Genomic DNA, 234,120 nt, shown 5'->3' with positions numbered 1-234,120 from the left:
AACCTGACTTGGCTCGCTTCGTGATGGAGAAGAGGCAAAACCGCCTTCTTCGGCTGGCCTCAGAGGCCTCCTCCTCAGCATCCTCCAGCGACGAGAGGCAGCGGGCTTCAGAAACCCTCTCAGCCACTGGTTCTGAGGAGGACACACATGACTCTGATGACTCAGTCCCAAGGAAGGCTGGGAAAGAGAAGGCTGCCCCCCTGGGGAAAGAAGAAAGATCCATAAGCACAAAGAGCAGAATTCCTCGGCCCATCACACCAGTGAAAACAACGCTAGAGGTGGCAAAGTCTGAGAGCTCCATGGCTGCTGCAATGGCCATGCTATGTAGCTCTCCACAGGATGCGGCTCTTGCCTACAGGTAAGACCAAAATGCTGAGCAATGCAAAATGTTGGACTTGTTAAGGAGATGCAGCCAGGACTTTGCTCACCTCCTACTGCTTTACCTTTCACTTAGGTTGAATGAGTGGTCCATCCCTGTTTCCTACAGTAATTTCAGCTCACTGATGTGTGAAATTGCCACCTCTCTGCCTTCTTTGGCTCAGTCTGGCCAAAGGGCCAAAGCCCTCTTCTCTTGCCCTGGCTTTGAGGCCTTCTTCCGTTCCACAAGCTCGTTCATTTGATCTGATCCTGATAATAGCAGAGTCCTCCCATGTTGAGCTCTCAGTTTTGCAGCATACTTGGCACAGTTGTGACTGACCTGGCTATTGTGATTAGAGCTCCAAGGGCTGCAAGGTTGCCAGTTGTGATTGCCTCAGAAGATGGCCAGCATGCAAAGAGGTGGAGAGAGGGAGATGTACGTGCATGGGCTCTGTCAGTGATCCAGAACAGCACGGACCACCTCCACATGGTCTGAGTTCCTACATATCCCTGTGTTTTGGGATTTTTTTGAAGGTACCTTGTTCTCTATCAAGTAAGCATAGACATATAAGGGGAAGTGAGCCTTCTGAATTCTGCAGTGTTTGGCTTTTCTTCCTGAACTTGGGTCTGGAGGTCCAGCCCAGGAGCAGAGATGCTGATGTGGCTCTGCCACAGGTCCAGCAAATTCTGCTCTTTCAGAAGTGTGGGGTGAAAGGAGGGCATCCCTGTGGGTTGGTTTATCTACCAGTAGTTACTGTCAGAGGCCAGCTGGTGCAATCCAGCTCATCCCCACATTCCCAGATTGTACCTGCTACCTTGAAAGAAGTTGCTACATCCATGCTGCATGTCAAGAAGAGTCACAGATATGTGCTATTGGCCAAACCATGCCTGTGCATTGTCTCAGAGAGCACTGGAGGATCAGGGCCAACACTAGTTAACAGCACGAGTGTTCAAACCAGTGCCCTGTCTTGTCCACAGCAAAACTCCTGTCATCCTGGTGCTGGAGACTTCTTATAATTGCTCAGCAACATTCATGCCAAACTTGCCAGGAGCCCTAAGCCCCTTGCAGAAATTCCCTTTCATCCTCCCTTTTCTCTTCCTCTGCAGGCTTCAGGCACAGAAACCAGCTGGAAGTGTCCCAAACGAGCGGCGAACTACACAGACACAAAGTCGGCTTCCTCCTTAGCTGAGCTCCACTTCTCTTCCTCCACGGAGCAGCTCATGGAGGTCCAGCTGTGGATCTCCCCTCAGAGCCCCTCAGAGCCCTGTCCTTCCTTCAAGAAACCCCAGTGCTTCTCCCAGAAGCCTGCTGCCACCTTGGAGGGAAAACCCTTCTCCCTGCCAAAAGTATAAGCCAGGGACTGCTCTCCAGCGAGTTTCTCCTTCCCCCCCAGCATGCAGCTCAGGCCCTGGGGCTGACAGGGGATTCCCTGACCTCTCCTGGTGTGGCCAAAAAGCAACAAAGAGCAAAAACCCAGACTCAGAGTCCAGCAACCAAAGGAAAGCAAATGTCCCTGGAGAGTAAGGCTGCTGCCAGATAATGGTCTTCTTCTGCCAGCCCTGGGTAACTTCAGCATATAGTATACAGTTGAGATGCTGCAGCACAGCCTTCCGTGCTGGACCCACGAGTGTATAGCAGTAGCTGTAGTCCAATGCTTCACACACTCTCACCCCACACAGTTGTGATCAGCTCCCGAGGGTCTGAGAGCATCTGAGCCACAGAACCTTCTTCAAGGGAGACATCCAGCCTGCAGCTCACGCTTGCTAATGCACAGCACCAAGCAGCAACCCAGGCAGCCTGCCTAGTGCCTAAGTCCCCTCCGTCCCCAGGCATTCCCCTCTCTCTAGCAATACCAGTCACCAACACCAACCCTGGCTTTGAAAAGAGGAGCAGAGATGATGAGAGGAAGGTCTGCTGGACAGGAAGGCTCCTGTTCTGCAAGCAGATCCCTCCTCTCTTGTGTCTGGGAAAATGCTAGCCTTGGCCTCCACCATTTACCTGAGTGCTGGCTCACTTCCTGTCACCTGTGTTAGCAAAGGATTGTCACCAGCTTAGCCAAGAAGGATGAATGCATCCTTGTGTGCTGAGATAAGAGCAGGGGCAGGCTGAAGCAGGGGGTCTTCTTTCCAGGGATGCCTCTGCAGGTGTGAATAGGAGACAGGCAGGTCTTGCTACCTGCTCCAGTGTGTCCCACAGAGGAGGCCATCTGGCATTTCTGCTCAGCGACACGGCTGCTCTTTCAGTAGATTCCTCTGTGGTGAATAGTTAGATAGAAGTAGGGCTGTATGGGCAGCTTGCTGGGAAATCAAGAGTGCTTGCTAATTGATGTAGAAGGGAGCACACTGCAGCTGCTTCTGTCTCCAATACCAAACTGTGATCTGTGGATACCATACCTCCCAACATGGGTGGTTCCTCTCGACCTGAGTGTGGTTGGTGCCATAAGACTATAGTCCACCAAACACAGCTCCATGCTGAAGATGCAAATAGTCACCGGATGCCTTTGGCTTAGGTGCCCCTTGCACCTAAATTCCTTGTGCTATTATTGTCATGATCTTGGTGTCTGTGAATTTTGGCACTGTAGTTTCAGCCACAGCTCCCCTACAGGGAAGGGTGGGAAATTATCCTGTAGCACAGGCAAAAGCTGCTGCTTTCTGAGGAGGTTTGCTAGCATGCCATGGGAACCTTGTGCGTTTTTGTCTAAGAGTACAGGGGGTTGAGTTGTGGAGGTCACGTTTATGTGTTTCCCAGTGCTCAGCTCTTCCACACAACAATGGGAATGTAAAAGCAAGGGCTGTATTCTTCAAGTAATATTATCAGAGCAGAAGCTTAGTGTTCCACTAGAAATAAATTAACCAAGGTTTTAGCCCCCAGACTAATTAGGAATGTTTGAAAATGGAAGCCAGCGTGACTAATACCTGTCTGAGCTTGGTGAGATCTTGTAGCCACAAAATTTTCTCAATGTCTTGCAGGGGTAAACACTCCAGACCCAAATACTTTGGATCCCGCACCATTGACTTGCCTAAAAGATGTTTTGCATGAGGCAGAACAAAAATACGACTGTTCTGTACACCCATCCCCACAGCTGCATATTTACTCTTTGCAGACAACAAAGCTTGATAGAGGTGTCTGGACAATAATAACCTTGATTCATTTGAACAAATATACAAACAGTCACACTGATGGCCATTGAATCTGAGGAATCCTGAAGTTGTTTACATCTACAGGAACTGTTCTGGAAAGGAGCATGAGAGCTGTGACGGGGTGGCTGCGAGAACAGGGTACTCTGTGGACATCTGAACAGATTCCAGAAAGCCAGTGAATTATTTCCAGCACAGAAAACATCATCTGTTCCTAGTGTTGTTTGACAGGGCTGGGCTAATGGTGCAGTTGGGTCCACAGAGATCTGGGCCTGGCATGAGTTGTCTCTCCTTGTGGTTGTGCTACCAGCCTCATTGATCCAGCACAGTCCTGCATCCCTGCTGTCCCTGGCACAGAGGGGAGCAGGAGAGTGTGTCAAAAGCAGCATGCTCCCTCAGTTATTTCTGATGAGAAAGAGCTGTGATGGAAGTGAAAGCTGACTGACTGCAGCAATGATTCCTCCCCAGACAGCCTGTGCAGGAGGTACCAGGTGCTGTTACTACTGAAAGGCTTCTAAGGGTAACTCTTGCAGGGCCTGACTGTCCCCCTGTGTCCCACAGGCTTGGGTGTGCAGACCTGCTCTCCTTCCCAGTAGCAAGTGATGCTGTGATCCTGGTTGGGTGTCACATTGCCTCTTTCATTCCTTCACCGACGTTATTTTTACAGGAGTTTCAGTGCTGGGCTCTTCCAGTCAAGTGGATTTCAAGAATTTGGTCACAAGAGGTGTCCCACACAGCTGCATTTTTCTGGCAGACGTGGTCAGAGGGATGCTTGCAAGCCCCCTGTTAACAGCCCTGTTAGTGTGCTGCAGCAGGTGGTGCCTGGATCCTTATTTCAGGTGTCAGCAGAGGGACACAGGAAAGCCCCTGCCATGTGGGCGCTGCTCTGGATCTCCTCCCTGGCTCTGATTTTCAAGGTTCTGCCCTTCAGTTGCTCAGTGGTGAGTGTGAACCCATGGTACGCCTGAGATCAGGGTGCACAGCACACCCTGCTTGCAGAAGTTCCCATTCCTCTTGCGTGTCTCTCTGGAGGGATTTTCTGGCAGGCATGTGGACCAGCAGTGATGCTCTCTGTTAACATAACTGTTTAAACTGGCCTGCAAAAGGGTCAACAACTCCTCCAGATCCTCTCTTCTTCTTACCCCACCTTGCAGGGAGGCTAGGAGGACACCTGCCCTAGTTGGAGAAAACATGGGAGATCATTTTTAGGGACAGCAGGGGACAAGGCCTGTGATGTTAGGGTTAAGTGGTTGAGGTATGCCAGACAATTCAGTATGGCATCACAGGACGTGGTGGGCTGTCACATCACAGAAATGCAGGAGATGCAAAACCCTGCTGTTCCCTGCCCATGAAACATAGTGTGCAAGCTCCGTCAGGCCTTGAGGAAACACAAGGCTGCTCAAACATTGCTGTTGGTGTCTAGCTGCATCCTTGCTTCACTGCAAAGAAGAGAAGATCAAAGAGAAGACTGAGCTGACCAAAGCAGATGAAATGGCTAGGAGGAATAAAGGAAACTGGGGTAAGAGGAGGAGAAGCAGACTTCTCAGCACTTTTCCATGTTTGCAGGAATTTCTGTGAAGAGCCTGACGCTACGTGTGTTCCCCATGAGTGTGTTTGCTGCAGAATCTGTCATGGCCAACTGCAGATGCTTGTGCTCATGTGCGTTTTGAGGTGACCCCTGAGACAGGCTGCCACCGTGCCTGCGTCTGTGCATACATGTACATGGGTGGTAGGAACAGAGAGGAGGAGCACTGTAGGGTCGTGTGTTGGGAGCAGAAGTGTCTTTGGGACTGCCGGGTATCATGAGATACTGCAAATGCTCTGTTGAGATGAGAGTCTTTGTGTTTCAGTAGCAAACATTTCTGAGTCAGTTGTCTTTGGAATATGTGAGAGGCAGGAGACTTTGCTAGCCTTTTCTAAGTAAAGACTATCATATATATTATTATAACAATATAAATAGCGCTCATGATATACATATGCCCTAGCAGCACTAGGCTAGTTTCACAAAGCACCTGGGAGTTTGCAACCACCTTTGATTCTGTCTGTTTGCCAGCTACTCAGTTGCATGCAAAGCAGTGAGCTGGGCTCCTGTACAGGCCCTTTTCCCTTTCTACGGGTCCCGGGTGGGTGCCCATGGCCTCACTGTGTGCCGGCTCCCATGGTCTCCTGCAGAACCCTGAATGGTGATATTGCCCTTCTTCAGCCTGTCGCTGTGCTCCAAGGGGCTGGGACCATGCTGATTGTAACAGCAGAGCCAGTTGGCCTGAAGGCAGGTTGGCAGCATCTCCATGTGCATTGGGGTTGGTATCTTTGTGAGGCCAGAGAATAGCCCTGGTTGCAACACTGTGGTGAACCGTGACCCCAAGCATAGCCAGGATCCCAGGAAATAACAGTGGTTTGTACACCATGACTCTCCTCTCCCCTGGTCCCTAATTTTACCTCCTCAAGCAGATCTTGTCTTCGAAGTCACTGTGTACTCCCTGCAGGTCAGTCCCTTTCTGGCTGGGGGCTTGAAGCCCTCCTGGTTTTCTACAAAGCTTGAGGCAGACTTGTCCACCAACTCATGCAGCAGACCCTCTATCATGCAGACTGGTGCTCTAGGTTATAAGGAAGAACATTATCCCTTTTATTTTTGCAGCTGCAAATGTCTGGTAAGCAGGTTTGAAGTATGTATTGATGATGCCCTCTGTGCTAAAAGGAGGAAGGGAGCAGCCACAACAAATCCAGAGGTGGGTTCCTGTTAGGTACCAAGCTGAGAACTCGTCTTAGCTGTTAAACTAGAGGAGGCTGCAGGGGTGAGGTCTGACACGGGGTCGCTGCAAGGACGCAGGGGCTGATGTTCACTCAGCGCTTGGCTAAATGACTGTAGGGCTGCAAGGCAGAGGCTCTTGAACTGTCGCCTGCAGATGGTGTGAGGAGCTCTGCAGAACCGCGGGGCTTTAGGCAAGGAGCCCTGTGTGTGTGAAAACCAATGTCAGCAACACTGCTGTGCTCTGGGACCTGGGCTGCTGCTTCTCTGGACAGGAATTGGAGCTGGAAACACAGATGATTTGTGTATATTGCCTTTTAACATGATAGCATGTGACTCTACACTCAGAAACATTGTATCTGGTGCACCCATGCCATTTTCTTTTGCCTCTGGCACAGTGTGACAAAGTCTTTTGGCCTGGAAACACGACTTCACTCCTTGGTACTGCCTGCTTGGAAATGTGACTGGCTCCCAAGGCTAAATCTCTCTACGTGTCTTCTTTTGCATTCTTTATGAAAGCAACTGGAGAATGTTTACACACTGCAAACAGAATGTACAACTGCGACCGAGGAACCATGATCCGGTTCAATTGCATGGCAAATTTCTTGGCCATAAAATCTGGCATGTATCACTGAGGCCCTGTCTGTGTACAGATCCACCTGCCATTTGTCATAACTTCAGATCACATTTAAAAAAATACAATAAATGATGCGGCCATTTCTTCTTCATATCAGACACCATTGTCATTAATTTTGTTTTTAAAAGGGGATTCTTGATCATGCCATTAAAAACCTGTCTACCTTTTCATTGGTGTCTTCTCCCATTTGTTGGTGTTGCCATGTGAAACAGAAATACCACCTGAATTGCTGCCAAGGGACATTGGCTAGGATTGTCTCTAGGATTCTACATCACGACAACTCAGTTGGCTGCAACCAACCGCAAAACACAATGTGGCAAGGAAGAGGAGCCTTCCCTTTTTTCAAGAGGAGCATCAATGATGTGGCTCCTGCCTTTTGCATGTAAATAGGTATGCAAAAGCTTAGAGCTCTCTGAAGCCTAGATGTCACAGCCAAATAACGTTTGTGCATCTGTTTGCGGGAGCAACACCTGGTTGGTCCATGAGGATTTTCACTGAACTGCAGAGCTGGCCAGGGCCAGTGTTTTACATGACTGGACTCTTCTGCTTTATATGGTCTTCCGAATTTGAGCACTACTGGGAGCATTACAATATTTTACTGGCCCCATCTGTAGTCTTTGCTGAGACCAGCCAGCTGGGGCTGCAGTTGGACCTGTACATTAATATGCTGCAAGTGGAACAGAAGCAAACCAGTAACTTGGCATGGTTTGACTTTTAATCCCCTTTGGCAGTCTGACATGTAAGCTGAGGACAGCTCTTGTTGTCCCAAAACCAGGGTTCTTAGCCAGCGTGCACGCAAATAAGCCAGATTTAGACAAGATAGTGTTTACTATAGAGTTGTGCAAGTCTGGATGCTGAGATAAAGCCAGCCCACCAGAAAGGAAAGTAAAAGCCATTATATACAAAACCTCTTCGCTACATTCACACCCTCAGGGCAAGTCCTAAGAGCCAGTTGGTTACATATTTGCATATGGGTTACATAGTCATTTTACCACTATGCATACTTGTTGAGGAAGGGTCCCAGGCTGGGCCTGGGTCTAGGGGTGTGTATTTTACCATTATAATGAGCATAGAATGAGCAAAGTTCAGCTAAAGGACACTTTAGCTAAGAGTTTTGAGATACATGTTAAGACTCAACTAATTGTGCTGGTGCCAGACAATCTGCACTGCAAGGACAGTATTCTTTGTAGTTCATGATTAGGCATTTTGCAAGTTACTCTTACATTTGTTAGAGGAGCAGACTGACCAAAACTGAGAGGATTTACCTGTCTTTAGGGTAGCAGTTGCTGGCAGGATTCATTTTTAGTAATAATGACTACACTCCTACAACAGTAATTTCACCATGTGCACGTTGCCTGGTGGCTATTGTGTGCAGACCACATCCAGGTATGTGTAGTATAGTTTCTTACCAAGTTTGGGAAGGACTGGTGCAAGGGGGAACAGGGTAGCCGTGAAAGCTCATTTTCATCAATTGGTAAGTTCATACGCTTTCATCACCTTCGCTTAGGTACCTTTACTGAACACAGGAGATTCTGCAGGCAGGACTAGACACAGCCTACAAGGAGACAGCTGTCGTTTGTAGCCTGATGTACGCAGTACAGGGCTCAAACACATTACTTGTCCAAACATTCATAAACTCGCAGCCACCTGGCAGGCACACAGCAGACGTCTTCTGGTAAGTTGCTGTCAGCTTCTGTGGCTTCCTGAAATAGGCTCATTCTCCTGTTGCTCAGTTGTCACCTCAATTTCTCTACTGCTTTTTTTTGAGGGTCTTGTCTGTGAGTTCTTGTGCTGCACAGTGGCATTATCTCAACGATTTTACCTTTGCTTTTTTTTTTTTTTTTTTTCTCGTTCCTTTTTACTTTACGTTTTTAGATTTCCTCTCTGGCATTGCTTTAGCTTAAAGGCTCTCTCACAACAGTCTTTCCCACAACCTAAATATATTGTTGCTAAACTTGAACCAGGGTTTGGCATCAAATATGGTCTTAGTTCCCAGAAGTCTGAATGTTTGGTTGAGGGTTGTGAGTTGAGCTAGCAAAAATAGGAGCTAAGACCCCAGTAAACACAAAAGTATTTATGCATCCTGTCCCCATGGAATGGGACATTAACCTAGCTTGATGCTACAAACATATTTGAGTTTCCTTGAAGCCACCTTGTGTCTGATTCAGATTACCTTGTGTGTAACTATGCCTGTATTTCTATGCCTGTGACCCTGTTAATGTGATCAACACAAGCATATTTCACATGAAGCTCCATGTAGTGGATTTGCTTGCCTTTTCTAAGTAAAGAATAAAAAATATCGTATATATATATAATAACATTATATATATATTACATATTATTATTATTATAGCAATATAAGTAGTGCTCATTATATATAGTGGCTAAAGGCTGAAAACGATCCTGCGACCTTCAAAGAAGTGTCCTGATGCTGTGTGACTTCTGATGTGTGCAGGACTGATGGCTGTATACGATGGATGTGGATGTAGGAACAGGGTACCTGTACAAAGCCCAAGAGAGCCTGAAAAGTATTGACGGAACCCGACTAAGCCCAACAGTGCCTGACAAAGCTTGACAGGGCCCAGCCAGAGCCAGACAAATCCTGACAGAGCCCGGCAGATGTCCACAAAGCCATACAGAGCTAGACAAACCCGACAGAGTGTGACAGGGCCTGACAGAGTACTACAGAGCCCAACAAAGCTGGACAGAGTCCCACATTGCCAAACAGAGCCTGACAAAACATGACAGGTTCTGACAGAACCGTACAGAGTTGGACAGAGCCTGAGAGAGTCTGACAGAGACAGACAAAGCTTGACTGAGCCAGCTGGAACCTGACTAAGCCTGAAAGAGGCCAGCAAACCCAACAGAGATCAAAAAAGCCTTACAATTTTTGACAAATCTGACAAAGCCCTACAGAGCCCGACACAGACAGACAGATCCACACATGACTCATAAAAGCCCAAGAGTACTTGACAGGACCCAACAAGGACTGACAAGGTCAGACAAATCACAAAAAAACCCGACAGTGCTCGACAGGGCCTGACAGAGCCCGACAAATCCTAACAGAGACCTACAAATCCCAAAAGAGCTTGACAGAGCCTGAAAGGGCCTGAATGAGATGGCTCTTTATGGCTTTGTGGAGATCTGTCAGTCTCTGTTGGGCTCTGTCAGGATTTGTCTGGCTCTGTCGGCACCTGTCAAGCTTTGTCAGGCACTGTTGGACTTAGTCGGGCCTTGTCAATACCTGTCAAGCTGTATCAGGCTTTGTTGGCCTCTTTTGATCCGTGTTGAACTCACTCAGGCTTTGCTGGGCTCTGTTGGGCTTTCTTGCCCTTATTCAGGCTTTGTTGGGCTCTGTCGGGCTTTCTCGGGATCTTATCGGGCTCTGCCAGGCCATGCCAGGACTTGTCGGATTTTGTCGGGCTCTATTGAATATTATGCAGCTCTGTCAGGCCCCACTGAGTGCTGTTGGGCTCCTTGAAGCTTTGTTGGGCCCTGTCAGGCTCTGTCAGGTTCTGTTGGGATCTGTAAGGCACTGTCAAGCTGTGTCAGGCCCTGTCGTGCTCTGTAATGCTTTGTTGAGCTCTGTCGTGCTTTGTCAGGCTTTGCCAGACTCCGTTGTTTGCTGTCAAGCGCTGTCAGGATTTGTCGGGCCCTGTCAAGTTCTGTCGGGTTCTTTCAGGCTCTGTTGGGCTCTGTTGGGCCCTTTGAGACTGTGTTGAGCTCTGCCAGGCTTTCTCAGGTTCCGTTGGGCTCTCTAAATCTTGGGTGAGGTCTATTGGTCTCTCTCAGGCTTTGCTGGGCTCTGTCATGCCGTGGCAGGTTCTCTCAGTTTCTGGTAGGCTCTGTTAGCCCCTGTCGTGCTCTTTCAGAACCTATTAGGCTCTTTCAGGCCCTGTCAATTCCTGCCAGGTTCTGTTGGACTCTTTCAATCTCTCTCTGGCCCTTTTGGGCTCTGTTAGGCTCTGTGGAGATCTATAAGTCTCTGCCAACCTGGGTCAGGCCCTGTCAGGCTCTGTAATGCTTTGCTGAGCTCTTTTAGTGTGTGTTGCACTTTCTCAGTGTCTGTCGCACTTTCTCAGTGTCTGTCAGGCGCTGTTGGGATTTGTCGGGGCCTGTCGAGTTTTCTCAGGCTCTGTCAAGCCCTCTTGGGCTCTGTTGGGCTCTGGCAGGCTTTGTCAGGCTCTGTCTGGCTTTGTCATGCTCCATAAGTGCTCCAAGGACTGAACGCTCTTGCAATGCTTGTATTCACACAATTATTGCATATTCATTTTAATTTGGGGCAATTTTTAACATACAAAGCACCTACAGTAAGAAAGAATTACATAAAGCAGGTGAGGTGCAGAAATGACCTTACAACCCTAGCAGCTGCAGCTGGCCCACAAACAGACAGCAGCTCCCACTCAGGTACTTTTCCCACTGCGGAAACTCTGGCCACGCATGAGACGTCTCTCTACGGTTTACTGGCTCCCCACCACATGCAATTAAATGCAATTTTATTACAACATACCTTAACTGCTGTCGTGGCCGGGGGTCTTTTGTCTGCTCCCACAATGAACAACAGAGGTGGAGATCTTTCAAAAAAAAACTTTGGGGCACGCCTAAGACTACCTCCTCAGTTGTCCAAGCAGCCAAGCACAATGCCCTCCTGGCTGGCTCACCAAAATGAGGTGTGGAAATGACCTTACAACCCTTGAGGTTGTAAGGAAGGTATGTATTTTACAACGTCGTACACACACAGGGAATAGCTTCACTCAAAATGCGTGTGTGTTTTACAGTAGTTGTGAGCTTGGTTGAATACAGTAAAGTGTTACATACTCATGAAAGTTTTTAGGAACACCTATACATATTCATAACCTATCCCCAAGAAGGCGGTTCGTATTACAATGAGTTCCAGGAGACCATATCCATAGTCTACACCTCCATCTCCCCCTGATTGGAGCTGCCCAATGATCGTGAACCCAGGATCACTTTCTCTGTACACATTCACCTTTGGTCCAGTGTGATGACTTGGTTAGGTCTCAGACTGCTGAGTTGGTTAAAACTGGCGTATCTCCTGTCCTGTGCCCAAGTTTCTATCTTCTTCACCCAAGGATGCACCAAGGAGGCACCCAAGGAATATTACCTTTGCAAGGCGCCAGGGAAGTCCTGTTTCTCGTACAATAAGTTACACAAAACTAAGCAAGGCTAGGCAGTAGTGATGTAGGTTAAAGGGTTAGCTGTCTAAGTGTCTTTAAGTGTTAGTAAGTTAATTGTTAGTTAATTAATGGTGAATTCCCTGTATCACGGGGTTAGACAGATTTAGTTATTTCACGGTCTTTGCTTCCATCTAGCGTCAATTGTAGAACATGCAGTCTGTTTCGGCGGAGATTCTGTCTCTTTTCATCTGTCTGATGATCTACCTCTCCACGTTGGCAGTACTCCTCTGAAGCGCAACTGGTACACCCATGGAGTAAATGATTAGTTCATTACATAAAATACATCTCTTAATTTCTAGTCAAACATAAGCTAAGAACCCTGCTTCTATACAACTTCATCTTCTGTGTCCAGCTTGTCACTCGGGAGGATCTAAAATTTGAAAAATATCCCTTCGCTAGGCAGGTGGTTAGAAAGCATTTATCTTGTCATTGATTAATGATGGGTTAGTCCTTTGTACCTCATCAACAGTCTACATTGCTTTAGCAGCTTCCATTCATATTGCTTCTGTGTCCACATGCAAGCAGGGGAGAGGTCAGCTCCATATGCAGAAATGCCTCCCTAAAAACTCACAGTTGTGCACATGCTATTGACAGAACCTGAGAAAACTCGACAGGCCCCGACAAATCCCAACAGCGCCTGACAGACACTGAGAAAGTGCGACAGACACTGAGAAAGTGCAACACACACTAAAAGAGCTCAGCAAAGCATTACAGAGCCTGACAGGGCCTGACCCAGGTTGGCAGAGACTTATAGATCTCCACAGAGCCTAACAGAGCCCAAAAGGGCCAGAGAGAGATTGAAAGAGTCCAACAGAACCTGGCAGGAATTGACAGGGCCTGAAAGAGCCTAATAGGTTCTGAAAGAGCACGACAGGGGCTAACAGAGCCTACCAGAAACTGAGAGAACCTGCCACGGCATGACAGAGCCCAGCAAAGCCTGAGAGAGACCAATAGACCTCACCCAAGATTTAGAGAGCCCAACGGAACCTGAGAAAGCCTGGCAGAGCTCAACACAGTCTCAAAGGGCCCAACAGAGCCCAACAGAGCCTGAAAGAACCCGACAGAACTTGACAGGGCCCGACAAATCCTGACAGCGCTTGACAGCAAACAACGGAGTCTGGCAAAGCCTGACAAAGCACGACAGAGCTCAACAAAGCATTACAGAGCACGACAGAGCCTGACACAGCTTGACAGTGCCTTACAGATCCCAACAGAACCTGACAGAGCCTGACAGGGCCCAACAAAGCTTCAAGGAGCCCAACAGCACTCAGTGGGGCCTGACAGAGCTGCATAATATTCAATAGAGCCCGACAAAATCCGACAAGTCCTGGCATGGCCTGGCAGAGCCCGATAAGATCCCGAGAAAGCCCGACAGAGCCCAACAAAGCCTGAATAAGGGCAAGAAAGCCCAACAGAGCCCAGCAAAGCCTGAGTGAGTTCAACACGGATCAAAAGAGGCCAACAAAGCCTGATACAGCTTGACAGGTATTGACAAGGCCCGACTAAGTCCAACAGTGCCTGACAAAGCTTGACAGGTGCCGACAGAGCCAGACAAATCCTGACAGAGCCCAACAGAGACTGACAGATCTCCACAAAGCCATAAAGAGCCATCTCATTCAGGCCCTTTCAGGCTCTGTCAAGCTCTTTTGGGATTTGTAGGTCTCTGTTAGGATTTGTCGGGCTCTGTCAGGCCCTGTCGAGCACTGTCGGGTTTTTTTGTGATTTATCTGACCTTGTCAGTCCTTGTTGGGTCCTGTCAAGTACTCTTGGGCTTTTATGAGTCATGTGTGGATCTGTCTGTCTGTGTCGGGCTCTGTAGGGCTTTGTCAGATTTGTCAAAAATTGTAAGGCTTTTTTGATCTCTGTTGGGTTTGCTGGCCTCTTTCAGGCTTAGTCAGGTTCCAGCTGGCTCAGTCAAGCTTTGTCTGTCTCTGTCAGACTCTCTCAGGCTCTGTCCAACTCTGTACGGTTCTGTCAGAACCTGTCATGTTTTGTCAGGCTCTGTTTGGCAATGTGGGACTCTGTCCAGCTTTGTTGGGCTCTGTAGTACTCTGTCAGGCCCTGTCACACTCTGTCGGGTTTGTCTAGCTCTGTATGGCTTTGTGGACATCTGCCGGGCTCTGTCAGGATTTGTCTGGCTCTGGCTGGGCCCTGTCAAGCTTTGTCAGGCACTGTTGGGCTTAGTCGGGTTCCGTCAATACTTTTCAGGCTCTCTTGGGCTTTGTACAGGTACCCTGTTCCTACATCCACATCCATCGTATACAGCCATCAGTCCTGCACACATCAGAAGTCACACAGCATCAGGACACTTCTTTGAAGGTCGCAGGATCGTTTTCAGCCTTTAGCCACTATATATAATGAGCACTACTTATATTGCTATAATAATAATAATATGTAATATATATATAATGTTATTATATATATATACGATATTTTTTATTCTTTACTTAGAAAAGGCAAGCAAATCCACTACATGGAGCTTCATGTGAAATATGCTTGTGTTGATCACATTAACAGGGTCACAGGCATAGAAATACAGGCATAGTTACACACAAGGTAATCTGAATCAGACACAAGGTGGCTTCAAGGAAACTCAAATATGTTTGTAGCATCAAGCTAGGTTAATGTCCCATTCCATGGGGACAGGATGCATAAATACTTTTGTGTTTACTGGGGTCTTAGCTCCTATTTTTGCTAGCTCAACTCACAACCCTCAACCAAACATTCAGACTTCTGGGAACTAAGACCATATTTGATGCCAAACCCTGGTTCAAGTTTAGCAACAATATATTTAGGTTGTGGGAAAGACTGTTGTGAGAGAGCCTTTAAGCTAAAGCAATGCCAGAGAGGAAATCTAAAAACGTAAAGTAAAAAGGAACGAGAAAAAAAAAAAAAAAAAAAGCAAAGGTAAAATCGTTGAGATAATGCCACTGTGCAGCACAAGAACTCACAGACAAGACCCTCAAAAAAAAGCAGTAGAGAAATTGAGGTGACAACTGAGCAACAGGAGAATGAGCCTATTTCAGGAAGCCACAGAAGCTGACAGCAACTTACCAGAAGACGTCTGCTGTGTGCCTGCCAGGTGGCTGCGAGTTTATGAATGTTTGGACAAGTAATGTGTTTGAGCCCTGTACTGCGTACATCAGGCTACAAACGACAGCTGTCTCCTTGTAGGCTGTGTCTAGTCCTGCCTGCAGAATCTCCTGTGTTCAGTAAAGGTACCTAAGCGAAGGTGATGAAAGCGTATGAACTTACCAATTGATGAAAATGAGCTTTCACGGCTACCCTGTTCCCCCTTGCACCAGTCCTTCCCAAACTTGGTAAGAAACTATACTACACATACCTGGATGTGGTCTGCACACAATAGCCACCAGGCAACGTGCACATGGTGAAATTACTGTTGTAGGAGTGTAGTCATTATTACTAAAAATGAATCCTGCCAGCAACTGCTACCCTAAAGACAGGTAAATCCTCTCAGTTTTGGTCAGTCTGCTCCTCTAACAAATGTAAGAGTAACTTGCAAAATGCCTAATCATGAACTACAAAGAATACTGTCCTTGCAGTGCAGATTGTCTGGCACCAGCACAATTAGTTGAGTCTTAACATGTATCTCAAAACTCTTAGCTAAAGTGTCCTTTAGCTGAACTTTGCTCATTCTATGCTCATTATAATGGTAAAATACACACCCCTAGACCCAGGCCCAGCCTGGGACCCTTCCTCAACAAGTATGCATAGTGGTAAAATGACTATGTAACCCATATGCAAATATGTAACCAACTGGCTCTTAGGACTTGCCCTGAGGGTGTGAATGTAGCGAAGAGGTTTTGTATATAATGGCTTTTACTTTCCTTTCTGGTGGGCTGGCTTTATCTCAGCATCCAGACTTGCACAACTCTATAGTAAACACTATCTTGTCTAAATCTGGCTTATTTGCGTGCACGCTGGCTAAGAACCCTGGTTTTGGGACAACAAGAGCTGTCCTCAGCTTACATGTCAGACTGCCAAAGGGGATTAAAAGTCAAACCATGCCAAGTTACTGGTTTGCTTCTGTTCCACTTACAGCATATTAATGTACAGGTCCAACTGCAGCCCCAGCTGGCTGGTCTCAGCAAAGACTACAGATGGGGCCAGTAAAATATTGTAATGCTCCCAGTAGTGCTCAAATTCGGAAGACCATATAAAGCAGAAGAGTCCAGTCATGTAAAACACTGGCCCTGGCCAGCTCTGCAGTTCAGTGAAAATCCTCATGGACCAACCAGGTGTTGCTCCCGCAAACAGATGCACAAACGTTATTTGGCTGTGACATCTAGGCTTCAGAGAGCTCTAAGCTTTTGCATACCTATTTACATGCAAAAGGCAGGAGCCACATCATTGATGCTCCTCTTGAAAAAAGGGAAGGCTCCTCTTCCTTGCCACATTGTGTTTTGCGGTTGGTTGCAGCCAACTGAGTTGTCGTGATGTAGAATCCTAGAGACAATCCTAGCCAATGTCCCTTGGCAGCAATTCAGGTGGTATTTCTGTTTCACATGGCAACACCAACAAATGGGAGAAGACACCAATGAAAAGGTAGACAGGTTTTTAATGGCATGATCAAGAATCCCCTTTTAAAAACAAAATTAATGACAATGGTGTCTGATATGAAGAAGAAATGGCCGCATCATTTATTGTATTTTTTTAAATGTGATCTGAAGTTATGACAAATGGCAGGTGGATCTGTACACAGACAGGGCCTCAGTGATACATGCCAGATTTTATGGCCAAGAAATTTGCCATGCAATTGAACCGGATCATGGTTCCTCGGTCGCAGTTGTACATTCTGTTTGCAGTGTGTAAACATTCTCCAGTTGCTTTCATAAAGAATGCAAAAGAAGACACGTAGAGAGATTTAGCCTTGGGAGCCAGTCACATTTCCAAGCAGGCAGTACCAAGGAGTGAAGTCGTGTTTCCAGGCCAAAAGACTTTGTCACACTGTGCCAGAGGCAAAAGAAAATGGCATGGGTGCACCAGATACAATGTTTCTGAGTGTAGAGTCACATGCTATCATGTTAAAAGGCAATATACACAAATCATCTGTGTTTCCAGCTCCAATTCCTGTCCAGAGAAGCAGCAGCCCAGGTCCCAGAGCACAGCAGTGTTGCTGACATTGGTTTTCACACACACAGGGCTCCTTGCCTAAAGCCCCGCGGTTCTGCAGAGCTCCTCACACCATCTGCAGGCGACAGTTCAAGAGCCTCTGCCTTGCAGCCCTACAGTCATTTAGCCAAGCGCTGAGTGAACATCAGCCCCTGCGTCCTTGCAGCGACCCCGTGTCAGACCTCACCCCTGCAGCCTCCTCTAGTTTAACAGCTAAGACGAGTTCTCAGCTTGGTACCTAACAGGAACCCACCTCTGGATTTGTTGTGGCTGCTCCCTTCCTCCTTTTAGCACAGAGGGCATCATCAATACATACTTCAAACCTGCTTACCAGACATTTGCAGCTGCAAAAATAAAAGGGATAATGTTCTTCCTTATAACCTAGAGCACCAGTCTGCATGATAGAGGGTCTGCTGCATGAGTTGGTGGACAAGTCTGCCTCAAGCTTTGTAGAAAACCAGGAGGGCTTCAAGCCCCCAGCCAGAAAGGGACTGACCTGCAGGGAGTACACAGTGACTTCGAAGACAAGATCTGCTTGAGGAGGTAAAATTAGGGACCAGGGGAGAGGAGAGTCATGGTGTACAAACCACTGTTATTTCCTGGGATCCTGGCTATGCTTGGGGTCACGGTTCACCACAGTGTTGCAACCAGGGCTATTCTCTGGCCTCACAAAGATACCAACCCCAATGCACACGGAGATGCTGCCAACCTGCCTTCAGGCCAACTGGCTCTGCTGTTACAATCAGCATGGTCCCAGCCCCTTGGAGCACAGCGACAGGCTGAAGAAGGGCAATACCACCATTCAGGGTTCTGCAGGAGACCATGGGAGCCGGCACACAGTGAGGCCATGGGCACCCACCCGGGACCCGTAGAAAGGGAAAAGGGCCTGTACAGGAGCCCAGCTCACTGCTTTGCATGCAACTGAGTAGCTGGCAAACAGACAGAATCAAAGGTGGTTGCAAACTCCCAGGTGCTTTGTGAAACTAGCCTAGTGCTGCTAGGGCATATGTATATCATGAGCGCTATTTATATTGTTATAATAATATATATGATAGTCTTTACTTAGAAAAGGCTAGCAAAGTCTCCTGCCTCTCACATATTCCAAAGACAACTGACTCAGAAATGTTTGCTACTGAAACACAAAGACTCTCATCTCAACAGAGCATTTGCAGTATCTCATGATACCCGGCAGTCCCAAAGACACTTCTGCTCCCAACACATGACCCTACAGTGCTCCTCCTCTCTGTTCCTACCACCCATGTACATGTATGCACAGACGCAGGCACGGTGGCAGCCTGTCTCAGGGGTCACCTCAAAACGCACATGAGCACAAGCATCTGCAGTTGGCCATGACAGATTCTGCAGCAAACACACTCATGGGGAACACACGTAGCGTCAGGCTCTTCACAGAAATTCCTGCAAACATGGAAAAGTGCTGAGAAGTCTGCTTCTCCTCCTCTTACCCCAGTTTCCTTTATTCCTCCTAGCCATTTCATCTGCTTTGGTCAGCTCAGTCTTCTCTTTGATCTTCTCTTCTTTGCAGTGAAGCAAGGATGCAGCTAGACACCAACAGCAATGTTTGAGCAGCCTTGTGTTTCCTCAAGGCCTGACGGAGCTTGCACACTATGTTTCATGGGCAGGGAACAGCAGGGTTTTGCATCTCCTGCATTTCTGTGATGTGACAGCCCACCACGTCCTGTGATGCCATACTGAATTGTCTGGCATACCTCAACCACTTAACCCTAACATCACAGGCCTTGTCCCCTGCTGTCCCTAAAAATGATCTCCCATGTTTTCTCCAACTAGGGCAGGTGTCCTCCTAGCCTCCCTGCAAGGTGGGGTAAGAAGAAGAGAGGATCTGGAGGAGTTGTTGACCCTTTTGCAGGCCAGTTTAAACAGTTATGTTAACAGAGAGCATCACTGCTGGTCCACATGCCTGCCAGAAAATCCCTCCAGAGAGACACGCAAGAGGAATGGGAACTTCTGCAAGCAGGGTGTGCTGTGCACCCTGATCTCAGGCGTACCATGGGTTCACACTCACCACTGAGCAACTGAAGGGCAGAACCTTGAAAATCAGAGCCAGGGAGGAGATCCAGAGCAGCGCCCACATGGCAGGGGCTTTCCTGTGTCCCTCTGCTGACACCTGAAATAAGGATCCAGGCACCACCTGCTGCAGCACACTAACAGGGCTGTTAACAGGGGGCTTGCAAGCATCCCTCTGACCACGTCTGCCAGAAAAATGCAGCTGTGTGGGACACCTCTTGTGACCAAATTCTTGAAATCCACTTGACTGGAAGAGCCCAGCACTGAAACTCCTGTAAAAATAACGTCGGTGAAGGAATGAAAGAGGCAATGTGACACCCAACCAGGATCACAGCATCACTTGCTACTGGGAAGGAGAGCAGGTCTGCACACCCAAGCCTGTGGGACACAGGGGGACAGTCAGGCCCTGCAAGAGTTACCCTTAGAAGCCTTTCAGTAGTAACAGCACCTGGTACCTCCTGCACAGGCTGTCTGGGGAGGAATCATTGCTGCAGTCAGTCAGCTTTCACTTCCATCACAGCTCTTTCTCATCAGAAATAACTGAGGGAGCATGCTGCTTTTGACACACTCTCCTGCTCCCCTCTGTGCCAGGGACAGCAGGGATGCAGGACTGTGCTGGATCAATGAGGCTGGTAGCACAACCACAAGGAGAGACAACTCATGCCAGGCCCAGATCTCTGTGGACCCAACTGCACCATTAGCCCAGCCCTGTCAAACAACACTAGGAACAGATGATGTTTTCTGTGCTGGAAATAATTCACTGGCTTTCTGGAATCTGTTCAGATGTTCACAGAGTACCCTGTTCTCGCAGCCACCCCATCACAGCTCTCATGCTCCTTTCCAGAACAGTTCCTGTAGATGTAAACAACTTCAGGATTCCTCAGATTCAATGGCCATCAGTGTGACTGTTTGTATATTTGTTCAACTGAATCAAGGTTATTATTGTCCAGACACCTCTATCAAGCTTTGTTGTCTGCAAAGAGTAAATATGCAGCTGTGGGGATGGGTGTACAGAACAGTCGTATTTTTGTTCTGCCTCATGCAAAACATCTTTTAGGCAAGTCAATGGTGCGGGATCCAAAGTATTTGGGTCTGGAGTGTTTACCCCTGCAAGACATTGAGAAAATTTTGTGGCTACAAGATCTCACCAAGCTCAGACAGGTATTAGTCACGCTGGCTTCCATTTTCAAACATTCCTAATTAGTCTGGGGGCTAAAACCTTGGTTAATTTATTTCTAGTGGAACACTAAGCTTCTGCTCTGATAATATTACTTGAAGAATACAGCCCTTGCTTTTACATTCCCATTGTTGTGTGGAAGAGCTGAGCACTGGGAAACACATAAACGTGACCTCCACAACTCAACCCCCTGTACTCTTAGACAAAAACGCACAAGGTTCCCATGGCATGCTAGCAAACCTCCTCAGAAAGCAGCAGCTTTTGCCTGTGCTACAGGATAATTTCCCACCCTTCCCTGTAGGGGAGCTGTGGCTGAAACTACAGTGCCAAAATTCACAAACACCAAGATCATGACAATAATAGCACAAGGAATTTAGGTGCAAGGGGCACCTAAGCCAAAGGCATCCGGTGACTATTTGCATCTTCAGCATGGAGCTGTGTTTGGTGGACTATAGTCTTATGGCACCAACCACACTCAGGTCGAGAGGAACCACCCATGTTGGGAGGTATGGTATCCACAGATCACAGTTTGGTATTGGGGACAGAAGCAGCTGCAGTGTGCTCCCTTCTACATCAATTAGCAAGCACTCTTGATTTCCCAGCAAGCTGCCCATACAGCCCTACTTCTATCTAACTATTCACCACAGAGGAATCTACTGAAAGAGCAGCCGTGTCGCTGAGCAGAAATGCCAGATGGCCTCCTCTGTGGGACACACTGGAGCAGGTAGCAAGACCTGCCTGTCTCCTATTCACACCTGCAGAGGCATCCCTGGAAAGAAGACCCCCTGCTCCAGCCTGCCCCTGCTCTTATCTCAGCACACAAGGATGCATTCATCCTTCTTGGCTAAGCTGGTGACAATCCTTTGCTAACACAGGTGACAGGAAGTGAGCCAGCACTCAGGTAAATGGTGGAGGCCAAGGCTTGCATTTTCCCAGACACAAGAGAGGAGGGATCTGCTTGCAGAACAGGAGCCTTCCTGTCCAGCAGACCTTCCTCTCATCATCTCTGCTCCTCTTTTCAAAGCCAGGGTTGGTGTTGGTGACTGGTATTGCTAGAGAGAGGGGAATGCCTGGGGACGGAGGGGACTTAGGCACTAGGCAGGCTGCCTGGGTTGCTGCTTGGTGCTGTGCATTAGCAAGCGTGAGCTGCAGGCTGGATGTCTCCCTTGAAGAAGGTTCTGTGGCTCAGATGCTCTCAGACCCTCGGGAGCTGATCACAACTGTGTGGGGTGAGAGTGTGTGAAGCATTGAACTACAGCTACTGCTATACACTCGTGGGTCCAGCACGGAAGGCTGTGCTGCAGCATCTCAACTGTATACTATATGCTGAAGTTACCCAGGGCTGGCAGAAGAAGACCATTATCTGGCAGCAGCCTTACTCTCCAGGGACATTTGCTTTCCTTTGGTTGCTGGACTCTGAGTCTGGGTTTTTGCTCTTTGTTGCTTTTTGGCCACACCAGGAGAGGTCAGGGAATCCCCTGTCAGCCCCAGGGCCTGAGCTGCATGCTGGGGGGGAAGGAGAAACTCGCTGGAGAGCAGTCCCTGGCTTATACTTTTGGCAGGGAGAAGGGTTTTCCCTCCAAGGTGGCAGCAGGCTTCTGGGAGAAGCACTGGGGTTTCTTGAAGGAAGGACAGGGCTCTGAGGGGCTCTGAGGGGAGATCCACAGCTGGACCTCCATGAGCTGCTCCGTGGAGGAAGAGAAGTGGAGCTCAGCTAAGGAGGAAGCCGACTTTGTGTCTGTGTAGTTCGCCGCTCGTTTGGGACACTTCCAGCTGGTCTCTGTGCCTGAAGCCTGCAGAGGAAGAGAAAAGGGAGGATGAAAGGGAATTTCTGCAAGGGGCTTAGGGCTCCTGGCAAGTTTGGCATGAATGTTGCTGAGCAATTATAAGAAGTCTCCAGCACCAGGATGACAGGAGTTTTGCTGTGGACAAGACAGGGCACTGGTTTGAACACTCGTGCTGTTAACTAGTGTTGGCCCTGATCCTCCAGTGCTCTCTGAGACAATGCACAGGCATGGTTTGGCCAATAGCACATATCTGTGACTCTTCTTGACATGCAGCATGGATGTAGCAACTTCTTTCAAGGTAGCAGGTACAATCTGGGAATGTGGGGATGAGCTGGATTGCACCAGCTGGCCTCTGACAGTAACTACTGGTAGATAAACCAACCCACAGGGATGCCCTCCTTTCACCCCACACTTCTGAAAGAGCAGAATTTGCTGGACCTGTGGCAGAGCCACATCAGCATCTCTGCTCCTGGGCTGGACCTCCAGACCCAAGTTCAGGAAGAAAAGCCAAACACTGCAGAATTCAGAAGGCTCACTTCCCCTTATATGTGTATGCTTACTTGATAGAGAACAAGGTACCTTCAAAAAAATCCCAAAACACAGGGATATGTAGGAACTCAGACCATGTGGAGGTGGTCCGTGCTGTTCTGGATCACTGACAGAGCCCATGCACGTACATCTCCCTCTCTCCACCTCTTTGCATGCTGGCCATCTTCTGAGGCAATCACAACTGGCAACCTTGCAGCCCTTGGAGCTCTAATCACAATAGCCAGGTCAGTCACAACTGTGCCAAGTATGCTGCAAAACTGAGAGCTCAACATGGGAGGACTCTGCTATTATCAGGATCAGATCAAATGAACGAGCTTGTGGAACGGAAGAAGGCCTCAAAGCCAGGGCAAGAGAAGAGGGCTTTGGCCCTTTGGCCAGACTGAGCCAAAGAAGGCAGAGAGGTGGCAATTTCACACATCAGTGAGCTGAAATTACTGTAGGAAACAGGGATGGACCACTCAACCACTCATTCAAGTCAAGTGAAAGGTAAAGCAGTAGGAGGTGAGCAAAGTCCTGGCTGCATCTCCTTAACAAGTCCAACATTTTGCATTGCTCAGCATTTTGGTCTTACCTGTAGGCAAGAGCCGCATCCTGTGGAGAGCTACATAGCATGGCCATTACAACAGCCATGGAGCTCTCAGACTTTGCCACCTCTAGCGTTGTTTTCACTGGTGTGATGGGCCGAGGAATTCTGCTCTTTGTGCTTATGGATCTTTCTTCTTTCCCCAGGGGGGCAGCCTTCTCTTTCCCAGCCTTCCTTGGGACTGAGTCATCAGAGTCATGTGTGTCCTCCTCAGAACCAGTGGCTGAGAGGGTTTCTGAAGCCCGCTGCCTCTCGTCGCTGGAGGATGCTGAGGAGGAGGCCCCTGAGGCCAGCCGAAGAGGGCGGATTTGCCTCTTCTCCATCACGAAGCGAGCCAAGTCAGGTTGCTTTGCCCTCTTATAAAGCCTCTCTTTGGCAGAAAGTGATGTTGAAAGGTCTGAGCCAGTGTCCTCCTCAGAGAACAAAATGGGTATTCGACTTCTATACCTGGAACCAAGAGGCCTCCTGGGGCCTTTATGCTGTGTGTTGAAGAGGATCTCTGCTCGTTTCTGGTGTTCTGCCACCAGTGCTGACTTCTCAAGGTCAGGATCCCTTGTCACCACCTTACCAGGCTCATCCAAATCCAGCGAGAGTGACACTTTGTCAGAGAGCTCTGGCTTGTCTTTGAGAGGCTTTGCTTCAGCATTGGGAAGGGGCAGCTGCTCCCCTGCTGTTTCTGAGGTGGTTTCAATGTGATTAGCCGAAAGCGCAGAGCTCTCTGTCTGTGCCCCTTCCAGTCCTGAATGTATGCTTTCATTCTCTATCTGCACCAGGTTGTCCTCCAGCTCTTCTTCAATAATGACCTCCTCAAACTGGCCCGGAGGGCAGTTCTCCTCATGCCTCATCAGCTCGCCACTGGAAGACATGACATGTAAGTGGGTCTTTTCAGCAATAGGAACAAATGTGCGCTCAACTTTGGTAAAGGGGGAGGAAGCTGTAGCCACTGTCACTGTCACATCCAGTTGGCTACCCATAGGCTGTGGCCGCTCACTCTGAAGAGTCAGTGCAGCAAGAGTGCCCAGATCAACTTCTGGAACCAAGTCTGTGGTCACTGGAGACTCTTTCAGATCACCTGGCGAAAATAGCACTAGTGTTTTTGAGCCTTCCTCCAGCTCCAGGTCCCCACCAGCAGTGGAAGCGCGACCCTTGGATCCCTTCTGGTCATCAGCCAGGAGTGTGGAGGGTGCACACTTCTGGCTGCGCTCTGTGCTTTTTTGACTCAGGCCACTGCTGGAACCATTGTGCATATCAATCTCATCCCCTTCCTCCTCTTCCTCCTCCTCGTCTTCTTCCTCATTGTCTTCTTCCTCCTCCTCCTCTTTTCCATTTATTTCCAGATAAGGTTCCAGAGGTTTGCAAGGGGCAGTCAAAACAACATTTGAGAAATCAACTTTCTTTATCCGCTGGGATACCTTAGGCTTTTCCCAGTAGTCTGACATATCTTTTCTGAAGTCTTGATAAGGCAAACTTAAAGGCACTGCCTTGGGCAGACCATTCATTTCAAATGACTTCAGCATATATGCCTGCAAGAAGACACATGTGACAAAAGAAAAGGGTTAGTATTCAGACATAGCATGGACACAGACATCAGAATCAAGAGCAGTGGGAAGCATCAGTCGAAAGGTTCTAGTCCATGACACTTTCAAAATACATGCCTGAGCAGTGATCCCTCAATCATTTAATTCATACAAACCTTAGAGAGATTCACACATACTCATAAATGAAGGCAGAAAAATGTGCCAAAGGAGTTCCTTTGTTAGCAGCCTTTACCTGGACCTAAAAGAGATTTTTGCAAGCAATTCCTCAGGATTTTTTTCATGTTTACCAGTCTTCTTCAGTATTTATATATTTATTGCAATATTTAAACATTTACATATTCACTTCTTCCTTACTGGAACCATTCAGCAACTCTCTTTCATTCCTAGGCCATGGTGAACTCAAGGGGCCCCTCAGGGCCAGCTACATTTGCTGATGACTTTTCCATATTATCCACCATTGTCTTGGGGGCAATACCCTTTTAGTGCTCCTGTGTTCCCCTCTATGCTATTCATCCCTCGCTCCTGCTCTCACATCCCTCCAGCAACTCATACTTCTGACTCTTACAGGCTCCTTCAGCTTTCACTAAAATGATTAGCAAGTTAAGTCATGAAAGCTGACATATAAAGTATCATTATTAGACTCTGGGGTGTCCAAAACCTAAAAGCAATGGGAGGACAGAACAGCTGGTCTTTCTTGAGTAGCCGTCTGTGATGGAGAGATGGCCCATAAGGCACCAGGGGTAGGTTGTGAATTGATCACAATACCAACAGAAAAGCAGCAACTCACATACACATGCACACACTTGAACAAATAAGCAAAATAAGCAAAAAAATCGCAAAATAAATAGGCAAAATAAATGTCCATTGAAGTTTAGTCTAATTAACTATTAGTTGCAAATTAAAACCACAGAAGCATCACTCTGTAAAATGGATTAAAAACCAAACCAAACCAAAACCAAATCCCAAAACATTTAAGTCACCCTTCTTTAAGAGGGCTGGGAAACAAAAGCCTCTCTGTAAACTCAACCAATCAATAATGCATCACGTTACTTTTCAGTCCTAATTATGAACAGCAGGCTCCAAAGATCGGTGTTTGCAAGTGGCATTTGACAGTATCAGAGGCTACGACTAAACAAGCACCCATTTAACTACCTGGGCTACAGAGCTGCCATCAGCCAGCACATTCATCTGGCTATGGGAACAGAACATTTTGTCTCTGAGAGGGAAAGAAGCCCTCCATAGCTTTTCAGTCCATTGACACAATTTTCAAATTGTGCTGTAAATCTGCATGTTACTCTGTGCAGAGCAACTGCTTTATTAGTATGTCTGAAAAATGTAAGATCTCTATGCTCATGTATAACAGGGACATTTCAAATAGCTCAGTGGGCAGCATCAAGCTGTTATGCATGGTGAAAAATTGTTATCTATTTAATATTTCTTTTTATATCTTATAAATTAAAACACAGGCTGGTGTTGGCAATGCCTCTGGACTCCAAATCATTGTCTCTTATTTCATTAAAGCTGAAGTCTGGTGCTGAAGATGACCCTGTATTAGCCTGATTTAGTCTTTCACTGACCCACTCTACCTTTTCTATTAGGATGACAGATTTGGGTCTTGAACTGGTAAGAGGGACTTACCACCCTTTGCAAAGGAAATTACCCACTTGACTTCCTCCCTCAGGCATTTTTTTGGACATAAGCAGCCTAAAATTGGCTTCTGCCTATTGGCTGGATGTGGTTTTCCCAGGACATATACCTGCAGTGCTATCCTGGAGTCTTAACCAGACACGCTTCCTCAGTGGAACTGGGACCTGATTAAAGAAGCCCTGACCAACATCTTGCCTTGTGCTGAGCCTCCCACTGGAAGGAGTACCTGATCCCCAATAACAGTTCACCTGCTGCTCTACTTCATCCCATTTTCTAGATGCTGTGATTGACGGTACAGCTTTGTGATCGCTGGTTTCTCTGCATATGTAAACTTTCATACATCCCGTCAGCTCCTACGAGCTTGTGTCATCTCATCTACTTTCTGGTCAAGAAGAACTGAATCCAGTCCTGCAGTGTACATCCTCTGTAGGTCAGAGATACGGTTTATGTGTCCTGCAGTCTGCCTCACCAGCAGCCCTGTCTCCAGCAACCCCTCTTTCCTCAACAGCTCTTACCCTTGCAAGACATCAGAAGTTCTACTGAGATGAGATTCACATGAAGCAGTAAGATATGACACAGCTGGACATCATGATGTTGCTGTAATAAAAATAATGCTTCTTTCCTTCTTCTGCTCTGGTACCCCTTTGCTGTCATTCAGTTGTGCAGTAGATACCTTTCTAATCATAATGTACTTCCACCTCTGGCTGTACAAATTCTTTGTGGTATTTAGCAAATGAACTGCCCTTCTGTCTGTAATTCCCCATGTATTTTCTATTTCCCTGCATGGACACTGCACCCTAAGCACAACAGTGATTGTTTGGCTTCTGCCTACCTGTGGGAGACTTGGACTGCTTAACCTGTTGCATGCAATACCCCAAAATTGTCAGAATGCTTTCCTTAAAGAAGCCCGAAGCTGTTGTTGTTTTGCTGCTGCAAATGCACCATGGAGAAAATCTGAAGAGCATAAATACGCCAAAAAATATGGAGGACAGAAGTTACCTACAAACTCAACTAAAAGAAACTTTCTTGAAATGCTGCTTGGATCAATTATTAATTTAACACATATTTTATTACCTTCATTGCTATCATCACCTGAGGCTGTTAACAAGGAAGAATGTCCTAGGGCATCAAAGTATGAGATTGGCTTCACTATTGAGTTAATGTAATCAGCAGCTAGCTGTAAGCAAACAGCCTGCCGGACCAGGTGTTCGCAGTTTGTCCTCTCTTGGCAGTCATCATGTGTCTTCTGTACTACAGGTCACTCAGCTGCTCTAGGACTTTTTCCCAAAAGCTGGAGAAGAATTTTTCTGTTCTGCTGTGCCAATGGGAAGATGCCAGAAGATCAAGAGTGGAGAGTCTTAGCTTGCATCTTAAAATTGTAGAATAAAAAAGGTGTAAGGAATCTCTGGAGGTCTCTGCTCCAGCCACCCCTCAAAGCAGGACTAACTCAGAGATGTCTGCTCCAGGCCCTGTCCAACTGAGTTTTGAGTATCTTCAAAGACGGAGATCTCACAATCTCTTTGGGACCCTGTCCTAGAGTTTGAGGCTTTTCATGCTGAAAAAGTTTTTCTTTATATCTAATTTCTACATCTAATTTTCCTTTTACCCAGCTTGTGTCCATCACATCTCATCTTTTCATTGTGATCCTCTGAGAAGAGTCTGGCATCATCCTTCCATCAGGTAATTCAAGGAAAAAATAAGATCCCACCCCAACCCTTCTCTTTTTAAGGCAGAACAAACCCAACTCTCTCAGCCTCTCTGTATGTCATATGTTTCTAGTTCCTCATCATCTCGGTGGCCCTCTGCTAGGCTCACTCCACTATGAGAAGGAATTATGCCATGAGTTGAGGCAACCATCCCATTTTAAAAAGCTACCAAGACTGTGAGTGGGCAGAGCTACCCTGGATCTGGACAAACCTGAGTCAAAAAGACTGCCTTTACCTATAGCAAGCTCCGATCTCTGCCTATGTTCCTCACTTTCTCGGAAGACACATTTGCCTGTCTTTGGGCCGTGAACCATTTTTTTCCAACCTGCTTGGGCTTAGATCTTAACTCCTGGGTCTTTTGACTTCCCAGTCAATTGTCCAGGAATGCATATGGCTGTTAGTTAGTCTGAGCATGTGTGCCCCACAAAGTCTCTGCATTTCACATCTGTAACACTCTGTCTTTTCACTGAATTTAAATTAAATTTGGCTAGTAACTACTTTGGGCAACAATATGTGTTTGGAAGGCAATAAATATGCCTGCTTTGCACAGAGGCTACAATTAGAATATGAAGAGGAAGGAGAGTCAGGAGAGAAAAAGATCTACCTGCTTGTATTTGGTAGAGGCAGAAGTCAGAGCCTTCAAGTCCATCTGTGTCCCCATGCTCATCAGCAGCTACGTGGAGTCTGGGGATTTGTCTTTAAACTGGTGGGGTTTCAAATTAGCAGGATCATTGGCAATAGGACATCCTCAGAGGAGACTCACATTACCCAATATGGCAGCTGGAAAGTTTCTACATCCCAGTGATGCTGCAAATACTGCAAAAATCAGCAAAGGTGCAGTCTCCACGGAATTACAGAATAGTTGGGGTTCAAAGGGACCTCTGGAGATCATCTAGTCCAACCCACCTGCTAAAGCAGATTCAGCCAGAGCAGATCACACAGGAATGTGTCCAGGTGGGTTTTGAATGTCTCCAGAGAAGGAGATTCCACAACCTCTCTGGGCAGCCTGTTGCAGTGCTCTGTCACCCTCAAAGGAAAGAAGTTTCTCCTCATGTTTACATGGAACCTTCTATGTTTCAATCTGTGCCTGTTGCCCCTCATCCTATTGTTGGGCACAACTGCAAAGAGTCTGGTCCTATCCTCTTGACACTCATCCTGGAAATATTTATGAGTATAAATAAGGTCCCCTCTAAGCCGCCTTTTCTCCAGACTGAACAGACCCAGATCTCTCAGCCATTCCTCATAAGAAAGATGCTCCAGACTCCTAACAATCTTTGTAGCTCTCTGGTGGACTCCCTGCAGTAATTCCTTGTCCTTCTTAAACTGGGAAGCCCAGAACTGGCCACGGTACTGCAGATGCGGCCTCACCAGGGCAGAGTAGAGTGGGAGGAGAACCTCCCCTGACCTGCTGGCAACACTTGTCACAGCAAGTTTACAACCATGCATTAGAAGTTCCCAGGTCCCCTTGTCACCAAGAATGTAGCCAGATGTGTTCTTCTCAGACAGCAGCACAGAGCAGACTCATGCTGGTGGGTTCAAGAGCAGTACTAGCATCCAGGTTGTTAATGTGCTCTTCTGTGTCCTGCCTCATGCCAAGTCGCACACACTCTGCCCAGGTCCCTTTAGCAATATGGAGTGATGACAGCACTTGCCATGCCTGTATGGCTTTCTGGTGATCTTACAGCTCTTGAATACATAGAGAAAAGACCCTATAGCTTGTCTGTGCCTACACCCCCACAGCAGAGCAGTCTGTGGCACCGCACAGAGTGGGCCTGGCATTCACCAGAAAAGCCTGCTGTCTCCAGAAGCCCTGCACTGACATGGGGGAAAGGGAACAGTTTCTCAGGTGAGCCTAATCAATTTTCTCTTAGACTGTAGAATTTCAGATTATTATTTTTCTCCCATCTCTTGGTTTTAAACATTTTAAATGCAATAATTTGTGAAACAAAACCAAAACCAAAGCAAACCAAACCAAAACAACAAAACTAAAAAAAAACCCAAACCAAACAACAACAAAAAACCACCTGGTACAAGAGAAAGATCACAATATTTGGCTAACATAAAACTAGGAAATACTGCATCTGTTCCATCTACCATTCTGTTTCAGACCTTGTTCTGAATCATCTCTCAGCCAGTGGCATCCATGCATCATCCATGTGCCAGTGGCATGGATGGCTCTATGGCATCCGTGCATCCTTCCGCAGTGTTTCAAAGATGCACATGTCCCACATACCAACAGTCTTACAGAAGCAAACCAAAATGCGCTTTAAGGTGTTTATCACAGAGGAGATGGGCTTTGGACCCTGCTAGAGGCAGACTCGTAAGAATCCTGACTCTCCATACAATTCCCAGGAGAAAAAAGAGACTCACACACTGTACAATCCTGTAAGTCAGAGACCACAACCAAATCCCAGCTCTTCCTCCCAGGCCGTCACCTGCCTGCACAATCTGCTTTCTGTCTGTGAGGAGTTGGGGTCTTGTACTTCTTCTGCAAGCGGGAAGGTTTCCACCACCCTTTCCACAGGTACCAGAGCCTTTGCATGCACCTACTGCCTGCAGCCTCCCTCTCCAGCCCCTTTCTGAAAAACACTGAATTAGTAACTGTGCAATTCACACCAAAGCAGATAGAGTCTGTCACCATGTCTCCTCTTCCAACTTGATGCCAGACAGACCAACAGCAATAGGGGTTGGACCACATGCCGCTCTACAGTGGCGACTGCTTTCGGATGTGAGTCACAATGAAAGCAGCACGGTCAGATCCACTGAGCAGCCCAGGCAGGAGAATGTTACTTGCAGAACAACCACAATTTTGCATCTGCTTCCCTGGGGCTTCGGGGAGTGGAGGGACTGGAAGTTTACCAGATGTTCTTAAATGCCTTGTCAAATGGCTGATGGGAGACAGCCATCCAACCACCCTGTGCAGACCATGCTGCCAGCCAGTGGAGGATGCTCAGTGAAGAAACCAAGAGAAATGTGATAAATTGTTTCTGCTGTGTTCATAGGTGTTGAATTGTACTAGCTTAAGTTTAGCCAGTTTGGATGCTGGTAACCATCAAGGCAGAGCTCTAAAAACTTTCATAAGTTCGGGCTAGTTGCAACCTGCTGCTGTGATATGACTGGGTTCAAATGAAATTGATACTAGCCTAAATTTATGTAAATTGAACTCACAGTGTGGCCTTCCCAAAGTACATTAAACACATCTCCAACAGTCACAGAACTTTGTTTCTATTTCCAGATCTGTCTTAACTGTGAGTTTTCAGCAATCACATTAGTAAACAATAATAAAACTCTCTCTGTTCTATCAGAGCTCTTTCATATTCCTGCCTGGTGCACCCAAGGATAAGCAGGGGAAAACTGCCCAGAGCTGGAAAGCAAAGGGAGCAGAAAAACAAAGCAAGCAAGCAAACAAAAAAAACCCAGCCATCAACAAGGTGCTGCCTTTAATTCTTTAATAAGGTTTTGGTAGTATACAAGGGGTTTTTTTTTTTCTTTTTTTTTTTTTTTTGGATTGTCTGGATTAGCATACATGGATTTAAAAAAGGCACAAAATCCATTGCACAGCTTCTGTTCTTCTGTTTGTTTGTTTGTTTTTGATTACATTGCCTGTTCATTGTAGTTTCAAGTGTAGGATTTTACAGTACTATGTACTATGCAGCATATGTACAGTACTATGCAGCATTTACAGCATGGTCTACATACAGGTAATCAATGCATGCATTTATACAGGAGACAGAATTAAAATTCTCTCTCAGTATTTCTATATACACAATCGTACAGTGTTTTTCTTCTGAAAAAAAGCTTTAAATTGGTCTTGCATGCTCAGTGTGCAAAAAGAATTAATGCAAGCATATATTACAGTGTTATTGCAGTACAAAAAGGGGTTGACCTTAGGCTCTAAAGGGATTAGATACAGGAAGAATAAAAAGACTCAAGGAAAATAAGCTTTGGATCCCTTTAGTAAACTACATCCTTCCAAATGGCTCCCTACTCAGCATTGCCTTTAAAGCTACAGCAGGCTGCTTCTGCTCCATCTCCCTGCTGCCCTCCCCTGAGACAAACTTCCACAGGTTCTTCAAATCTTCTGTCTCTAACAAACTGATGAGGACTTCTAGCAACTTGAGGAAGCCCTTCTGCTGTGCCTCCCAAGCCTGAAGACCTGCTTGAAAGGGACTTTCCTGAGATCCTCTGCTTCAAGCAAACTCAACTCTCAGCAGATGAAGTTTCTCAAGCAAGCCAGGAAGTACAACAGGCTATCTACAGCTTTTGTCTCCTCTCAGTAGAAATTACTACAGAAACCCACATTCAGCTCCTACTTGAATAGCGGTTGGATAAATATGGTTTGGACTACCTCCTGTTTAGCAGCAACAGAAGTCTAACAGGTAACACAAGGTAATGCAAAGGAAGGATATGCTCGTCCCTGAGATTCTTCATGGGAGCTGGAAAGCCTGAGAAGCGGAAATCGAGTTCCCAATATGACGTTAATTGTTCCATTGGGAATGGGAAGAGGCCTTAGTCCTGAGAGATGCAGATGACACACAAACAGCAAGAGCCATAGTTCAGTCTTCCCTGTAGCAGCTTTGATTTGGATACTATCAGGACCTTAGCATATCCTGGAAGTGACATTGTCCTCTGCCAACATAGACTAAGCTTGTTTCAGACTGGGAGATCTGGCAGGATTGACAACAGTGAATGGAAAAAAACCTATAATCTGAGCTTCTGAAGAAGCTCTTTCTTCAAACCAGTTTTAGATGAGGTAAAAGTACCGGGGGTCTTAGAGCTGCCATATTTGCTTGCAGGATCTCTGTTGTTCCAAGAATCAGCAACATAAATGTCAGAGAGATGTTCTTCTTTCCAACATCTTACCATCAAACACTGCATAGCCTTTCCCTCTTTTTTTTTTTTTTTTCAACCGAGGTCAATAGGACAGCCCAGTCCTATGCTGGTTAAGTGTCCCTCCCTATTTGTGCTTTTGTATGTTCTTAGGTTTATGCCAGTTTTCCTAGCATCTTGACCAGAAGCAAGAGCTCTGTAAGGGTAGTATGCCTGCCACTTAGCTTCCCACCTCTGCACCCACGACTGTCTCCAGCAAGAGTCAATGCAGAGCTCCTTCTCTGAGCAGACACGAGCAAGGTGGAAGAAAATGATAATCCAAAAATTGTTCTAGTATCTAATAGTAAAGGCAACTTAATAGCAGCAAGAAAGAAGAAGCAGCAGCAGATTCTGAAAGCTAAACATCTTCCTTAGTCATAAAAATAACCAGAAGTCAGCAGTGCTGAATAAGAACCTGATCTGGCTTTTTTTTTTTTTCAGGAATGACCAAGCTGAAGGGGCAAGAGCCCCACAGAAATCCTCCTTATCTGACTTGTTCAGAGGAAATCTGCCATTACTGTGTTCCACATTGCCAGATCATTAATTGCACTCATAATTAAACTGAGAAACTTGTTGGAGTTGTTGGAGGAAGCCCTGGGGATTCTTATGAGGCAAGTGCACTAGGTGAGGTAACCAACTTGGAACACTTTGCATATGAAAAAAAACCCTTCAAACATAAAACCATTTTCTTTTCAAACACTAAAAGACATGCAAGTGAATGTAAAATGGAGATTGCTTCCAATCCCCAGGTTACACGGTTAGCAGCTTATTCAAAATGTACATTCATTGTAACATCATTTTTTCAATACAAAGGAGTTGCAATACATCAGATAATACTTAGAAACATTTCCCAGAAATTAATCTTTGCACTTTCCCAAGGAATTGCAAATGTGTGTGTTATAGCAAACCAAACACAAAACATATGATATAAAAATGCAACAAAAAGGAAGGTAGTACTGCAGTGATCAGCCTTTACACATTTTATTTAATGTTTTAACACTACCCAAAATAGGCGTTTGCATACTAATAAGTTATGTCCTAAGTGGCAGCACCGTTCCTATCGCCAGAATACTCTGCCACCAGCAGATGGTGAATGGAGGGATAGGTATGCTACAAGACACTGAATTAAGAAAAGTGGGCTGGGCCAGGTTGCCAAAATCAGATCTGCAACATGCAAAGGATGCCAGGTGTGCCATTTGAACCAGACAACATGATAATTTCTGTAACTGATTGAGATTTGTTCTTTGCAATAGCCTTTTGAGCACTTGAGCAGATGTGTGCAAAGTGGCCCTTTACCGGCACAGAAAGGTTTCTTTAAGGCATGACCATGCATGGCCATTTGTATTCCATGTGTGGGTCATGAACACATCTAAACACACATACAATAAGCATCCTGACACCACCCTGGGGACAACAGTGAAACCAGGAAACACATCTGGCTTACTTTGGTCAGCTTCTCCAGAAACTATCATCTCCTCCAGCCACTCTGGGGAAGGGCTGGCAACTACAAGGGAAGCGGGTCAAGAAGAAAAGCACACCATGTTCTCCAGCTGAGAAATATCCAGGGCAATTTATTCACTATAAACATTAACAGGATCCATGATTTTCAAGGCTTCAGACCTTGTCTGCCAGGAAATGCAATTTTATTTTCTTCAGCTAGCCTCTTTGAAGCCATCTGTTACTGCCAAGCAGAGATATATATGATAGTGATCTCCAAATAGTTCTTTCCCATTTGTCACAAAAGGAAAAACAGAAAAGGTAAAATAAAAATAATAGCTTCTCTTTTGAGTAGATTGGGATAAAAGAGCCCTTTCTTATTCAATGTGAGAGTTGCAAAATAGTCTCAGCTCCAGGTAAAGTTCTGAGAGTGGCGTGAATAAATCTCCACTGACAACCATTAATTAAATGTGTCATTCATCTAACCCAGCAGTTTGCAATAAAAATAAATTAAGTCATTGACACAGTATTATGTTGCTGTAATATGAATGTAGCCTAAGGAGGAGATGCTAAACCCTCTGGACAAATACAGTGAGTATCTGTCATCAGTCCCTCCAGATGAGCAGTAGAAAATCACCTTCTATTTTCAGGAATAATCTTGTACCACTGCCAAGCACTTAAAAATTCCATATATACACATCATGGAAGATTAATCGATGGAGACGTGAGAGGGAAGGACATTAGAAAATAGGAAAAGGATTGGATATATCATTTCATGCTTTCTGATCTTCAGTCTCATAGTGCATCCTATTGTTGAGCTATTTTACAAGACTAAACTAGCAATGTTTATATTTTCTTGCCTTAATTTATTTACATAGAATCACAGCATCAGATTCAAATAGTGCATTTTTACATGAGAGAGCAAGTGAAGTTCCTGGTGATTTGCAGTGAAAGAAATGCCTGTATGACATTTGTTTTATTTGGTATATAGGTCCCACCCACTGTCCTGACAATTTCCAGATCATGAAATAATATTCTGCCTCCTGAAATTCTCTCTGTGCAATCAAACTCTCATATCTGGCCTCATCTTTACATGTTCTGAAAAGGCTTTGTTTGCCACTGACTTCCCCTATTGGTCCCGCATGTCAAACAGGAGAGAAGTGACTCACAGAAAAATAAAGCACACAAGCTCACAACAAGAGAAGTGGTGTTTAACCAGCTGTTTACATGGTTTGCAATCACAGATGGCAGCTGTGTATTAACTGAAAGATCATTGCCAGTTCTCTACATTCAGCTGCTCATGGACACAATAATTTTGAGGAGTTTGATGAGTCCTAAGGATTCCAGGATTTGAAACTTGTGAAACTGTCCTGGAGATAGATTGTATCTTCCACTGTCGTCTTTGAAACCAAACTGTCTTTAAACAACATGATCACTATTCCTCACACAGACTCCATGTAGAGCTGAGACTGCTCCAAGTGCCAAAATGTGCCATTTTCCACTGTTTCCTCCAAGGAAATCAGAGGGAGGGAAAGCAAGAGGCTGATCAAAGTTCTACAGGGACTGTATGGTGCAATAAATGGCTATGAAGTTGGTGAAGGTTTTGGAGGGGAAGCCATATGAGGAACAGCTGAAGTCACTTGGTTTGTTCAGCCTGCAGAAGAGAAGACTAAGAGGAGACCTCATCACTGCCTACAGCTTCCTCACAAGGGGAGGAGGAGGAGCAGGCACTGAACTCTTCTCTTTAGTGACCAATGACAGAACCCAAGGGAATGACAGGAAGATGTGCCAGGGGAAATTTAGACTGGACATTAGGAAAAGGTTCTTCACCCAGAGGGTGGTGGAGCACTGTGGCAGGCTCCTCAGGGAGGTGTCACGGCCCCAAGCCTGACAGTGTTCAAGGAGAGGCTGGACAACACCCTCAGACACATGGTGTGAACTGTGGGGTTGTCCTATGCAGGGACAGGAGTTGGACTCAATGATCCTTATGGGTCCCTTCCAACTCAGGACATTCTATGATTTGATGAACGTGAGATATGCAATGCATAGGAAACTGGTGCAGGAAGCAAGCCTCGTGTATTCTTGGAAACAGCAAAGGCAGGAGGTAATGCGGGTACCGAGGGATGCAATAAGGATGTGAGGGATAAGACATCATGAATGGCAATGGAGGTGAACCTCAGGGGTAGGTGAATGTGTGGAGTGGGACACACACTGGCAAGTGCAGTGGAGTAAAAATAATGTTGTGATATGGGGAAGGGCCAGGACAGGCAAAGGAGAACAAAGAGGCAACTAGATCTAAGAGATCTTCTCAAGCACCGACGTGAAGATGAGGGGGTTCTGCTTCCTTGCCACATTGTATGTGAAGCCTACCAACATAAGCTAACTGGGTGGCAGCTGAGCAGCAATATCCCTGCTCACGGATATGATCCCAAAGCTAGATGTCAGCCATTCCTGGAGTGAGCTGCCTTACCTCAAATCCAGTCTGGAGCCTAGCTGTCCAAGCACAGCTTCTTCATCCTGTGCTGGCAAGATGGCAACTGCCAACATCCTTCACAGCTCAGGCTGTGCCTACTGCCTCAATGCACTGGAAGGGAAAAGCTGCCCTTAAACTCCCACCCTCAGCTGAGTACCTAGTAACTGAAAAGCAGCTAGAGAAGCTTCCTATATACTCCTCAAAAGCCATTTGGACACAGGATTTGAGAGGTGGGTTGATCTGCCTCTGTTCTTGGGGACTCTTCAAGAATCACCACATGGACTACAGGGAAAGAGCTGAAGGACAGGTCTGGATGTCAAAATCTGTCACATGAAAGGAAAGCAACAGTCCAGGTTGGAAGCCTCTAGGAACCACCAAGACTTAGCCCAACAAATACAACCTTTGAACCAGTTCATCCCCTTCAGAGCAAGAGAACTGCAGCAGCCTTGACCACCACAATGTCCAGATTGAGACTCACAACCAAGAGAAAGAGTGGAAGAGCAAGAGAAGCTTTTCATTATGAAGAGGTAGCGCAGGGCTGGGATTATATCACCTATATGGCTGTCTGACAGGGCATTTCTATTCTATTTTGTCATCACAAATGACTTCACACAGTGAAAGAGGAGAAGCAACAAAACTCTTCCACTTACCTGCCCCTCAAAACTGGCAAAAAAGTATGAGAATGGCAGACAAAGTCAGGTTCATATTAGGGACTTCATCAACATGGGTATATCAGCAGGATACTCCTAATGCAGATGCGCTGGCATCTGCAAAATTGCACCTTTGTCATTATAGCCTATTTTCACCCATCCCCCTCCCACCAAAATGTTCTATACTGAAAGTGAATGTGTGCTAGCGTAACTACATTTACCCCATCCATGCCAGCTTAATCCACATTTTCACAGAAATCACCTCTCTGTAGCTCCTTCCTGTGGAAAGGAGGCCAGGGAGAGAGTGATACATTGGAAATATCTCCCATTCTGCAAAGAAAGTGAAAGGAGCCAAGAGACCAAGATATAAAAATATGGCTTTTGTATGTATATACAACTGATACGCATTTGCTCACTGAAGTAGAACAGGAGATCTCAGCAACAGATACCTGTGCTGATGCTAATGATCTCTGTATCATAAAGGAGTGGCAGATGCTCATTTCAATCCTCATTTTGCATTCTGACAAGAACAAGTGCTATGTACAATGGGAAGTAAAGACAGGAACATCTCTTTCAGGATACAAACCCTGTTCTTGGGCCCTTCTGATAAACACAATTTGTCTACAAGTCTGATGCTGAAATTTTATTTCACTAGTATTGATTTACACTGACTTACCCCAGCAGAAGCACTTCAGGAACCTTCCCAAACATAAAAGGAACTAGTGCAACTAATGTTTCAGCCCATAACCCCATGACAATTTTTCCTGTTGACAGCCATCCATGGGTTGTTTTTTTCTCTGCTGACCCTGGCTTGCCAGTGCTTTTGGTTGTGCAAATGGAGGATGAACCAAAGCAGGAGATGAATCAAAGCTGAAAACAACTTTCCTTCTCCCTGTGCAGGTCCATGCAGCCATATGAACACTGGCACAGGGGAAAGGGCTGGATGGGATGGGGTGGAGGTAGGAGGGCACCTCTTAGAGAACCAACACTTTTGTTCTCCTAACTTAACCACGAAAGCATAGCCTTCAATGGGAAATGACTGATTGCTACTTCCTTTTTTTTTTTTTTTTTTTACAACTGATTTTGGACATATTTACATTTATATTTGCAGTCATTATAAATGAAACACAATAAATAAATGCAATATAAATGTAATCTACAGAGTTCTTTTAGAATTGCACTGTAACTAGTTTTAATATTTATTTATTACTTTTTCATATATATAAAAAAGATAGCTATTTTCACATTTATTTAATTTGCCAACTGTTCCTCAACAATATGTGGATTCCATAGTAATCATTACAATATTAGAGGAAGATGTTAAAAAAGTCTGCAAATTGACTATTGTAACATCAGGATTCCAGCCCTTAGCACCAATTAATTTGTTCAGAATTGAATTGTGAAAGCCATATTGACCATGAAATAAAACTTTCCATAAAACCTAGGTGACAGCAACATGTCCAGTTATTTTGGTATACAGCCCAAATTGGATAGTTTAACAGGATTGCTTTAGAAATCAATATCACACCTTACAGAATCTGAACGGCAAAGAATTCAGTGTCTTTAATAATGTATTTCAGCTGTTTACCACCCACTTACATCTTTAAAACAAGCATCCCAATTCTAGTTTGACCTTTGTTACTTTATCTTCCAGCAACTAGATCCATATCTTTGCCTGGCAGATTAAAAAATGGTCTTGCTCTCTTCAGGTAACTCTTAACACCAGTCAAGTCACTTTCTAGTTTTGTCTTCAATGACAGACTGCATTTCTTCAAGCTCATTCTACAAGGCAGGTTTTACAGAATCAAAAAATTTTTGCATCACTTCTCCTTTTCTAGGTTTTGAAAATATTTTTTAAAAAATTTCCATACAAGACTTTTATACGATGCCTGGTAGAGAGCTCACCAGTATAAAAGATCTCCTCTCTGCTCATATCTTAATTTTCCTGCTTGTACATATATATATATATTTGTTTTGTTTTGTTTTGTTTTGTTTTTGTTTTGTTTTTGCTTTAGCAACATAATGAGAACTTACATGCAGGTAATTTTTTCCAGTAACTCCCACTTCATTTTGGGAGACAGCACCTCCCAGGGCACAGTTTCTCCCACTCTGAGCATGTGACCCATATTCTTTGTATTCAAAACATGACCTTGTCCCTGGCTAAATGCAATAATTAGTTTGAATGCAAGCAACTCATCAAATGATCCAGACCTTTATGCAGAGCTGGCCTGCATTATTTTATGAAGTCACCCATTTTACTGCCACTGCAAACTTTCTCCTTAGTGATTTCTTTTCTCTTCTTGACAACCATTAAAGGCACAGAATAGTGCTGAGCTAAGGGCAGGAGATCAGGAGTCCTAATGAGAGACATCACCACTTCTGAGAGATAGCAACATATAAACATATTTTGTTTGGTTAGTTGCTTTTCAATTTGTTAATAACTTTAACTAGAAGAAAGTCCCTACTGAGCATGGAAAAAATAACATCAGAGCAGAGTCTACTCAAGGAAATCATTCCTTCTCATGTCGCTTTGAGAAAGGCAAAGCCCTGCTCTTTCTGGTGTATGGGAATTGCGGAAGATGGAGCGAGGAGGAGAAATGTAAACACACTCAAGTGACCTGCAGCTGGGGTATAAAGAAAGCACATACATCACGCTGATTGTTTTGGTGATCTTGTGTGCTTGACAAGTAGAAACTCTGTATTATAGATAACATAGGCCTGAGAGAAACCCTATGGCACCTTATAATGTCTGAGATTCCTGCTTTGTTTTGAGAAAGAGCAGAGCACAGCAAGAGGCTGCGTCTGCTCTCAGCCTTGAAATATAGGCAAGCGCAGCCGGCCTAGGAATCTTCTAGCTGGGCTGAATCACTGCAGCGCCTGCATCCCTGCTTGTCTCACCTCTGCATAGGAGCTTAGGTGCCACTTCGGAGATCCTCCAGTAGAGACGTAACTAAAATAAAGCTTGCTCTTTGCAATTGTATTCATGGCCTCTGGCTCTTCTTGTGACGTGCCTGTGCACACACTGGTTTCTGTGCTTGACAAGAGAAGAACTGCCAAATAAGACTAGGCTACTGGTAAATTCAGTCATATTTCTGGCAATGCCCAGTGGGTTTTTTAAAAAGAAAACTGATCAACAAATTGCAGGTAAAAATTCTGGCTGGGCAGTAAAGTGTGCTGTTCACTCATGTTCTTGCAGCAAATCAAAATAAATTTAAATTCAAGAATGACTGTGGGAAGAGACCAGTCATGTCTACGCTGAATCTTCTCAATGAGGGTGTGTTGCCCTCTCCATCTCCATCCCTCTACCCAGCAGGATGCTCTGTGGCACGACTGTGCCTGAGCACATCTTGCGACACACAGACCCACCAGGCCAGGTCCTACGAGCTTCGGCCAGCACCACCCACCCTGTCAGGGCTTGCACTGTCTGGGGTTCCTTACCTTCTGTAATCTGATATTAAGGGAGCCTCAGGCAGGGTAGATGTACCTACAGAAGACAGTATTTGGAAGGAGGACTGTAACTCCACTGGAAATACCATACTTATGCAGTAACACCTCCATGTCACAACTTTCTTCTAACACCCATACTTATCCCATGCCATTTTCTCATTTGCCTGAGCTTTCTGTATGTTTTCTTGTCTGTATCCTCTGCTTATATGCTTCCTGCAGAATTTTTTATTTTGGACTTGCACTTTCCTAAAGCCCTGAGCACCAGCAATGACCCCTTCTTCTTTAACCTTAACATCCATACTGCCTCTTCTCCCAGAAAACTGGTCCTAAGGCTCATTTCAGTAGAAGATGGTTACTACATTCGCTTAACTACAGGTCTTCATACAGCCTGGTGTTTTACACTGCAGCTATACTGAGAAGGGCAATATAGCCCTGCAATCTGGGGAAATAAGGATACTTATAACAATTTACATTAACTTTGATCTCCCTTTTCCTCTGAGACTCAAGTCAGTTTTAGACAGGGGCTCTGTATACTAACTGCTTATTTAGGCCACTTATTTCTCAAGTGAGATCTGTTATCACAGGCATTTCCAAGCAAGGCCAAGATGCAGGGCTCCTCTGCCATTGAAAATCTGCAGGTGCCTAAAATTTCTGGAATTTAGAAACAAAGGAATATACGGCTGGATCGGTAAGAAAATCCTTGCTATCCAGTTCAGGAGTGGAGAGCAGACAGATGGGTCCACTGTCACGTAACAGAGGCAAAACCAGAGAGACAGAAATTTGTGGTGACTGTATGGAAACCAAACTGCAACAAAAAGCAAGGAGATTTCCAAAGCCAAAGCAACAAAGAGATACATGATCATAACTCCATAAGAGGGACAAATCCTGAGGTCCTGCCTCAGGTGAGCTTCCAGTAGGAGTCTGCCTATTTCTACATGGAGTAAAACTGCCTATAGATTTGGCCCAGAGTAAGACACCAACAAAGATGCTTGAACAAATTCGCCCAGTGAAGGTAACGCTTGCTGATACCTCCACAGTCTCTCCACTCCAGTCATAATTTGACAATGTTTGTGGCTTGATTGCACGTGTTCGGCAAGGCAGCCCTGCACTTTCTACCCCAAGGTTGCAGGACATGCAAGCGAGTCTCTGAGAAGAGCCCTGGCATTCAGCTCTTTCATATATATCACATGTTCACCATCTGTGTTCTCATCTTTGGCCATGCTCCTGCCCCTTGCCCAGGTTGCTGGGAGGTTTAGAAAACCAGATGTTTTCAGTCTCTGTGGGGTTTGGCTGCCAGGGCTTTGGAAGTAACAGTACCTTAGGCCGGTGTTGTCTGGGATTCAGTATTGCATTAAGTGGTGACACACTGTGGGCAGGTGGGGATCTATCATTGCATTGTGGAGGCTGCTGCTTCCCTGAACAGGCTATGTTTTGTGTGTGAAGCGGGCCCACACCTGCTGGAGCTGGGACCTGGAAATGCGAAGGACGGAAGGCATGAGTCTGTGGTTTCCTGCTGTGAGGGGCATGTGCCTGCGGTGGGGCATGCGCACAGGGCTGCTCTCCGCCGAATGACTGCGCTGTATGAAAGTGCCACCAACGTGGGGGCAGTGTTCTGTCTCCAGAGTTGAGGAGGAAAAAACGGAGGACGTCAGTCTTCTCAGGGGGCTGTACCTCGGGAGGGAGTGCTGAGAAGGCCTGTCCTCCTCCAACTGAAAAAGACCAAGAAGAGTGCAGGAAAAGGTGTCAGGCAAAGACTTGACTCGTCCCTGGTTTTTGATGCACATGCTGCAGGCATCTTCGCCAGCAGATGTAAAATGCCTAAGTGGGGCTTACTTACTGCTCTGCATCTGTAAATTCGCAGGGCACGTATGGGCACCACAGGAGTCTGCCATTACAGGAGGCCTGCCATGCTCTCCCCAGCCACATGCAGACACAAGCAACACCAGCAGTGTCAAGCTCTGCTATGTCAGTCCCCTTCTCTATCTCTTCGGGCTACCTGCCTCACCTCTCTGTTCCTCTGGCATCACTCATCTGGACACATCATTCGGCTACTCATACATCTTGCAAACAGGTAACAGTCAAAGTCTGAACACACCTGGAAACCATGTGTAAGAGAAATGGTGAAACAGCTGGTGCTAAAATGATTATGTGTATTTAAAAGTGAAGGATTCTTAGGGTTTTGTTTTTTTTTTCAATATGTCTTATAAAACTTGCTCCAAAGATTTGGAAAGGTAACTTCGGGAGCTGTTGGTGGACTTTTCTTCTCTGACACTTAAACTGCTGGTCCCCTGATACACTTTTATATTGAGTACCTGCTTCTAGTTTGCTACAGTTGCTCTTCTAGGAGGAGAACACCCCCATACAGAGTTACCTATGGATAAGATCTACCGTTCTCCTTCTCTAGCACCACACAAAATGGAAACTCCCCTTTAGCATCTACTGCATATAGCAGAAGAGCGGCTTACACTTGGGAATGATGATGTTGGCTCCTAGCCTAGTCCGGTCAGGATGAGTGTCCACACCTGACTCTGCCGTCGTCCAACTCTATTCACTAGCACATGCATCATCATCTTAGCTGGAATCTCAATGATGCCAAAGACAAACTGGGAGAGATACATGTTGGGAAAAGTGTCCGGAAAATAGAATCTTGTTGCAATTAATCTTGTTTTTGAGGCCAGAAGATCAGGACAAAATAAATCCCTACAAGAGATCATTAAATCATTTCAGACAGTTTTACAGGCAGGATGCTTTGAACTTCAACAAGCTGAGAGAGAGTTAACTGATAATACACAGGTCACAGAAAACTTGTTAAAGTCTGCAAGACGCTTTCCTTATTAACCTGTTTTCTTTGTGGGTATCTGTTTAAGTATGTTGCAATTTTAGTAGGTCTGTGCTATATGGTACGATAAGTTCACAGTCTGTTAAATCATGAGAATCCGTTGACTCAAAATGTGCATTTTGTGATAATTCAGAAGATCATGAGTAATTTAGTTCTTTACTGCGTGAATGTGATCGTAAAATTTTGTGTGTAGTGGCTGTTGTTTTTCTCTCTAACATGCTACCTTTATTCCAGCATTCAAACTTGCGCAACTCTGTGACAGGCTGTCTCTGATGTCGGTGCACTAAATTTGGCTTTCTTGTATGCACACCATGTAAAGAATCCTGGTTTTGGAATAACAGCTGTAGCACACCAGATGAGACACTAAAAAAAAAAAAAAACAAACCACAAACCAAACCAAAACAAACAAACAAACAAAACAAAACAAAAACAAAAACAAAAACAAAACAAAAAAAAAAAGAGGCCTTGCCCAGTCTAGCTTGCGGCAGCGGGGGGCGCGAGTGCTGATCTGGAGCTTCAGCGCACACTGACTTTTTTTGTCAGGGAGACCCAGAGGTACCTCCACCTGGCTGAGCAGTAGGTGGCTCAAAGGTGCAATGCAAAAATTGAGATATTGTCTTAAATTAGTGTGACTGTGATCCATCTGCATATTTGAACTTGGTATATGGTTTTCATATCTGAGCTCAGTATTTTAGTTTGCATATTCATATTTGGTACCAAAAGAATCTTGTTTGGGGAGATAATTACAAAATGGGAACCAGTTCCACTGCTAAAATTCCACCTTGCTCCCCCTTAGGATGCTTCCTTACACATTAGAGTAATTGCTTATATTGTTAGAAAAGCATTTAAATTGTTAAAATGCTATGATAGATGTGCATTTAGAAGAGGTTGTATTTAAAAGTTGCTAGAATATTAACTGATTTAGATTTAGGAAAATAGAATAATGGATTTATGTTTATTATACTGGTTTATACTGTTTTTTGACACCTCTAAATTGTAAAAGGTAAATGGAGCTAAGGAATGTAACTATTGCTGAGCTACTTGAAATTGCATATAAAGTGTATGATGGCTGGAATGAAATGGGAAAACAAAAGACCAAAACATCCCAGGCCTGTGTAACTGAGAAGTTTCCCAGAGCCTCCTACTTGCTGCATGACCTTGGTTATATCTGAACTGCAGTAAGAAGAGAAAGAAACAAAACAAAACAAAAAAACAAACAAACAAAAAAAAACACACAAAAAAAAAAAAAAAAAAACAAAAAAAAAAAAGGAAAAACCTGGCTGCCCGCTTTTAAAGCAGTGAAAGGGGGAATCCTCTCTCCCCACAACTGCAGTGATGTAATACTGAATGGAGCAGTCAGAGAGTGAAGTTTAAAGACATCCTTAGCAGACCCATAGTTCTAATGAAACTGGAAAATTAAACCAAAAAAATGTTGATAGACTTATTCTGTGGTAATTAGTTGTAAGAGACTTCTTAGTAAATTCACCATGCTAGTTTTTGAGGTCATGGGAGAGAACGAAAGAAAGGCCATTTTTTGAGACCAATGGAGTGTCAAAGTTGGAACAAAGTTTTAATACATCAATTCTTATATTTGCCAGAAAGTCCTGTACCTCTCTTAGGTTAGGATTTGTTAAGTAAATTGTAAGCTCAAATAACGTTTTCTGAGAATTCTGTTTAGTTGCATGGCCTACAAGAAAGCTGCTGGGATGCTGCAGATCTGCTTGCTGCAAGTGAGAAATCTCCAAGGAAATTTCAAATGCTGTATTTCCACTAGTATTAACAGCCAGTGTTTCAATAAAGCAAACACTACACTGATAGATCTGAAACAGGACTTCGATCCGGTAAGGGAAAACAGTATCCAATAAATATGACAGCCAAAATGGAGTTGGAAACTTTGAGGAATACATTTATGACAACCTTACAGGCTGACTGCATTCGATTGGACTTGCAGATTTGTCTATTTATAGCTACACATAGAAACAACCTGTGGCCATTGTGGGACAGTATGATGAGATTGCTAGCAAACTGATATACCGGCTGTTATATACCAATTGTCACTCTGATCAAGAAAATGCAGGGAATGAATTTAAGCCTTAATAGGCCATGATCCTTTTGTCATATATGTACCATTTGTGAAATTTAATTCTGATTTTTTTTTTATTTGTAATCTATGTCTTTATAAATTGCACTAGCTGGTTTTCTTAACAGCACAGCTTTTGGCATGCCTAAATGTAAATTGCTGCAGAACCTGCAAGTCTTTAACATCAGGTCATAGGCCATACTTGTATTTGGTCTGACCCTACATACTTGCAAAGTTTTTGTTGATGGTTCTGGGAAGTCTCATAAAGCTGTAGTGGGTTGGTGTGAAGATAACAATTGGCATCATTCTGTAAAAATTTTTGAAGGTTCAACCCAATTAGCAGAACTTGGCACAGCTTTAAATTACTTAGAGCTTTTTAAGGAGGAACCTCTAAATTTGATTTGTGATTTTTATTACGTAGTCAAGGTCCAACGCACGTATCTGGTTCTGAAGTTTTTTTTGTTTATTTGTTTGTTTGTTTTTTTAGAAAAGGGGGGAAGTAGGGGAAACACCACAAAAACAGTTGTCAAAAGCATTGTATGTGATGAAATACTTTGCAAGTATGACCCAAAGCCATGCTAAATCAGAAAGAACCTACATTAGTTATGGTCAAATCACTAGTCATTGGAAAAGGCCTCATCAGTTGATAACCTGGGGAAAAGGTTATGTTTGTGTCATTACAGGCCAAGGATTGAAGTGGATTCAACAAAGATTCAACGGATGCAGATGGACAGGAGGGAGATAAGTTGTGAGGACTGTTTCAGATGTAAACCATGGATCCTAATTCAGTGTTACAGATGCTCGCAGACCTGGTGGTCTAGAAGCCTATTAGCAAGCAGGTGGGTGTACCTTCTGTGGAAAACGGCAATTTGAACAATCAGCAGGAGATCCAAAAGGGTGATATTATGATTAGATAGTTAATGCATAGATAAGGTAAAATTATGAGATATTTCTACCATAGTAATCTAAGTTTAGCAACTGATAAAGTTTTAGAAGGGATATTAAGGTTAAGCTATTGATCTTCTAAATAGGTTGAGATAACTTTTAAGATATTAATTCAATTATTAGTATATACTGATGGTATTAAGTATGTTACCCTATAAACTGCACAGTTATAAATCTTTTAGGAATTTAAGAGAATATATAGTATTAACTTGTCTGGTTATTTTGAATCTATTAAAATAGTGTGATAATAAGGTTGTAATGATAGAATTAAGGTTTTAAGAATAGGTAGGTAGTTGTTTGATCTTATTAAGTAAGGTTTAACTGCATTATATGTAATTGTAATTATGCTGTTAATCACGTGTTCTATGTTGCAACATATTTCAAAAATGATGCACCGTGCAGTTTAGGGGGCCTGACTAATTCAGGAAAAGAAAGGGGGAAGTGTGGAGGGGTTTTGATAGACAAAGATCTGTTGCTGAATTAGTCAGGCTCAAAGGTATCTCAAGGCCACTTCGAGAACAGAGTCCGCTGTGAGAAAGAGGGGCGTTCCTCAATCACCGGGGTCCTAGTGTGGCATGAATCATTGGACGTATCCTCAGTGAGACTCCAACGCACGGACAGCCCATGATACTCATTTAGTGACTCCATGCTTGGAGCGTGGACGCGTGATTAGAATATAGTTACATATATAAGGAGACTTGTTTCTGTAATAAATGGCTTAGCGTGATTCACATTGAATCAACTTGTTTTGCTTAGTCCTTATCTCACTCTAACAAGCTTCCATTCCTATCGCTTCTGTGTCCACACGCAAGCAGGGGAGAGGTCAGCTCCATATATGCAGAAACTCTTCCCCAAACACTCACAGCTGTGCACATGCTACAGCTCTTGTATAAATAAGACTCCAACTAAGCGCACGAGTCTGTACACCCCATCGGACCGTCTCACAAGCGTGTACAAACACGGGACCCCGTTCAAAATTATGCACCACTACCGTCGTGTATAAACGTACAAGAATGTCTATGTCTGTGCAGACTGACAAATTTCTATGCAGACGTTTGATACACGAATGGCTACACGTGCAGCCATATCACGCAGGCTCTGCTGTTCTTTCACTAAATGACCTCTTTGGAAACGTTTCTCGGGTAGGGCTACCTCTCGGATATTTTTCTGGAATAACTGTGAAAAGTCAGCGCAGGGAAACCGTCTACATAAACACATTTCAATCCTGCCTTGTTTTGTCTTTGTCTCCTCTACCTAGATGATTCCCATTTTCTCTGTTCACTTGAGGTGTCATGATAGTTCTGTTGCACACAGGCACAACCAACACATACAAAGTGTCAGCAGACACACTCACTTGAGCACAACACCAGTGCAGATGCACACAGGAGACGAAATAAACACTCATGCATGTGGAGAGAAAGACGGACTCACATGCGGGTGGAGAAACGGATGGATTCAGCAGGCGCTAAGGCACACAGAGACTTTCAGGGACACTGTCTCCACAAGCACTGGGTCAAGTCTGCAGGTATCCTAGACATTGACAGTCGTGCCAGCACCTGTGACTGTGCAAAACTATCAGACGGTGACAGGAAAGACACTGCCTCTCACACAAGCACACAAGTGTTTGCCTTCAGCTATAAATCAGGGACAAGCTTGTGAAGAGATGCTCTGCTGCACTTTCTTGTTATGACATGTTCTGTTTCGTTTCTCCTGTAGGCTGATTGCTAAGTGTCTTTCCTCAGGTGACTGTGAAGCATTTGCCGTGAATGAGAAGTACCATGGCTCAGCGTTCAGTTCTGCCTATGTCTGTCGCTGATTCTTTCCTAGCAGAGCTCCCTTGTGACTGTCCACATGAGAAATGCAGGACTGTACAACTGGAGAGATGCAGAAGCGTTCAAACAAACACCACAGCTGTACACTCATTCAAGCTTAAACATGAATGGAACCCGCAACCAGGCACATGCACGTGGACAGACAAGCATTTATAAGCAAAACTTCATTCACACACAGTTTCATCTCAAAATAGGAGCATATCTGCGGGTAGCTTGCAAATGTGAAGCCATGTCTACGTGTTTGCAGTGTCTCCATCTTAAACAGACGTGTTTACCCTCCAGCATGAAAGTGCATTTCTCGTACGTCCTCCTGTAAGTAGAAGTGAGAGGGCGTGCTTGCAGAAGTGTGCATGCGTGTTGCCACGCGTTTGCTGATTATGTCAGTGTGTGAAAAGGTAGGTGCTTTTCTCTAGCTGCGTATGCGTGCACGTTGTGGTGGGCACATAGACCTAGATGCTTGTGGAAAGGTTTCTGCGTGTTTTTTGGTGAGGAATCCTATGTGTGCACGTGGTAAAAGAGAAGGGGTAAGCAACCAGGTTCCAACACTGAAGAAGGCAGACGATAAATTTTCCTACGCCGTCTCTGTCTTTCAGTATACCTAGTAGGACAAAGAAAACCGCTAAGCCTTGCGATCAGAAAGAGACACACAACAAAACTCACCGCACAGAGGAAAAACAGCAGAGCATCTGTTCACAACCTTGTTTGTGAAGGCAAACACTTTGGTGCTTCAGTGAGTTTAAACATTTCCCTCTAAATGTGTGATTGCGCACACTGGTTCAAGTGGTTGTACAGACCTTCAGTCCTTGGGTGCGGGACTTTCTAAAGTGTGTCTGTGGGCACGTCTGAAAGTATTCCGCTGTCTCAACACGCATACTCGATTGTTTACCTAAACATACGCAGAGGCATTTTAACACGTAGTTTTGCACACACAGAGATGGTCACTGTTTACAGCACAAAGAGTCCTCACTTTCCTGCCATCAGAAAGAATACTGCACCAGCGCAGGGCAGTGCCAATGCCCACACGTGTGTGACCAGAGTACCTGGAGTCAGGAAACGAACAGTATGATGCGAAACTCTTGTCCGTGTAGTCTCATCTTGGAGTAAGAAGGGCTACGGAAGCCAGGCATAGCAAGGGCTCTTAGCCGGCGTTCTTATCTGTGTTTCTTGATCTCAGGCTAGGAGTTGCTATGGGTAAGATTTGGTTCATTACCTTGGTGTGCCTATGTGCTCTTGGCAGGTCTGTGAGACCTTGGGATTTTGTGGCTCTGTCTAGATGTATAGGAAATAGTATATGTAGAATGGTGTGAAATCACAACCGTGCATGTGTGTTCAGCTTGATTTGTGATTGCAAACATGGAATGAGCATGTGTGAAACTTCTTTATACAAGAGCTGCAGCAAGTGCACAAGTGTGAGTATCCCAGAAGGGCTGATGAGCCGGGTTGGAAGGGAGGGGAGCACAGGCACGTCCTAGGCAATTGCAAAGGAAAGAAGAAGAAACATAGTCTGAAAGAGAAATAGAGGGGAAGAAGAGGTGCTGAAGTTGGAAGCCTTTCCTTGCTAGAAGGAATTAGCGCAAGGTCCTTCAGATATGATTTTTCCCTGATACCACGCTCTGCTCTTCTTTGGCTAAATGACCTATTTGGAAACATTCTATATCACTGTGGGAACAGGTAGGTGCTTTTCCGTAGCTGCGTAAGCATGCAGGCGGTAGCTTTTGCACACATCTGTGTGTTTGCAGAAAGGTGTCTTTCTGCCTGTGTTTCTGTGAGGGAGCCTATGTGTGCATGCAGACAAAGAAAAGATAAAGCAGTAGGCTCCAATTCTTGCATATTCATAACAATTTGGGGCAATTTTTCACATACCAAGCCTCTACAGGAGAAAGAATGGCCTAAAAACAGGATACTGATTATTTCACAGTCTTTGCTGCCATCTAGCGTCAATTGCAGGACATGCAGTGTGTTTCGGCGGAGATTCTGAGGGTCTTTTCATCTGTCTGACGATCTACCTCTCCACGTTGGCAGTTCTCCTCTGAAGCGCAACTAGTACATACTTACATGAAGTAAATGATTAGTTCATTACATAAAATACATCTGTTAATTTCTAGTCAAACATAAGCTAAGAACCCTGCTTCTATACAACTTAATCTTCTGTCTGCAAGTTCTCGTGCTGGAGAATCTAAAATTTGAAAAATATCCCTTCGTTCTGCAGGTGGTTAGAGGGCAGGTATGATGGCATTGCTTGAGGATGGGTAAGTCCTTTGTACCTTGTCCGCAGTCTATATTGCTTCAGCAGCTTCCATTCCTATCGCTTCTGTGTCCACACGCAAGCAGGGGAGAGGTCAGCTCCATATATGCAGAAACTCTTCCCCAAACACTCACAGTTGTGCACATACTACAGCTTTTGTATAAATAAGACTCCAACTAAGCGCACGAGACTGTACACCCCATCGGACCGTCTCACAAGCGTGTACAAACACGAGACCCCGTTCAAAATTATGCACCACTACCGTCATGTATAAACGTACAAGCACGTCTATGTCTGTGCAGACTGACAAATTTCTATGCAGACGTTTGGTACACGAATGGCTACACATGCAGCCATATCACGCAGGCTCTGCTGTTCTTTCACTAAATGACCTCTTTGGAAACGTTTCTCGGGTAGGGCTACCTCTCGGATATTTTTCTGGAATAACTGTGAAAAGTCAGCGCAGGGACACCGTCTACATAAACACATTTCAATCCTGCCTTGTTTTGTCTTTGTCTCCTCTACCTAGATGATTCCCATTTTCTCTGTTCACTTGAGGTGTCATGATAGTTCTGTTGCACACAGGCACAACCAACACATACAAAGTGTCAGCAGACACACTCACTTGAGCACAACACCAGTGCAGATGCACACAGGAGACGAAATAAACACTCATGCATGTGGAGAGAAAGACGGACTCACATGCGGGTGGAGAAACGGATGGATTCAGCAGGCGCTAAGGCACACAGAGACTTTCAGGGACACTGTCTCCACAAGCACTGGGTCAAGTCTGCAGGTATCCTAGACATTGACAGTCGTGCCAGCACCTGTGACTGTGCAAAACTATCAGACGGTGACAGGAAAGACACTGCCTCTCACACAAGCACACAAGTGTTTGCCTTCAGCTATAGATCAGGGACAAGCTTGTGAAGAGATGCTCTGCTGCACTTTCTTGTTATGACATGTTCTGTTTCGTTTCTCCTGTAGGCTGATTGCTAAGTGTCTTTCCTCAGGTGACTGTGAAGCATTTGCCGTGAATGAGAAGTACCATGGCTCAGCGTTCAGTTCTGCCTATGTCTGTCGCTGATTCTTTCCTAGCAGAGCTCCCTTGTGACTGTCTACATGAGAAATGCAGGACTGTACAACTGGAGAGATGCAGAAGCGTTCAAACAAACACCACAGCTGTACACTCATTCAAGCTTAAACATGAATGGAACCCACAACCAGGCACACGCACGTGGGCAAACAAGCATTTATAAGCACAACTTCATTCACACACAGTTTCACCCCAAAACAGGAGCATATCTGCGGGTAACCTCCAAATGTGAAGCCATGTGTACGTATGTGCAGTGTCTCCAATCTTAAACAGACGTGTTTACATGTGGACAGACGCAAGGGAGCTCTGCTAGGAAAGAATCAGCGACAGACATTAGGCAGAACTGAACGCTGAGCCATGGTACTTCTCATCCATGGCAAATGCTTCACAGTCACCTGAGGAAAGACACTTAGCAATCAGCCTACAGGAGAAACGAAACAGAACATGTCATAACAAGAAAGTGCAGCAGAGCATCTCTTCACAAGCTTGTCCCTGATCAATAGCTGAGGGCAAACCCCTGTGTGCTTGTGGGAGATCATCTGTCTTTCCTGTAAGTGTTGGAGAGTTTCGCTCAGGTCTAGTGTGCTCAAGCTCTATAATCAAGGCCTAGGATACCTGCAGACCGGTCCCTGCTTGTGTGGACACAGTGTGCCTGAAAGTCTGTGTTCTTTAGCGCCTGCTGTATCTATCCGTCGCTCCATACGCGTGTGAGTCCATGTCTTTCTCTCCAAAAGCATGTGGGTGGATTTCGTCGCACATGTGCATCTTGCGCTAGTGTTGAGCTCAGCTGAGTGTGTCTCTTGACGCTTGGTGTGCGTTGGCTGTGCCTGTGTGTAACACAGCACAGTCATGAGTGCACAAGAGAACAGAGAAAAGGAAAATCGCCTAGGTAGAAGCAACGAAGCAAAACCGATTCAGGATTGACGTTTGCTCGACAGAGACGGATTCCCCGCGCTGACATTTCACAGTTACACCAGAAGAAAGCTGAGCGGTACATCGACCGGAGAAATGTTTCCACGGAGGTGATGTAGCGAATGAACGGCAGTGTGCGCGGCAGTCAGGACAGTGCCTGAAAAGGGCCCAAACCAGCAGAGCCTGTGTTCAAAAGCTGGTGGCGATGTGACTGCATTGAGGCATGTTCCCGTGTCTGTGAGTGTATAGACGGCTGTTTCATGTTCACAAAAAGGTTCACGGTCCGCTTTTTCTTCTGTGCGTGCACACGCGATGACGTTGTCTCTTCCGAACACTGGTACCTCTGTGCATGCAGAACGACGTGGTCAAACGCGTCTGCCTGTGTTTTGGTAAACAATGGAGTGTACGTGTTCAGACAGCAGCATCTCCACAGACATCTCCACAGACCCAGTTCTGAAAGCCCCGCACCCTTGGTCTGAACGTAGAAACAAGCAATTGCATCGGTGTGCGCAATCACATATTCAAGACGGACGTCTTCAATCTCACAGAAGCACGAACGTATTTGCGTTCAAGCATGTATCCGAAACGATGTGTGATCAGATGAGCTGCTAGTATTTGCTCTGTTCGGCGTGCTTCGTTGTAGCTCTCTTGACGGTCGCAGGCTTATCGGCTTGCTTTGCACAACTATGTATAGGGATAGCATGGGAAAGCTTGCCTTTTGCCTACTTCAGCGCTGGAACCTAGTTGCTACGCCTTCCATTTGTCCACGTGCACACACACGATTCCTCACCGAGAACCACGCAGAAACCTTTCCACAATCACCCAGCTGTGTGCACACATCGCCACGTGCACGCACACGCAGCTAGAGAAAAGCACCTCCCTTTTCACACACCGATGCGTAAAGCAAGCGCCTGGCCACACCCATGCACACTTCCGCAAGAGCGCCCACTCCCGTCTCTTGACAGAAAGACGTACGTGAATCGTAGTGACATGCTCAACGCTATACACGTTTGTTGATGTGTAGCGTACAGCACAGACGCATAGGTGGCTGCACGAGAATACACCTTTGGAGGATATCTGCAGATATGCGCCTGTTCCTGGACGACCCTGTGCGTGAAAGCATCTGTACCTACAGTCGTTTGTCTGTCCACATGCGTGTGCCTTGCTGCAGGCTCCATTCATGCTTAAAAGCTGGAGGGAGTGCACAGCTGTGCTGTTTCTTGTCAAAGTTCCACGTGTTGCGCAGTCCTGCATTTCTCATGCGGACAGATGCAAGGGAGCTCTGCTAGGAAAGGAACAAAGACAGTGGCAGGCAGTACTGAATGCTGCTCCGTGGTACCTCTCCCTCTCCTATGGCAAATGCTTCACAGTCGCCCGAGGAAAGAGGCTTAGCAATCGATCCACAAGAGAAATGAAACAGATCACGCCATGACGCGAAAGAACAGCACGGCGTCTCTTCCCAGATTACCCCTGCTGTATAGCTGAGGGCAAACACACGTGTGCTTCTGGATCAATTGCTAAGCATCTTTCCTCGGGCAACTGTGAAGCATTTGCCATATCTGCAGATATCCTCCAAAGGTGTATTCTCGTGCAGCCACCTATGCGTCTGTGCAGTACGGTACACATCAACAAACATGTATACCCTTGAGCATGTCACTACGTTTCACGTACGTCTTTCTGTCAAGAGACGGGAGTGGGCGCTCTTGCGGAAGTGTGCATGGGTGTGGCCAGGCGTTTGCTTTACGCATCGGTGTGTGAAAAGGGAGGTGCTTTTCTCTAGCTGCGTGCGCGTGCACGTGACGATGTGTGCACACAGCTGGGTGATTGTGGAAAGGTTTCTGCGTGTTTCCCGTTTCTGTCGAGCAAACGTCAATCCTGAATCGGTTTTGCTTCGTTGCTTCTACCTAGGCGATTTTCCTTTTCTCTGTTCTCTTGCGCACTCATGACTGTGCTGTGTTACACACAGGCACAGCCAACGCACACCAAGCGTCAAGAGACACACTCAGCTGAGCTCAACACTAGCGCAAGATGCACATGTGCGACGAAATCCACCCACATGCTTTTGGAGAGAAAGACATGGACTCACACGCGTATGGAGCGACGGATAGATACAGCAGGCGCTAACGAACACAGACTTTCAGGCACACTGTCTCCACACAAGCAGGGACCGGTCTGCAGGTATCCTAGGCCTTGATTATAGAGCTTGAGCACACTAGACCTGAGCGAAACTCTCCAACACTTACAGGAAAGACAGATGATCTCCCACAAGCACACAAGTGTTTGCCCTCAGCTATACAGCAGGGGTAATCTTGCTAAGCCTCTTTCCTGGGGCGACTGTGAAGCATTTGCCATAGGAGAGGGAGAGGTACCATGGAGCAGCATTCAGTACTGCCTGCCACTGTCTTTGTTCCTTTCCTAGCAGAGCTCCCTTGCATCTGTCCGCATGAGAAATGCAGGACTGCGCAACACGCGGAACCTTGACAAGAAACAGCACAGCTGTGCACTCCTTCCAGCTTTTAAGCATGAATATGTATTTCCGTTCTGTTTATCGGCATGAACAGGCAGCCAGGAAAACCTGCCATTTCCTACTACCTTCCACCAAACTACACTAAAATGTCTATTTGCAGCTTACAGTTGAGACACCTTTTTCCTCCTGTTTGTGACCCAGAATCCTAGAATTAGGTGCACAACTCTTGCAGTGGCACTATGATTGATTAAAAGAATTGCCAGAGTTGACTGTTGGTCAAACCAAGGAACAGGTAACACCTCTCCAGAAAGTGGACATGATATAGCAGTGGTAGCACCTTCTTTAATTTGAAAAGGATTTTACTGTTGTGACAGTTTAATATGATAGGATTGTGTTTCTGCTTCTCAGCCCCATGTCATGATGTCTCCTTTCACCTCTGATGGAAAGGAGAGTTGTGCTGCTGCCATTGGAAGGGAATTTCTTGCTCAAAACTGAATGTGAGTAACTAAAGGGTCACAGTCTTGCTTTTATGCGCATGTAGTATATATCCTGGAGGACTTTGTTTTGAGGTCCAAGATTTAAAAAAAATAAAATAAAATTTCAAACAGGGGCTCTTAGACATCTTGGATAAGCAGTTGGGGTTTGTATATGTAGCAGATTAGCCCATGATAACTCTTTTTGGTAACTGAAATGCAAAGGCTGCTTTGTAAAGATGTTTAAATATTTTGATTCATTTAAAATCCATACCTTGTTTTAATATTAGATAATTGCCAGGACATACAGGCCCTTGCATTCCTTCAGACATTGCTTGCGTAGATTGTGAAAATGCAGCTGAAATTATATCCTGGAAGAAAGCATAGAGCAGCAGTGAAGAATGGGAAATCCATGTCTCTGGTCAGATTTTGAAGTTCTCTGTGTTTACCTCCTACAGACTCAGTGTATGGTGGAAGAGGAGCAGAGAAATGGTGTCTGCCCCAGTTCCCCTGTCCGAGTGCCTCCAGAGTCCCCAACTGCACAAGTGCGCTCCCTAAGATACCGCCGTGTGAACAGCCCTGAATCAGAACGCCTCTCCACTGCTGATGGCAAAGCAGATCTACACGAAAGAAGGTTTGCTCACCCTCTGTAGCCTCCTACTGCTTTTACCCAGCATCTTGAGGTCTGTGGAGACCAATCTAATCATTAGATCAGCAGGCACTGGACGTTCATTTCTGGTTGGAGGTGCTCATGGGCTTTATGATCTTTCTGATGAGACTCATGTCTGCTAATAAGGAGAGTTAGTGGGAATGATTCTTACTCTGTCTCGGGATGGGAAGAACTCCACAGATAGAAGGAGGGACATTTGTTAGAGGGAAGGCAAAGCGTCAGATCAGAGATAATGTAAATAGTCACAAAACTTTTGGCTGGCCTGAGGTGGGAGGGAACAATGGATCTTTTTAGGATACAGACAAGGATCCATGTATTCTGGGAGCTAGCTGGCAGATCTTGATCTGCTGGGTTTCATTATTTCATTATTTTTCATCAACAGCAAGAATAATATTACTTTTTCAGCATATAGTATTGCACTTGATACCTTCAGATGCATGGCAAAAAAAACAAACAAAACCCCAAGAATAATCAAAATAAGCTTTCTAAAGCATTGTATCCTGGAGAACATGTTGCAAGACACAAGCCTTTGGTGCTGGTTAACTCCTTTCATGTCCTTTGTTAATCAGTCTTCCTCTTTTCACTGGAAGTCAAGGCATGGACTGTGGTTGCAGGGCATACTGGTGAAATGCCCCCTCTAAAAGAGGCAGGGGGGAGACAGACCTTCTTCTCAGAGAAAATGTGACAGACTTCAGCCAAGAAGAACAGTCACAAGGAGGCCATAGCTAGAAATGGAGAAGGATCAAAAGAACTAGAGAGTGGATGAGCCCCCAGCGCTACCCTGTTTGTTAGGTACTGTTTTATTCTGGGTGGCTGGAGGAAGCTGTGATTCTTCTCTGTAATTCAGGAAGGATTGTGTCCTGGTTTTGTTAAAAACAAGTTTCTCTTTCAGTGAATTTTGCCTGTCAGCTGAAGCCTTCATATTAACTGCATTTTCCTGGAGAATCAGACACATGTTTTGGTAAAACCTAGCAATGGAATGCAAACTTATTGATAAGCATGGATGGACATCTCGCGAGAGGGGCGACGAGGAACAACTGACCAACTGTGTATAACATTCCATTCACGTGAATACTTCATATAAAATGGGAGATCACGAGGATCTTGGCCCTTCTCGTCCCTTTTTCCTCTTGTTCTTATGGCCGACATTAGGAGAGGACCTTGCTAGTCGTCCCTGCGAACTGAGGCCTAGTGACAGACTGAATCCAGCTCTGGTTGGCTGTGGAGTCTAATCCAGGACTTTGAGTGCCGGCTCTGCAGTTGCTGAGACTTTCAAGATTGGTTTTGTATATTTTGTATTATTTTCTCTATTCTTATTAATAGCATTAGTAAAACATCTTTAATTTTTTCCAAGTCTCTTCTCTCTGTCCTTCTTTTTTCCTCCCAATCGCCTCTCCTGAGTCGAAGGGGGGAGAGGGAGGGGCAAAAAGGGAGAAGTGGGGGGGAGAGGGGGTTAACAATACATCTGCCAGGGTTTTATTGTCACCCCGCAATCTTAACCCTCGACAGATTGTTTGTGTTGCTGTTAATAATTTAGAGCTTGAATAATAATTCTTGTGTCTTGGTACCTCTTCTTTTCCTTGGTCAGAAGAAAGGCACTTTAAAACAGGAAGGGAAAGAAGTCATTTATAACAGTCAGCAACACTAGTCCTGTATATTCACTGAATGCTTTCAACTCCTTCCTTTATTTCTCTAGCTCTTCCTTATCTACTCAGCATCATGCTAACTTAATATAGAAAATGTGTATTACCCAAAATACATCCTTTTCTCCTGCCTTCTTACCTCAGCTTCTGTTTTAAAAATCAAGATATTTTTTCATCTTGCAAGTAGCCTGCACTAAGTATGTTGCATATACAATCCCACTCTGCCACACAGTCTACTCATTATTCCATTTTTGACTTTTCACGACACAGACCTGAATCGCAGCACTGGGAAATTCTTCCGGCTTTCTGGAGTAAATTGTTCCACTCCAGGAGTCTCTCCTCTCCTGGGGAATGCATGAAAACATTGCCTAAGTCCAGAGTTTCCCTTACTTTTTTTAGCAATAGCTTTTAAAATCCAGTTCTTATCACACACAGTGTATTCTTACTTTGTATACTTAGTGTTTCCTATTCACAATAATATATTTTCAAGAACTAACAAATATAACCTTGCTTCTTTCAGATCCATCAAGATGGCTTTTGCTGAGAACTTAGGTTTTGCTCGCAATTTTCTCTATATCAATCTTGGGTTCACCTCCTTCTCTAATTCCCCTTTCTTAGTCAGAAATTTGACATTGCAAGCGCCGTTATTTCCATCTCAGCTCTGACCTTCCTCTGTGTTGATGATACCCAGTTTTGCTTAGCAGCCTTCACCAAATGGTCAGTCACTTCTCTGTTTCCCCTCATGCTTTCTCACACATGGAAGGCTTTTCCCAGAAGAGTCTGCAAGGCTGTTTGGTCTTTGTTGAAATCCTTTTGTAAAATGCACTGCAGCTGTCTTTTTCTGACCAGCAGATGCTCTGCTTTTGTACAGCAAGCTGCTAACGGCTGTGGTGGACAGAGAAGCAAAGTTAGCAGCAGGTGCAGGCCAAATGAGAAGCATGGATTATACCACTGTGGAGTAGAGTGCTAGAAATGCCACTGTTTTTTCCTGCTAAGATGCTGCCAGGGCCATTGGGGCACAGGGAGCTTCCAGGGTCTCTTTGGAGGGTATTTCTGCATGGCTGGAGAAGCTGCTGCTATTTAGACTGTGACTCACTGAACCTTATGCTACCCATTGTAAAAAAGTACTAACCATATTTTCTTCCTGCTCCTCCAAAGTATTTTGGGGTCATCTGTGCACAATAGGATCGAAGATTTCTTCTGTCTTTGAAGAACTCCTGTGGCCACCTTAGAGGCTTCAATGGCCACTCAAGTGGTAGCACAGTGCAGCTGAAGAGGTTGTAAGAGCCAAGCAGAGACACTGTTAAGTCAGACAGTAGATTAAGGATTTAGGGGGTGTTTTCTTTTTCACAAACCAATAGTATTTACCAAAGGCTTAAGAGTATATTGGTGTTGTTGGGGGAAACTGGTTATCATCCTGTCATCTACAAGGAAGAGAGGTGCTGCATTGGCTCTCATACTGAAGCACTTTAGGGGGAACATCTTTTTTGCCACATAGATTCTAAAGAAATATTTTTGCTCAAGCCTAATGGTTTCATGTTCTGTCTTTAGATCTCGAATGGATTTACCTGGCTCTCCATCACGGCTTGTATGCTCCTCCCAGCCAGCCCAGATGCTGTCCATTGATACTGGCCAGGCTGATCGGCAGGCAAGTGGTAGGATGGATGTGTCTGCTTCGGTGGAACATGAAGCCCTCAGCAATGCCTTCCACTCAGTACCACTTGCAGAGGAGGAGGACTTTGATAGCAAGGAATGGGTTATCATTGATAAGGTGACAGAGCTGAAGGACTTTCACCCAGGTGCTGAGCCGAGCACCTCTGGAACCACAGATGAGGAGCCTGAGGAACTGAGACCTATTGAAGACGGTGAGGAGAGAAAGCGCTTAGGAGGAGATGCTGCAGTCAGGCCAAAGACGCATGATGGACGAGGTCGGGGTATGCAGCCTGTGACTGAGGAGGACAGTTCCCACAGACATGAAGGACCTTCTCAAACAGTATCTGACAGTAAACATGAACAGCAGATGGGAAGTCCAGCCCACTCTCCCCTACATTCAGCACCAGCTTTCCGACAAAGGAGACGAGAATCTGAACCTACTGGTCCTCAGAGACAGGTAAGATCCCTGGGTCTGTATTTTGTTGACAAGCATAGCATCATCTTAGAAAACCTCAGCTGTACTGGAGAAGTCTGTGACTCAAGCATGGATGCTTTTGTGAAACTGTTTCTAACAGTGCTTCTAAATGTTGTGAACAACTTAGAAGTGCTCCCTATAGCTCGTAACATCCCCTACAAAGGACACACTCTTATCAAGATCTTTCAGCTGATTTGGCACAGTGACAAGAGGAGAGCACAGCTGTGGTTGTAGGTATCTTAAATCAGTTCTCTTATTGCTCTACCACAGTGTTTTGTTAATAACCACTTAGCTGTATGCAAGTGTTGCCAGCCAATCTTCTCCACATAGTTTCTCAGCAGCAACAGCAGTGTCTGCCCTCTATTCTAATCACACATCAGCACTGGGCACAGCAATGCAAATCATGAAATAACTCCCTGAGATTAAACTTTTTTCTAAATACCTAATAAAAAGCTCAGAGGAACCAGCACACACATCACATCCACCTTACTTCTGTGATTGACATTGTTGTTAGCAGAACTCACAGAAATGTTCTTTACCTACTCTGTTTGTTCCAGATAGTTGTAGAGGGCTTTTTTCTTTTGGTTTTGCTTTTTTTCTGTGGTCCTCTGAAGATACAAAGAACTTCAGGCTTTAGTGGGAGGCAATTTATTAGATGACCTGGAAAAACATTAGATACTGTTGGGCTCCGAGTTCCTCTGTCATGTCTAATCTTCGTTTCTCAGACGTTCAGAAGAAGGCTGTCCCAGAATGTTTACTTCAAGAGACAATAAAATTGTTCTCCCAAGGGCTTTTTGTATTTGTAGGTTAATGAATGTGGGATCCATAAGAGCAGGCAAGTCTTGGGTCATGTACACAGTGACATCCTCCTGTGACAGGCATTTGGGCAGCCTGCTTGTTCCTCTCTGGAAGCTGGTAATTCCATGTCCTATTCCCTCTTGAGCTTATTCTCTAAAGGAGTGTTCACTGGACTGGAGCATGTTAAAAGAGCATCCTTCTGTTCAGGCCTTGACCAGATTCTTCTCTTCTCTGGATCCTGGAGAGGTACAAGAAAAAAGTGCTGTTAATTTGGGCAGCAAAACATGACTGGTGCAATAAACTATATGAAAAGAATCAAACCAAAGTGTTCCTTGCTGAGGTGTATGAGGCTGCAGTACTTACAGGAAGGACAGAAATACTGATAGCAGGCTCTAGTGGGACTGTCCTGCTGAGCATGGAATAATAGTAGTACATGCTTCTCAGGAAGACTGCATCCAGTTGCAAGGTTCCTAGGTGGAGGTGTTTGCTTGTAAGAAGCCGAGATGTTGGATGACACAGATATCTGGAGCTTGCACAGGCAAGATCAGCATAATTGAAAGGGTCTGTGTCTGATTTTGCTCTGTCTGAACACTTATTAGGCTGGTCAGTGCAAGATCTGCAAGTTGTGATGAACACAGCAAGCGCCAGCTGGTAAGAACCAGCCGTAGGAACCAGCAGGAACACTTCACTGATGTATATAGCATAGCTAAAGAAGGCTGGAGATGCCTTCTTGGCCACTGCACCTAATACAGCTATAAGAAATGACTGGGCGAGTTGGGTATGACACAGTATGAAGGCTGCTTATTCCTGCACGGTGATACTTAAAAAGCAGGCAAAAAAAGGTAAATTAATGGGATTGTGGATGATTACTGCTAATATATTAGACAGCCTTGGCTCTCCAGCTGACTGAACATTTTTTTGCTCCTGTATTCTGAAACACCCTCTGGTTACTCCTGGACCTAACTTTGTACATATAGACCAACACTGGACTTCTTTGGCTGGCCAGGATTCAGTTGTGCATCCTTTGAGTTCTGGATCCTTCAGTTGCTTCTATATACACAGCTTTGCAGTGTCATTCCTCTTTTTCCATTTGCTGTCACAGAGCCAACTGCCAACTCCGAAAGGAAGAATTACTTGGTGCCTGAAGGAAAGCATCAGCCTGTTCTCCTTAGGTGCGGCAGAGTTGGAGGGACAGTTGTTTGGGATGCTAATGATTTGACCAAGGAATTAACTAATGAAAATACTGAACGCCTCACTAGCAATGAGAGATGTTTCCTATAGCTCAGGCTTGGGCTTCCTCTGGGTTTGATTGAAATTGTGAACAGATAGTGTGTGTGTGAGTAAATCTTCCTTACCTTTGGATATGAACTGAGCCTTTAAAATTATCACTAAATGCAGACCTACCATGATTAAGGTCCTAGGCCCTGTTGTACTGATTTGGGACCTCATTCTGGTCTCCCAGAAACTGGTGATCATCCATTGGTATCAGCAAAGTACAAACCGAGAGCAAATGGGTAATCCCTGCTCTCATGCTTTGTTCTGTTCCTCCATTCTCTGGCTCCAATATATAACCCATTACTTGTTCCTGGCAAAAAGACAGTCACCTCTGGATTATCATAGAATCACAGCATGGCTGAGGTTGGAAGGGACCTCTGGAGATCATCTAGTCCCACTCAGGATTGCTCAGGAGGGCGTACAATCAGAATCTCTCTGAGGATGGTGACTCCGCAACCTCTCTGGGCAACGTGTTGCAGTGTTTAATCACACTGATGGTAAAAAACCTTTTTCTTATGTTTAAATGAAATTTCCTGTATTTCAGTTTCTGCCTATTTCTTCTTGTCCTTTCACTGGGCACGACTAAGAAGAGTCTGGGTCCATATTCTTTTTCCCATCAGGTATTTATAAATGTTGGTGAGAACCCCCATGAGCCTTCTCCAAACTAAACAGTCCCAACCCTCTCAGCATTTCCCCACATTAGGCCTCTTTTATCCCACAGGCAGCCTTCCACAGCCAGGAGAGTGCCACAAATAGAGTTATTTGAAGTTGTGCGTGTCTTGACCCTGAGAGGGCAGGAGCTGAGGAGCTTATGAGCCCTTCCCAGCCATTCCCCGCCATTGACTTCTCTGCTGAGAGATCAAGCAAGGATGCTCAGCATGAAGACCTGTGTTGGTAATGCCATGGGTAAGGCAGGAGGCAGTCAGAGGCACATTGCACAGGCTGCCTGGGACAGATCATAGAATCACAGAGTCATAGAATGTCCTGAGTTGGAAGGGACCCACAAGGATCGTCACATCCAGGTCCCGTCCCTCCATTGGACAACCCCAAAATTGACACCACATGTCAAAGGGCATTGTCCAATCACTTCTTGAATAGTGTCAGGTTTGGAGCCGTGACTACCTCCCTGGGAAGCCTGTTCCAGTGTTCCACCTGGGAGTCCAACTTGACCTCTATCACTGTTTTTCTTCCATAAAAATCTGTGCTGAGACCCTCACTGAGCCAAGAAAATATTCTCAGTTCAGGTGCTGAGCCCATGGGTGCCCTCACGCTCCTGACCTTCATCATTGCCTCATCTGAGGGATGCTATAGTTGTGATGTTGCCCAATACCCTTGGGAGCAGCACGGCTGGTTAGGGGATGTCCACTTCATTGACAACAGTATTGATGCTGTTCTCTTCCTCTGTTGGTTTGAGTTGGTGATGATTATTCCTTGGAAAAAGACACGTAGACACAGGAGAGGGCTGCCTCACAACAAGGACAGGGCTCAAGCATTTTGGGTGATCTGTAGAGCCTCTCTCTCATGTGTTGTAGAGCCCTGGGTTGGCCCAGGTCTCTTACCTGGCTGAACTCTGATTTGCACTGATGACTGAAAGCTGAGCAGGGCTTTCTCTGGGTTATATTTTGGGCCTGGTGGCCTCTGTGTCCCCAGACACCGGAGCAGTGATAAGGGAAATCCTTGTCACTCCCAGAGTGCTGAAAGACAACAGGAGGAAAGGACAGAAACTACAAATTCACTGGCTCCAAGGCAGAAAGAAGAAAAGCTGGGTATATAAATACTATTTATACATGTTTATAGTATAGAAATATATATATCATAGTATATTAATATATATTGTGTCTAAATAATCAAGCAATGGATAGAACCAAAACACAGCAGGCTCTCAGGTTCATAACCATGGGCAGAAGAGGCAGGCTGGGGAAGAAGGCAACAGGAAAAATGCTATATGAAAAGGTGCTATGTGTCTTGGTGTCCCATTGTCCATGGGCTGCTCTGAGGAGACTTGAGGTACCATTTCTCAGTGGTGAGAAATAGGCATTTGCAGAAGGAGACAGACTCTCATTGCCCCTCACTCAGTGTCTTTCCTGTTGAGCTGCACTTGGTGCCTGTTGTAGATGATGTGATTCTTTGATATGCAGCTCTTCCAGCTTCCATCCATGTGAGAAGAGCTTGCCAGCTGATGGAGAAGGATCTGTGTAGAGTTGTCCTCTGTCCCTTAGGCTTTTTAGATTCAGGGTCCTTGTCCATCCATGTGTTAGGAATAAAGGATCAACAGAAAGTGATACTGTAAGAGAAGTAATTCTTATGTATGGTCCTTATATATATACAGGTCATAACAATCGGAACTTCAAGCTCAGTAGAAATTCCTAATTACATTTTAAATCTTTTACATCTATGGAGGCCTATCAACATCACATTTTTCCAGGACTTCCCATGCTGCTCCTGTCCAAACAGAGCAGGATAGGCCTGATGGAAGGTGGTCCAGCCTGATTTCTGCCAAGGGCAGAGGGATAGAAGGGCACAGCACCTCCAGCGTTGACTGTGCAATTTAAGCATGTCTGTAACCTGAGCTTCAGCCAAGAGGCAGCAATACCTAAGTGCGCTTGCTGATGGAGCATTGCGATTTGCCCCTTCGTGGCCTGGGCAAGGCCCTTGGTACTGTGCTGTGAAGGAGGTCCATCTGGGTAGTTGGAGTGATTAATTTTGATCTGAGAAGTCTTTACCACGTTGAGATGATACATTGGAAATCATGAAGTATGCTGAGCCCAAACATGGAGCAAAAAGTAATAAGAACAATTCTGGTATACTTAGCTGTGCAGCCTCCAAACAGTATACCCAGGACTGAATTTCTACAGCATCTATGGAGAGATTATTTGCTTTATGACAAATTATAGCTGCTGTCTAGAATTTCTTTGTCTCTCTCAAATACTTTGTATAACAGTATTACATCATTATTATTATCTGAGAGTCTGACCTATGCAGTGAAATGCAGTACATTGAGGACTGTGAATAATTGCTCTTCACGTTTAATGCCCACCACAAACTTAGGAAGATAAGATACCTGCCTCAAAGCACTGCAGAGATATTGAAGGTGACAGGAAAGAGATGAGACTGGATGAAGTTCAGTTCTTTTTCTCATATCATTTGCAAAGGCAACATCTCTAGTAAGATAAGGAGAACTGTTTTGGATGAAGAAAATACAATATTGCCTTTTCACATTTCCCAGTTACATTTTGAAACCTACAGAGACTGCCTGGAAAAAAAAAAAAAAAAAAAAAAAAACAAACCAAAAAACGCAGCACAAGGAAGGGAATGGATTTGAAAGGAAAAAGGTAATTCTAGGAAAAATGATCTGTTTTTGGAAACTGAGGTTGCTGACCCCTGTGAAAGTGCTAGTTTCATAGCAGAGGCAGAAAGAAGAGGAAGGACTTAGCATTTTCAGGGTGAAGAATCTGAAGTCATTCCTGTAACGTCTCTGTCTTCTAGTCAGTATGTAGGAAGGTAGGGACTGCAATCTCATCCTTGCACAACTTGTGCTCTGTGAGTATATTTTCCGTGTTCTCCTGGCCATCCCATGATCACAGAAACAGAAAAGGGACCTAAGAATGCATCTTCTCCTCATGTCCTCCTGTGGCTCTGTGTTTTGTATTTCTCGCTGAAAGAAGAATTATACTCTGCCAGCCTTTCCAGCTGCTGCCTTTCCCCTGCTTATCAAAACTAGAAGCAGGTACTCAATATAAAAGTGTATCAGGGGACCAGTAGTTTAAGTGTCAGAAAAGAAAAGTCCACCAACAGCTCCCGAAGTTACCTTCCCAAATCTCTGGAGCAAGTTTTATAAGACTTATTGAAAAAAAAAAAAAAACAACAACTAAGAATCCTTCACTTTTAAATACACATAATCATTTTAGCACCAGATGTTTCACCATTTCTCTTACACATGGTTTCCAGGTGTGTTCAGACTTTGACTGTTACCTGTTTGCAAGATGTATGAGTAGCCGAATGATGTGTCCAGATGAGTGATGCCAGAGGAACAGAGAGGTGAGGCAGGTAGCCTGAAGAGATAGAGAAGGGGACTGACATAGCAGAGCTTGACACTGCTGGTGTCGCTTGTGTCTGCATGTGGCTGGGGAGAGCAGGGCAGGCCTCCTGTAATGGCAGACTCCTGTGGTGCCCATACGTGCCCTGCGAATTTACAGATGCAGAGCAGTAAGTAAGCCCCACTTAGGCATTTTACATCTGCTGGCGAAGATGCCTGCAGCATGTGCATCACAAACCAGGGGCGAGTCAAGTCTTTGCCTGACACCTTTTCCTGCACTCTTCTTGGTCTTTTTCAGTTGGAGGAGGACAGGCCTTCTCAGCACTCCCTCCCGAGGTACAGCCCCCTGAGAAGACTGACGTCCTCCGTTTTTTCCTCCTCAACTCTGGAGACAGAACACTACCCCCACTTTGGTGGCACTTTCATACAGCGCAGCCGTTCGGCGGAGAGCAGCCCCGTGCGCATGCCCCACCGCAGGCACATGCCCCTCACGGCAGGAAACCACAGACTCATGCCTTCCGTCCTTCGCATTTCCAGGTCCCAGCTCCAGCAGGTGTGGGCCCGCTTCACACACAAAACATAGCCTGTTCAGGGAAGCAGCAGCCTCCACAATGCAATAATAGATCCCCACCTGCCCACAGTGTGTCACCACTTAATGCAATACTGAATCCCAGACAACACCGGCCTAAGGTACTGTTACTTCCAAAGCCCTGGCAGCCAAACCCCACAGAGACTGAAAACATTTGGTTTTCTAAACCTCCCAGCAACCTGGGTGAGGGGCAGGAGCATGGCCGAAGATGAGAACACAGATGGTGAACATGTGATACATATGAAAGAGCTGAATGCCAAGGCTCTTCTCAGAGACTCGCTTGCATGTCCTGCAACCTTGGGGTAGAAAGTGCAGGGCTGCCTTGCCGAACACGTGCAATCAAGCCACAAACATTGTCAAATTATGACTGGAGTGGAGAGACTGTGGAGGTATCAGCAAGCGTTACCTTCACTGGGCAAATTGGTTCAAGCATCTTTGTTGGAGTCTTACTCTGGGCCAAATCTGTAGGCAGTTTTACTCCATCTAGAAATAGGCAGACTCCCACTGGAAGCTCACCTGAGGCAAGACCTCAGGATTTGTCCCTCTTATGGAGTTATGATCATGTATCTCTTTGTTGCTTTGGCTTTGGAAATCTCCTTGCTTTTTGTTGCAGTTTGGTTTCCATACAGTCACCACAAATTTCTGTCTCTCTGGTTTTGCCTCTGTTATGTGACAGTGGACCCATTTGTCTGCTCTCCACTCCTAAGGTGGATAGCAAGGATTTTCTTACCCATCCAGCCGTATATTCCTTTGTTTCTGAATTCCAGAAATTTTAGGCACCTGCAGATTTTCAATGGCAGAGGAGCCCTGCATCTTGGCCTTGCTTGGAAATGCCTGTGATAACAGATCTCACTTGAGAAATAAGTGGCCTAAATAAGCAGTTAGTATACAGAGCCCCTGTCTAAAACTGACTTGAGTCTCAGAGGAAAAGGGAGATCAAAGTTAATGTAAATTGTTATAAGTATCCTTATTTCCCCAGATTGCAGGGCTATATTGCCCTTCTCAGTATAGCTGCAGTGTAAAACACCAGGCTGTATGAAGACCTGTAGTTAAGCGAATGTAGTAACCATCTTCTACTGAAATGAGCCTTAGGACCAGTTTTCTGGGAGAAGAGGCAGTATGGATGTTAAGGTTAAAGAAGAAGGGGTCATTGCTGGTGCTCAGGGCTTTAGGAAAGTGCAAGTCCAAAATAAAAAATTCTGCAGGAAGCATATAAGCAGAGGATACAGACAAGAAAACATACAGAAAGCTCAGGCAAATGAGAAAATGGCATGGGATAAGTATGGGTGTTAGAAGAAAGTTGTGACATGGAGGTGTTACTGCATAAGTATGGTATTTCCAGTGGGGTTACAGTCTTCCTTCCAAATACTGACTTCTGTAGGTACATCTACCCTGCCTGAGGCTCCCTTAATCTTGGATTCACCCTTCTGTAAGCAACCCCAGACAGTGCAAGCCCTGACAGGGTGGGTGGTGCTGGCCGAAGCTCGTAGGACCTGGCCTGGTGGGTCTGTGTGTCGCAAGATGTGCTCAGGCACAGTCGTGCCACAGAGCATCCTGCTGGGTAGAGGGATGGAGATGGAGAGGGCAACACACCCTCATTGAGAAGATTCAGCGTAGACATGACTGGTCTCTTCCCACAGTCATTCTTGAATTTAAATTTATTTTGATTTGCTGCAAGAACATGAGTGAACAGCACACTTTACTGCCCAGCCAGAATTTTTACCTGCAATTTGTTGATCAGTTTTATTTTTAAAAAACCCACTGGGCATTGCCAGAAATATGACTGAATTTACCAGTAGCCTAGTCTTATTTGGCAGTTCTCTTGTCAAGCACAGAAACCAGTGTGTGCACAGGCACGTCACAAGAAGAGCCAGAGGCCATGAATACAATTGCAAAGAGCAAGCTTTATTTTAGTTACGTCTCTACTGGAGGATCTCTGAAGTGGCACCTAAGCTCCCATGCAGAGGTGAGACAAGCAAGGATGCAGGCGCAGCAGTGATTCAGCCCAGCTAGAAGATCACTAGACCGGCTGCGCTTGCCTATATTTCAAGGCTGAGAGCAGACGCAGCCTCTTGCTGTGCTCTGCTCTTTCTCAAAACAAAGCAGGAATCTCAGACATTATAAGGTGCCATAGGGTTTCTCTCAGGCCTATGTTATCTATAATACAGAGTTTCTACTTGTCAAGCACACAAGATCACCAAAACAATTAGCGTGATGTATGTGCTTTCTTTATACCCCAGCTGCAGGTCACTTGAGTGTGTTTACATTTCTCCTCCTCGCTCCATCTTCCGCAATTCCCATACACCAGAAAGAGCAGGGCTTTGCCTTTCTCAAAGCGACATGAGAAGGAATGATTTCCTTGAGTAGACTCTGCTCTGATGTTATTTTTTCCATGCTCAGTAGGGACTTAAATAGAACAGCAGATTCCAGAGAAAATGGAGTTTGTGAAAGAAGCAGATTTAAAATCAGTAAATTTAATAACTTTTAGTTCGTAGTCTCCAAAACACTGGTGTTCACTTTTCCAGATAAATTTTAAGGAATGAAAATTTCTGTTGTTTTATTTTTTAAAAATCCATTTTTAGTTTCACTAGCGAGAAAAGGCAACAAACTCTAAGCTGCCCCTTAGACAAAAACAATGACTAGCTGATAAGTTGCTCCATACATAAAATTTAAAGGGCAGTAATCTAATGCTACTCATTGTGTCTATATATAAAACTGTTCTTGCCAAGTAAACTTGAAACTCTTCTAAGTTTGAAAGTCTGATTGATAAAGATGGTTGATTTATACTGACTTCACTAAGACTTTCTTCTAGTTAAAGTTATTAATAAGTTGAAAACCAACTAACCAAACAAAATATGCTTATATGTTGCTATCTCTCAGAAGTGGTGATGTTTCTCATTAGGACTCCTGATCTCCTGCCCTTAGCTCAGCACTATTCTGTGCCTTTAATGGTTGTCAAGAAGAGAAAAGAAATCACTAAGGAGAAAGTTCGTAGTGGCAGGAAAATGGGTGGCTTCATAAAATAATGCAGGCCAGCTCTGCATAAAGGTCTGGATCATTTGATGAGTTGCTTGCATTCAAACTAATTATTGCATTTAGCCAGGGACAAGGTCATGTTTTGAATACAAAGAATATGGGTCACATGCTCAGAGTGGGAGAAACTGTGCCCTGGGAGGTGCTGTCTCCCAAAATGAAGTGGGAGTTACTGGAAAAAATTACCTGCATGTAAGTTCTCATTATGTTGCTAAAGCAAAAACAAAACAAAACAAAACAAAACAAATATATATATATATATGTACAAGCAGGAAAATTAAGATATGAGCAGAGAGGAGATCTTTTATACTGGTGAGCTCTCTACCAGGCATCGTATCCAAGTCTTGTATGGAAATTTTTTAAAAAATATTTTCAAAACCTAGAAAAGGAGAAGTGATGCAAAAATTTTTTGATTCTGTAAAACCTGCCTTGTAGAATGAGCGTGAAGAAATGCAGGCTGTCATTAAAGACAAAACTAGAAAGTGACATGACTGGTGTTAAGAGTTACCTGAAGAGAGCAAGACCATTTTTTAATCTGCCAGGCAAAGATATGGATCTAGTTGCTGGAAGATAAAGAAACAAAGGTCAAACTAGAATTAGGATGCTTGTTTTAAAGATGTAAGTGGGTGGTAAACAGCTGAAATACATTATTAAAAGACACTGAATTCTTTGCCGTTCAGATTCTGTAAGGTGGGATATTGATGTCTAAAGCAATCCTGTTAAACTATCCAATTTGGGCTGTATACCAAAATAACTGGACATGTTGCTGTCACCTAGGTTTTATGGAAAGTTTTATTTCATGGTCAATATGGCTTTCACAATTCAATTCTGAACAAATTAATTGGTGCTAAGGGCTGGAATCCTGATGTTACAATAGTCAATTTGCAGACTTTTTTAACATCTTCCTCTAATATTGTAATGATTACTATGGAATCCACATATTGTTGAGGAACAGGGTAGAGCGAGATAAGGACCAAGCAAAACAAGTCGATTCAATGTGAATCACGCTAAGCCATTTATTACAGAAACAAGTCTCCTTATATACGTAACTATATTCTAATCACGCGTCCACGCTCCAAGCATGGATTTGCTAAATGAGGATCGTGGGCTGTCCGTGCTCTGGAGTCTCACTGATGATACGTCCGATGATTCATGCCACGCCAGGACCCCGGTGATTGAGGAACGCCCCTCTTTCTCACAGCAGACTCTGTTCTCGAAGTGGCCTTGAGATACCTTTGAGCCTGACTAATTCAGCAACAGGTCTTAATCTATCAAAACCCATCCACAGAACAGTTGGCAAATTAAATAAATGTGAAAATAGCTATCTTTTTGTAGATATGGAAAAGTAATAAATTAATAGTAAAACTAGTTACAGTGCAATTCTAAAAGAACTCTGTAGGTTACATTTATATTGCATTTATTCATTGTGTTTCATTTATAATGACTGCAAATATAAATGTAAATATGTCCAAAATCAGTTGTAAAAAAAAAAAAAAACAAAGGACGTAGCAAGGAAGTAACAATCAGTCATTTCCCATTGAAGGCTTTGCTTTCGTGGTTAAGTTAGGAGAACAAAAGTGTTGGTTCTCTAAGAGGTGCCCTCCTACCTCCACCCCATCCCATCCAGCCCTTTCCCCTCTGCCAATGTTCATATGGCTGCATGGACCTGCACAGGGAGAAGGAAAGTTGTTTTCAGCTTTGATTCATCTCCTGCTTTGGTTCATCCTCCATTTGCACAACCAAAAGCACTGGCAAGCCAGGGTCAGCAGGGAAAAAAACAACCCATGGATGGCTGTCAGCAGGAAAAATTGCCATGGGGTTATGGGCTGAAACATTAGTTGCACTAGTTCCTTTTATGTTTGGGAAGGTTCCTGAAGTGCTTCTGCTGGGGTAAGTCAGTGTAAATCAATACTAGTGAAATAAAATTTCAGCATCAGACTCGTAGACAAATTGTGTTTATCAGAAGGGTCCAAGAACAGGGTTTGTATCCTGAAAGAGATGTTCCTGTCTTTACTTCCCATTGTACATAGCACTTGTTCTTGTCAGAATGCAAAATGAGGATTGAAATGAGCATCTGCCACTCCTTTATGATACAGAGATCATTAGCATCAGCACAGGTATCTGTTGCTGAGATCTCCTGTTCTACTTCAGTGAGCAAATGCATATCAGTTGTATATACATACAAAAGCCATATTTTTATATCTTGGTCTCTTGGCTCCTTTCACTTTCTTTGCAGAATGGGAGATATTTCCAATGTATCACTCTCCCTGGCCTCCTTTCCACAGAAAGGAGCTACAGAGAGGTGATTTCTGTGAAAATGTGGATTAAGCTGGCATGGATGGGGTAAATGTAGTTACGCTAGCACACATTCACTTTCAGTATAGAACATTTTGGTGGGAGGGGGATGGGTGAAAATAGGCTATAATGACAAAGGTGCAATTTTGCAGATGCCAGCGCATCTGCATTAGGAGTATCCTGCTGATATACTCATGTTGACGAAGACCCTAATATGAACCTGACTTTGTCTGCCATTCTCATACTTTTTTTTGCCAGTTTTGAGGGGCAGGTAAGTGGAAGAGTTTTGTTGCTTCTCCTCTTTCACTGTGTGAAGTCATTTGTGATGACAAAATAGAATAGAAATGCCCTGTCAGACAGCCATATAGGTGATATAATCCCAGCCCTGCGCTACCTCTTCATAATGAAAAGCTTCTCTTGCTCTTCCACTCTTTCTCTTGGTTGTGAGTCTCAATCTGGACATTGTGGTGGTCAAGGCTGCTGCAGTTCTCTTGCTCTGAAGGGGATGAACTGGTTCAAAGGTTGTATTTGTTGGGCTAAGTCTTGGTGGTTCCTAGAGGCTTCCAACCTGGACTGTTGCTTTCCTTTCATGTGACAGATTTTGACACCCAGACCTGTCCTTCAGCTCTTTCCCTGTAGTCCATGTGGTGATTCTTGAAGAGTCCCCAAGAACAGAGGCAGATCAACCCACCTCTCAAATCCTGTGTTCAAATGGCTTTTGAGGAGTATATAGGAAGCTTCTCTAGCTGCTTTTCAGTTACTAGGCACTCAGCTGAGGTTGGGAGTTTAAGGGCAGCTTTTCCCTTCCAGTGCATTGAGGCAGTAGGCACAACCTGAGCTGTGAAGGATATTGGCAGTTGCCATCTTGCCAGCCCAGGATGAAGAAGCTGTGCTTGGACAGCTAGGCTCCAGACTGAATTTGAGGTAAGGCAGCTCACTCCAGGAATGGCTGACACCTAGCTTTGGGATCATATCCATGAGCAGAGATATTGCTGCTCAGTTGCCACCCAATTAGCTTATGTTGGTAGGCTTCACATACAATGTGGCAAGGAAGCAGAATCCCCTCATCTTCACCTGGGTGCTTGAGAAGATCTCTTGGATCTAGTTGCCTCTTTGTTCTCCTTTGCCTGTCCTGGCCCTTCCCCATATCACAAGATTATTTTTACTCCACTCCACTTGCCAGTGTGTGTCCCACTCCACACATTCACCTACCCCTGAGGTTCACCTCCATTGCCATTCATGATGTCTTATCCCTCACATCCTTATTGCATCCCTCGGTACCCGCATTACCTCCTGCCTTTGCTGTTTCCAAGAATACACGAGGCTTGCTTCCTGCACTAGTTTCCTATGCATTGCATATCTCACATTCATAGAATCATAGAATGTCCTGAGTTGGAAGGGACCCATAAGGATCATTGAGTCCAACTCCTGTCCCTGCATAGGACAACCCCACAGTTTACACCACGTGTCTGAGGGTGTTGTCCAGCCTCTTCTTGAACACTGTCAGGCTTGGGGCCATGACACCTCCCTGAGGAGCCTGCCACAGTGCTCCACCACCCTCTGGGTGAAGAACCTTTTCCTAATGTCCAGTCTAAATCTCCCCTGGCACATCTTCCTGTCATTCCCTTGGGTTCTGTCACTGGTCACTAAAGAGAAGAGTTCAGTGCCTGCTCCTCCTCCTCCCCTTGTGAGGAAGCTGTAGGCAGTGATGAGGTCTCCTCTTAGTCTTCTCTTCTGCAGGCTGAACAAACCAAGTGACTTCAGCTGTTCCTCATATGGCTTCCCCTCCAAAACCTTCACCAACTTCATAGCCATTTATTGCACCATACAGTCCCTGTAGAACTTTGATCAGCCTCTTGCTTTCCCTCCCTCTGATTTCCTTGGAGGAAACAGTGGAAAATGGCACATTTTGGCACTTGGAGCAGTCTCAGCTCTACATGGAGTCTGTGTGAGGAATAGTGATCATGTTGTTTAAAGGCAGTTTGGTTTCAAAGACGACAGTGGAAGATACCATCTATCTCCAGGACAGTTTCACAAGTTTCAAATCCTGGAATCCTTAGGACTCATCAAACTCCTCAAAATTATTGTGCCCATGAGCAGCTGAATGTAGAGAACTGGCAATGCTCTTTCAGTTAATACACAGCTGCCATCTGTGATTGCAAACCATGTAAACAGCTGGTTAAACACCACTTCTCTTCTTGTGAGCTTGTGTGCTTTATTTTTCTGTGAGTCACTTCTCTCCTGTTTGACATGCGGGACCAATAGAGGAAGTCAGTGGCAAACAAAGCCTTTTCAGAACATGTAAAGATGAGGCCAGATATGAGAGTTTGATTGCACAGAGAGAATTTCAGAAGGCAGAATATTATTTCATGATCTGGAAATTGTCAGGACAGTGGGTGGGACCTATATACCAAATAAAACAAATGTCATACAGGCATTTCTTTCACTGCAAATCACCAGGAACTTCACTTGCTCTCTCATGTAAAAATGCACTATTTGAATCTGATGCTGTGATTCTATGTAAATAAATTAAGGCAAGAAAATATAAACATTGCTAGTTTAGTCTTGTAAAATAGCTCAACAATAGGATGCACTATGAGACTGAAGATCAGAAAGCATGAAATGATATGTCCAATCCTTTTCCTATTTTCTAATGTCCTTCCCTCTCACGTCTCCATCGATTAATCTTCCATGATGTGTATATATGGAATTTTTAAGTGCTTGGCAGTGGTACAAGATTATTCCTGAAAATAGAAGGTGATTTTCTACTGCTCATCTGGAGGGACTGATGACAGATACTCACTGTATTTGTCCAGAGGGTTTAGCATCTCCTCCTTAGGCTACATTCATATTACAGCAACATAATACTGTGTCAATGACTTAATTTATTTTTATTGCAAACTGCTGGGTTAGATGAATGACACATTTAATTAATGGTTGTCAGTGGAGATTTATTCACGCCACTCTCAGAACTTCACCTGGAGCTGAAACTATTTTGCAACTCTCACATTGAATAAGAAAGGGCTCTTTTATCCCAATCTACTCAAAAGAGAAGCTATTATTTTTATTTTACCTTTTCTGTTTTTCCTTTTGTGACAAATGGGAAAGAACTATTTGGAGATCACTATCATATATATCTCTGCTTGGCAGTAACAGATGGCTTCAAAGAGGCTAGCTGAAGAAAATAAAATTGCATTTCCTGGCAGACAAGGTCTGAAGCCTTGAAAATCATGGATCCTGTTAGTGTTTATAGTGAATAAATTGCCCTGGATATTTCTCAGCTGGAGAACATGGTGTGCTTTTCTTCTTGACCCGCTTCCCTTGTAGTTGCCAGCCCTTCCCCAGAGTGGCTGGAGGAGATGATAGTTTCTGGAGAAGCTGACCAAAGTAAGCCAGATGTGTTTCCTGGTTTCACTGTTGTCCCCAGGGTGGTGTCAGGATGCTTTTTACCAGAGCTTCCATTTCTGGTTGTATGTGTGTTTATATGTGTCCATGACCCACACATGAAATACAAATGGCCATGCATGGTCATGCCTTAAAGAAACCTTTCTGTGCCGGTAATGGGCCACTTTGCACACATCCAAGTACTCAAAAGGCTATTGCAAAGAACAAATCTCAATCAGTTACAGAAATTATCATGTTGTCTGGTTCAAATGGCACACCTGGCATCCTTTGCATGTTGCAGATCTGATTTTGGCAACCTGGCCCAGCCCACTTTTCTTAATTCAGTGTCTTGTAGCATACCTATCCCTCCATTCACCATCTGCTGGTGGCAGAGTATTCTGGCGATAGGAACGGTGCTGCCACTTAGGACATAAGTTATTAGTATGCAAACGCCTATTTTGGGTAATGTTAAAACATTAAATAAAATGTGTAAAGGCTGATCACTGCAGTACTACCTTCCTTTTTGTTGCATTTTTAGATCATATGTTTTGTGTTTGGTTTGCTATAACACACACATTTGCAGTTCCTTGGGACAGTGCAAAGATTAATTTCTGGGAAATGTTTCTAAGTATTATCTGATGTATTGCAACTCCTTTGTATTGAAAAAATGATGTTACAATAAATGTACATTTTGAACAAGCTGCTAACCGTGTAACCTGGGGATTGGAAGCAATCTCCATTTTACATTCACTTGCATGTCTTTTAGTGTTTGAAAAGAAAATGGTCTTATGTTTGGAGGGTTTTTTTTCACATACAAAGTGTTCCAAGTTGGTTATCTCACCTAGTGCACTTGCCTCATAAGAACCCCCAGGGCTTCCTCCAACAACTCCAACAAGTTTCTCAGTTTAATTATGAGTGCAATTAATGATCTGGCAATGTGGAACACAGTAATGGCAGATTTCCCCTGAACAAGTCAGATAAGGAGGATTTCTGTGGGGCTCTTGCCCCTTCAGCTTGGTCATTCCTGAAAAAAAAAAAAAAAAAGCCAGATCAGGTTCTTATTCAGCACTGCTGACTTCTGGTTATTTTTATGACTAAGGAAGATGTTTAGCTTTCAGAATCTGCTGCTGCTTCTTCTTTCTTGCTGCTATTAAGTTGCCTTTACTATTAGATACTAGAACAATTTTTGGATTATCATTTTCTTCCACCTTGCTCGTGTCTGCTCAGAGAAGGAGCTCTGCATTGACTCTTGCTGGAGACAGTCATGGGTGCAGAGGTGGGAAGCTAAGTGGCAGGCATACTACCCTTACAGAGCTCTTGCTTCTGGTCAAGATGCTAGGAAAACTGGCATAAACCTAAGAACATACAAAAGCACAAATAGGGAGGGACACTTAACCAGCATAGGACTGGGCTGTCCTATTGACCTCGGTTGAAAAAAAAAAAAAAAAGAGGGAAAGGCTATGCAGTGTTTGATGGTAAGATGTTGGAAAGAAGAACATCTCTCTGACATTTATGTTGCTGATTCTTGGAACAACAGAGATCCTGCAAGCAAATATGGCAGCTCTAAGACCCCCGGTACTTTTACCTCATCTAAAACTGGTTTGAAGAAAGAGCTTCTTCAGAAGCTCAGATTATAGTTTTTTTTCCATTCACTGTTGTGAATCCTGCCAGATCTCCCAGTCCGAAACAAGCTTAGTCTATGTTGGCAGAGGACAATGTCACTTCCAGGATATGCTAAGGTCCTGATAGTATCCAAATCAAAGCTGCTACAGGGAAGACCGAACTACGGCTCTTGCTGTTTGTGTGTCATCTGCATCTCTCAGGACTCAGGCCTCTTCCCATTCCCAATGGAACAATTAACGTCATATTGGGAACTCGATTTCCGCTTCTCAGGCTTTCCAGCTCCCATGAAGAATCTCAGGGACGAGCATATCCTTCCTTTGCATTACCTTGTGTTACCTGTTAGACTTCTGTTGCTGCTAAACAGGAGGTAGTCCAAACCATATTTATCCAACCGCCATTCAAGTAGGAGCTGAATGTGAGTTTCTGTAGTAATTTCTACTGAGAGGAGACAAAAGCTGTAGATAGCCTGTTGTACTTCCTGGCTTGCTTGAGAAACTTCATCTGCTGAGAGTTGAGTTTGCTTGAAGCAGAGGATCTCAGGAAAGTCCCTTTCAAGCAGGTCTTCAGGCTTGGGAGGCACAGCAGAAGGGCTTCCTCAAGTTGCTAGAAGTCCTCATCAGTTTGTTAGAGACAGAAGATTTGAAGAACCTGTGGAAGTTTGTCTCAGGGGAGGGCAGCAGGGAGATGGAGCAGAAGCAGCCTGCTGTAGCTTTAAAGGCAATGCTGAGTAGGGAGCCATTTGGAAGGATGTAGTTTACTAAAGGGATCCAAAGCTTATTTTCCTTGAGTCTTTTTATTCTTCCTGTATCTAATCCCTTTAGAGCCTAAGGTCAACCCCTTTTTGTACTGCAATAACACTGTAATATATGCTTGCATTAATTCTTTTTGCACACTGAGCATGCAAGACCAATTTAAAGCTTTTTTTCAGAAGAAAAACACTGTACGATTGTGTATATAGAAATACTGAGAGAGAATTTTAATTCTGTCTCCTGTATAAATGCATGCATTGATTACCTGTATGTAGACCATGCTGTAAATGCTGCATAGTACTGTACATATGCTGCATAGTACATAGTACTGTAAAATCCTACACTTGAAACTACAATGAACAGGCAATGTAGTCAAAAACAAACAAACAAACAGAAGCTGTGCAATGGATTTTGTGCCTTTTTTAAATCCATGTATGCTAATCCAGACAATCTGGAAAAAAAAAAAAAAAAAAAAAAAGAAGGAAAGGAAAAAAAACCCCTTGTATACTACCAAAACCTTATTAAAGAATTAAAGGCAGCACCTTGTTGATGGCTGGGTTTTTTGTTTGCTTTCTTGCTTTGTTTTTCTGCTCCCTTTGCTTCCAGTTCTGGGCAGTTTTCTCCTGCTTATGCTTGGGTGCACCAGGTAGGAATATGAAAGAGCTCTGGTAGAACAGAGAGAGTTTTATTATTGTTTACTAATGTGATTGCTGAAAACTCACAGTTAAGACAGATCTGGAAATAGAAACAAAGTTCTGTGACTGTTGGAGATGTGTTTAATGTACTTTGGGAAGGCCACACTGTGAGTTCAATTTACATAAATTTAGGCTAGTATCAATTTCATTTGAACCCAGTCATATCACAGCAGCAGGTTGCTACATTCTTGGTGACAAGGGGACCTGGGAACTTCTAATGCATGGTTGTAAACTTGCTGTGACAAGTGTTGCCAGCAGGTCAGGGGAGGTTCTCCTCCCCCTCTACTCTGCCCTGGTGAGGCCGCATCTGCAGTACCGTGGCCAGTTCTGGGCTTCCCAGTTTAAGAAGGACAAGGAATTACTGCAGGGAGTCCACCAGAGAGCTACAAAGATTGTTAGGAGTCTGGAGCATCTTTCTTATGAGGAATGGCTGAGAGATCTGGGTCTGTTCAGTCTGGAGAAAAGAAGGCTTAGAGGGGACCTTATTTATACTCATAAATATTTCCAGGATGAGTGTCAAGAGGATAGGACCAGACTCTTTGCAGTTGTGCCCAACAATAGGATGAGGGGCAACAGGCACAGATTGAAACATAGAAGGTTCCATGTAAACATGAGGAGGAACTTCTTTCCTTTGAGGGTGACAGAGCACTGCAACAGGCTGCCCAGAGAGGTTGTGGAATCTCCTTCTCTGGAGACATTCAAAACCCACCTGGACACATTCCTGTGTGATCTGCTCTGGCTGAATCTGCTTTAGCAGGTGGGTTGGACTAGATGATCTCCAGAGGTCCCTTTGAACCCCAACTATTCTGTAATTCCGTGGAGACTGCACCTTTGCTGATTTTTGCAGTATTTGCAGCATCACTGGGATGTAGAAACTTTCCAGCTGCCATATTGGGTAATGTGAGTCTCCTCTGAGGATGTCCTATTGCCAATGATCCTGCTAATTTGAAACCCCACCAGTTTAAAGACAAATCCCCAGACTCCACGTAGCTGCTGATGAGCATGGGGACACAGATGGACTTGAAGGCTCTGACTTCTGCCTCTACCAAATACAAGCAGGTAGATCTTTTTCTCTCCTGACTCTCCTTCCTCTTCATATTCTAATTGTAGCCTCTGTGCAAAGCAGGCATATTTATTGCCTTCCAAACACATATTGTTGCCCAAAGTAGTTACTAGCCAAATTTAATTTAAATTCAGTGAAAAGACAGAGTGTTACAGATGTGAAATGCAGAGACTTTGTGGGGCACACATGCTCAGACTAATTAACAGCCATATGCATTCCTGGACAATTGACTGGGAAGTCAAAAGACCCAGGAGTTAAGATCTAAGCCCAAGCAGGTTGGAAAAAAATGGTTCACTGCCCAAAGACAGGCAAATGTGTCTTCCGAGAAAGTGAGGAACATAGGCAGAGATCGGAGCTTGCTATAGGTAAAGGCAGTCTTTTTGACTCAGATTTGTCCAGATCCAGGGTAGCTCTGCCCACTCACAGTCTTGGTAGCTTTTTAAAATGGGATGGTTGCCTCAACTCATGGCATAGTTCCTTCTCATAGTGGAGTGAGCCTAGCAGAGGGCCACCGAGATGATTAGGAACTAGAAACATATGACATACAGAGAGGCTGAGAGAGTTGGGTTTGTTCTGCCTTAAAAAGAGAAGGGTTGGGGTGGGATCTTATTTTTTCCTTGAATTAGGTGATGGAAGGATGATGCCAGACTCTTCTCAGAGGATCACAATGAAAAGATGAGATGTGATGGACACAAGCTGGGTAAAAGGAAAATTAGATGTAGAAATTAGATATAAAGAAAAACTTTTTCAGCATGAAAAGCCTCAAACTCTAGGACAGGGTCCCAAAGAGATTGTGAGATCTCCGTCTTTGAAGATACTCAAAACTCAGTTGGACAGGGCCTGGAGCAGACATCTCTGAGTTAGTCCTGCTTTGAGGGGTGGCTGGAGCAGAGACCTCCAGAGATTCCTTACACCTTTTTTATTCTACAATTTTAAGATGCAAGCTAAGACTCTCCACTCTTGATCTTCTGGCATCTTCCCATTGGCACAGCAGAACAGAAAAATTCTTCTCCAGCTTTTGGGAAAAAGTCCTAGAGCAGCTGAGTGACCTGTAGTACAGAAGACACATGATGACTGCCAAGAGAGGACAAACTGCGAACACCTGGTCGGGCAGGCTGTTTGCTTACAGCTAGCTGCTGATTACATTAACTCAACAGTGAAGCCAATCTCATACTTTGATGCCCTAGGACATTCTTCCTTGTTAACAGCCTCAGGTGATGATAGCAATGAAGGTAATAAAATATGTGTTAAATTAATAATTGATCCAAGCAGCATTTCAAGAAAGTTTCTTTTAGTTGAGTTTGTAGGTAACTTCTGTCCTCCATATTTTTTGGCGTATTTATGCTCTTCAGATTTTCTCCATGGTGCATTTGCAGCAGCAAAACAACAACAGCTTCGGGCTTCTTTAAGGAAAGCATTCTGACAATTTTGGGGTATTGCATGCAACAGGTTAAGCAGTCCAAGTCTCCCACAGGTAGGCAGAAGCCAAACAATCACTGTTGTGCTTAGGGTGCAGTGTCCATGCAGGGAAATAGAAAATACATGGGGAATTACAGACAGAAGGGCAGTTCATTTGCTAAATACCACAAAGAATTTGTACAGCCAGAGGTGGAAGTACATTATGATTAGAAAGGTATCTACTGCACAACTGAATGACAGCAAAGGGGTACCAGAGCAGAAGAAGGAAAGAAGCATTATTTTTATTACAGCAACATCATGATGTCCAGCTGTGTCATATCTTACTGCTTCATGTGAATCTCATCTCAGTAGAACTTCTGATGTCTTGCAAGGCTAAGAGCTGTTGAGGAAAGAAGGGTTGCTGGAGACAGGGCTGCTGGTGAGGCAGACTGCAGGACACATAAACCGTATCTCTGACCTACAGAGGATGTACACTGCAGGACTGGATTCAGTTCTTCTTGACCAGAAAGTAGATGAGATGACACAAGCTCGTAGGAGCTGACGGGATGTATGAAAGTTTACATATGCAGAGAAACCAGCGATCACAAAGCTGTACCGTCAATCACAGCATCTAGAAAATGGGATGAAGTAGAGCAGCAGGTGAACTGTTATTGGGGATCAGGTACTCCTTCCAGTGGGAGGCTCAGCACAAGGCAAGATGTTGGTCAGGGCTTCTTTAATCAGGTCCCAGTTCCACTGAGGAAGCGTGTCTGGTTAAGACTCCAGGATAGCACTGCAGGTATATGTCCTGGGAAAACCACATCCAGCCAACAGGCAGAAGCCAATTTTAGGCTGCTTATGTCCAAAAAAATGCCTGAGGGAGGAAGTCAAGTGGGTAATTTCCTTTGCAAAGGGTGGTAAGTCCCTCTTACCAGTTCAAGACCCAAATCTGTCATCCTAATAGAAAAGGTAGAGTGGGTCAGTGAAAGACTAAATCAGGCTAATACAGGGTCATCTTCAGCACCAGACTTCAGCTTTAATGAAATAAGAGACAATGATTTGGAGTCCAGAGGCATTGCCAACACCAGCCTGTGTTTTAATTTATAAGATATAAAAAGAAATATTAAATAGATAACAATTTTTCACCATGCATAACAGCTTGATGCTGCCCACTGAGCTATTTGAAATGTCCCTGTTATACATGAGCATAGAGATCTTACATTTTTCAGACATACTAATAAAGCAGTTGCTCTGCACAGAGTAACATGCAGATTTACAGCACAATTTGAAAATTGTGTCAATGGACTGAAAAGCTATGGAGGGCTTCTTTCCCTCTCAGAGACAAAATGTTCTGTTCCCATAGCCAGATGAATGTGCTGGCTGATGGCAGCTCTGTAGCCCAGGTAGTTAAATGGGTGCTTGTTTAGTCGTAGCCTCTGATACTGTCAAATGCCACTTGCAAACACCGATCTTTGGAGCCTGCTGTTCATAATTAGGACTGAAAAGTAACGTGATGCATTATTGATTGGTTGAGTTTACAGAGAGGCTTTTGTTTCCCAGCCCTCTTAAAGAAGAGTGACTTAAATGTTTTGGGATTTGGTTTTGGTTTGGTTTGGTTTTTAATCCATTTTACAGAGTGATGCTTCTGTGGTTTTAATTTGCAACTAATAGTTAATTAGACTAAACTTCAATGGACATTTATTTTGCCTATTTATTTTGCGATTTTTTTGCTTATTTTGCTTATTTGTTCAAGTGTGTGCATGTGTATGTGAGTTGCTGCTTTTCTGTTGGTATTGTGATCAATTCACAACCTACCCCTGGTGCCTTATGGGCCATCTCTCCATCACAGACGGCTACTCAAGAAAGACCAGCTGTTCTGTCCTCCCATTGCTTTTAGGTTTTGGACACCCCAGAGTCTAATAATGATACTTTATATGTCAGCTTTCATGACTTAACTTGCTAATCATTTTAGTGAAAGCTGAAGGAGCCTGTAAGAGTCAGAAGTATGAGTTGCTGGAGGGATGTGAGAGCAGGAGCGAGGGATGAATAGCATAGAGGGGAACACAGGAGCACTAAAAGGGTATTGCCCCCAAGACAATGGTGGATAATATGGAAAAGTCATCAGCAAATGTAGCTGGCCCTGAGGGGCCCCTTGAGTTCACCATGGCCTAGGAATGAAAGAGAGTTGCTGAATGGTTCCAGTAAGGAAGAAGTGAATATGTAAATGTTTAAATATTGCAATAAATATATAAATGCTGAAGAAGACTGGTAAACATGAAAAAAATCCTGAGGAATTGCTTGCAAAAATCTCTTTTAGGTCCAGGTAAAGGCTGCTAACAAAGGAACTCCTTTGGCACATTTTTCTGCCTTCATTTATGAGTATGTGTGAATCTCTCTAAGGTTTGTATGAATTAAATGATTGAGGGATCACTGCTCAGGCATGTATTTTGAAAGTGTCATGGACTAGAACCTTTCGACTGATGCTTCCCACTGCTCTTGATTCTGATGTCTGTGTCCATGCTATGTCTGAATACTAACCCTTTTCTTTTGTCACATGTGTCTTCTTGCAGGCATATATGCTGAAGTCATTTGAAATGAATGGTCTGCCCAAGGCAGTGCCTTTAAGTTTGCCTTATCAAGACTTCAGAAAAGATATGTCAGACTACTGGGAAAAGCCTAAGGTATCCCAGCGGATAAAGAAAGTTGATTTCTCAAATGTTGTTTTGACTGCCCCTTGCAAACCTCTGGAACCTTATCTGGAAATAAATGGAAAAGAGGAGGAGGAGGAAGAAGACAATGAGGAAGAAGACGAGGAGGAGGAAGAGGAGGAAGGGGATGAGATTGATATGCACAATGGTTCCAGCAGTGGCCTGAGTCAAAAAAGCACAGAGCGCAGCCAGAAGTGTGCACCCTCCACACTCCTGGCTGATGACCAGAAGGGATCCAAGGGTCGCGCTTCCACTGCTGGTGGGGACCTGGAGCTGGAGGAAGGCTCAAAAACACTAGTGCTATTTTCGCCAGGTGATCTGAAAGAGTCTCCAGTGACCACAGACTTGGTTCCAGAAGTTGATCTGGGCACTCTTGCTGCACTGACTCTTCAGAGTGAGCGGCCACAGCCTATGGGTAGCCAACTGGATGTGACAGTGACAGTGGCTACAGCTTCCTCCCCCTTTACCAAAGTTGAGCGCACATTTGTTCATATTGCTGAAAAGACCCACTTACATGTCATGTCTTCCAGTGGCGAGCTGATGAGGCATGAGGAGAACTGCCCTCCGGGCCAGTTTGAGGAGGTCATTATTGAAGAAGAGCTGGAGGACAACCTGGTGCAGATAGAGAATGAAAGCATACATTCAGGACTGGAAGGGGCACAGACAGAGAGCTCTGCGCTTTCGGCTAATCACATTGAAACCACCTCAGAAACAGCAGGGGAGCAGCTGGCCCTTCCCAATGCTGAAGCAAAGCCTCTCAAAGACAAGCCAGAGCTCTCTGACAAAGTGTCACTCTCGCTGGATTTGGATGAGCCTGGTAAGGTGGTGACAAGGGATCCTGACCTTGAGAAGTCAGCACTGGTGGCAGAACACCAGAAACGAGCAGAGATCCTCTTCAACACACAGCATAAAGGCCCCAGGAGGCCTCTTGGTTCCAGGTATAGAAGTCGAATACCCATTTTGTTCTCTGAGGAGGACACTGGCTCAGACCTTTCAACATCACTTTCTGCCAAAGAGAGGCTTTATAAGAGGGCAAAGCAACCTGACTTGGCTCGCTTCGTGATGGAGAAGAGGCAAATCCGCCCTCTTCGGCTGGCCTCAGGGGCCTCCTCCTCAGCATCCTCCAGCGACGAGAGGCAGCGGGCTTCAGAAACCCTCTCAGCCACTGGTTCTGAGGAGGACACACATGACTCTGATGACTCAGTCCCAAGGAAGGCTGGGAAAGAGAAGGCTGCCCCCCTGGGGAAAGAAGAAAGATCCATAAGCACAAAGAGCAGAATTCCTCGGCCCATCACACCAGTGAAAACAACACTAGAGGTGGCAAAGTCTGAGAGCTCCATGGCTGTTGTAATGGCCATGCTATGTAGCTCTCCACAGGATGCGGCTCTTGCCTACAGGTAAGACCAAAATGCTGAGCAATGCAAAATGTTGGACTTGTTAAGGAGATGCAGCCAGGACTTTGCTCACCTCCTACTGCTTTACCTTTCACTTGACTTGAATGAGTGGTTGAGTGGTCCATCCCTGTTTCCTACAGTAATTTCAGCTCACTGATGTGTGAAATTGCCACCTCTCTGCCTTCTTTGGCTCAGTCTGGCCAAAGGGCCAAAGCCCTCTTCTCTTGCCCTGGCTTTGAGGCCTTCTTCCGTTCCACAAGCTCGTTCATTTGATCTGATCCTGATAATAGCAGAGTCCTCCCATGTTGAGCTCTCAGTTTTGCAGCATACTTGGCACAGTTGTGACTGACCTGGCTATTGTGATTAGAGCTCCAAGGGCTGCAAGGTTGCCAGTTGTGATTGCCTCAGAAGATGGCCAGCATGCAAAGAGGTGGAGAGAGGGAGATGTACGTGCATGGGCTCTGTCAGTGATCCAGAACAGCACGGACCACCTCCACATGGTCTGAGTTCCTACATATCCCTGTGTTTTGGGATTTTTTTGAAGGTACCTTGTTCTCTATCAAGTAAGCATACACATATAAGGGGAAGTGAGCCTTCTGAATTCTGCAGTGTTTGGCTTTTCTTCCTGAACTTGGGTCTGGAGGTCCAGCCCAGGAGCAGAGATGCTGATGTGGCTCTGCCACAGGTCCAGCAAATTCTGCTCTTTCAGAAGTGTGGGGTGAAAGGAGGGCATCCCTGTGGGTTGGTTTATCTACCAGTAGTTACTGTCAGAGGCCAGCTGGTGCAATCCAGCTCATCCCCACATTCCCAGATTGTACCTCCTACCTTGAAAGAAGTTGCTACATCCATGCTGCATGTCAAGAAGAGTCACAGATATGTGCTATTGGCCAAACCATGCCTGTGCATTGTCTCAGAGAGCACTGGAGGATCAGGGCCAACACTAGTTAACAGCACGAGTGTTCAAACCAGTGCCCTGTCTTGTCCACAGCAAAACTCCTGTCATCCTGGTGCTGGAGACTTCTTATAATTGCTCAGCAACATTCATGCCAAACTTGCCAGGAGCCCTAAGCCCCTTGCAGAAATTCCCTTTCATCCTCCCTTTTCTCTTCCTCTGCAGGCTTCAGGCACAGAGACCAGCTGGAAGTGTCCCAAACGAGCGGCGAACTACACAGACACAAAGTCGGCTTCCTCCTTAGCTGAGCTCCACTTCTCTTCCTCCACGGAGCAGCTCATGGAGGTCCAGCTGTGGATCTCCCCTCAGAGCCCCTCAGAGCCCTGTCCTTCCTTCAAGAAACCCCAGTGCTTCTCCCAGAAGCCTGCTGCCACCTTGGAGGGAAAACCCTTCTCCCTGCCAAAAGTATAAGCCAGGGACTGCTCTCCAGCGAGTTTCTCCTTCCCCCCCAGCATGCAGCTCAGGCCCTGGGGCTGACAGGGGATTCCCTGACCTCTCCTGGTGTGGCCAAAAAGCAACAAAGAGCAAAAACCCAGACTCAGAGTCCAGCAACCAAAGGAAAGCAAATGTCCCTGGAGAGTAAGGCTGCTGCCAGATAATGGTCTTCTTCTGCCAGCCCTGGGTAACTTCAGCATATAGTATACAGTTGAGATGCTGCAGCACAGCCTTCCGTGCTGGACCCACGAGTGTATAGCAGTAGCTGTAGTTCAATGCTTCACACACTCTCACCCCACACAGTTGTGATCAGCTCCCGAGGGTCTGAGAGCATCTGAGCCACAGAACCTTCTTCAAGGGAGACATCCAGCCTGCAGCTCACGCTTGCTAATGCACAGCACCAAGCAGCAACCCAGGCAGCCTGCCTAGTGCCTAAGTCCCCTCCGTCCCCAGGCATTCCCCTCTCTCTAGCAATACCAGTCACCAACACCAACCCTGGCTTTGAAAAGAGGAGCAGAGATGATGAGAGGAAGGTCTGCTGGACAGGAAGGCTCCTGTTCTGCAAGCAGATCCCTCCTCTCTTGTGTCTGGGAAAATGCAAGCCTTGGCCTCCACCATTTACCTGAGTGCTGGCTCACTTCCTGTCACCTGTGTTAGCAAAGGATTGTCACCAGCTTAGCCAAGAAGGATGAATGCATCCTTGTGTGCTGAGATAAGAGCAGGGGCAGGCTGAAGCAGGGGGTCTTCTTTCCAGGGATGCCTCTGCAGGTGTGAATAGGAGACAGGCAGGTCTTGCTACCTGCTCCAGTGTGTCCCACAGAGGAGGCCATCTGGCATTTCTGCTCAGCGACACGGCTGCTCTTTCAGTAGATTCCTCTGTGGTGAATAGTTAGATAGAAGTAGGGCTGTATGGGCAGCTTGCTGGGAAATCAAGAGTGCTTGCTAATTGATGTAGAAGGGAGCACACTGCAGCTGCTTCTGTCCCCAATACCAAACTGTGATCTGTGGATACCATACCTCCCAACATGGGTGGTTCCTCTCGACCTGAGTGTGGTTGGTGCCATAAGACTATAGTCCACCAAACACAGCTCCATGCTGAAGATGCAAATAGTCACCGGATGCCTTTGGCTTAGGTGCCCCTTGCACCTAAATTCCTTGTGCTATTATTGTCATGATCTTGGTGTTTGTGAATTTTGGCACTGTAGTTTCAGCCACAGCTCCCCTACAGGGAAGGGTGGGAAATTATCCTGTAGCACAGGCAAAAGCTGCTGCTTTCTGAGGAGGTTTGCTAGCATGCCATGGGAACCTTGTGCGTTTTTGTCTAAGAGTACAGGGGGTTGAGTTGTGGAGGTCACGTTTATGTGTTTCCCAGTGCTCAGCTCTTCCACACAACAATGGGAATGTAAAAGCAAGGGCTGTATTCTTCAAGTAATATTATCAGAGCAGAAGCTTAGTGTTCCACTAGAAATAAATTAACCAAGGTTTTAGCCCCCAGACTAATTAGGAATGTTTGAAAATGAAAGCCAGCGTGACTAATACCTGTCTGAGCTTGGTGAGATCTTGTAGCCACAAAATTTTCTCAATGTCTTGCAGGGGTAAACACTCCAGACCCAAATACTTTGGATCCCGCACCATTGACTTGCCTAAAAGATGTTTTGCATGAGGCAGAACAAAAATACGACTGTTCTGTACACCCATCCCCACAGCTGCATATTTACTCTTTGCAGACAACAAAGCTTGATAGAGGTGTCTGGACAATAATAACCTTGATTCAGTTGAACAAATATACAAACAGTCACACTGATGGCCATTGAATCTGAGGAATCCTGAAGTTGTTTACATCTACAGGAACTGTTCTGGAAAGGAGCATGAGAGCTGTGATGGGGTGGCTGCGAGAACAGGGTACTCTGTGGACATCTGAACAGATTCCAGAAAGCCAGTGAATTATTTCCAGCACAGAAAACATCATCTGTTCCTAGTGTTGTTTGACAGGGCTGGGCTAATGGTGCAGTTGGGTCCACAGAGATCTGGGCCTGGCATGAGTTGTCTCTCCTTGTGGTTGTGCTACCAGCCTCATTGATCCAACACAGTCCTGCATCCCTGCTGTCCCTGGCACAGAGGGGAGCAGGAGAGTGTGTCAAAAGCAGCATGCTCCCTCAGTTATTTCTGATGAGAAAGAGCTGTGATGGAAGTGAAAGCTGACTGACTGCAGCAATGATTCCTCCCCAGACAGCCTGTGCAGGAGGTACCAGGTGCTGTTACTACTGAAAGGCTTCTAAGGGTAACTCTTGCAGGGCCTGACTGTCCCCCTGTGTCCCACAGGCTTGGGTGTGCAGACCTGCTCTCCTTCCCAGTAGCAAGTGATGCTGTGATCCTGGTTGGGTGTCACATTGCCTCTTTCATTCCTTCACCGACGTTATTTTTACAGGAGTTTCAGTGCTGGGCTCTTCCAGTCAAGTGGATTTCAAGAATTTGGTCACAAGAGGTGTCCCACACAGCTGCATTTTTCTGGCAGACGTGGTCAGAGGGATGCTTGCAAGCCCCCTGTTAACAGCCCTGTTAGTGTGCTGCAGCAGGTGGTGCCTGGATCCTTATTTCAGGTGTCAGCAGAGGGACACAGGAAAGCCCCTGCCATGTGGGCGCTGCTCTGGATCTCCTCCCTGGCTCTGATTTTCAAGGTTCTGCCCTTCAGTTGCTCAGTGGTGAGTGTGAACCCATGGTACGCCTGAGATCAGGGTGCACAGCACACCCTGCTTGCAGAAGTTCCCATTCCTCTTGCGTGTCTCTCTGGAGGGATTTTCTGGCAGGCATGTGGACCAGCAGTGATGCTCTCTGTTAACATAACTGTTTAAACTGGCCTGCAAAAGGGTCAACAACTCCTCCAGATCCTCTCTTCTTCTTACCCCACCTTGCAGGGAGGCTAGGAGGACACCTGCCCTAGTTGGAGAAAACATGGGAGATCATTTTTAGGGACAGCAGGGGACAAGGCCTGTGATGTTAGGGTTAAGTGGTTGAGGTATGCCAGACAATTCAGTATGGCATCACAGGACGTGGTGGGCTGTCACATCACAGAAATGCAGGAGATGCAAAACCCTGCTGTTCCCTGCCCATGAAACATAGTGTGCAAGCTCCGTCAGGCCTTGAGGAAACACAAGGCTGCTCAAACATTGCTGTTGGTGTCTAGCTGCATCCTTGCTTCACTGCAAAGAAGAGAAGATCAAAGAGAAGACTGAGCTGACCAAAGCAGATGAAATGGCTAGGAGGAATAAAGGAAACTGGGGTAAGAGGAGGAGAAGCAGACTTCTCAGCACTTTTCCATGTTTGCAGGAATTTCTGTGAAGAGCCTGACGCTACGTGTGTTCCCCATGAGTGTGTTTGCTGCAGAATCTGTCATGACCAACTGCAGATGCTTGTGCTCATGTGCGTTTTGAGGTGACCCCTGAGACAGGCTGCCACCGTGCCTGCGTCTGTGCATACATGTACATGGGTGGTAGGAACAGAGAGGAGGAGCACTGTAGGGTCGTGTGTTGGGAGCAGAAGTGTCTTTGGGACTGCCGGGTATCATGAGATACTGCAAATGCTCTGTTGAGATGAGAGTCTTTGTGTTTCAGTAGCAAACATTTCTGAGTCAGTTGTCTTTGGAATATGTGAGAGGCAGGAGACTTTGCTAGCCTTTTCTAAGTAAAGACTATCATATATATTATTATAACAATATAAATAGCGCTCATGATATACATATGCCCTAGCAGCACTAGGCTAGTTTCACAAAGCACCTGGGAGTTTGCAACCACCTTTGATTCTGTCTGTTTGCCAGCTACTCAGTTGCATGCAAAGCAGTGAGCTGGGCTCCTGTACAGGCCCTTTTCCCTTTCTACAGGTCCCGGGTGGGTGCCCATGGCCTCACTGTGTGCCGGCTCCCATGGTCTCCTGCAGAACCCTGAATGGTGGTATTGCCCTTCTTCAGCCTGTCGCTGTGCTCCAAGGGGCTGGGACCATGCTGATTGTAACAGCAGAGCCAGTTGGCCTGAAGGCAGGTTGGCAGCATCTCCATGTGCATTGGGGTTGGTATCTTTGTGAGGCCAGAGAATAGCCCTGGTTGCAACACTGTGGTGAACCGTGACCCCAAGCATAGCCAGGATCCCAGGAAATAACAGTGGTTTGTACACCATGACTCTCCTCTCCCCTGGTCCCTAATTTTACGTCCTCAAGCAGATCTTGTCTTCGAAGTCACTGTGTACTCCCTGCAGGTCAGTCCCTTTCTGGCTGGGGGCTTGAAGCCCTCCTGGTTTTCTACAAAGCTTGAGGCAGACTTGTCCACCAACTCATGCAGCAGACCCTCTATCATGCAGACTGGTGCTCTAGGTTATAAGGAAGAACATTATCCCTTTTATTTTTGCAGCTGCAAATGTCTGGTAAGCAGGTTTGAAGTATGTATTGATGATGCCCTCTGTGCTAAAAGGAGGAAGGGAGCAGCCACAACAAATCCAGAGGTGGGTTCCTGTTAGGTACCAAGCTGAGAACTCGTCTTAGCTGTTAAACTAGAGGAGGCTGCAGGGGTGAGGTCTGACACGGGGTCGCTGCAAGGACGCAGGGGCTGATGTTCACTCAGCGCTTGGGTAAATGACTGTAGGGCTGCAAGGCAGAGGCTCTTGAACTGTCGCCTGCAGATGGTGTGAGGAGCTCTGCAGAACCGCGGGGCTTTAGGCAAGGAGCCCTGTGTGTGTGAAAACCAATGTCAGCAACACTGCTGTGCTCTGGGACCTGGGCTGCTGCTTCTCTGGACAGGAATTGGAGCTGGAAACACAGATGATTTGTGTATATTGCCTTTTAACATGATAGCATGTGACTCTACACTCAGAAACATTGTATCTGGTGCACCCATGCCATTTTCTTTTGCCTCTGGCACAGTGTGACAAAGTCTTTTGGCCTGGAAACACGACTTCACTCCTTGGTACTGCCTGCTTGGAAATGTGACTGGCTCCCAAGGCTAAATCTCTCTACGTGTCTTCTTTTGCATTCTTTATGAAAGCAACTGGAGAATGTTTACACACTGCAAACAGAATGTACAACTGCGACCGAGGAACCATGATCCGGTTCAATTGCATGGCAAATTTCTTGGCCATAAAATCTGGCATGTATCACTGAGGCCCTGTCTGTGTACAGATCCACCTGCCATTTGTCATAACTTCAGATCACATTTAAAAAAATACAATAAATGATGCGGCCATTTCTTCTTCATATCAGACACCATTGTCATTAATTTTGTTTTTAAAAGGGGATTCTTGATCATGCCATTAAAAACCTGTCTACCTTTTCATTGGTGTCTTCTCCCATTTGTTGGTGTTGCCATGTGAAACAGAAATACCACCTGAATTGCTGCCAAGGGACATTGGCTAGGATTGTCTCTAGGATTCTACATCACGACAACTCAGTTGGCTGCAACCAACCGCAAAACACAATGTGGCAAGGAAGAGGAGCCTTCCCTTTTTTCAAGAGGAACATCAATGATGTGGCTCCTGCCTTTTGCATGTAAATAGGTATGCAAAAGCTTAGAGCTCTCTGAAGCCTAGATGTCACAGCCAAATAACGTTTGTGCATCTGTTTGCGGGAGCAACACCTGGTTGGTCCATGAGGATTTTCACTGAACTGCAGAGCTGGCCAGGGCCAGTGTTTTACATGACTGGACTCTTCTGCTTTATATGGTCTTCCGAATTTGAGCACTACTGGGAGCATTACAATATTTTACTGGCCCCATCTGTAGTCTTTGCTGAGACCAGCCAGCTGGGGCTGCAGTTGGACCTGTACATTAATATGCTGTAAGTGGAACAGAAGCAAACCAGTAACTTGGCATGGTTTGACTTTTAATCCCCTTTGGCAGTCTGACATGTAAGCTGAGGACAGCTCTTGTTGTCCCAAAACCAGGGTTCTTAGCCAGCGTGCACGCAAATAAGCCAGATTTAGACAAGATAGTGTTTACTATAGAGTTGTGCAAGTCTGGATGCTGAGATAAAGCCAGCCCACCAGAAAGGAAAGTAAAAGCCATTATATACAAAACCTCTTCGCTACATTCACACCCTCAGGGCAAGTCCTAAGAGCCAGTTGGTTACATATTTGCATATGGGTTACATAGTCATTTTACCACTATGCATACTTGTTGAGGAAGGGTCCCAGGCTGGGCCTGGGTCTAGGGGTGTGTATTTTACCATTATAATGAGCATAGAATGAGCAAAGTTCAGCTAAAGGACACTTTAGCTAAGAGTTTTGAGATACATGTTAAGACTCAACTAATTGTGCTGGTGCCAGACAATCTGCACTGCAAGGACAGTATTCTTTGTAGTTCATGATTAGGCATTTTGCAAGTTACTCTTACATTTGTTAGAGGAGCAGACTGACCAAAACTGAGAGGATTTACCTGTCTTTAGGGTAGCAGTTGCTGGCAGGATTCATTTTTAGTAATAATGACTACACTCCTACAACAGTAATTTCACCATGTGCACGTTGCCTGGTGGCTATTGTGTGCAGACCACATCCAGGTATGTGTAGTATAGTTTCTTACCAAGTTTGGGAAGGACTGGTGCAAGGGGGAACAGGGTAGCCGTGAAAGCTCATTTTCATCAATTGGTAAGTTCATACGCTTTCATCACCTTCGCTTAGGTACCTTTACTGAACACAGGAGATTCTGCAGGCAGGACTAGACACAGCCTACAAGGAGACAGCTGTCGTTTGTAGCCTGATGTACGCAGTACAGGGCTCAAACACATTACTTGTCCAAACATTCATAAACTCGCAGCCACCTGGCAGGCACACAGCAGACGTCTTCTGGTAAGTTGCTGTCAGCTTCTGTGGCTTCCTGAAATAGGCTCATTCTCCTGTTGCTCAGTTGTCACCTCAATTTCTCTACTGCTTTTTTTTGAGGGTCTTGTCTGTGAGTTCTTGTGCTGCACAGTGGCATTATCTCAACGATTTTACCTTTGCTTTTTTTTTTTTTTTTTTTCTCGTTCCTTTTTACTTTACATTTTTAGATTTCCTCTCTGGCATTGCTTTAGCTTAAAGGCTCTCTCACAACAGTCTTTCCCACAACCTAAATATATTGTTGCTAAACTTGAACCAGGGTTTGGCATCAAATATGGTCTTAGTTCCCAGAAGTCTGAATGTTTGGTTGAGGGTTGTGAGTTGAGCTAGCAAAAATAGGAGCTAAGACCCCAGTAAACACAAAAGTATTTATGCATCCTGTCCCCATGGAATGGGACATTAACCTAGCTTGATGCTACAAACATATTTGAGTTTCCTTGAAGCCACCTTGTGTCTGATTCAGATTACCTTGTGTGTAACTATGCCTGTATTTCTATGCCTGTGACCCTGTTAATGTGATCAACACAAGCATATTTCACATGAAGCTCCATGTAGTGGATTTGCTTGCCTTTTCTAAGTAAAGAATAAAAAATATCGTATATATATATAATAACATTATATATATATTACATATTATTATTATTATAGCAATATAAGTAGTGCTCATTATATATAGTGGCTAAAGGCTGAAAACGATCCTGCGACCTTCAAAGAAGTGTCCTGATGCTGTGTGACTTCTGATGTGTGCAGGACTGATGGCTGTATACGATGGATGTGGATGTAGGAACAGGGTACCTGTACAAAGCCCAAGAGAGCCTGAAAAGTATTGACGGAACCCGACTAAGCCCAACAGTGCCTGACAAAGCTTGACAGGGCCCAGCCAGAGCCAGACAAATCCTGACAGAGCCCGGCAGATGTCCACAAAGCCATACAGAGCTAGACAAACCCGACAGAGTGTGACAGGGCCTGACAGAGTACTACAGAGCCCAACAAAGCTGGACAGAGTCCCACATTGCCAAACAGAGCCTGACAAAACATGACAGGTTCTGACAGAACCGTACAGAGTTGGACAGAGCCTGAGAGAGTCTGACAGAGACAGACAAAGCTTGACTGAGCCAGCTGGAACCTGACTAAGCCTGAAAGAGGCCAGCAAACCCAACAGAGATCGAAAAAGCCTTACAATTTTTGACAAATCTGACAAAGCCCTACAGAGCCCGACACAGACAGACAGATCCACACATGACTCATAAAAGCCCAAGAGTACTTGACAGGACCCAACAAGGACTGACAAGGTCAGACAAATCACAAAAAAACCCGACAGTGCTCGACAGGGCCTGACAGAGCCCGACAAATCCTAACAGAGACCTACAAATCCCAAAAGAGCTTGACAGAGCCTGAAAGGGCCTGAATGAGATGGCTCTTTATGGCTTTGTGGAGATCTGTCAGTCTCTGTTGGGCTCTGTCAGGATTTGTCTGGCTCTGTCGGCACCTGTCAAGCTTTGTCAGGCACTGTTGGACTTAGTCGGGCCTTGTCAATACCTGTCAAGCTGTATCAGGCTTTGTTGGCCTCTTTTGATCCGTGTTGAACTCACTCAGGCTTTGCTGGGCTCTGTTGGGCTTTCTTGCCCTTATTCAGGCTTTGTTGGGCTCTGTCGGGCTTTCTCGGGATCTTATCGGGCTCTGCCAGGCCATGCCAGGACTTGTCGGATTTTGTCGGGCTCTATTGAATATTATGCAGCTCTGTCAGGCCCCACTGAGTGCTGTTGGGCTCCTTGAAGCTTTGTTGGGCCCTGTCAGGCTCTGTCAGGTTCTGTTGGGATCTGTAAGGCACTGTCAAGCTGTGTCAGGCCCTGTCGTGCTCTGTAATGCTTTGTTGAGCTCTGTCGTGCTTTGTCAGGCTTTGCCAGACTCCGTTGTTTGCTGTCAAGCGCTGTCAGGATTTGTCGGGCCCTGTCAAGTTCTGTCGGGTTCTTTCAGGCTCTGTTGGGCTCTGTTGGGCCCTTTGAGACTGTGTTGAGCTCTGCCAGGCTTTCTCAGGTTCCGTTGGGCTCTCTAAATCTTGGGTGAGGTCTATTGGTCTCTCTCAGGCTTTGCTGGGCTCTGTCATGCCGTGGCAGGTTCTCTCAGTTTCTGGTAGGCTCTGTTAGCCCCTGTCGTGCTCTTTCAGAACCTATTAGGCTCTTTCAGGCCCTGTCAATTCCTGCCAGGTTCTGTTGGACTCTTTCAATCTCTCTCTGGCCCTTTTGGGCTCTGTTAGGCTCTGTGGAGATCTATAAGTCTCTGCCAACCTGGGTCAGGCCCTGTCAGGCTCTGTAATGCTTTGCTGAGCTCTTTTAGTGTGTGTTGCACTTTCTCAGTGTCTGTCGCACTTTCTCAGTGTCTGTCAGGCGCTGTTGGGATTTGTCGGGGCCTGTCGAGTTTTCTCAGGCTCTGTCAAGCCCTCTTGGGCTCTGTTGGGCTCTGGCAGGCTTTGTCAGGCTCTGTCTGGCTTTGTCATGCTCCATAAGTGCTCCAAGGACTGAACGCTCTTGCAATGCTTGTATTCACACAATTATTGCATATTCATTTTAATTTGGGGCAATTTTTAACATACAAAGCACCTACAGTAAGAAAGAATTACATAAAGCAGGTGAGGTGCAGAAATGACCTTACAACCCTAGCAGCTGCAGCTGGCCCACAAACAGACAGCAGCTCCCACTCAGGTACTTTTCCCACTGCGGAAACTCTGGCCACGCATGAGACGTCTCTCTACGGTTTACTGGCTCCCCACCACATGCAATTAAATGCAATTTTATTACAACATACCTTAACTGCTGTCGTGGCCGGGGGTCTTTTGTCTGCTCCCACAATGAACAACAGAGGTGGAGATCTTTCAAAAAAAAACTTTGGGGCACGCCTAAGACTACCTCCTCAGTTGTCCAAGCAGCCAAGCACAATGCCCTCCTGGCTGGCTCACCAAAATGAGGTGTGGAAATGACCTTACAACCCTTGAGGTTGTAAGGAAGGTATGTATTTTACAACGTCGTACACACACAGGGAATAGCTTCACTCAAAATGCGTGTGTGTTTTACAGTAGTTGTGAGCTTGGTTGAATACAGTAAAGTGTTACATACTCATGAAAGTTTTTAGGAACACCTATACATATTCATAACCTATCCCCAAGAAGGCGGTTCGTATTACAATGAGTTCCAGGAGACCATATCCATAGTCTACACCTCCATCTCCCCCTGATTGGAGCTGCCCAATGATCGTGAACCCAGGATCACTTTCTCTGTACACATTCACCTTTGGTCCAGTGTGATGACTTGGTTAGGTCTCAGACTGCTGAGTTGGTTAAAACTGGCGTATCTCCTGTCCTGTGCCCAAGTTTCTATCTTCTTCACCCAAGGATGCACCAAGGAGGCACCCAAGGAATATTACCTTTGCAAGGCGCCAGGGAAGTCCTGTTTCTCGTACAATAAGTTACACAAAACTAAGCAAGGCTAGGCAGTAGTGATGTAGGTTAAAGGGTTAGCTGTCTAAGTGTCTTTAAGTGTTAGTAAGTTAATTGTTAGTTAATTAATGGTGAATTCCCTGTATCACGGGGTTAGACAGATTTAGTTATTTCACGGTCTTTGCTTCCATCTAGCGTCAATTGTAGAACATGCAGTCTGTTTCGGCGGAGATTCTGTCTCTTTTCATCTGTCTGATGATCTACCTCTCCACGTTGGCAGTACTCCTCTGAAGCGCAACTGGTACACCCATGGAGTAAATGATTAGTTCATTACATAAAATACATCTCTTAATTTCTAGTCAAACATAAGCTAAGAACCCTGCTTCTATACAACTTCATCTTCTGTGTCCAGCTTGTCACTCGGGAGGATCTAAAATTTGAAAAATATCCCTTCGTTAGGCAGGTGGTTAGAAAGCATTTATCTTGTCATTGATTAATGATGGGTTAGTCCTTTGTACCTCATCAACAGTCTACATTGCTTTAGCAGCTTCCATTCATATTGCTTCTGTGTCCACATGCAAGCAGGGGAGAGGTCAGCTCCATATGCAGAAATGCCTCCCTAAAAACTCACAGTTGTGCACATGCTATTGACAGAACCTGAGAAAACTCGACAGGCCCCGACAAATCCCAACAGCGCCTGACAGACACTGAGAAAGTGCGACAGACACTGAGAAAGTGCAACACACACTAAAAGAGCTCAGCAAAGCATTACAGAGCCTGACAGGGCCTGACCCAGGTTGGCAGAGACTTATAGATCTCCACAGAGCCTAACAGAGCCCAAAAGGGCCAGAGAGAGATTGAAAGAGTCCAACAGAACCTGGCAGGAATTGACAGGGCCTGAAAGAGCCTAATAGGTTCTGAAAGAGCACGACAGGGGCTAACAGAGCCTACCAGAAACTGAGAGAACCTGCCACGGCATGACAGAGCCCAGCAAAGCCTGAGAGAGACCAATAGACCTCACCCAAGATTTAGAGAGCCCAACGGAACCTGAGAAAGCCTGGCAGAGCTCAACACAGTCTCAAAGGGCCCAACAGAGCCCAACAGAGCCTGAAAGAACCCGACAGAACTTGACAGGGCCCGACAAATCCTGACAGCGCTTGACAGCAAACAACGGAGTCTGGCAAAGCCTGACAAAGCACGACAGAGCTCAACAAAGCATTACAGAGCACGACAGAGCCTGACACAGCTTGACAGTGCCTTACAGATCCCAACAGAACCTGACAGAGCCTGACAGGGCCCAACAAAGCTTCAAGGAGCCCAACAGCACTCAGTGGGGCCTGACAGAGCTGCATAATATTCAATAGAGCCCGACAAAATCCGACAAGTCCTGGCATGGCCTGGCAGAGCCCGATAAGATCCCGAGAAAGCCCGACAGAGCCCAACAAAGCCTGAATAAGGGCAAGAAAGCCCAACAGAGCCCAGCAAAGCCTGAGTGAGTTCAACACGGATCAAAAGAGGCCAACAAAGCCTGATACAGCTTGACAGGTATTGACAAGGCCCGACTAAGTCCAACAGTGCCTGACAAAGCTTGACAGGTGCCGACAGAGCCAGACAAATCCTGACAGAGCCCAACAGAGACTGACAGATCTCCACAAAGCCATAAAGAGCCATCTCATTCAGGCCCTTTCAGGCTCTGTCAAGCTCTTTTGGGATTTGTAGGTCTCTGTTAGGATTTGTCGGGCTCTGTCAGGCCCTGTCGAGCACTGTCGGGTTTTTTTGTGATTTATCTGACCTTGTCAGTCCTTGTTGGGTCCTGTCAAGTACTCTTGGGCTTTTATGAGTCATGTGTGGATCTGTCTGTCTGTGTCGGGCTCTGTAGGGCTTTGTCAGATTTGTCAAAAATTGTAAGGCTTTTTCGATCTCTGTTGGGTTTGCTGGCCTCTTTCAGGCTTAGTCAGGTTCCAGCTGGCTCAGTCAAGCTTTGTCTGTCTCTGTCAGACTCTCTCAGGCTCTGTCCAACTCTGTACGGTTCTGTCAGAACCTGTCATGTTTTGTCAGGCTCTGTTTGGCAATGTGGGACTCTGTCCAGCTTTGTTGGGCTCTGTAGTACTCTGTCAGGCCCTGTCACACTCTGTCGGGTTTGTCTAGCTCTGTATGGCTTTGTGGACATCTGCCGGGCTCTGTCAGGATTTGTCTGGCTCTGGCTGGGCCCTGTCAAGCTTTGTCAGGCACTGTTGGGCTTAGTCGGGTTCCGTCAATACTTTTCAGGCTCTCTTGGGCTTTGTACAGGTACCCTGTTCCTACATCCACATCCATCGTATACAGCCATCAGTCCTGCACACATCAGAAGTCACACAGCATCAGGACACTTCTTTGAAGGTCGCAGGATCGTTTTCAGCCTTTAGCCACTATATATAATGAGCACTACTTATATTGCTATAATAATAATAATATGTAATATATATATAATGTTATTATATATATATACGATATTTTTTATTCTTTACTTAGAAAAGGCAAGCAAATCCACTACATGGAGCTTCATGTGAAATATGCTTGTGTTGATCACATTAACAGGGTCACAGGCATAGAAATACAGGCATAGTTACACACAAGGTAATCTGAATCAGACACAAGGTGGCTTCAAGGAAACTCAAATATGTTTGTAGCATCAAGCTAGGTTAATGTCCCATTCCATGGGGACAGGATGCATAAATACTTTTGTGTTTACTGGGGTCTTAGCTCCTATTTTTGCTAGCTCAACTCACAACCCTCAACCAAACATTCAGACTTCTGGGAACTAAGACCATATTTGATGCCAAACCCTGGTTCAAGTTTAGCAACAATATATTTAGGTTGTGGGAAAGACTGTTGTGAGAGAGCCTTTAAGCTAAAGCAATGCCAGAGAGGAAATCTAAAAACGTAAAGTAAAAAGGAACGAGAAAAAAAAAAAAAAAAAAAGCAAAGGTAAAATCGTTGAGATAATGCCACTGTGCAGCACAAGAACTCACAGACAAGACCCTCAAAAAAAAGCAGTAGAGAAATTGAGGTGACAACTGAGCAACAGGAGAATGAGCCTATTTCAGGAAGCCACAGAAGCTGACAGCAACTTACCAGAAGACGTCTGCTGTGTGCCTGCCAGGTGGCTGCGAGTTTATGAATGTTTGGACAAGTAATGTGTTTGAGCCCTGTACTGCGTACATCAGGCTACAAACGACAGCTGTCTCCTTGTAGGCTGTGTCTAGTCCTGCCTGCAGAATCTCCTGTGTTCAGTAAAGGTACCTAAGCGAAGGTGATGAAAGCGTATGAACTTACCAATTGATGAAAATGAGCTTTCACGGCTACCCTGTTCCCCCTTGCACCAGTCCTTCCCAAACTTGGTAAGAAACTATACTACACATACCTGGATGTGGTCTGCACACAATAGCCACCAGGCAACGTGCACATGGTGAAATTACTGTTGTAGGAGTGTAGTCATTATTACTAAAAATGAATCCTGCCAGCAACTGCTACCCTAAAGACAGGTAAATCCTCTCAGTTTTGGTCAGTCTGCTCCTCTAACAAATGTAAGAGTAACTTGCAAAATGCCTAATCATGAACTACAAAGAATACTGTCCTTGCAGTGCAGATTGTCTGGCACCAGCACAATTAGTTGAGTCTTAACATGTATCTCAAAACTCTTAGCTAAAGTGTCCTTTAGCTGAACTTTGCTCATTCTATGCTCATTATAATGGTAAAATACACACCCCTAGACCCAGGCCCAGCCTGGGACCCTTCCTCAACAAGTATGCATAGTGGTAAAATGACTATGTAACCCATATGCAAATATGTAACCAACTGGCTCTTAGGACTTGCCCTGAGGGTGTGAATGTAGCGAAGAGGTTTTGTATATAATGGCTTTTACTTTCCTTTCTGGTGGGCTGGCTTTATCTCAGCATCCAGACTTGCACAACTCTATAGTAAACACTATCTTGTCTAAATCTGGCTTATTTGCGTGCACGCTGGCTAAGAACCCTGGTTTTGGGACAACAAGAGCTGTCCTCAGCTTACATGTCAGACTGCCAAAGGGGATTAAAAGTCAAACCATGCCAAGTTACTGGTTTGCTTCTGTTCCACTTACAGCATATTAATGTACAGGTCCAACTGCAGCCCCAGCTGGCTGGTCTCAGCAAAGACTACAGATGGGGCCAGTAAAATATTGTAATGCTCCCAGTAGTGCTCAAATTCGGAAGACCATATAAAGCAGAAGAGTCCAGTCATGTAAAACACTGGCCCTGGCCAGCTCTGCAGTTCAGTGAAAATCCTCATGGACCAACCAGGTGTTGCTCCCGCAAACAGATGCACAAACGTTATTTGGCTGTGACATCTAGGCTTCAGAGAGCTCTAAGCTTTTGCATACCTATTTACATGCAAAAGGCAGGAGCCACATCATTGATGTTCCTCTTGAAAAAAGGGAAGGCTCCTCTTCCTTGCCACATTGTGTTTTGCGGTTGGTTGCAGCCAACTGAGTTGTCGTGATGTAGAATCCTAGAGACAATCCTAGCCAATGTCCCTTGGCAGCAATTCAGGTGGTATTTCTGTTTCACATGGCAACACCAACAAATGGGAGAAGACACCAATGAAAAGGTAGACAGGTTTTTAATGGCATGATCAAGAATCCCCTTTTAAAAACAAAATTAATGACAATGGTGTCTGATATGAAGAAGAAATGGCCGCATCATTTATTGTATTTTTTTAAATGTGATCTGAAGTTATGACAAATGGCAGGTGGATCTGTACACAGACAGGGCCTCAGTGATACATGCCAGATTTTATGGCCAAGAAATTTGCCATGCAATTGAACCGGATCATGGTTCCTCGGTCGCAGTTGTACATTCTGTTTGCAGTGTGTAAACATTCTCCAGTTGCTTTCATAAAGAATGCAAAAGAAGACACGTAGAGAGATTTAGCCTTGGGAGCCAGTCACATTTCCAAGCAGGCAGTACCAAGGAGTGAAGTCGTGTTTCCAGGCCAAAAGACTTTGTCAGACTGTGCCAGAGGCAAAAGAAAATGGCATGGGTGCACCAGATACAATGTTTCTGAGTGTAGAGTCACATGCTATCATGTTAAAAGGCAATATACACAAATCATCTGTGTTTCCAGCTCCAATTCCTGTCCAGAGAAGCAGCAGCCCAGGTCCCAGAGCACAGCAGTGTTGCTGACATTGGTTTTCACACACACAGGGCTCCTTGCCTAAAGCCCCGCGGTTCTGCAGAGCTCCTCACACCATCTGCAGGCGACAGTTCAAGAGCCTCTGCCTTGCAGCCCTACAGTCATTTACCCAAGCGCTGAGTGAACATCAGCCCCTGCGTCCTTGCAGCGACCCCGTGTCAGACCTCACCCCTGCAGCCTCCTCTAGTTTAACAGCTAAGACGAGTTCTCAGCTTGGTACCTAACAGGAACCCACCTCTGGATTTGTTGTGGCTGCTCCCTTCCTCCTTTTAGCACAGAGGGCATCATCAATACATACTTCAAACCTGCTTACCAGACATTTGCAGCTGCAAAAATAAAAGGGATAATGTTCTTCCTTATAACCTAGAGCACCAGTCTGCATGATAGAGGGTCTGCTGCATGAGTTGGTGGACAAGTCTGCCTCAAGCTTTGTAGAAAACCAGGAGGGCTTCAAGCCCCCAGCCAGAAAGGGACTGACCTGCAGGGAGTACACAGTGACTTCGAAGACAAGATCTGCTTGAGGACGTAAAATTAGGGACCAGGGGAGAGGAGAGTCATGGTGTACAAACCACTGTTATTTCCTGGGATCCTGGCTATGCTTGGGGTCACGGTTCACCACAGTGTTGCAACCAGGGCTATTCTCTGGCCTCACAAAGATACCAACCCCAATGCACATGGAGATGCTGCCAACCTGCCTTCAGGCCAACTGGCTCTGCTGTTACAATCAGCATGGTCCCAGCCCCTTGGAGCACAGCGACAGGCTGAAGAAGGGCAATACCACCATTCAGGGTTCTGCAGGAGACCATGGGAGCCGGCACACAGTGAGGCCATGGGCACCCACCCGGGACCTGTAGAAAGGGAAAAGGGCCTGTACAGGAGCCCAGCTCACTGCTTTGCATGCAACTGAGTAGCTGGCAAACAGACAGAATCAAAGGTGGTTGCAAACTCCCAGGTGCTTTGTGAAACTAGCCTAGTGCTGCTAGGGCATATGTATATCATGAGCGCTATTTATATTGTTATAATAATATATATGATAGTCTTTACTTAGAAAAGGCTAGCAAAGTCTCCTGCCTCTCACATATTCCAAAGACAACTGACTCAGAAATGTTTGCTACTGAAACACAAAGACTCTCATCTCAACAGAGCATTTGCAGTATCTCATGATACCCGGCAGTCCCAAAGACACTTCTGCTCCCAACACACGACCCTACAGTGCTCCTCCTCTCTGTTCCTACCACCCATGTACATGTATGCACAGACGCAGGCACGGTGGCAGCCTGTCTCAGGGGTCACCTCAAAACGCACATGAGCACAAGCATCTGCAGTTGGTCATGACAGATTCTGCAGCAAACACACTCATGGGGAACACACGTAGCGTCAGGCTCTTCACAGAAATTCCTGCAAACATGGAAAAGTGCTGAGAAGTCTGCTTCTCCTCCTCTTACCCCAGTTTCCTTTATTCCTCCTAGCCATTTCATCTGCTTTGGTCAGCTCAGTCTTCTCTTTGATCTTCTCTTCTTTGCAGTGAAGCAAGGATGCAGCTAGACACCAACAGCAATGTTTGAGCAGCCTTGTGTTTCCTCAAGGCCTGACGGAGCTTGCACACTATGTTTCATGGGCAGGGAACAGCAGGGTTTTGCATCTCCTGCATTTCTGTGATGTGACAGCCCACCACGTCCTGTGATGCCATACTGAATTGTCTGGCATACCTCAACCACTTAACCCTAACATCACAGGCCTTGTCCCCTGCTGTCCCTAAAAATGATCTCCCATGTTTTCTCCAACTAGGGCAGGTGTCCTCCTAGCCTCCCTGCAAGGTGGGGTAAGAAGAAGAGAGGATCTGGAGGAGTTGTTGACCCTTTTGCAGGCCAGTTTAAACAGTTATGTTAACAGAGAGCATCACTGCTGGTCCACATGCCTGCCAGAAAATCCCTCCAGAGAGACACGCAAGAGGAATGGGAACTTCTGCAAGCAGGGTGTGCTGTGCACCCTGATCTCAGGCGTACCATGGGTTCACACTCACCACTGAGCAACTGAAGGGCAGAACCTTGAAAATCAGAGCCAGGGAGGAGATCCAGAGCAGCGCCCACATGGCAGGGGCTTTCCTGTGTCCCTCTGCTGACACCTGAAATAAGGATCCAGGCACCACCTGCTGCAGCACACTAACAGGGCTGTTAACAGGGGGCTTGCAAGCATCCCTCTGACCACGTCTGCCAGAAAAATGCAGCTGTGTGGGACACCTCTTGTGACCAAATTCTTGAAATCCACTTGACTGGAAGAGCCCAGCACTGAAACTCCTGTAAAAATAACGTCGGTGAAGGAATGAAAGAGGCAATGTGACACCCAACCAGGATCACAGCATCACTTGCTACTGGGAAGGAGAGCAGGTCTGCACACCCAAGCCTGTGGGACACAGGGGGACAGTCAGGCCCTGCAAGAGTTACCCTTAGAAGCCTTTCAGTAGTAACAGCACCTGGTACCTCCTGCACAGGCTGTCTGGGGAGGAATCATTGCTGCAGTCAGTCAGCTTTCACTTCCATCACAGCTCTTTCTCATCAGAAATAACTGAGGGAGCATGCTGCTTTTGACACACTCTCCTGCTCCCCTCTGTGCCAGGGACAGCAGGGATGCAGGACTGTGTTGGATCAATGAGGCTGGTAGCACAACCACAAGGAGAGACAACTCATGCCAGGCCCAGATCTCTGTGGACCCAACTGCACCATTAGCCCAGCCCTGTCAAACAACACTAGGAACAGATGATGTTTTCTGTGCTGGAAATAATTCACTGGCTTTCTGGAATCTGTTCAGATGTCCACAGAGTACCCTGTTCTCGCAGCCACCCCATCACAGCTCTCATGCTCCTTTCCAGAACAGTTCCTGTAGATGTAAACAACTTCAGGATTCCTCAGATTCAATGGCCATCAGTGTGACTGTTTGTATATTTGTTCAACTGAATCAAGGTTATTATTGTCCAGACACCTCTATCAAGCTTTGTTGTCTGCAAAGAGTAAATATGCAGCTGTGGGGATGGGTGTACAGAACAGTCGTATTTTTGTTCTGCCTCATGCAAAACATCTTTTAGGCAAGTCAATGGTGCGGGATCCAAAGTATTTGGGTCTGGAGTGTTTACCCCTGCAAGACATTGAGAAAATTTTGTGGCTACAAGATCTCACCAAGCTCAGACAGGTATTAGTCACGCTGGCTTTCATTTTCAAACATTCCTAATTAGTCTGGGGGCTAAAACCTTGGTTAATTTATTTCTAGTGGAACACTAAGCTTCTGCTCTGATAATATTACTTGAAGAATACAGCCCTTGCTTTTACATTCCCATTGTTGTGTGGAAGAGCTGAGCACTGGGAAACACATAAACGTGACCTCCACAACTCAACCCCCTGTACTCTTAGACAAAAACGCACAAGGTTCCCATGGCATGCTAGCAAACCTCCTCAGAAAGCAGCAGCTTTTGCCTGTGCTACAGGATAATTTCCCACCCTTCCCTGTAGGGGAGCTGTGGCTGAAACTACAGTGCCAAAATTCACAAACACCAAGATCATGACAATAATAGCACAAGGAATTTAGGTGCAAGGGGCACCTAAGCCAAAGGCATCCGGTGACTATTTGCATCTTCAGCATGGAGCTGTGTTTGGTGGACTATAGTCTTATGGCACCAACCACACTCAGGTCGAGAGGAACCACCCATGTTGGGAGGTATGGTATCCACAGATCACAGTTTGGTATTGGGGACAGAAGCAGCTGCAGTGTGCTCCCTTCTACATCAATTAGCAAGCACTCTTGATTTCCCAGCAAGCTGCCCATACAGCCCTACTTCTATCTAACTATTCACCACAGAGGAATCTACTGAAAGAGCAGCCGTGTCGCTGAGCAGAAATGCCAGATGGCCTCCTCTGTGGGACACACTGGAGCAGGTAGCAAGACCTGCCTGTCTCCTATTCACACCTGCAGAGGCATCCCTGGAAAGAAGACCCCCTGCTTCAGCCTGCCCCTGCTCTTATCTCAGCACACAAGGATGCATTCATCCTTCTTGGCTAAGCTGGTGACAATCCTTTGCTAACACAGGTGACAGGAAGTGAGCCAGCACTCAGGTAAATGGTGGAGGCCAAGGCTTGCATTTTCCCAGACACAAGAGAGGAGGGATCTGCTTGCAGAACAGGAGCCTTCCTGTCCAGCAGACCTTCCTCTCATCATCTCTGCTCCTCTTTTCAAAGCCAGGGTTGGTGTTGGTGACTGGTATTGCTAGAGAGAGGGGAATGCCTGGGGACGGAGGGGACTTAGGCACTAGGCAGGCTGCCTGGGTTGCTGCTTGGTGCTGTGCATTAGCAAGCGTGAGCTGCAGGCTGGATGTCTCCCTTGAAGAAGGTTCTGTGGCTCAGATGCTCTCAGACCCTCGGGAGCTGATCACAACTGTGTGGGGTGAGAGTGTGTGAAGCATTGAACTACAGCTACTGCTATACACTCGTGGGTCCAGCACGGAAGGCTGTGCTGCAGCATCTCAACTGTATACTATATGCTGAAGTTACCCAGGGCTGGCAGAAGAAGACCATTATCTGGCAGCAGCCTTACTCTCCAGGGACATTTGCTTTCCTTTGGTTGCTGGACTCTGAGTCTGGGTTTTTGCTCTTTGTTGCTTTTTGGCCACACCAGGAGAGGTCAGGGAATCCCCTGTCAGCCCCAGGGCCTGAGCTGCATGCTGGGGGGGAAGGAGAAACTCGCTGGAGAGCAGTCCCTGGCTTATACTTTTGGCAGGGAGAAGGGTTTTCCCTCCAAGGTGGCAGCAGGCTTCTGGGAGAAGCACTGGGGTTTCTTGAAGGAAGGACAGGGCTCTGAGGGGCTCTGAGGGGAGATCCACAGCTGGACCTCCATGAGCTGCTCCGTGGAGGAAGAGAAGTGGAGCTCAGCTAAGGAGGAAGCCGACTTTGTGTCTGTGTAGTTCGCCGCTCGTTTGGGACACTTCCAGCTGGTCTCTGTGCCTGAAGCCTGCAGAGGAAGAGAAAAGGGAGGATGAAAGGGAATTTCTGCAAGGGGCTTAGGGCTCCTGGCAAGTTTGGCATGAATGTTGCTGAGCAATTATAAGAAGTCTCCAGCACCAGGATGACAGGAGTTTTGCTGTGGACAAGACAGGGCACTGGTTTGAACACTCGTGCTGTTAACTAGTGTTGGCCCTGATCCTCCAGTGCTCTCTGAGACAATGCACAGGCATGGTTTGGCCAATAGCACATATCTGTGACTCTTCTTGACATGCAGCATGGATGTAGCAACTTCTTTCAAGGTAGGAGGTACAATCTGGGAATGTGGGGATGAGCTGGATTGCACCAGCTGGCCTCTGACAGTAACTACTGGTAGATAAACCAACCCACAGGGATGCCCTCCTTTCACCCCACACTTCTGAAAGAGCAGAATTTGCTGGACCTGTGGCAGAGCCACATCAGCATCTCTGCTCCTGGGCTGGACCTCCAGACCCAAGTTCAGGAAGAAAAGCCAAACACTGCAGAATTCAGAAGGCTCACTTCCCCTTATATGTGTATGCTTACTTGATAGAGAACAAGGTACCTTCAAAAAAATCCCAAAACACAGGGATATGTAGGAACTCAGACCATGTGGAGGTGGTCCGTGCTGTTCTGGATCACTGACAGAGCCCATGCACGTACATCTCCCTCTCTCCACCTCTTTGCATGCTGGCCATCTTCTGAGGCAATCACAACTGGCAACCTTGCAGCCCTTGGAGCTCTAATCACAATAGCCAGGTCAGTCACAACTGTGCCAAGTATGCTGCAAAACTGAGAGCTCAACATGGGAGGACTCTGCTATTATCAGGATCAGATCAAATGAACGAGCTTGTGGAACGGAAGAAGGCCTCAAAGCCAGGGCAAGAGAAGAGGGCTTTGGCCCTTTGGCCAGACTGAGCCAAAGAAGGCAGAGAGGTGGCAATTTCACACATCAGTGAGCTGAAATTACTGTAGGAAACAGGGATGGACCACTCAACCACTCATTCAAGTCAAGTGAAAGGTAAAGCAGTAGGAGGTGAGCAAAGTCCTGGCTGCATCTCCTTAACAAGTCCAACATTTTGCATTGCTCAGCATTTTGGTCTTACCTGTAGGCAAGAGCCGCATCCTGTGGAGAGCTACATAGCATGGCCATTACAACAGCCATGGAGCTCTCAGACTTTGCCACCTCTAGTGTTGTTTTCACTGGTGTGATGGGCCGAGGAATTCTGCTCTTTGTGCTTATGGATCTTTCTTCTTTCCCCAGGGGGGCAGCCTTCTCTTTCCCAGCCTTCCTTGGGACTGAGTCATCAGAGTCATGTGTGTCCTCCTCAGAACCAGTGGCTGAGAGGGTTTCTGAAGCCCGCTGCCTCTCGTCGCTGGAGGATGCTGAGGAGGAGGCCCCTGAGGCCAGCCGAAGAGGGCGGATTTGCCTCTTCTCCATCACGAAGCGAGCCAAGTCAGGTTGCTTTGCCCTCTTATAAAGCCTCTCTTTGGCAGAAAGTGATGTTGAAAGGTCTGAGCCAGTGTCCTCCTCAGAGAACAAAATGGGTATTCGACTTCTATACCTGGAACCAAGAGGCCTCCTGGGGCCTTTATGCTGTGTGTTGAAGAGGATCTCTGCTCGTTTCTGGTGTTCTGCCACCAGTGCTGACTTCTCAAGGTCAGGATCCCTTGTCACCACCTTACCAGGCTCATCCAAATCCAGCGAGAGTGACACTTTGTCAGAGAGCTCTGGCTTGTCTTTGAGAGGCTTTGCTTCAGCATTGGGAAGGGCCAGCTGCTCCCCTGCTGTTTCTGAGGTGGTTTCAATGTGATTAGCCGAAAGCGCAGAGCTCTCTGTCTGTGCCCCTTCCAGTCCTGAATGTATGCTTTCATTCTCTATCTGCACCAGGTTGTCCTCCAGCTCTTCTTCAATAATGACCTCCTCAAACTGGCCCGGAGGGCAGTTCTCCTCATGCCTCATCAGCTCGCCACTGGAAGACATGACATGTAAGTGGGTCTTTTCAGCAATAGGAACAAATGTGCGCTCAACTTTGGTAAAGGGGGAGGAAGCTGTAGCCACTGTCACTGTCACATCCAGTTGGCTACCCATAGGCTGTGGCCGCTCACTCTGAAGAGTCAGTGCAGCAAGAGTGCCCAGATCAACTTCTGGAACCAAGTCTGTGGTCACTGGAGACTCTTTCAGATCACCTGGCGAAAATAGCACTAGTGTTTTTGAGCCTTCCTCCAGCTCCAGGTCCCCACCAGCAGTGGAAGCGCGACCCTTGGATCCCTTCTGGTCATCAGCCAGGAGTGTGGAGGGTGCACACTTCTGGCTGCGCTCTGTGCTTTTTTGACTCAGGCCACTGCTGGAACCATTGTGCATATCAATCTCATCCCCTTCCTCCTCTTCCTCCTCCTCGTCTTCTTCCTCATTGTCTTCTTCCTCCTCCTCCTCTTTTCCATTTATTTCCAGATAAGGTTCCAGAGGTTTGCAAGGGGCAGTCAAAACAACATTTGAGAAATCAACTTTCTTTATCCGCTGGGATACCTTAGGCTTTTCCCAGTAGTCTGACATATCTTTTCTGAAGTCTTGATAAGGCAAACTTAAAGGCACTGCCTTGGGCAGACCATTCATTTCAAATGACTTCAGCATATATGCCTGCAAGAAGACACATGTGACAAAAGAAAAGGGTTAGTATTCAGACATAGCATGGACACAGACATCAGAATCAAGAGCAGTGGGAAGCATCAGTCGAAAGGTTCTAGTCCATGACACTTTCAAAATACATGCCTGAGCAGTGATCCCTCAATCATTTAATTCATACAAACCTTAGAGAGATTCACACATACTCATAAATGAAGGCAGAAAAATGTGCCAAAGGAGTTCCTTTGTTAGCAGCCTTTACCTGGACCTAAAAGAGATTTTTGCAAGCAATTCCTCAGGATTTTTTTCATGTTTACCAGTCTTCTTCAGCATTTATATATTTATTGCAATATTTAAACATTTACATATTCACTTCTTCCTTACTGGAACCATTCAGCAACTCTCTTTCATTCCTAGGCCATGGTGAACTCAAGGGGCCCCTCAGGGCCAGCTACATTTGCTGATGACTTTTCCATATTATCCACCATTGTCTTGGGGGCAATACCCTTTTAGTGCTCCTGTGTTCCCCTCTATGCTATTCATCCCTCGCTCCTGCTCTCACATCCCTCCAGCAACTCATACTTCTGACTCTTACAGGCTCCTTCAGCTTTCACTAAAATGATTAGCAAGTTAAGTCATGAAAGCTGACATATAAAGTATCATTATTAGACTCTGGGGTGTCCAAAACCTAAAAGCAATGGGAGGACAGAACAGCTGGTCTTTCTTGAGTAGCCGTCTGTGATGGAGAGATGGCCCATAAGGCACCAGGGGTAGGTTGTGAATTGATCACAATACCAACAGAAAAGCAGCAACTCACATACACATGCACACACTTGAACAAATAAGCAAAATAAGCAAAAAAATCGCAAAATAAATAGGCAAAATAAATGTCCATTGAAGTTTAGTCTAATTAACTATTAGTTGCAAATTAAAACCACAGAAGCATCACTCTGTAAAATGGATTAAAAACCAAACCAAACCAAAACCAAATCCCAAAACATTTAAGTCACTCTTCTTTAAGAGGGCTGGGAAACAAAAGCCTCTCTGTAAACTCAACCAATCAATAATGCATCACGTTACTTTTCAGTCCTAATTATGAACAGCAGGCTCCAAAGATCGGTGTTTGCAAGTGGCATTTGACAGTATCAGAGGCTACGACTAAACAAGCACCCATTTAACTACCTGGGCTACAGAGCTGCCATCAGCCAGCACATTCATCTGGCTATGGGAACAGAACATTTTGTCTCTGAGAGGGAAAGAAGCCCTCCATAGCTTTTCAGTCCATTGACACAATTTTCAAATTGTGCTGTAAATCTGCATGTTACTCTGTGCAGAGCAACTGCTTTATTAGTATGTCTGAAAAATGTAAGATCTCTATGCTCATGTATAACAGGGACATTTCAAATAGCTCAGTGGGCAGCATCAAGCTGTTATGCATGGTGAAAAATTGTTATCTATTTAATATTTCTTTTTATATCTTATAAATTAAAACACAGGCTGGTGTTGGCAATGCCTCTGGACTCCAAATCATTGTCTCTTATTTCATTAAAGCTGAAGTCTGGTGCTGAAGATGACCCTGTATTAGCCTGATTTAGTCTTTCACTGACCCACTCTACCTTTTCTATTAGGATGACAGATTTGGGTCTTGAACTGGTAAGAGGGACTTACCACCCTTTGCAAAGGAAATTACCCACTTGACTTCCTCCCTCAGGCATTTTTTTGGACATAAGCAGCCTAAAATTGGCTTCTGCCTGTTGGCTGGATGTGGTTTTCCCAGGACATATACCTGCAGTGCTATCCTGGAGTCTTAACCAGACACGCTTCCTCAGTGGAACTGGGACCTGATTAAAGAAGCCCTGACCAACATCTTGCCTTGTGCTGAGCCTCCCACTGGAAGGAGTACCTGATCCCCAATAACAGTTCACCTGCTGCTCTACTTCATCCCATTTTCTAGATGCTGTGATTGACGGTACAGCTTTGTGATCGCTGGTTTCTCTGCATATGTAAACTTTCATACATCCCGTCAGCTCCTACGAGCTTGTGTCATCTCATCTACTTTCTGGTCAAGAAGAACTGAATCCAGTCCTGCAGTGTACATCCTCTGTAGGTCAGAGATACGGTTTATGTGTCCTGCAGTCTGCCTCACCAGCAGCCCTGTCTCCAGCAACCCTTCTTTCCTCAACAGCTCTTAGCCTTGCAAGACATCAGAAGTTCTACTGAGATGAGATTCACATGAAGCAGTAAGATATGACACAGCTGGACATCATGATGTTGCTGTAATAAAAATAATGCTTCTTTCCTTCTTCTGCTCTGGTACCCCTTTGCTGTCATTCAGTTGTGCAGTAGATACCTTTCTAATCATAATGTACTTCCACCTCTGGCTGTACAAATTCTTTGTGGTATTTAGCAAATGAACTGCCCTTCTGTCTGTAATTCCCCATGTATTTTCTATTTCCCTGCATGGACACTGCACCCTAAGCACAACAGTGATTGTTTGGCTTCTGCCTACCTGTGGGAGACTTGGACTGCTTAACCTGTTGCATGCAATACCCCAAAATTGTCAGAATGCTTTCCTTAAAGAAGCCCGAAGCTGTTGTTGTTTTGCTGCTGCAAATGCACCATGGAGAAAATCTGAAGAGCATAAATACGCCAAAAAATATGGAGGACAGAAGTTACCTACAAACTCAACTAAAAGAAACTTTCTTGAAATGCTGCTTGGATCAATTATTAATTTAACACATATTTTATTACCTTCATTGCTATCATCACCTGAGGCTGTTAACAAGGAAGAATGTCCTAGGGCATCAAAGTATGAGATTGGCTTCACTGTTGAGTTAATGTAATCAGCAGCTAGCTGTAAGCAAACAGCCTGCCCGACCAGGTGTTCGCAGTTTGTCCTCTCTTGGCAGTCATCATGTGTCTTCTGTACTACAGGTCACTCAGCTGCTCTAGGACTTTTTCCCAAAAGCTGGAGAAGAATTTTTCTGTTCTGCTGTGCCAATGGGAAGATGCCAGAAGATCAAGAGTGGAGAGTCTTAGCTTGCATCTTAAAATTGTAGAATAAAAAAGGTGTAAGGAATCTCTGGAGGTCTCTGCTCCAGCCACCCCTCAAAGCAGGACTAACTCAGAGATGTCTGCTCCAGGCCCTGTCCAACTGAGTTTTGAGTATCTTCAAAGACGGAGATCTCACAATCTCTTTGGGACCCTGTCCTAGAGTTTGAGGCTTTTCATGCTGAAAAAGTTTTTCTTTATATCTAATTTCTACATCTAATTTTCCTTTTACCCAGCTTGTGTCCATCACATCTCATCTTTTCATTGTGATCCTCTGAGAAGAGTCTGGCATCATCCTTCCATCACCTAATTCAAGGAAAAAATAAGATCCCACCCCAACCCTTCTCTTTTTAAGGCAGAACAAACCCAACTCTCTCAGCCTCTCTGTATGTCATATGTTTCTAGTTCCTAATCATCTCGGTGGCCCTCTGCTAGGCTCACTCCACTATGAGAAGGAATTATGCCATGAGTTGAGGCAACCATCCCATTTTAAAAAGCTACCAAGACTGTGAGTGGGCAGAGCTACCCTGGATCTGGACAAATCTGAGTCAAAAAGACTGCCTTTACCTATAGCAAGCTCCGATCTCTGCCTATGTTCCTCACTTTCTCGGAAGACACATTTGCCTGTCTTTGGGCAGTGAACCATTTTTTTCCAACCTGCTTGGGCTTAGATCTTAACTCTTGGGTCTTTTGACTTCCCAGTCAATTGTCCAGGAATGCATATGGCTGTTAGTTAGTCTGAGCATGTGTGCCCCACAAAGTCTCTGCATTTCACATCTGTAACACTCTGTCTTTTCACTGAATTTAAATTAAATTTGGCTAGTAACTACTTTGGGCAACAATATGTGTTTGGAAGGCAATAAATATGCCTGCTTTGCACAGAGGCTACAATTAGAATATGAAGAGGAAGGAGAGTCAGGAGAGAAAAAGATCTACCTGCTTGTATTTGGTAGAGGCAGAAGTCAGAGCCTTCAAGTCCATCTGTGTCCCCATGCTCATCAGCAGCTACGTGGAGTCTGGGGATTTGTCTTTAAACTGGTGGGGTTTCAAATTAGCAGGATCATTGGCAATAGGACATCCTCAGAGGAGACTCACATTACCCAATATGGCAGCTGGAAAGTTTCTACATCCCAGTGATGCTGCAAATACTGCAAAAATCAGCAAAGGTGCAGTCTCCACGGAATTACAGAATAGTTGGGGTTCAAAGGGACCTCTGGAGATCATCTAGTCCAACCCACCTGCTAAAGCAGATTCAGCCAGAGCAGATCACACAGGAATGTGTCCAGGTGGGTTTTGAATGTCTCCAGAGAAGGAGATTCCACAACCTCTCTGGGCAGCCTGTTGCAGTGCTCTGTCACCCTCAAAGGAAAGAAGTTTCTCCTCATGTTTACATGGAACCTTCTATGTTTCAATCTGTGCCTGTTGCCCCTCATCCTATTGTTGGGCACAACTGCAAAGAGTCTGGTCCTATCCTCTTGACACTCATCCTGGAAATATTTATGAGTATAAATAAGGTCCCCTCTAAGCCTTCTTTTCTCCAGACTGAACAGACCCAGATCTCTCAGCCATTCCTCATAAGAAAGATGCTCCAGACTCCTAACAATCTTTGTAGCTCTCTGGTGGACTCCCTGCAGTAATTCCTTGTCCTTCTTAAACTGGGAAGCCCAGAACTGGCCACGGTACTGCAGATGCGGCCTCACCAGGGCAGAGTAGAGGGGGAGGAGAACCTCCCCTGACCTGCTGGCAACACTTGTCACAGCAAGTTTACAACCATGCATTAGAAGTTCCCAGGTCCCCTTGTCACCAAGAATGTAGCCAGATGTGTCCTTCTCAGACAGCAGCACAGAGCAGACTCATGCTGGTGGGTTCAAGAGCAGTACTAGCATCCAGGTTGTTAATGTGCTCTTCTGTGTCCTGCCTCATGCCAAGTCGCACACACTCTGCCCAGGTCCCTTTAGCAATATGGAGTGATGACAGCACTTGCCATGCCTTTATGGCTTTCTGGTGATCTTACAGCTCTTGAATGCATAGAGAAAAGACCCTATAGCTTGTCTGTGCCTACACCCCCACAGCAGAGCAGTCTGTGGCACCGCACAGAGTGGGCCGGGCATTCACCAGAAAAGCCTGCTGTCTCCAGAAGCCCTGCACTGACATGGGGGAAAGGGAACAGTTTCTCAGGTGAGCCTAATCAATTTTCTCTTAGACTGTAGAATTTCAGATTATTATTTTTCTCCCATCTCTTGGTTTTAAACATTTTAAATGCAATAATTTGTGAAACAAAACCAAAACCAAAGCAAACCAAACCAAAACAACAAAACTAAAAAAAAACCCAAACCAAACAACAACAAAAAACCACCTGGTACAAGAGAAAGATCACAATATTTGGCTAACATAAAACTAGGAAATACTGCATCTGTTCCATCTACCATTCTGTTTCAGACCTTGTTCTGAATCATCTCTCAGCCAGTGGCATCCATGCATCATCCATGTGCCAGTGGCATGGATGGCTCTATGGCATCCGTGCATCCTTCCGCAGTGTTTCAAAGATGCACATGTCCCACATACCAACAGTCTTACAGAAGCAAACCAAAATGCGCTTTAAGGTGTTTATCACAGAGGAGATGGGCTTTGGACCCTGCTAGAGGCAGACTCGTAAGAATCCTGACTCTCCATACAATTCCCAGGAGAAAAAAGAGACTCACACACTGTACAATCCTGTAAGTCAGAGACCACAACCAAATCCCAGCTCTTCCTCCCAGGCCGTCACCTGCCTGCACAATCTGCTTTCTGTCTGTGAGGAGTTGGGGTCTTGTACTTCTTCTGCAAGCGGGAAGGTTTCCACCACCCTTTCCACAGGTACCAGAGCCTTTGCATGCACCTACTGCCTGCAGCCTCCCTCTCCAGCCCCTTTCTGAAAAACACTGAATTAGTAACTGTGCAATTCACACCAAAGCAGACAGAGTCTGTCACCATGTCTCCTCTTCCAACCTGATGCCAGACAGACCAACAGCAATAGGGGTTGGACCACATGCCGCTCTACAGTGGCGACTGCTTTCAGATGTGAGTCACAATGAAAGCAGCACGGTCAGATCCACTGAGCAGCCCAGGCAGGAGAATGTTACTTGCAGAACAACCACAATTTTGCATCTGCTTCCCTGGGGCTTCGGGGAGTGGAGGGACTGGAAGTTTACCAGATGTTCTTAAATGCCTTGTCAAATGGCTGATGGGAGACAGCCATCCAACCACCCTGTGCAGACCATGCTGCCAGCCAGTGGAGGATGCTCAGTGAAGAAACCAAGAGAAATGTGATAAATTGTTTCTGCTGTGTTCATAGGTGTTGAATTGTACTAGCTTAAGTTTAGCCAGTTTGGATGCTGGTAACCATCAAGGCAGAGCTCTAAAAACTTTCATAAGTTCGGGCTAGTTGCAACCTGCTGCTGTGATATGACTGGGTTCAAATGAAATTGATACTAGCCTAAATTTATGTAAATTGATCTCACAGTGTGGCCTTCCCAAAGTACATTAAACACATCTCCAACAGTCACAGAACTTTGTTTCTATTTCCAGATCTGTCTTAACTGTGAGTTTTCAGCGATCACATTAGTAAACAATAATAAAACTCTCTCTGTTCTATCAGAGCTCTTTCATATTCCTGCCTGGTGCACCCAAGGATAAGCAGGGGAAAACTGCCCAGAGCTGGAAAGCAAAGGGAGCAGAAAAACAAAGCAAGCAAGCAAACAAAAAAAACCCAGCCATCAACAAGGTGCTGCCTTTAATTCTTTAATAAGGTTTTGGTAGTATACAAGGGGTTTTTTTTTTTCTTTTTTTTTTTTTTTTTTTTTTGGATTGTCTGGATTAGCATACATGGATTTAAAAAAGGCACAAAATCCATTGCACAGCTTCTGTTCTTCTGTTTGTTTGTTTGTTTTTGATTACATTGCCTGTTCATTGTAGTTTCAAGTGTAGGATTTTACAGTACTATGTACTATGCAGCATATGTACAGTACTATGCAGCATTTACAGCATGGTCTACATACAGGTAATCAATGCATGCATTTATACAGGAGACAGAATTAAAATTCTCTCTCAGTATTTCTATATACACAATCGTACAGTGTTTTTCTTCTGAAAAAAAGCTTTAAATTGGTCTTGCATGCTCAGTGTGCAAAAAGAATTAATGCAAGCATATATTACAGTGTTATTGCAGTACAAAAAGGGGTTGACCTTAGGCTCTAAAGGGATTAGATACAGGAAGAATAAAAAGACTCAAGGAAAATAAGCTTTGGATCCCTTTAGTAAACTACATCCTTCCAAATGGCTCCCTACTCAGCATTGCCTTTAAAGCTACAGCAGGCTGCTTCTGCTCCATCTCCCTGCTGCCCTCCCCTGAGACAAACTTCCACAGGTTCTTCAAATCTTCTGTCTCTAACAAACTGATGAGGACTTCTAGCAACTTGAGGAAGCCCTTCTGCTGTGCCTCCCAAGCCTGAAGACCTGCTTGAAAGGGACTTTCCTGAGATCCTCTGCTTCAAGCAAACTCAACTCTCAGCAGATGAAGTTTCTCAAGCAAGCCAGGAAGTACAACAGGCTATCTACAGCTTTTGTCTCCTCTCAGTAGAAATTACTACAGAAACCCACATTCAGCTCCTACTTGAATAGCGGTTGGATAAATATGGTTTGGACTACCTCCTGTTTAGCAGCAACAGAAGTCTAACAGGTAACACAAGGTAATGCAAAGGAAGGATATGCTCGTCCCTGAGATTCTTCATGGGAGCTGGAAAGCCTGAGAAGCGGAAATCGAGTTCCCAATATGACGTTAATTGCTCCATTGGGAATGGGAAGAGGCCTTAGTCCTGAGAGATGCAGATGACACACAAACAGCAAGAGCCATAGTTCAGTCTTCCCTGTAGCAGCTTTGATTTGGATACTATCAGGACCTTAGCATATCCTGGAAGTGACATTGTCCTCTGCCAACATAGACTAAGCTTGTTTCAGACTGGGAGATCTGGCAGGATTCACAACAGTGAATGGAAAAAAAACTATAATCTGAGCTTCTGAAGAAGCTCTTTCTTCAAACCAGTTTTAGATGAGGTAAAAGTACCGGGGGTCTTAGAGCTGCCATATTTGCTTGCAGGATCTCTGTTGTTCCAAGAATCAGCAACATAAATGTCAGAGAGATGTTCTTCTTTCCAACATCTTACCATCAAACACTGCATAGCCTTTCCCTCTTTTTTTTTTTTTTTTCAACCGAGGTCAATAGGACAGCCCAGTCCTATGCTGGTTAAGTGTCCCTCCCTATTTGTGCTTTTGTATGTTCTTAGGTTTATGCCAGTTTTCCTAGCATCTTGACCAGAAGCAAGAGCTCTGTAAGGGTAGTATGCCTGCCACTTAGCTTCCCACCTCTGCACCCACGACTGTCTCCAGCAAGAGTCAATGTCTGCTCCTTCTCTGAGCAGACATGAACAAAGTGGAAGAAAATGATAATCCAAAAATTGTTCTAGTCTCTAATAGTAAAGGCAACTTAATAGCAGCAAGAAAGAAGAAGCAGCAGCAGATTCTGAAAGCTAAACATCTTCCTTAGTCATAAAAATAACCAGAAGTCAGCAGTGCTGAATAAGAACCTGATCTGGCTTTTTTTTTTTTTCAGGAATGACCAAGCTGAAGGGGCAAGAGCCCCACAGAAATCCTCCTTATCTGACTTGTTCAGAGGAAATCTGCCATTACTGTGTTCCACATTGCCAGATCATTAATTGCACTCATAATTAAACTGAGAAACTTGTTGGAGTTGTTGGAGGAAGCCCTGGGGATTCTTATGAGGCAAGTGCACTAGGTGAGGTAACCAACTTGGAACACTTTGCATATGAAAAAAAACCCTTCAAACATAAAACCATTTTCTTTTCAAACACTAAAAGACATGTAAGTGAATGTAAAATGGAGATTGCTTCCAATCCCCAGGTTACACGGTTAGCAGCTTATTCAAAATGTACATTCATTGTAACATCATTTTTTCAATACAAAGGAGTTGCAATACATCAGATAATACTTAGAAACATTTCCCAGAAATTAATCTTTGCACTTTCCCAAGGAATTGCAAATGTGTGTGTTATAGCAAACCAAACACAAAACATATGATATAAAAATGCAACAAAAAGGAAGGTAGTACTGCAGTGATCAGCCTTTACACATTTTATTTAATGTTTTAACACTACCCAAAATAGGCGTTTGCATACTAATAAGTTATGTCCTAAGTGGCAGCACCGTTCCTATCGCCAGAATACTCTGCCACCAGCAGATGGTGAATGGAGGGATAGGTATGCTACAAGACACTGAATTAAGAAAAGTGGGCTGGGCCAGGTTGCCAAAATCAGATCTGCAACATGCAAAGGATGCCAGGTGTGCCATTTGAACCAGACAACATGATAATTTCTGTAACTGATTGAGATTTGTTCTTTGCAATAGCCTTTTGAGCACTTGAGCAGATGTGTGCAAAGTGGCCCTTTACCGGCACAGAAAGGTTTCTTTAAGGCATGACCATGCATGGCCATTTGTATTCCATGTGTGGGTCATGAACACATCTAAACACACGTACAATAAGCATCCTGACACCACCCTGGGGACAACAGTGAAACCAGGAAACACATCTGGCTTACTTTGGTCAGCTTCTCCAGAAACTATCATCTCCTCCAGCCACTCTGGGGAAGGGCTGGCAACTACAAGGGAAGCGGGTCAAGAAGAAAAGCACACCATGTTCTCCAGCTGAGAAATATCCAGGGCAATTTATTCACTATAAACACTAACAGGATCCATGATTTTCAAGGCTTCAGACCTTGTCTGCCAGGAAATGCAATTTTATTTTCTTCAGCTAGCCTCTTTGAAGCCATCTGTTACTGCCAAGCAGAGATATATATGATAGTGATCTCCAAATAGTTCTTTCCCATTTGTCACAAAAGGAAAAACAGAAAAGGTAAAATAAAAATAATAGCTTCTCTTTTGAGTAGATTGGGATAAAAGAGCCCTTTCTTATTCAATGTGAGAGTTGCAAAATAGTCTCAGCTCCAGGTAAAGTTCTGAGAGTGGCGTGAATAAATCTCCACTGACAACCATTAATTAAATGTGTCATTCATCTAACCCAGCAGTTTGCAATAAAAATAAATTAAGTCATTGACACAGTATTATGTTGCTGTAATATGAATGTAGCCTAAGGAGGAGATGCTAAACCCTCTGGACAAATACAGTGAGTATCTGTCATCAGTCCCTCCAGATGAGCAGTAGAAAATCACCTTCTATTTTCAGGAATAATCTTGTACCACTGCCAAGCACTTAAAAATTCCATATATACACATCATGGAAGATTAATCGATGGAGACGTGAGAGGGAAGGACATTAGAAAATAGGAAAAGGATTGGATATATCATTTCATGCTTTCTGATCTTCAGTCTCATAGTGCATCCTATTGTTGAGCTATTTTACAAGACTAAACTAGCAATGTTTATATTTTCTTGCCTTAATTTATTTACATAGAATCACAGCATCAGATTCAAATAGTGCATTTTTACATGAGAGAGCAAGTGAAGTTCCTGGTGATTTGCAGTGAAAGAAATGCCTGTATGACATTTGTTTTATTTGGTATATAGGTCCCACCCACTGTCCTGACAATTTCCAGATCATGAAATAATATTCTGCCTCCTGAAATTCTCTCAGTACAATCAAACTCTCATATCTGGCCTCATCTTTACATGTTCTGAAAAGGCTTTGTTTGCCACTGACTTCCCCTATTGGTCCCGCATGTCAAACAGGAGAGAAGTGACTCACAGAAAAATAAAGCACACAAGCTCACAACAAGAGAAGTGGTGTTTAACCAGCTGTTTACATGGTTTGCAATCACAGATGGCAGCTGTGTATTAACTGAAAGATCATTGCCAGTTCTCTACATTCAGCTGCTCATGGACACAATAATTTTGAGGAGTTTGATGAGTCCTAAGGATTCCAGGATTTGAAACTTGTGAAACTGTCCTGGAAATAGATGGTATCTTCCACTGTCATCTTTGAAACCAAACTGCCTTTAAACAACATGATCACTATTCCTCACACAGACTCCATGTAGAGCTGAGACTGCTCCAAGTGCCAAAATGTGCCATTTTCCACTATTTCCTTCAAGGAAATCAGAGGGAGGGAAAGCAAGAGGCTGATCAAAGTTCTACAGGGACTGTATGGTGCAATAAATGGCTATGAAGTTGGTGAAGGTTTTGGAGGGGAAGCCATATGAGGAACAGCTGAAGTCACTTGGTTTGTTCAGCCTGCAGAAGAGAAGACTAAGAGGAGACCTCATCACTGCCTACAGCTTCCTCACAAGGGGAGGAGGAGGAGCAGGCACTGAACTCTTCTCTTTAGTGACCAATGACAGAACCCAAGGGAATGACAGGAAGATGTGCCAGGGGAAATTTAGACTGGACATTAGGAAAAGGTTCTTCACCCAGAGGGTGGTGGAGCACTGTGGCAGGCTCCTCAGGGAGGTGTCACGGCCCCAAGCCTGACAGTGTTCAAGGAGAGGCTGGACAACACCCTCAGACACATGGTGTGAACTGTGGGGTTGTCCTATGCAGGGACAGGAGTTGGACTCAATGATCCTTATGGGTCCCTTCCAACTCAGGACATTCTATGATTTGATGAACGTGAGATATGCAATGCATAGGAAACTGGTGCAGGAAGCAAGCCTCGTGTATTCTTGGAAACAGCAAAGGCAGGAGGTAATGCGGGTACCGAGGGATGCAATAAGGATGTGAGGGATAAGACATCATGAATGGCAATGGAGGTGAACCTCAGGGGTAGGTGAATGTGTGGAGTGGGACACACACTGGCAAGTGGAGTGGAGTAAAAATAATGTTGTGATATGGGGAAGGGCCAGGACAGGCAAAGGAGAACAAAGAGGCAACTAGATCTAAGAGATCTTCTCAAGCACCGACGTGAAGATGAGGGGGTTCTGCTTCCTTGCCACATTGTATGTGAAGCCTACCAACATAAGCTAACTGGGTGGCAGCTGAGCAGCAATATCCCTGCTCACGGATATGATCCCAAAGCTAGATGTCAGCCATTCCTGGAGTGAGCTGCCTTACCTCAAATCCAGTCTGGAGCCTAGCTGTCCAAGCACAGCTTCTTCATCCTGGGCTGGCAAGATGGCAACTGCCAACATCCTTCACAGCTCAGGCTGTGCCTACTGCCTCAATGCACTGGAAGGGAAAAGCTGCCCTTAAACTCCCACCCTCAGCTGAGTACCTAGTAACTGAAAAGCAGCTAGAGAAGCTTCCTATATACTCCTCAAAAGCCATTTGGACACAGGATTTGAGAGGTGGGTTGATCTGCCTCTGTTCTTGGGGACTCTTCAAGAATCACCACATGGACTACAGGGAAAGAGCTGAAGGACAGGTCTGGGTGTCAAAATCTGTCACATGAAAGGAAAGCAACAGTCCAGGTTGGAAGCCTCTAGGAACCACCAAGACTTAGCCCAACAAATACAACCTTTGAACCAGTTCATCCCCTTCAGAGCAAGAGAACTGCAGCAGCCTTGACCACCACAATGTCCAGATTGAGACTCACAACCAAGAGAAAGAGTGGAAGAGCAAGAGAAGCTTTTCATTATGAAGAGGTAGCGCAGGGCTGGGATTATATCACCTATATGGCTGTCTGACAGGGCATTTCTATTCTATTTTGTCATCAAAAATGACTTCACACAGTGAAAGAGGAGAAGCAACAAAACTCTTCCACTTACCTGCCCCTCAAAACTGGCAAAAAAGTATGAGAATGGCAGACAAAGTCAGGTTCATATTAGGGACTTCATCAACATGGGTATATCAGCAGGATACTCCTAATGCAGATGCGCTGGCATCTGTAAAATTGCACCTTTGTCATTATAGCCTATTTTCACCCATCCCCCTCCCACCAAAATGTTCTATACTGAAAGTGAATGTGTGCTAGCGTAACTACATTTACCCCATCCATGCCAGCTTAATCCACATTTTCACAGAAATCACCTCTCTGTAGCTCTTTCCTGTGGAAAGGAGGCCAGGGAGAGAGTGATACATTGGAAATATCTCCCATTCTGCAAAGAAAGTGAAAGGAGCCAAGAGACCAAGATATAAAAATATGGCTTTTGTATGTATATACAACTGATATGCATTTGCTCACTGAAGTAGAACAGGAGATCTCAGCAACAGATACCTGTGCTGATGCTAATGATCTCTGTATCATAAAGGAGTGGCAGATGCTCATTTCAATCCTCATTTTGCATTCTGACAAGAACAAGTGCTATGTACAATGGGAAGTAAAGACAGGAACATCTCTTTCAGGATACAAACCCTGTTCTTGGGCCCTTCTGATAAACACAATTTGTCTACAAGTCTGATGCTGAAATTTTATTTCACTAGTATTGATTTACACTGACTTACCCCAGCAGAAGCACTTCAGGAACCTTCCCAAACATAAAAGGAACTAGTGCAACTAATGTTTCAGCCCATAACCCCGTGACAATTTTTCCTGTTGACAGCCATCCATGGGTTGTTTTTTTCTCTGCTGACCCTGGCTTGCCAGTGCTTTTGGTTGTGCAAATGGAGGATGAACCAAAGCAGGAGATGAATCAAAGCTGAAAACAACTTTCCTTCTCCCTGTGCAGGTCCATGCAGCCATATGAACACTGGCACAGGGGAAAGGGCTGGATGGGATGGGGTGGAGGTAGGAGGGCACCTCTTAGAGAACCAACACTTTTGTTCTCCTAACTTAACCACGAAAGCATAGCCTTCAATGGGAAATGACTGATTGCTACTTCCTTTTTTTTTTTTTTTTTTTACAACTGATTTTGGACATATTTACATTTATATTTGCAGTCATTATAAATGAAACACAATAAATAAATGCAATATAAATGTAACCTACAGAGTTCTTTTAGAATTGCACTGTAACTAGTTTTAATATTTATTTATTACTTTTTCATATATATAAAAAAGATAGCTATTTTCACATTTATTTAATTTGCCAACTGTTCCTCAACAATATGTGGATTCCATAGTAATCATTACAATATTAGAGGAAGATGTTAAAAAAGTCTGCAAATTGACTATTGTAACATCAGGATTCCAGCCCTTAGCACCAATTAATTTGTTCAGAATTGAATTGTGAAAGCCATATTGACCATGAAATAAAACTTTCCATAAAACCTAGGTGACAGCAACATGTCCAGTTATTTTGGTATACAGCCCAAATTGGATAGTTTAACAGGATTGCTTTAGAAATCAATATCACACCTTACAGAATCTGAACGGCAAAGAATTCAGTGTCTTTAATAATGTATTTCAGCTGTTTACCACCCACTTACATCTTTAAAACAAGCATCCCAATTCTAGTTTGACCTTTGTTACTTTATCTTCCAGCAACTAGATCCATATCTTTGCCTGGCAGATTAAAAAATGGTCTTGCTCTCTTCAGGTAACTCTTAACACCAGTCAAGTCACTTTCTAGTTTTGTCTTCAATGACAGACTGCATTTCTTCAAGCTCATTCTACAAGGCAGGTTTTACAGAATCAAAAAATTTTTGCATCACTTCTCCTTTTCTAGGTTTTGAAAATATTTTTTAAAAAATTTCCATACAAGACTTTTATACGATGCCTGGTAGAGAGCTCACCAGTATAAAAGATCTCCTCTCTGCTCATATCTTAATTTTCCTGCTTGTACATATATATATATATATTTGTTTTGTTTTGTTTTGTTTTGTTTTTGTTTTGTTTTTGCTTTAGCAACATAATGAGAACTTACATGCAGGTAATTTTTTCCAGTAACTCCCACTTCATTTTGGGAGACAGCACCTCCCAGGGCACAGTTTCTCCCACTCTGAGCATGTGACCCATATTCTTTGTATTCAAAACATGACCTTGTCCCTGGCTAAATGCAATAATTAGTTTGAATGCAAGCAACTCATCAAATGATCCAGACCTTTATGCAGAGCTGGCCTGCATTATTTTATGAAGTCACCCATTTTACAGCCACTGCAAACTTTCTCCTTAGTGATTTCTTTTCTCTTCTTGACACCCATTAAAGGCACAGAATAGTGCTGAGCTAAGGGCAGGAGATCAGGAGTCCTAATGAGAGACATCACCACTTCTGAGAGATAGCAACATATAAACATATTTTGTTTGGTTAGTTGCTTTTCAATTTGTTAATAACTTTAACTAGAAGAAAGTCCCTACTGAGCATGGAAAAAATAACATCAGAGCAGAGTCTACTCAAGGAAATCATTCCTTCTCATGTCGCTTTGAGAAAGGCAAAGCCCTGCTCTTTCTGGTGTATGGGAATTGCGGAAGATGGAGCGAGGAGGAGAAATGTAAACACACTCAAGTGACCTGCAGCTGGGGTATAAAGAAAGCACATACATCACGCTGATTGTTTTGGTGATCTTGTGTGCTTGACAAGTAGAAACTCTGTATTAGATTACACAGGCCTGAGAGAAACCCTATGGCACCTTATAATGTCTGAGATTCCTGCTTTGTTTTGAGAAAGAGCAGAGCACAGCAAGAGGCTGCGTCTGCTCTCAGCCTTGAAATATAGGCAAGCGCAGCCGGCCTAGGAATCTTCTAGCTGGGCTGAATCACTGCAGCGCCTGCATCCCTGCTTGTCTCACCTCTGCATAGGAGCTTAGGTGCCACTTCGGAGATCCTCCAGTAGAGACGTAACTAAAATAAAGCTTGCTCTTTGCAATTGTATTCATGGCCTCTGGCTCTTCTTGTGACGTGCCTGTGCACACACTGGTTTCTGTGCTTGACAAGAGAAGGACTGCCAAATAAGACTAGGCTACTGGTAAATTCAGTCATATTTCTGGCAATGCCCAGTGGGTTTTTTAAAAAGAAAACTGATCAACAAATTGCAGGTAAAAATTCTGGCTGGGCAGTAAAGTGTGCTGTTCACTCATGTTCTTGCAGCAAATCAAAATAAATTTAAATTCAAGAATGACTGTGGGAAGAGACCAGTCATGCCTACGCTGAATCTTCTCAATGAGGGTGTGTTGCCCTCTCCATCTCCATCCCTCTACCCAGCAGGATGCTCTGTGGCACGACTGTGCCTGAGCACATCTTGCGGCACACAGACCCACCAGGCCAGGTCCTACGAGCTTCGGCCAGCACCACCCACCCTGTCAGGGCTTGCACTGTCTGGGGTTCCTTACCTTCTGTAATCTGATATTAAGGGAGCCTCAGGCAGGGTAGATGTACCTACAGAAGACAGTATTTGGAAGGAGGACTGTAACTCCACTGGAAATACCATACTTATGCAGTAACACCTCCATGTCACAACTTTCTTCTAACACCCATACTTATCCCATGCCATTTTCTCATTTGCCTGAGCTTTCTGTATGTTTTCTTGTCTGTATCCTCTGCTTATATGCTTCCTGCAGAATTTTTTATTTTGGACTTGCACTTTCCTAAAGCCCTGAGCACCAGCAATGACCCCTTCTTCTTTAACCTTAACATCCATACTGCCTCTTCTCCCAGAAAACTGGTCCTAAGGCTCATTTCAGTAGAAGATGGTTACTACATTCGCTTAACTACAGGTCTTCATACAGCCTGGTGTTTTACACTGCAGCTATACTGAGAAGGGCAATATAGCCCTGCAATCTGGGGAAATAAGGATACTTATAACAATTTACATTAACTTTGATCTCCCTTTTCCTCTGAGACTCAAGTCAGTTTTAGACAGGGGCTCTGTATACTAACTGCTTATTTAGGCCACTTATTTCTCAAGTGAGATCTGTTATCACAGGCATTTCCAAGCAAGGCCAAGATGCAGGGCTCCTCTGCCATTGAAAATCTGCAGGTGCCTAAAATTTCTGGAATTCAGAAACAAAGGAATATACGGCTGGATCGGTAAGAAAATCCTTGCTATCCACCTTAGGAGTGGAGAGCAGACAGATGGGTCCACTGTCACGTAACAGAGGCAAAACCAGAGAGACAGAAATTTGTGGTGACTGTGTGGAAACCAAACTGCAACAAAAAGCAAGGAGATTTCCAAAGCCAAAGCAACAAAGAGATACATGATCATAACTCCATAAGAGGGACAAATCCTGAGGTCCTGCCTCAGGTGAGCTTCCAGTAGGAGTCTGCCTATTTCTACATGGAGTAAAACTGCCTACAGATTTGGCCCAGAGTAAGACACCAACAAAGATGCTTGAACAAATTCGCCCAGTGAAGGTAACGCTTGCTGATACCTCCACAGTCTCTCCACTCCAGTCATAATTTGACAATGTTTGTGGCTTGATTGCACGTGTTCGGCAAGGCAGCCCTGCACTTTCTACCCCAAGGTTGCAGGACATGCAAGCGAGTCTCTGAGAAGAGCCCTGGCATTCAGCTCTTTCATATATATCACATGTTCACCATCTGTGTTCTCATCTTTGGCCATGCTCCTGCCCCTTGCCCAGGTTGCTGGGAGGTTTAGAAAACCAGATGTTTTCAGTCTCTGTGGGGTTTGGCTGCCAGGGCTTTGGAAGTAACAGTACCTTAGGCCGGTGTTGTCTGGGATTCAGTATTGCATTAAGTGGTGACACACTGTGGGCAGGTGGGGATCTATCATTGCATTGTGGAGGCTGCTGCTTCCCTGGACAGGCTATGTTTTGTGTGTGAAGCGGGCCCACACCTGCTGGAGCTGGGACCTGGAAATGCGAAGGACGGAAGGCATGAGTCTGTGGTTTCCTGCTGTGAGGGGCATGTGCCTGCGGTGGGGCATGCGCACAGGGCTGCTCTCCGCCGAACGGCTGCGCTGTATGAAAGTGCCACCAACGTGGGGGCAGTGTTCTGTCTCCAGAGTTGAGGAGGAAAAAACGGAGGACGCCAGTCTTCTCAGGGGGCTGTACCTCGGGAGGGAGTGCTGAGAAGGCCTGTCCTCCTCCAACTGAAAAAGACCAAGAAGAGTGGAGGAAAAGGTGTCAGGCAAAGACTTGACTCGTCCCTGATTTTTGATGCGCATGCTGCAGGCATCTTCACCAGCAGATGTAAAATGCCTAAGTGGGGCTTACTTACTGCTCTGCATCTGTAAATTCGCAGGGCACGTATGGGCACCACAGGAGTCTGCCATTACAGGAGGCCTGCCATGCTCTCCCCAGCCACATGCAGACACAAGCAACACCAGCAGTGTCAAGCTCTGCTATGTCAGTCCCCTTCTCTATCTCTTCGGGCTACCTGCCTCACCTCTCTGTTCCTCTGGCATCACTCATCTGGACACATCATTCGGCTACTCATACATCTTGCAAACAGGTAACAGTCAAAGTCTGAACACACCTGGAAACCATGTGTAAGAGAAATGGTGAAACATCTGGTGCTAAAATGATTATGTGTATTTAAAAGTGAAGGATTCTTAGGGTTTTGTTTTTTTTTTCAAGATGTCTTATAAAACTTGCTCCAAAGATTTGGAAAGGTAACTTCGGGAGCTGTTGGTGGACTTTTCTTCTCTGACACTTAAACTGCTGGTCCCCTGATACACTTTTATATTGAGTACCTGCTTCTAGTTTGCTACAGTTGCTCTTCTAGGAGGAGAACACCCCCATACAGAGTTACCTATGGATAAGATCTACCGTTCTCCTTCTCTAGCACCACACAAAATGGAAACTCCCCTTTAGCATCTACTACATATAGCAGAAGAGCGGCTTACACTTGGGAATGATGATGTTGGCTCCTAGCCTAGTCCGGTCAGGATGAGTGTCCACACCTGACTCTGCCGTCGTCCAACTCTATTCACCAGCACATGCATCATCATCTTAGCTGGAATCTCAATGATGCCAAAGACAAACTGGGAGAGATACATGTTGGGAAAAGTGTCCGGAAAATAGAATCTTGTTGCAATTAATCTTGTTTTTGAGACCAGAAGATCAGGACAAAATGAATCCCTACAAGAGATCATTAAATCATTTCAGACAGTTTTACAGGCAGGGTGCTTTGAACTTCAACAAGCTGAGAGAGAGTTAACTGATAATACACAGGTCACAGAAAACTTGTTAAAGTCTGCAAGACGCTTTCCTTGTTAACCTGTTTTCTTTGTGGGTATCTGTTTAAGTATGTTGCAATTTTAGTAGGTCTGTGCTATATGGTACGATAAGTTCACAGTCTGTTAAATCATGAGAATCCGTTGACTCAAAATGTGCATTTTGTGATAATTCAGAAGATCATGAGTAATTTAGTTCTTTACTGCGTGAATGTGATCGTAAAATTTTGTGTGTAGTGGCTGTTGTTTTTCTCTCTAACATGCTACCTTTATTCCAGCATTCAAACTTGCGCAACTCTGTGACAGGCTGTCTCTGATGTCGGTGCACTAAATTTGGCTTTCTTGTATGCACACCACGTAAAGAATCCTGGTTTTGGAATAACAGCTGTAGCACACCAGATGAGACACTAAAAAAAAAAAAAACAAACCACAAACCAAACCAAAACAAACAAACAAACAAAACAAAACAAAAACAAAAACAAAAACAAAACAAAAAAAAAAAGAGGCCTTGCCCAGTCTAGCTTGCGGCAGCGGGGGGCGCGAGTGCTGATCTGGAGCTTCAGCGCACACTGACTTTTTTTGTCAGGGAGACCCAGAGGTACCTCCACCTGGCTGAGCAGTAGGTGGCTCAAAGGTGCAATGCAAAAATTGAGATATTGTCTTAAATTAGTGTGGCTGTGATCCATCTGCATATTTGAACTTGGTATATGGTTTTCATATCTGAGCTCAGTATTTTAGTTTGCATATTCATATTTGGTACCAAAAGAATCTTGTTTGGGGAGATAATTACAAAATGGGAACCGGTTCCACTGCTAAAATTCCACCTTGCTCCCCCTTAGGATGCATCCTTACACATTAGAGTAATTGCTTATATTGTTAGAAAAGCATTTAAATTGTTAAAATGCTATGATAGATGTGCATTTAGAAGAGGTTGTATTTAAAAGTTGCTAGAATATTAACTGATTTAGATTTAGGAAAATAGAATAATGGATTTATGTTTATTATACTGGTTTATACTGTTTTTTGACACCTCTAAATTGTAAAAGGTAAATGGAGCTAAGGAATGTAACTATTGCTGAGCTACTTGAAATTGCATATAAAGTGTATGATGGCTGGAATGAAATGGGAAAACAAAAGACCAAAACATCCCAGGCCTGTGTAACTGAGAAGTTTCCCAGAGCCTCCTACTTGCTGCATGACCTTGGTTATATCTGAACTGCAGTAAGAAGAGAAAGAAACAAAACAAAACAAAAAAACAAACAAACAAAAAAAAACACACAAAAAAAAAAAAAAACAAAAAAAAAAAAGGAAAAACCTGGCTGCCCACTTTTAAAGCAGTGAAAGGGGGAATCCTCTCTCCCCACAACTGCAGTGATGTAATACTGAATGGAGCAGTCAGAGAGTGAAGTTTAAAGACATCCTTAGCAGACCCATAGTTCTAATGAAACTGGAAAATTAAACCAAAAAAATGTTGATAGACTTATTCTGTGGTAATTAGTTGTAAGAGACTTCTTAGTAAATTCACCATGCTAGTTTTTGAGGTCATGGGAGAGAACGAAAGAAAGGCCATTTTTTGAGACCAATGGAGTGTCAAAGTTGGAACAAAGTTTTAATACATCAATTCTTATATTTGCCAGAAAGTCCTATACCTCTCTTAGGTTAGGATTTGTTAAGTAAATTGTAAGCTCAAATAACGTTTTCTGAGAATTCTGTTTAGTTGCATGGCCTACAAGAAAGCTGCTGGGATGCTGCAGATCTGCTTGCTGCAAGTGAGAAATCTCCAAGGAAATTTCAAATGCTGTATTTCCACTAGTATTAACAGCCAGTGTTTCAATAAAGCAAACACTACACTGATAGATCTGAAACAGGACTTCGATCCGGTAAGGGAAAACAGTATCCAATAAATATGACAGCCAAAATGGAGTTGGAAACTTTGAGGAATACATTTATGACAACCTTACAGGCTGACTGCATTCGATTGGACTTGCAGATTTGTCTATTTATAGCTACACATAGAAACAACCTGTGGCCATTGTGGGACAGTATGATGAGATTGCTAGCAAACTGATATACCGGCTGTTATATACCAATTGTCACTCTGATCAAGAAAATGCAGGGAATGAATTTAAGCCTTAATAGGCCATGATCCTTTTGTCATATATGTACCATTTGTGAAATTTAATTCTGATTTTTTTTTTTATTTGTAATCTATGTCTTTATAAATTGCACTAGCTGGTTTTCTTAACAGCACAGCTTTTGGCATGCCTAAATGTAAATTGCTGCAGAACCTGCAAGTCTTTAACATCAGGTCATAGGCCATACTTGTATTTGGTCTGACCCTACATACTTGCAAAGTTTTTGTTGATGGTTCTGGGAAGTCTCATAAAGCTGTAGTGGGTTGGTGTGAAGATAACAATTGGCATCATTCTGTAAAAATTTTTGAAGGTTCAACCCAATTAGCAGAACTTGGCACAGCTTTAAATTACTTAGAGCTTTTTAAGGAGGAACCTCTAAATTTGATTTGTGATTTTTATTACGTAGTCAAGGTCCAACGCACGTATCTGGTTCTGAAGTTTTTTTTGTTTATTTGTTTGTTTGTTTTTTTAAAAAAGGGGGGAAGTAGGGGAAACACCACAAAAACAGTTGTCAAAAGCATTGTATGTGATGAAATACTTTGCAAGTATGACCCAAAGCCATGCTAAATCAGAAAGAACCTACATTAGTTATGGTCAAATCACTAGTCATTGGAAAAGGCCTCATCAGTTGATAACCTGGGGAAAAGGTTATGTTTGTGTCATTACAGGCCAAGGATTGAAGTGGATTCAACAAAGATTCAATGGATGCAGATGGACAGGAGGGAGATAAGTTGTGAGGACTGTTTCAGATGTAAACCATGGATCCTAATTCAGTGTTACAGATGCTCGCAGACCTGGTGGTCTAGAAGCCTATTAGCAAGCAGGTGGGTGTACCTTCTGTGGAAAACGGCAATTTGAACAATCAGCAGGAGATCCAAAAGGGTGATATTATGATTAGATAGTTAATGCATAGATAAGGTAAAATTATGAGATATTTCTACCATAGTAATCTAAGTTCAGCAACTGATAAAGTTTTAGAAGGGATATTAAGGTTAAGCTATTGATCTTCTAAATAGGTTGAGATAACTTTTAAGATATTAATTCAATTATTAGTATATACTGATGGTATTAAGTATGTTACCCTATAAACTGCACAGTTATAAATCTTTTAGGAATTTAAGAGAATATATAGTATTAACTTGTCTGGTTATTTTGAATCTATTAAAATAGTGTGATAATAAGGTTGTAATGATAGAATTAAGGTTTTAAGAATAGGTAGGTAGTTGTTTGATCTTATTAAGTAAGGTTTAACTGCGTTATATGTAATTGTAATTATGTTGTTAATCACGTGTTTTATGTTGCAATATATTTCAAAAATGATGCACCGTGCAGTTTAGGGGGCCTGACTAATTCAGGAAAAGAAAGGAGGAAGTGTGGAGGGGTTTTGATAGACAAAGATCTGTTGCTGAATTAGTCAGGCTCAAAGGTATCTCAAGGCCGCTTCGAGAACAGAGTCCGCTGTGAGAAAGAGGGGCGTTCCTCAATCACCGGGGTCCTAGTGTGGCATGAATCATTGGACGTATCCTCAGTGAGACTCCAACGCACGGACAGCCCATGATACTCATTTAGTGACTCCATGCTTGGAGCGTGGACGCGTGATTAGAATATAGTTACATATATAAGGAGACTTGTTTCTGTAATAAATGGCTTAGCGTGATTCACATTGAATCAACTTGTTTTGCTTAGTCCTTATCTCACTCTAACAAGCTTCCATTCCTATCGCTTCTGTGTCCACACGCAAGCAGGGGAGAGGTCAGCTCCATATATGCAGAAACTCTTCCCCAAACACTCACAGCTGTGCACATGCTACAGCTCTTGTATAAATAAGACTCCAACTAAGCGCACGAGTCTGTACACCCCATCGGACCGTATCACAAGCGTGTACAAACACAGGACCCCGTTCAAAATTATGCACCACTACCGTCGTGTATAAACGTACAAGAATGTCTATGTCTGTGCAGACTGACAAATTTCTATGCAGACGTTTGATACACGAATGGCTACACGTGCAGCCATATCACGCAGGCTCTGCTGTTCTTTCACTAAATGACCTCTTTGGAAACGTTTCTCGGGTAGGGCTACCTCTCGGATATTTTTCTGGAATAACTGTGAAAAGTCAGCGCAGGGACACCGTCTACATAAACACATTTCAATCCTGCCTTGTTTTGTCTTTGTCTCCTCTACCTAGATGATTCCCATTTTCTCTGTTCACTTGAGGTGTCATGATAGTTCTGTTGCACACAGGCACAACCAACACATACAAAGTGTCAGCAGATACACTCACTTGAGCACAACACCAGTGCAGATGCACACAGGAGACGAAATAAACACTCATGCATGTGGAGAGAAAGACGGACTCACATGCGGGTGGAGAAACGGATGGATTCAGCAGGCGCTAAGGCACACAGAGACTTTCAGGGACACTGTCTCCACAAGCACTGGGTCAAGTCTGCAGGTATCCTAGACATTGACAGTCGTGCCAGCACCTGTGACTGTGCAAAACTATCAGACGGTGACAGGAAAGACACTGCCTCTCACACAAGCACACAAGTGTTTGCCTTCAGCTATAGATCAGGGACAAGCTTGTGAAGAGATGCTCTGCTGCACTTTCTTGTTATGACATGTTCTGTTTCGTTTCTCCTGTAGGCTGATTGCTAAGTGTCTTTCCTCAGGTGACTGTGAAGCATTTGCCGTGAATGAGAAGTACCATGGCTCAGCGTTCAGTTCTGCCTATGTCTGTCGCTGGTTCTTTCCTAGCAGAGCTCCCTTGCGACTGTCTACATGAGAAATGCAGGACTGTACAACTGGAGAGATGCAGAAGCGTTCAAACAAACACCACAGCTGTACACTCATTCAAGCTTAAACATGAATGGCACCCACAACCAGGCACACGCACGTGGGCAAACAAGCATTTATAAGCACAACTTCATTCACACACAGTTTCACCCCAAAACAGGAGCATATCTGCGGGTAACCTCCAAATGTGAAGCCATGTGTACGTATGTGCAGTGTCTCCAATCTTAAACAGACGTGTTTACATGTGGACAGACGCAAGGGAGCTCTGCTAGGAAAGAATCAGCGACAGACATTAGGCAGAACTGAACGCTGAGCCATGGTACTTCTCATCCATGGCAAATGCTTCACAGTCACCTGAGGAAAGACACTTAGCAATCAGCCTACAGGAGAAACGAAACAGAACATGTCATAACAAGAAAGTGCAGCAGAGCATCTCTTCACAAGCTTGTCCCTGATCAATAGCTGAGGGCAAACCCCTGTGTGCTTGTGGGAGATCATCTGTCTTTCCTGTAAGTGTTGGAGAGTTTCGCTCAGGTCTAGTGTGCTCAAGCTCTATAATCAAGGCCTAGGATACCTGCAGACCGGTCCCTGCTTGTGTGGACACAGTGTGCCTGAAAGTCTGTGTTCTTTAGCGCCTGCTGTATCTATCCGTCGCTCCATACGCGTGTGAGTCCATGTCTTTCTCTCCAAAAGCATGTGGGCGGATTTCGTCGCACATGTGCATCTTGCGCTAGTGTTGAGCTCAGCTGAGTGTGTCTCTTGACGCTTGGTGTGCGTTGGCTGTGCCTGTGTGTAACACAGCACAGTCATGAGTGCGCAAGAGAACAGAGAAAAGGAAAATCGCCTAGGTAGAAGCAACGAAGCAAAACCGATTCAGGATTGACGTTTGCTCGACAGAGACGGATTCTCCGCGCTGACATTTCACAGTTACACCAGAAGAAAGCTGAGCGGTACATCGACCGGAGAAATGTTTCCACGGAGGTGATGTAGCGAATGAACGGCAGTGTGCGCGGCAGTCAGGACAGTGCCTGAAAAGGGCCCAAACCAGCAGAGCCTGTGTTCAAAAGCTGGTGGCGATGTGACTGCATTGAGGCATGTTCCCGTGTCTGTGAGTGTATAGACGGCTGTTTCATGTTCACAAAAAGGTTCACGGTCCGCTTTTTCTTCTGTGCGTGCACACGCGATGACGTTGTCTCTTCCGAACACTGGTACCTCTGTGCATGCAGAACGACGTGGTCAAACGCGTCTGCCTGTGTTTTGGTAAACAATGGAGTGTACGTGTTCAGACAGCAGCATCTCCGCAGACATCTCCACAGACCCAGTTCTGAAAGCCCCGCACCCTTGGTCTGAACGTAGAAACAAGCAATTGCATCGGTGTGCGCAATCACATATTCAAGACGGACGTCTTCAATCTCACAGAAGCACGAACGTATTTGCGTTCAAGCATGTATCCGAAACGATGTGTGATCAGATGAGCTGCTAGTATTTGCTCTGTTCGGCGTGCTTCGTTGTAGCTCTCTTGACGGTCGCAGGCTTATCGGCTTGCTTTGCACAACTATGTATAGGGATAGCATGGGAAAGCTTGCCTTTTGCCTACTTCAGCGCTGGAACCTAGTTGCTACGCCTTCCGTTTGTCCACGTGCACACACACGATTCCTCACCGAGAACCACGCAGAAAACTTTCCACAATCACCCAGCTGTGTGCACACATCGCCACGTGCACGCACACGCAGCTAGAGAAAAGCACCTCCCTTTTCACACACCGATGCGTAAAGCAAGCGCCTGGCCACACCCATGCACACTTCCGCAAGAGCGCCCACTCCCGTCTCTTGACAGAAAGACGTACGTGAATCGTAGTGACATGCTCAACGCTATACACGTTTGTTGATGTGTAGCGTACAGCACAGACGCATAGGTGGCTGCACGAGAATACACCTTTGGAGGATATCTGCAGATATGCGCCTGTTCCTGGACGACCCTGTGCGTGAAAGCATCTGTACCTACAGTCGTTTGTCTGTCCACATGCGTGTGCCTTGCTGCAGGCTCCATTCATGCTTAAAAGCTGGAGGGAGTGCACAGCTGTGCTGTTTCTTGTCAAAGTTCCACGTGTTGCGCAGTCCTGCATTTCTCATGCGGACAGATGCAAGGGAGCTCTGCTAGGAAAGGAACAAAGACAGTGGCAGGCAGTACTGAATGCTGCTCCGTGGTACCTCTCCCTCTCCTATGGCAAATGCTTCACAGTCGCCCGAGGAAAGAGGCTTAGCAATCGATCCACAAGAGAAATGAAACAGATCACGCCATGACGCGAAAGAACAGCACGGCGTCTCTTCCCAGATTACCCCTGCTGTATAGCTGAGGGCAAACACACGTGTGCTTCTGGATCAATTGCTAAGCATCTTTCCTCGGGCAACTGTGAAGCATTTGCCATATCTGCAGATATCCTCCAAAGGTGTATTCTCGTGCAGCCACCTATGCGTCTGTGCAGTACGGTACACATCAACAAACATGTATACCCTTGAGCATGTCACTACGTTTCACGTACGTCTTTCTGTCAAGAGACGGGAGTGGGCGCTCTTGCGGAAGTGTGCATGGGTGTGGCCAGGCGTTTGCTTTACGCATCGGTGTGTGAAAAGGGAGGTGCTTTTCTCTAGCTGCGTGCGCGTGCACGTGACGATGTGTGCACACAGCTGGGTGATTGTGGAAAGGTTTCTGCGTGTTTCCTGTTTCTGTCGAGCAAACGTCAATCCTGAATCGGTTTTGCTTCGTTGCTTCTACCTAGGCGATTTTCCTTTTCTCTGTTCTCTTGCGCACTCATGACTGTGCTGTGTTACACACAGGCACAGCCAACGCACACCAAGCGTCAAGAGACACACTCAGCTGAGCTCAACACTAGCGCAAGATGCACATGTGCGACGAAATCCACCCACATGCTTTTGGAGAGAAAGACATGGACTCACACGCGTATGGAGCGACGGATAGATACAGCAGGCGCTAACGAACACAGACTTTCAGGCACACTGTCTCCACACAAGCAGGGACCGGTCTGCAGGTATCCTAGGCCTTGATTATAGAGCTTGAGCACACTAGACCTGAGCGAAACTCTCCAACACTTACAGGAAAGACAGATGATCTCCCACAAGCACACAAGTGTTTGCCCTCAGCTATACAGCAGGGGTAATCTTGCTAAGCCTCTTTCCTGGGGCGACTGTGAAGCATTTGCCATAGGAGAGGGAGAGGTACCATGGAGCAGCATTCAGTACTGCCTGCCACTGTCTTTGTTCCTTTCCTAGCAGAGCTCCCTTGCATCTGTCCGCATGAGAAATGCAGGACTGCGCAACACGCGGAACCTTGACAAGAAACAGCACAGCTGTGCACTCCTTCCAGCTTTTAAGCATGAATATGTATTTCCGTTCTGTTTATCGGCATGAACAGGCAGCCAGGAAAACCTGCCATTTCCTACTACCTTCCACCAAACTACACTAAAATGTCTATTTGCAGCTTACAGTTGAGACACCTTTTTCCTCCTGTTTGTGACCCAGAATCCTAGAATTAGGTGCACAACTCTTGCAGTGGCACTATGATTGATTAAAAGAATTGCCAGAGTTGACTGTTGGTCAAACCAAGGAACAGGTAACACCTCTCCAGAAAGTGGACATGATATAGCAGTGGTAGCACCTTCTTTAATTTGAAAAGGATTTTACTGTTGTGACAGTTTAATATGATAGGATTGTGTTTCTGCTTCTCAGCCCCATGTCATGATGTCTCCTTTCACCTCTGATGGAAAGGAGAGTTGTGCTGCTGCCATTGGAAGGGAATTTCTTGCTCAAAACTGAATGTGAGTAACTAAAGGGTCACAGTCTTGCTTTTATGCGCATGTAGTATATATCCTGGAGGACTTTGTTTTGAGGTCCAAGATTTAAAAAAAATAAAATAAAATTACAAACAGGGGCTCTTAGACATCTTGGATAAGCAGTTGGGGTTTGTATATGTAGCAGATTAGCCCATGATAACTCTTTTTGGTAACTGAAATGCAAAGGCTGCTTTGTAAAGATGTTTAAATATTTTGATTCATTTAAAATCCATACCTTGTTTTAATATTAGATAATTGCCAGGACATACAGGCCCTTGCATTCCTTCAGACATTGCTTGCGTAGATTGTGAAAATGCAGCTGAAATTATATCCTGGAAGAAAGCATAGAGCAGCAGTGAAGAATGGGAAATCCATGTCTCTGGTCAGATTTTGAAGTTCTCTGTGTTTACCTCCTACAGACTCAGTGTATGGTGGAAGAGGAGCAGAGAAATGGTGTCTGCCCCAGTTCCCCTGTCCGAGTGCCTCCAGAGTCCCCAACTGCACAAGTGCGCTCCCTAAGATACCGCCGTGTGAACAGCCCTGAATCAGAACGCCTCTCCACTGCTGATGGCAAAGCAGATCTACACGAAAGAAGGTTTGCTCACCCTCTGTAGCCTCCTACTGCTTTTACCCAGCATCTTGAGGACTGTGGAGACCAATCTAATCATTAGATCAGCAGGCACTGGACGTTCATTTCTGGTTGGAGGTGCTCATGGGCTTTATGATCTTTCTGATGAGACTCATGTCTGCTAATAAGGAGAGTTAGTGGGAATGATTCTTACTCTGTCTCGGGATGGGAAGAACTCCACAGATAGAAGAAGGGACATTTGTTAGAGGGAAGGCAAAGGGTCAGATCAGAGATAATGTAAATAGTCACAAAACTTTTGGCTGGCCTGAGGTGGGAGGGAACAATGGATCTTTTTAGGATACAGACAAGGATCCATGTATTCTGGGAGCTAGCTGGCAGATCTTGATCTGCTGGGTTTCATTATTTCATTATTTTTCATCAACAGCAAGAATAATGTTACTTTTTCAGCATATAGTATTGCACTTGATACCTTCAGATGCATGGCAAAAAAAATAAACAAAACCCCAAGAATAATCAAAATAAGCTTTCTAAAGCATTGTATCCTGGAGAACGTGTTACAAGACACAAGCCTTTGGTGCTGGTTAACTCCTTTCATGTCCTTTGTTAATCAGTCTTCCTCTTTTCACTGGAAGTCAAGGCATGGACTGTGGTTGCAGGGCATACTGGTGAAATGCCCCCTCTAAAAGAGGCAGGGGGGAGACAGACCTTCTTCTCAGAGAAAATCTGACAGACTTCAGCCAAGAAGAACAGTCACAAGGAGGCCATAGCTAGAAATGGAGAAGGATCAAAAGAACTAGAGAGTGGATGAGCCCCCAGCGCTACCCTGTTTGTTAGGTACTGTTTTATTCTGGGTGGCTGGAGGAAGCTGTGATTCTTCTCTGTAATTCAGGAAGGATTGTGTCCTGGTTTTGTTAAAAACAAGTTTCTCTTTCAGTGAATTTTGCCTGTCAGCTGAAGCCTTCATATTAACTGCATTTTCCTGGAGAACCAGACACATGTTTTGGTAAAACCTAGCAATGGAATGCAAACTTATTGATAAGCATGGATGGACATCTCGCGAGAGGGGCGACGAGGAACAACTGACCAACTGTGTATAACATTCCATTCACGTGAATACTTCATATAAAATGGGAGATCACGAGGATCTTGGCCCTTCTCGTCCCTTTTTCCTCTTGTTCTTATGGCCGACATTAGGAGAGGACCTTGCTAGTCGTCCCTGCGAACTGAGGCCTAGTGACAGACTGAATCCAGCTCTGGTTGGCTGTGGAGTCTAATCCAGGACTTTGGGTGCCGGCTCTGCAGTTGCTGAGACTTTCAAGATTGGTTTTGTATATTTTGTATTATTTTCTCTATTCTTATTAATAGCATTAGTAAAACATCTTTAATTTTTTCCAAGTCTCTTCTCTCTGTCCTTCTTTTTTCCTCCCAATCGCCTCTCCTGAGTCGAAGGGGGGAGAGGGAGGGGCAAAAAGGGAGAAGTGGGGGGGAGAGGGGGTTAACAATACATCTGCCAGGGTTTTATTGTCACCCCGCAATCTTAACCCTCGACAGATTGTTTGTGTTGCTGTTAATAATTTAGAGCTTGAATAATAATTCTTGTGTCTTGGTACCTCTTCTTTTCCTTGGTCAGAAGAAAGGCACTTTAAAACAGGAAGGGAAAGAAGTCATTTATAACAGTCAGCAACACTAGTCCTGTATATTCACTGAATGCTTTCAACTCCTTCCTTTATTTCTCTAGCTCTTCCTTATCTACTCAGCATCATGCTAACTTAATATAGAAAATGTGTATTACCCAAAATACATCCTTTTCTCCTGCCTTCTTACCTCAGCTTCTGTTTTAAAAATCAAGATATTTTTTCATCTTGCAAGTAGCCTGCACTAAGTATGTTGCATATACAATCCCACTCTGCCACACAGTCTACTCATTATTCCATTTTTGACTTTTCACGACACAGACCTGAATCGCAGCACTGGGAAATTCTTCCGGCTTTCTGGAGTAAATTCTTCCACTCCAGGAGTCTCTCCTCTCCTGGGGAATGCATGAAAACATTGCCTAAGTCCAGAGTTTCCCTTACTTTTTTTAGCAATAGCTTTTAAAATCCAGTTCTTATCACACACAGTGTATTCTTACTTTGTATACTTAGTGTTTCCTATTCACAATAATATATTTTCAAGAACTAACAAATATAACCTTGCTTCTTTCAGATCCATCAAGATGGCTTTTGCTGAGAACTTAGGTTTTGCTCGCAATTTTCTCTATATCAATCTTGGGTTCACCTCCTTCTCTAATTCCCCTTTCTTAGTCAGAAATTTGACATTGCAAGCGCCGTTATTTCCATCTCAGCTCTGACCTTCCTCTGTGTTGATGATACCTAGTTTTGCTTAGCAGCCTTCACCAAATGGTCAGTCACTTCTCTGTTTCCCCTCATGCTTTCTCACACATGGAAGGCTTTTCCCAGAAGAGTCTGCAAGGCTGTTTGGTCTTTGTTGAAATCCTTTTGTAAAATGCACTGCAGCTGTCTTTTTCTGACCAGCAGATGCTCTGCTTTTGTACAGCAAGCTGCTAACGGCTGTGGTGGACAGAGAAGCAAAGTTAGCAGCAGGTGCAGGCCAAATGAGAAGCATGGATTATACCACTGTGGAGTAGAGTGCTAGAAATGCCACTGTTTTTTCCTGCTAAGATGCTGCCAGGGCCATTGGGGCACAGGGAGCTTCCAGGGTCTCTTTGGAGGGTATTTCTGCATGGCTGGAGAAGCTGCTGCTATTTAGACTGTGACTCACTGAACCTTATGCTACCCATTGTAAAAAAGTACTAACCATATTTTCTTCCTGCTCCTCCAAAGTATTTTGGGGTCATCTGTGCACAATAGGATCGAAGATTTCTTCTGTCTTTGAAGAACTCCTGTGGCCACCTTAGAGGCTTCAATGGCCACTCAAGTGGTAGCACAGTGCAGCTGAAGAGGTTGTAAGAGCCAAGCAGAGACACTGTTAAGTCAGACAGTAGATTAAGGATTTAGGGGGTGTTTTCTTTTTCACAAACCAATAGTATTTACCAAAGGCTTAAGAGTATATTGGTGTTGTTGGGGGAAACTGGTTATCATCCTGTCATCTACAAGGAAGAGAGGTGCTGCATTGGCTCTCATACTGAAGCACTTTAGGGGGAACATCTTTTTTGCCACATAGATTCTAAAGAAATATTTTTGCTCAAGCCTAATGGTTTCATGTTCTGTCTTTAGATCTCGAATGGATTTACCTGGCTCTCCATCACGGCTTGTATGCTCCTCCCAGCCAGCCCAGATGCTGTCCATTGATACTGGCCAGGCTGATCGGCAGGCAAGTGGTAGGATGGATGTGTCTGCTTCGGTGGAACATGAAGCCCTCAGCAATGCCTTCCACTCAGTACCACTTGCAGAGGAGGAGGACTTTGATAGCAAGGAATGGGTTATCATTGATAAGGTGACAGAGCTGAAGGACTTTCACCCAGGTGCTGAGCCGAGCACCTCTGGAACCACAGATGAGGAGCCTGAGGAACTGAGACCTATTGAAGACGGTGAGGAGAGAAAGCGCTTAGGAGGAGATGCTGCAGTCAGGCCAAAGACGCATGATGGACGAGGTCGGGGTATGCAGCCTGTGACTGAGGAGGACAGTTCCCACAGACATGAAGGACCTTCTCAAACAGTATCTGACAGTAAACATGAACAGCAGATGGGAAGTCCAGCCCACTCTCCCCTACATTCAGCACCAGCTTTCCGACAAAGGAGACGAGAATCTGAACCTACTGGTCCTCAGAGACAGGTAAGATCCCTGGGTCTGTATTTTGTTGACAAGCATAGCATCATCTTAGAAAACCTCAGCTGTACTGGAGAAGTCTGTGACTCAAGCATGGATGCTTTTGTGAAACTGCTTCTAACAGTGCTTCTAAATGTTGTGAACAACTTAGAAGTGCTCCCTATAGCTCGTAACATCCCCTACAAAGGACACACTCTTATCAAGATCTTTCAGCTGATTTGGCACAGTGACAAGAGGAGAGCACAGCTGTGGTTGTAGGTATCTTAAATCAGTTCTCTTATTGCTCTACCACAGTGTTTTGTTAATAACCACTTAGCTGTATGCAAGTGTTGCCAGCCAATCTTCTCCACATAGTTTCTCAGCAGCAACAGCAGTGTCTGCCCTCTATTCTAATCACACATCAGCACTGGGCACAGCAATGCAAATCATGAAATAACTCCCTGAGATTAAACTTTTTTCTAAATACCTAATAAAAAGCTCAGAGGAACCAGCACACACATCACATCCACCTTACTTCTGTGATTGACATTGTTGTTAGCAGAACTCACAGAAATGTTCTTTACCTACTCTGTTTGTTCCAGATAGTTGTAGAGGGCTTTTTTCTTTTGGTTTTGCTTTTTTTCTGTGGTCCTCTGAAGATACAAAGAACTTCAGGCTTTAGTGGGAGGCAATTTATTAGATGACCTGGAAAAACATTAGATACTGTTGGGCTCCGAGTTCCTCTGTCATGTCTAATCTTCGTTTCTCAGACGTTCAGAAGAAGGCTGTCCCAGAATGTTTACTTCAAGAGACAATAAAATTGTTCTCCCAAGGGCTTTTTGTATTTGTAGGTTAATGAATGTGGGATCCATAAGAGCAGGCAAGTCTTGGGTCATGTACACAGTGACATCCTCCTGTGACAGGCATTTGGGCAGCCTGCTTGTTCCTCTCTGGAAGCTGGTAATTCCATGTCCTATTCCCTCTTGAGCTTATTCTCTAAAGGAGTGTTCACTGGACTGGAGCATGTTAAAAGAGCATCCTTCTGTTCAGGCCTTGACCAGATTCTTCTCTTCTCTGGATCCTGGAGAGGTACAAGAAAAAAGTGCTGTTAATTTGGGCAGCAAAACATGACTGGTGCAATAAACTATATGAAAAGAATCAAACCAAAGTGTTCCTTGCTGAGGTGTATGAGGCTGCAGTACTTACAGGAAGGACAGAAATACTGATAGCAGGCTCTAGTGGGACTGTCCTGCTGAGCATGGAATAATAGTAGTACATGCTTCTCAGGAAGACTGCATCCAGTTGCAAGGTTCCTAGGTGGAGGTGTTTGCTTGTAAGAAGCCGAGATGTTGGATGACACAGATATCTGGAGCTTGCACAGGCAAGATCAGCATAATTGAAAGGGTCTGTGTCTGATTTTGCTCTGTCTGAACACTTATTAGGCTGGTCAGTGCAAGATCTGCAAGTTGTGATGAACACAGCAAGCGCCAGCTGGTAAGAACCAGCCGTAGGAACCAGCAGGAACACTTCACTGATGTATTTAGCATAGCTAAAGAAGGCTGGAGATGCCTTCTTGGCCACTGCACCTAATACAGCTATAAGAAATGACTGGGCGAGTTGGGTATGACACAGTATGAAGGCTGCTTATTCCTGCACGGTGATACTTAAAAAGCATGCAAAAAAAGGTAAATTAATGGGATTGTGGATGATTACTGCTAATATATTAGACAGCCTTGGCTCTCCAGCTGACTGAACATTTTTTTGCTCCTGTATTCTGAAACACCCTCTGGTTACTCCTGGACCTAACTTTGTACATATAGACCAACACTGGACTTCTTTGGCTGGCCAGGATTCAGTTGTGCATCCTTTGAGTTCTGGATCCTTCAGTTGCTTCTATATACACAGCTTTGCAGTGTCATTCCTCTTTTTCCATTTGCTGTCACAGAGCCAACTGCCAACTCCGAAAGGAAGAATTACTTGGTGCCTGAAGGAAAGCATCAGCCTGTTCTCCTTAGGTGCGGCAGAGTTGGAGGGACAGTTGTTTGGGATGCTAATGATTTGACCAAGGAATTAACTAATGAAAATACTGAACGCCTCACTAGCAATGAGAGATGTTTCCTATAGCTCAGGCTTGGGCTTCCTCTGGGTTTGATTGAAATTGTGAACAGATAGTGTGTGTGTGAGTAAATCTTCCTTACCTTTGGATATGAACTGAGCCTTTAAAATTATCACTAAATGCAGACCTACCATGATTAAGGTCCTAGGCCCTGTTGTACTGATTTGGGACCTCATTCTGGTCTCCCAGAAACTGGTGATCATCCATTGGTATCAGCAAAGTACAAACCGAGAGCAAATGGGTAATCCCTGCTCTCATGCTTTGTTCTGTTCCTCCATTCTCTGGCTCCAATATATAACCCATTACTTGTTGCTGGCAAAAAGACAGTCACCTCTGGATTATCATAGAATCACAGCATGGCTGAGGTTGGAAGGGACCTCTGGAGATCATCTAGTCCCACTCAGGATTGCTCAGGAGGGCGTACAATCAGAATCTCTCTGAGGATGGTGACTCCGCAACCTCTCTGGGCAACGTGTTGCAGTGTTTAATCACACTGATGGTAAAAAACCTTTTTCTTATGTTTAAATGAAATTTCCTGTATTTCAGTTTCTGCCTATTTCTTCTTGTCCTTTCACTGGGCACGACTAAGAAGAGTCTGGGTCCATATTCTTTTTCCCATCAGGTATTTATAAATGTTGGTGAGAACCCCCATGAGCCTTCTCCAAACTAAACAGTCCCAAGCCTCTCAACATTTCCCCACATTAGGCCTCTTTTATCCCACAGGCAGCCTTCCACAGCCAGGAGAGTGCCACAAATAGAGTTATTTGAAGTTGTGCGTGTCTTGACCCTGAGAGGGCAGGAGCTGAGGAGCTTATGAGCCCTTCCCAGCCATTCCCCGCCATTGACTTCTCTGCTGAGAGATCAAGCAAGGATGCTCAGCATGAAGACCTGTGTTGGTAATGCCATGGGTAAGGCAGGAGGCAGTCAGAGGCACATTGCACAGGCTGCCTGGGACAGATCATAGAATCACAGAGTCATAGAATGTCCTGAGTTGGAAGGGACCCACAAGGATCGTCACATCCAGGTCCCGTCCCTCCATTGGACAACCCCAAAATTGACACCACATGTCAAAGGGCATTGTCCAATCACTTCTTGAATAGTGTCAGGTTTGGAGCCGTGACTACCTCCCTGGGAAGCCTGTTCCAGTGTTCCACCTGGGAGTCCAACTTGACCTCTATCACTGTTTTTCTTCCATAAAAATCTGTGCTGAGACCCTCACTGAGCCAAGAAAATATTCTCAGTTCAGGTGCTGAGCCCATGGGTGCCCTCACGCTCCTGACCTTCATCATTGCCTCATCTGAGGGATGCTATAGTTGTGATGTTGCCCAATACCCTTGGGAGCAGCACGGCTGGTTAGGGGATGTCCACTTCATTGACAACAGTATTGATGCTGTTCTCTTCCTCTGTTGGTTTGAGTTGGTGATGATTATTCCTTGGAAAAAGACACGTAGACACAGGAGAGGGCTGCCTCACAACAAGGACAGGGCTCAAGCATTTTGGGTGATCTGTAGAGCCTCTCTCTCATGTGTTGTAGAGCCCTGGGTTGGCCCAGGTCTCTTACCTGGCTGAACTCTGATTTGCACTGATGACTGAAAGCTGAGCAGGGCTTTCTCTGGGTTATATTTTGGGCCTGGTGGCCTCTGTGTCCCCAGACACCGGAGCAGTGATAAGGGAAATCCTTGTCACTCCCAGAGTGCTGAAAGACAACAGGAGGAAAGGACAGAAACTACAAATTCACTGGCTCCAAGGCAGAAAGAAGAAAAGCTGGGTATATAAATACTATTTATACATGTTTATAGTATAGAAATATATATATCATAGTATATTAATATATATTGTGTCTAAATAATCAAGCAATGGATAGAACCAAAACACAGCAGGCTCTCAGGTTCATAACCATGGGCAGAAGAGGCAGGCTGGGGAAGAAGGCAACAGGAAAAATGCTATATGAAAAGGTGCTATGTGTCTTGGTGTCCCATTGTCCATGGGCTGCTCTGAGGAGACTTGAGGTACCATTTCTCAGTGGTGAGAAATAGGCATTTGCAGAAGGAGACAGACTCTCATTGCCCCTCACTCAGTGTCTTTCCTGTTGAGCTGCACTTGGTGCCTGTTGTAGATGATGTGATTCTTTGATATGCAGCTCTTCCAGCTTCCATCCATGTGAGAAGAGCTTGCCAGCTGATGGAGAAGGATCTGTGTAGAGTTGTCCTCTGTCCCTTAGGCTTTTTAGATTCAGGGTCCTTGTCCATCCATGTGTTAGGAATAAAGGATCAACAGAAAGTGATACTGTAAGAGAAGTAATTCTTATGTATGGTCCTTATATATATACAGGTCATAACAATCGGAACTTCAAGCTCAGTAGAAATTCCTAATTACATTTTAAATCTTTTACATCTATGGAGGCCTATCAACATCACATTTTTCCAGGACTTCCCATGCTGCTCCTGTCCAAACAGAGCAGGATAGGCCTGATGGAAGGTGGTCCAGCCTGATTTCTGCCAAGGGCAGAGGGATAGAAGGGCACAGCACCTCCAGCGTTGACTGTGCAATTTAAGCATGTCTGTAACCTGAGCTTCAGCCAAGAGGCAGCAATACCTAAGTGCGCTTGCTGATGGAGCATTGCGATTTGCCCCTTCGTGGCCTGGGCAAGGCCCTTGGTACTGTGCTGTGAAGGAGGTCCATCTGGGTAGTTGGAGTGATTAATTTTGATCTGAGAAGTCTTTACCACGTTGAGATGATACATTGGAAATCATGAAGTATGCTGAGCCCAAACATGGAGCAAAAAGTAATAAGAACAATTCTGGTATACTTAGCTGTGCAGCCTCCAAACAGTATACCCAGGACTGAATTTCTACAGCATCTATGGAGAGATTATTTGCTTTATGACAAATTATAGCCGCTGTCTAGAATTTCTTTGTCTCTCTCAAATACTTTGTATAACAGTATTACATCATTAGTATTATCTGAGAGTCTGACCTATGCAGTGAAATGCAGTACATTTAGGACTGTAAATAATTGCTCTTCACGTTTAATGCCCACCACAAACTTAGGAAGATAAGATACCTGCCTCAAAGCACTGCAGAGATATTGAAGGTGACAGGAAAGAGATGAGACTGGATGAAGTTCAGTTCTTTTTCTCATATCATTTGCAAAGGCAACATCTCTAGTAAGATAAGGAGAACTGTTTTGGATGAAGAAAATACAATATTGCCTTTTCACATTTCCCAGTTACATTTTGAAACCTACAGAGACTGCCTGGAAAAAAAAAAAAAAAAAAAAAAAAACAACAAACCAAAAAACGCAGCACAAGGAAGGGAATGGATTTGAAAGGAAAAAGGTAATTCTAGGAAAAATGATCTGTTTTTGGAAACTGAGGTTGCTGACCCCTGTGAAAGTGCTAGTTTCATAGCAGAGGCAGAAAGAAGAGGAAGGACTTAGCATTTTCAGGGTGAAGAATCTGAAGTCATTCCTGTAACGTCTCTGTCTTCTAGTCAGTATGTAGGAAGGTAGGGACTGCAATCTCATCCTTGCACAACTTGTGCTCTGTGAGTATATTTTCCTTGTTCTCCTGGCCATCCCATGATCACAGAAACAGAAAAGGGACCTAAGAATGCATCTTCTCCTCATGTCCTCCAGTGGCTCTGTGTTTTGTATTTCTCGCTGAAAGAAGAATTATACTCTGCCAGCCTTTCCAGCTGCTGCCTTTCCCCTGCTTATCAAAACTAGAAGCAGGTACTCAATATAAAAGTGTATCAGGGGACCAGTAGTGGTGAACATGTGATATATATGAAAGAGCTGAATGCCAGGGCTCTTCTCAGAGACTCGCTTGCATGTCCTGCAACCTTGGGGTAGAAAGTGCAGGGCTGCCTTGCCGAACACGTGTAATCAAGCCACAAACATTGTCAAATTATGACTGGAGTGAAGAGACTGTGGAGGTATCAGCAAGCGTTACCTTCACTGGGCAAATTGGTTCAAGCATCTTTGTTGATGTCTTACTCTGGGCCAAATCTGTAGGCAGTTTTACTCCATGCAGAAATAGGCAGACTCCTACTGGAAGCTCACCTGAGGCAGGACCTCAGGATTTGTCCCTCTTATGGAGTTATGATCATGTATCTCTTTGTTGCTTTGGCTTTGGAAATCTCCTTGCTTTTTGTTGCAGTTTGGTTTCCATACAGTCACCACAAATTTCTGTCTCTCTAGTTTTGCCTCTGTTATGTGACAGTGGACCCATTTGTCTGCTCTCCACTCCTAAGGTGGATAGCAAGGATTTTCTTACCGATCCAGCCGTATATTCCTTTGTTTCTAAATTCCAGAAATTTTAGGCACCTGCAGATTTTCAATGGCAGAGGAGCCCTGCATCTTGGCCTTGCTTGGAAATGCCTGTGATAACAGATCTCACTTGAGAAATAAGTGGCCTAAATAAGCAGTTAGTATACAGAGCCTCTGTCTAAAACTGACTTGAGTCTCAGAGGAAAAGGGAGATCAAAGTTAATGTAAATTGTTATAAGTATCCTTATTTCCCCAGATTGCAGGGCTATATTGCCCTTCTCAGTATAGCTGCAGTGTAAAACACCAGGCTGTATGAAGACCTGTAGTTAAGCGAATGTAGTAACCATCTTCTACTGAAATGAGCCTTAGGACCAGTTTTCTGGGAGAAGAGGCAGTATGGATGTTAAGGTTAAAGAAGAAGGGGTCATTGCTGGTGCTCAGGGCTTTAGGAAAGTGCAAGTCCAAAATAAAAAATTCTGCAGGAAGCATATAAGCAGAGGATACAGACAAGAAAACATACAGAAAGCTCAGGCAAATGAGAAAATGGCATGGGATAAGTATGGGTGTTAGAAGAAAGTTGTGACATGGAGGTGTTACTGCATAAGTATGGTATTTCCAGTGGAGTTACAGTCTTCCTTCCAAATACTGACTTCTGTAGGTACATCTACCCTGCCTGAGGCTCCCTTAATCTTGGATTCACCCTTCTGTAAGCAACCCCAGACAGTGCAAGCCCTGACAGGGTGGGTGGTGCTGGCCGAAGCTCGTAGGACCTGGCCTGGTGGGTCTGTGTGCCGCAAGATGTGCTCAGGCACAGTCGTGCCACAGAGCATCCTGCTGGGTAGAGGGATGGAGATGGAGAGGGCAACACACCCTCATTGAGAAGATTCAGCGTAGGCATGACTGGTCTCTTCCCACAGTCATTCTTGAATTTAAATTTATTTTGATTTGCTGCAAGAACATGAGTGAACAGCACACTTTACTGCCCAGCCAGAATTTTTACCTGCAATTTGTTGATCAGTTTTCTTTTTAAAAAAACCACTGGGCATTGCCAGAAATATGACTGAATTTACCAGTAGCCTAGTCTTATTTGGCAGTTCTCTTGTCAAGCACAGAAACCAGTGTGTGCACAGGCACGTCGCAAGAAGAGCCAGAGGCCATGAATACAATTGCAAAGAGCAAGCTTTATTTTAGTTACGTCTCTACTGGAGGATCTCTGAAGTGGCACCTAAGCTCCCATGCAGAGGTGAGACAAGCAAGGATGCAGGCGCAGCAGTGATTCAGCCCAGCTAGAAGATCACTAGACCGGCTGCGCTTGCCTATATTTCAAGGCTGAGAGCAGACGCAGCCTCTTGCTGTGCTCTGCTCTTTCTCAAAACAAAGCAGGAATCTCAGACATTATAAGGTGCCATAGGGTTTCTCTCAGGCCTGTGTTATCTATAATACAGAGTTTCTACTTGTCAAGCACACAAGATCACCAAAACAATCAGCGTGATGTATGTGCTTTCTTTATACCCCAGCTGCAGGTCACTTGAGTGTGTTTACATTTCTCCTCCTCGCTCCATCTTCCGCAATTCCCATACACCAGAAAGAGCAGGGCTTTGCCTTTCTCAAAGTGACATGAGAAGGAATGATTTCCTTGAGTAGACTCTGCTCTGATGTTATTTTTTCCATGCTCAGTAGGGACTTAAATAGAACAGCAGATTCCAGAGAAAATGGAGTTTGTGAAAGAAGCAGATTTAAAATCAGTAAATTTAATAACTTTTAGTTCGTAGTCTCCAAAACACTGGTGTTCACTTTTCCAGATAAATTTTAAGGAATGAAAATTTCTGTTGTTTTATTTTTTAAAAATCCATTTTTAGTTTCACTAGCGAGAAAAGGCAACAAACTCTAAGCTGCCCCTTAGACAAAAACAATGACTAGCTGATAAGTTGCTCCATACATAAAATTTAAAGGGCAGTAATCTAATGCTACTCATTGTGTCTATATATAAAACTGTTCTTGCCAAGTAAACTTGAAACTCTTCTAAGTTTGAAAGTCTGATTGATAAAGATGGTTGATTTATATTGACTTCACTAAGACTTTCTTCTAGTTAAAGTTATTAATAAGTTGAAAACCAACTAACCAAACAAAATATGCTTATATGTTGCTATCTCTCAGAAGTGGTGATGTTTCTCATTAGGACTCCTGATCTCCTGCCCTTAGCTCAGCACTATTCTGTGCCTTTAATGGTTGTCAAGAAGAGAAAAGAAATCACTAAGGAGAAAGTTCGTAGTGGCAGGAAAATGGGTGGCTTCATAAAATAATGCAGGCCAGCTCTGCATAAAGGTCTGGATCATTTGATGAGTTGCTTGCATTCAAACTAATTATTGCATTTAGCCAGGGACAAGGTCATGTTTTGAATACAAAGAATATGGGTCACATGCTCAGAGTGGGAGAAACTGTGCCCTGGGAGGTGCTGTCTCCCAAAATGAAGTGGGAGTTACTGGAAAAAATTACCTGCATGTAAGTTCTCATTATGTTGCTAAAGCAAAAACAAAACAAAACAAAACAAAACAAATATATATATATATATGTACAAGCAGGAAAATTAAGATATGAGCAGAGAGGAGATCTTTTATACTGGTGAGCTCTCTACCAGGCATCGTATCCAAGTCTTGTATGGAAATTTTTTAAAAAATATTTTCAAAACCTAGAAAAGGAGAAGTGATGCAAAAATTTTTTGATTCTGTAAAACCTGCCTTGTAGAATGAGCGTGAAGAAATGCAGGCTGTCATTAAAGACAAAACTAGAAAGTGACATGACTGGTGTTAAGAGTTACCTGAAGAGAGCAAGACCATTTTTTAATCTGCCAGGCAAAGATATGGATCTAGTTGCTGGAAGATAAAGAAACAAAGGTCAAACTAGAATTAGGATGCTTGTTTTAAAGATGTAAGTGGGTGGTAAACAGCTGAAATACATTATTAAAAGACACTGAATTCTTTGCCGTTCAGATTCTGTAAGGTGGGATATTGATGTCTAAAGCAATCCTGTTAAACTATCCAATTTGGGCTGTATACCAAAATAACTGGACATGTTGCTGTCACCTAGGTTTTATGGAAAGTTTTATTTCATGGTCAATATGGCTTTCACAATTCAATTCTGAACAAATTAATTGGTGCTAAGGGCTGGAATCCTGATGTTACAATAGTCAATTTGCAGACTTTTTTAACATCTTCCTCTAATATTGTAATGATTACTATGGAATCCACATATTGTTGAGGAACAGGGTAGAGCGAGATAAGGACCAAGCAAAACAAGTCGATTCAATGTGAATCACGCTAAGCCATTTATTACAGAAACAAGTCTCCTTATATACGTAACTATATTCTAATCACGCGTCCACGCTCCAAGCATGGATTTGCTAAATGAGGATCGTGGGCTGTCCGTGCTCTGGAGTCTCACTGATGATACGTCCGATGATTCATGCCACGCCAGGACCCCGGTGATTGAGGAACGCCCCTCTTTCTCACAGCAGACTCTGTTCTCGAAGTGGCCTTGAGATACCTTTGAGCCTGACTAATTCAGCAACAGGTCTTAATCTATCAAAACCCATCCACAGAACAGTTGGCAAATTAAATAAATGTGAAAATAGCTATCTTTTTGTAGATATGGAAAAGTAATAAATTAATAGTAAAACTAGTTACAGTGCAATTCTAAAAGAACTCTGTAGGTTACATTTATATTGCATTTATTTATTGTGTTTCATTTATAATGACTGCAAATATAAATGTAAATATGTCCAAAATCAGTTGTAAAAAAAAAAAAATGCTCTGAAGAGCATAAATATGCCAAAAAATATGGAGGACAGAAGTTACCTACAAACTCAACTAAAAGAAACTTTCTTGAAATGCTGCTTGGATCAATTATTAATTTAACACATATTTTATTACCTTCATTGCTATCATCACCTGAGGCTGTTAACAAGGAAGAATGTCCTAGGGCATCAAAGTATGAGATTGGCTTCACTGTTGAGTTAATGTAATCAGCAGCTAGCTGTAAGCAAACAGCCTGCCGGACCAGGTGTTCGCAGTTTGTCCTCTCTTGGCAGTCATCATGTGTCTTCTGTACTACAGGTCACTCAGCTGCTCTAGGACTTTTTCCCAAAAGCTGGAGAAGAATTTTTCTGTTCTGCTGTGCCAATGGGAAGATGCCAGAAGATCAAGAGTGGAGAGTCTTAGCTTGCATCTTAAAATTGTAGAATAAAAAAGGTGTAAGGAATCTCTGGAGGTCTCTGCTCCAGCCACCCCTCAAAGCAGGACTAACTCAGAGATGTCTGCTCCAGGCCATGTCCAACTGAGTTTTGAGTATCTTCAAAGATGGAGATCTCACAACCTCTTTGGGACCCTGTCCTAGAGTTTGAGGCTTTTCATGCTGAAAAAGTTTTTCTTTATATCTAATTTCTACATCTAATTTTCCTTTTACCCAGCTTGTGTCCATCACATCTCATCTTTTCATTGTGATCCTCTGAGAAGAGTCTGACATCATCCTTCCATCAGGTAATTCAAGGAAAAAATAAGATCCCACCCCAACCCTTCTCTTTTTAAGGCAGAACAAACCCAACTCTCTCAGCCTCTCTGTATGTCATATGTTCTAGTTCCTCATCATCTCGGTGGCCCTCTGCTAGGCTCCCTCCACTATGAGAAGGAACTATGCCATGAGTTGAGGCAACCATCCCGTTTTAAAAAGCTACCAAGACTGTGAGTGGGCAGGGCTACCCTGGATCTGGACAAATCTGAGTCAAAAAGACTGCCTTTACCTATAGCAAGCTCCGATCTCTGCCTATGTTCCTCACTTTCTCGGAAGACACGTTTGCCTGTCTTTGGGCAGTGAACCATTTTTTTCCAACTTGCTTGGGCTTAGATCTTAACTCCTGGGTCTTTTGACTTCCCAGTCAATTGTCCAGGAATGCATATGGCTGTTAATTAGTCTGAGCATGTGTGCCCCACAAAGTCTCTGCATTTCACATCTGTAACACTCTGTCTTTCCACTGAATTTAAATTAAATTTGGCTAGTAACTACTTTGGGCAACAATATGTGTTTGGAAGGCAATAAATATGCCTGCTTTGCACAGAGGCTACAATTAGAATATGAAGAGGAAGGAGAGTCAGGAGAGAAAAAGATCTACCTGCTTGTATTTGGTAGAGGCAGAAATCAGAGCCTTCAAGTCCATCTCTGTCCCCGTGCTCATCAGCAGCTACGTGGAGTCTGGGGATTTGTCTTTAAACTGGTGGGGTTTCAAATTAGCAGGATCATTGGCAATAGGACATCCTCAGAGGAGACTCACATTACCCAATATGGCAGCTGGAAAGTTTCTACATCCCAGTGATGCTGCAAATACTGCAAAAATCAGCAAAGGTGCAATCTCCGCGGAATTACAGAATAGTTGGGGTTCAAAGGGACCTCTGGAGATCATCTAGTCCAACCCACCTGCTAAAGCAGATTCAGCCAGAGCAGATCACACAGGAATGTGTCCAGGTGGGTTTTGAATGTCTCCAGAGAAGGAGATTCCACAACCTCTCTGGGCAGCCTGTTGCAGTGCTCTGTCACCCTCAAAGGAAAGAAGTTTCTCCTCATGTTTACATGGAACCTTCTATGTTTCAATCTGTGCCTGTTGCCCCTCATCCTATTGTTGGGCACAACTGCAAAGAGTCTGGTCCTATCCTCTTGACACTCATCCTGGAAATATTTATGAGTATAAATAAGGTCCCCTCTAAGCCTTCTTTTCTCCAGACTGAACAGACCCAGATCTCTCAGCCATTCCTCATAAGAAAGATGCTCCAGACTCCTAACAATCTTTGTAGCTCTCTGGTGGACTCCCTGCAGTAATTCCTTGTCCTTCTTAAACTGGGAAGCCCAGAACTGGCCACGGTACTGCAGATGCGGCCTCACCAGGGCAGAGTAGAGGGGGAGGAGAACCTCCCCTGACCTGCTGGCAACACTTGTCACAGCAAGTTTACAACCATGCATTAGAAGTTCCCAGGTCCCCTTGTCACCAAGAATGTAGCAACCTGCTGCTGTGATATGACTGGGTTCAAATGAAATTGATACTAGCCTAAATTTATGTAAATTGAACTCACAGTGTGGCCTTCCCAAAGTACATTAAACACATCTCCAACAGTCACAGAACTTTGTTTCTATTTCCAGATCTGTCTTAACTGTGAGTTTTCAGCAATCACATTAGTAAACAATAATAAAACTCTCTCTGTTCTACCAGAGCTCTTTCATATTCCTACCTGGTGCACCCAAGCATAAGCAGGGGAAAACTGCCCAGAGCTGGAAGCAAAGGGAGCAGAAAAACAAAGCAAGAAAGCAAACAAAAAACCCAGCCATCAACAAGGTGTTGCCTTTAATTCTTTAATAAGGTTTTGGTAGTATACAAGGGGTTTTTTTTCCTTTCCTTCTTTTTTTTTTTTTTTTTTTCCAGATTGTCTGGATTAGCATACATGGATTTAAAAAAGGCACAAAATCCATTGCACAGTTTCTGTTTGTTTGTTTGTTTTTGACTACATTGCCTCAAATTGAGGTGACAACTGAGCAACAGGAGAATGAGCCTATTTCAGGAAGCCACAGAAGCTGACAGCAACTTACCAGAAGACGTCTGCTGTGTGCCTGCCAGGTGGCTGCGAGTTTATGAATGTTTGGACAAGTAATGTGTTTGAGCCCTGTACTGCGTACATCAGGCTACAAACGACAGCTGTCTCCTTGTAGGCTGTGTCTAGTCCTGCCTGCAGAATCTCCTGTGTTCAGTAAAGGTACCTAAGCGAAGGTGATGAAAGCGTATGAACTTACCAATTGATGAAAATGAGCTTTCACGGCTACCCTGTTCCCCCTTGCACCAGTCCTTCCCAAACTTGGTAAGAAACTATACTACACATACCTGGATGTGGTCTGCACACAATAGCCACCAGGCAACGTGCACATGGTGAAATTACTGTTGTAGGAGTGTAGTCATTATTACTAAAAATGAATCCTGCCAGCAACTGCTACCCTAAAGACAGGTAAATCCTCTCAGTTTTGGTCAGTCTGCTCCTCTAACAAATGTAAGAGTAACTTGCAAAATGCCTAATCATGAACTACAAAGAATACTGTCCTTGCAGTGCAGATTGTCTGGCACCAGCACAATTAGTTGAGTCTTAACATGTATCTCAAAACTCTTAGCTAAAGTGTCCTTTAGCTGAACTTTGCTCATTCTATGCTCATTATAATGGTAAAATACACACCCCTAGACCCAGGCCCAGCCTGGGACCCTTCCTCAACAAGTATGCATAGTGGTAAAATGACTATGTAACCCATATGCAAATATGTAACCAACTGGCTCTTAGGACTTGCCCTGAGGGTGTGAATGTAGCGAAGAGGTTTTGTATATAATGGCTTTTACTTTCCTTTCTGGTGGGCTGGCTTTATCTCAGCATCCAGACTTGCACAACTCTATAGTAAACACTATCTTGTCTAAATCTGGCTTATTTGCGTGCACGCTGGCTAAGAACCCTGGTTTTGGGACAACAAGAGCTGTCCTCAGCTTACATGTCAGACTGCCAAAGGGGATTAAAAGTCAAACCATGCCAAGTTACTGGTTTGCTTCTGTTCCACTTACAGCATATTAATGTACAGGTCCAACTGCAGCCCCAGCTGGCTGGTCTCAGCAAAGACTACAGATGGGGCCAGTAAAATATTGTAATGCTCCCAGTAGTGCTCAAATTCGGAAGACCATATAAAGCAGAAGAGTCCAGTCATGTAAAACACTGGCCCTGGCCAGCTCTGCAGTTCAGTGAAAATCCTCATGGACCAACCAGGTGTTGCTCCCGCAAACAGATGCACAAACGTTATTTGGCTGTGACATCTAGGCTTCAGAGAGCTCTAAGCTTTTGCATACCTATTTACATGCAAAAGGCAGGAGCCACATCATTGATGTTCCTCTTGAAAAAAGGGAAGGCTCCTCTTCCTTGCCACATTGTGTTTTGCGGTTGGTTGCAGCCAACTGAGTTGTCGTGATGTAGAATCCTAGAGACAATCCTAGCCAATGTCCCTTGGCAGCAATTCAGGTGGTATTTCTGTTTCACATGGCAACACCAACAAATGGGAGAAGACACCAATGAAAAGGTAGACAGGTTTTTAATGGCATGATCAAGAATCCCCTTTTAAAAACAAAATTAATGACAATGGTGTCTGATATGAAGAAGAAATGGCCGCATCATTTATTGTATTTTTTTAAATGTGATCTGAAGTTATGACAAATGGCAGGTGGATCTGTACACAGACAGGGCCTCAGTGATACATGCCAGATTTTATGGCCAAGAAATTTGCCATGCAATTGAACCGGATCATGGTTCCTCGGTCGCAGTTGTACATTCTGTTTGCAGTGTGTAAACATTCTCCAGTTGCTTTCATAAAGAATGCAAAAGAAGACACGTAGAGAGATTTAGCCTTGGGAGCCAGTCACATTTCCAAGCAGGCAGTACCAAGGAGTGAAGTCGTGTTTCCAGGCCAAAAGACTTTGTCAGACTGTGCCAGAGGCAAAAGAAAATGGCATGGGTGCACCAGATACAATGTTTCTGAGTGTAGAGTCACATGCTATCATGTTAAAAGGCAATATACACAAATCATCTGTGTTTCCAGCTCCAATTCCTGTCCAGAGAAGCAGCAGCCCAGGTCCCAGAGCACAGCAGTGTTGCTGACATTGGTTTTCACACACACAGGGCTCCTTGCCTAAAGCCCCGCGGTTCTGCAGAGCTCCTCACACCATCTGCAGGCGACAGTTCAAGAGCCTCTGCCTTGCAGCCCTACAGTCATTTAGCCAAGCGCTGAGTGAACATCAGCCCCTGCGTCCTTGCAGCGACCCCGTGTCAGACCTCACCCCTGCAGCCTCCTCTAGTTTAACAGCTAAGACGAGTTCTCATCTTGGTACCTAACAGGAACCCACCTCTGGATTTGTTGTGGCTGCTCCCTTCCTCCTTTTAGCACAGAGGGCATCATCAATACATACTTCAAACCTGCTTACCAGACATTTGCAGCTCCAAAAATAAAAGGGATAATGTTCTTCCTTATAACCTAGAGCACCAGTCTGCATGATAGAGGGTCTGCTGCATGAGTTGGTGGACAAGTCTGCCTCAAGCTTTGTAGAAAACCAGGAGGGCTTCAAGTCCCCAGCCAGAAAGGGACTGACCTGCAGGGAGTACACAGTGACTTCGAAGACAAGATCTGCTTGAGGACGTAAAATTAGGGACCAGGGGAGAGGAGAGTCATGGTGTACAAACCACTGTTATTTCCTGGGATCCTGGCTATGCTTGGGGTCACGGTTCACCACAGTGTTGCAACCAGGGCTATTCTCTGGCCTCACAAAGATACCAACCCCAATGCACATGGAGATGCTGCCAACCTGCCTTCAGGCCAACTGGCTCTGCTGTTACAATCAGCATGGTCCCAGCCCCTTGGAGCACAGCGACAGGCTGAAGAAGGGCAATACCACCATTCAGGGTTCTGCAGGAGACCATGGGAGCCGGCACACAGTGAGGCCATGGGCACCCACTCGGGACCCGTAGAAAGGGAAAAGGGCCTGTACAGGAGCCCAGCTCACTGCTTTGCATGCAACTGAGTAGCTGGCAAACAGACAGAATCAAAGGTGGTTGCAAACTCCCAGGTGCTTTGTGAAACTAGCCTAGTGCTGCTAGGGGATATGTATATCATTAGCGCTATTTATATTGTTATAATAATATATATGATAGTCTTTACTTAGAAAAGGCTAGCAAAGTCTCCTGCCTCTCACATATTCCAAAGACAACTGACTCAGAAATGTTTGCTACTGAAACACAAAGACTCTCATCTCAACAGAGTATCTGCAGTATCTCATGATACCCGGCAGTCCCAAAGACACTTCTGCTCCCAACACACGACCCTACAGTGCTCCTCCTCTCTGTTCCTACCACCCATGTACATGTATGCACAGACGCAGGCACGGTGGCAGCCTGTCTCAGGGGTCACCTCAAAACGCACATGAGCACAAGCATCTGCAGTTGGCCATGACAGATTCTGCAGCAAACACACTCATGGGGAACACACGTAGCGTCAGGCTCTTCACAGAAATTCCTGCAAACATGGAAAAGTGCTGAGAAGTCTGCTTCTCCTCCTCTTACCCCAGTTTCCTTTATTCCTCCTAGCCATTTCATCTGCTTTGGTCAGCTCAGTCTTCTCTTTGATCTTCTCTTCTTTGCAGTGAAGCAAGGATGCAGCTAGACACCAACAGCAATGTTTGAGCAGCCTTGTGTTTCCTCAAGGCTTGACGGAGCTTGCACACTATGTTTCATGGGCAGGGAACAGCAGGGTTTTGCATCTCCTGCATTTCTGTGATGTGACAGCCCACCACGTCCTGTGATGCCATACTGAATTGTCTGGCATACCTCAACCACTTAACCCTAACATCACAGGCCTTGTCCCCTGCTGTCCCTAAAAATGATCTCCCATGTTTTCTCCAACTAGGGCAGGTGTCCTCCTAGCCTCCCTGCAAGGTGGGGTAAGAAGAAGAGAGGATCTGGAGGAGTTGTTGACCCTTTTGCAGGCCAGTTTAAACAGTTATGTTAACAGAGAGCATCACTGCTGGTCCACATGCCTGCCAGAAAATCCCTCCAGAGAGACACGCAAGAGGAATGGGAACTTCTGCAAGCAGGGTGTGCTGTGCACCCTGATCTCAGGCGTACCATGGGTTCACACTCACCACTGAGCAACTGAAGGGCAGAACCTTGAAAATCAGAGCCAGGGAGGAGATCCAGAGCAGCACCCACATGGCAGGGGCTTTCCTGTGTCCCTCTGCTGACACCTGAAATAAGGATCCAGGCACCACCTGCTGCAGCACACTAACAGGGCTGTTAACAGGGGGCTTGCAAGCATCCCTCTGACCACGTCTGCCAGAAAAATGCAGCTGTGTGGGACACCTCTTGTGACCAAATTCTTGAAATCCACTTGACTGGAAGAGCCCAGCACTGAAACTCCTGTAAAAATAACGTCGGTGAAGGAATGAAAGAGGCAATGTGACACCCAACCAGGATCACAGCATCACTTGCTACTGGGAAGGAGAGCAGGTCTGCACACCCAAGCCTGTGGGACACAGGGGGACAGTCAGGCCCTGCAAGAGTTACCCTTAGAAGCCTTTCAGTAGTAACAGCACCTGGTACCTCCTGCACAGGCTGTCTGGGGAGGAATCATTGCTGCAGTCAGTCAGCTTTCACTTCCATCACAGCTCTTTCTCATCAGAAATAACTGAGGGAGCATGCTGCTTTTGACACACTCTCCTGCTCCCCTCTGTGCCAGGGACAGCAGGGATGCAGGACTGTGCTGGATCAATGAGGCTGGTAGCACAACCACAAGGAGAGACAACTCATGCCAGGCCCAGATCTCTGTGGACCCAACTGCACCATTAGCCCAGCCCTGTCAAACAACACTAGGAACAGATGATGTTTTCTGTGCTGGAAATAATTCACTGGCTTTCTGGAATCTGTTCAGATGTCCACAGAGTACCCTGTTCTCGCAGCCACCCCATCACAGCTCTCATGCTCCTTTCCAGAACAGTTCCTGTAGATGTAAACAACTTCAGGATTCCTCAGATTCAATGGCCATCAGTGTGACTGTTTGTATATTTGTTCAAATGAATCAAGGTTATTATTGTCCAGACACCTCTATCAAGCTTTGTTGTCTGCAAAGAGTAAATATGCAGCTGTGGGGATGGGTGTACAGAACAGTCTTATTTTTGTTCTGCCTCATGCAAAACATCTTTTAGGCAAGTCAATGGTGCGGAATCCAAAGTATTTGGGTCTGGAGTGTTTACCCCTGCAAGACATTGAGAAAATTTTGTGGCTACAAGATCTCACCAAGCTCAGACAGGTATTAGTCACCCTGGCTTTCATTTTCAAACATTCCTAATTAGTCTGGGGGCTAAAACCTTGGTTAATTTATTTCTAGTGGAACACTAAGCTTCTGCTCTGATAATATTACTTGAAGAATACAGCCCTTGCTTTTACATTCCCATTGTTGTGTGGAAGAGCTGAGCACTGGGAAACACATAAACGTGACCTCCACAACTCAACCCCCTGTACTCTTAGACAAAAACGCACAAGGTTCCCATGGCATGCTAGCAAACCTCCTCAGAAAGCAGCAGCTTTTGCCTGTGCTACAGGATAATTTCCCACCCTTCCCTGTAGGGGAGCTGTGGCTGAAACTACAGTGCCAAAATTCACAAACACCAAGATCATGACAATAATAGCACAAGGAATTTAGGTGCAAGGGGCACCTAAGCCAAAGGCATCCGGTGACTATTTGCATCTTCAGCATGGAGCTGTGTTTGGTGGACTATAGTCTTATGGCACCAACCACACTCAGGTCGAGAGGAACCACCCATGTTGGGAGGTATGGTATCCACAGATCACAGTTTGGTATTGGGGACAGAAGCAGCTGCAGTGTGCTCCCTTCTACATCAATTAGCAAGCACTCTTGATTTCCCAGCAAGCTGCCCATACAGCCCTACTTCTATCTAACTATTCACCACAGAGGAATCTACTGAAAGAGCAGCCGTGTCGCTGAGCAGAAATGCCAGATGGCCTCCTCTGTGGGACACACTGGAGCAGGTAGCAAGACCTGCCTGTCTCCTATTCACACCTGCAGAGGCATCCCTGGAAAGAAGACCCCCTGCTTCAGCCTGCCCCTGCTCTTATCTCAGCACACAAGGATGCATTCATCCTTCTTGGCTAAGCTGGTGACAATCCTTTGCTAACACACGTGACAGGAAGTGAGCCAGCACTCAGGTAGATGGTGGAGGCCAAGGCTAGCATTTTCCCAGACACAAGAGAGGAGGGATCTGCTTGCAGAACAGGAGCCTTCCTGTCCAGCAGACCTTCCTCTCATCATCTCTGCTCCTCTTTTCAAAGCCAGGGTTGGTGTTGGTGACTGGTATTGCTAGAGAGAGGGGAATGCCTGGGGACGGAGGGGACTTAGGCACTAGGCAGGCTGCCTGGGTTGCTGCTTGGTGCTGTGCATTAGCAAGCGTGAGCTGCAGGCTGGATGTCTCCCTTGAAGAAGGTTCTGTGGCTCAGATGCTCTCAGACCCTCGGGAGCTGATCACAACTGTGTGGGGTGAGAGTGTGTGAAGCATTGAACTACAGCTACTGCTATACACTCGTGGGTCCAGCACGGAAGGCTGTGCTGCAGCATCTCAACTGTATACTATATGCTGAAGTTACCCAGGGCTGGCAGAAGAAGACCATTATCTGGCAGCAGCCTTACTCTCCAGGGACATTTGCTTTCCTTTGGTTGCTGGACTCTGAGTCTGGGTTTTTGCTCTTTGTTGCTTTTTGGCCACACCAGGAGAGGTCAGGGAATCCCCTGTCAGCCCCAGGGCCTGAGCTGCATGCTGGGGGGGAAGGAGAAACTCGCTGGAGAGCAGTCCCTGGCTTATACTTTTGGCAGGGAGAAGGGTTTTCCCTCCAAGGTGGCAGCAGGCTTCTGGGAGAAGCACTGGGGTTTCTTGAAGGAAGGACAGGGCTCTGAGGGGCTCTGAGGGGAGATCCACAGCTGGACCTCCATGAGCTGCTCCGTGGAGGAAGAGAAGTGGAGCTCAGCTAAGGAGGAAGCCGACTTTGTGTCTGTGTAGTTCGCCGCTCGTTTGGGACACTTCCAGCTGGTCTCTGTGCCTGAAGCCTGCAGAGGAAGAGAAAAGGGAGGATGAAAGGGAATTTCTGCAAGGGGCTTAGGGCTCCTGGCAAGTTTGGCATGAATGTTGCTGAGCAATTATAAGAAGTCTCCAGCACCAGGATGACAGGAGTTTTGCTGTGGACAAGACAGGGCACTGGTTTGAACACTCGTGCTGTTAACTAGTGTTGGCCCTGATCCTCCAGTGCTCTCTGAGACAATGCACAGGCATGGTTTGGCCAATAGCACATATCTGTGACTCTTCTTGACATGCAGCATGGATGTAGCAACTTCTTTCAAGGTAGCAGGTACAATCTGGGAATGTGGGGATGAGCTGGATTGCACCAGCTGGCCTCTGACAGTAACTACTGGTAGATAAACCAACCCACAGGGATGCCCTCCTTTCACCCCACACTTCTGAAAGAGCAGAATTTGCTGGACCTGTGGCAGAGCCACATCAGCATCTCTGCTCCTAGGCTGGACCTCCAGACCCAAGTTCAGGAAGAAAAGCCAAACACTGCAGAATTCAGAAGGCCCACTTCCCCTTATATGTCTATGCTTACTTGATAGAGAACAAGGTACCTTCAAAAAAATCCCAAAACACAGGGATATGTAGGAACTCAGACCATGTGGAGGTGGTCCGTGCTGTTCTGGATCACTGACAGAGCCCATGCACGTACATCTCCCTCTCTCCACCTCTTTGCATGCTGGCCATCTTCTGAGGCAATCACAACTGGCAACCTTGCAGCCCTTGGAGCTCTAATCACAATAGCCAGGTCAGTCACAACTGTGCCAAGTATGCTGCAAAACTGAGAGCTCAACATGGGAGGACTCTGCTATTATCAGGATCAGATCAAATGAACGAGCTTGTGGAACGGAAGAAGGCCTCAAAGCCAGGGCAAGAGAAGAGGGCTTTGGCCCTTTGGCCAGACTGAGCCAAAGAAGGCAGAGAGGTGGCAATTTCACACATCAGTGAGCTGAAATTACTGTAGGAAACAGGGATGGACCACTCAACCACTCATTCAAGCCAAGTGAAAGGTAAAGCAGTAGGAGGTGAGCAAAGTCCTGGGTGCATCTCCTTAACAAGTTCAACATTTTGCATTGCTCAGCATTTTGGTCTTACCTGTAGGCAAGAGCCGCATCCTGTGCAGAGCTACATAGCATGGCCATTACAACAGCCATGGAGCTCTCAGACTTTGCCACCTCTAGCGTTGTTTTCACTGGTGTGATGGGCCGAGGAATTCTGCTCTTTGTGCTTATGGATCTTTCTTCTTTCCCCAGGGGGGCAGCCTTCTCTTTCCCAGCCTTCCTTGGGACTGAGTCATCAGAGTCATGTGTGTCCTCCTCAGAACCAGTGGCTGAGAGGGTTTCTGAAGCCCGCTGCCTCTCGTCGCTGGAGGATGCTGAGGAGGAGGCCCCTGAGGCCAGCCGAAGAGGGCGGATTTGCCTCTTCTCCATCACGAAGCGAGCCAAGTCAGGTTGCTTTGCCCTCTTATAAAGCCTCTCTTTGGCAGAAAGTGATGTTGAAAGGTCTGAGCCAGTGTCCTCCTCAGAGAACAAAATGGGTATTCGACTTCTATACCTGGAACCAAGAGGCCTCCTGGGGCCTTTATGCTGTGTGTTGAAGAGGATCTCTGCTCGTTTCAGGTGTTCTGCCACCAGTGCTGACTTCTCAAGGTCAGGATCCCTTGTCACCACCTTACCAGGCTCATCCAAATCCAGCGAGAGTGACACTTTGTCAGAGAGCTCTGGCTTGTCTTTGAGAGGCTTTGCTTCAGCATTGGGAAGGGGCAGCTGCTCCCCTGCTGTTTCTGAGGTGGTTTCAATGTGATTAGCCGAAAGCGCAGAGCTCTCTGTCTGTGCCCCTTCCAGTCCTGAATGTATGCTTTCATTCTCTATCTGCACCAGGTTGTCCTCCAGCTCTTCTTCAATAATGACCTCCTCAAACTGGCCCGGAGGGCAGTTCTCCTCATGCCTCATCAGCTCGCCACTGGAAGACATGACATGTAAGTGGGTCTTTTCAGCAATAGGAACAAATGTGCGCTCAACTTTGGTAAAGGGGGAGGAAGCTGTAGCCACTGTCACTGTCACATCCAGTTGGCTACCCATAGGCTGTGGCCGCTCACTCTGAAGAGTCAGTGCAGCAAGAGTGCCCAGATCAACTTCTGGAACCAAGTCTGTGGTCACTGGAGACTCTTTCAGATCACCTGGCGAAAATAGCACTAGTGTTTTTGAGCCTTCCTCCAGCTCCAGGTCCCCACCAGCAGTGGAAGCGCGACCCTTGGATCCCTTCTGGTCATCAGCCAGGAGTGTGGAGGGTGCACACTTCTGGCTGCGCTCTGTGCTTTTTTGACTCAGGCCACTGCTGGAACCATTGTGCATATCAATCTCATCCCCTTCCTCCTCTTCCTCCTCCTCGTCTTCTTCCTCATTGTCTTCTTCCTCCTCCTCCTCTTTTCCATTTATTTCCAGATAAGGTTCCAGAGGTTTGCAAGGGGCAGTCAAAACAACATTTGAGAAATCAACTTTCTTTATCCGCTGGGATACCTTAGGCTTTTCCCAGTAGTCTGACATATCTTTTCTGAAGTCTTGATAAGGCAAACTTAAAGGCACTGCCTTGGGCAGACCATTCATTTCAAATGACTTCAGCATATATGCCTGCAAGAAGACACATGTGACAAAAGAAAAGGGTTAGTATTCAGACATAGCATGGACACAGACATCAGAATCAAGAGCAGTGGGAAGCATCAGTCGAAAGGTTCTAGTCCATGACACTTTCAAAATACATGCCTGAGCAGTGATCCCTCAATCATTTAATTCATACAAACCTTAGAGAGATTCACACATACTCATAAATGAAGGCAGAAAAATGTGCCAAAGGAGTTCCTTTGTTAGCAGCCTTTACCTGGACCTAAAAGAGATTTTTGCAAGCAATTCCTCAGGATTTTTTTCATGTTTACCAGTCTTCTTCAGTATTTATATATTTATTGCAATATTTAAACATTTACATATTCACTTCTTCCTTACTGGAACCATTCAGCAACTCTCTTTCATTCCTAGGCCATGGTGAACTCAAGGGGCCCCTCAGGGCCAGCTACATTTGCTGATGACTTTTCCATATTATCCACCATTGTCTTGGGGGCAATACCCTTTTAGTGCTCCTGTGTTCCCCTCTATGCTATTCATCCCTCGCTCCTGCTCTCACATCCCTCCAGCAACTCATACTTCTGACTCTTACAGGCTCCTTCAGCTTTCACTAAAATGATTAGCAAGTTAAGTCATGAAAGCTGACATATAAAGTATCATTATTAGACTCTGGGGTGTCCAAAACCTAAAAGCAATGGGAGGACAGAACAGCTGGTCTTTCTTGAGTAGCCGTCTGTGATGGAGAGATGGCCCATAAGGCACCAGGGGTAGGTTGTGAATTGATCACAATACCAACAGAAAAGCAGCAACTCACATACACATGCACACACTTGAACAAATAAGCAAAATAAGCAAAAAAATCGCAAAATAAATAGGCAAAATAAATGTCCATTGAAGTTTAGTCTAATTAACTATTAGTTGCAAATTAAAACCACAGAAGCATCACTCTGTAAAATGGATTAAAAACCAAACCAAACCAAAACCAAATCCCAAAACATTTAAGTCACTCTTCTTTAAGAGGGCTGGGAAACAAAAGCCTCTCTGTAAACTCAACCAATCAATAATGCATCACGTTACTTTTCAGTCCTAATTATGAACAGCAGGCTCCAAAGATCGGTGTTTGCAAGTGGCATTTGACAGTATCAGAGGCTACGACTAAACAAGCACCCATTTAACTACCTGGGCTACAGAGCTGCCATCAGCCAGCACATTCATCTGGCTATGGGAACAGAACATTTTGTCTCTGAGAGGGAAAGAAGCCCTCCATAGCTTTTCAGTCCATTGACACAATTTTCAAATTGTGCTGTAAATCTGCATGTTACTCTGTGCAGAGCAACTGCTTTATTAGTATGTCTGAAAAATGTAAGATCTCTATGCTCATGTATAACAGGGACATTTCAAATAGCTCAGTGGGCAGCATCAAGCTGTTATGCATGGTGAAAAATTGTTATCTATTTAATATTTCTTTTTATATCTTATAAATTAAAACACAGGCTGGTGTTGGCAATGCCTCTGGACTCCAAATCATTGTCTCTTATTTCATTAAAGCTGAAGTCTGGTGCTGAAGATGACCCTGTATTAGCCTGATTTAGTCTTTCACTGACCCACTCTACCTTTTCTATTAGGATGACAGATTTGGGTCTTGAACTGGTAAGAGGGACTTACCACCCTTTGCAAAGGAAATTACCCACTTGACTTCCTCCCTCAGGCATTTTTTTGGACATAAGCAGCCTAAAATTGGCTTCTGCCTGTTGGCTGGATGTGGTTTTCCCAGGACATATACCTGCAGTGCTATCCTGGAGTCTTAACCAGACACGCTTCCTCAGTGGAACTGGGACCTGATTAAAGAAGCCCTGACCAACATCTTGCCTTGTGCTGAGCCTCCCACTGGAAGGAGTACCTGATCCCCAATAACAGTTCACCTGCTGCTCTACTTCATCCCATTTTCTAGATGCTGTGATTGACGGTACAGCTTTGTGATCGCTGGTTTCTCTGCATATGTAAACTTTCATACATCCCGTCAGCTCCTACGAGCTTGTGTCATCTCATCTACTTTCTGGTCAAGAAGAACTGAATCCAGTCCTGCAGTGTACATCCTCTGTAGGTCAGAGATACGGTTTATGTGTCCTGCAGTCTGCCTCACCAGCAGCCCTGTCTCCAGCAACCCTTCTTTCCTCAACAGCTCTTAGCCTTGCAAGACATCAGAAGTTCTACTGAGATGAGATTCACATGAAGCAGTAAGATATGACACAGCTGGACATCATGATGTTGCTGTAATAAAAATAATGCTTCTTTCCTTCTTCTGCTCTGGTACCCCTTTGCTGTCATTCAGTTGTGCAGTAGATACCTTTCTAATCATAATGTACTTCCACCTCTGGCTGTACAAATTCTTTGTGGTATTTAGCAAATGAACTGCCCTTCTGTCTGTAATTCCCCATGTATTTTCTATTTCCCTGCATGGACACTGCACCCTAAGCACAACAGTGATTGTTTGGCTTCTGCCTACCTGTGGGAGACTTGGACTGCTTAACCTGTTGCATGCAATACCCCAAAATTGTCAGAATGCTTTCCTTAAAGAAGCCTGAAGCTGTTGTTGTTTTGCTGCTGCAAATGCACCATGGAGAAAATCTGAAGAGCATAAATATGCCAAAAAATATGGAGGACAGAAGTTACCTACAAACTCAACTAAAAGAAACTTTCTTGAAATGCTGCTTGGATCAATTATTAATTTAACACATATTTTATTACCTTCATTGCTATCATCACCTGAGGCTGTTAACAAGGAAGAATGTCCTAGGGCATCAAAGTATGAGATTGGCTTCACTGTTGAGTTAATGTAATCAGCAGCTAGCTGTAAGCAAACAGCCTGCCGGACCAGGTGTTCGCAGTTTGTCCTCTCTTGGCAGTCATCATGTGTCTTCTGTACTACAGGTCACTCAGCTGCTCTAGGACTTTTTCCCAAAAGCTGGAGAAGAATTTTTCTGTTCTGCTGTGCCAATGGGAAGATGCCAGAAGATCAAGAGTGGAGAGTCTTAGCTTGCATCTTAAAATTGTAGAATAAAAAAGGTGTAAGGAATCTCTGGAGGTCTCTGCTCCAGCCACCCCTCAAAGCAGGACTAACTCAGAGATGTCTGCTCCAGGCCCTGTCCAACTGAGTTTTGAGTATCTTCAAAGACGGAGATCTCACAATCTCTTTGGGACCCTGTCCTAGAGTTTGAGGCTTTTCATGCTGAAAAAGTTTTTCTTTATATCTAATTTCTACATCTAATTTTCCTTTTACCCAGCTTGTGTCCATCACATCTCATCTTTTCATTGTGATCCTCTGAGAAGAGTCTGGCATCATCCTTCCATCAGGTGATTCAAGGAAAAAATAAGATCCCACCCCAACCCTTCTCTTTTTAAGGCAGAACAAACCCAACTCTCTCAGCCTCTCTGTATGTCATATGTTTCTAGTTCCTAATCATCTCGGTGGCCCTCTGCTAGGCTCACTCCACTATGAGAAGGAATTATGCCATGAGTTGAGGCAACCATCCCGTTTTAAAAAGCTACCAAGACTGTGAGTGGGCAGAGCTACCCTGGATCTGGACAAACCTGAGTCAAAAAGACTGCCTTTACCTATAGCAAGCTCCGATCTCTGCCTATGTTCCTCACTTTCTCGGAAGACACATTTGCCTGTCTTTGGGCCGTGAACCATTTTTTTCCAACCTGCTTGGGCTTAGATCTTAACTCTTGGGTCTTTTGACTTCCCAGTCAATTGTCCAGGAATGCATATGGCTGTTAGTTAGTCTGAGCATGTGTGCCCCACAAAGTCTCTGCATTTCACATCTGTAACACTCTGTCTTTTCACTGAATTTAAATTAAATTTGGCTAGTAACTACTTTGGGCAACAATATGTGTTTGGAAGGCAATAAATATGCCTGCTTTGCACAGAGGCTACAATTAGAATATGAAGAGGAAGGAGAGTCAGGAGAGAAAAAGATCTACCTGCTTGTATTTGGTAGAGGCAGAAGTCAGAGCCTTCAAGTCCATCTGTGTCCCCATGCTCATCAGCAGCTACGTGGAGTCTGGGGATTTGTCTTTAAACTGGTGGGGTTTCAAATTAGCAGGATCATTGGCAATAGGACATCCTCAGAGGAGACTCACATTACCCAATATGGCAGCTGAAAAGTTTCTACATCCCAGTGATGCTGCAAATACTGCAAAAATCAGCAAAGGTGCAATCTCCACGGAATTACAGAATAGTTGGGGTTCAAAGGGACCTCTGGAGATCATCTAGTCCAACCCACCTGCTAAAGCAGATTCAGCCAGAGCAGATCACACAGGAATGTGTCCAGGTGGGTTTTGAATGTCTCCAGAGAAGGAGATTCCACAACCTCTCTGGGCAGCCTGTTGCAGTGCTCTGTCACCCTCAAAGGAAAGAAGTTTCTCCTCATGTTTACATGGAACCTTCTATGTTTCAATCTGTGCCTGTTGCCCCTCATCCTATTGTTGGGCACAACTGCAAAGAGTCTGGTCCTATCCTCTTGACACTCATCCTGGAAATATTTATGAGTATAAATAAGGTCCCCTCTAAGCCTTCTTTTCTCCAGACTGAACAGACCCAGATCTCTCAGCCATTCCTCATAAGAAAGATGCTCCAGACTCCTAACAATCTTTGTAGCTCTCTGGTGGACTCCCTGCAGTAATTCCTTGTCCTTCTTAAACTGGGAAGCCCAGAACTGGCCACGGTACTGCAGATGCGGCCTCACCAGGGCAGAGTAGAGGGGGAGGAGAACCTCCCCTGACCTGCTGGCAACACTTGTCACAGCAAGTTTACAACCATGCATTAGAAGTTCCCAGGTCCCCTTGTCACCAAGAATGTAGCAACCTGCTGCTGTGATATGACTGGGTTCAAATGAAATTGATACTAGCCTAAATTTATGTAAATTGAACTCACAGTGTGGCCTTCCCAAAGTACATTAAACACATCTCCAACAGTCACAGAACTTTGTTTCTATTTCCAGATCTGTCTTAACTGTGAGTTTTCAGCAATCACATTAGTAAACAATAATAAAACTCTCTCTGTTCTACCAGAGCTCTTTCATATTCCTACCTGGTGCACCCAAGCATAAGCAGGGGAAAACTGCCCAGAGCTGGAAGCAAAGGGAGCAGAAAAACAAAGCAAGAAAGCAAACAAAAAACCCAGCCATCAACAAGGTGCTGCCTTTAATTCTTTAATAAGGTTTTGGTAGTATACAAGGGGTTTTTTTTCCTTTCCTTCTTTTTTTTTTTTTTTTTTTTTTTCCAGATTGTCTGGATTAGCATACATGGATTTAAAAAAGGCACAAAATCCATTGCACAGTTTCTGTTTGTTTGTTTGTTTTTGACTACATTGCCTGTTCATTGTAGTTTCAAGTGTAGGATTTTACAGTACTATGTACTATGCAGCATATGTACAGTACTATGCAGCATTTACAGCATGGTCTACATACAGGTAATCAATGCATGCATTTATACAGGAGACAGAATTAAAATTCTCTCTCAGTATTTCTATATACACAATCGTACAGTGTTTTTCTTCTGAAAAAAAGCTTTACATTGGTCTTGCATGCTCAGTGTGCAAAAAGAATTAATGCAAGCATATATTACAGTGTTATTGCAGTACAAAAAGGGGTTGACCTTAGGCTCTAAAGGGATTAGATACAGGAAGAATAAAAAGACTCAAGGAAAATAAGCTTTGGATCCCTTTAGTAAACTACATCCTTCCAAATGACTCCCTACTCAGCATTGCCTTTAAAGCTACAGCAGGCTGCTTCTGCTCCATCTCCCTGCTGCCCTCCCCTGAGACAAACTTCCACAGGTTCTTCAAATCTTCTGTCTCTAACAAACTGATGAGGACTTCTAGCAACTTGAGGAAGCCCTTCTGCTGTGCCTCCCAAGCCTGAAGACCTGCTTGAAAGGGACTTTCCTGAGATCCTCTGCTTCAAGCAAACTCAACTCTCAGCAGATGAAGTTTCTCAAGCAAGCCAGGAAGTACAACAGGCTATCTACAGCTTTTGTCTCCTCTCAGTAGAAATTACTACAGAAACCCACATTCAGCTCCTACTTGAATAGCGGTTGGATAAATATGGTTTGGACTACCTCCTGTTTAGCAGCAACAGAAGTCTAACAGGTAACACAAGGTAATGCAAAGGAAGGATATGCTCGTCCCTGAGATTCTTCATGGGAGCTGGAAAGCCTGAGAAGCGGAAATCGAGTTCCCAATATGACGTTAATTGTTCCATTGGGAATGGGAAGAGGCCTTAGTCCTGAGAGATGCAGATGACACACAAACAGCAAGAGCCGTAGTTCGGTCTTCCCTGTAGCAGCTTTGATTTGGATACTATCAGGACCTTAGCATATCCTGGAAGTGACATTGTCCTCTGCCAACATAGACTAAGCTTGTTTCGGACTGGGAGATCTGGCAGGATTCACAATAGTGAATGGAAAAAAAACTATAATCTGAGCTTCTGAAGAAGCTCTTTCTTCAAACCAGTTTTAGATGAGGTAAAAGTACCGGGGGTCTTAGAGCTGCCATATTTGCTTGCAGGATCTCTGTTGTTCCAAGAATCAGCAACATAAATGTCAGAGAGATGTTCTTCTTTCCAACATCTTACCATCAAACACTGCATAGCCTTTCCCTCTTTTTTTTTTTTTTTTCAACCGAGGTCAATAGGACAGCCCAGTCCTATGCTGGTTAAGTGTCCCTCCCTATTTGTGCTTTTGTATGTTCTTAGGTTTATGCCAGTTTTCCTAGCATCTTGACCAGAAGCAAGAGCTCTGTAAGGGTAGTATGCCTGCCACTTAGCTTCCCACCTCTGCACCCACGACTGTCTCCAGCAAGAGTCAATGTCTGCTCCTTCTCTGAGCAGACATGAACAAAGTGGAAGAAAATGATAATCCAAAAATTGTTCTAGTATCTAATAGTAAAGGCAACTTAATAGCAGCAAGAAAGAAGCAGCAGCAGCAGATTCTGAAAGCTAAACATCTTCCTTAGTCATAAAAATAACCAGAAGTCAGCAGTGCTGAATAAGAACCTGATCTGGCTTTTTTTTTTTTTCAGGAATGACCAAGCTGAAGGGGCAAGAGCCCCACAGAAATCCTCCTTATCTGACTTGTTCAGAGGAAATCTGCCATTACTGTGTTCCACATTGCCAGATCATTAATTGCACTCATAATTAAACTGAGAAACTTGTTGGAGTTGTTGGAGGAAGCCCTGGGGATTCTTATGAGGCAAGTGCACTAGGTGAGGTAACCAACTTGAAACACTTTGCATGTGAAAAAAAACCCTCCAAACATAAGACCATTTTCTTTTCAAACACTAAAAGACATGCAAGTGAATGTAAAATGGAGATTGCTTCCAATCCCCAGGTTACACGGTTAGCAGCTTGTTCAAAATGTACATTCGTTGTAACATCATTTTTTCAATACAAAGGAGTTGCAATACATCAGATAATACTTAGAAACATTTCCCAGAAATTAATCTTTGCACTGTCCCAAGGAACTGCAAATGTGTGTGTTATAGCAAACCAAACACAAAACATATGATCTAAAAATGCAACAAAAAGGAAGGTAGTACTGCAGTGATCAGCCTTTACACATTTTATTTAATGTTTTAACATTACCCAAAATAGGCGTTTGCATACTAATAACTTATGTCCTAAGTGGCAGCACCGTTCCTATCGCCAGAATACTCTGCCACCAGCAGATGGTGAATGGAGGGATAGGTATGCTACAAGACACTGAATTAAGAAAAGTGGGCTGGGCCAGGTTGCCAAAATCAGATCTGCAACATGCAAAGGATGCCAGGTGTGCCATTTGAACCAGACAACATGATAATTTCTGTAACTGATTGAGATTTGTTCTTTGCAATAGCCTTTTGAGTACTTGGATGTGTGCAAAGTGGCCCATTACCGGCACAGAAAGGTTTCTTTAAGGCATGACCATGCATGGCCATTTGTATTTCATGTGTGGGTCATGGACACATATAAACACACATACAACCAGAAATGGAAGCTCTGGTAAAAAGCATCCTGACACCACCCTGGGGACAACAGTGAAACCAGGAAACACATCTGGCTTACTTTGGTCAGCTTCTCCAGAAACTATCATCTCCTCCAGCCACTCTGGGGAAGGGCTGGCAACTACAAGGGAAGCGGGTCAAGAAGAAAAGCACACCATGTTCTCCAGCTGAGAAATATCCAGGGCAATTTATTCACTATAAACACTAACAGGATCCATGATTTTCAAGGCTTCAGACCTTGTCTGCCAGGAAATGCAATTTTATTTTCTTCAGCTAGCCTCTTTGAAGCCATCTGTTACTGCCAAGCAGAGATATATATGATAGTGATCTCCAAATAGTTCTTTCCCATTTGTCACAAAAGGAAAAACAGAAAAGGTAAAATAAAAATAATAGCTTCTCTTTTGAGTAGATTGGGATAAAAGAGCCCTTTCTTATTCAATGTGAGAGTTGCAAAATAGTCTCAGCTCCAGGTAAAGTTCTGAGAGTGGCATGAATAAATCTCCACTGACAACCATTAATAAAATGTGTCATTCATCTAACCCAGCAGTTTGCAATAAAAATAAATTAAGTCATTGACACAGTATTATGTTGCTGTAATATGAATGTAGCCTAAGGAGGAGATGCTAAACCCTCTGGACAAATACAGTATTTGTCATCAGTCCCTCCAGATGAGCAGTAGAAAATCACCTTCTATTTTCAGGAATAATCTTGTACCACTGCCAAGCACTTAAAAATTCCATATATACACATCATGGAAGATTAATCGATGGAGACGTGAGAGGGAAGGACATTAGAAAATAGGAAAAGGATTGAACATATCATTTCATGCTTTCTGATCTTCAGTCTCATAGTGCATCCTATTGTTGAGCTATTTTACAAGACTAAACTAGCAATGTTTATATTTTCTTGCCTTAATTTATTTACATAGAATCACAGCATCAGATTCAAATAGTGCATTTTTACATGAGAGAGCAAGTGAAGTTCCTGGTGATTTGCAGTGAAAGAAATGCCTGTATGACATTTGTTTTATTTGGTATATAGGTCCCACCCACTGTCCTGACAATTTCCAGATCATGAAATAATATTCTGCCTCCTGAAATTCTCTCTGTGCAATCAAACTCTCGTATCTGGCCTCATCTTTACATGTTCTGAAAAGGCTTTGTTTGCCACTGACTTCCTCTATTGGTCCCGCATGTCAAACAGGAGAGAAGTGACTCACAGAAAAATAAAGCACACAAGCTCACAACAAGAGAAGTGATGTTTAACCAGCTGTTTACATGGTTTGCAATCACAGATGGCAGCTGTGTATTAACTGAAAGAGCATTGCCAGTTCTCTACATTCAGCTGCTCATGGACACAATAATTTTGAGGAGTTTGATGAGTCCTAAGGATTCCAGGATTTGAAACTTGTGAAACTGTCCTGGAAATGGATGGTATCTTCCACTGTCATCTTTGAAACCAAACTGCCTTTAAACAACATGATCACTATTCCTCACACAGACTCCATGTAGAGCTGAGACTGCTCCAAGTGCCAAAATGTGCCATTTTCCACTGTTTCCTCCAAGGAAATCAGAGGGAGGGAAAGCAAGAGGCTGATCAAAGTTCTACAGGGACTGTATGGTGCAATAAATGGCTATGAAGTTGGTGAAGGTTTTGGAGGGGAAGCCATATGAGGAACAGCTGAAGTCACTTGGTTTGTTCAGCCTGCAGAAGAGAAGACTAAGAGGAGACCTCATCACTGCCTACAGCTTCCTCACAAGGGGAGGAGGAGGAGCAGGCACTGAACTCTTCTCTTTAGTGACCAGTGACAGAACCCAAGGGAATGACAGGAAGATGTGCCAGGGGAGATTTAGACTGGACATTAGGAAAAGGTTCTTCACCCAGAGGGTGGTGGAGCACTGTGGCAGGCTCCTCAGGGAGGTGTCATGGCCCCAAGCCTGACAGTGTTCAAGAAGAGGCTGGACAACACCCTCAGACACATGGTGTGAACTGTGGGGTTGTCCTATGCAGGGACAGGAGTTGGACTCAATGATCCTTATGGGTCCCTTCCAACTCAGGACATTCTATGATTCTATGAATGTGAGATATGCAATGCATAGGAAACTAGTGCAGGAAGCAAGCCTCGTGTATTCTTGGAAACAGCAAAGGCAGGAGGTAATGCGGGTACCGAGGGATGCAATAAGGATGTGAGGGATAAGACATCATGAATGGCAATGGAGGTGAACCTCAGGGGTAGGTGAATGTGTGGAGTGGGACACACACTGGCAAGTGGAGTGGAGTAAAAATAATCTTGTGATATGGGGAAGGGCCAGGACAGGCAAAGGAGAACAAAGAGGCAACTAGATCCAAGAGATCTTCTCAAGCACCCAGGTGAAAATGAGGGGATTCTGCTTCCTTGCCACATTGTATATGAAGCCTACCAACATAAGCTAATTGGGTGGCAACTGAGCAGCAATATCTCTGCTCATGGATATGATCCCAAAGCTAGATGTCAGCCATTCCTGGAGTGAGCTGCCTTACCTCAAATCCAGTCTGGAGCCTAGCTGTCCAAGCACATCTTCTTCATCCTGGGCTGGCAAGATGGCAACTGCCAACATCCTTCACAGCTCAGGTTGTGCCTACTGCCTCAATGCACTGGAAGGGAAAAGCTGCCCTTAAACTCCCACCCTCAGCTGAGTGCCTAGTAACTGAAAAGCAGCTAGAGAAGCTTCCTATATACTCCTCAAAAGCCATTTGAACACAGGATTTGAGAGGTGGGTTGATCTGCCTCTGTTCTTGGGGACTCTTCAAGAATCACCACATGGACTACAGGGAAAGAGCTGAAGGACAGGTCTGGGTGTCAAAATCTGTCACATGAAAGGAAAGCAACAGTCCAGGTTGGAAGCCTCTAGGAACCACCAAGACTTAGCCCAACAAATACAACCTTTGAACCAGTTCATCCCCTTCAGAGCAAGAGAACTGCAGCAGCCTTGACCACCACAATGTCCAGATTGAGACTCACAACCAAGAGAAAGAGTGGAAGAGCAAGAGAAGCTTTTCATTATGAAGAGGTAGCGCAGGGCTGGGATTATATCACCTATATGGCTGTCTGACAGGGCATTTCTATTCTATTTTGTCATCAAAAATGACTTCACACAGTGAAAGAGGAGAAGCAACAAAACTCTTCCACTTACCTGCCCCTCAAAACTGGCAAAAAAGTATGAGAATGGCAGACAAAGTCAGGTTCATATTAGGGTCTTCGTCAACATGAGTATATCAGCAGGATACTCCTAATGCAGATGCGCTGGCATCTGCAAAATTGCACCTTTGTCATTATAGCCTATTTTCACCCATCCCCCTCCCACCAAAATGTTCTATACTGAAAGTGAATGTGTGCTAGCGTAACTACATTTACCCCATCCATGCCAGCTTAATCCACATTTTCACAGAAATCACCTCTCTGTAGCTCCTTTCTGTGGAAAGGAGGCCAGGGAGAGTGATACATTGGAAACATCTCCCATTCTGCAAAGAAAGTGAAAGGAGCCAAGAGACCAAGATATAAAAATATGGCTTTTGTATGTATATACAACTGATATGCATTTGCTCACTGAAGTAGAACAGGAGATCTCAGCAACAGATACCTGTGCTGATGCTAATGATCTCTGTATCATAAAGGAGTGGCAGATGCTCATTTCAATCCTCATTTTGCATTCTGACAAGAACAAGTGCTATGTACAATGGGAAGTAAAGACAGGAACATCTCTTTCAGGATACAAACCCTGTTCTTGGACCCTTTTGATAAACACAATTTGTCTACGAGTCTGATGCTGAAATTTTATTTCACTAGTATTGATTTACACTGACTTACCCCAGCAGAAGCACTTCAGGAACCTTCCCAAACATAAAAGGAACTAGTGCAACTAATGTTTCAGCCCATAACCCCATGGCAATTTTTCCTGCTGACAGCCATCCATGGGTTGTTTTTTTCCCTGCTGACCCTGGCTTGCCAGTGCTTTTGGTTGTGCAAATGGAGGATGAACCAAAGCAGGAGATGAATCAAAGCTGAAAACAACTTTCCTTCTCCCTGTGCAGGTCCATGCAGCCATATGAACATTGGCAGAGGGGAAAGGGCTGGATGGGATGGGGTGGAGGTAGGAGGGCACCTCTTAGAGAACCAACACTTTTGTTCTCCTAACTTAACCACGAAAGCAAAGCCTTCAATGGGAAATGACTGATTGCTACTTCCTTGCTACTTCCTTTTTTTTTTTTTTTTTTTTTTTTTACAACTGATTTTGGACATATTTACATTTATATTTGCAGTCATTATAAATGAAACACAATAAATAAATGCAATATAAATGTAACCTACAGAGTTCTTTTAGAATTGCACTGTAACTAGTTTTACTATTAATTTATTACTTTTCCATATCTACAAAAAGATAGCTATTTTCACATTTATTTAATTTGCCAACTGTTCTGTGGATGGGTTTTGATAGATTAAGACCTGTTGCTGAATTAGTCAGGCTCAAAGGTATCTCAAGGCCACTTCGAGAACAGAGTCTGCTGTGAGAAAGAGGGGCGTTCCTCAATCACCGGGGTCCTGGCGTGGCATGAATCATCGGACGTATCATCAGTGAGACTCCAGAGCACGGACAGCCCACGATCCTCATTTAGCAAATCCATGCTTGGAGCGTGGACGCGTGATTAGAATATAGTTACGTATATAAGGAGACTTGTTTCTGTAATAAATGGCTTAGCGTGATTCACATTGAATCGACTTGTTTTGCTTGGTCCTTATCTCGCTCTACCCTGTTCCTCAACAATATGTGGATTCCATAGTAATCATTACAATATTAGAGGAAGATGTTAAAAAAGTCTGCAAATTGACTATTGTAACATCAGGATTCCAGCCCTTAGCACCAATTAATTTGTTCAGAATTGAATTGTGAAAGCCATATTGACCATGAAATAAAACTTTCCATAAAACCTAGGTGACAGCAACATGTCCAGTTATTTTGGTATACAGCCCAAATTGGATAGTTTAACAGGATTGCTTTAGACATCAATATCCCACCTTACAGAATCTGAACGGCAAAGAATTCAGTGTCTTTTAATAATGTATTTCAGCTGTTTACCACCCACTTACATCTTTAAAACAAGCATCCTAATTCTAGTTTGACCTTTGTTTCTTTATCTTCCAGCAACTAGATCCATATCTTTGCCTGGCAGATTAAAAAATGGTCTTGCTCTCTTCAGGTAACTCTTAACACCAGTCATGTCACTTTCTAGTTTTGTCTTTAATGACAGCCTGCATTTCTTCACGCTCATTCTACAAGGCAGGTTTTACAGAATCAAAAAATTTTTGCATCACTTCTCCTTTTCTAGGTTTTGAAAATATTTTTTAAAAAATTTCCATACAAGACTTGGATACGATGCCTGGTAGAGAGCTCACCAGTATAAAAGATCTCCTCTCTGCTCATATCTTAATTTTCCTGCTTGTACATATATATATATATATTTGTTTTGTTTTGTTTTGTTTTGTTTTTGCTTTAGCAACATAATGAGAACTTACATGCAGGTAATTTTTTCCAGTAACTCCCACTTCATTTTGGGAGACAGCACCTCCCAGGGCACAGTTTCTCCCACTCTGAGCATGTGACCCATATTCTTTGTATTCAAAACATGACCTTGTCCCTGGCTAAATGCAATAATTAGTTTGAATGCAAGCAACTCATCAAATGATCCAGACCTTTATGCAGAGCTGGCCTGCATTATTTTATGAAGCCACCCATTTTCCTGCCACTACGAACTTTCTCCTTAGTGATTTCTTTTCTCTTCTTGACAACCATTAAAGGCACAGAATAGTGCTGAGCTAAGGGCAGGAGATCAGGAGTCCTAATGAGAAACATCACCACTTCTGAGAGATAGCAACATATAAGCATATTTTGTTTGGTTAGTTGGTTTTCAACTTATTAATAACTTTAACTAGAAGAAAGTCTTAGTGAAGTCAATATAAATCAACCATCTTTATCAATCAGACTTTCAAACTTAGAAGAGTTTCAAGTTTACTTGGCAAGAACAGTTTTATATATAGACACAATGAGTAGCATTAGATTACTGCCCTTTAAATTTTATGTATGGAGCAACTTATCAGCTAGTCATTGTTTTTGTCTAAGGGGCAGCTTAGAGTTTGTTGCCTTTTCTCGCTAGTGAAACTAAAAATGGATTTTTAAAAAATAAAACAACAGAAATTTTCATTCCTTAAAATTTATCTGGAAAAGTGAACACCAGTGTTTTGGAGACTACGAACTAAAAGTTATTAAATTTACTGATTTTAAATCTGCTTCTTTCACAAACTCCATTTTCTCTGGAATCTGCTGTTCTATTTAAGTCCCTACTGAGCATGGAAAAAATAACATCAGAGCAGAGTCTACTCAAGGAAATCATTCCTTCTCATGTCGCTTTGAGAAAGGCAAAGCCCTGCTCTTTCTGGTGTATGGGAATTGCGGAAGATGGAGCGAGGAGGAGAAATGTAAACACACTCAAGTGACCTGCAGCTGGGGTATAAAGAAAGCACATACATCACGCTAATTGTTTTGGTGATCTTGTGTGCTTGACAAGTAGAAACTCTGTATTATAGATAACACAGGCCTGAGAGAAACCCTATGGCACCTTATAATGTCTGAGATTCCTGCTTTGTTTTGAGAAAGAACAGAGCACAGCAAGAGGCTGCGTCTGCTCTCAGCCTTGAAATATAGGCAAGCGCAGCCGGTCTAGTAATCTTCTAGCTGGGCTGAATCACTGCTGCGCCTGCATCCTTGCTTGTCTCACCTCTGCATGGGAGCTTAGGTGCCACTTCGGAGATCCTCCAGTAGAGACGTAACTAAAATAAAGCTTGCTCTTTGCAATTGTATTCATGGCCTCTGGCTCTTCTTGCGACGTGCCTGTGCACACACTGGTTTCTGTGCTTGACAAGAGAAGAACTGCCAAATAAGACTAGGCTACTGGTAAATTCAGTCATATTTCTGGCAATGCCCAGTGGGTTTTTTAAAAAGAAAACTGATCAACAAATTGCAGGTAAAATTTCTGGCTGGGCAGTAAAGTGTGCTGTTCACTCATGTTCTTGCAGCAAATCAAAATAAATTTAAATTCAAGAATGACTGTGGGAAGAGACCAGTCATGCCTACGCTGAATCTTCTCAATGAGGGTGTGTTGCCCTCTCCATCTCCATCCCTCTACCCAGCAGGATGCTCTGTGGCACGACTGTGCCTGAGCACATCTTGCGGCACACAGACCCACCAGGCCAGGTCCTACGAGCTTCGGCCAGCACCACCCACCCTGTCAGGGCTTGCACTGTCTGGGGTTGCTTACAGAAGGGTGAATCCAAGATTAAGGGAGCCTCAGGCAGGGTAGATGTACCTACAGAAGTCAGTATTTGGAAGGAAGACTGTAACTCCACTGGAAATACCATACTTATGCAGTAACACCTCCATGTCACAACTTTCTTCTAACACCCATACTTATCCCATGCCATTTTCTCATTTGCCTGAGCTTTCTGTATGTTTTCTTGTCTGTATCCTCTGCTTATATGCTTCCTGCAGAATTTTTTATTTTGGACTTGCACTTTCCTAAAGCCCTGAGCACCAGCAATGACCCCTTCTTCTTTAACCTTAACATCCATACTGCCTCTTCTCCCAGAAAACTGGTCCTAAGGCTCATTTCAGTAGAAGATGGTTACTACATTCGCTTAACTACAGGTCTTCATACAGCCTGGTGTTTTACACTGCAGCTATACTGAGAAGGGCAATATAGCCCTGCAATCTGGGGAAATAAGGATACTTATAACAATTTATATTAACTTTGATCTCCCTTTTCCTCTGAGACTCAAGTCAGTTTTAGACAGGGGCTCTGTATACTAACTGCTTATTTAGGCCACTTATTTCTCAAGTGAGATCTGTTATCACAGGCATTTCCAAGCAAGGCCAAGATGCAGGGCTCCTCTGCCATTGAAAATCTGCAGGTGCCTAAAATTTCTGGAATTCAGAAACAAAGGAATATACGGCTGGATGGGTAAGAAAATCCTTGCTATCCACCTTAGGAGTGGAGAGCAGACAAATGGGTCCACTGTCACATAACAGAGGCAAAACCAGAGAGACAGAAATTTGTGGTGACTGTATGGAAACCAAACTGCAACAAAAAGCAAGGAGATTTCCAAAGCCAAAGCAACAAAGAGATACATGATCATAACTCCACAAGAGGGACAAATCCTGAGGTCCTGCCTCAGGTGAGCTTCCAGTAGGAGTCTGCCTATTTCTGCATGGAGTAAAACTGCCTACAGATTTGGCCCAGAGTAAGACACCAACAAAGATGCTTGAACCAATTTGCCCAGTGAAGGTAACGCTTGCTGATACCTCCACAGTCTCTTCACTCCAGTCATAATTTGATAATGTTTGTGGCTTGATTGCACGTGTTCGGCAAGGCAGCCCTGCACTTTCTACCCCAAGGTTGCAGGACATGCAAGCGAGTCTCTGAGAAGAGCCCTGGCATTCAGCTCTTTCATATATATCACATGTTCACCATCTGTGTTCTCATCTTTGGCCATGCTCCTGCCCCTCACCCAGGTTACTGGGAGGTTTAGAAAACCAAATGTTTTCAGTCTCTGTGGGGTTTGGCTGCCAGGGCTTTGGAAGTAACAGTACCTTAGGCCGGTGTTGTCTGGGATTCAGTATTGCATTAAGTGGTGACACACTGTGGGCAGGTGGGGATCTATTATTGCATTGTGGAGGCTGCTGCTTCCCTGAACAGGCTGTTTTGTGTGTGAAGCGGGCCCACACCTGCTGGAGCTGGGACCTGGAAATGCGAAGGACGGAAGGCATGAGTCTGTGGTTTTCTGCCGTGAGGGGCATGTGCCTGCGGTGGGGCATGCGCACGGGGCTGCTCTCCGCCGAACGGCTGCGCTGTATGAAAGTGCCACCAAAGTGGGGGTAGTGTTCTGTCTCCAGAGTTGAGGAGGAAAAAATGGAGGACGCCAGTCTTCTCAGGGGGCTGTACCTCGGGAGGAAGTGCTGAGAAGGCCTGTCCTCCTCCAACTGAAAAAGACCAAGAAGAGTGCAGGAAAAGGTGTCAGGCAAAGACTTGACTCGCCCCTGGTTTGTGATGCGCATGCTGCAGGCATCTTCGCCAGCAGATGTAAAATGCCTAAGTGGGGCTTACTTACTGCTCTGCATCTGTAAATTCGCAGGGCACGTATGGGCACCACAGGAGTCTGCCATTACAGGAGGCCTGCCCTGCTCTCCCCAGCCACATGCAGACACAAGCGACACCAGCAGTGTCAAGCTCTGCTATGTCAGTCCCCTTCTCTATCTCTTCAGGCTACCTGCCTCACCTCTCTGTTCCTCTGGCATCACTCATCTGGACACATCATTCGGCTACTCATACATCTTGCAAACAGGTAACAGTCAAAGTCTGAACACACCTGGAAACCATGTGTAAGAGAAATGGTGAAACATGTGGTGCTAAAATGATTATGTGTATTTAAAAGTGAAGGATTCTTAGTTGTTTGTTTTTTTTTTTCAATAAGTCTTATAAAACTTGCTCCAGAGATTTGGGAAGGTAACTTCGGGAGCTGTTGGTGGACTTTTCTTTTCTGACACTTAAACTACTGGTCCCCTGATACACTTTTATATTGAGTACCTGCTTCTAGTTTTGATAAGCAGGGGAAAGGCAGCAGCTGGAAAGGCTGGCAGAATATAATTCTTCTTTCAGTGAGAAATACAAAACACAGAGCCACAGGAGGACATGAGGAGAAGATGCATTCTTAGGCCCCTTTTCTGTTTCTGTGATCATGGGATGGCCAGGAGAACAAGGAAAATATACTCACAGAGCACAAGTTGTGCAAGGATGAGATTGCAGTCCCTACCTTCCTACATACTGACTAGAAGACAGAGACGTTACAGGAATGCCTTCAGATTCTTCACCCTGAAAATGCTAAGTCCTTCCTCTTCTTTCTGCCTCTGCTATGAAACTAGCACTTTCACAGGGGTCAGCAACCTCAGTTTCCAAAAACAGATCATTTTTCCTAGAATTACCTTTTTCCTTTCAAATCCATTCCCTTCCTTGTGCTGCGTTTTTTGGTTTGTTTTTTTTTTTTTTTTTTTTTTCCAGGCAGTCTCTGTAGGTTTCAAAATGTAACTGGGAAATGTGAAAAGGCAATATTGTATTTTCTTCATCCAAAACAGTTCTCCTTATCTTACTAGAGATGTTGCCTTTGCAAATGATATGAGAAAAAGAACTGAACTTCATCCAGTCTCATCTCTTTCCTGTCACCTTCAATATCTCTGCAGTGCTTTGAGGCAGGTATCTTATCTTCCTAAGTTTGTGGTGGGCATTAAACGTGAAGAGCAATTATTTACAGTCCTAAATGTACTGCATTTCACTGCATAGGTCAGACTCTCAGATAATACTAATGATGTAATACTGTTATACAAAGTATTTGAGAGAGACAAAGAAATTCTAGATAGCAGCTATAATTTGTCATAAAGCAAATAATCTCTCCATAGATGCTGTAGAAATTCAGTCCTGGGTATACTGTTTGGAGGCTGCACAGCTAAGTATACCAGAATTGTTCTTATTACTTTTTGCTCCATGTTTGGGCTCAGCATACTTCATGATTTCCAATGTATCATCTCAACGTGGTAAAGACTACTCAGATCAAAATTAATCACTCCAACTACCCAGATGGACCTCCTTCACAGCACAGTACCAAGGGCCTTGCCCAGGCCACGAAGGGGCAAATCGCAATGCCCCATCAGCAAGCGCACTTAGGTATTGCTGCCTCTTGGCTGAAGCTCAGGTTACAGACATGCTTAAACTGCACAGTCAACGCTGGAGGTGCTGTGCCCTTCTATCCCTCTGCCCTTGGCAGAAATCAGGCTGGACCACCTTCCATCAGACCTATCCTGCTCTGTTTGGACAGGAGCAGCATGGGAAGTCCTGGAAAAATGTGATATTGATAGGCCTCCATAGATGTAAAAGATTTAAAATGTAATTAGGAATTTCTACTGAGCTTGAAGTTCCGATTGTTATGACCTGTATATATATAAGGACCATACATAAGAATTACTTCTCTTACAGTATCACTTTCTGTTGATCCTTTATTCCTAACACATGGATGGACAAGGACCCTGAATCTAAAAAGCCTAAGGGACAGAGGACAACTCTACACAGATCCTTCTCCATCAGCTGGCAAGCTCTTCTCACATGGATGGAAGCTGGAAGAGCTGCATATCAAAGAATCACATCATCTACAACAGGCACCAAGTGCAGCTCAACAGGAAAGACACTGAGTGAGGGGCAATGAGAGTCTGTCTCCTTCTGCAAATGTCCATTTCTCACCACTGAGAAATGGTACCTCAGGTCTCCTCAGAGCAGCCCATGGACAATGGGACACCAAGACACATAGCACCTTTTCATATAGCATTTTTCCTGTTGCCTTCTTCCCCAGCCTGCCTCTTCTGCCCATGGTTATGAACCTGAGAGCCTGCTGTGTTTTGGTTCTATCCATTGCTTGATTATTTAGACACAATATATATTAATATACTATGATATATATATTTCTATACTATAAACATGTATAAATAATATTTATATACCCAGCTTTTCTTCTTTCTACCTTGGAGCCAGTGAATTTGTAGTTTCTGTCCTTTCCTCCTGTTGTCTTTCAGCACTCTGGGAGTGACAAGGATTTCCCTTATCACTGCTCCAGTGTCTGGGGACACAGAGGCCACCAGGCCCAAAATATAACCCAGAGAAAGCCCTGCTCAGCTTTCAGTCATCAGTGCAAATCAGAGTTCAGCCAGGTAAGAGACCTGGGCCAACCCAGGGCTCTACAACACATGAGAGAGAGGCTCTACAGATCACCCAAAATGCTTGAGCCCTGTCCTTGTTGTGAGGCAGCCCTCTCCTGTGTCTACGTGTCTTTTTCCAAGGAATAATCATCACCAACTCAAACCAACAGAGGAAGAGAACAGCATCAACACTGTTGTCAATGAAGTGGACATCCCCTAACCAGCCGTGCTGCTCCCAAGGGTATTGGGCAACATCACAACTATAGCATCCCTCAGATGAGGCAATGATGAAGGTCAGGAGCGTGGGGGCACCCATGGGCTCAGCACCTGAACTGAGAATATTTTCTTGGCTCAGTGAGGGTCTCAGCACAGATTTTTATGGAAGAAAAACAGTGATTAGAGGTCAAGTTGGACTCCCAGGTGGAACACTGGAACAGGCTCCCCAGGGAGGTAGTCACGGCTCCAAACCTGACACTATTCAAGAAGTGATTGGACAATGCCCTTTGACATGTGGTGTCAATTTTGGGGTTGTCCAATGGAGGGACGGGACCTGGATGTGACGATCCTTGTGGGTCCCTTCCAACTCAGGACATTCTATGATTCTGTGATTCTATGATCTGTCCCAGGCAGCCTGTGCAATGTGCCTCTGACTGCCTCCTGCCTTACCCATGGCATTACCAACACAGGTCTTCATGCTGAGCATCCTTGCTTGATCTCTCAGCAGAGAAGTCAATGGCGGGGAATGGCTGGGAAGGGCTCATAAGCTCCTCAGCTCCTGCCCTCTCAGGGTCAAGACACGCACAACTTCAAATAACTCTATTTGTGGCACTCTCCTGGCTGTGGAAGGCTGCCTGTGGGATAAAAGAGGCCTAATGTGGGGAAATGTTGAGAGGCTTGGGACTGTTTAGTTTGGAGAAGGCTCATGGGGGTTCTCACCAACATTTATAAATACCTGATGGGAAAAAGAATATGGACCCAGACTCTTCTTAGTCGTGCCCAGTGAAAGGACAAGAAGAAATAGGCAGAAATTGAAATACAGGAAATTTCATTTAAACATAAGAAAAAGGTTTTTTACCATCAGTGTGATTAAACACTGCAACACGTTGCCCAGAGAGGTTGCGGAGTCTCCATCCTCAGAGAGATTCTGATTGTACGCCCTCCTGAGCAATCCTGAGTGGGACTAGATGATCTCCAGAGGTCCCTTCCAACCTCAGCCATGCTGTGATTCTATGATAATCCAGAGGTGACTGTCTTTTTGCCAGCAACAAGTAATGGGTTATATATTGGAGCCAGAGAATGGAGGAACAGAACAAAGCATGAGAGCAGGGATTACCCATTTGCTCTCGGTTTGTACTTTGCTGATACCAATGGATGATCACCAGTTTCTGGGAGACCAGAATGAGGTCCCAAATCAGTACAACAGGGCCTAGGACCTTAATCATGGTAGGTCTGCATTTAGTGATAATTTTAAAGGCTCAGTTCATATCCAAAGATAAGGAAGATTTACTCATACACACACTATCTGTTCACAATTTCAATCAAACCCAGAGGAAGCCCAAGCCTGAGCTATAGGAAACATCTCTCATTGCTAGTGAGGCATTCAGTATTTTCATTAGTTAATTCCTTGGTCAAATCATTAGCATCCCAAACAACTGTCCCTCCAACTCTGCCGCACCTAAGGAGAACAGGCTGATGCTTTCCTTCAGGCACCAAGTAATTCTTTCTTTCGGAGTTGGCAGTTGGCTCTGTGACAGCAAATGGAAAAAGAGGAATGACACTGCAAAGCTGTGTATATAGAAGCAACTGAAGGATCCAGAATTCAAAGGATGCACAACTGAATCCTGGCCAGCCAAAGAAGTCCAGTGTTGGTCTATATGTACAAAGTTAGGTCCAGGAGTAACCAGAGAGTATTTCAGAATACAGGAGCAAAAAAATGTTCAGTCAGCTGGAGAGCCAAGGCTGTCTAATATATTAGCAGTAATCATCCACAATCCCATTAATTTACCTTTTTTGCCTGCTTTTTAAGTATCACCGTGCAGGGATAAGCAGCCTTCATACTGTGTCATACCCAACTCTCCCAGTCATTTCTTATAGCTGTATTAGGTGCGATGGCCAAGAAGGCATCTCCAGCCTTCTTTAGCTATGCTAAATACATCAGTGAAGTGTTCCTGCTGGTTCCTACGGCTGGTTCTTACCAGCTGGCTCTTGCTGTGTTCATCACAACTTGCAGATCTTGCACTGACCAGCCTAATAAGTGTTCAGACAGAGCAAAATCAGACACAGACCCTTTCAATTATGCTGATCTTGCCTGTGCAAGCTCCAGATATCTGTGTCATCCAACATCTTGGCTTCTTACAAGCAAACACCTCCACCTAGGAACCTTGCAACTGGATGCAGTCTTCCTGAGAAGCATGTACTACTATTATTCCATGCTCAGCAGGACAGTCCCACTAGAGCCTGCTATCAGTATTTCTGTCCTTCCTGTAAGTACTGTAGCCTCATACACCTCAGCAAGGAACACTTTGGTTTGATTCTTTTCATACAGTTTATTGCATCAGTCATGTTTTGCTGCCCAAATTAACAGCACTTTTTTCTTGTACCTCTCCAGGATCCAGAGAAGAGAAGAATCTGGTCAAGGCCTGAACAGAAGGATGCTCTTTTAACATGCTCCAGTCCAGTGAACACTCCTTTAGAGAATAAGCTCAAGAGGGAGTAGGACATGGAATTAACAGCTTCCAGAGAGGAACAAGCAGGCTGCCCAAACGCCTGCCACAGGAGGATGTCACTGTGTACATGACCCAAGACTTGCCTGCTCTTATGGATCCCACATTCATTAACCTACAAATACAAAAAGCCCTTGGGAGAACAATTTTATTGTCTCTTGAAGTAAACATTCTGGGACAGCCTTCTTCTGAACGTCTGAGAAACGAAGATTAGACATGACAGAGGAACTCGGAGCCCAACAGTATATAAAGTTTTTCCAGGTCATCTAATAGATTGCCTCCCACTAAAGCCTGAAGTTCTTTGTATCTTCAGAGGACCACAGAAAAAAAGCAAAACCAAAAGAAAAAAGCCCTCTACAACTATCTGGAACAAACAGAGTAGGTAAAGAACATTTCTGTGAGTTCTGCTAACAACAATGTCAATCACAGAAGTAAGGTTGATGTGATGTGTGTGCTGGTTCCTCTGAGCTTTTTATTAGGTATTTAGAAAAAAGTTTAATCTCAGGGAGTTATTTCATGATTTGCATTGCTGTGCCCAATGCTGATGTGTGATTAGAATAGAGGGCAGACACTGCTGTTGCTGCTGAGAAACTATGTGGAGAAGATTGGCTGGCAACACTTGCATACAGCTAAGTGGTTATTAACAAAACACTGTGGTAGAGCAATAAGAGAACTGATTTAAGATACCTACAACCACAGCTGTGCTCTCCTCTTGTCACTGTGCCAAATCAGCTGAAAGATCTTGATAAGAGTGTGTCCTTTGTAGGGGATGTTACTAGCTATAGGGAGCACTTCTAAGTTGTTCACAACATTTAGAAGCACTGTTAGAAGCAGTTTCACAAAAGCATCCATGCTTGAGTCACAGACTTCTCCAGTACAGCTGAGGTTTTCTAAGATGATGCTATGCTAGTCAACAAAATACAGACCCAGGGATCTTACCTGTCTCTGAGGACCAGTAGGTTCAGATTCTCGTCTCCTTTGTCGGAAAGCTGGTGCTGAATGTAGGGGAGAGTGGGCTGGACTTCCCATCTGCTGTTCATGTTTACTGTCAGATACTGTTTGAGAAGGTCCTTCATGTCTGTGGGAACTGTCCTCCTCAGTCACAGGCTGCATACCCCGACCTCGTCCATCATGCGTCTTTGGCCTGACTGCAGCATCTCCTCCTAAGCGCTTTCTCTCCTCACCGTCTTCAATAGGTCTCAGTTCCTCAGGCTCCTCATCTGTGGTTCCAGAGGTGCTCGGCTCAGCACCTGGGTGAAAGTCCTTCAGCTCTGTCACCTTATCAATGATAACCCATTCCTTGCTATCAAAGTCCTCCTCCTCTGCAAGTGGTACTGAGTGGAAGGCATTGCTGAGGGCTTCATGTTCCACCGAAGCAGACACATCCATCCTACCACTTGCCTGCCGATCAGCCTGGCCAGTATCAATGGACAGCATCTGGGCTGGCTGGGAGGAGCATACAAGCCGTGATGGAGAGCCAGGTAAATCCATTCGAGATCTAAAGACAGAACATGAAACCATTAGGCTTAAGCAAAAATATTTCTTTAGAATCTATGTGGCAAAAAAGATGTTCCCCCTAAAGTGCTTCAGTATGAGAGCCAATGCAGCACCTCTCTTCCTTGTAGATGACAGGATGATAACCAGTTTCCCCCAACAACACCAATATACTCTTAAGCCTTTGATAAATACTATTGGTTTGTGAAAAAGAAAACACCCCCTAAATCCTTAATCTACTGTCTGACTTAACAGTGTCTCTGCTTGGCTCTTACAACCTCTTCAGCTGCACTGTGCTACCACTTGAGTGACCATTGAAGCCTCTAAGGTGGCCACAGGAGTTCTTCAAAGACAGAAGAAATCTTCGATCCTATTGTGCACAGATGACCCCAAAATACTTTGGAGGAGCAGGAAGAAAATATGGTTAGTACTTTTTTACAATGGGTAGCATAAGGTTCAGCGAGTCACAGTCTAAATAGCAGCAGCTTCTCCAGCCATGCAGAAATACCCTCCAAAGAGACCCTGGAAGCTCCCTGTGCCCCAACGGCCCTGGCAGCATCTTAGCAGGAAAAAACAGTGGCATTTCTAGCACTCTACTCCACAGTGGTATAATCCATGCTTCTCATTTGGCCTGCACCTGCTGCTAACTTTGCTTCTCTGTCCACCACAGCCGTTAGCAGCTTGCTGTACAAAAGCAGAGCATCTGCTGGTCAGAAAAAGACAGCTGCAGTGCATTTTACAAAAGGATTTCAACAAAGACCAAACAGCCTTGCAGACTCTTCTGGGAAAAGCCTTCCATGTGTGAGAAAGCATGAGGGGAAACAGAGAAGTGACTGACCATTTGGTGAAGGCTGCTAAGCAAAACTGGGTATCATCAACACAGAGGAAGGTCAGAGCTGAGATGGAAATAACGGCGCTTGCAATGTCAAATTTCTGACTAAGAAAGGGGAATTAGAGAAGGAGGTGAACCCAAGATTGATATAGAGAAAATTGCGAGCAAAACCAAAGTTCTCAGCAAAAGCCATCTTGATGGATCTGAAAGAAGCAAGGTTGTATTTGTTAGTTCTTGAAAATATATTATTGTGAATAGGAAACACTAAGTATACAAAGTAAGAATACACTGTGCGTGATAAGAACTGGATTTTAAAAGCTATTGCTAAAAAAAGTAAGGGAAACTCTGGACTTAGGCAATGTTTTCATGCATTCCCCAGGAGAGGAGAGACTCCTGGAGTGGAAGAATTTACTCCAGAAAGCCGGAAGAATTTCCCAGTGCTGCGATTCAGGTCTGTGTCGTGAAAAGTCAAAAATGGAATAATGAGTAGACTGTGTGGCAGAGTGGGATTGTATATGCAACATACTTGGTGCAGGCTACTTGCAAGATGAAAATATCTTGATTTTTAAAACAGAAGCTGAGGTAAGAAGGCAGGAGAAAAGGATGTATTTTGGGTAATACACATTTTCTATATTAAGTTAGCATGATGCTGAGTAGATAAGGAAGAGCTAGAGAAATAAAGGAAGGAGTTGAAAGCATTCAGTGAATATACAGGACTAGTGTTGCTGACTGTTATAAATGACTTCTTTCCCTTCCTGTTTTAAAGTGCCTTTCTTCTGACCAAGGAAAAGAAGAGGTACCAAGACACAAGAATTATTATTCAAGCTCTAAATTATTAACAGCAACACAAACAATCCTTCCTGAATTACAGAGAAGAATCACAGCTTCCTCCAGCCACCCAGAATAAAACAGTACCTAACACACAGGGTAGCGCTGGGGGCTCATCCACTCTCTAGTTCTTTTGATCCTTCTCCATTTCTAGCTATGGCCTCCTTGTGACTGTTCTTCTTGGCTGAAGTCTGTCAGATTTTCTCTGAGAAGAAGGTCTGTCTCCCCCCTGCCTCTTTTAGAGGGGGCATTTCACCAGTATGCCCTGCAACCACAGTCCATGCCTTGACTTCCAGTGAAAAGAGGAAGACTGATTAACAAAGGACATGAAAGGAGTTAACCAGCACCAAAGGCTTGTGTCTTGTAACACGTTCTCCAGGATACAATGCTTTAGAAAGCTTATTTTGATTATTATTATAATTATTTTTTTTATTATTATTATTATTATTATTATTGGGGTTTTGTTGATTTTTTTGCCATGCATCTGAAAGTATCAAGTGCAATACTATATGCTGAAAAATTAACATTATTCTTGCTGTTGATGAAAAATAATGAAATAATGAAACCCAGCAGATCAAGATCTGCCAGCTAGCTCTCAGAATACATGGATCCTTGTCTGTATCCTAAAAAGATCCATTGTTCCCTCCCACCTCAGGCCAGCCAAAAGTTTTGTGACTATTTACATTATCTCTGATCTGACCCTTTGCCTTCCCTCTAACAAATGTCCCTTCTTCTATCTGTGGAGTTCTTCCCATCCCGAGACAGAGTAAGAATCATTCCCACTAACTCTCCTTATTAGCAGACATGAGTCTCATCAGAAAGATCATAAAGCCCATGAGCACCTCCAACCAGAAATGAACGTCCAGTGCCTGCTGATCTACTGATTAGATTGGTCTCCACAGTCCTCAAGACGGTGGGTAAAAGCAGTAGGAGGCTACAGAGGGTGAGCAAACCTTCTTTCGTGTAGATCTGCTTTGCCATCAGCAGTGGAGAGGCGTTCTGATTCAGGGCTGTTCACACGGCGGTATCTTAGGGAGCGCACTTGTGCAGTTGGGGACTCTGGAGGCACTCGGACAGGGGAACTGGGGCAGACACCATTTCTCTGCTCCTCTTCCACCATACACTGAGTCTGTAGGAGGTAAACACAGAGACCTTCAAAATCTGACCAGAGACATGGATTTCCCATTCTTCACTGCTGCTCTATGCTTTCTTCCAGGATATAATTTCAGCTGCATTTTCACAATCTACACAAGCAATGTCTGAAGGAATGCAAGGGCCTGTATGTCCTGGCAATTATCTAATATTAAAACAAGGTATGGATTTTAAATGAATCAAAATATTTAAACATCTTTACAAAGCAGCCTTTGCATTTCAGTTACCAAAAAGAGTTATCATGGGCTAATCTGCTACATATACAAACCCCAACTGCTTATCCAAGATGTCTAAGAGCCCCTGTTTGAAATTTTATTTTATTTTTTTAAAATCTTGGACCTCAAAACAAAGTCCTCCAGGATATATACTACATGCGCATAAAAGCAAGACTGTGACCCTTTAGTTACTCACATTCAGTTTTGAGCAAGAAATTCCCTTCCAATGGCAGCAGCACAACTCTCCTTTCCATCAGAGGTGAAAGGAGACATCATGACATGGGGCTGAGAAGCAGAAACACAATCCTATCATATTAAACTGTCACAACAGTAAAATCCTTTTCAAATTAAAGAAGGTGCTACCACTGCTATATCATGTCCACTTTCTGGAGAGGTGTTACCTGTTCCTTGGTTTGACCAACAGTCAACTCTGGCAATTCTTTTAATCAATCATAGTGCCACTGCAAGAGTTGTGCACCTAATTCTAGGATTCTGGGTCACAAACAGGAGGAAAAAGGTGTCTCAACTGTAAGCTGCAAATAGGCATTTTAGTGTAGTTTGGTGGAAGGTAGTAGGAAATGGCAGGTTTTACTGGCTGCCTGTTCATGCCGATAAACAGAACGGAAATACATATTCATGCTTAAAAGCTGGAAGGAGTGCACAGCTGTGCTGATTCTTGTCAAGGTTCCGCGTGTTGCGCAGTCCTGCATTTCTCATGCGGACAGATGCAAGGGAGCTCTGCTAGGAAAGGAACAAAGACAGTCGCAGGCAGTACTGAATGCTGCTCCGTGGTACCTCTCCTTCTCCTATGGCAAATGCTTCACAGTCGCCCGAGGAAAGAGGCTTAGCAAGATTATCCCTGATCTATAGCTGAGGGCAAACACTTGTGTGCTTGTGGGAGATCATCTGTCTTTCCTGTAAGTGTTGGAGAGTTTCGCTCAGGTCTAGTGTGCTCAAGCTCGATAATCAAGGCCTAGGATACCTGCAGAGCAGTCCCTGCTTGTGTGGAGACAGTGTGCCTGAAAGTATGTGTCCCTTAGCGCCTGCTGTATCTATCCGTCGCTCCATACGCGTGTGAGTCCATGTCTTTCTCTCCAAAAGCATGTGGGCGGATTTCATCGCACATGCGCATCTTGCGCTAGTGTTGAGCTCAGCTGAGTGTGTCTCTTGACGCTTGGTGTGCGTTGGCTGTGCCTGTGTGTAACACAGCACAGTCATGAGTGCGCAAGAGAACAGAGAAAAGGAAAGGAAAATCGCCTAGGTAGAAGCAACGAAGCAAAACCGATTCAGGATTGACGTTTGCTCGACAGAGACGGATTCCCCGCACTGACATTTCACAGTTACACCAGAAGAAAGCTGAGCGGTACATCGACCGGAGAAATGTTTCCGCGGAGGTGATGTAGCGAATGAACGGCAGTGTGCGCAGCAGTCAGGACTGTGCCTGAAAAGGGCCCAAACCAGCAGAGCCTGTGTTCAAAAGCTGGTGGCGATGTGACTGCATTGAGGCACGTTCCCGTGTCTGCGAGTGTGTAGACAGCTGTTTCATGTTCACACAGAGGCTCATGGTCTGCTTTTTCTTCTGTGCGTGCACACGCGATAACGTTGTCTCTTCCGAACACTGGTACCTCTGTGCATGCAGAACGACGTGGTCAAATGCGTCTGCCTATGTTTTGGTAAACAATGGAGTGTACGTGTTCAGACAGCGGCATCTCCGCAGACGTCTCCACAGACCCAGTTCTGAAAGCCCCGCACCCTTGGACTGAACGTAGAAACAAGCAATTGCATCGGTGTGCGCAATCACATATTCAAGATGGACGTCTTCAATCTCACAGAAGCACGAACGTATTTGCGTTCAAGCATGTATCCGAAACAATGTGTGATCAGATGAGCTGCTAGTATTTGCTCTGTTCGGCGTGCTTCGTTGTAGCTCTCTTGACGGTCGCAGGCTTATCGGCTTGCTTTGCACAACTATGTATAGGGATAGCATGGGAAAGCTTGCCTTTTGCCTACTTCAGCGCTGGAACCTAGTTGCTACGCCTTCCGTTTGTCCACGTGCACACACACGATTCCTCACCGAGAACCACGCAGAAACCTTTCCACAATCACCCAGCTGTGTGCACACATCGCCACGTGCACGCACACGCAGCTAGAGAAAAGCACCTCCCTTTTCACACACCAATGCGTAAAGCAAACGCCTGGCCACACCCATGCACACTTCCGCAAGAGCGCCCGCTCCCGTCTCTTGACAGAAAGACGTATGTGAAACGTAGTGACACGCTTGAGGGTATACACGTTTGTTGATGTGTAGCGTACAGCACAGACGCATACGTGGCTGCGTATGGAGCAAGGGAGCTCTGCTAGGAAAGAATCAGCAACAGACATAGGCAGAACTGAACGCTGAGCCATGGTACTTCTCATCCATGGCAAATGCTTCACAGTCACCTGAGGAAAGACACTTAGCAATCAGCCTACAGGAGAAACGAAACAGAACATGTCATAACAAGAAAGTGCAGCAGAGCATCTCTTCACAAGCTTGTCCCTGATCTATAGCTGAAGGCAAACACTTGTGTGCTTGTGTGAGAGGCAGTGTCTTTCCTGTCACCGTCTGATAGTTTTGCACAGTCACAGGTGCTGGCACGACTGTCAATGTCTAGGATACCTGCAGACTTGACCCAGTGCTTGTGGAGACAGTGTCCCTGAAAGTCTCTGTGTGCCTTAGCGCCTGCTGAATCCATCCGTTTCTTCACCCGCATGTGAGTCCGTCTTTCTCTCCACATGCATGAGTGTTTATTTCGTCTCCTGTGTGCATCTGCACTGGTGTTGTGCTCAAGTGAGTGTGTCTGCTGACACTTTGTATGTGTTGGTTGTGCCTGTGTGCAACAGAACTATCATGACACCTCAAGTGAACAGAGAAAATGGGAATCATCTAGGTAGAGGAGACAAAAGCAAAACAAGGCAGGATTGAAATGTGTTTATGTAGACGGTTTCCCTGCGCTGACTTTTCACAGTTATACCAGAAAAATATCCGAGAGGTAGCCCTACCCGAGAAACGTTTCCAAAGAGGTCATTTAGTGAAAGAACAGCAGAGCCTGCGTGATATGGCTGCACGTGTAGCCATTCGTGTATCAAACGTCTGCATAGAAATTTGTCAGTCTGCACAGACATAGACGTGCTTGTACGTTTATACACGACGGTAGTGGTGCATAATTTTGAACGGGGTCCCGTGTTTGTACACGCTTGTGAGACGGTCCGATGGGGTGTACAGACTCGTGCGCTTAGTTGGAGTCTTATTTATACAAGAGCTGTAGCATGTGCACAGCTGTGAGTGTTTGGGGAAGAGTTTCTGCATATATGGAGCTGACCTCTCCCCTGCTTGCGTGTGGACACAGAAGCGATAGGAATGGAAGCTGCTGAAGCAATATAGACTGCGGACAAGGTACAAAGGACTTACCCATCCTCAAGCAATGCCATGATACCTGCCCTCTAACCACCTGCAGAACGAAGGGATATTTTTCAAATTTTAGATTCTCCAGCACGAGGACTTGCAGACAGAAGATTAAGTTGTATAGAAGCAGGGTTCTTAGCTTATGTTTGACTAGAAATTAACAGATGTATTTTATGTAATGAACTAATCATTTACTTCATGTAAGTGTGTACTAGTTGCGCTTCAGAGGAGAACTGCCAACGTGGAGAGGTAGATCGTCAGACAGATGAAAAGACCCTCAGAATCTCCGCCGAAACAGACTGCATGTCCTGCAATTGACGCTAGATGGCAGCAAAGACCGTGAAATAATCAGTATCCTGGTTTTAGGCCATTCTTTCTCCTGTAGAGGCTTGGTATGTGAAAAATTGCCCCAAATTGTTATGAATATGCAAGAATCGGAGCCTACTGCTTTATCTTTTCTTTGTCCGCATGCACACATAGGCTCCCTCACAGAAACACAGGCAGAAAGACGCCTTTCTGCAAACACACAGATATGTGCAAAAGCTACCGCCTGCATGCTTACGCAGCTACGGAAAAGCACCTACCTGTTCCCACAGTGATATAGAATGTTTCCAAATAGGTCATTTAGCCAAAGAAGAGCAGAGCGTGGTATCAGGGAAAAATCATATCTGAAGGACCTTGCGCTAATTCCTTCTAGCAAGGAAAGGCTTCCAACTTCAGCACCTCTTCTTCCCCTCTATTTCTCTTTCAGACTATGTTCCTTCTTCTTTCCTTTACAATTGCCTAGGACGTGCCTGTGCTCCCCTCCCTTCCAACCCGGCTCATCAGCCCTTCTGGGATACTCACACTTGTGCACTTGCTGCAGCTCTTGTATAAAGAAGTTTCACACAGGCTCATTCCATATTTGCAATTACAAATCAAGCTGAACACACATGCACGGTTGTGATCTCACACCATTCTACATATACTATTTCCTATACATCTAGACAGAGCCACAAAATCCCAAGGTCTCACAGACCTGCCAAGAGCACATAGGCACACCAAGGTAATGAACCAAATCTTAACCATAGCAACTCCTAGCCTGAGATCAAGAAACACAGATAAGAACGCCGGCTAAGAGCCCTTGCTATGCCTGGCTTCCGTAGCCCTTCTTACTCCAAGATGAGACTACACGGACAAGAGTTTCGCATCATACTGTTCGTTTCCTGACTCCAGGTACTCTGGTCACACACGTGTGGGCATTGGCACTGCCCTGCGCTGGTGCAGTATTCTTTCTGATGGCAGGAAAGTGAGGACTCTTTGTGCTGTAAACGGTGACCATCTCTGTGCGTGCAAAACTACGTGTTAAAACGCCTCTGCGTATGTTTAGGTAAACAATCGAGTGTGCGTGTTGAGACAGCGGAATACTTTCAGTCGTGCCCACAGACACACTTTAGAAAGCCCCGCACCCAAGGACTGAAGGTCTGTACAACCACTTGAACCAGTGTGCGCAATCACACATTTAGAGGGAAATGTTTAAACTCACTGAAGCACCAAAGTGTTTGCCTTCACAAACAAGGTTGTGAACAGATGCTCTGCTGTTTTTCCTCTGTGCGGTGAGTTTTGTTCTGTGTCTCTTTCCGATCGCAAGGCTTAGCGGTTTTCTTTGTCCTACCAGGTATACTGAAAGACAGAGACGGCGTAGGAAAATTTATCGTCTGCCTTCTTCAGTGTTGGAACCTGGTTGCTTACCCCTTCTCTTTTACCACGTGCACACATAGGATTCCTCACCAAAAAACACACAGAAACCTTTCCACAAGCATCTAGGTATATGTGCCCACCACAACATGCACGCATACGCAGCTAGAGAAAAGCACCTACCTTTTCACAGACTGACATAATCAGCAAACGCGTGGCAACACGCATGCACACTTCCGCAAGTACGCCCTCTCACTTCTACTTACAGGAGGACGTACGAGAAACGCACTTTCATGCTGGAGGGTAAACACGTCTGTTTAAGATTGGAGACACTGCAAACACGTAGACATGGCTTCACATTTGCAGGGTACCCGCAGATATGCTCCTGTTTTGGGATGAAACTGTGTGTGAATGAAGTTGTGCTTATAAATGCTTGTCTGTCCACGTGCATGTGCCTGGTTGTGGGTTCCATTCATGTTTAAGCTTGAATGAGTGTACAGCTGTGGTGTTTGTTTGAACGCTTCTGCATCTCTCCAGTTGTACAGTCCTGCATTTCTCATGTGGACAGTCACAAGGGAGCTCTGCTAGGAAAGAATCAGCAACAGACATTAGGCAGAACTGAACGCTGAGCCATGGTACTTCTCATCCATGGCAAATGCTTCACAGTCACCTGAGGAAAGACACTTAGCAATCAGCCTACAGGAGAAACGAAACAGAACATGTCATAACAAGAAAGTGCAGCAGAGCATCTCTTCACAAGCTTGTCCCTGATCTATAGCTGAAGGCAAACACTTGTGTGCTTGTGTGAGAGGCAGTGTCTTTCCTGTCACCGTCTGATAGTTTTGCACAGTCACAGGTGCTGGCACGACTGTCAATGTCTAGGATACCTGCAGACTTGACCCAGTGCTTGTGGAGACAGTGTCCCTGAAAGTCTCTGTGTGCCTTAGCGCCTGCTGAATCCATCCGTTTCTCCACCCGCATGTGAGTCCGTCTTTCTCTCCACATGCATGAGTGTTTATTTCGTCTCCTGTGTGCATCTGCACTGGTGTTGTGCTCAAGTGAGTGTGTCTGCTGACACTTTGTATGTGTTGGTTGTGCCTGTGTGCAACAGAACTATCATGACACCTCAAGTGAACAGAGAAAATGGGAATCATCTAGGTAGAGGAGACAAAAGCAAAACAAGGCAGGATTGAAATGTGTTTATGTAGACGGTTTCCCTGCGCTGACTTTTCACAGTTATACCAGAAAAATATCCGAGAGGTAGCCCTACCCGAGAAACGTTTCCAAAGAGGTCATTTAGTGAAAGAACAGCAGAGCCTGCGTGATATGGCTGCACGTGTAGCCATTCGTGTATCAAACGTCTGCATAGAAATTTGTCAGTCTGCACAGACATAGACGTGCTTGTACGTTTATACACGACGGTAGTGGTGCATAATTTTGAACGGGGTCCCGTGTTTGTACACGCTTGTGAGACGGTCCGATGGGGTGTACAGACTCGTGCGCTTAGTTGGAGTCTTATTTATACAAGAGCTGTAGCATGTGCACAACTGTGAGTGTTTGGGGAAGAGTTTCTGCATATATGGAGCTGACCTCTCCCCTGCTTGCGTGTGGACACAGAAGCGATAGGAATGGAAGCTTGTTAGAGTGAGATAAGGACTAAGCAAAACAAGTCGATTCAATGTGAATCACGCTAAGCCATTTATTACAGAAACAAGTCTCCTTATATATGTAACTATATTCTAATCACGCGTCCACGCTCCAAGCATGGAGTCACTAAATGAGTATCATGGGCTGTCCGTGCGTTGGAGTCTCACTGAGGATACGTCCAATGATTCATGCCACACCAGGACCCCAGTGATTGAGGAACGCCCCTCTTTCTCACAGCGGACTCTGTTCTCGAAGCGGCCTTGAGATACCTTTGAGCCTGACTAATTCAGCAACAGATCTTTGTCTATCAAAACCCCTCCACACTTCCCCCTTTCTTTTCCTGAATTAGTCAGGCCCCCTAAACTGCACGGTGCATCATTTTTGAAATATATTGCAACATAAAACACGTGATTAACAACATAATTACAATTACATATAACGCAGTTAAACCTTACTTAATAAGATCAAACAACTACCTACCTATTCTTAAAACCTTAATTCTATCATTACAACCTTATTATCACACTATTTTAATAGATTCAAAATAACCAGACAAGTTAATACTATATATTCTCTTAAATTCCTAAAAGATTTATAACTGTGCAGTTTATAGGGTAACATACTTAATACCATCAGTATATACTAATAATTGAATTAATATCTTAAAAGTTATCTCAACCTATTTAGAAGATCAATAGCTTAACCTTAATATCCCTTCTAAAACTTTATCAGTTGCTAAATTTAGATTACTATGGTAGAAATATCTCATAATTTTACCTTATCTATGCATTAACTATCTAATCATAATATCACCCTTTTGGATCTCCTGCTGATTGTTCAAATTGCCATTTTCCACAGAAGGTACACCCACCTGCTTGCTAATAGGCTTCTAGACCACCAGGTCTGCGAGCATCTGTAACACTGAATTAGGATCCATGGTTTACATCTGAAACAGTCCTCACAACTTATCTCCCTCCTGTCCATCTGCATCCATTGAATCTTTGTTGAATCCACTTCAATCCTTGGCCTGTAATGACACAAACATAACCTTTTCCCCAGGTTATCAACTGATGAGGCCTTTTCCAATGACTAGTGATTTGACCATAACTAATGTAGGTTCTTTCTGATTTAGCATGGCTTTGGGTCATACTTGCAAAGTATTTCATCACATACAATGCTTTTGACAACTGTTTTTGTGGTGTTTCCCCTACTTCCCCCCTTTTTTAAAAAAACAAACAAACAAATAAACAAAAAAAACTTCAGAACCAGATACGTGCGTTGGACCTTGACTACGTAATAAAAATCACAAATCAAATTTAGAGGTTCCTCCTTAAAAAGCTCTAAGTAATTTAAAGCTGTGCCAAGTTCTGCTAATTGGGTTGAACCTTCAAAAATTTTTACAGAATGATGCCAATTGTTATCTTCACACCAACCCACTACAGCTTTATGAGACTTCCCAGAACCATCAACAAAAACTTTGCAAGTATGTAGGATCAGACCAAATACAAGTATGGCCTATGACCTGATGTTAAAGACTTGCAGGTTCTGCAGCAATTTACATTTAGGCATGCCAAAAGCTGTGCTGTTAAGAAAACCAGCTAGTGCAATTTATAAAAGACATAGATTACAAATAAAAAAAAAAATCAGAATTAAATTTCACAAATGGTACATATATGACAAAAGGATCATGGCCTATTAAGGCTTAAATTCATTCCCTGCATTTTCTTGATCAGAGTGACAATTGGTATATAACAGCCGGTATATCAGTTTGCTAGCAATCTCATCATACTGTCCCACAATGGCCACAGGTTGTTTCTATGTTGCAGCTATAAATAGACAAATCTGCAAGTCCAATCGAATGCAGTCAGCCTGTAAGGTTGTCATAAATGTATTCCTCAAAGTTTCCAACTCCATTTTGGCTGTCATATTTATTGGATACTGTCTTCCCTTACCGGATCGAAGTCCTGTTTCAGATCTATCAGTGTAGTGTTTGCTTTATCAAAACATTGGCTGTTAATACTAGTGGAAATACAGCATTTGAAATTTCCTTGGAGATTTCTCACTTGCAGCAAGCAGATCTGCAGCATCCCAGCAGCTTCTTGTAGGCCATGCAACTAAACAGAATTCTCAGAAAACGTTATTTGAGCTTACAATTTACTTAACAAATCCTAACCTAAGAGAGGTATAGGACTTTCTGGCAAATATAAGAATTGATGTATTAAAACTTTGTTCCAACTTTGACACTCCATTGGTCTCAAAAAATGGCCTTTCTTTCGTTCTCTCCCATGACCTCAAAAACTAGCATGGTGAATTTACTAAGAAGTCTCTTACAACTAATTACCACAGAATAAGTCTATCAACAAATTTTTGGTTTAATTTTCCAGTTTCATTAGAACTATGGGTCTGCTAAGGATGTCTTTAAGCTTCACTCTCTGACTGCTCCATTCAGTATTACATCACTGCAGTTGTGGGGAGAGAGGACCCCCCCTTTCACTGCTTTAAAAGCGGGCAGCCAGGTTTTTCCTTTTTTTTTTTTTTTTTTTTTTGTGGTTTTGTTTGTTTGTTTGTTTTTTTGTTTTGTTTTGTTTCTTTCTCACTGCAGTTCAGATATAACCAAGGTCATGCAGCAAGTGGGAGGCTCTGAGAAACTTCTCAGTTACACAGGCCTGGGATGTTTTGGTCTTTTGTTTTCCCATTTCATTCCAGCCATCATACACTTTATATGCAATTTCAAGTAGCTCAGCAATAGTTACATTCCTTAGCAGGAATATAATAAACATAAATCCATTATTCTATTTTCCTAAATCTAAATCAGTTAATATTCTAGCAACTTTTAAATACAACCTCTTCTAAATGCACATCTATGATAGCATTTTAACAATTTAAATGCTTTTCTAACAATATAAGCAATTACTCTAATGTGTAAGGATGCATCCTAAGGGGGAGCAAGGTGGAATTTTAGCAGTGGAACCGGTTCCCATTTTGTAATTATCTCCCCAAACAAGATTCTTTTGGTACCAAATATGAATATGCAAACTAAAATACTGAGCTCAGATATGAAAACCATATACCAAGTTCAAATATGCAGATGGATCACAGTCACACTAATTTAAGACAATATCTCAATTTTTGCATTGCACCTTTGAGCCGCCTACTGCTCAGCCAGGTGGAGGTACCTCTGGGTCTCCCTGACAAAAAAAGGCAGTGTGCGCTGAAGCTCCAGATCAGCACTCGCCCCCCCGCTGCCGCAAGCTAGACTGGGCAAGGCCTCTTTTTTGTTTTTGTTTTTGTTATTGTTTTTGTTTTTGTTTTTGTTTTGTTTTGTTTGGTTGGTTGGTTTGATTTGGTTTGTGGTTTGTTTTTTTTTTTTTTTAAGTGTCTCATCTGGTGTGCTACAGCTGTTATTCCAAAACCAGGATTCTTTACATGGTGTGCATACAAGAAAGCCAAATTTAGTGCACCGACATCAGAGACAGCCTGTCACAGAGTTGCGCAAGTCTGAATGCTGGAATAAAGGTAGCATGTTAGAGAGAAAAACAACAGCCACTACACACAAAATTTTACGATCACATTCACGCAGTAAAGAACTAAATTACTCATTATCTTCTGAATTATCACAAAATGCACATTTTGAGTCAACGGATTCTCATGATTTAACAGACTGTGAACTTATCGTACCATATAGCACAGACCTACTAAAATTGCAACATACTTAAACAGATACCCACAAAGAAAACAGGTTAATAAGGAAAGCGTCTTGCAGACTTTAACAAGTTTTCTGTGACCTGTGTATTATCAGTTAACTCTCTCTCAGCTTGTTGAAGTTCAAAGCACCCTGCCTGTAAAACTGTCTGAAATGATTTAATGATCTCTTGTAGGGATTTATTTTGTCCTGATCTTCTGGTCTCAAAAACAAGATTAATTGCAACAAGATTCTATTTTCCGGACACTTTTCCCAACATGTATCTCTCCCAGTTTGTCTTTGGCATCATTGAGATTCCAGCTAAGATGATGATGCATGTGCTGGTGAATAGAGTTGGACGACGGCAGAGTCAGGTGTGGACACTCATCCTGACCGGACTAGGCTAGGAGCCAACATCATCATTCCCAAGTGTAAGCCGCTCTTCTGCTATATGCAGTAGATGCTAAAGGGGAGTTTCCATTTTGTGTGGTGCTAGAGAAGGAGAACGGTAGATCTTATCCATAGGTAACTCTGTATGGAGGTGTTCTCCTCCTAGAAGAGCAATTGTGGGACAAGGTTGCTAATGTGGGCTAGCCCTAATATCCGGTAGAAAGAAATAGTCTTCAGCCACTGTGTCTAGTAAAGGTCCAGTGATGGCAAGGTGAGATAGTTATTTTTATTATAGACATTGTCCAATAGGAAATGTTGGGAGTTTTTCTTTCATCAGTTTAGCTCCCAGTTGCACTAATGGTTGCCAAACTTACTGAACCAGACTTTGGAGACAACAGCTCCAGGACTATGAAGCTCCCTGTTTTGTCTGTAAGAGCACTGAACCTTCTTTCTTGTAGCTGAGGCCACAAGAAGCTTCTTCCTAGAGGCTGCTTTTGACCATTGTCATAAATGTCTTTTCTTTCCTCCTAGCCTTCACCTCCTTGCGCTCTGTAATAGCCATTATGGGCAAAGGTTTATCAGAAGCTGCATTCACTGTTGTCTTCTTGTACACCTCTGAGCTCTACCCCACCGTCCTGAGGTAAGAGATGCCACTTGCCCGGATACACAACCAGAACCTCGGTGGGGTGTCATCCTCAGGCCTTCCACATCCACACAGCAGGGTGTGCTGCTGAGTAGACCGCAGGACTGATGCCTTCCTTGACTCTAGAAGCAGCAGGTTCTAGGGATTACACATACTCACAAGAAAGCTACACCTTTTTTACCTGAGTTTTGTGTGGTTAAGTTACATTGGTAGAAAGATGTACTGAAAAGAGAGGAATATTCCATATGGAAAGATTTTTGAACTCTGTAAGGCATCTGTGCTTATTGAAGTCTTAGCTCCCTGTGATAATCTGCCAATAACTGTTAAAACACCCCAGAACTAATAATTTGAAATATCAAGTTTAATACAGGAGACATACTTCTATGTGTTTGAAAGTCTTCTGAACATCAAATTATATTAAATCAGGAATTAACTCACCTTTCAGGAGGAAAAAGAGGGCTTATTTGAAATATCTGGGTAATTGTGACATAAAACCAGATTTACCATCAGCATAATTCGGCATACAGCTAACACTCGTGAATGCAATTGTCCCACTGTTTTTTGGGGTGTTTTGGGGTTGTTGTTTTTTGGTTGGTTTTTTTTTTTTTCTTTTTGTGAAAGTCTGAAAAAAACCACACGGATAACAGCAGGGATTGTGGCTTACTCCACCTCTGTTCCTCCCTGCCCAGAGTACCCTTCTTTGCCATATAGTCCTTTAACTTCCACTGGTCTGTTGTACGTGGGTAATGATGCATATTTAAACTGGAGTGGGCACACTAATCTGCTCTTTTCTTCTCAGATATGTTTCTTTCTTTACATGCTCAAAGACATTGACAAGTAAACACAAAAATGTAGGTTCCTTCTGCAGTACTTTGCATATGCACAAGTAGGTCCTCGAATCCCTGTTGTCAGTGTGAAATACTACCACTCCCTGAAAATTAGTAAGTGAAATAGGTCCCAGATCTTATTATTGGCCTCTTTGTGCTCTCACAGGCTTGCAGCTACAGCAGGATCAAAAGTATCTCTACTGCATGCCACCTGCCTAGAAGTACATGGGAAAAGGAGAGATTGAGGTTTGCTCTCAGCAGATCGGAGGACTTATGAGGTGATGGGTAGAAAATGCACTCGGGGTTTTAGACATTAAAAGCAGAAACAAGTTTAGAGCAGGTATTTTTAGTGTGTAACTGTAGATTCTTTCTCATAACAGACACAAACCTATTTCTCACAGCAGCTGTGGTTGCTGTCTGGGAAATATAAAATTGGAGAAATACATGAAGTAAACAAACAAACTAACAAAAACGAAACCAAAACCACAACCTAGGAAAAGCCTGGTAGGGGAAAAACCTGAGAGGAAAAAGACCTCACCACTCAGAGAAAAATAAGGGGAAAGGTCAGAGGGTTTGCATTTTTTCCCAAGGTCTGATATGAAAGAAGTACCTATCTCTCATGGTGGTCTGCATGACCATGGTGTCCTACCTTTTCCAGGCAGAATGGGATGGGGTACACCTGCTTCATGGCACGCATTGGTGGGGCTTTGGCCCCCCTCGTGTTTCTGCTGGATGAGGTATGGAGATCTCTGCCCGAGGTGACGTACTGTGGTGTAGCAGTGTGCTGTGGGTCAGTGGCCTTCCTGCTCCCGGAGACACTCAACAAGTGCCTGCCTGAGGGCATTGAGGACATTGAGAAAACACAGTAAGTCAGCTCCATCCTGCCCTGCACACATAGTCTGTCAAAAGAGGCAGGGGATCATCCTTCTCTGCTGCCTGTAATTCCCTGCCTGTGGGTGGCAGTGGAAGAGGGAGAGCCCAGTGGGTATCTGGGCTGTCAGGCTTCCTGTTCTTCTGTCCAGCAGCCCAAATGTGCCTTCTTTGCACGTCTTGGCTTGGGGAAGAGTGGCTACAAAGCTGCCTGGAAGAAAAGGAACTATGGCTGTTGGTCAAGAGCAGCTGAATATGAGCCAGCAGTGTGCCCAGGTGGCCAAAAAGGCCAACAGCATCCTGGCTTGTATCAATAACAGTGTGGCCAGCAGGATTAGGAAAGCAATCGTCCCCCTGTGCTCGGCACTGGTGATGCTGCACCTCGAATACCGTGTTCAGTTTTGGATCACTTGCTACAAGAAAGACATTGAAGTACTAGAGAGAGTTCAGAGGAGGGTGATGAAGGTTGTGAAGAGTCTGGAGCACAAGACTGATGAGAAACAGTTGAGGGAACTGGGGCTGTTTAGCCTAGAGAAAAGGAGGCTGAGGGGAGACCTTATCGCTGTCTACAATTACCTGAAAGGAGGTTGTAGTGTGGAGGGTGTTGGTCTCTTCTCCCAAGTAGCAAGTGATAGGATGAGAAGAAATGTCCTGAAGTTGCACTAGGGGAGGTTCAGATTGGATATTAGGGAACATTTCTTCCGGGAAAGGGTTGTCAGGCATTGGAATAGGCTGCCCAGGGAAGTGGTAGAGTCACCATTCCTGGAGCTGTTTAAAAGACACATAGATGAGATTCTTAGGGAGGTGGTTTAGTGCTAGAGTTAGGTTAACAGTTGGACTTGATGATCTTGAGGGCCTCTTCCAACCAAAATGATGCTATGATTCTATGATTCTTTTCTTCCAGAGAGAAAGGGCTTCCACAAATCGGCGGTCCTGAGGGCATGCCGCTACAGTCTCTGCTGAAGTGAGGGGACTCCGTGGGACAGCCACTGTGTAGGACTGCAAAACTAAGCTGTGCTCTGACCTGCCAATAAATGAACCTTTAGTGTTTTCCCAGTATCTCTCTGCAGGGAAGTAGGGCTGAGGACACTGGAGGAAGGAGGCAGATTACAAAACCAGCTGGAAGGAGCTAACCCCATGTTGTAGCATGGCCAGGAACAAGAATGCACAGGTCTAACAGGGTATGGAAATAAAGGCATCCTGGGCTAAGCTCTTGCAGTCTTTGACCTTGTTGGACTAGCAGCACCTTTCAGATCACTACACAGCTTTCCAGAAACTATAATCCATTGGTTTACATGCCACAAGAAATGCAATGCAGCAATAAAAAATACCAAGTGTGAATCACACAAAACCAAATAATCTCAAATAAATCTAACTGGATGGTGGATAAAACATATACTATAGCTACAAATATTTATTGATTTTGGAAATGGTCTGAAGGTTTTCCACACTGAGGCTCAAAGCCAGCAAAAAGTACATAACGGATTCTCACTGAGAATGGAAGAACTTCAAGCATTTGTCCCATGTAAATAAAGAAGAAAAAAGCTTTTGTGGATTATTTAAATCAATTGTGTATGCAAGAAGTATCCTTTAAGATAAAAAAAAAATATACCAACAACAACATCAAAAACCCAAACAAACAACTAAACAAAAAATCTTGCTACAGGAACTCTTGCATGGAATATTGAATAATTTATTACTGGACTTCATTCTGCTTAATGGTCTAACACATTGATCTTAAAGTTAGGGGATGCCTTTGCCTCTTGCACTTCTGCAAACAACAGTGATGAGCCACCAAATTATTTATAAATTTGGAACCACTGACAAACAGCACTTTCCTAAACTGGGAAGAGGGAATGGCCTCAGCATCTGAGTCTCAGGCATATGACTCCCTGGGCTGTGAGGTTGTTTTAACTAAGCCATGCAAAGCTCTGTGAGGAGAACACAAACTGAGGATGCATCTGACAGCAGGTGGTGAGGTGACTCTAGATGCAGCCTCACCAGGGCAGAGTAGAGGGGGAGGATAATCTCCCTCAGCCTGCTGGTCACACTCTTCCTAATGCACCCCAGGTATAATTGGCCTTCTTGGCCACAAGGGCACATTGTTGACTCATAGTCAACTTGTTGTCAACTAGAACTCCCAGGTCCTTCTCCACAATGCTGCTTTCCAGCAGGTCCACCGTTAACCTGTACTGGTGTGTCACAGAGGCATGCCAAAATTAGTTTTAGGCGGACAACAAGGTCCAAACCAGACTTTATTTTGATCGAAAAAGTACAGCAAATCAACCAATTAGAAATGGGATTTATACAATTAGTTAGCACTCCAGTAACATAAAATAGAGGTTCACATATCAGTTGAGGAAATTATTGGGGTACAGCAAATAAGAATAATGGAGATCCACAGTGTGCATGCACACACTCACAAGAAACAAAGCCAGAGCTGTCTGACTCCAGGATACTACACTCACCTGAATTAGGCAAGGACCTACACTTGCTTAAGCAGCAGGAACTTACACTTGCCTGAATGCAGCAAGGAATTATTCAAGGATATATCTAGTAAGTTATCACGCACCCACACGAGGAGGTGAGGCGCTCCCAGTCCTGGGAATTTACCTTAGATGGCGTCCCAGGCTAAGGGGACGGCTCCTGGCAGCCAACCTGTGGCTCCAAGAAGACCACGTAAAGGGAATCCTCGGTAGACAGCCCGTTTGGTAGTCTGATCAGATCTGGCTGTGGGCATTCCAGAAGCTTCTTGGCTTCTCTGCACCACCCCTATACCAACCCCAATGCACATGGAGATGCTGCCAACCTGCCTTCAGGCCAACTGGCTCTGCTGTTACAATCAGCATGGTCCCAGCCCCTTGGAGCACAGCGACAGGCTGAAGAAGGGCAATACCACCATTCAGGGTTCTGCAGGAGACCATGGGAGCCGGCACACAGTGAGGCCATGGGCACCCACCCGGGACCCGTAGAAAGGGAAAAGGGCCTGTACAGGAGCCCAGCTCACTGCTTTGCATGCAACTGAGTAGCTGGCAAACAGACAGAATCAAAGGTGGTTGCAAACTCCCAGGTGCTTTGTGAAACTAGCCTAGTGCTGCTAGGGGATATGTATATCATTAGCGCTATTTATATTGTTATAATAATATATATGATAGTCTTTACTTAGAAAAGGCTAGCAAAGTCTCCTGCCTCTCACATATTCCAAAGACAACTGACTCAGAAATGTTTGCTACTGAAACACAAAGACTCTCATCTCAACAGAGCATTTGCAGTATCTCATGATACCCGGCAGTCCCAAAGACACTTCTGCTCCCAACACACGACCCTACAGTGCTCCTCCTCTCTGTTCCTACCACCCATGTACATGTATGCACAGACGCAGGCACAGTGGCAGCCTGTCTCAGGGGTCACCTCAAAACGCACATGAGCACAAGCATCTGCAGTTGGCCATGACAGATTCTGCAGCAAACACACTCATGGGGAACACACGTAGCGTCAGGCTCTTCACAGAAATTCCTGCAAACATGGAAAAGTGCTGAGAAGTCTGCTTCTCCTCCTCTTACCCCAGTTTCCTTTATTCCTCCTAGCCATTTCATCTGCTTTGGTCAGCTCAGTCTTCTCTTTGATCTTCTCTTCTTTGCAGTGAAGCAAGGATGCAGCTAGACACCAACAGCAATGTTTGAGCAGCCTTGTGTTTCCTCAAGGCCTGACGGAGCTTGCACACTATGTTTCATGGGCAGGGAACAGCAGGGTTTTGCATCTCCTGCATTTCTGTGATGTGACAGCCCACCACGTCCTGTGATGCCATACTGAATTGTCTGGCATACCTCAACCACTTAACCCTAACATCACAGGCCTTGTCCCCTGCTGTCCCTAAAAATGATCTCCCATGTTTTCTCCAACTAGGGCAGGTGTCCTCCTAGCCTCCCTGCAAGGTGGGGTAAGAAGAAGAGAGGATCTGGAGGAGTTGTTGACCCTTTTGCAGGCCAGTTTAAACAGTTATGTTAACAGAGAGCATCACTGCTGGTCCACATGCCTGCCAGAAAATCCCTCCAGAGAGACACGCAAGAGGAATGGGAACTTCTGCAAGCAGGGTGTGCTGTGCACCCTGATCTCAGGCGTACCATGGGTTCACACTCACCACTGAGCAACTGAAGGGCAGAACCTTGAAAATCAGAGCCAGGGAGGAGATCCAGAGCAGCACCCACATGGCAGGGGCTTTCCTGTGTCCCTCTGCTGACACCTGAAATAAGGATCCAGGCACCACCTGCTGCAGCACACTAACAGGGCTGTTAACAGGGGGCTTGCAAGCATCCCTCTGACCACGTCTGCCAGAAAAATGCAGCTGTGTGGGACACCTCTTGTGACCAAATTCTTGAAATCCACTTGACTGGAAGAGCCCAGCACTGAAACTCCTGTAAAAATAACGTCGGTGAAGGAATGAAAGAGGCAATGTGACACCCAACCAGGATCACAGCATCACTTGCTACTGGGAAGGAGAGCAGGTCTGCACACCCAAGCCTGTGGGACACAGGGGGACAGTCAGGCCCTGCAAGAGTTACCCTTAGAAGCCTTTTAGTAGTAACAGCACCTGGTACCTCCTGCACAGGCTGTCTGGGGAGGAATCATTGCTGCAGTCAGTCAGCTTTCACTTCCATCACAGCTCTTTCTCATCAGAAATAACTGAGGGAGCATGCTGCTTTTGACACACTCTCCTGCTCCCCTCTGTGCCAGGGACAGCAGGGATGCAGGACTGTGCTGGATCAATGAGGCTGGTAGCACAACCACAAGGAGAGACAACTCATGCCAGGCCCAGATCTCTGTGGAGCCAGCTGCACCATTAGCCCAGACCTGTCAAACAACACTAGGAACAGATGATGTTTTCTGTGCTGGAAATAATTCACTGGCTTTCTGGAATCTGTTCAGATGTCCACAGAGTACCCTGTTCTCGCAGCCACCCCATCACAGCTCTCATGCTCCTTTCCCGGACAGTTCCTGTAGATGTAAACAGCTTCAGGATTCCTCAGATTCAATGGCCATCAGTGTGACTGTTTGTATATATGTTCAAATGAATCAAGGTTATTATTGTCCAGACACCTCTATCAAGCTTTGTTGTCTGCAAAGAGTAAATATGCAGCTGTGGGGATGGGTGTACAGAACAGTCTTATTTTTGTTCTGCCTCATGCAAAACATCTTTTAGGCAAGTCAATGGTGCGGAATCCAAAGTATTTGGGTCTAGAGTGTTTACCCCTGCAAGACATTGAGAAAATTTTGTGGCTACAAGATCTCACCAAGCTCAGACAGGTATTAGTCACGCTGGCTTTCATTTTCAAACATTCCTAATTAGTCTGGGGGCTAAAACCTTGGTTAATTTATTTCTAGCGGAACACTAAGCTTCTGCTCTGATAATATTACTTGAAGAATACAGCCCTTGCTTTTACATTCCCATTGTTGTGTGGAAGAGCTGAGCACTGGGAAACACATAAACGTGACCTCCACAGCTCAACCCACTGTACTCTTAGACAAAAACGCACAAGGTTCCCATGGCATGCTAGCAAACCTCCTCAGAAAGCAGCAGCTTTTGCCTGTGCTACAGGATAATTTCCCACCCTTCCCTGCAGGGGAGCTGTGACTGAAAGCACAGTGCCAAAATCCACAAACACCAAGATCATGACAATAATAGCACAAGGAATTTAGGTGCAAGGGGCACCTAAGTCAAAGGCATCCAGTGACTATTTGCATCTTCAGCATGGAGCTGTGTTTGGTGGACTATAGTCCTATGGCACCAACCACACTCAGGTCGAGAGGAACCACCCATGTTGGGAGGTATGGTATCCACAGATCACAGTTTGGTATTGGAGACAGAAGCAGCTGCAGTGTGCTCCCTTCTACATCAATTAGCAAGCACTCCTGATTTCCCAGCAAGCTGCCCATACAGCCCTACTTCTACCTAACTATTCACCACAGAGGAATCTACTGAAAGAGCAGCCGTGTCGCTGAGCAGAAATGCCAGATGGCCTCCTCTGTGGGACACACTGGAGCAGGTAGCAAGACCTGCCTGTCTCCTATTCTCACCTGCAGAGGCATCCCTGGAAAGAAGACCCCCTGCTCCAGCCTGCCCCTGCTCTTATCTCAGCACACAAGGATTCATTCGTCCTTCTTGGCTAAGCTGGTGACAATCCTTTGCTAACACAGGTGACAGGAAGTGAGCCAGCACTCAGGTAGATGGTGGAGGCCAAGGCTAGCATTTTCCCAGACACAAGAGAGGAGGAATCTCCCTGCAGAACAGGAGCCTTCCTGTCCAGCAGACCTTCCTCTCATCATCTCTGCTCCTCTTTCCAAAGCCAGGGTTGGTGTTGGTGACTGGTATTGCTAGAGGGAGGGGAATGCCTGGGGACGGAGGGGACTTAGGCACTAGGCAGGCTGCCTGGGTTGCTGCTTGGTGCTGTGCATTAGCAAGCGTGAGCTGCAGGCTGGATGTCTCCCTTGAAGAAGGTTCTGTGGCTCAGAGGCTCTCAGACCCTCGGGAGATGATCACAACTGTGTGGGGTGAGAGTGTGTGAAGCATTGAACTACAGCTACTGCTATACACTCGTGGGTCCAGCACGGAAGGCTGTGCTGCAGCATCTCAACTGTATACTATATGCTGAAGTTACCCAGGGCTGGCAGAAGAAGACCATTATCTGGCAGTTGCCTTACTCTCCAGGGACACTTGCTTTCCTTTGGTTACTGGGCTCTGAGTCTGGGTTTTTGCTGGGTTTTAGCACATATCTGTGACTCTTCTTGACATGCAGCATGGATGTAGCAACTTCTTTCAAGGTAGGAGGTACAATCTGGGAATGTGGGGATGAGCTGGATTGCACCAGCTGGCCTCTGACAGTAACTACTGGTAGATAAACCAACCCACAGGGATGCCCTCCTTTCACTCCACACCTCTGAAAGAGCAGAATTTGTTGGACCTGTGGCAGAGCCACATCAGCATCTCTGCTCCTGGGCTGGACCTCCAGACCCAAGTTCAGGAAGACAAGCCAAACACTGCTGAATTCAGAAGGCCCACTTCCCCTTATATGTCTATGCTTACGTGATAGAGAACAAGGTACCTACAAAAAAATCCCAAGACACAGGGATATGTAGGAACTCAGACCATGTGGAGGTGGTCCATGCTGTTCTGGGTCACTGACAGAGCCCATGCACGTACATCTCCCTCTCTCCACCTCTTTGCATGCTGGCCATCTTCTGAGGCAATCACAACTGGCAACCTTGCAGCCCTTGGAGCTCTAATCACAATAGCCAGGTCAGTCACAACTGTGCCAAGTATGCTGCAAAACTGAGAGCTCAACATGGGAGGGCTCTGCTATTAGCAGGATCAGATCAAATGAACGAGCTTGTGGAACGGAAGAAGGCCTCAAAGCCAGGGCAAGAGAAGAGGGCTTTGGCCCTTTGGCCAGACTGAGCCAAAGAAGGCAGAGAGGTGGCAATTTCACACATCAGTGAGCTGAAATTACTGTAGGAAACAGGGATGGACCACTCATTCAAGCCGAGTGAAAAGTAAAGCAGTAGGAGGTGAGCAAAGTCCTGGCTGCACCTCCTTAACAAGTCCAACATTTTGCACTGCTCAGCATTTTGGTCTTACCTGTAGGCAAGAGCCGCATCCTGTGGGGAGCTACATAGCATGGCCATTGCAACAGCCATGGAGCTCTCAGACTTTGCTGCCTCTAGCGTTGTTTTCACTGGTGTGATGGGCCGAGGAATTCTGCTCTTTGTGCTTATGGGTCTTTCTTCTTTCCCCAGGGGGGCAGCCTTCTCTTTCCCAGCCTTCCTTGGGACTGAGTCATCAGAGTCATGTGTGTCCTCCTCAGAACCAGTGGCTGAGAGGGTTTCTGAAGCCCGCTGCCTCTCTTCACTGGAGGACGCTGAGGAGGAGGCCCCTGAGGCCAGCCGAAGAAGGCGGTTTTGCCTCTTCTCCATCACGAAGCGAGCCAAGTCAGGTTGCTTTGCCCTCTTATAAAGCCTCTCTTTGGCAGAAAGTGATGTTGAAAGGTCTGAGCCAGTGTCCTCCTCAGAGAACAAAATGGGTATTCGACTTCTATACCTGGAACCAAGAGGCCTCCTGGGGCCTTTATGCTGTATGTTGAAGAGGATCTCTGCTCGTTTCTGGTGTTCTGCCACCAGTGCTGACTTCTCAAGGTCAGGATCCCTTGTCACCACCTTACCAGGCTCATCCAAATCCAGCGAGAGTGACACTTTGTCAGAGAGCTCTGGCTTGTCTTTGAGAGGCTTTGCTTCAGCATTGGGAAGGGGCAGCTGCTCCCCTGCTGTTTCTGAGGTGGTTTCAATGTGATTAGCCGAAAGCGTAGAGCTCTCTGTCTGTGCCCTTTCCAGTCCTGAATGTATGCTTTCATTCTCTATCTGCACCAGGTTGTCCTCCAGCTCTTCTTCAGTAATGACCTCCTCAAACTGGCCTGGAGGGTAGTTCTCCTCATGCCTCATCAGCTCACCACTGGAAGACATGACATGTAAGTGGGTCTTTTCAGCAATAGGAACAAATGTGCGCTCAACTTTGGTAAAGGGGGAGGAAGCTGTAGCCACTGTCACGGGGGGCTTTGGTTCAGATTTAAGGACTGAAGAGAGGGTCCCTGGCTCGGATACATGCAGTTGGCTATCCATAGGCTGTGGCCGCTCACTCTGAGGAGTCAGTACAGCAAGAGTGCCCAGATCAACTTCTGGAACCAAGTCTGTGGTCACTGGAGACTCTTTCAGATCACCTGGCGAAAATAGCACTAGTGTTTTTGAGCCTTCCTCCGGCTCCAGGTCCCCACCAGCAGTGGAAGCGCGACCCTTGGATCCCTTCTGGTCATCAGCCAGGAGTGTGGAGGGTGCACACTCCTGGCTGCGCTCTGTGCTTTTTTGACTCAGGCCACTGCTGGAACCATTGTGCATATCAATCTCATCCCCTTCCTCCTCTTCCTCCTCCTCGTCTTCTTCCTCATTGTCTTCTTCCTCCTCCTCCTCTTTTCCATTTATTTCCAGATAAGGTTCCAGAGGTTTGCAAGGGGCAGTCAAAACAACATTTGAGAAATCAACTTTCTTTATCCGCTGGGATACCTTAGGCTTTTCCCAGTAGTCTGACATATCTTTTCTGAAGTCTTGATAAGGCAAACTTAAAGGCACTGCCTTGGGCAGACCATTCATTTCAAATGACTTCAGCATATATGCCTGCAAGAAGACACATGTGACAAAAGAAAAGGGTTAGTATTCAGACATAGCATGGACACAGACATCAGAATCAAGAGCAGTGGGAAGCATCAGTCGAAAGGTTCTAGTCCATGACACTTTCAAAATACATGCCTGAGCAGTGATCCCTCAATCATTTAATTCATACAAACCTTAGAGAGATTCACACATACTCATAAATGAAGGCAGAAAAATGTGCCAAAGGAGTTCCTTTGTCAGCAGTCTTTACCTGGACCTAAAAGAGATTTTTGCAAGCAATTCCTCAGGATTTTTTTCATGTTTACCAGTCTTCTTCAGTATTTATATATTTATTGCAATATTTAAATATTTACATATTCACTTCTTCCTTACTGGAACCATTCAGCAACTCTCTTTCATTCCTAGGCCATGGTGAACTCAAGGGGCCCCTCAGGGCCAGCTACATTTGCTGATGCCTTTTCCATATTATCCACCATTGTCTTGGGGGCAATACCCTTGTAGTGCTCCTGTGTTCCCCTCTATGCTATTCATCCCTCGCTCCTGCTCTCACATCCCTCCAGCAACTCATACTTCTGACTCTTACAGGCTCCTTCAGCTTTCACTAAAATGATTCGCAAGTTAAGTCATGAAAGCTGACATATGAAGTATCATTATTAGACTCTGGGGTGTCCAAAAATTAAAAGCAATGGGAGCACAGAACAGCTGGTCTTTCTTGAGTAGCAGTCTGTGGTGGAGAGATGACCCATAAGGCACCAGGGGTAGGTTGTGAAATGATCACAATGCCAACAGAAAAGCAGCAACTCACACACACATGCACACACTTGAACAAATAAGCAAAATAAGCAAAAAAATCGCAAAATAAATAGGCAAAATAAATGTCCATTGAAGTTTACTCTAATTAACTATTAGTTGCAAATTAAAACCACAGAAGCATCACTCTGTAAAATGGATTAAAAAACCAAACCAAACCAAAACCAAATCCCAAAACATTTAAGTCACCCTTCTTTAAGAGGGCTGGGAAACAAAAGCCTCTCTGTAAACTCAACCAATCAATAATGCATCACGTTACTTTTCAGTCCTAATTATGAACAGCAGGCTCCAAACATCTGTGTTTGCAAGTGGCATTTGACAGTATCAGAGGCTACGACTAAACAAGCACCCATTTAACTACCTGGGCTACAGAGCTGCCATCAGCCAGCACATTCATCTGGCTATGGGAACAGAACATTTTGTCTCTGAGAGGGAAAGAAGCCCTCCATAGCTTTTCAGTCCATTGACACAATTTTCAAATTGTGCTGTAAATCTGCATGTTACTCTGTGCAGAGCAACTGCCTTATTAGTATGCCTGAAAAATGTAAGATCTCTATGCTCATGTATAACAGGGACATTTCAAATAGCTCAGTGGGCAGCATCAAGCTGTTATGCATGGTGAAAAATTGTTATCTATTTAATATTTCTTTTTATATCTTATAAATTAAAACACAAGCTGGTGTTGGCAATGCCTCTGGACTCCAAATCATTGTCTCTTATTTCATTAAAGCTGAAGTCTGGTGCTGAAGATGACCCTGTATTAGCCTGATTTAGTCTTTCACTGACCCACTGTACCTTCTCTATTAGGATGACAGATTTGGGTCTTGAACTGGTAAGAGGGACTTACCACCCTTTGCAAAGGAAATTACCCACTTGACTTCCTCCCTCAGGCATTTTTTTGGACATTAGCAGCCTAAAATTGGCTTCTGCCTGTTGGCTGGATGTGGTTTTCCCAGGACATATACCTGCAGTGCTATCCTGGAGTCTTAACCAGACACGCTTCCTCAGTGGAACTGGGACCTGATTAAAGAAGCCCTGACCAACATCTTGCCTTGTGCTGAGCCTCCCACTGGAAGGAGTACCTGATCCCCAATAACAGTTCACCTGCTGCTCTACTTCATCCCATTTTCTAGATGCTGTGATTGATGGTACAGCTTTGTGATCGCTGGTTTCTCTGCATATGTAAACTTTCATACATCCCGTCAGCTCCTACGAGCTTGTGTCATCTCATCTACTTTCTGGTCAAGAAGAACTGAATCCAGTCCTGCAGTGTACATCCTCTGTAGGTCAGAGATACAGTTTATGTGTCCTGCAGTCTGCCCCACCAGCAGCCCTGTCTCCAGCAACCCCTCTTTCCTCAACAGCTCTTACCCTTGCAAGACATCAGAAGTTTTACTGAGATGAGATTCACATGAAGCAGTAAGATATGATACAGAGCTGGACATCATGATGTTGCTGTAATAAAAATAATGCTTTTTTCCTTCTTCTGCTCTGGTACCCCTTTGCTGTCATTCAGTTGTGCAGTAGATACCTTTCTAATCATAATGTACTTCCACCTCTGGCTGTACAAATTCTTTGTGGTATTTAGCAAATGAACTGCCCTTCTGTCTGTAATTCCCCATGTATTTTCTATTTCCCTGCATGGACACTGCACCCTAAGCACAACAGTGATTGTTTGGCTTGTGCCTACCTGTGGGAGACTTGGACTGCTTAACCTGTTGCATGCAATACCCCAAAATGGTCAGAATGCTTTCCTTAAAGAAGCCTGAAGCTGTTGTTGTTTTGCTGCTGCATATGCACCATGGAGAAAATCTGAAGAGCATAAATATGCCAAAAAATATGGAGGACAGAAGTTACCTACAAACTCAACTAAAAGCAACTTTGTTGAAATGCTGCTTGGATCATTTATTAATTTAACACATATTTTATTACCTTCATTGCTATCATCACCTGAGGCTGTTAACAAGGAAGAATGTCCTAGGGCATCAAAGTATGAGATTGGCTTCACTGTTGAGTTAATGTAATCAGCAGCTAGCTATAAGCAAACAGCCTGCCGGACCAGGTGTTCGCAGTTTGTCCTCTCTTGGCAGTCATCATGTGTCTTCTGTACTACAGGTCACTCAGCTGCTCTAGGACTTTTTCCCAAAAGCTGGAGAAGAATTTTTCTGTTCTGCTGTGCCAATGGGAAGATGCCAGAAGATCAAGAGTGGAGAGTCTTAGCTTGCATCTTAAAATTGTAGAATAAAAAAGGTGTAAGGAATCTCTGGAGGTCTCTGCTCCAGCCACCCCTCAAAGCAGGACTAACTCAGAGATGTCTGCTCCAGGCCATGTCCAACTGAGTTTTGAGTATCTTCAAAGATGGAGATCTCACAACCTCTTTGGGACCCTGTCCTAGAGTTTGAGGCTTTTCATGCTGAAAAAGTTTTTCTTTATATCTAATTTCTACATCTAATTTTCCTTTTACCCAGCTTGTGTCCATCACATCTCATCTTTTCATTGTGATCCTCTGAGAAGAGTCTGGCATCATCCTTCCATCACCTAATTCAAGGAAAAAATAAGATCCCACCCCAACCCTTCTCTTTTTAAGGCAGAACAAACCCAACTCTCTCAGCCTCTCTGTATGTCATATGTTCTAGTTCCTCGTCATCTCGGTGGCCCTCTGCTAGGCTCCCTCCACTATGAGAAGGAACTATGCCATGAGTTGAGGCAACCATCCCATTTTAAAAAGCTACCAAGACTGTGAGTGGGCAGGGCTACCCTGGATCTGGACAAATCTGAGTCAAAAAGACTGCCTTTACCTATAGCAAGCTCCGATCTCTGCCTATGTTCCTCACTTCCTCGGAAGACACATTTGCCTGTCTTTGGGCCGTGAACCATTTTTTTCCAACCTGCTTGGGCTTAGATCTTAACTCCTGGGTCTTTTGACTTCCCAGTCAATTGTCCAGGAATGCATATGGCTGTTAATTAGTCTGAGTATGTGTGCCCCACAAAGTCTCTGCATTTCACATCTGTAACACTCTGTTTTTTCACTGAATTTAAATTAAATTTGGCTAGTAACTACTTTGGGCAACAATATGTGTTTGGAAGGCAATAAATATGCCTGCTTTGCACAGAGGCTACAATTAGAATATGAAGAGGAAGGAGAGTCAGGAGAGAAAAAGATCTACCTGCTTGTATTTGGTAGAGGCAGAAATCAGAGCCTTCAAGTCCATCTCTGTCCCCGTGCTCATCAGCAGCTACGTGGAGTCTGGGGATTTGTCTTTAAACTGGTGGGGTTTCAAATTAGCAGGATCATTGGCAATAGGACATCCTCAGAGGAGACTTACATTACCCAATATGGCAGCTGGAAAGTTTCTACATCCCAGTGATGCTGCAAATACTGCAAAAATCAACAAAGGTGCAATCTCCACGGAATTACAGAATAGTTGGGGTTCAAAGGGACCTCTGGAGATCATCTAGTCCAACCCACCTGCTAAAGCAGATTCAGCCAGAGCAGATCACACAGGAATGTGTCCAGGTGGGTTTTGAATGTCTCCAGAGAAGGAGATTCCACAACCTCTCTGGGCAGCCTGTTGCAGTGCTCTGTCACCCTCAAAGGAAAGAAGTTTCTCCTCATGTTTACATGGAACCTTCTATGTTTCAATCTGTGCCTGTTGCCCCTCATCTTATTGTTTGGCACAAATGCAAAGAGTCTGGTCCTATCCTCTTGACACTCATCCTTGAAATATTTATGAGTATAAATAGGGTCCCCTCTAAGCCTTCTTTTCTCCAGACTGAACAGACCCAGATCTCTCAGCCATTCCTCATAAGAAAGATGCTCCAGACTCCTAACAATCTTTGTAGCTCTCTGGTGGACTCCCTGCAGTAATTCCTTGTCCTTCTTAAACTGGGAAGCCCAGAACTGGCCACGGTACTGCAGATGCGGCCTCACCAGGGCAGAGTAGAGGGGGAGGAGAACCTCCCCTGACCTGCTGGCAACACTTGTCACAGCAAGTTTACAACCATGCATTAGAAGTTCCCAGGTCCCCTTGTCACCAAGAATGTAGCCAGATGTGTTCTTCTCAGACAGCAGCACAGAGCAGACTCATGCTGGTGGGTTCAAGAGCAGTACTAGCATCCAGGTTGTTAATGTGCTCTTCTGTGTCCTGCCTCATGCCAAGTCGCACACACTCTGCCCAGGTCCCTTTAGCAATATGGAGTGATGACAGCACTTGCCATGCCTGTATGGCTTTCTGGTGATCTTACAGCTCTTGAATGCATAGAGAAAAGACCCTATAGCTTGTCTGTGCCTACACCCCCACAGCAGAGCAGTCTGTGGCACCGCACAGAGTGGGCCTGGCATTCACCAGAAAAGCCTGCCGTCTCCAGAAGCTCTGCACTGACATGGGGGAAAGGGAACAGTTTCTCAGGTGAACCTAATCAATTTTCTCTTAGACTGTAGAATTTCAGATTATCATTTTTCTCCCATCTCTTGGTTTTAAACATTTTAAATGCAATAATTTGTGAAACAAAACCAAAACCAAAGCAAACCAAACCAAAACAACAAAACTAAAAAAAACCCCAAACCAAACAAAAATAAAAAAACCAAACGCCTGGTACAAGAGAAAGATCACAATATTTGGCTAACATAAAACTAGGAAATACTGCATCTGTTCCATCTACCATTCTGTTTCAGACCTTGTTCTGAATCATCTCTCAGCCAGTGGCATCCATGCATCATCCATGTGCCAGTGGCATGGATGGCTCTATGGCATCCATGCATCCTTCCGCAGTGTTTCAAAGATGCACATGTCCCACATACCAACAGTCTCACAGAAGCAAACCAAAATGCGCTTTAAGGTGTTTATCACAGAGGAGATGGGCTTTGGACCCTGCTAGAGGCAGACTCGTAAGAATCCTGACTCTCCATACAATTCCCAGGAGAAAAAAGAGACTCACACACTGTACAATCCTGTAAGTCAGAGACCACAACCAAATCCCAGCTCTTCCTCTCAGGCCGTCACCTGCCTGCACAAACTGCTTTCTGTCTGTGAGGAGTTTGGGTCTTGTACTTCTTCTGCAAGTGGGAAGGTTTCCACCACCCTTTCCACAGGTACCAGAGCCTTTGCATGCACCTACTGCCTGCAGCCTCCCTCTCCAGCCCCTTTCAGAAAAACACTGAATTAGTAACTGTGTAACTCACACCAAAGCAGACAGGGTCTGTCACCATGTCTCCTCTTCCAACCTGATGCCAGACAGACCAACAGCAATAGGGGTTGGACCACATGCCGCTCTTCAGTGGCGACTGCTTTCAGATGTGAGTCACAACGAAAGCAGCACGGTCGGATCCACTGAGCAGCCCAGGCAGGAGAATGTTACTTGCAGAACAACCACAATTTTGCATCTGCTTCCCTGGGGCTTCGGGGAGTGGAGGGACTGGAAGTTTACCAGCTGTTTTTTGTTTTTTGTTTTTTGTTTTTTTTTTTTTCCAGATTGTCTGGATTAGCATACATGGATTTAAAAAAGGCACAAAATCCATTGCACAGCTTCTGTTTGTTTGTTTGTTTTTGATTACATTGCCTGTTCATTGTAGTTTCAAGTGTAGGATTTTACAGTACTATGTACTATGCAGCATATGTACAGTACTATGCAGCATTTACAGCATGGTCTACATACAGGTAATCAATGCATGCATTTATGCAGGAGACAGAATTAAAATTCTCTCTCAGTATTTCTATATACACAATCGTACAGTGTTTTTCTTCTGAAAAAAAGCTTTAAATTGGTGTTGCATGCTCAGTGTGCAAAAAGAATTAATGCAAGCATATATTACAGTGTTATTGCAGTACAAAAAGGGGTTGACCTTAGGCTCTAAAGGGATTAGATACAGGAAGAATAAAAAGACTCAGGGAAAATAAGCTTTGGATCCCTTTAGTAAACTACATCCTTCCAAATGGCTCCCTACTCAGCATTGCCTTTAAAGCTACAGCAGGCTGCTTCTGCTCCATCTCCCTGCTGCCCTCCCCTGAGACAAACTTCCACAGGTTCTTCAAATCTTCTGTCTCTAACAAACTGATGAGGACTTCTAGCAACTTCTCTGCCGAGATTCATATTCTTTTTTTCGTTTTTCTATATTTTCTCGTAGTTTATTCATTGTGTCTCTTACTAGTCCTGTGTGATCGGCATATACACAACACTCTTCCCTTAAAGCCGCACAAAGTCCTCCTTCCTTAAGAAATAGTAAGTCCAAACCTCATCGGTTCTGTAAGACTACTTCAAACAGAGATCTTACCGATTTTTCTAGCGCACTTATAGATTGCTCTATCCTTAACAGGTCCTCATCAACGGCCACCCTTAGTGCTGCAAATTGGTGGCTCTGACTTACTATTGAGGCGATGCCGGTTCCTGCACCTGCCACACTAAGGGCTAGTAGGGCGCCTACAGTTATGGCAGTAACTGGTTCTCTTTTTACTAACTGGTGAGTTACCACGATTTCTTCATATCCCTTTGGGTGATAGGTAATTTTAGGAATAACTACCACTTGTATGCAAAACTCTTCTAATAGTTTTATATATTTCATGGAAACACAGGGTGTGAGCCCGCTTTTTGAACATATCCACTTAGAGTTATTAACTGGTATTATCCAATCGCTGAGCCTCCTAATTCTCGTTATCCATTAACCGGTGCACATTCTGTTCATGCATAGGTGTTGTTTTTCAGGGCGTACCTTACCAATGCATATCCCCTAACCCCGCACTTCCTGCAATGAGATTCCCTGGGTCTCATTACTCCATTTACAAGAGTCAGGATTTGTTCCATTGGCGAGTTTAGGTGTTGCTCCGAGCCCAATGACCTCAAAGTATGGTGGTTTTGGATCAAAACACAATCAACATTCTAGCGTTAAATTTGGATAGGTCCTATTGATAACCTGATAACTTGCATTCATTAGGTTCCAAAGTGAATTTTCGTTAGTATTAGAGTCTTGTGTGTTTTCAAGACCATCTGTTATTGTCTTGTTAATTTCTAATTCTTCGGTTATTACTACACTGGGACCTATTGGTTGGGCTCTTTCTTCAGGCGCAGGTTCCTTCTGGATTTTTATGAGCCCTCCTCGATCCTTTCCTGGTTCCCAATACATGACTCCCCAAATTTTTCCTAGTATCCATCCTTGGTCCTCTGGTTGCAGGGCTGTGAGTGTCAAATGTGTACAACTACCTGGGTTTATTGTACCTCCAGTTGAGTCTCACTTAGGAGGTTGGCAACCGCTGGGTCCCCAGGTTATGTTCAAAAACTTATCTCGCACAACCGGTTTCCAGTCTGAAGCAATTGTCTCACAACCCCAATATGCACAATAATACTCATTAGGATAGTTGCAGTAACTCTTCCCTGGATTGGAAGAGGGACAAACATAATAAACATTTTGATCTAAGCATGGTTATATAGGTGCTAACCGACAAAGGGTTACAGAAAAACTAGGGGATCCTACTGTAATATTCTCTTTAATCACTCAGCTCTCTTCTACCTGAATTAGGGTCCATTTGTAGGGTCTATGTGCTGACTCCCTATTACTGGCCATTAGTAATAATATTAATACAGCATACCAGGTGGGGTTGCATTTGCCTAGGTTCAGCTTGCTTTGATTTTGCAATTTGTTGTGCTACCTAGCACTGGGGTAGTTCTCCCAACATTGCTGCACAATTCCATTTGGGTTTTTGCCCCCACTTTGTTTTATTCCTCTGCCTCGCCCGTCGACTCGGTTGCTTCGAGCCATGGGGTAAACCATCTTCTCGGCAGCAAGAATATTCTTCAGGAGGCCCCGAATGTTTCCGGCAATTGCACCGTCACTTGTAAGCTTCCCAGTTGCAGCTTTTTACCAAGGGGGAATGGCACGTTATTTCTTTTACAGTAGTTCGACAGCACACTTGTACTATGTGTAATTTCAGAGGAGTTGGCTCATTATGGTGAAAATAAAACCGTTCAGGTCATACTCCATAGACATATACGTTCCACCAACTAGGATCTTCAGTCTCGATTTCTCCTCGTAAGACTTTAAGTTTTAATGCTAATTCAGTAATTTCTCATTCAATTGAATAATACTGATCACAAGTTCCTCGAAGGGGAATACCGTTTAGGCAATGCAACCACCAGTTTTCCTGGCACACTGTGTGTTTAAAGCATACAAAAGGATAACAGTTGCAACCTATGTTATCACATTTAACGTTATAATCCTTACAAATAGGGTATTTATAATCAGCTTTATCGTTTTTCTGTACTTGCACGATACAGGTTGGTAAGTCCAAGTCCATTTATTGCTTCCTCTGTTTAATCCTTAAAGGGTCCTCTCTGGATTCTGCAGTCCACGTGTCGGTCTTGATCGGGCCTTTCACTCAACTGGCGTGTGTCCACCCCTTCTCGGCAGTCTGAATAGCTGTTTCTGTAGTGAGTAAAACAACATAAGGTCCCTCCCATCAAGGGATTAGTGATGCCTCCTTCCAGGTCTTTATAAGCACTTTATCTCCAGGTTCTAGAGTATGTATTTTTATGTCTAAGGGCAGTTGTTGTACCACTAATCCTTTTTCCCAAAGGTATTTTCTTCGCTTTAATAACTGTATTAGATAATTCTTTATTTGGAAATCCTTTATTTCTGGTGGTCCTGTGGTATTTCTAAATCATAGGGCATACCATATAACATCTCAAAAGGTGAGATCCCGAGGTCTGTTCTCGGCTGCGTTCTTATATTTAATAGTGCTAAGGGCAAACACTTTACCCATGACATTTTGGTTTCTATCATCAGTTTTGCAAGTTGTTTCTTTATCTCTCCTTTCATTTGTTCTACTCTTCCTGAACTTTGTGGATGCCATGGAGTATGATATTGCCAATTGGTACCTAGTGCCTGGAAGGTCTCTGTAATAATCTTTGATGCAAAGTGTGGGCCCCAGTCGGAATCAATGGCTTCAATTATTCCATATCGGGGAATTATTTCTTCTAACAGTATTTTTGCTACTGTACATGCAGTAGCTCTAGCTGTTGGGAATGCCTCCACAAAGTGTGTAAGGTGGTCTACTAGCACCAACAAATAACGGTAACATCCGACCTTTGGTAGTTCTGTAAAATCAATTTGTATTTTTGAGAACGGTCGAAATGTGAGTTCCCTCCCACCGGGAACTTGTTTCTTTATTTGCTGTTTATTCACTCGCTGACAGGTGAGGCACTTTTCAACAATTCGTTTTGCTATATTGTATGCTCCTATACAAGCATACTTTGTAGCAAATTGATCTAAGATGATAATTAAGACACAGAATCCTGATTGGGATGATTTACAAATGATTCTGGATACATTAATGGACTCTACGGAAAGGGATATGGTCATACGAGCTGCAAGGGATAGAGTGAGAGAAGATATCCGAAATGGACTAGCAGGCAGTAATGTTGATGAGAATTTTCCAAAGGAAGACCCCCGATGGGATTATAATACAGGAGACGGATTATGCCATCTCCGGAGGTACCAGGATTGGTTATTGATTGGCGTCCAAACTGCTATGCCGAAGCAAATGAATTGGTCAAAATTGTATAATGTAAGGCAGGAAAAGAATGAGTCTCCCTCAGCCTTTTTAGAAAGATTGAAAGAAGCTGCTAAAAGATATACGGATTTAGATGTAGAAACGGAGCAAGCGAAAACTCAGTTGGCTTTAATTTTCTTAGGGCAATCTCAAGATGACGTTCGAAAGAAGTTGCAGAAACTGGAGGGTGCGCAATTAAGGAATTTAGATGTAATGTTAGAAACAGCTTGGGAAGTTTACAATAATAGAGAGAAGGAGCAGTCGAGACGTCATCAGCAAAATTTATTGGCTTTGATCCAGGGACAGGGCAGGGGAGTAGGAGTCCGTGGTAGGAGAACGGGAAATGCTCGAGGAGAAGGTCAGGGACGCAGTTTACGAAATACACAAGGAACTCCCCTGAGACCCCCTGTGAGGCTTGGCATAAACCAATGTGCTTATTGTAGGCAGGAAGGACACTGGAAGAATGAGTGTCCAAAGATCCCCACGAATCAGGTGTCCAATGCCGCGGGAAATGCAGTACAGACTATGGTTTTGGGAGAATACAGTAATGACAGCTGACTATATGAAAGCATGCAAGAGAAAACTCAGAGTAAGGAGCCCTTAGTGACAATACAAGTGGGAGACCGGGATGTAAAATTTTTAGTGGACACAGGGGCTACTTACTCTGTATTAAATTCTTTACAGGGAGTGGTAGGTCACAGAGCTACAACAATCGTTGGTGCCACAGGGAAGGAGGAAGTACGGCCATTCCTGCAACCCTTGGATTTGTGTTTTAGAGAAAAGGAACTAACACATGAGTTCTTGTATGTTCCAGATTGTCCAGTTTCTCTTTTAGGACGAGATTTGCTGACTAAATTGGATGCCGCAATAACATTTGAGGATGGAGAGTTGGTAATGAAAATTCCAGAGTCAAAGGTAGGACAGATTTTACTATTAAAAGAAAAACTGTTTGTAAAAATACCACAGGCAATAGAAGATGCAGTAATTCCCACAGTATGGGAAACTGACATACCTGGAAGATCAAAAACAGCTAGACCTGTGAAAGTGGAGCTGAAGGAAGATGCTAAACCAGTACGGTTGAGACAGTATCCATTGAAATTGGAAGCCAGATTAGGAATAGTATCTTTAATTGAGAAATTTTTGAAATATGGAATTCTAGAAGAATGTGAATCAGAATATAATACCCCAATTTTTCCAGTAAAGAAACCTGATGGTAGCTATCGACTAGTCCAAGACTTACGAGCAATAAACCAGATCACTAAGGACATACATCCAGTAGTTGCAAATCCCTATACCTTGTTAACACCTGTGAAAGAGAAATATAAATGGTTTACAGTACTTGATTTAAACGATGCCTTCTTCTGCATACCCTTTGACCAGGAAAGCAAAAAGCTATTCGCTTTTGAATGGGAAAATCCTCACAACGGAAGAAAGACTCAATTGACCTGGACGCGCCTTCCACAAGGATTTAAGAATAGTCCGACTATCTTTGGAAATCAACTAGCCAAAGAGCTTGAGGAGTGGACTACAAGAGGCCATATCGGAATTCCCCGACAATGGTATTTGTTGCTGCAATATGTGGATGACATTCTGATTACTGCTGAGACCCAAGAACTTTGCATCCAGGTAACAATTGAAATATTGAATCAATTAGGAATGAATGAATATAAAGTGTCGAAAAATAAGGCTCAGATTGCATCCACGACTGTGATCTATCTAGGATGCGAGCTTTCTCAAGGACAATGAAGACTAGATATAAACCGTGTGCATGCTATCTGTGCTATCTCTGAACCGTGTAACTTGCATGAATTAAGATCTTTTCTAGGAATGGCAGGATGGTGCAGGCTCTGGATTATGGACTATGGACTTATTGCCAAACCTTTATACGAGGCACAGAAGAATAAGGTTTTGGTGTGGGAAAAACCGCAACAAGAAGCTTTCCAAAAACTGAAACAAGCTTTAATGCAAGCGCCTGCTCTGGGCCTACCTGATCTGAGTAAAGACTTTCAGTTATTCGTGCATGAGCAACAGAGACTTGCCCTAGGGGTATTAACCCAACGGCTGGGATCTTGGAAACGGCCTGTAGGTTATTTCTTTAAACAACTTGATCCGGTAAGTGCTGGATGGCCGGTGTGCTTGCGAGCAGTAGCTGCTACCGTGATATTAATCCAGGAAGTTCGGAAACTGACCATGGGGAAAAGGATCGAAGTATTTGTATCCCACATGGTGACTACTGTATTGGAACAAAAGAGGGGCCATTGGCTTTCCCCAAGTAGAATGATGAAATATCAAGCGATTTTGACAGAACAAGATGATGTTATCTTAAAAACAACTAACCTAATGAATCCAGCTGTGTTTTTAAATGCAGAAACAGAAGAAGGGGATTTGGAACATGACTGTGTGGAGGTCATCGAATACACCCACGCAAGTCGTCCTGACCTGAAGGATACCCCATTGGAGGAGACGGATTGGGAACTTTTTACTGATGGCAGTAGTTTAGTGGAAAGCGGAGTGCGGTATGCAGGATATGCGATTACTACTGTCAAAACAGTGATTGAAGCCAAATCCCTACCACCAAACACATCAGCACAGAAAGCTGAGTTGATTGCCCTAACTAGGGCATTAGAGCTCAGCAAGGACAAAAGGGTTAATATTTGGACTGACTCAAAGTATGTATTTGGAGTTGTTCATGTGCATGGAGCTCTTTGGAAAGAGCGTGGACTACTTTCCTCCCAAGGAACAAATATCAAATACCAGAGGGAAATATTAAACTTGATTAATGCTGTTCAGAAACCATTATGAGTTGCCATCATGCACTGTAAAGCTCATCAGAGTGGAACATCGAAAATTGTTGAAGGAAATCGACTTGCTGATCAAACAGCTCGATCAGTGGCACGACAAGTCTGGACAATGGTGGGTCTTATCTCCCAGAAGGTAAGAGCAATTGATTTATTACCTACACTTTTAGAGGCACCTAAATATTCTACAGAAGACGAGAAATTGGCAAAATTAGTAAAAGCTGTCAAGGATAATTCTGGATAGTATGTGACCACCAACGGACAAGTTGTGGTGCCAACCACGACTATGAGAGGAATACTTCAGGTGGAGCATCAGAAGTGTCATTGGGGTGCAGAAGCATTGGTAAAATACCTGAGAAAATGGATTATCTCAGTCCAGATGTTAACAATGGCAAAGTCTATTACGGCTAAGTGTGAAATTTGTTTGAAAAATAATCCTTTAGTAAAAAGAAAAGTAAATATGGGAAGAATTAAGACAGGCATACAACCAGGAGATTATTGGCAAATAGATTATGTGGAACTTCCCAAAACTCGAGGATTCAGATATCTATTAGTTGGGGTATGCACCTTTTCAGAATGGCCAGAAGCCTTTCCTTGTCGCACCAACCAGGCACAAGAAACTGTAAAATGGCTATTGAAGGAAATAATTCCAAGATTTGGGGTACCACTGGGAATATCATCCGACAGGGGACCACACTTTGTTGCTCAAGTGGTGAAGGAAGTCAGTAGATGTTTAGGAATTAAATGGGAATACATACCCCATGGAGACCCCAATCTAGTGGACAGGTGGAGAAAATGAATCAGACATTAAAAAGACAACTTAGCAAAATTTGCCAGGGAGCAAAAATTCAATGGCCTCAGGCCTTACCAATAGCGTTATTGCGAATTAGGATTAAACCCAGGAGCGGAATGTCAGTAAGTCCATACGAAATTTTGTATGGCAAACCATATGAAGCACCTGATCCAAATCCAAGTGTACATGTAAAAGGTAATCAGGATGTATACAATTATGTGTTGTCTCTCAGCAGGACATTGAATCGACTCAGATCCGCACTAGTGTGGAATCGCCCACTAGCACTTGAGAATCTGATACATGATATAGAGCCTGGAGACACGGTATATATAAAGACCTGAGAGAGGATCCTTTAAAAGAACGCTGAGACGGACCCTATCAAGTACTTTTAACTACATTTACCGCAATCAAGGTTGCTGAAGTAGATTCCTGGATACACTACACCCGAGTGAAGAAAGTCCCAAAACTGTGGCAATCGCAATTAGTGGGTCCTACCACACTTAAAATTACGACGCAGGATGTCTAGTTTTTGTTACCGTATTGTGTTTATAGTAGTAAATGTAGCCAGACTGTTTGCTTTTGTGGGAACACTTCTTGAAGAAGGAACAGAGAATGCCACTCTGATTTGCAAAGTCACTGGAGAACAATTATGTAGGACACGAAGGGCTATAGGAGATAGTGACGACACTCAAATGCCACAAGTAGTGCAAAGTGTACAGAATCAGGCAGAGAACCTGATGATAGGATTGATTCGAGATTTTGCACAAACCCAGAACACCAGTAGCATCACTGCTTGCCTTCCCATTCCGAAATCGTCCGAAGACCCAATACAATGGGGAATAATATCTACAACCTTACCAGAAATAAACAAAACTGGTAGGATAGTGTGTGAATCTCGCACTAGGTTAGAGCAAGTGCCAACCGAAAAATGGGAGAAAACAGGACCCGAACCAGTGGAATTTGGAGGAAAGATAGTTCTCAAAGAAAGTTGGACCAAAAAGATATTATATGAAAAAGTCAACCGAACCTATTGGGAATGTAAAGATCAGGATAATCAGAACATAACTGAATAATGGAATAACATGTGGACATTGAGCATTGTACAACAATATCAATATAGTGAAGCATTCCCATGGTGTGTACAATGGTCCAATGTAACAAGAGGGATAACAGTACCATGGTAGAATTGCTCGCAAGTAATAACCTGCCAGACGGATGTGAGAGATATACCTCTGTCCATCATTAAAGTTGCAGTAATAGCAGGTTGCATCTGTCAGAAACAATTGGATCCAAAAGAAGCAGTCAAAATAGGCATTGACGGAGATAAAATAGATTGCAGAGGAACTATAGGTAGTGTGGGACATTTAGTTTGGGCCTTAAGCAATGGAACCTGGACAACACATTTACCGGTAGCAGGACCTGCAAGGGAAATTACTTTGGGGTTACCAACCCTATGTCCCATTTGGAAAAAGTCACCCTTGAAGAACAGGCAGGAACTTCTACAAGTTAGGCACAAGCGAGAGATAGATGAAGATGATGTGTGGCATAAACCGGCAAGCAGTGTTAAATTCGGCTGGGCATTAGAATCCTTCTTTGTACCGATTGCAGCTTATAGAAACAGAGAAATGATTGACAGATTAATTGGGCAGATGGATTGATTGGCGAGGATAACCAAAAAGGGTTTTCGAGATTTCAATATACAATTGCAGGCTACAACCAGAATGACCTTGCAGAACAGAATGGCACTTGACATAATGTTGCTGAAAGAAAATGGCGTTTGTGGATATTTAAAAGATAGGGTTGATTATTGCTGCATTCATATCCCAAATGTAACTTCTGAAGTGGAGAAAGATATTTCCCAATTAACCCAAATGGAAAAGGAACTACAAAAGGAAAAGCAAGATGCAGAGCAGAGCTGGATTGGGGCCTTACTAGGTAAATTGAGCCTGAATTTGGGAGGATGGGTACATTCATTACTGGAAAACTTACTCCTGCTTGCAGTTATAGTCGCTCTTCTCTTTTTGCTGTACGCTTGTGTTAAGCGTCAAGTAAGTCAATCAAACGCCAGGAACGATCGCATCTTTACTGTCCTTAGCAGAAATACTAACCCACTTATTGACAACCCTCCGGCTGATAAGGAAACATAGTGTATCCAACTATAATTAAAACAATGAAGTGAAAATGCATTGTCTAGGAAGAGAAAAGCATTTTCAAAGGGGGGAAATGTTATAGTTGAATTAGTTTTTACATCTTATAGTTGAAATTAGTTTTTCTTATAGTTGAATTAGTTTTCTGTTTTGCAAACTGTATCTAAGATTCTTAGTTTTGTAAACTGTATAACTGTATCTAAGATTCTTGGTTTAGTAAACTGTATCTAAGATGCTGTATCCAAGATTTTTACCTTATCTTGAAGTTTTCGGACTGTGTCCAGGGAGATGTGCATTCAAGCATGGTCTTATATAACCATACCCTGTTCTTCAAATTGACATAGATTTATGACATATTCTCTTAAAACAGGTAACTTAGAAATAACTGATAAACATGCGAATGTTACTTAGCATCGCTTAGATAGACAGTTTGTGTTAGAATAGGTGTGGAATATGCTAATGGTTGTTAAGAGTTGTGATGAATATGTATGTAACTAAATTGTATAAATATAGTGAACTTTGAATCGGTGATCGAAGCCAGCTTTGGGTGCGAACCCCTGGTTTCCCAGCACTGCAATAAAAGCACCGCATATAACTACGTCCGTGGTTATGTGTCCTTTTTGCTAACACCATCACAATTTCTCGCAACGGATATAATTGTCCCGTCATCTGGTACTGCTGCTGTCTAGTCTTACTAAGAGTGATGGGTCCTGTGGATTGACTAAGGTCCATTTCCTCCAGGTTCGGTGCCAGCGGTGGAGCATTTGGACTAGGGGACAGCACCGGGGGTCGTGGTGGCGGCACATAAGGTGGGGGTGCTATGGGAATTTCTTCCTCATGCCGCTTGTTTCTTTGTTTATCGTGCCTCTTATCCCCTTTTTCTTTTAACGGATACAGATTGATCCTAGTCTCTGACTCTATCCATAAGCGTGCATAATCACTCTCCTCTTGACTAAACGGTTCCTTTGAGTTAACCTAAAGGTTCAAGGCTTGGCAAATCCAATCCTCAAAGGATCCGAACACTGGCCAAAACAGGTGGTCCTTACGAATTTCCTTACCACCCCAAACTACCATACAATAGTGTATCATTTTTGTTTTACTCTTACCCCGTCTAGAGGGGTAATCCTTCCAATATTTAATCATCAATCCTAGTGGACTATCCTGGGGGACTGGCGGAAGTTTCGCTTGCGAATCCCCACCCATGGGACCAGAAGGTCTACCTTTCTTCTGTCCCATCTTCCAGGGTACACTCATGCACACTCACACACTCTCCCCTCGTTCGTGACTCGGTCCCTTGCGGGCTACGAGAACTGCAGTAGTAGAGGGTCCGCACTCGCTTCGTCCGCAATTGGACATCTCAGTCATCGTACTTCAGGAATCCCAGACCCAATCCTAGTGGAAATCCGGCCTATACTTACGCGTCCTGCGTCTTCACTCGGATCTTTGTGCACAAATTTAAGGGGCTGCCGACATTTACTTTGCTTATTGCAATTTAGAAGGTTCGTCGGTGAAGGGTGACGGCAAAATCCTCCAAGAGCCGCTAGAAAAAGAAGCGGGGCGCCTCCCTCAGAAAGGATTGCCGCCGAATATCCTTCATCCGAGTCACAGCACCAAGTTGTAATAAATTTTGACTTAGTCTTGTAAATAACAAAAGTTTTATTTCTGATCAAGCAATAAGCAAAGACAGCACTGGGTGCGACCTAGAGACCTCAGTCTCCCTTGCGGCACGCGCACACAGCTAATTTAGTTCTCTGGGTTTTATAGTCCATCTCTGGTCCACAGCTTCCAGCTGTAACTTTTCACTCATGTTGAAGGCTCATGTGAGGTTGACTGCTGCGTAGCCAGTTTCGATCACCTTACTTTGGTTACTTATGAGGTAAATACATCAAGCAAAACAAAGCAAGTAAGAACTCAAACAAACATCTCCTTGTTAGGTAAATACATCAAGCAGGACAAAGCAAGTAAGCATACAAACACTTCTCAGAACTCAAACAAACATCTCCAGGAGCTTTAATGAACAAACATTTCTCGGAACTGCTTGTTACAATTAGGCTGTGTTGCCATTCAGAGAGACCTGGACAGGCTAGAGGACTGGGCAGGAAAGAACCTGATGAAATTCAACAGTGGCAAATGTAGGGTCCTGCACCTGGGGAGTGTTATAAATGAAGACGAGTCTTTGAGCCAATTAATTAATTTTATTAAGCAAGCAAATTTAAAGCAAGCAGTAATTAGGCAAAACAGTGCTGGGTGTCCGGGGGAAGCTCAGTTCCACCAACAGCACAAAACTCAACTTTTCGTATGTGCTTATATATGTTATACACTTGTTCACGCGCTGGGACACCCTGACGAGTTAGCTCCTGGTTGGCTAGTCGACAGCGAAAGATGTTGCTGGATGTCGCTTGGTGTTTCTGCCTCTGGAGTTCTGTTATCTGTTGCACCATCTGGGCGCTCTGTTATCTGTTGCACCATTCGGGCGCTCTGTTATCTGTTGCACCATCCGGCCATTGGCTTGGTTGGGGTCCGGCATCCGGCCATTGGCTTGGTTGGGGCCCGGCATCCAGCCATTGGATTAACTACTATTTTTTACAAAATATAATGAAACTTGCACAAGCGCAATTACTTCTTACAACGATATGCATAATATGATTGAACCCTACTCGATTTGTTCAACAACCTTGACCATTATCTATTACAGGGAGGAATAACTCCAGGCACCATGTGGCAGTTGCACTCTCCCCCCCAGTCCCCTGAGAACTGATGTGGCAGTTGCATGCACATCCCCCTCTCCCTCAATATGGCAGTTGCATGCACATCCCCATCTCCTTCAACACATCTCCCTCTCCTTCAATGGGGCAGTTAATGGCTTCTTTTGTGAGACGCCCAAGTCCATTAGCCAGGGTCCTTAGGAGAGGACCGGGGAGCAGAGAAGCCGGGAAGCTTCTGGGGTGCCCATAGCCAGAGTAGGGTGGTGCAGAGAAGCCAAGAAGCTTCTGGAATGCCCACAGCCAGATCTGATCAGACTACCAAACGGGCTGTCTACCGAGGATTCCCTTTACGTGGTCTTCTTGGAGCCACAGGTTGGCTGCCAGGAGCCGTCCCCTTAGCCTGGGACGCCATCTAAGGTAAATTCCCAGGACTGGGAGCGCCTCACCTCCTCGTGTGGGTGCGTGATAACTTACTAGATATATCCTTGAATAATTCCTTGCTGCATTCAGGCAAGTGTAAGTTCCTGCTGCTTAAGCAAGTGTAGGTCCTTGCCTAATTCAGGTGAGTGTAGTATCCTGGAGTCAGACAGCTCTGGCTTTGTTTCTTGTGAGTGTGTGCATGCACACTGTGGATCTCCATTATTCTTATTTGCTGTACCCCAATAATTTCCTCAACTGATATGTGAACCTCTATTTTATGTTACTGGAGTGCTAACTAATTGTATAAATCCCATTTCTAATTGGTTGATTTGCTGTACTTTTTCGATCAAAATAAAGTCTGGTTTGGACCTTGTTGTCCGCCTAAAACTAATTTTGGCATGCCTCTGTGACACACCAGTACAGGTTAACGGTGGACCTGCTGGAAAGCAGCATTGTGGAGAAGGAC

At 44.7% G+C, this 234,120-nt stretch overlaps 4 protein-coding genes across 4 annotated transcripts in view; 2 read left to right on the top strand and 2 right to left on the bottom strand.

The window, feature by feature from the left end:
* Nucleotides 1–1,710, top strand: part of LOC308038705 (tau-tubulin kinase 1-like) — a gene marked incomplete at both ends in the record, with an annotated part of 48,555 nt that extends 46,845 nt beyond the window's left edge. The window contains 3 exon segments of the mRNA XM_080341480.1: nt 4–358; nt 892–910; nt 1,465–1,710. Coding sequence (XP_080197606.1) covers nt 4–358; nt 892–910; nt 1,465–1,710 — 620 coding nt within the window.
* Nucleotides 1,711–21,791: 20,081 nt separating this feature from the next.
* Nucleotides 21,792–43,736, bottom strand: LOC308038704 (tau-tubulin kinase 1-like; the record flags this gene model as incomplete). Its single annotated transcript, XM_080341479.1, is given in 7 exon segments — nt 21,792–21,948; nt 21,950–22,146; nt 22,150–22,225; nt 23,340–24,859; nt 42,790–42,827; nt 43,431–43,458; nt 43,641–43,736. Coding segments are annotated over 7 exon segments (2,112 nt in total).
* A 5,428-nt stretch (nt 43,737–49,164) lies between these two features.
* Nucleotides 49,165–87,039, top strand: LOC308038703 (tau-tubulin kinase 1-like; the record flags this gene model as incomplete). The annotated part of the gene is given in 7 exon segments (XM_080341478.1): nt 49,165–49,209; nt 56,466–56,641; nt 59,872–60,430; nt 83,957–85,491; nt 86,606–86,681; nt 86,685–86,881; nt 86,883–87,039. Coding segments are annotated over 7 exon segments (2,745 nt in total).
* Nucleotides 87,040–106,932: 19,893 nt separating this feature from the next.
* Nucleotides 106,933–192,655, bottom strand: LOC308038702 (tau-tubulin kinase 1-like; the record flags this gene model as incomplete). The annotated part of the gene is given in 7 exon segments (XM_080341477.1): nt 106,933–107,089; nt 107,091–107,287; nt 107,291–107,366; nt 108,481–110,015; nt 188,467–189,025; nt 191,635–191,810; nt 192,641–192,655. Coding segments are annotated over 7 exon segments (2,715 nt in total).
* Between the last annotated feature and the right edge of the window lie 41,465 nt (nt 192,656–234,120).

Source organism: Nesoenas mayeri (genome assembly GCF_963082525.1).
Source record: "Nesoenas mayeri genome assembly, chromosome: 3".
Lineage (NCBI taxonomy): Eukaryota > Metazoa > Chordata > Aves > Columbiformes > Columbidae > Nesoenas > Nesoenas mayeri.
This window is presented reverse-complemented; position numbering and strand designations above follow the sequence as displayed.